Raw genomic sequence first — 215828 nt, 5'->3', positions numbered from 1 at the left:
AGAGGCTCAGCTACACGAGCTTTATGTGGAAGAACAGAATTGTAGAAATTCAGGAGGCCTAGGAAGGCCTGAAGTTCGGCCTTAGACTTTGGCCTGGGTGCTTCTAAAATAGCAGTTAGTTTGGATTCAGCAGGATGAATCCCAGCAGCATCAATTTTGAATCCCAGAAATTCATTAGAAGGCACCCCAATCTTGCATTTGTCTTTTCTGAGCTTAAGGCCTGATTTCCTGAATCTTAACAGGACAGCCCTAAGCCTTTCAGCTAGAATGTGTGTGGAGTCTCCTGCAATCAAGACATCGTCAAAGTAGGGGCAGACCCCTGGTATACCTCGTAGTGTGTTTTCCATAACGCTTTGGAAAATACCAGGAGCGACATTCACTCCAAACTGTAGCCTTTTTACTTTAAAGGCACCCCTGTGGGTCACAATGGTCTGAGCTATGGCAGCATCATCATCAACAGGCAGCTGTTGATATGCTTGAGCTAGGTCAAGCTTTGCAAAATCACGCCCCCCCTTGAGAGAGGCCAGGATGTGACTGACCACAGGAACAGGATAGGCATGTTGAGCCAATGCCTGATTGAGTGTTGCATTTGTAATCACAGCCCAAATGCGAGAATGTCCCCATTTGCCTTTAGAGGCGTGACAAATCGGGGTCTCCCATGGCGATGGAATCAACAGGTGTCTAGGATCCCTGTGGATTAGTTTGTTATAGTTTCAGTGTCAATCTTACTTTTAAAAGCAAAAAGGGACCCTTCTTGCTTAATCATAATGGGAGTGACAGGGGGTATAGCTTTAAGGGACAACAGGTGTGCCATTGAATGTGCCAGCTGGGGGCTGAAAACGTCTGATAATTCTCGTGCAGACTTCCTGTAGGTCGAGTGTTTGTAAGCTATTGAGTCCTGTGACGTGTATCCCCAGGGCCTCAAACCAATCGAGTCCTATGAGACTCGTTCGTTCACCCCCTACTACTAATAAGTCTAGTGGACCTTCAAAAATCTTGTATTGCACGTTAAGGGTGGCCTCCCCCTTAACACACACTCTTGAGTTCTGAAAATCTGTTAATACAATATCAGAAGGCCTTAACTTGGCCTTAGACCCACTTCTAGAACAAATCTTCCTAAATGTATGCAATGAAATGATGGACAGGGCAGACCCTGTGTCTAGTTCCATAGATAATGGAACCCCGTGTAGCTTCACGTGAGGGACAGCTTTTTCATTCATGGGCTTGTGTGTGCATGTTTACAGATTGCTTTCTTCGCCGGAAAGCGCAACAAAAAAACCTACCCTATTCTGGCTGGGGAATGGTACCCTCCCCCATTCAAGGCGTTCTTCTTGGGGTTGTGCCTTTCGTAGGCCCAGGCACACAGCTGCAATATGCCCTTGTTGACCGCATGCCCGGCAGGTAGCGGAGCGGAACTTGCAGTCGGTTCTCCTGTGGCGACCTCCACAGCCGATGCACTTGAGCGGAGCCGAAGAGCTTCCCTTCTGGTTCTCTTCCCTCGCGGGGTGTAGACGGTCGACTTCCTCGTCCGGATCCTCCTCGGAGTTTCGTCGGACGTCTTCCTGGTGCACGGACGCACCCTCTGCACTGTTTCTGATCGGCCGCATGTTTTTGACGGCACCGCCTGCTGCTTCTTCTGCGGTGACTTCCCTTAAGGTGTCTTGGAAGGATAATTCTTCCTTTGCGAAAAGTCTCTGTTGTAGCTCGCGATGCCTTAACCCGCACACGAATCGGTCCCTCAGTCGTTCCTCGAGGTCCTTGAACTCGCAGGGCTTGGCGGACTTCCGTAACGCGGCGATGTATTCCTTGGCTGACTCACCGGACCGTTGATCCCTGTGTTCGAAGGTGTGGCGCCATGAGATAACGGACACCTTGGGGTGGAAGTGCTCTTTCAGCAGCTTCTTCAGGTCTGCGTAGCTTACAGACTCTACTGGAACAGGTGCTACAAGATTTTCTGCGATTTCGAAGGCGTCTTGGCCGCAAACGCAAAGCAGGGTGGCGGCCTTCAAGCTATCTTCCCTCACTTGGTTTGCCTTGAAGTAGTTCTCAATTCTGGATACGTAGGACTCCCACCGCTCTGGATGTGAGACGTCGAATTCCGAAAGCCTTCCGATTTTCGCCATCTTCGGATCTTCAGGAGACGGGTCTATCAGCCAGCCTACCCCCGAATGCACACCGGATTGGCGGGCAGCTGCCGAGTCGACGCCGTTCCTCTTTCGCCGCTCAGGACTCATTGGGTAAGCTTACACTTCTTCCTTTCCAGGTAGTGCAAGGCATCCCACCTTCGTCGCCAGTGTTGAGTCCGTGGCGGGAAAACAGACACGAGAAGCAGCTGGAGTTCTCCGTTTCTTTTATTCAGCGTTCAGCTTACAGGAAGATGGCTTCAGCCTCGCCCAAACGCCTCGCAGCCTCTTATATAGGCAACTCCCGGGTAAAAGGGTTACTTTTCCCGTGCCAGCACCCGCGCATGCGCACGGCGCTGGCGACAGCCTGTCTGGTCCCGGGCCGCTTTGCACCTGCCCGGGACTGATGCAAACGCCCGAGCCGTTTGCAAAGGCTCGGGACATACACAGAAAGCACTGATCTGCTTCATCCTTTTTCTTTAAACACTGATTTTTTAGGGGGAAGGTTGTGTTAATGGATGTTCAGCTTGTTGTTGTTAGTTGCGAAGTCTTGTCTGACCCCTTGCAACCCCATGGATAATGGTCCTCCAGGCCTTCCTGTCCTCTACCATCTTCTGGAGTACATTTAAGTTCACGCCTACTGCTTCAGTGACTCCATCCAGCCACCTCATTCTCTGTCGTCCCCTTCTATTGTTCTCAATCTTTCCCAGCCTTAGGCTCTTCTCCATGTTCAGCTAAAGAAGGAGAAATCTTCAATTTGTCCTCATGTGCTACGTCAGTTAGGCAGACCCTTAATCTCAAGTACAGGTAGCTAGTCCTCGACTTAAAACCACAACTGAACCCAAACTACTTTGCTAAGCAAAGTAGTTGAGTTTTGCCCCATTAAAATTACTATTGTAATTTCAGTCACTAAATGGATGGTTGTAAGTCAGGGACTGCATGTGAGTTCTTTACATACAAATTCTGATCATGTGACCAAGGAGAGGCTGCAACGGTGTGAAAAATGGTCAAAAGTCACTTTTTTTAGTGCCGTTGCAACTGTGAGTAGTCACTAAGTGAACTTTGTAAGTTCTAACCTGTATTAGAAATGTGCATACAAGCTCCCATAATCAGGAACAAGCAAAATACAACAAAAGCCATTGGTTATTAATACAAAAAAAAGGAACTCAGCGTTTGCACAGCATTCTAAACAAAATAACCAAGTATACCAAACATTTTAGTTTGGTGCGTGCCATGGATCTGGGCTGCCTGATTAATTCTGCAGCATTTTGAAATCCCAGAAAATTATTGATAATAATAATAATGCACCATTGTAGCGGCGTGATAAAATAGCAACAATGGTGCATTGGAAGATCTGCAAGAAATATTTGCCTGTAAGCAAGAACTGGTGGGATCATAAAATAGAGAAAGTAATAGAAAATGATAAAATTAAACTGCTCTGGGACTTCAGAATTCAGACAGACAAGCACCTGCAACATAACACCCCGGACTTAACAATTGTCGATGGGAAAGACAAAAAAGTCTAGATAGTGGACGTGACAGTGCCTGGAGACAGCAGAATAGATGAGAAAGAACTGGAGAAGATAACAAAATACAAAGACCTACAGACAGAAATAGAAAGACTGTGGCAAAGGCAAGCAAAGTAGTACCAATAGTAATAGGCGGCTTGGGTGCAATCCCAAAACAACTGGAACACCACTTGAACACCATTGGCATTGACAAGTTCACCATTAGTCAATTGCAAAAGGCGGCCTTACTAGGAACTGCTTCCATCCTGCAATGATATCTGTAATACCATCAAACATCCACATCTGCCTATCCTGGGTCCTTGGTAAGGACTCGATAGACAAAAATGCCAAATCCAGTCTGAACATCTGGCTATGCGATGATCAATAGTAATAGTAGTAGTAGTAGTAGTTAGTAGTAGTAGTAGTAATAATAATAATAATAATAATAATAATAATGATAATAATAATGTTGGAAGGGACCTTAGAGGTCATCAAGTCCACCCCCCTGCTCAGGCAGGAAACCCTATACCATTTCAGACAAATGGCTGTCCAGTCTCTTCTTAAAAACTTCCAGTGTTGGAGCATTCACTGCTTTTGGAGGCAAGTTATTCCACTGGTTAATTCTTCTAACTGTCAGGAAGTTTCTCCTTAGTTCTAGATTGTTATTATTCTCGGGATAATCATAGTAAATATGTCATGCAAGACAGCTAGCAAGTGGCTGTGTGGGACCTACTTTCCACTGAGCTAATTAGAAAAAAATTAAGTTACTGCCCGAAAAAAGGATTTTCAAAAGCATAATTTACGTAGCAGTGGTTTAGGGTTCTTGCCTGAGCAGGGGGTTGGACTCGATGACCTCCAAGGTCCCTTCCAACATTAGTATTATTATGGATCATCGCACAGTCAGCCAGATGTTCAGACTGGATTTGGCATTTTGTCTACCTATCGAGTCCTTACCCAGGACCTGGGATAGGCAGGTGTGGATGTTTGATGGTATTACAGATATCGTCGCAGGATGGAAGCAGTTCCTAGTAAGGCCGCCTTTTGCAATTGACTAATAGCGAATTTGTCAATGCCAATGGTGTTCAAGTGGTGCGCCAGTTGTTTTGGAATTGCACCCAAGGAGGCTATGACTATTGGTACTACCCTTGCTTGCTTTTGCCACAGTCTTTCTATTTCTATTTGTAGGTCTTTGTATTTTGTTATCTTCTCCAGTTCTTTCTCGTCTATTCTGCTGTCTCCAGGCACTGCCACGTCCACTATCCAGACTTTTTTGTCTTTCTTATCGACAATTGTTAAGTCTGGGGGGTTATGTTGCAGGTGCTTGTCTGTTTGAATTCTGAAGTCCCAGAGCAGTTTAATTTTATCATTTTCAATGACTTTCTCTATTTTATGATCCCACCAGTTTTTGCTTACAGGCAAATGATATTTCTTGCAGATTTTCCAATGCACCATTGTTGCTACTTTATCATGCCGCTGCTGCTGCTGCTTCTTCTTCTTCTTCTTCTTCTTCTTCTTCTTCTTCTTCTTCTTCTTCTTCTTCTTCTTCTTCTTCTTCTTCTTCTTCTTCTTCTTCTTCTTCTTCTTCTTCTTTTCTTCTTCTTCTTCTTCTTCTTTTTCTTCTTCTTCTTCTTCTTCTTCTTCTTCTTCTTCTTCTTTTCTTCTTCTTCTTCTTCTTCTTCTTCTTCTTCTTCTTCTTCTTCTTCTTCTTTTTCTTCTTCTTCTTCTTCTTCTTATTATTATTATTATTATTTTTATGGATCATCTCATAGTCAGCCAGATGTTCAGACTGGATTTGCCATTTTGTCTACCTATCGAGTCCTTACCCAGGACCTGGGATAGGCAGATGTGGATGTTTGACAGTATTACAGATATCGTCGCAGGATGGAAGCAGTTCCTAATAAGGCCGCCTTTTGCAATTGACTAATAGCGAATTTGTCAATGCCAATGGTGTTCAAGTGGTACTCCAGTTGTTGTTGTTGTTGTTGTTATTATTATTATTATTATTATTATTATTATTATATTCTTTTTGAAACGATTAGGTTGAAATTGGAAGAGATGTTTTGGTCTACATGGAAATATAAATCCATCACCTGCTTGTGACTCATTTATTTGTTTGCTGAATTTAGAGAGTGTCGCAACTTGAAACTCAGGGTGCTTCCTAACACTTGAAATGCATAGCAATAAAATGGCTGTGGCAAATTAAATTCAAAGGAAGTTGAATTAAAATTTAAAGCACACAACACTGACACAATTAGTCCATCAAGAATAAATTGGTTTTAAGGAATTCCTGGAAGGTTAATTGATGGAGTAGATTGAAGAGGTATGTGGTCTTCGGTGCTCTCTGAGCTTGGTTGTTTCCTTGCAGACATTTCATAACCCAAGTAGGTAACATCTTCAGTGCTAGAAGGGAGTGGGATTTGTGGAATGGAAGAACAGGGAAAGGAGAGGGAGCAGGAGGAGGACTGTGGGGTCTTGATGCTCTCTGTAGATGTTTCATGACCCAACTAGGTAATATAAAAAGAGCCGAGGTGGTGCAGCAGTTAGAGTGCAGTACTGCAGGCCACTTTAGCTGACTGTGTTCAGCAGGTCAGCGGTTCAAATCTCACCGGCTCAAGGTTGACTCAGCCGTCCATCCTTCCGGGGTAGGTAAAATGAGGACCCAGATTGTTGGGGGCAATGTAAAATATATATATATACATTGCTTACTGGTGTACACCGCTTAGAGAGTGCTTGCACTTAAAGCGGTATATAAGTCTCATAAATAAATAAATAAATATCATCAGTGCTAGAATGGAATAGGGATTGTGGAGTGGAAGAAGGAGGGGGGAGGAGGAGGAGGAGGGGGGGGACTGAGGGGTCCTTGATGTTCTCAGATGTTTCGTCATTCAACTAGGTAACATCATCAGTGCAAGAAGGGGGGGAGGTTGCTCTCTGTATACAATCAGAATAGAGCTGGAAGGGACCTTGGAGGTCTCCTAGTCCAACCCCTTGCTCATGCAGGAGACTCTATATCATTTCAGACAGGTGGCTGTCCAGTCTTTTCTTAAAAACCTCCAGTGATGAAGCACTCACAACTTGTGAAGTCAAGCGGTTCCACCGGTTAATTGTCCTCACTGTCAGGACGTTTCTCCTTGAGTCCAGGTTGCATCTCTCCTTTATTAGTTTCTATCCATTGTTTCTTGTCTTGCCTTCTGGTGCTTTGGAAAATAAGCTGATCCCCTCTTCTTTGTGACAGCCTGTCAAATACTGGAATACTGCTATTGGGTCTCCCCTAGTCCTTCTTTTCTCTAGACTAGCCAAACCCAAATTCTTGGGTTCTTCATATGTTTTAGTCTCCAGGCCCTTTAATCATCTTAGTTACTCTTCTTTGCACTTTTTCCAAAGTCTCAACATCTTTTTTTGTAACGTGGTGACCAAAACTGGATGCCATATTCCAGGTGTGGCCTTACTAAGGCGGTACTAACACTTCACGTGATTTTGATTCTATGCCTGTTTATACAACCAAGGATTGTATTAGCTCCTTTTGGCTGCGGCCATGCATTGCTAACTCATGTTTAAGTGATTGTCTCCAAGGTCCCTCTCAGTTACTGTTTTTGAGCCAGGTTTTGCCTAATCTGTACTTGTATCTTTGGCTTTTCCTGCCTAGGTGTAAAACCTTGGTTTTTTTTCCACATTAAATTTCATTTTGTTACATAGGGCCCATTGTTCAAGACTGTCAAGATATTTCTGGATCCTGAGGTTATCTTCTGGGGTGATGGCTATTCCTGCCAACTTAGTGTCATCTGCAGATTTGATGAGTTTCCCTTCTATTCCCTCATCTAAGTCATTGATGAAGATATTGAAGAGTACTGGGCCTAAGATGGAACCTTGTGGTACCCTACTGCTTACTTCCCTCCATGTAGATGTAGTACTATTAAGGACGACTCGTTGAATACGGTTTGTCAGCCAGTTACAAATCTATTTGGTGGTGATGCTGTCTATCCCACATTTTTCTAGCTTACCAAGAATTAGGTTGTGGTCTATTTTGTTAAATGCCTTGCTGAAGTTTAAGTATACCATGTCCACAGCATTTGCTGGTGTATTAATTTTGTCAAAGAATGAAATAAGATTGGTTCAGCACAATCTGTTTTTAACAAACCTGTGCTAGCTACTAGTTATAACTTTGTTTCTAGATATTTGCAGGTCTGTTTTTTTTCCCCAGTGTCTTCCTAGGTATTGATGTCAGGTTGATTGGTCTGTAGTTTCCTGGGTCTGATTTTTTCCCCTTTTTTGAAGATGAGAACCACATCAGCTCCTGCCAGCTCCTCTGGTAGTTTCCCAGTGTTCCAGGATTTTTGAAAGATACAGTACAGTGGTTCTGAGATAACATTTGCCACCCCCATGAGAACTCTGGGATGTTATCCATCAGGTCCTGGTGATTTATATTGAAGATCAGACAGGTGTTCTCTTACCATTTTCTTGGTTATCTTAATTTTTATTTCTAATTTGTCTTTTACAGTTATGTTTTTGGTAAGTTGAGCTATACTTTTTTTTTGCATGAAGACTGATGGAAAGAATGAGTTAAGCAGCTCTACTTTCTCTTTACTTAGCCTGTTACTTCCTTGCCATCTTTAGTGGACCAATGGTTTTCTTAATTTTTTTCTTGTTATTTATATGTTGAAAGAAACTTTTTAAATTATCTTTGACATTTGTTGTCAATCTTTGTTCATTCTGAGACTTTGCTTTCCTGACTTTGCAGATTCGGGCTATCTGCTGATATTTTGCCTTAGTTATGTATCCCTCTTTCCTTTTTTTGTACTTATCCTGTTTGTCTTTCAGTTCTATCACAGAGATCTTTGTGCAACTATGCTGTTTTTTTCTTGGATTTCTTGTATGTCTACAAACGCCTTGTCAGTATTGATGGAAGTGTTCTTTGTGTTTCCTTGAATATGGTGCCGTTTAATGCTTGATTGTTTGTCTGAGTTAATCATTCCTTGATCGGGGTGTCATTTACTGCCTGATTGTTGATTGTTGGCACTAATCCTGATGTTAATCCCCGATTATCTGACAGTTGATTGTTGGCAAGGAGCTGTTTTGGTTTTTTTGTTTCCATTTTAAATTTAAGGGGATTAGAAACCTCCACGACTCATCTTGTCCAACGTTTTGTTTGCTTGTTGGGTGTCTTCGTGTCAGTTTTGATTCCTAGCAATTATCTGAACAAATCCCTTCAGTTTTCTTGGCAAGTTTTCAGAAGTGCTTTGCCCTAGCTTTCTTCTTCCATGACTGAAAGTAATGGACTGACACAAGATCACACAGTTAGCTTTGGGCCTCAGGTGGGGTGCCAACCCCAATCTCCCTAGTCCCTAGAGTCCACTACTACAGGTAGTCCTTAATTTACAACCGTTTATTTAGTGACTGTTCAAAGTTACAACACTGAAAAAAGTGACTTATGACCATTGCAGCATCCCCAGGGTCAAGTGATCAAAATTTGGATGCTGGGGATGCTGCAACGTTTGTAAGTGTGAAAAATGGTCATAAACCACTTTTTCAGTGTGTTGTAAATTTGAATGGTCACTAAACAAATGGTTGTAAATTAAGGACTACCTGTATATTAATATAATCTTTATATTAACCAACATAATAAATGTATTATAATATATACAATTATTAATATTATTTTAAATCCCCAAACCCAACCAGTTTTTCCCCCAATCAGGGGAAAAAAGAAACCCCAAAGGAGCTTGCCCCAGCACCTTGTAGAAAGATTGGACCACATTTCCCACAATGCCCTGCGAGCGATGGGCGTTCCCCGCCGGCAACGCCACTCCGGCTGAAGAACGCGCCCCCTTCCTCCCCGGCTCTCCCAGCAATTATTGGTCCCCTCCTTTCGCGTCCCGTGACCGAGGTGGTGACGCAGCGCGGCGCCGTTGGAAGGCGGAGGCGGAAGAGGCGGGGCGCGGTTGGAATGGAGAGATAAGATGGCGTCGCCCCATTACCGAGGAGCGTCTGGAGGAGGGAGCCGGTGGGCCGTCGGCGTCGTCGGTCGCGAGTTATAACTCGGTGACGCCGCGCGGGGCGAGGAGGAGGAGGAGAAAGAGCCGCCGCAGAGTCCGAGGCGGAGCCGCCGAAGTGAGTAGGCCTCAGCCGCGGCCTTCCTTCACTTCTCGGGCGGCGCTGAGGTGAAAGGCCGTTTTCTCCTCAGGGAAGGGGGAGCGCGGAGTCTGCGCAGGCGCAGTGCACCCGGGGGTGTGACGCCGCCTTGCTCGTCGCCCGGGGTCGTGAGAATCCTGCTCCTCCGGCTTTTCCTTCGGCCCAGCCTTGCCGGAGCGCCCGGCGAGGCCCCCCGGTCGGTCCCCGGCCCCCTGGATCCGCCCTCCGCGTTGAGATTGGACTCCTCCGGCCCTTGAATGGGCCTCCTGCCTCCCTCTCGGCCCGTCGCAGCCGGATCCGCCCCGCTGAGAAGGTGGCTCCCCTTTGCCCGCTGCCTTTCTCGAGCCGTATTTGGGGGTGGGTGGGGCTGCCCGGCCTTCTGCTTCGGGGGGAAAAAGAGGTTTGGGCGACCGTGGGGAGTTTCTAAAGCCTGACCTTGGCGTGGTGGGGGGGGGGGGCTAGGCAGAGAAGCGGGCAGGTTACTTCCTGGTTTGTGGTTGCTGCTTACTGAAAGGTTTGAGTGGCCTGATTGGTGGCAGGATCCGCCTTGTCTCCCCCCTACCCCACAATAGCTGGTCTTAAGGAGGTCCCTGGCTTGGATCTGGCTTGGTGCTCGTGGGGGACAATAGCGATCTACAAAGGATTATGTGGCTTGCAGGGCCTGGAAATCGGGAAATGGATAGTAGGCTTAGGATCAGCCATGAATGTTATTAATAAAAAGGGAATGCAGTATACTCATAGCTCAGGCTTGGAATGTGCAGTCCTTGGTGGTTTTCTTGCAGACATTTCATAACCCAACTAGGTAACCTCATCAGTGCTGGGAGGAGGCCTGTGTAGTCCTTGTTGCTCTTTGAAATTGGTTGTTTTCTTTCAATCATTTCATGACCCAACTAGGTAACATCTTCAGTGCGAGAAGGAAGTAGGGTTTGTTCTCTGTTTATAAATAAGGGGTTTGCCTGGTCAGCAAATTTATATACAAGTATTTAGTCCTTCCACACCTGGAGGATATCAAGTTGGAAAACCATTTTGACCAATACAAGAGAATCTTTGTAGATCAGTGTTGAACTATAGCAGCGGTTCTCAACCTATGGGTCGCAACCCCATTTGGGGTCGAACGACCATTTTACGGGGGCCGCCAAACAACACGATCTGCCATTTTTCCCCCTCAGGGGGCGCCGCCACATATGGGGGCAGCGCTGCGCATGTGCGGCGCGTCCGTGTGACCGGGGGTCGCCGTATAAAAAGGTTGAGAATCACTGAACTATAGGGTCCTTGGTGCTCTCTGAGCTTAGTGATTTTCTTACAGATGTTTCATGATCCAACTAAGGAATGTCATCAGTACTAGAAGGGATTTGATCCTTGTTTATGCAGATCAAGATACAGCTATCCTTGACTTAAGACCTCAATTGAGCCCAAACTTTCTGTTGCTAAGCAAGACATTTGTTAAGGAGTTTTGCCCCATTTTACGACCTTTCTTGCCACAATTGTTAAGTTAATCACTACAGTTAAGTTAGTAACACGGTTGTTGATTGAATCTGGCTTCCCTATTGATTTTGCTTTTCAGAAGGTTGCAAAAGAGGATCACCTCATCATAAATATGAGTCAGTTGCCAAGCATCTGAATTTTGATCACCTGATCATGGTGATCTGGAACAGCCATAAGTGTGAAAAATGGCCTTAAGTCGCTTTTTTCACTGCCGTTGTAACTTCAAATGGCCACTAAATGAACACTTGTAAGTCAAACACTACCTGTACCGTATATAAACAGAGAATAACCAAGCTCAGAAGCATCAAGTAGTGTCATAGTCTGAAATTTTACTTATTAAGCCACATAGTTTGGACAAGATGAATCCGGGTTTTATATTGATTACATTCTGTGATTGGTATGCCTGTCTGTGGGTTATAAGTAAGGTGTTATCTGCTTGACATTTGAGTGCCCTTTTCCCCCACTCTAAAAAATTCAGTACTTTAGTATAACTTCTACAAGAATAAACATGTTTTTGTTGTGGTAGCTACTAGGCCTGTGTGTCTGCGGAAATGACATTTATATTTTTGCTGAGGTCTTGAATAATACAATAACAATCTTTTTGTGTATATGGCTATACATTCATATTTACTTGGTCAGTTGTGATAACCCCCCCTCCCCCAATATACTTTATATATAGGAAGGGCCCTATAAAATATTTATACATGTTTTTCTATGAATTGAAGGATAGAAAACTATTTTCATAGTAAAGTTACTACTTTGTTCTTGAATGAAATCTCTTCATCATGCCAGGGTCCTGTGGCTTAATTGTAGTCCTATCTATACAATAATGGAAAACAGTGGGTTTTAACTAGGGGCTAGCCCTTTCTGAATTGGGAAGATTACTCTTCACCATTCTTAAATAAATACAAGCTTCCTTTATCTTGGATGTATTTTGCTAGACAAAACCAGTCTTTTTTCCTTGAAGTAATCACAACTGATATAAGGGTATGCATCTGTCTCACAGACTGAGATTCTGATCTATAACCAGTAGAGATGGAAAACTCTTGTATAATTTGTATAGTGTGGGTTATAAGGGTAATTAGTTGCATATTCATATATTGTACTCTTCTTTTTTCTTACTGTTTTGGGATGGGTACTAGTAAGGAACTGGACTCTGTCAGTCACTGCTGATCATTGACTCACCTAATTTTTTTTTTATGAATCATCATTGATTAATTTGGTGTTCTACTCTTCCCAGACTTGTGGGTTACGTTTTCACACAGAATTACCTGTTAAAAATATTTTATGCCTATTTTTGTTTAAATGTTGTATTGACTAAGGAAATTTAAAATGTTATGGGGTTTTTTTGGGGAAAAAATGACAGGTACTACACAGCCTACAACAGTGGTTCTCAACCTTTCTAATGCCGCGACCCCATAATACAGTTCCCCATGTTGTGGTGATCCCCAACCACTTATACATCACCGGGTGCCAGGGGCGTGGCCAAAGAAAAGGGGGAAAAAATGGCGGACAGCCTTGTTTGGCGACCCCCGTGAAATGGTCGTTCGACCCCAAATGGGGTCCCAACCCACAGGTTGAGAACCACTGGCCTACAACTATGGCAGCATATAAGCCTAATGATCCTTGTGATGTAAAATGGGTATGAAGATGGAGAACTTTCAGTTTGGGTTTACAGAAGACAACTGGGCAAACAAAGAGGACCAAAGCATTCATTTTCAAAAGATTCTTGCAAAATAAACAATACAGGACAGTTAATATATTGTATCTCCTGAAATATTGGAAGAGTATAGGAAATGTTGACCTTCAGAACTGGCATAATAAATACCTTGAATGCATAAAGATGAATTCTGTTGTTTAAATTCAGAGGTGAAAAATTTTGCTGTCTTGTGACAGATTTCAGGAACTGTCATGAAAGCTTTTAAATGTTAATAATTTATCTGTGGAATGATCCTTTATTCATATTATAATATAATATGATATTGGGGAATATGAATGTGAGTAGTACATTCCTTTTGACATATGTCTGACTGATTTTATTCAGTCCTTCAGTTATTGAGTAGCTGCAGTTAAGATATTTAAATTTTCCTAAACAACTTGAGCATGAACACTTTTTATAGTACCATACATTATTTCCAATGTAGAAGTGTTTGCATTAACATGCATCAGTTCCATTTGACTTTTCTGGTTTACATTGCTGCTTACATGTTTATATATTTTCTGAATAAATAAATATGCTGCCTACCCCCTTAATTATTTTGGACACCCTATAGATAAAAAGATCTATATAAATAAGTGTGCTTTTAGATTTCTGCTAAAGTTTTATTTGCTTGAAACTGCCCTTTAAGCCATAGTCCACAAATTTATATGTAATACAATATGTTTAAATACAGGTAGTTTTGGACTTATAACGACATTTGGGATTCACAATTACATTTGGGACCAGACTGTCAGTTGTTAAGTGAGATATCACATGACTGACTGACCAGTTATCACAAGTCTGGCATTCCTCATTACAGTTTTTAAGTAATCTTGCATGTTATTAAGCAGACAGATACTCAGGTAAGGAATAGGAATTGCCTCAGGGAGGTGGGGGAGACCTGCCACAGACAATTTTGGAATGTCTCTCCAAGCTGAAAATCTTCCCTGTTGAAAACTCTTCAGCCAGAGCTGAAAGAGGCCTTTGACAAAATCCAAACCAGCCCCCAGAGGCAAGAGGGAGTCCTCTCTGCAGGCAGCAGCTCCTTGCAATTTTTCCTGCTTGCTTCCCCTATGACTTTCTGGGGAAACCTGGAAGAGAAAATTGCAAAATGTGATCACATGATTGCAGGGCACTTGGCTACCTATGGCAGGTGGGAATAAGTTGTCAAGCACTCGGATCACAATCATGAGGTGTTTGTGTGTAATGTTTTGTAATAGCTGGAAGTTCCTTACGGGCCATAAAGCACCTTTTCTGAGGCTGTCTTTCATTTGAACTGTGGTTAATAAAGTCGGAAGGCAAGGCCTGCCTTTATTGCACAAGACCTTGTTGTCGCAGCTGGAATTAATTTTTATGGTTCTTTTTATTTTTCTATTGGTTAGAATGGGAAAACTAGACTTCCAAGATGCTTACTAGAAGAGATTTAAGAGACTTAAAAAGATAAAATGTGTAACAGTTAAACACGCAACAGGTTTTGGAAGTTTGTGATAACTTCTCACTGTGTTACATAAGCTGAACAGCAAATATCACAGGGTTTACCAAACGGAAGTTTGTTCTCAGTACAAATTTGCTAGGGTAAGCATTAATCAGTACTACTTTGTCACCTAGTAGTCATTCTCAATCATGAAGATTTCTGAAGACAAATATGATGCCAGATCTGACTGTAACTTTCCAGAAAAGTTAAGATTGCTAATTAGCAGTGTCAAAGTATTTTCAATTTGAATTTGAAACACTTAACTTTAAACACAAAAAATAATGTTTTGATCCTTTTAGAAACGTCTTATACTGAAAATAGTTTTTTGAGCTTCAACTTCTTCCAAAATGATCTACTGGTAAGTATGCTGTCTTGAGATGAAAAAAAATTAGTTTTACATTCAAAATGGGCCTGTTTCCCATGCTCTGTGCCGTTTTAGAAAATAATAATAACAACAACAATAATTAGGCAGCCTTGCTAGGAACTGCTTCTACGACGATATCTGTAGTACCATCAAACATCCACATCTGCCTATCCCAGGTCCTGGGTAAGGACTCGATAGGTAGACAAAAATGCCAAATCCAGTCTGAACATCTGGCTGACTGTGCGATGATCAACAATGTAATAATGTATTTGCCACCTATTTCTCTGTGGCACTACTCTAGGCAGCTCGCAAACATAAAAAAAATGAAGAATTAAAAGTTTAAACAAGCAGAAGTAGAATAATAAAATAAACAATGCTATGATTATGGACTGAGTCATTGCTGCCAAGGTTTTCCCCTGGTATTGTTCCAGTTATAAAATGGATAATTTTGTAAAGTATTTTCTCAAAAGGGCAGAGGGTTCCTTTCTGTATTTTTTAAAAAAATTCTTGGCTTTTAGCTTTGCATGAAAGAAATGTAACAGTTTGTCGTGTTTGTGGGGATTAAGGATTGTTCAGCATTATGTTCTTACTGGTTAGCCCAACTTTGAGATTTATCTTCACTTTTTAATGGGGATAAAGATCACAGTCTTTTACGGTCCCACATTTATCATAATATATGTTACACTAATTCAGTTGCTTAAGGTTAATATCAGATTGGCTAACTCACCCTTCTCATTTGCAGTTTGACTGCAACAGATTTTTTTTACCTTTGCTTTGATCTGAAGCATCCCAGTTCAGATTTTTTTTCTCTCTTTCATATAATTGGCACAGTTCCCAACTTGTCCTCTATGTAGATAGAATTGCTTGTATGCTCTTTTTAATAGTGTTTCAGGAGCAGCTGTTTAATGCTGTGTAAATAAGAGATTCTTACACTCACCGAGAAATAAAAGTGGCTAAACATGGATACTGGTTTCACTTATTTGCTCTTTTAATATGAAAATACATAGCAAAATAGTACAAAGTTGAAACACCAAATTATTCAATTATTTCTCATTGGCAATTGTTTAGCTAGCCAAGTAGAATCCAGTTATCCCTTTGGTCCTTGGTTGAAGTCTGTGAATGTAAATACATGTGAACTGTATCAGAGAAGTTAAATTCCTTGAGCATGATTTTCTTGTATCTTTTTTTTGAACATACATACACACACCCCTGTATGCTCATAAAGTATTATTTTCTTATAGTACAGTGTCATTTCTGTTAGTGCTGTAATCACAGCATGGTAATGGTAGTAATATAGTTACCAGACACTGAGAGGCTAAGGTGTACGATGGGATAAAGCTACATTTTAATGAGCTGGAAAATAGTTGCATAGATTAGAAAATTGATTTTATTACAGATTGTCTAGCCCAGCGGTGGAGAACCTTTTAGAGACCGAGTGCCCAAACTGCAACCCAAAACCCACTTTTGTATCGCCAGGTGCCAGGTGGGCGTGGCCCACTGGGTAGGCGGGGCTGTGGTGGTCATGGCAAACTGGGTAGGTGTGGCCAAGGTGGGCGTGGTCACCTTGGTGTTGCTCATGGGGAGGGACGCCTGTTGGGGCCGGACAGGGTTGGGGGAGATCCAGGGGGTCTCTGGCAGGTGAGATGGTGGGCAGGAGGCTCGTCCTGCGGGGTGAGGCGAGGCAAGGCAGGGGTGCCATTGTCGCAGGGCAAGGCGGGCAGGGGCCAGGGCGGCTGCTGCCTGACACCATCGACCCCCACACACCGAGGCCAGCGAGCGCATGGGGGCCGACAGTGTCCGTCAGCAGCCCCTCAACTGGTGCATTCTGGGGCTCCGCAGCCCGCCACCAGCAGTTCAGAGAAGCCACCTCTGAGCTGGACGGTCGGCCGACAGCTGAGGAGGCAATGCAGTGGGTCATGCCCTGGAAAAGGAGAGCATGAGAGACCAGGAGGGATGAAATGGGGGGGGGGAGGGAAACCAGCCATGCTGGGATGCATCTGGCCAAATGATCACGTGACTGCAAAGGTCATGTGAAAAACTATCATAAATCCTTTTTCCAGTGTTGTAATTTTGAACAGTCACTAAACAAATGTTTGTAAGTCAAGGACTACCTGTATCTCGGGGAGAGTTTCAAGATGCTGTTACCCAAGTTTTATCTCTGTCTCATCTTACACTAAACAGTAATGGCAGGATTGCTTTGAGTTTCTTTCTCACACTTCATTCAGCCTCTGAATTGTGTAATCTTTTCTGCAAGTTCCTCCTTAACAGTTATTTCATATATTTCCCCAAGGTGCTTTCCATATTCCTTTACAGAGGAGAAAGGAGGTGGGTCAGGGACCTTTGCTCTTCCTGCTTTTCCTTTGAATTTGATCTGCTGGATGCTTTTGCCCGTCAGCTTTCAAGTCTCATAAAATATGGCAGCTTGCATTTGAAGAGTTGGACATGCTGACTTAGTGCCGTAGGCCTTTTCAAATCCGTGCCTCTGTTATCCATCTCATGCCTGTTCTTCAAATTCTTCATCGTTCAAGGTGGTGAAAGGTTTTCCAAACATCTCTTGAGGTAAATGCCTTGGTAATTCCTTACAGTTAGTACAGTTAAATCAGTGGAACAGCTTGCCTTCAGCGGTTGTGGGTGCTGCATCACTGGAGATTTTTTGAAGAGACTGGACAGCCATTTGTCCAGAATGGCATAGGTCTCCTGCCTGAGCAGGGGGCTGGACTAGAAGACCTCCAAGGTCCCTTTCAACTCTTATTATTCTGTAAATGAGAATTTCCTAGGCAGTCCATGGAAATATTTTATTCAGTTTAGTATTCAGCATTTACCTAACCCTAACAGTGCTTTTTGCTTAAACCTGAAGATATGAAGAAAAAAAAAAAGGTAAACCATGGCAACTGGACCAAAGTTTACTAAAACCGAGACGTTTCATTACTCATCCAGCTAGCTTCTTCAGTCAAAATGAAAATTGTGGGTAGGCAGAGTGTTGTCTCGTTTTGAATAAACTTTGGTCCAGCTGCCATGATTTAACCCTTTTAAAAGATACTTTTGGCCTGGATGATTTACACGTCAAACCTGTAGAGGTAGTAGATTTTAATAAGTTCAGTTGTAATGAAAAACAGGATCTCATGGTAGGGGAACACCCTCCTCCTTCTCAAAGAAGGTAGTATTAAAAGCAAGCTTCCAAAGGGTGGGGGGGAAAACACTCAGAGAAGCTAAGCTAAGTGCTGATTTGAGGAGGGTGGAGGGAAGGACACATACAGGAAATAGAAAGAAGAACAGCTTATAAGGGAAGGCTATAAAGGAGGAGAACGAATAAATAACCTGGACTGTTGAACTGGTATCAAAGTGCCACCTTGAAGACTGTGTCCAATTTTCAGCCTTGCACTTTAAGAAGGGTTCAGAGAAATTAGAACAGATTGAAGATTCATAAAGGAGATGGATGAACTAGAACAGGAGTAGGCAACCTTGGCTCGTTTATGACTCGTGGACTTCAACTCCCAGAATTCCTGAGCGAGCCATGCGGAGGGGAAAGGGAGGTTTCCAAGCTGAGCTGTGCTGGCTCAGAAATTCTGGGAGTTGAAATCTGCGAGTCATAAAAGAGCCAAGGTTGCCTACCCTGGCCTAGAACTTTAAAACCTAAATTCTATGAAGAGGGATTTAAGGAGCTGGGTACAGGGAGTCCTCGACCTAATGACCACAATTGAGCTCCAGATTCCCATTGCTAAGCGAGACAGTTGTTAAGTGAATTTGGCCCCATTTTACGACCTTTCTTGCTATAGCAAGTGAATCCCTGCAGCTGTTAAGTCAGCCACACGGTTGTTAAGTGAATCCAGTCTCCCTGTTGACTTTGCTTGTCAGAAGACCGCAAAAGGGGAACACATGACCCCAGGACACTGCATAAATACGTGCTATTTGCCAAGCGCTCACGTTTTGTGCACCATTGGGATGCTACAACAGTCGTAAGTGTGAAAAATGGTCATAAGTCAGCTTTTCCAGCGCCACAGAAACTTGGAACAGTCACTAAACCATTGTAAGTTGGGGATTTTTAAAATTCTCCTTAAGAGACAGTTCAATAGCTCAAAGCTAATTGAGGTGACTTCAAGGTTATTGTTGGAAAGCCTGGAAGAAGGTTAGGGGACAGATCATCATGGACAAAAATGTGTTCACGAACCCTGGCTTAAGATGGTTGTTGTCCAGCAGATCAGGACTGCCCTACATTTCCTGGTTCATCTGGAATTAGACCAGGAAACATCATTCACATGGTTTGTCTCAAACAACCTCTGGCTTGTGTGAATACAGCCATTGGCCTATGTATTTTGTGGTAGCTCATTGATTGTCTTCACACATTGCACAGACCAGGTCCTCACTTAATATGATTTGTTTTAGTGTAATGTTATTGCATGAATACCACAAATTTTGCCAACCCGAATTTAAAGTTTACAGAGCTAAGCTTCAGTCTAAGCACTACAGTTGCTCTTTTATTTATTTTTTAAATGTCTGGACTACCAAGGAGTGTCAGGAAATAGCTTGAATAGCGGCATCTTCTCATAATTCTTGGGTTTGGGGGTGTATGCCAAGAACAAAGAACCCTCCTTACAAGGAGAGTCACCACATCTCCCAAATCTGCAGTGGGCTGGGGTTGGGAACAAAAAGGCCTTTGAGCTGAGAACTGAATAGAACCTTTTAAGTTCAGTCCTATTTCTCCCATGTTTGGGCTACTGGGACGCTATCAAATAGCAAAGCTCCCAGGATCCCATGTTTACTTCATTTCACTTGACAAATAGATGGAGGGATTCCTGTGAAAATACAACAGTTAAAGGGCTGTCGAAGGAAACCGTAGCTTTTGGCCTTCTAGTAGTGTTTTGCTTCTCCTGAATCTTTACAGCAGGGGTTCTCAACCTTGGCAACTTTAAGACTTGTGGACTTCAACTCCCAGAATTCCTCAGCCAGCAAAGCTGGCTGAGGAATTCTGGGAGTTGAAGTCCACAAGTCTTAAAGTTGCCAAGGTTGAGAACCCCTGCCTTAGAGGTTTGTAGAATGGTGCCTTGTACATAGCTCCAGTGAGGCTGAAAGGAAGAGATAGTCTTTACAGGTGGTACTCAAGTTACAGCGATTTGTTTAGTGACCATTCAAGCAGAGCTGAAACTTACGTAGCTTATTTCCATTTTTCACACTGTCGACCATTGCAGCCTCCCCATGATCACGTGATCCAAATCTGGAGGCTTGGAAATTGACATGTACTTACGACAGTTGCAGTGTCCTGGGACCATGGGATCCCCTTTTGGGAGCTTCTGACGAGCAGAGTCAATGGGGCAGCGAGATTCACTTTAACAACCCGGGTTACAAACCGGCAGCTGCAGTGTTTCACTTAACGAGTGCGACCGGAAAGGTCGTAAAATAGAACAAAACCCACATTCGCTTAGCCACGGGAACTTTGGGCTCCGTTACAGTCGTAAACCAAAAACTCTCCGTAGTACAAAATTGGGTTGCAACAGGAAGACAGTCGAAAGTTCATGCTTCCTGCACAAGATCAATTTCACCTGGAATAAGTGAAAGTACATAAGTTCCCTACGTCCGGTTAGATCCCACAGGCTGGGCCTCCTTCGGGCCCCGTCGGCCAGGCAGTGCCATTTGGCGGGGCCGCAGAGGAGGGCCTTCTCTGTGATGGCACCCACGCTTTGGAATCAGCTCCCCCCGGAGATTAGGACCGCTCCCACCCTGTTGGTCTTCCATAAGCTACTTAAGACCTGGCTTTTCCGGCAGGCCTGGGGTTTATAAAACCTGACCCCTGGATGATTGTTTTTGTATTGTTTGTTATGTTTTACGTGTTTTTTATTGTTAGCCGCCCAGAGTCCTTCGGGAGTGGGGTGGCTTATAAATTTTAAAAATAAAATAAAATAAATAAGTAGCATAAGTAGAAAAAAATATTGAAAATTAAATGATTTAATGACTAAAAATCTAAAAAGGAAGCATATGGGCAGGAAGTCGAGGATGGAAGCGGGATGGAATGGTTCCTTAAACAGGAAGAGCAACTCAAGGTGCAGTTCAGGGGGTGGGGGGGGATCCTTTCCCAGTGTTTCTGTCCTTCATTGCATCAGTGAGAGACTTCCCTTTGGCTCTTTCTCGTCTCTGTTTCTTGCTCTCTCTGGTCTAGCTTCATTTTCTTTGGTTTGACTGGGCCGCGTGCTTTGAAAGTAGTGAGCAGAAAGGAGGCTGATCCACCTCTTCTCCCTGGCGGGCCTTCCCTGTGGAGCCTGGTTTATACTGAGGGATGCCCTGGGCCAGGCTGGGCTAGCCAAGATAAACTTAAAGCTGGAGGTATATTCTGAGCTGTTTCAGCCTAGAATAGTGGTGGCAAACCTATGGCACGGGTGCCAGAGGCGGGTGGTGAACCTATGGCACGGGTGCGAGAGGCGGGACTCAGAACCCTCTCTGTGGGCACACACACTGTCGCCCCAGTCCTAGGCCTTCAGCTGGGTTTTATAAAACCTTTTCGCTTTAGGTCTCCGCCGCTGTGTACCAAAAAAAAAGGTTCAATCAATCAGTCAATTTCAATTTCTCGCGGGGGAAAAAAAAGATCTTGCAAAGTTGGAATTGATTGAACTTTTTAGTCCCACCCAGTCTGCTGTTACCACTGCAGCCACGCCCACCCAATGGGCCACACCCACCCAGCACCCGACGATGCATAAGTGGGTTTTGGGTTGCAGTTTGGGCACTCGGTCTCTAAAAGGTTCGCCATCGCTGGCCTAGAAGGAGGCATAACTGGACAGAGGCTTTAAAAATACTGCATTGGGTAGAGCAGTGGTTCTCAACCTGTGGGTCGGGACCCCATTTGGGGTCGAACGACCATTTCACGGGGGTCGCCAAACAAGGCTGTCCGCCATTTTTCCCCCCTTTTCTTTGGCCACGCCCCTGGCACCCGGTGATGTATAAGTGGTGGGGGGTCACCACAACATGGGGAACTGTATTATAGGGTCGCGGCATTAGAAAGGTTGAGAACCACTGGGGTAGAGAGAGCAAAATTCTATCATAATATGTTATTTAATTTATATCCCACCTTTATTACTTTATAGATAACTCAAGGTGTGGACACATATAATACCTCCTCCTCCTCCTTTCTCCACAGCAACAGCCCTATGAGGTTGGTTGGGCTGACAAAGGGGGACTGGTGCCTCAGATGGCTTTCATGGCTAAGGCAGGAATAGAACTCAGCGTCTCCTGGTGATTGGCCCAAAGTCACTCAACCAGCTTTCCTGTCCACGGTGGGACCAAAACTCCCCGTCTCCTGGTGATTGGCCTAAAGTCACCCAGGTGGCTTTTGTGATTAGGGCAGGAGTAGAATTCACTGTTTCCTGGTGATTGCCGAAAAACTACCCAGTTAGGTTACATTCCTAAGGCAGGACTAGAACTCACTGTCCCTGGTGATTGGCCCAAAGTCCACCAGCTGGCTTTTGTGCCTAGGGCAAGACTAGAATTCACCATCTCCTGATGATTGGCCAAAAATCACCCAGCAGCCTTTTGCGATTAGGGTGGGGCTAAAACTCATTGTCTCCTGGTGATTGGTCCAAAGTCAGTTTTGGGGCCTAGGTCAGGACTAGAAAGGACAATCTGTGGGAATAGCAACCCTAATGAAACAGGATGCATTTTGTTCTTTGGATAGTGGGAAAAATTCAGTTTGCAACTATGACATGACACGGTTCAAAGAACAAATAATTCATATTTCTCCAGACTCAGTGGAGTTTGAGAACAAGAACAGCTTCTACTGCACAAATTCCATTGTGATCCATCATTCTGTCCTGTGCAGCTTTCAGCTATCCATAGAGCCTATTTATAGAGAGAACATAGTCTTGCGCGTGGAGGGAAGATGCCAGCAAGTGTCCAGCAAATACAGCTTGTCTCTATATTTTATGTGTCAACTTAAAATTGTAATAACAAGCTGTCCCAGTTGCTGTAGACCTTTGCAAAATGTCATCGGTTTTGAAACCAAGCTGACCATGGTTTTAACTGAGCATCTCCTTGTTTCCCCTGATCTGGTTTGCCTCAGTTGTGGTTTCTGACTGTATCACAACAAGTGGGAAAAGAATGCTTTAACGCAAGCCTGTTTTAAATCTGATTTTAAGATCAGGTGTATAAGATTGGCTATTTCCTATTAGCTATTTAGCTTGCAAATTTTGTAGTACAGGTAGTCCTCGACTTACAACAGTTCGCTTAGTGACCGTTCAAATTTACAACAGTGACTTATAACCATTTTTCACACTTACGGCCATTCCAGCAGCCCCATGGTCGCGTGATCAAAATTCAGGCTTGGCAGCTGACTCATATTTATGACAGCTGCAGTGTCCCCGGGGTCAAGCGATCCCCTTTTGCGACCTTTTCACAAGCAAAGTCAGTGGGGAAGCCGGATCCATTTAACAACCATGCTACTCACTTTACAGCTGCAATGATTCACTTAACAATGTGTCGAGAAAGATTGTAAAATGGGGCAAAAGTCACTTAGCTGTCTTGCTTAGTAACATAAATTTGGGGCTCAATTGTGGACATAAATCGAGGACTTGGAAAAATACAACTTGTAGTTTTCCTGATCAGATGTGCTAAATTGTGCTGTACAAGATCACACACTTAGATTACTCATCTGTTGTTGTTCTCAAGTAAGAGAATGTTGGCCTTTGCAAATAGAGCACAGTTTAAGTAAGTTATGATTGTGTCCATGTTTCAATAAGAATAGAGCTGGAAGGGACCTTGGAGGTCTTCTAGTCTAGTCTAACTAAGGAGACCCTATACCATTGGCTAAATTGGCTAAATTGCTAAATAAATTAAATATTTTTAATTGGAAATAGTTTAAATCAAAAACAGTGCAACACAGCCATCTAGTTCTGAGGAAGAATCCCTGTAGTCTAAATATGTCAGTGGTTCTCAACGTTCCTAATGCCGCGACCCCGCAACCGGTCGTAAGTCGAGGACTACCTGTATTTCCCTGGCTGAGAGCACCGTGCATGCGTGGTGCCGCCCTCTGCGCCGGCCGAGGAGTAGCTGGCAAGTGGCAGAGACGGCGCAGGCCGACCACCGGCTAGGCCACCAGCTGGCCCAGCCCAAGGCAGGTAAGGCACCCACCGGGCCCCACACATGCCAGCAACCCTCCCTGCGCCCGCCGCTGCCCCGCTAGCCTTACCTTGGCCACTGCCCATTTGGGGTGGCGGCAGGCTGGCCCAGGCGCTCCTGGGCGGCCACGGCAAGTGACAGCGATGGCGCAGGTCAACCATCAGCTGGGCCACCAGCTGGCCCAGCCCAAGGCAGGTAAGGCACCCACCGGGCCCCACGCGCGCCAGCAACCCTTCCTGCACTCACTGGCCTCCCACTTCCCACCCCTGGCCCTCTTTTACTTACTTTTAGTAGTTGCTCAGCAGGGAGGGAAGCTTTCCAGAAAGTTTGTCTTGCAGCACCGTTTGCAGACTGGGGCTTTTGGCGGGCTTAGCAGGGCAGAGACAGCCTGGACAATTCCTATTGGCTTTTGAAAGCCAATAGAATTAGACTCTATTCAAGAGAGTCTATTCTATTGGCTTTCGAAAGCCAATAGATTCTATTGGCTTTCGAACGCCAATAGAATAGAGTCTTTTGAATAGAGTCTATTCTATTGGCTTTCAAAAGTCAATAGAATAAGAGGGAGTAGCACAGCTAAAGAAAAGGGGGAAAAATGGCGGACAGCCTTGTTTGGCGACCCCTGTGAAATGGTCGTTCGACCCCAAATGGGGTCGTGACTCACAGGTTGAGAACCACTGAAATATGTTGAAACTCCCCAGATTGGTGGATGTTTTCATGCCAAGATTGAAAGTAGATAAAGAATTTCAAAGTTGGTTAATTTAAATCTAGCTTTACCATTGTAATCAGAGTTGAAAATGTGTGCTAAGTGCTTATTAAAAAACATGACCGAGGTCAAAGAGATAATTATAACAGTAATTGTTTGTTTTATTTGCTTGCACTTGCTAATATGGAGGTGAAATGTAAACTGTCAGCCCCAATAACCAACTTTGCTCTAACAATGCAAGAACCAAAGTCAAGGCAAACAAGGTCATTAATGCAATTTAAAAGCTGGTGATCATTCCCTCCCCTCTTAGGCTGTCAGGGTAAAAATAGCTTTCACAACAGTTCTTGAAAGGAGCTGATTCAGCTCCTAAAGGCTCCAGGATATCTCTAGCTTGATGCTAACTCATATTCCAAGTTTTAATGAAAACGAAGATGAAAAAAAAATCCCGATTAAATAATTGTATGGAATACAGTTCAATAACTTCTGAAAATGAACTCTCTGCACAAACACTAAATAATTCATGTCATATCAGACAAGAGAAATGTATTTTTACTAGAAACAATTATGGTACTCTGCTGACTAACGAATAAACCATCATTTAAAGCAGTGGTTCTCAACCTGTGGGTCGGGACCCCATTTGGGGTCAAATGACCATTTCACGGGGGTCACCAAACCATGCTGTCCGCCATTTTTTTCCCCTTTTCCCTAGCTGTCCTACTCCCTCTTATTGGTGGCCACACCCACTTGGGGGTCACCACAACATGGGGAACTGTATTATGGGGTCACGGCATTAGAAAGTTTGAGAATCACTGATTTAAAGCATTCAGTTGACGCCTCCTGAACAGCGATTTAAATAAAATCCACCCTGATTTGCCATATATATTGCAATTCAGCAGAATTAAAACCAGTCTATTGTTGAAGAGGTAATTTGATGTACAAATTGCCTGTTCTGTGTTCAGCTAGACATGTACGTTAATATACAATAGTGGCCAAAATTGTGGAAACCTTTTGGGAAAAGTGTACAGTAGAAATGCCACCTTTGGTTAAGTTTCCACCAATTTTTCTTCTAATTTCTTTACAACTGTAGCTTTGTTCGCTTAATAATAGTATTTTACATCGCTTTCTGGGCAACCAGTTAAGTCTTTGCACAATTACTTTAATTTTATTACGTTTTACAAGCTCACTAAATGAAAGAACACAAAAAACCCCAACCAACTTGCTAACGATCACATAACACACTGACAAATGTCCTCCTCTCAGCTTCAATACATGACACCAGTAACTGGATCTGATTGGCTCATTGCCAAAACAAGATGACACCCGATTGGCTCTCTAAACACTCATGCTCATTGGCTACAATCGGATGAAGGAAAGCTACCTGATATCAACCTAAGCAAGTTGTGCTTCCTTTTTCTGGTTATTTGGCTCTACCGTTTCATAGAATACAGTACAGATAATTGAACAAACTTTGTTGCATTACATTCTTAATTAAATTATCTTTCCATTGATATCTAATTTTATGGTACTACTCCCCCCAAAAGTGGGTGTTATTAGCCATCAGACCTCAAAAATACACTTTCCCCAAAAGGTTTCCACAATTTGGGCACTACTGTAGTTGTTAAAGCAGTGTTTCTCAACCTTGACAATTTTAAGGCATGTGGACTTCAACTCCCAGAATTCCACAGCCAGCAATGCTGGCTGTGGAATTCTGGGAGTTGAAGTCCACATGCCTTAAAATTGTCAAGGTTGAGAAACACTGTGTTAAAAGGAATCTGTCTTCCCCATTGAGTTTGCTTGTCAGAATGTCGCCGAAAGGGATCACTTGACCCCTGTGCACTGCAACCATCATAAATGCAAGTCAGTTGCCAAAACACTTGAAGCTTGATCATGGGGATGCCGCAATGGTCGTAAGTGTGAAAAACGGTCATACGTCCCTTTTTTCAGCGCCGCTGTAACTCTAAATGGCCACTAATTGATTTTAAGTTGAGGATTCCCTGTACTAGATTCTGGACTAGGGCAGAGGGTTCTGTGCTGGCTGCCTCTAGGTCACGGGTGTCAAACTCGCCACATCACATGATGGGTCACGACATATCGCGCCTTTTTGTATTGCCAGAGCTGGGGTGGGCGTGGCCTCCTCAAGGTGCAACCGGCCCACGGGCCGGCAGTTTGACACCTCTGCTTCTAGGTCTTGATTTTGGTGTTTGAATGGTTCACCTTTGAAACACGATTAATTAGTTCAGTGGTTCTCAACCTTTTTAATCCCGTGACCCCCCCCAACCGGTTGTAAGTCGAGGACTACTCAGTCGGTCGTAAGTCGAGGACTACTCAACTGGTGCAGCACCGTTTGCAGAATGGGACTTTTGGCGGGCTCAGCAGGGCAGAGACAGCCTGGACAATTCCTATTGGCTTTTGAAAGCCAATAGAATTAGACTCTATTCAATAGAGTCTATTCTATTGGCTTTCAAAAGCCAATAGAATAAAAGGGAGTAGCACAGCTAAGGAAAAGGGGGGGAAAATGGCGGACTGCGTTGTTTGGCGACTCCCGTGAAATGGTCGTTTGACCCCAAATGGGGTCCCGACCCACAGGTTGAGAACCACTGAATTAGTTCATATTTTAAGAAGGACAAAGTTACTGTTCGGGCACAGCCCCCCTAATAAATACAATTCCTGATTTGGACCGAAGTATATGGATAGGAAGATTTGAAGGAGGCCTTCAAAAGAATGCAGTGATAATCGGCCATTCGAGATTAAGGCTAAAACATATAAAGAACGATTACAGGAACGGGGCATGGCTAGTGTAGTGAAGAGAAGGACCAGGGGAGACATGATAGCAGTTTTCCAATATTTGAGGCGCTGTCACAGAAGGAGGGGGGGGGCAACCTGTTTTCCAAAACACCTGAAGGCCAGACAAGGAATAACGGATGGAAACTGATCAAGGAGAGATGGAACAGATTGCCTTCAGATGTTGTGGGAACTTCAACACTGGAAGCTTTCAAGAAGAGACTGGACCGCCATCTGTCAGAAGTGGTGTGGGGCAGAGGTCCCCAACCTTTTGGGCACCAGGAACCAGTTCTATGGAGAGAGGTTTTTCTGCTGACTGGAGGGTGTGTGGTTTTGTGTGCTGTCTGCATCTCGTGGATGGGGATTTACTTGTTTGTGCGGCCTGCTTGTTGGCATGCCATGGACCAGTAGTGGTCCGCGGACTGGGGGTTGGGGACCCCTGGTGTAAGGTCTTCTACTTGGGCAGGGAGATGGACTAGATGACCTACAAAGTCCCTTCCAACTCAGTTATTCTACTTCTAATAGCTTATAACCCACTAGATATCTGGATGGACTTTAAGTTAGACTAGGATACTGATGATGAACCTTTTGGCTCAGTGTGTCAACAATTTGGAAAATGCCTAACTTGACTCTGCTTCTCCCTCCCTCCCTCTCTCTCTGTCTCTGCAAATGGTTGTAAGTTGAGGATTATCTAGTGTTAGTTATCAGCTTTGCAGAGCAATACCATATTCTTTCTCTCTCTCTCTCTCTCTCTCTCTCTCTCTCACACACACACACACACACACACACACACACACACACACTTCTATAAGGTCTAGGACAGCGCGCTACACTCAACTTCTCCACGGGACAATTTGCCATGGCCAACTCGCCAGAGGACAAGAATTACACTAATATTGAAGAAATGGTGACATAGAGTCATTAAAAAAAGGATGCAAAAGGAAGGACAAAATGAAACGTGAATGACAAAAATGAAAATATTTTAAAAATTATTTTAAATAATTAAATTGTTGAATTGTTCCGTGGCAAACTGATCACGGCAAGTTGGCCATGATGAATTGGCAGCGGGAAGTTGGCCGTGGCAAATTGCCCGTTTCTGAATCTAAGCATCCTGAACAACTTCACTTGGTAGCAGCCCCGAGGCTGGGCCAGAAGTGGAGGGCCAGACCTCCTCCTCTTCCTCCCTACTGCCACCGTTCCCTCTCAAAAAGGCCGCCTTGCACTGTTCACACACATGCAGGCCCCATTCTCAACCAGCCTCCCAAAATCACCTGAGAACAGGGTGTGCTTTGGAGAATTGTTGTTGCCTGTTGGTGGACTGTCAAGGTAATGATTTAGAAGCTACCCAGCTGATGTAAGATGTATGATGTAATGATGGGAATGACTCAGCAGGGTCTGTGTCCCTTTAAGAGCTTTGTATAAAAGGGAAGGCTCCACAGATGTGTGCCCTCTCTTCTGCTTTTCCTGCTGTAACTGCTGTGTGTTGGAGACTGCTGTATTAACACGTGTATGTATATTATTCCTGGTGTATGATATTATAGATAGTGTAAGATAAACCACCATTTAATATAGACCACTGTTTACTGTGTTTATTCCTGGGTTATCTCAGCTCAATAAGACCGTGTATGCTCTGACATGGACTCTGGCGCATCATCCCAAAACATTGGGCTGCGTCATCTTTGTCGCACATTATCATAGCTTTGCCATCACTGGACTAGGGTGTGGAAAGCATAGTTGAAAACCACATGGGCATGTCCACGTAGTCACCAGCAGCAAAGCTCCACTGTTAATTTTGAATAATTTCATTTGCAGGATATCTGGGTCAGTCCAGTCAGCCGTCTGGGCAGAGCACTGTTCTCTTAATCTGACTTAAGAGTTAAAACAGATACCCGAGAGTCAAAAGTTAAACCCCAAACCGTACAGTCTTATATAAAGCAGGGCTTTGAGGAATACCTGCTGCAAGCATTAAGCTGAACCGATACCTACAATGGAGTTTGTCATATGCTGTGTTATAACTGTGAAGGTTGCTAACTCTGTTTTTTTTTTTAAAATGTCTTTCAGATTCTCAATGGCTTCTAAGAAGTCGGGGTCTGATTTTCACGGTAAGTGAATGGCAAGGTCTGGACGCGTTATCTCTCTGGATGTAGTTTCTCCGTGGTGGTCAAATGAAGGATTCTGACCATGGGATTTAATTATTCATGGAAACTTAATAGGCTTTATTGGTTGTCCTCGACAATTGAGCCCAACATATCCATGGTTAAGCAAGACAGTTGTTCTAAGTGAGTTTTGCCCGAGTAGAACTAGCAATAGCACTTAGACTTACCGTGTTTCCCCAAAAGTTAGGCCTACACCAACAATAAGCCATAGCTTGTATTTGGGGGGGTGGGCCTAATATAAGCCCTGTCTCAAAAATAAACCCTAATTTGGGGGGAGAAGTGCACCTAAAAATCAAGCTGGGGTGGGGGTGTGGAGCTGCTCCACCCACCCTGCATCCACTTACCTTGCACCAGGCCTCTCCTTGCCAGCCCACTTCTTCTGAGGCTCTTCTGCAGCCAGGCCTGCATTTCTCAGTCACAGGGTTTTCCGGAAGGTCTGTGCAGCCAAGAACATCCATAGCTCGGTTCTGTAAGACCTCAGCAGCCGAGCACCAAACTATGGATTCAATCCATAGCTCAGTACTCGGCTGCTTAGGCCATCTGGAAAGGCCAGACTGCAAAATGCAGGCCCGAAAGCAGCTGCAGAACTTCGGCCCCAGAAGAAGTGGACCGGCTGGGTGAGGCTGTCGGTTCTGGAGGTGAGGTAAGGCCTACCCCGAAAATTAGACCTGGTGCCTCTTTTGGAGGGGGAAAAAAAACCAAAACCCAGTCTTATTTTCGGGGAAATGGTATATACCGTTTCAGAATGCTTTACAGCCTTCTCTAAGGAGTTTAGAGAGTCAACATATGGTCCCCAACAATCTGGGTCCTCATTTTACTGACCTTGGAAGGACAGAAGGCTGAGTCAACTTTGAGCTGGTGAGACACGAACTCCAGACTGGGGGCAGTGAGTTAACCTGCAGTGCTGCGTTCCAGCCATTGTGCAACCAGGGCTTAGTAGTTAAATAACTCACTTCAGTGGTTAAGCTAGTCATGTGGTTGGACTTTGCTTGTCACAAAAGGGGGAATCACATGACCCCAGCACACTGCGGCTGTCATAAGTACGAGCCAATTGCCAAGCATCCGAATTTTGATCACGGGACCGCAGGGATGCTGCAACGGTTGTAAGCGTGACAAATGGTCCTAAGTCTCTTCTTTCAGGGCCGTTGTAACTCTGATCAGTCACTAAAATGAATGGTTGTATGTCAAGGACTGGCTGTACACTGAAGCGGATGACCGTTTTGCAGATGTGCAAGTTGCCAGAGCAATTTACAGCAGGTTGGAAATGAGCAGTTTGGGATTTGACCGATCAAATGACAATAGGGAACAGCTCAAGCCAGATAAATCTGTCAGTTGAATCCAAACAATCTGGAGAATTGCAGATTCTTTTGCAAGTCAGTTCCTGAGATGGGACCAAATGACAGAACTGGTGATCTGCCTTGGGTCACCTCCTCTTCAGACACCTGTAACTTGACATGGCAAGAGGCATGACGGGTAGCCCATAATATCCATTTTGTGTTACAGTCTGGCATATTTGTGCAGTCTGGCTGGGCTTAACCTTCGAAACAGCCTAGTTGCTTATCATAATAAGCATTCTTCGTCTGGAAAATAGGAAAGGCCGAGCGCCAAAGAATTGAGGCCTTTGAACTCTGGTGCTGGAGAAGACTCCTGTGAGTCCCCTGGACTGCAAGGCGATCCAACCAGTCAGTCCTGGAGGAGATCAACCCCGACTGCTCTTTAGAAGGCCAGATCCTGAAGTTGAAACTCAAGTCCTTTGGCCACCTAATGAGAAGGAAGGACTCACTGGAGAAGAGTCTGATGCTGGGAAAGATTGAGGGCAAGACAAGAAGGGGATGACAGAGATGGAGGAGGCTGGATGGAGTCACTGAAGCAGGAGGCGTGAGCTTAAATGGACTCCAGAAGATGGTAGAGGACAGGAAGGCCTGGAGGAACGTTGTCCATGGGGTTGCAATGGGTCGGACATGACTTCACAACTAATAACAACAAAGTCTGGAAAAAGCAGGAGAAAATACTGCGATTTCTTAAAGTTTTCTCTCAAAGCATCATGAGCTCTCGAAGCCTGGAATGATGTTCCACAAGGAGGGAGTCGCCACAGAGAAGGCTCTTCTTGATCCCACCAGATGGACCTCCTTAAGAGAGGGGAATCCATAACATTCCCTGCCTCTCTGCTCTGGTGGGCTGGGTAGAGAAGACGGGGAAAAAATGATCCTTCAGAAGAATGTAACACATATACATTCATTGTTACTCTGTTCTTTTTTTTTCTAATGTAAAGGTCATTGGAAGCTGGTCATACAAACTTTACAACTAGACTAGAGGACTTTTGTTGTTGTTGTTAATTGCGAAGTCGTGTCCGACCCATCGCGACCCCATGGACAACGTTCCTCCAGGTCTTCCTGTCCTCTACTCCATCTTCTGGAGTCCATTTAAGTTCACACCTACTGCTTCAGTGACTCCATCCAGCCATCTCATTCTCTGTCATCCCCTTCTTCTATTGCCCTCAATCTTTCCCAGCATTAGGCCCTTCTCCAGTGAGTCCTTCCTTCTCATTAGGTGGCCAAAGTATTTGAGTTTCAACCTCAGGATCTGGCCTTCTAAAGAGCAGTCAGGGTTGATCTCTTCTAGGACTGATCGGTTTGAACGCCTTGCAGTCCAGGGGACTCGCAGGAGTTTTCTCCAGCACCATAGTTCAAAGGCCTCCATTCTTTTGCGCTCAGCCTTTCTTATGGTCCAACTTTCACAGCCATACATTGCAACTGGGAAAACCATGGTCTGGACTATACGCACTTTTGTTGGCAGGGTGAGGCCTCTGCTTTTTAGTATGCTGTCTAGATTTGCCATACTAGAGGACTTTAGCTCTGATTTATAAGAGAGCTACAGTCCATACAAGCCCTGTCCAGATTTTTAAAGTTGTGTTTCTTTTAACAAGGATTATGTTAATTGGGTAGGGGCTTTAACGTTTAGTAAGCTTTGAGAGTTTCCTAGGATATTTACTTTTCAGACAGAAAGTGTATAATTGGAATGCTGTTGGGAGTAAACCCTACCCCCCCCCCCAACTTTCTTCATAGATCCTTTGTAGGAAGATACGCCTGCCAACAGGGAAGTGTAAATCCTTGGGTCTTCTTTTAGTGCTGTGATTTGTTCAAAGCTTAAAATTAATCCTCCAGATTATCAGATCCACTTTTTTTAAGGTCAGGGCTCGACGGTAGAGGTTTCAGCAAGGCCCGTCTAGGCTACCAATCGCTCTGCACAGCCTTAGGCCGTGCAAGTGGGAAGAATCGCATCTAAGGACAGACTTGGAATAAAACTAGAGTAATGCTTGTACTGGAGAAATCACGGTGCGCTTAAGTAATAGCATCTTTCCCCGTTTACACCCAGAGGCTATTTTGAGGGGGGATTTGGTCCATCTGCATCTCGTAGGGAAGTGGATGCATCTGTCAGAAAGCAAAGTCAGGAGGAGCTGGTTAGTCTTGGAGACCTTGGAATAATATCTCAATAGAACTGCAGCAGGGTGTGCCTTTTACCTGTTCGATAGCCACAGCTATCAGACTCACTGGAGAAGAGCCTAATGCTGGGAAAGATGGAGGGCAAGAGAAGGAGGGGAGGACGGAGAATGAGATGGCTGGAGGGAGTCACTGAAGCAGTAGGCGTGAGCTCAAATGGACTCCAGAAGATGGTAGAGGACAGGAAGGCCTGGAGCAGCGGTTCTCAACCTGTGGGTCGTGACCCCATTTGGGGTCGAATGACCATTTCACGGGGGTCGCCAAACAACATGATCCGCCATTTTTTCTGGGGCGGCGCATGGGGGTGCCGCCGTGCATGCGCGCCGCGCAGGGGGCAGTGCCGCACATGCGCGCCACCTGCTTAATACCGGGGTCGCCGTATAAAAAGGTTGAGAACCACTGGCCTGGAGGAACATTGTCCATGGGGTTGCAATGGGTCGGACACGACTTCGCAACTAACAACAAAGTACTCGACAACCACAATTGAGCCCAAATTTCTATTAATTAATAATTAATTAATTAATAATTTTACATAACATTATATAATCAGTTCAACAATACTTGAAAAGATGGAACTTTTGAGGGTATGACACACAGTAGATCTGGGTTTTCTCCAGCAGGATGGCTGTAGAGTCCAAATGGATGGGTTCTATGACGGCCTTCCTGCCTGGCAGACTGGGTAAAAACTTCGGCCACACCCCTTCCTTTGGGCGTGACCCCAGTTTTGACTCAGTCTCGAAGCCTGGTAGAAGTGCGAGAAGCAGCTCTTAGGAAAGAAGAGTTTTCACAAAGAAAAGAATATCCTCTTCCAGTTTTTTTTTTTTTTCCTCCCCTTTTTGCAGCAGGCAGGGATCCCGGGCAGAGGAATAGAACACCGACGCCTCCCAGCCAGGATCGTCGGAGTGGTGAGAGGATCGCCAGGGCGGTTAGCCAGGGGGGCTCGGGCCGGTCAGTGGATCTTCCGCGGATCCCGCCAAACAGCTGTTTGGCGCGGGGACATTTCCCGGACCACCCGCCGGGCAGCTGAGTGGCACGGAGGCCACTCGGTCCGGCGGAGGAGCTGAGGCGCCGTTCAGCGCCAAACAGCTGAGCGGCGCGGGAAAACAGAGCGCTGATCAGCTGAGCGGCGCGAGAAGCGCAGCGCGCCCAAACCGACCGGCAGAGCCTCAGCGCCGTTTTTTCTCCCCCAGCGGAGAGGCACAGCCCCCTTAAGGACAAAAGAGCCATTCAAGCCGGTTAATTACCCTATTGCTGGCTATTAAAGACCCGCCATTGTTGGAGCCTCGTGGCTCATCCGGCTACTATTGGGAGGCGGGGCTTCCTCCCATTCGCCATTTTAAACAAGCAGTTTAGCCGCCGCTTTTTTCCTTTACATTAAGACACTTGGGCAAGAGGAAGGAAGAGGAATAAAAGATTAGAACCTCTATCAGTTCTGAGCGTGGTCTGCTACCACAGCCACAGACCGGGGGAGAGAGAGATATAAACTGTACTTTTGTCTGGACTAGGTGAGGAGGTGAGGAGGAATATTTTTTCTTTTCCTAACTGTTCCTATAGTGACCTTTAGTCACTGCCTTGCAGGATCTTCTGTCCAAAGATTCCTGTCTGTCCGGCCATTGTTTGTATAGGCAGAAGAGGGCACAGCCCCAAGCATCTGCATCTGATCTGCGTATCTCATTCCCCCTTTCCAGGCATTGCCTACTCGGGGTGTCTGGCACAATGGCAGACAATGTCTCGTATTCAGTCACACAGGTCCCTCAATTGTCCCCCCCACAGCAACAACAAAAACGCAGATCTTCTGAATCAGAGGTGGGGGGGAAGAAGAAAGCTAAAACAAAGCACCTTTCTCAGAAGGGACAGTCCAAAACGGCTGAGCGAGAGGCTTTGAGGAGACATTTGGCTTTAGAAAGGCAAATTAGCAGAGCACAGAGAACCAATGTCAATGGGACAAATTTGGTTTCCCCTGTCCCAGGGGTGGCACCCAGCACAGAACCTACTGCCGAGGAAGTGCTCAAGACTTGGTCTCCTCCTGGGGAAACTGAACAGTTAGATTCCTCCAATCCCTCCTCACCAGCTTCTTCACCCGACCACACTCCAGCGCCTCACCACAACGACAAGGCGCAGGAGAACATATGGTCGGCACAATTTCATGCATTCATGCAGGATGCATTCTCCCAGTTCATGGCTTCTAAGGGGCAAGTGGCCTTTCACACACCCCGTAAGGGACGGGCTAGGCCGCCCCCTACCAGCATCTCTGAAACTTCCTCTCAATTGGGAGAGGGTGACTCAGTAGACCTGGACATGTCAGACATGCCCCTCTCGGAGGACGAGGAGACCGCACCTGAGCAGGCGACAAGCTCTGGCCTCTTTAACCCTAACAGCGCGGAAAGAAAGCTTTTCAACCTATCTCCCTCCTTCTCTAACATGTTAGAGGTTCCCACTGTAGATAACCCCTTGATCTCATTATTTTCTACCTCCGCGATTCCAGGAGACATGGCGGAGGTCTTGAGACCTGAGGAGAAGAAATTTGAACACTCCCTCCGGCGTTCCCATATGGCCGCAGCCTGGGCGGCCAGAGCAGCCACTTCATCATCATTCTTCGCGAGGGCCAGTATCATGTGGCTGAGGGAACTGCAAGGCACGGTGCCTCCAGACCAGGTCAGAGTACACCAAACATTGGCCAAGCTCCTCGCGGCCTCTCAATTCGTGTCTGACGCTTCACTGTACGCAACAAAGTATGCGGCAAGGTCCATTGCGGCCACAGTGGCCTCGCGAAGGCTACTGTGGCTCAAAAATTGGAAGACAGACCTGAGGTCCAAATGGCGTCTTTCGACGTCCAAATACAGTGGAGAAGCCCTGTTTGGTTCCATTCTGGACCCACACGTCAGCGAAGGCAGAGACAAGAAAAAAATCCTAGTGCATCCATCAAAGAAGTTAGACAGGAGAGGCAGTCAGGACTTCCGGAGACAGGGCTCCCGCCCAGGAAGCCCCTGGGAATGGAGACAGCCCTTTCGATCAGGGCAATCCTGGGACTGGCCCAGAGGCTCACGATCCTTCTATCCGAGACAGGATCGAACCCAGGATCGCCAAAGCCCGGGAGCCAGAGGCCAGTTCCAGTCCAGACGCCCATATAGGGGAGCGGGAGGCAGATCCTTTAAGCGTACCAAGTGACGCCAAACAGGACACTCCCATCGGGGGTCGGTTAGGAAACTTCATCGAGGTCTGGGAGCAGACCACCACCGACGCCTGGGTCTTGGAAACGATCAGGCATGGCCTGACCTTAGACTTTTGTTCTCCCCCACCAAGCCGGTTCATCAGATGCCCCATCTCCAGAAAGGTACACAAGACGAGGCTGATAACTTCGGCCATAGCTCACCTCCTGTCAATTCAAGCCATAGAGAGGGTACCAAAGGAAGAGGAGGGAAGAGGATTTTATTCCATCCTCTTCGTTATTCCAAAGACATCAGGAGGGTGGAGAGCAATATTGGACCTGAAGGGCCTGAATCATTTCATAAAGTACAGGAAGTTCAAGATGCACTCATTGAAGTCCATCCTAGCCAGCGTCAGGAAGACGATCTATTATCCTCAATAGATCTCACAGAGGCGTACCTACACATTCCCATCCATCCCAGCTACCGGAAATTCCTCAGATTTACCTACGCGGGCCGGCATTACCAATACAGGGCCTTACCCTTCGGACTATCTTCAGCACCAAGGGTATTTACCAAAATCCTAGCTGTAATAGCAGCCCATCTCAGGCTGATGCCGGTTCGCGTACAGTTTTATCTGGACGACATCTTGATTCAGTCCAGATCTCAGGAACAAGCAAGGGCAGATCTCAAGACCACGATCCGAACCCTACAGGGGCACGGATTCTCGGTCAATCTAAACAAGAGCCACCTCATTCCCTCAAGGAGACTGCAACACCTGGGCGCGGTGATAGACACGTCACAGTGCAGGGTATTCCTTTCCCAGGAGCGACTGATCAGCATATCCAAGCTAATCCACCAAATTCAAAAGATCAGGAGAGTGCCCTTGCTACAACTCTCGAAGCTCCTGGGGAAGATGATATCTTGCATGGGCATCATCCCATGGGCAAGGCTCCACTCGAGGGAGTTGCAGTGGTTCCTCCTACCCTACCAGAGGAGGAACCTCAGCACCTCCAGCAGGAGAGTGCCGGTACCAGCACAGGTGATGAAATCACTAAAATGGTGGCTATCCCCCATGACACTCAAGGGGAGCATATTCAGGGAACCGAACAGGGTCACGCTCACGACAGATGCGAGCCTGTTCGGATGGGGAGCCCATCTGGGGACCCAGATAGCACAGGGCCAGTGGGGTCAGAAGGACCTGTCACACAGCATCAACTGGCTAGAGCTCCGGGCCATACACCTGGCCCTCCGTCATTTCTCACACCTAGTAACGAGGAGGCACGTCCTCGTGCTTACAGACAATGTAGCAGCCAAGGCGCATGTAAACAAGGAGGGAGGAACGAAATCAGTGGAACTAATGAAGGAAGCATTGGCTCTGGCTCGGTGGGCAGAAGCCAATGTGAGTTCCATCAGAGCGGAACACATCTCAGGGGAGACAAACACCCAGGCAGACTCCCTGAGCAGAGCCAAGGTGGACCAGTCGGAATGGCGTCTGGACCCGGCTCTCTTCGAGGAGATCTCCCGGAGGTTCGGACAACCGCACCTAGATCTATTTGCCAACCACAAGAACACACAGCTCCCCAGGTTCTTCTCCAGATTCCCGTCCCCGGGATCGGAGGGAACGGATGCTCTCAGGTGCCGGTGGCCGGCGCAACTCCTGTACGCCTTCCCACCACTGCCATTAATACCGGCAACCATACGCAAGATGATCCTGGAGGGCGCAGAAATGGTCTGCATTGCCCCTCACTGGCCACGGCGCCCGTGGTTTGCCGACCTCGTGGACCTTTCGATATCACCTCCGTGGAGGATCCCCCCGGACAAGGTAAAACTCAGTCAGGGCAAGCTTGTACACCCAGATCCCCAGTGGCTACAACTAGCCGCTTGGCATTTGAGCGGCAAAGCTTAACTAAACAATCTTATTCTGCAGGGGTGATATCGATCATACAGGCATCACGAAGAGCGTCCACTAATAGGATTTATGACGCTACGTGGAAGGGATTTTGTAGGTGGTGCGCTTCGCTTCACCTAGACCCGACCGCAGTATCTATTCCCAATATCCTAGATTACCTACTGGAGGGTCTTAATAAGGGCCTGTCAGTCAATACTATCCGCAGACAGATATCGGCCCTCTCAACTGTACTCTCCTGCGACAACTTAACTTCCCTAGCACAGCATCCAGCTATTAACGCCTTTTTAAAAGGGGCATCTAACACAAAGCCCCCAGTCATACACAGGTACCCGTCCTGGAACCTGCCTAAGGTCCTTCTAGCCTTGACATCAGCACCCTTCGAACCTCTTGAAACATGCTCACTCCATCACCTATCACTGAAGGTAGCTTTCCTTGTGGCAATTACTTCAGCAAGAAGAATCTCAGAACTAGCAGCACTGTCAGTAAGGAAGGATCTGTGTACCTTTTTCAAAGACAGGGTCGTTCTTAGACCAGACCCGACCTTCATTCCGAAGGTAAATAGCATCTTTCACAGATCTCAGGAACTTTCGCTTCCTGATTTCTGTCCAAGACCCAAACATAGACTAGAACACAGATGGCACAAGCTGGACGTGCGGAGAGCGCTGTGTTTCTACGTGAAACGCACCTCGGCTTTCCGAAAGACTGAAGCATTATTTGTGTCCTTTCAACCAGCAACTATGGGAAAGAAGGTATCTCCTTCCACCATAGGCAGGTGGATCAGAGCCTGCATAGCGCAGGCCTACGTCTCACAGGATTTGCCAGCACCCACTCAGGTGACTGCTCACTCAACTCGGAGCGCAGCTACATCTGCGGCGTGGCTAACGCAAGCTCCGGTGGAAGAGATTTGCAGGGCCGCAACCTGGTCCTCACCTTCGGTTTTCATTCGACATTACCGTTTAGACTCCCTAGCAGCAGCAGACGCGGCTTTTGGCAGAAGAGTTCTTCAACAGGTCGTATCTGCTCAGAGTTCGGTAGCCTAGACATTCCCTCCCAGGGGTACATGAGGGCTTTGGTATGTCCCATCCATTTGGACTCTACAGTCATCCTGCTGGAGAAGGGGCGTTGTCTTACCTGAACGCCTTTTCTCAGCAGGATGATGTAGAGTCCAAGCCCACCCAGAGGATAGGTCTAGGCAGGGTTATAATAAAGATATAATAAAGAGCTGCAAGGTTAATTCCAACAAAGTTTCTCGCCTAAGTCAAAACTGGGGTCACGCCCAAAGGAAGGGGTGTGGCCGAAGTTTTTACCCAGTCTGCCAGGCAGGAAGGCCGTCATAGAACCCATCCATTTGGACTCTACATCATCCTGCTGAGAAAAGGCGTTCAGGTAAGACAACGCCCCTTCCCAGTTGCAATGTATGGCTGTGAAAGTTGGACCCTAAGAAAGGCTGAGCGCCAAAGAATGGAGGCCTTTGAACTCTGGTGCTGGAGAAGACTCCTGCGAGTCCCCTGGACTGCAAGGCGATCAAACTGGTCAGTCCTAGAGAAGATCAATCCCAACTGCTCTTTAGAAGGCCAGATCCTGAAGTTGAAACTCAAGTACTTTGGCCACCTAATGAGAAGGAAGGACTCACTGGAGAAGAGCCTAATGCTGGGAAAGATGGAGGGCAAGAGAAGAATGGGATGACAGAGAATGAGGTGGCTGGATGGAGTCCGTGAAGCAGGAGGCGTGAACTTCAATGGACTCCAGAAGATGGTAGAGGACAGGAAGGCCTGGAGGAATGTTGTCCATGGGGTCGCGATGGGTCGGGCACGGCTTTGCAACTAACAACAGCCACAGCTGATTTTTTTTTTAAACTGAGTTGCTGAATATATTATTTGTGCCAAGCTACACAGATTGGAAACGTGTTTTTGAGACAGAAATGCAAAACATCTTTCCGTATTGACTCAGCGTATGCCTGGAAGCAGGCAGTTTAATAATTTTTACCATTGTACACTTACTATACAGCAGGGGTCTTCAAACGTGGCCCTTTTCTGACTTGTGGACTTCAACTCCCAGAATTCCTCAGCCAGGCACGTGTGGCTGGCTGAGGAATTCTGGGACTTGAAATCCACAAGTCAGAAAAGGACCACGTTTGAAGACCCCCTGCTATACAGCGTCTCTTGAGAGCGGGCATCAGAATTTCATTTTTGAATGTGTGCCTGTTGTGTGTTCAGAGAAAAAAGTGACAATGTTTTCTTATTTTGCACCTGATCTTGGTTGTACATTTTTGGGGTGCTAATAAACAACAGGAGGTCCTCTCACATCTAAAGTCTTGCTTAAAATGTACTGAAGTGATGCAAAGTGTGTCCTTAGCTTGTGACTGGTCGTTTACTGACCATTTTAAGTTATGATAGACCCCCCCACCAAAAAAACACAACCCAATTTAAAAATTATGATGGCCATACACCCTGTGCTGACCCAATTAATGACTGCAGTCATAATTCCAGACTCGGTTATGTTTGTAAGTCGAGGACTGCCTGTATTTGACCAAGGCACTCAGTTTAAGAAGACCGTGTTGGATCATTGTGGTGGAACAGTTTCAGAGAATTGCTCTCTTGTGGAAGGCCAATCTCCAGAATAGAAAATTGCACAACCGCTGTGCCCCGCGTGGACCTCTTGGTTGTGTAAAACTCTCTATTTCTTATCTTTAGTAATAGACATTGGTTGGGAACTTGTGTTCTCAAAAGGAATAGAAGTGTTGGACAACGCCAGCTTTTCCTAACATAGCTAAGAACTCTAGAAGTTGCAATCCCAGCACACTTGGAAGACTGAGTTAGATAACAGGTTGGACCGACTCGGAGCAGTGGTTTTTGTTGCAGTTGTTGTTTGGTGCCTAGTTTTAACAGAGGTAGACTCAAGAGCACATGAAGTGTTAGCACCACTCTATAATTCCTTAGTAAATCCACACTTGGATTACTGCCTCCAGTTTTGGTCACCACAATATGTTGAGACCCTCGAAAGAACGCACAGAAAAACAACAGATGATTAGGGGACTGGAGGCTAAAACGTATGAGGAAGGGTTTGCTGAAAAGAAGGATTAGGCTTGACAGGATAGCAGCCTTCGAATATTTGAGGGGCTGCCTCAAAGAAGAGGGAGTCAAGCTGTTCTCCAAAGCACCTGAAGGCAGAACAAGAAGCAACGGATGGAAATTAACCAAGGAGAGAAGCAACCTGGAATTATGGAGAAATTTCCTGACAGTAAGAGAACAATCAATCGGCGGGACTGTTTGCCTTCAGAGGTTGTGGATGCTCCATCACTGGAGGTTTTCAAGATGAGACAGCCACTTGTCTGAAATGGTATACAGCAGGAGTAGGCAACCTTGGCTCTTTTATGACTCGTGGACTTCAACTCCCAGAATTCCTGAGCCAGCCATGCTGAGGGAAACGGGAGAGGTTTCCAAGCTGAGCCATGCTGGCTCAGGAATTCTGGGAGTTGAAGTTTGAAGTCCACGAGTCATAAAAGAGCCAAGATTGCCTACCCCTGGTACAGGGTCTCCTGCTTGAGCAAGGGGTTGGACTAGAAGACCTCCAAAGTCCCTTCCAACTCTGTCATTCTTTTCTGTTCAGTCAGGGTTGGCTCCTAGCAATTGCCTGGACACGTCCCTGCAGCTTTTTTTGCCAGGGTTTCCGCAGTGTTTTGTCCTTGCTTCCTCCTTAAGGCTGAGAGAGGGATGGGCTCCAGGTCGTCTAGCTAGGTTTGTGCTTCAGGTGAGCCTGGAACTCACAGTCTCCCCGTTTGTAGCCTGATACCTTCACCAGACACTAAACTGGCTCTTAAGCTTTCAGCTCTAGTTTTAACCATTACACTACACTGAGCAAACTGGATAAGTAGAAGATCTATGTTGATCAATATCTGCTAAATCAAGATTTTTCAACCAGTGGTACGGGTACCACCTGTGGTACATTGGCACCTGGCAGGTGGTATGCGACCATCCTAGAAAAGTGGTAGCGGGGGAGTGGAATGAGCTGAACCGGTGGCAGCACTGCACAAACCTGAATGAGAGATGGCTGGTGCTGCAGGGCTGTCAGGGCTCAGTGGAAGCGCCAGGATCAGCGTCAGGCTCCAGCTGGAGCTCAGCGCTGATCCTGGTGCTTCTGCTGAGCCCTGAAGAAGCGCCAATCAGCTGGAATGTTGCGGCATCTCCAGGGTCTTGTGATTTACATTCAGATGCTTGGCAACTGATTCATATTTATGACGGTCACAGTGTCCCAGGGTCATGTGAAGTGACCAAAACCTGCTGCAACCACCCAGCAGACGGGGGGGGGGAATAAAAACCAAACACCACCCCACCCACCCCCGCTGCCAATCCTCAACAGAAATGCTCACAACAATGAAAATCTCGGACAGGAGGAAGAGTGCAGGCAGGTATCTTGCTCGGCTGTGGCTTGGGGGGCATTTTTTTCAGTGCCATTGTAATTTCGGACAGTCACTAAGTGAACTGTTGTAAGTCGAGGACTACCTGTACTTCATCACTTTTTTGCTTTTTTTTTTTTGTCATCAAGTTCGTGACACCTTGCTAGGCGACTGGTGGTACTCGGATGTTGTCATATCCTAAAAGTGTTACAATGGGTGAAAAGGTTGAAAAGCCCTGTGCTAAATCACTGTCTGTCTTCTTCCTTTCAGGGCTGGTCAGCTACCTTGATGATGTTCCATTTAAGATAGGAGAAAAGTTCAGAAGACCCGCCAAAGTTGGCTTGCCCATTGGTTTCTATTTGCCAGAATCTCTACAATTGATAAGCGAAGCCCAGGTGAGTCCTACATTCTGAACATTTTTTTAAGATGGTGCTTCCACCTGTTTAATCTGCCGAATCACAATTAGGAAAAAAATAGTCCAATTAAAGATCGCTAGTTTCTAACTTACGTCTCTAATTAAACTCATTTCAGTCTAAAGCCCTTCTCTTGTTGACCTCATTGGGTCGATTCCTTCTGTTTCCTTAAAATATATCTGTTTGTTTTGTTTGCATCTCTGCCGTGTTGTTTGTAGAAGCCAAAGAACAAACAGCGGATCTGCAGCCCAAGTTGTCTGTATATATTTGTTAGTCATCAGGGAGAAGGTCTGTAGAAGTTGCAGTAAAAGGCAGAGGTCCTCTTTCTTTCGAAGATGTTAGATTGGCAGGCAAATGATCTGAGGTGTCCTCACAGCCAGGGTGTTTTGAGTTCATACTTGGTCTTTGCAAAAGTTATCTTAATAAGGGCTCCTTATCTAGTTCTCAATAAACTACCCAAAAGGATCTGATGGTGCCTTTTTCAATAGGTGCTTTTCCTTTGGAGGAAATATCTTCGCTCTCGGAGTTTTCCAATGCAAGGTCCTCGGTGCTCTCTGAGCTTGGTGGTTTTCTTGCAGACGTTTCATCATCCAAACTAGGTAACATCGTTGATGCTAGAAGGGAGTGGAGTTGGCTCTTATTTTATATACTAGTATATAAAAATGAGAGCAAACCCCACTCCTTTCTAATGCTGATGATGTTATCCAGTTTGACAATGAAATGTCTGCAAGAAAACAACCATGCTCAGAGAGCACCAAGGGTCCCACAGTCCTCCTCCTCTTTTTCCTCCCCTCCCCTCTCCTCCCCCCTCTCCCTCTCCCTCCTCTTCCACCTCTTCCTGCTCCCCTCTCCTCTACCACCACCACTCCTTCATTCTGCAATATCCCCCCTTCCTTCTAGCACTGATGATGTTACCTAGCTGGGTCATGAAACATCTGCAAGAAAACCACCAAGAGAGCACCAAGGACCCCACAGTCCTCCTCCTCCCTCTCTCCTTTATTTTCTCCCCCTCCTCTCCTTTTCCTCCTCCTCCCTCTCTCTTTTCTCCACCCTCCCTCTCCTTTTCCTCCTCCTCCCTCTTTCCTCCTCCCTTCCTCCCTCCTTTTCCTCCTCCTCCCTCTTCCTCCTCCCTCCCTCTCCTTTTCCTACTCCTCCCTCTCTCTTTCCTCCTCCTCCCTCCCTCTTTCCTCCCCCCTCCCTCCCTCTCCTTTTCCTCCTCCTCCCTCTCTCTTTCCTCTTCCCTCCCTCCCCTTTCCTCCTCCTCCCTCTCTTTCCTCCTCCCTCTCTTTCCTCCTCCCTCCCTCTCCTTTTCCTCCTCCCTATCTCCCTCCCTCTCCTTTTCCTCCTCCTCCTCCTCCCTCCCTCCCTCTCCTTTTCCTCCTCCTCCTCCCTCTCCTTTTCCTCCTCCTCCCTCTCTCTTTCCTCCTCCCTCCCTTTCCTTTTCCTACTCCTCTCTCTTTACCTCCTCCTCCTCTACTTCCTCCTCCTTCCTCCAGCACCACCATTCCTTCATTTCTTAATCCCCACTCCCTTCTAGCACTGATGATGTTACCCAGCTGGGTCATGAAACATCTGCAAGAAAACTACCAAGCTCAGAGAGCGTCAAGGACCCCGCGGTCTTCTTCCTCCTCCCTCTCTCTATTTCCCCCCTCCTCCCTCTCTCTCTTTTTCCTCCTCCCTTTCTCTTTATTCCTGCTCCCTCTCTCTCCTTTTTCTCCTCCTCCTTCTCCCTTTACTTCCTCCTCCTTCCTCCTGCACCACCACTCCTTCATTTCTCAATCCCCTCTCCCTTCTAGCACTGATGATGTTACCTAGCTGGGTCATGAAACTTCTGCCAAGAAACCAAATTCAGAAAGCACCGAACGACCCCACACTTCAACCCTGAGCTACGAATCTTCTCTTCCGTTGGTTCTCCAGCCGGTTACCCTGATTCCTTTCTCTCTTTTCAGTATGACTTCTCACTGGAAAAGAAAACCATCGAGTGGGCTGAGAACATTAAAAGAATACAAGCCGTCCAGGAAGAATCCGAGCGGAAAGCAAAGGAGGCCCTAGCCAACGTGAAGGGGGCCTCGGAGGAGCAGCTCTCCGAGGGTCGTGGTCCAGGGGCTGCCCTGCCCCTCCCCATCAACCCCATCCTGGCCGGCATGCATCACAACTCCATCCTTACTCCCACCCCAGCCAACAGCAGCGCTCTGAAGCAGAAAGTCTTGAGCCCCCCTCACACCAAGGCCGACTTCAACCCGGCAGACTTTGAGTGTGAAGAAGACCCTTTTGACAAGCTGGAGTTGAAGACCTTAGATGATAGGGAAGAGCTGAAGAACATCCTTCAGATCCACGTCGACGCCACGGGGCCCCTCGTCGCCCAGCTGCTCGACCACAGCTTGCCCAAAGGGGCATCTCAGTCGGTTTTGCAAGACCAGGAGGTCTTGGCCTCTCTGGAAAGGGTGACTTTGGACCTCAAGCCCCTGCACAAACCCAACGGCCTCGTGGCCTTGCCTCAGCTGGGCGGGCACGAGAAGATGTCTCTGTCGTCCAAAGGGTCCCTCTCGCCCGTGACGTCGGTGAGCAACATCAAATCCCTCTCCTTTCCAAAGCTGGATCTGGATGAGAGTGACCTGCAGACGGGAAGGCTGGCAAACGCCTACCGTACACACAACGGCACTCTCCTCGGCTCTTTACCGGACAAAGCCAATGAACTGAATGGACATCACGTGATCGGGGTTTCTACCTTCGGTGCGGACCCTGGCCTGGACCCTCGAACATTATCCTCCGGTTCCAGAGGTCCTTCCCAGCCCACCTCCGTAGCATGTACAGAAGACATTCCGGTCCTCACTACAAGCACAGCGGTGAGCACTGCACTTTGGGGGGTAGAGCGCAAGCTTTGATGAGAAGAGGGGGGCTGTATTCCCCCCCCCTTTCACAAGTTTTAGTATTTTTCTGTTGAAAGAGAAGTCTTCATCCCGGTTCATCCAAGCCGGGGATAAATAAACAAGATGGCGACTGCTTTGGGAAGAAGGTGGCAGTTTATTGAAGAGCCAGACCAAAAGATGGTTCTGGCAGGAAACAGGAGAGAAAAGAAGGGACTGAGCACATGTGGGAAGTAGGTTTTTATACCCACTGAAGCCTTTTGTTTGGAATAGTTTCCTGTTCCTGTTTTAGGCTTTGTATTTCCTGGGTCACGTATTCTGACCTGAGTTTCGGTGGGCCTTTCTGGTATTCTTGGTGGTGGTGGGTTAATCGACCTAGAGTTTGGATGGAGTATGCAGATTTTTAGGTCTTTGTCTTCTTGATCTCCTAGCTGGGGCCTTTCTGATGGTTTACATCTGCATTTGTACAGAGCTGGCTTCTGCTTGGCACAGAGACTTGGGGGCAGGGTTGGTTTCTGCTTTTAAAATCCTTTTGAGGAAATATATTTTTTCTGCCTTTTTAATATTTCCTTCTCTGGGGAGCTGACTTCCCACATTTCAATCCTGGCAACCTGAAGTTGTGTGGACTGGCTGGGGAATTCTGGGAATTGAAGTCCAGAGTTTCAAGTGGTCAAGACTGAGAAACATTGGTGTAAATTTATGCCCAGATATGGTCAGGGGAAGTAGTAATTGTTGAGTTGTCCCAATCCCTGCAGTGAAGGGAGAGTGGATTTTCCTATAGAGATCCTCTTTGCTCTGCCGACGTGGATTAAGTCTTAATCCTACGGCTCCTGTGGGTGTTGTTGACGCTGCTTCTTTAAAAGTCGGATTTTGTCCCCCGGATTTGGTCTAGCGATTTTACCTTGTGGAGGCTTGTTTTTGTTGGCTTTTTCACTGGCGGTTCTCCAGGCTTTTTGGAAAAATCTCGGTCAGCTTCCTGCTTTCTCCTTTTCTCTTCCTTGTTCATGAAAGGGATTTATAGCGTGAAGTCAACCCAGCCTGTCCCGGGGACCTTCCTGCCAGCAGTTCTGGCTTCAGGAAAACCCTTGTATTCCAGACACAAGGCGCTTTGTGTTTGCTTCATGTGTTTATTAGATTTTTATCCCGCTTTGATAGCTTTATAGCAGTGTTTCTCAACCTTGACAATTTTAAGGCATGTGGACTTCAACTCCCAGAATTCCACAGCCAGCATTGCTGGCTGTGGAATTCTGGGAGTTGAAGTCCACATGCCGTAAAATTGTGAAGGTTGAGAAACACTGCTTTATAGGTACCTCAAGGCAGTGAACACATCCAACACAGCTTCGTCGTCTTATTACCCCCCCCCCCAAACAATATCCCTGTGAGGTGAATTGGGCCAAGAGAGAGGGTTGACCCAATGTTGCCCAGACAGCTTTCATGCCTAAGGCGGGACTAGAACTCACCATCTCCAGGCGAATGACCCTGCTGGTTTTCATGCCTAAGATGGAACTAGAACTTAGTCTTCTTGTTTGTAAGCCAAACTTTAACCACTACACCAAACTGGCTTTCTGGTGTCATAGGTCTCTGGCCTTATTAGCCTAGTGCGCTTTGATATGAAGACTTGGGCAAGCTCGGGACTGTGAGGAGCCCGGGGTGGTGTACAGGTTAGAATGTGGTACTGCAGGCTAATTCTGCCGAATGCCAGCAGTTCGATCCTGACTGGCTCAAGGTTGACTCAGCCTTCCATCCATCCGAAGTCGGTAAAATGACCCAGATTGTTGGGGGCAAGAGGATGATATTAATAATAGAATTGGAAGGGATCTTGGAGGTCTTCTAGTCGAGAGTTCTCCAACCTTTCTGGGCTCACGGCCCAGAGGGAAGAGCAGCTTCCAAATTACTGTGTGTGTGTGTGTGCGTGCATTCTACATTTGTAGAAGTTTTATTTTTTTCAAAGCCCAACTCTCAAGCGCTTTCAAATGGTTTTCTGCGAAGCTCAGCCTCAGGCCTGTAAACAGTTTTCTGGTTGTTACTTTTTCAAGTTTGAGCTCATGGCCATTTTCTCCCCCCCCCCCACGTGGGCAAGCTGGCTGGACCTCAAGCCAAGTTCTTCTATCTTCTTTTGGACTACATTCCATGTGAGAGAAATGAGCAGTTCCAAAATGTAATAGATCAATAAATAGATAAGTAGATGGATCATCCGGCGCAAGAGACCGGGGGGGGGGCAGTGTATAGTTCAGAAGCACTATTTCAAACTTCGTCTGCAAGAATCTGATCTAGTAATGGTCAATGCGAATTGGTGTCAGATAAGAGTCAGCAGAATTCAAGGTGGGCTGGACTTAGATCTCTTGTGGGCACGAAGGGACGCGAGACTGATGGCGTGTTTGACCTCTTCCTCAGGTTTGGCCTGATCTCCTCCTACATAGATGGGTGGATGAATAGATAGATGCAACTAGAAGAGCTGAAGAGACAGAAGAGATAGCTATAGTTAGAAGAGAGAGGTAGATAGATAAGAGATGACAAAAAAGATAAAATATAAGTAGATAGTTAGATGATAGATTGACAAATATGATGGATGGATGGATGGATATTGAAGAGATAGTTTGGATAGATAGATGGAGATAGAACAGATAAAAATAGAAGAGATAGGTAGGTAGAGAGTAGACAGGTAAATGAGATAAATTGAGATGTAGGTATTTAGAGATAGTCAGTAGAATTCAAGGTGGGCTGGACTTAGATCTCTTGTGGGCGCGAAGGGACACGAGACTGATGACGTGTTTGACCTCTTCCTCAGTCATGGCCTGATCTCCTCCTACATAGATGGGTGGATGAATAGATAGATGCAACTAGAAGAGCTGAAGAGACAGAAGAGGTAGCTATAGTTAGAAGAAAGAGGTAGATAGATAAGAGATGACAAAAAAGATAAAATATAAGTAGATAGTTAGATGATAGATAGACAGACAGGATGAATGGATGGATATTGAAGAGATAGTTTGGATAGATGGATGGAGATAGAACAGATGAAAATAAAAGAGATAGGTAGGTAGACAGGTAAATGTGATAAATTCAGATGTAGGTAGGTAGAGATAGTAGAATTCAAGGTGGGCTGGACTTAGATCTCTTGTGGGCGCGAAGGGACGCGAGACTGATGACGTGTTTGACCTCTTCCTCGGGCTTGGCCTGATCTTCTCCTACATAGATGGGTGGATGAATAGATAGATGCAACTAGAAGAGCTGAAGAGGTAGCTATAGTTAGAAGAGAGAGGTAGATAGATAAGAGATGACAAAAAAGATAAAATATAAGTAGATAGTTAGATGATAGATAGACAGATAGGATGGATGGATATTGAAGAGATAGTTTGGATAGATAGATGGAGGCAGAAGAGATAAATAGAAGATATAGGTAGGTAGTAGACACGTAGATGAGATAAATAGGTATGTAGATAAGATGATAAGATAAGATAGATAAAAGTGCCTGGATGAAGGCTTCCACTTTGAGTTAGGAGCGGTGCCAGTGTTCTGCCTTTCTCCTCAAGAAATTCCCATTCTTTCCCTTTTGTTAGGTAACTCACCAAACTTTCCCGGCCTCCCAAGTGCCCAAGACCACCAGCAGCTGTGCAAAAGGGCCCGGCAACTTTGCCTATGGGGAGGTGCTGCAGGCCCTGTCCTCCAGCGAACGAGAGTATCTTGAAATCGTCGTGGGCATGGGCTACTCTTACGAAGATGTCTTAAGAGCGATGAAGAGGAAGGGGCAGAGCATAGACCAGGTAAGACAGAGGAAGATCTCGTCCATACATCTGGGAAAGGGAGCAAGGGACATCCAAGTCAATATTGGCTGTGGTTTGAGTGCTCAGAGGTGACACCCCAGTTTGTTCCTTGCCATTTTGGCATCAAACCCCCCCCCCTGGTATTTGCAGGATTGTGTCTCGTGTTACAGCATAGAAAAGGCTGACAGTGGGTCGAGAATTTACGGTGCTTTGATGGAGAGAGTGGACACCTGGGAGAATCTCACTTACTTACCTACTGGTCTAATTTAAATCCCACCCTTACTATTTTTATAAAATAATTCAAGGCGGTGAACATAGCTAATATCTCCTATTTTCCCTTACCATAACCACCTTGAGAGATGATCTGAGCCGAGAGAGGTGTCATCCAGCTGGCTTTCGTGTCTATGGCAAGACTAGAACTCCTTGTCTCCTGGTGACTGGCCCAAAGTCACCCAGCCAGCTTTCATGCCTAAGGTGGGACTAGAACTCACCATCTCTCGTTGTTTGGCCCAAAGTCACACAACCAGTTTTCGTGGTTAAGGCAGGACTAGAACACGCTGTCCCTTGGTGACTGACCCAAAATTCTCCAGCCAGCTTTCATGGCTAAGGCAGGACGAATTCACTGTCTCTGGGTTTCTAGTTCATTATCTTGACCATTAAAACCAAACTGGCTTGGCCCCATTTTGTTACCCACGAAACAAAAAAAAAAGGACAAGAAGCAAAGGATGGAAACTAACCAAGGAGAGAAGCAACCTGGAATTAAGGAGGAACTTCCTGACAGTGAGAACAATTAACCAGTGGAACAACCTGCCTCCAGAAATTGTGGGTGCTCCCAACAGTGGAGGTTTTCAAGAAGAGATTGGACAACCATTTGTCTGAAACGGTATAGGGTTGTCTGCTTGAGCAGGGGGTTGGACTAGAAGACCTCTAAGGTCCCTTCCAACTTTGTCATTCTCTTATTCTGCTAAATATTTTTGGAACTGGCCACGCCTGATGATTGTTTCGATCGAAAGATGGATACTGCCCCATGTTCATATTCTACAGGTAGTCCTCAACTTATGACCAGAATTGAGCCCAACATTTGTGTTGTTAAGCAAGTCATTTGTTAAGTGAGTTTAACTCCATTTTACAACCTTTCTTGCCAAAGTTGTTAACTGAACCACTGCAGCTAAGTTAGCAACCCAGTTGTTAAGTGACTCTGGCTTCCCTCATTGAGTTTCCTTGTGAAAAGGTCGCAAAAGGGGGTCACATGACCCCGGGATACAACAACGGTCATCAAAGATATGAACCAGTTGCCAAGCATCTGAATTCTAATCACGTGACCCCAGGGATGCTGCAAAGGTCATCACTGAAAAACGGTTATAACTCACATTTTAGTGACTTTGAACAGTCACTAAACGCACTGTTGCAAGTCAAGGACTACCTGTAGATAAGTGGGAATCAGAATAGCATTGAAAATGAAATGTGTGAATGGTACAAGCAAAATCGTAGCCTTTTTCCGAAATAGTTCACAGCTATTGGTAGAATCAGGTGAGAAGATCGTGGTCAGTTCAGGCAGTTGAACTCTAGAAAAGATGACATTAGACTCGCAGAACAAATGTCCCGGCTCATTTCTCTCTGGATTCTCCCTGTAGATTCTGGAATACCTGGTTGTCCGGGGGCAACTCTGCGAGAAGGGCTTTGATCCGCTCCTGGTAGAAGCTGCTCTGGAAATGTATCAGTGCTCAGAAGAGAAGGTGAGCATTTGCTTTGATCAGATTCTCAAATCTCTCCTCCTGGATCAGTTTAGGATCACCTGCTCGACACCAAAGGTGCAGCTTTCACTGTGGCCACTGCTGGATTTGTGGCTTGTTCTTTTGTGTGTGTTTTCCTTTCTTACTAAGTTTATCAGCAATAGTAATAGCACTTAGACTTATGTACCGTTTGTCAATGCTGCAAATATTGTCTATTCTTGCTTTTGACAATATGCAGAATTGTCTGGTAATTATGGGGTTAATACAGAGCAGAAGGGGGGTTGGGGGTAAAGCCCGGGAAAGAAAGAGGAAGAAAACCTTTGACCTTCACACTAATTGGATAGTGTGAGATAAGACGGCTAATTTAGGGAGGGAACATGCTGATAATTTAACTGCTCAGAGGAAGAGAACTTAGATCCTAGCATCCCTCCGTTGTGCCTGTGCCAACATTTTGTTACAATAAAAGACTTTTAGGAAAATAAATGCCTGGAAGTTCTTTGGAATGTTTCATTAGCCGGAATCACAACACCGTTTCACAGTGCTTCACAGCCCTCTCTAAGCGACTTACAGAGTCAGCCTCTGGCCCCCAACAATCTGGGTCCTCATTTTACCGACCTCAGAAGGATGGAGGGCTGAATCTGCCTGAATCGGGATGTAAAATACAAATTTTTATTTTTTCGTTGTTTCATATAATCCAATGATATCCCAATGCGTATTGTTGAATTCAATTAGTAGTTCTTCTAGTCGAGCATCCGTTTTCATTGTTCAAATGTTGACCAGTCCTATGCCCAAAGTCAGCTTGATTTAATCCGGTGAATCTTAGCACTCTCTGCCTTTGGGGGGGGGGCAAGTCTTTCCGCTGCCGTGGATAGTTGCCCTAGGGCCCCCCGGGGGAAGAGGGCTGTTTTGGAGGAGGAGGAGGAGGAGGAGGAGGAGGAGGAGGAGGAGGAGAAGGAGGAAAACATGAAAACAGTGGAAGAATAGGGGAAGAAAAAAGGGAAGGGGGAAAGATGGGAAAGAAAGCAAAGCATTGATTTCTGGCTCTTTTTGGCGCAATAAAACAATAACATTGCAACCTCAACTTTTTTACTTTTATATGCTAACATTTAAGACTTGTGGACTTCAACTCCCAGAATACCCTAGCCAGCAAGTCTCCAAACTTGGGAACTTTAAGACTTGGTGGCGCAGTGGTCAGAATGCAGTACTGCAGGCTACTTCTGCTGCCTCCTGGCTGCCAGCAGTTTGGCAGTTCAATCCTGACCAGCTCAAGGTTGACTCAGCCTTCCATCCTTCCGAGGTCGGTAAAATGAGGACCCAGATTGTTGGGGTCAATATGCTGACTCTGTAAACTGCTTAGAGAGGGGCTGTAAAGCACGGTGAAGTGGTATATAAGTCTAAGAGCTATTGCTATTGTTTTTCCTCTTCCTTCCCTCCTCCTCCCTCCCTCCCTCCCTCCCTTCCTTCCCTCCCAGTGGTTAGAATGCAGCATTGCATGCTGATTCTGCCCACTGCCAGGACTTCGATCCTGACCAGCTCAAGGTCGACTCAGCCTTCTATCCTTCCGAGGTCGGTAAAATGAGGACCAGATTGTTGGGGGCAAGAGGCTGACTCTGTAAACCGCTTACAGAGGGTTGTAAAGCGCTGTGAAGCAGTATTTATGTCTAACTGCTATTGCTAGTCCTATTGTGGACTTCAACTCCCAGAATGGCTGGCTGGGGAATTCTGGGCGCTGAAGTCCGTAAGTCTTAAAGTTCCCAAGCTTGGACACTCCTGATGTGAAGTCCCTCCAGGTCATCTTTTTCACCACCTTGGGCCTCCCAAAGCCAAAAGTTCAGTGACCCAAGATTCCCGTAAACTATCCTGTTTCCCTTTTTTTCCTTTCTCAGGCCACCGAGATTCTCCAGCTCATGAGCAAATTTCAAGAAATGGGATTCAAACTGAAAGACATTAAAGAAGCTTTGCTATTACACAACAACGACCAAGACAACGCCCTGGAAGATTTAATGACCCGAGCGGGAGCGAGCTGAAAACGCGAGCAGGGCAGCCCCCTCGCTGCTTCTGGCCACCGGACCCTGCCATCGCCAGCTGGGTCTGTCTGGTGCTGCGGGAAGGATTATGCCACGAGGATCCTGGGTTCGAGATACTGTCGCAGCCGAAAGAGCTGGTCCCTTGCCATGCCCTCACTCTGGTCAGCTGTGCCCGCCCACCCAAAAGAGAGTCCAAACTGCTTTCTTCGATTAAAGTTTTAAGTGCCCTTCCCCACGTTTCTTTCTTTGGATAGGCCAGAGACTCTGGACTGAGTTGTACAGATGGTGTCAGGCTAGTTTTTATCCTCCCGATACCCACCCACCCCCATTCTGTCCCTGACACACACACACACACACACACACACACACACACACACACACACACACTCTTCCCAGTCCCTTTGTACCGGACTCAGAGAAGCATCAACCCGACTCTTGACAACGAACTGCGCTTGAGTTCCTTACAACTGCTGTCATTTGTGTGCCTGCTCGTACCGCAACATTTGACTCTTTTTAATCTGTTCGATAGAAGTGCAATGGAAGAGTCAGTTTTTACTCAAGGTGGGGAGGGCCAAAAGGAGGAACTTAGTAACTTAGTGCAACACTGGTTCACTAACGGCTGCTTACACGCCCCAGAGAGAAACGGTACGGATTTCTCAGGCGCGGCGGCCCTGGCTGCTCATGAGTGTCTGCCAGTTCTGCCCCCCCCCCAAAAAAACTCAGATAATAAGCTGTGAAATCTTTTGCCCCTCAGCTTTTCTGTCTATCTGACCCAGGAGTTTTTGGATCTGTCCTGCCTGAGCTGGTTGAGATCCTGTTTAAGCCACGTCCTTCTGGAGAAATGAAGTGACTGTCAGTTTTTATCATAACCGTGTGAAATTGAGGGGGGTCTGTCTCTCAAGCACTTTCTTTATATAATATTTACTGCGTTGGTTCAGTTTTTTTTCTCTCTCGCAGTTATAATTATTAATCTAGTCTAGGAACGAGACTTTGGGTTTTGATAGCAAAAAAGTATTGCATTGTACATGTTTAAAGATTTAAATTCATAAATATATATATATATATATAAAAGCAGTCTTGAACCTCGGAAGTAATTTGCTAAGTATTTTGGCTCTGCAGAAAGATAACTAATAAAAATCTTAAAATGTGGCTCGTAGTGTCCTCAGGCTTTAGGAGAGATTACTCTCACTTTTCCTTTGTGAAAATCCAGGTTTAATGATTTCCCCATTAGCATGCTGTGAATATTTAGCATTGTTTGCTAAATAAAGTGCCCAAATCACCGAGTCATTTTCCTTCATCCTAAAACAGTGTTTCTCAACCTTGATCATTTTAAGGCATGTGGACTTCAACTCCCAGAATTCCACAGCCAACAATGGGAGTTGAAGTCCACATGCCTTAAAATGGTCAAGGTTGAGAAACACTGTCCTAAAATAAGGGATTGCCAATATTGTTCAACAGTCCATCTCATGACAGCTGTCTGTCTCTTTGAAAGAACTGCTAGACTTTGCCCTCTGGAGTTTCGTTATCTGAGATTTAAAGAGAGTTGCCCTCCATATCTACAGGTGTCCCTCGACTTAATGACTGTAAGGGGAACCTTGAAAGTTGGGATGTGAAGCAGGGTCACCCTTGACAGGTCTGCTTTTTACAAGCTTTCTTGCAGTGGTTCTTAAGTGAGCCACTGCCGTTGTTAAGCAAATCCACTGTCCACAAGGGGCATTTTTTAATCGGATACTGAAAGTAAACTTTGGTTTCAGCCAGAAACTCCTAAATTGCGGTTGCATGATTGTGGGAGGCTGCCCATGCCTGTAAATGCCGTGCGGTTGCCAATAGCCATAGCACTTAAGATTTAATCTACCTCTCCACAGTGCTTCACAACACTCTGTGAACGGATTACAATGTTAGCATCTGGCCCTCCCAATAATCTGGGTCCTCGTTTTACTGACCTGGGAAGGAAGGAAGGCTGAGTCAACCTTGAGCCAGTCAGGATCGAACTGCTGGCGATTGGCAGAATTAGCCTGCAATATGGCATTCTGGCCTCTGTGCCACCAGGGCAGTCTGTCTTTCTGGTCTAATCTGTCTGATCTGTCTGCCTGATCTGTCTGTCTGTCTGTCTGTCTATCTATCTATCTATCTATCTATCTATCTATCTATCTATCTATCTATCTATCTATCTATCTATCTATCTCATCAGCACTGGGACTTACATACTGCTTCACAGTGCTTTACAGCCCTCTCTGAGCAGTTTAGAGTCAGCCTGTTGTCCCCAACAATCTGGGTCCTCATTTTACTGACCTGGGAAGGAGGGAAGGCTGAGTCAACCTTGAGCCAGGCAGGATCAAACTGCTGGCGATTGGCAGAATTAGCCTGCAATATGGCATTCTGGCCTCTGTGCCACCAGGGCAGTCTGTCTTTCTGGTCTGATCTGTCTGGTCTGTCTGTCTGTCTGTCTATCTATCTATCTATCTCATCAGCACTGGGACTTATATACTGCTTCACAGTGCTTTACAGCCCTCTCTGAGCAGTTCAGAGTCAGCTAAACTGACAACCCTGTTGTCCCCAACCATCAGGGTCCTCATTTTACTGACCTGGAAAGGATGGAAGGCTGAGTCAACCTTGAGCCAGGTAGGATCAAACTGCTGGCAGAATTATAGCCTGCAATATTGCATTCTAACTATTGTGCCACCAGGGCTCTACATCCATCCATCCATCCATCCATCCATCCATCCATCCATCCATCTATATCGCAATAGGGCCTTTTACAGCCCTCTATAGAGTCAGCCTGTTGTCCTCAACAATGTGGGTCATTTTATCGACCTCGGAGGGATGAAAGGCTAAGTCAACTTGCCAAGCATCCAATGTGTGATCATGTAGTGTCTGAACTTCAAAACCAGATCGTAAGTCGAGGACTGACGGTTAATTATAAGATAATAAAATTCTGTAAATCCCAAGATGTTTCTTTAGAGTTAAGCCTGTCAAGCTCGTGGTTTTTTAGGTCCTTAACCCAGCACTAATGGAACTTGAACCTGGGAAGAAGAAGAACATTTTTCTCACCGAGTCATTTCCTGTACTCTACCCATCATTTCCTGCATCACAAGGGCATTTTTTTTACTGAGTAATCATGAATCAGTTTTCTGGGATAAACACCCCATGAAACCTGGTTAGGGTTTACTTGCTGGGTTTTTTTTTTTTTTTTAGCCCTTTGGAGGGGGATCTGCAAGCTGCTATAGAGCCTATGAGAATTTGCTGGCCTAGTTACTTTGTTAAAAAAATATAAATTTGTAATTGTAAATAACTAATAGAAAGCCATCCATTTTAGACGGCCTGGGCACAAAGTAGACCACTTTTTTTTTTTTAATTGTTTTGAAAGTACAGGTTTGAAGTTAAAACGGCATTGAAAAAAGGGACATAACCATTTTTCGCACTTACGAGCATTGCAATAGCCCCATAATCATGAGATTTACATTTGGATGCTTGACAACTAGTTCATACTTATGAGGGTCGCAGTGTCCCAGAGTCATGTGATTCCCTTTGTCAACCTTCTGTCCAGCAAAGTCAGTTGGCGAAACCAGATTCACTTAATAACAGTGTTTCTAATTTATCATCTGCAGCAATACACCTAATAAATGAGTAAAGTAAAGTAAAGTAAAGTAAAATGGTGCAAAACTCACTTCATTAAGGTGACTTTCAGTTAGGTTGTTTACGATTACAGCACTGGGCCAGCAAATTTCTCACTTGGCAACATAAATTTGGGGCTCAGTTGTGGTTGTAAGGTGAGTATCTGTACTGACCAAAAACAAACATTAAAAAACTCCACAAAGATAAAAAAAATACAGTGACAAACAAAACATGTAGAAAGTGCTTTTGGGGGGGGGAAGGAAGGGGAAAAAAAGATAATGCAGAATCTACACCAGTCTACTTGGGGCTGGGACCGTGTCAGAATTTGGAGCAGGGAACGTTCACACCCATCATAAAGCTTCAGAGAGTGAAATACTGTCTATAAACCAGTAGATTCTTGAAACAGCTTATAAAGATGAGAAAAATGTGATTGCATAAAAGGCCCCCGTTCATCCTCTTAGAACTGTGTGTAAAAAAAATCATCAAAAGAAAAACTACCAAATCTATGGCAAGTAATCACGAATAATTTTTATTTAATGGGTAAGTCATGTTTAATTATCGAGAGCCCCACCTATTGTGACCAGTCCCCAAAATGTCAACATTCCTCTTCTAAAGGATCAGCTGTGCTTTCACTCAAAGTTCCCTGATGTGAAAGTCAGAAGCTGGAGGGAATTTCTGGCGCCACCCCACATTGGCATAGTTGCTTACGCCCCCGAGCCCTTCTTCCCACTTGTGAATTATTCTTGCAATCAAATCATTGAACTACATTCGATCTGGGTACTTCATTTAAAGGACATCGTCCACAACTATGGCAAATTTTGAAGCTAAATGTCACTACAAAATGACATGCATCTTCAAACTCATTCTAACTTAATTCACATAGCATTGCCGCAATCGACATGGTTAACTATTTGAATCACCTTCACTTTAATTAAAGGTACTTAAAGACACTCTTTTTTTGGTACGGTAAGGCAAAGTGCTTATGCAATATAACCAAGCTCTCTTTACAGGTTTTTTTTTCTCCTTAAAATGTAGGTGTGTTGCTCTCAGTCCATCTGCTGGGTTTATATCTATTGTATGCATTTCTAGCAGTCTTGCTAAAATAGCACTGTTTCCTCTTTTTAGCAACCGCTTTCTATTGTCCTGGTTCTTTACCATTGGAAGAGTGTGCGTGAGCATTGCCTTCCAGGCCCTAAAACATACGTGTAAGGCTTGAGGTGAACTAGACGTGTTTCAGATCCTGCTTGGTGGGAATAGTCTGCAAACTCCATGACCAAATGACACCCAATTATTGGAATTAGTCGGAATAGTAGCCAGGATGGGCTACATGTTGAGGCAAACTGAAGTCAAATTATTACCTATCCAGATAGTATTCTCGGTGGTCTCGGTGACTGGCTCCCAACTCTGGCTGAATCGCTGTCTCGTCGTGACCACCAGCCCTGTTCTACTTCTGTCACCTAAACCTTAACACTTAGGAGCCCGAGAAGGAAAGAATCAGACAATCTCTGGTGTATCTCCTGACAATTTGAGGCTCAAGGCCCACCAGGTTGGAAGATAACCGGATCCATATCCTCGGCCCCAAGGTGACCATTTCTTTAAATATTCTTTATTGCTGATCTTTGAAACTGCAGAAGCCCCTCGGCCCGTTGCTGTTTGTAACAACTGCGGAACTCTTGTCGGTAAGAATCGGAGATTTGTCCAGCGAACATCCGCACCAGCGCAAATACCTAACAGAACCAACGTGAAGATTTCAAGTGGAAAGGCTGCCTTTATCTCGCCTGCAGGCTTTCAATCTTCGCCATCTTTGGCCCTTCCAATTCCAAATGAATGTGAAGCTTTTAGTTTTGATGGTGGGCATCTCAGGGTAGTAGGGGAGCTGAAGCATTCATGTAGAATTTTTGTTAAGCAGGGAAATGGAGAGAGACCAATTCATGCAGCTGCCTTTGGGTTTCCCTGTTGTCGAACACTGGCGTTTTTGATCGCAGCTCAGACACTCCCCCGACCACACAGTGAGGCCAGTTAGGAAAGCTGGATGATTTGGGGAGCAGGTAATATCCCCTCCCTTTCTTTCAACAAGACCCTGGAAGATCCAGTCTTGAAGCAGCTTGGAGGGAGAGGAAACTTCTTGGGCATCAGCCAAGTGTAACTGACAGGTAACTTCAGCTTCTTCCTAAAACATGCTGAGCCGCATGACAATCGGATCTCTTTGGTATTTTGAGGTGCCATCCGTCCGTAGGCAGTCTGGCTCACGAGCTCCACTACTACTACGTGGAGGAAACCGGTAGAAGCGAGGCGCCCCTTGAAGCAGCAGCAAAACAGAGCTGCAGCCGGCTTCGTGCCCGGTGGATGCATTCGGCTTTCAGCCTCAGTATTTCGTCGAGTTTCATCAGACAGTCCTCAATTTCCTGGCAGAAAAAAAGAATCGCGAGAAATAAAGACAGCGGGGTTAAAAACCGTGTGGCCTGAAATGTTTGAACGAAAAACAGAAGTTGTTCAGCTATGTACAGAGAGTCCTCGACTTACAATAGTTCATTTGGTGGACCGTTCAAAATTACAACAGCACCGAAAAGAATGACTTACAATGCTGGCTCAGAAATTCTGGGAGTCCATGAGTTATAAAAGAGCCAAGGTTGCCTACCCTGGTCTATGACGGGTGGCGAACCTATGGCACGCGTGCCAGAGGTGGCACTCAGAACCCTCTCTGTGGGCACGCGTGCCACCACTGCCGGCAGCTTGCATAGGTCCATTAGGGTGGCAGCCCCACCAGGCACAAAGGAGGCAAAGCGGCCAGCTAGCAAGCTTGAGTAGAGGTGGTAGAGCATGCCCACACCCAGCAAGCCAAAGGCCACCCTGAGCAGGGAAAGCTGGATCCCCATCAGCGCCATGCCCCCCCCAGTCCCAGCTAGGATTGTGTGCCTCCCCCCATCTATGCTGGGCCTCCTGCCCACCGCCCCACCTGCCAGAGATCCCCTGGATCTCCCCCAACCTTGCCCAGCACCACAGGCTTTCCCCCCCCATGAGCAACATCGAAGTTGCCCACATGACCACCCACAGCCACGCCCACCCAGTTTGCTGTGACAACCGCAGCCATGCCCACCCAATGGGCCCTGCCCCCATGCCCCCCCCAAAGGGAACCACAATCCTGATGTGGTCCTGGCACTTTGTGATAAATAAGTGAGTTTTGGGTTGCAGTTTGGGCACTTGGTCTCTAAAAGGTTCGCCATCACTGATCTATGAGATGAGATGGGTGGCAAGTAATAATGTAATGTAATGTAATGTAATGTTAATGTAATGTTAATATAATATAATATAATATAATATAATAAATATAATATAATATAATATATAATGAAATAAAATAATAAAATGAAATAAGTCAAGTAAAATAATAAAGAAAACTAAAATAAAATAATAAACTTAAGTAAAATGATAAAATAAAATATGAAATATAAAATAAATATAAAGGCACCCTGGTAGGCATCAACTTCCCCCCGAGGTTCGAACTACTCCCACCCTGCCGGCCTTTAAGAAAGCCGTTAAAACTCTCCTGTTCCGGCAGGCCTGGGGCTGATGTCCCCGGGGGGTGGGATATGATCGGACTCGCGGTATGACTGTATTATTTTATTGTTTTATGATTGTTTTAATCTCTGTACGCCGCCCTGAGTCCTTTGGGATTGGGCGGCATATAAATAAAATTAAATACAAATACAAATACACCCGGGGCTTGCACTGGGAGAGGGATATGAGATTGCTGTTCTCTGGAGCCTCCTCCTGACTGTTGGAAAAGGGAAGCAGGAAAGTTTTGATGGCCTTCCTCTTCCAGGGAAGGAAATTCCCCTTTATCAACCCACTAGTTTGGCTGTCTAATTCACAGGTCGGCAACCTGCGGCTCCGGAGCCGCATGCGGCTCTTTGAGCCTTCCCCTGTGGCTCCCAGCCTCCTCTGCCTTTACAGAGAGAGACAGAGACAGAGAGAGGCAATTGCGCTTCCCTGCTTGTCTCTCTCTCTCTCTCTGTGTGTTGTGTAAAAGAGAGTGCACTCACAGTGTTCTCCGAGGAGCTGAAAAGCTTACTGGGCGGAGCTCCTCCCTTTGCTGCGTCTCTGCAGGAAGCAGGAGCAGGAAGGCAGGGGAGAGCTAGCTAGCCCAGCTAGGCTGACTCAGGAATTCTGGGAGTTGAAGTCCATGAGTCATAAAGAGACGAGGTTCTTACCCCTGGAGCTTGTTGGACAACAGCTTGAAGCTTGCCGGTGAGCAGCAGATGGGGGGGGGGAGAAAGAGAGAGAGAGCGAGAGGAAAAGAGAGAGAGAGAAAGAAAGAGAGTGGGGGAAGAGAGTGGCAGACCAAGGGCAGATAGGAGATGAGGGAGGGAGAGAGACAGAGAGAGAGAGAGACCCTTTTGACATCTAAAATGAAGATAACACTGCATATATCCTTTTTTTACCTTTGTGTGTCTGTAATTTTATTCTCTTAAAGCATTCTCTTGGTGATCATTGTTTTAATAGTATGGATATTCCCAAGAGTCATATTTTTACTTTTATTTTTAGTGTGTGTGTGTGTGTGTGTGTGTGTGTGTATTACACACACACCTATAATAAAGGTAAAAAAGGATATATGCAGTGTTATCTTCATTTTAGATATCAAAAGGGTTTTGCGGCTCCCGGTGTTTTGTTTTTGGTGGGAAACAGGTCCAAATGACTCTTTGAGTGTTTTGGGTTGCCTAATTAACCCCAGGGTGGGATGGGACCCCCCGGGAGCAAAGCTCAGCCTGGAGGGGTCTGGATGCCCAGCCAAGCAGAAGACTTACCAAGTCTGACATCTTGCCGATCAAGCTTTTCTCCCGAGAAGACAGGGCGGCCATTTCGTCCAGCTGTTCCCGGTGGGTTCGAAGGACCAGCTGCCTGCAGGAGGCGAGGACAGGGAGCGCGCTTACCAAAAGGCTTTACCGGCAAACCCTCGACTTACAACCGTTTCATTTAGCGACCGTTCGAAGTTACGACGGCGGGGGAAAAAAGGGACTTATGACTGGGTCCCTGCGCTTATGACTCACGACAGAGTTCCCACGAATCACATGACCGGAATTCGGACGCTTGTCAAAACCAGCACGGTTTTATGACCGTTGCAGAGTCCCCGGGTCAAGGAGCTCGGCAACCGGCAACCGTGCTTAGGATGCGTGCCGTGTCCCGGGATCCTGGGAATGCCCTTCGCTGACTTCCCAGCTGGCTTCTGACAAGCAAATTCAAGGGTGCAAGCTGGGCTCACTGAACGGCCTCACGATTCGCTTAACGGCGGCAGAGATTCACTTAACAGCCGCGGCAGCAAAAAGGGTGTAAAAATTGGGAGTGACTCACTTAACCGCCTGGCTTAGCAATGGAAATCCTGGTCCTGAGTGCGATCACAAACCGAGGACTACCCGTACAGCAGTTCATTTAGCGACCGTTTGAGGTTACAACAACGGCACTGAAAAAGCGACATACGTCTGTTTTTCCACACTTAACGACCGTGGCAGCGTCCACATGTCACAGGATTAAAATTCAGACGCTCGGCAACTGACTCACAATTACGACGATCGCAGTGTCCCGGGATCACGTGACCCCCCCTTTGCGACCTCCTGACAAGCCAAGTCAATGCGGACGCCAGGTTCCCTCAACCACCGGGTCGCTAACTGAACAACTGCAATGATCCGCTTAACAACGGTGGCAAAAAAATGGCATCAAACGGAGCAAAACCCACTTAACAAAGGTCTCACTTTAGCAATAAAAATGGGCCCAATTGTGGTCGTAGGTTGAGGACCACTTTGAGTATTACAGTCACTGTCAGCTCTCAGATTTGGGCAGCACAAGCTACCTAGGAACTTTCTAGGGCAGGGGTCCTCAACCGTGGCCACTTTAAGAGTTGTGGACTTCAACTCCCAGAATTCCCCAGCCAGCCCTGCTGGCTGGGGAATTCTGGGAGTTGAAGTCCACAAGTCTTAAAGTGGCCACGGTTGGGACCCCTGTTTTAGGGCCATTGGGGGTTTCTACTCTTTGACCAGTCCAAGCCTGTCACTCACCTGATTAGTAACCAGGACAAAACTCCGAAATCCCTTGGGATCTATTGATGGCTGCAACTCAGGCCGGCCTCAGTTGCCGGACGGCGTTTGGCAGACGCCAAGTTGAACGAATCCCAGATCCTTTGCTACGGAAACACAATGGGACGGGCTGCCTGCCTCCTCAACCCTATCCTACAGTGGATCCGGAACACTCACCTTCCCAGCACGTCCTTCTCCTTGGGGGAACCTTCAGCAAATCCAGTTGTTCACCAGCCTTTGGCGAGTTCTTTGCCGTCTCGGCAATGGTCCCCTTAGAGTCCAAGCCCCAATCCTCGCACTGGGGCTTCCTGATCGTGGGTGCTCTGGGGAGACCCCGTTCCCTCCTTCCTGGAGGCTTCCTCCGAATGGCGCCGCTCTGCCGGCCCGTGGGACAAATCCGATGGCGATGGGGCACTTTGTTTACTTCCTGCTTCGTCAGAGCTGGATAAGGCATTGGGACTCGAGACGTTCCTCCCTTCTCAGCCGGCTGGGGGGCACGGGGCCACCGGGACCTCCTTTCCCCCCGACCCCAGATGATCCGAATAGCTCCACGAAACAGCCATCTTTGCCACGTCATGGATAGTGAATATTCGCTTATCTGAAGGTTTCCACCAAGCCGGGCGCTTCCCTCCGTGGGCCGAGGAAGGAGTTCAGCCAGGGGATCTTCGCTAGCGTAGCCACAAACGCAGTCACCCAAAGCTGAGGTGGCTTCCAAGAGGGAAGCGTCACCTGGAGAGGGACAAGGCTGCGGAAGCCACGTGAATTTGGCCCACGGAGAAAGAACCTGCTGACTTTTCCTCCTCCAGGGATTTATTTCGTAGATGTGGGAGGCAGGGGGCCACCTGCCTTCGCCAGCGCGCCCGGCGTCCTCATCCCAACCCTTGCCGGGGCCAGTGGCTTCTCCTTCAGCCGTCTCCTTCCCTTGACGACCTGCTGATCCCGAGTTGAGGAAGGATACGGTCAAAGGCGCCACCGAGTCGTCCGTGAGGTCCATGGGAAAGTCTACAGCTCCACAAAAGCCTGCTCTTTTGGGGCGACCCGTTTTTTCGGGACACGGGGGTTCCAGTAAGACGGCAGGGAGAGGTGGACTTTGCGTGGTTTTCCTTGGTGGGGAGATGTGTCCATTGGGGCAACCGCGAGGTGGATCCGAGTAGCTCGGCGACTTCTGCTCAACAGGCAAATCTTTATCCTTTCTCTTATTAGCTGGAAGGCCGTCTTCCTCTGAGCAATACGGTTTCTCCGGGATGCCCCTGTGCAGGGAAAAACCCACCGCTGATATTTCTCCTGCGCTCCAGTCACCCAGACTCCTGGGGCCTTCTTCGTAGCTGCCCGACTCTTCCTCGCTTGGAAAGGCTCTTCCTTCCATCTCCAACTCGTACCATTCACAAAAGAGCTTCTCCTCCTCTCGTCCGTCCTGTCCTCGGACCCCCGGGTGGAGGAAAAAGGAATTCTGGTGGCTTGGCCTCCTCGCTTCCGTCTCCGTCTTCTTCTGACTGGGCCCAGGGGAGAAAGAGTCCTCGCTGAAGTCGCTGTCGTCCAGCTCTTCGAGCTGCATGGTGTCATCCCGGCCCTGAGGGGACACCTGGGCAGGGCCAGGGGCCTCTGGCCTCACCTGGATCTCTTGAGACGTGTACTGACCTAAAAACTTCCCCAAGGGCTGGTAGTTTAACTTCTGCCGCAGGAGAGGAGGCTGTTGGAACTGCTGGTGGTAAAGCCGCAGGTGCTGCTCGCGGTCCTTCTGATGCGAGGAAGCCCCCGTCCAGGCTGCAAGGCACTGATCTGCAAAGAGTCTCCCGGGGTCTTCCTCGTGGTCCAACAGGTGATCTGAGCTGTGGTGGGAAAAATCAGCCCTGGAAACCAGTTGCTTTTGCACCGGTTCGACTTTCAGACACTTCACCCGCTGCCCACCTTCTCTCCTGCCCACCAAGTCCTTCCTGAGATGGCTTTTCTCCAAAGTTATCGTCGGATCCTCGGCTAGCTTCTTGGATGCAATCCCTTTTTCTGGGCTGGGGCACCCGGGCCACGGAGTTCCCGACGGTTCTTTGCACCCCTGCCCCTTCGGAGTGGAAGAGAAAGGAAGATGAGCTGGTTGAAACAGCAAAGAGGTCTTCGTCTTGGACCCGGGGGTCGGTACGGGAGGGTGCTGCAGCCCCAGCTTGGCTTTTTTGGGAGAGCTCTTTCCCCCCACTTGGACGTAAGGAGAATTCTGGATGCGCTTCGGGGAGGTGGGTCCTGTTGGCCGGTGCCTGTTGACCGTAGGGGTGCAAGACTTCATCCCTCTCTTCAGTTCTTTTACTCTGACAACGAAAAAGCCAAGAATTACGTTATTCATTTACGTATCGAACTTCTTAACTGTCCCATTTCCCTCACAGAGGGGCTCATGTTGTTGGAAAGATGTCCAGAGCTGAGCTGTCTCCAGGTGAGACAGCAGCATAAAATGCAAGGCCCATCCAGTGCAATCACGGCCCGTCCAGCCCTTCAACCAGAAGAAGCAGCTGACGGTGGAAAGCCCACAAATATATCGGTTGGTAAAGGGTTTGTGTGGCTCTAGGTTTTCCAAGGTTTTTCAGAGATGTTCCAGCCCTTGGAAGTTGAACCAGGTTAGGAAACAGACTCCATAAACATCCTGGCATCTCGGCTACTTTTCTCTTTGTGGTCACCCGCGAAAGCTGGAGATTCTGCTTTATATGTAAGATCTCCTGCTGAGATCTTGATCATTTTAGACCAGTGATGGTGAATATTTTGGTCATGGGGTGTCAAAAATTCAGAAAATGCCTTTGATTCCGCTGATGTATTACACACCCGGATAAAACAGGCTCCTTCCTTCCTTCCTTCCTTCCTTCCTTCCCTCTTTCTTTCTTTTCTCCCTTCCTCCTCTCCACTCTTTCTCTTTCTCTCCATCTTTTCCTCCCTCACTCCTTTTATTCCTCTCTATTGTTTCCTTCTTCCCTTCCTCCTCCTCTCCTGTCCTCCCTCCCTTCCTTCCTTCCCTCCTTCTTTCTTTTCTCCCTTCCTCCTCTCCACTCTTTCCCTTTCTCTTTCTCTCCATCTTTTCCTCCCTTACTCCTTTTACTCCTCTGTTTCCTTCTTCCCTTCCTCCTCCTCTCCTGTCCTCCCTCCCTCCCTTCCTTCTTCCTTCCTTCCTCCCTTCCCTTCCCCTCTCCTCCCTCCCTCCTACCCTTCTTTCCCTCTCCAGAGCCTGTGGAAGTCACATAAAAGGGCCCTGAGCAGGGTCTCTCTGGAGCCTTCAAAACACTGCATGATTTTCAGATCTCTCAGAGGTTACATCAGAACAAGGCCAACTTCCAGAGGGTCTGGAGGCCTGATATATCCCCCAAGATGCACAGGGTGTCCCCCGAGACACTCGTGACATAGTTCCACCATCTTCTCTGGTTTTAAGCCAGTTCTGACCCTTACCTGTCGGCATAGCGCAAGGTATTTAAGGTGTGCTCTGTGGCAATGTGGCTGGGTGACACATTGGCGATCATGCACGTCTTGGAGTTGCCCACAAAAGAGTCCTTCAGGACCTTGAGCGGGGAGAGAAGAGATGTAGAATTACTGCCAGCTCTTTGGTACATTAATTACAGATAGTCCTCGACTTACAACCACAACTGAGCCCAAAATTTCTGTTGCTAAGCGAAACACTGGTTAAGTCAGTTTTGCCCCATTTTACCGCCTTCCTTGTCACCACTGTCAAGTGAATCACTGCAGTTGTTAATTTAGGAACACGGTTGTTAAGTAAATCTGCCTTCTCCGTTGATTTTGCTTGTCAGAAGGTCACAAAAGGGGATCACGTGACACACACACACACACACACACACACACACACTGCAACTATGAGTCAGTTGCCAAGCGTCTGAATTTCGATCATGTGACCATGGAGATGCTACAATGGTCATAAGTGTGAAAGATGGTCCTAAGTCATTTTTTTTCCAGTGCCATTGTAACTCTGAACAGTCAATAAGTTAACGCTGTAAGTCGAGGACTCGCTGTATTTCTTGGTTATTCTGTTTTAAATTTTTGAAAAGTAAGAGAGAGAGAGAATGAGAGAAAGAGAATGAGAAAGAGAGAGAAAAAGAAAAATGAAAGAGAAAGAAAAAAGAATGAGAATGAGAGAGAAAATGAGAGAATGAGAAAGAAAAAGAGAATGAGAGAAAGAATGAATGAGAATGGGACAAAGAATGACTGAGAGAAAATGAGAGAAAGAAGAGAATGAGAGAGAGAGAGAGAGAGAAAGAAAAATGAAAGAGAGAAAGAAAAAAGAATGAATGAGAGAATGAGAAAGAAAAAGAGAATGAGAGAGAACGAGAGACAAAGAATGACTGAGAGAAAATGAGAGAAAGAAGAGAGAGAGAGAGAATGAAAGAGAATGAGAAAGAGAAAGAGAGAAAAAGAAAAATGAAAGAGAAAGAAAAAAGAATGAGAATGAGAGAGAAAATGAGAGAATGAGAAAGAAAAAGAGAATGAGAGAAAGAATGAATGAGAATGGGACAAAGAATGACTGAGAGAAAATGAGAGAAAGAAGAGAAAGAGAGAGAGAGAGAGAGATGTTTGTAGAATTTGGGGAAAAACTGAGAGCTGAGTCAGTCTCCAGTAGTACCTGGGTCAGTTTGCTTTGTCTGAAGGGAGTGTGAGCATGCTCCTGATCGAGCGCACGGATGCATTCTTTCAGCTAGAGAGACAGAAGAGAAGAAACAGGGAGTTATCACACAAGACTCTACATATCAACATTGACACGGGGCCGTTTCCTCACAAAACCCTGCTGAACCCAACAGCTGAAGTTCCCAAAGACATGAGAGGCCATTGCAATTTGTGTCTCTTCCTCCAACTTTCTGCAAGAGCTCTGTCCAGGTCTTCATAGGGCAAGGGGTTAGAAGATGGAGGAGAAACCCTGTAGCTCAGGGTTGAACTGTGGGGGCCCTTGGTGCTCTCTGAGCTTGGCGGTTTTCTGGCAAACGTTTCAGGACCCAACTAGGGGACATCATCGGTGCTAGAAGGGAGTGGGGTTTGCAGACTGGAGGAGGAGGGGGGGTAGGAGAAGGTAGAGGAGGAGGATTGTGGGGTCCTTGGTGCTCTCTGCGCTTGGTGGTTTTCTCGCAGACATTTCATGATCCAACTAGGTGACATCATCAGTGCTAGAAGGAAGTGAGGTGTTGAAATGGAGGAGGAGGAGGAGGAGGAGGAGGAGGAGGACTCTGAGGTTCTTGGTGACTCTGAACTTGGTCATGGCTCGCCCTGTCACTGTTGATGGGAGTGTTCCTGCTGGTTCCTTGATTACATGCCACTTGTATAAACACAGAGAGCAAACTCTACTCCCTTCTAGCACTGACGGCAGTACCTAGTTGGGTAATGAAATGTCTGCAGGAAAAGACATTGTGTGGGCACCAGCAACCTCACACAAAGAATTAGAGCAGTGGTTCTCAACCTTTTTAATGCCGCGACCCCCAACCGGTCGTAAGTCGAGGACTACTCAACTGGTGCAGTACCGTTTGCAGAATGGGACTTTTGGCGGGCTCAGCAGGGCAGAGACAGCCTGGACAATTCCTATTGGCTTTTGAAAGCCAATAGAATTAGACTCTATTCAAGAGAGTCTATTCTATTGGCGTTCAAAAGCCAATAGAATAAAAGGGAGTAGCACAGCTAAGGAAAAGGGGGGGAAAAATGGCGGACTGCGTTGTTTGGCGACCCCCATGAAATGGTCGTTCGACCCCAAATGGGGTCCCGACCCACAGGTTGAAAACCACTGCTCTAAAGGAATGCAAATGACCAGCTGTCTGCAAGGAGTATAAATCCTTCCATTCCCCACCATCCACTCAGAGCGGAAGAAGCTTCTGGGATGAAAAGAAATGAAACGTCTTCAAAGAAAGAACAAGAAAGTTGCCTCGTGAAAAAAAAGCATCTTTGGGACAACCATGACCTGGATGACTGAGAATCTCCACAGACGCTTGACCCATAAAGTACCGGCTTCAGATGAACTCAGCCTGTGTTTACTTACTGCTAGAAGACTCTGATTGATTTCTGCTCCTTCCATTTTTGTTTGTCGGTCAGAGTCTTTGGCATCAGCTGCCCTCTCGCTGCCAGCCAGATCAATAAATGAGATTCTGGAAGATAACATTCAGGATGTTAACCTGCCCAGTGAAGTTGCAGCTCCCACAGCCAGGTAGAATTTATTAAGAAACTGTGTTTGGCTCAAGGATATTGAAGTGTGGGAAGTCAGCCCCTCCCAGAGAAGGAAATATTAAAAGGGCAGAAAAATATATTTTCTCCAAGGATCTTAAAGAGGCAGGAAAGCATGCCCAGTTTTTCTTAATAGCTCCAAGTCTCCCTCCCCCAAGCAGAAACCAGCTCTATAGAGATGCAGATGTAAATCCAGGGAGCTAGGAGATTAAAAAGACAAAGACCTAAAATCTACATACCCCATCCAAACTCTAGGAGTCATTAGCCCCAGCACCAAGGAAGCAGGATTTGACCTTTGGGTCATAATAGGATTAACCTATCACCATCAGAATACCAGAAAAGCACACTCAGACTCAGTCAAAGTTCATGCCACAGGAACAGGAAGCAACTCCAAACAAAAGGCTCCAGAGGGTATAAAAACCCACTCCCCACATGTGCTCAGCCCTTTTCTCTCTCCTCTTTCCTGCCAGAACCATCTTTTCTGTCTGGCTCTTCAATAAACTGCAATATTCTTTCTAAGGCAGTCGCCATGTTGTTTATCTCTGGCTTGGACTGGACCACGATGAAGACTTTTCTTTCAACAGAGGTTTATCTCAAATCAGCTTAAAAAAAGTATACTACTCTTTGATTCAATATTTCAAGGAAGATACAATAACCAATGAAAGCAGTAAAGGATCGTGTTAATGCTTCCGGCTCAGGAAAGAAGAATCAGAAATTAAATGGGAAAATGGCCTGCTGCCAAAATGTCTGGACATCTTCTCCCAATCCTGGAGATGGTTTACCATTATGTAGAAACCAACTATGTGATCTCCTTGAATTCATTTAGAAAACTCACACCTAGTAAATGACTAGCTAAGTTGAGCTGATGTTCAGGTGTCCCAATTACCTACGTGTGCTGAAGGAATTGCTAAGGACACCCAGCCAGCTTACACCTTTGAGGACCGCGGAAAGCTCAAGCAAAGCCTGTTCTTCCCACTTCTTCTATGCTCACCTCCCAAACACTCTGTTTGCAGGATCTTTCATTTGAATCTGGATAATGGCGTGGGATCGGGAAGAATCGGAGTTGACTCCAGTCGCCCCTGTGCTGCGTTCCTTGCCTCCTTTCAGAATGACCTGGGGGTGGAGGAGGTTGAAAGCAGAGAAATGAGGGGGGGGGGGCAACTGCACAGTAATAAAACTGTGGGGTCCTTCACGTTCTCCGAGCTCGGCTGTTTTCTTGCAGATGATTCATGAGCCAATTGGGTAAAAATGCAAAAAAGGAATGGGATTTGCTCTCTGTTTATATAGAAGTGGCTTGCCCTGTCAATGTGGGCAAGCCAAACAGAGAGCAACCCCCCATTCCCTTTTAGCAGTGATGATGTTACCTAGTTTGGTAGTGAAACGTCTGTAAGAAAACAACCAAGCTCAGACAGCACCCAGGACCCCTCATTTCAACCCTAAACTACAAATATTCTCTTCCATTGGTCTGTCTGTCTGTCTGTCTCTCCCCCTTTCTTTCTCTCTCCCCCTCTTTCTTTCTCTCTCTCTTCCTCTCCGTCTTTCTCTCTCTCTCCCCCTTTCTTTCTCTCTCTCTCTCCCTCTTTCTTTCTCTCTCTCTTCCTCTCCGTCTCTCTCTCCCCTCTCTTCCTCTTCCTCTCCGTCTTTATCTCTGTCTCTGTGTGTCTCTCTCTCTCTTTCTCTCTCCCCCTTTCTTTCTCTCTCTCTCTTCCTCTCCATCTTTCTCTCTCTCTCTCTCTCTCTCTCTCTCTCTCTCTCTCTCTCTCTCTCTCTCTCTCTCTCTCTCTCTCTCTCTCTCTCTCTCTCTCTCTCTGTCTCTCTCTCTCATCTTAATACTAGATCAATAATCAAGCAATAAAAAAGCAGCCTAATCAAGCAACCACCAAGAACCCTACCACCAGCACTGACAGGGCAAGCCACTGGTGTATAAACAGAGAGCAATTTCCTCTCTCTTTCAGCACTGTTGATGATATCTAGTTTGGTAGTGAAATGTCTGCAAGAAAACAATCAAATTCAGAGACTACCAAGGACTCCACGCTTATCTCTATTATGGGATAATGTCATTGCCAAGCATGAGGAAGATCTGAGATATGGGGGGGTCTTCCCAGCCATAGCTTCCACTTAAACTTTCAGACTGCCTCCCCTCCCAAAGTGCTTCCAGAGCAGTTGAACTGGGGCTTCCAAAATTCTCCAAACTTTCCCTTCTAGTCCTTATTTACTTATTTCCCAAAATTCATCCGATAAGGTAAGAACAGCAAGAGGCAGAAGGCAAAGCTTCCCATTGCCATAAATACAAGAAGATAAATAGAATTCTACAGGGTCAACATTACTCTGAAAATTAGTTGAAAATAAGGATTTTATCTGTTTAATACTTAAAAATTAGACCTAAAAGGGAAAAGAAAATTAATTATTATGAATATGTTTGATTTATTGATTAACCCAGGCAATATGCATAACGGTTTTGATTTATTAAAGGGGACATTGTATTATTAAGTAGATGATTTAATATGGTGGGAAATAGATAACTCTTAGGAAACAGAACAAGATTACATTCAAATAGATAAAATGTGTATTTTGGATATTATATTTTGTTATGAATTGAGACAGGGGAAATCTTGATAACCTAAAGCCTGAAAATTATAAAAATCAAAGGTTAAATTGGAATATTGATGAGAAACTAAAAACTAGGTAAAAATTAATAACAGGATATGGATTGTTTTATGAAGATTGAAGCACTATGGATGGAAATTCGCAACATTGTACAAGAGGTAGCAACTAAAACCATCCCAAAGAAAAAGAAATGCAAGAAAGCAAAATGGCTGTCTGAGGAAGCTTTGCAAATAGCTGAGAAAAGAAAGGAAGCGAAAGGCAAAGGAGAAAGAGAAAGATACACCCAATTGAATGCAGAATTCCAGAGAGTAGCTAGAAGAGATAAGAATGCCTTCTTAAATGAACAGTGCAAAGAAATAGAAGAAAATAACAGAATAGGGAGGACCAGAGATCTCTTCAAGAAAATTGGAGATATGAAGGGAACGTTGCATGCAAAGATGGGCATGATAAAGGACCAAAATGGCAGGGACCTAACAGAGGCAGAAGAGATTAAGAAGAGATGGCAAAACTACACAGAAGAACTATACAAGAATGAGCTTAACATCCCAGATAACCACAATGAGATGGTCATTGACCTCGAACCAGACATCCTAGAATGTGAAGTGAAATGGGCCTTAGAAAATCTGAGCAACAACAAAGCTAGTGGAGGTGACAGTATTCCAGCTGAGCTATTCAAAATCTTAAAAGACGATGCAGTAAAAGTGCTACACTCAATTTGCCAGCAAATTTGGAAAACTCAACAGTGGCCACAGGATTGGAAAAGGTCAGTTTACATTCCAATTCCAAAGAAAGGCAATGCCAAAGAATGTTCAAACTATCGCACCATTGCACTCATTTCACATGCTAGTAAAGTTATGCTTAAAATCCTACAAGCTAGACTCCAGCAGTATGTGGATCGAGAACTACCAGAAGTACAGGCAGGATTTCGAAGAGGCAGAGGAACTAGAGATCAAATTGCCAAACATACGCTGGATCATGGAGAAAGCTAGGGAGTTCCAGAAAAACATCTACTTCTGCTTCATTGACTATGCAAAAGCCTTTTATTGTGTGGATCACAACAAATTGTGGCAAGTTCTTAAGAGATGGGAGTACCAGACCATCTCATTTGGTCTCGTGAGAAACCTATATGCGGGTCAAGAAGCAACAGTGAGAACCGAACACGGAACCACTGATTGGTTCAAAATTGGAAAAGGAGTCCGGCAAGGCTGTATACTGTCGCCCTGCCTATTTAACTTATATGCAGAGCACATCATGAGAAAGGCAGGGCTAGATGAATCAAAAGTTGGAATTAAAATTGCCGGGAGAAATATCAACAACCTAAGATATGCAGATGATACCACTCTAATGGCAGAAAGTGAAGAGGAAACTAAAGAGCCTCTTGATGCGGGTGAAGAAGGAGAGTGCAAAAGTTGGCTTGAAACTCAACATTAAGAAAACCAAAATCATGGCATCCGGCCCTCTCAATTCCTGGCAAATAGATGGGGAAGAAATGGAGGTAGTGACAGATTTTATTTTTCTGGGCTCCAAGATCACCTCAGATGGGGACTGCAGCCAAGAAATTAAAAGACGCTTGCTCCTGGGGAGGAAAGCTATGGCAAATCTAGACAGCATACTAAAAAGCAGAGACATCACCCTGCCAACAAAAGTGCGTATCGTCCAGGCCATGGTTTTCCCAGTTGCAATGTATGGCTGTGAAAGTTGGACCATAAGAAAGGCTGAGCGCCAAAGAATTGAGGCCTTTGAACTATGGTGCTGGAGAAGACTCCTGCGTGTCCCTTGGACTGCAAGGCGTTCAAACCGGTCAGTCCTAGAAGAGATCAACCCCGACTGCTCTTTAGAAGGCCAGATCCTGAAGTTGAAACTCAAATACTTTGGCCACCTAATGAGAAGGAAGGACTCACTGGAGAAGAGCCTAATGCTGGGAAAGATTGAGGGCAATAGAAGAAGGGGACGACAGAGAATGAGATGGCTGGATGGAGTCACTGAAGCAGTAGGTGTGAATTTAAATGGACTCCAAAAGATGGTAGAGGACAGGAAGACCTGGAGGAACGTTGTCCATGGGGTCGCGATGGGTCGGACACGACTTCGCAATTAACAACAACAACAACACATGAAGATTGAATGTAATTAAGATATGTATAAGCTAAAAATGTATGGATAAATGTAATAAGGATGTTTTTATTGAGTTGATATAATTAGAAATGTACTAACCTGAATACGAGACAGTGAGTGTGAAGGGAAAAAGAGAAGAAATATCTGATGTTGTAACCTGAGATTTGCACTAAAGATTTTGTTATCGAACTATTGATTAAACCAGTCACCACGTTGCTTTTTAAATACTTCAATATAAAATTAATAAAATATTATTTAAAAAAATTACCTCCAGAAGCAAGCTGACCGTATTCACGTGGACTTCACGCAGCCCGACTATCTGTACGACGTGCTTGCTATCTTCCCTTGCAAAAAGCCTGCAGAGAAACCCTCAAGAGATTAGTAGAGAAACTTGGAAAGAAATGCAACAAATGCTGTAAAAACAAACTTTTGAAAAAGTGTTAGGTACAATGATTTCCATAAAATACGGTCTAGGCCAGGGGGAGGCAACGTTGGCCCCTTCGTGAGTCGTGGACTTCAATTCCCAGAATTCCTGAGCCGGCATGGCTCAGCTTGGAAACCTCTCCCTTTCCCCTTAGTATGGCTGGCTCAGGAATTCTGGGAGTTGAAGTTCATGAGTCATAAAAGAGCCAAGGTTGCCTAACCCTGTCCTAAGTCCTCCTGTTCTAAGTGGTGAGCCTCTTAGGCCAGGGGTAGGCCACCTTGGCTCTTTTATGACTCGTGGACTTCAACTCCCAGAATTCCTTAGCCGGCATGGCTCAGCTTGGAAATCTCTCCCTTTCCCCTCAGCATGACTGGCCCAGGAATTCTGGGAGTTGAAGTCCACGAGTCATAAAAGAGCCAAGGCTGCCTACCCGTGGACTAGGCCTACCAGTTTCTGATAATCTACTCCTGTCAGGCTTAATAGACTAGACCAGAGGTAGGCCACCTTGGCTCTTTTATGATTCGTGGACAACTCCCAGAATTCCTGAGCCGGCATGGCTCAGCTTGGAAACCTCTCCCTTTCCCCTCAGCGTGGCTGGCTCAGGAATTCTGGGAGTTGAAGTCCATGAGTTATAAAAGAGCCAAGGTGGCCTACCCCTGGTTTAGGCGGATTAAAATATTTCACCGCTTTGGAAATGATTCTAATGTGCCATAAAGGAATAACCAGCCAGCAGCAGTACTAACAAAAAGAAATACAGCTAGTCCTTCACTTAAAACAATTCGTTAGGTGACCACTAAAGTTTCTGAAAAAGTGACTTACGACCGTTTTTCGCTCTTATGGCTGTTGCAGCGTGTCCAGAGTCACGTGATCAAAATTTGGGTGCTCGGCAACTGGCAAGTACTTAGGACAGTTGCACTGTCCTGGGGTTATGTGATCACCGTTTGCAACCTTCCCGGCCGGCTTCCGACAACAAGCTCAATGGAGGAAGCTGGATTCTCTTAGCAACTACATGATTCCTTTAAACAATTAGTGATTTGCTTCACAACTGTGGCCAAAAAAGGTCATAAAACAGGGCAAAATTCATTTAACTTCCTTGCTTATAACAATGGAAATTTGGGTCTCAAGTCGAGGACCACCTGCGCTGATTGTGATGGGGGATGAACCAAAAGACGGAGGAGGAAAGTTGCATTTCGCCCGACTTCTGATATTAAAAATAAAAGTTGGAAGGGACCTTGGAGGTCATTGACTCCAACCCCCTGCTCAGGGAGGAAACACTATACCATTTCAGACAAATGGCTGTCCAGTCTCTTCTTAAGAACTTCCAGTGTTGGAGCATTCACCGCTTCTGGAGGCAGGTTGTTCCACTGGTTAATTGTTCTAACGGTCAGGATGTTTCTCCTTAGTTCCAGGTTGCTTCTCTCCTTGGTTAGTTTCCATTAGTTTCTAAGTGATAACAAGGTGATTGAGCAGCTGCTACTGGTGGGATGCTCTGAAGGAAGATCAATGGGTCTCTGAAAGATCTGGAGTACAGGTAGTCCTTGACTTACGACCTCAATGGAGCCCAAAATTGATGTTGCTAAGGTCGCAAAAGGGGATCACGCAACCCCGGGAGCGCTGCAACCATCATAAGTATGAGTCAGTTGCCAAGCGTCTCAATTTTTGATCATGTGACCACGGGGATGCTGCAACGGTGGAAAGTGTGAGAAACGGTCATGCCACTTTTTTCAGTGCTGTCGTAACTTTTGAACAGTCATTAAATGAACTGTTTTAAGTCGAGGGCTATCTTTATTCAATACATGCAGTCCTCGACTCACGATGCTTCATTTAGTGACCGTTCGAAGTCACAACAGCAGTGAAAATATGACTTAGGACCGTTTTTCACACTTACAACCGTTGCAGCCTCCCTGTGGTCATGTGATCAAAATTCAGACGCTCGGCGACTGACTCGTACTTATGATGGTTGCAGTGTCCTAGGGTCACGTGATCCTCTTTTGTGACCTTGTGACAAGCAAAAAGTCAACGGGGGAATCCAGGTTCACTCAACAAGCGTGGTACTAATTTAACAACTGCAGTGAACTGTAGTAAAGTATTAATACCACTCTGCAATGCCTTGGTAAGGCCACACTTGAAATACTGATCCAATTTTGCTCACCACGATGTAAGAAAGATGTTGAGACTCTGGAAAGAGTACAGAGAAGAGCAACATGGATGATCAGGGGACTGGAGGCTAAAATATATAAGGAACAGTTGCTGGAATTGGGTATGTTTAGTTTAATGAAGAGAAGGATGAGGGGGGACATGATAGCCGTGCTCCAATATCTCAGGGGCTGCCCCAAAGAAGAGGGAGTCAAGCTATTCTCCAAAGCGCCTGAAGGCAGGACAAGAAGCAACGGATGGAAACTAATCAAGGAGAGAAGCAACCTGGAATTAAGGAGAAATTTCCTGACAGAGAGAACAATTGACCAGTGGAATGGTTTACCTTCAGAAGTTGTGGGTTCTCCATCACTGGAGGTTTTTAAGAAGAGACTGGACGGCCATTTGTCCGAAATGGTATAGGATTTCCTGCCTGAGCAGGGGGTTGGACTAGATGACCTCCAAGGTCCCTTTAAACTTTATTATTATTATGGATCATCGCACAGTCAGCCAGATGTTCAGACTGGATTTGGCATTTTGTTGTTGTTGTTATTATTATTTAACAGCTGTCTCGAGAAAGGTTGTAAAATGAGTCAAAAGTCACTGAACAAATGTCTCACTTAGCAACATAAATTTTGGGCTCCATTGTGGTTGTAAGTTGAGGACTATCTGTACATCAAGCAACGTGCACAATTCTGCAAACATTATTTAAAAAGCACGTTAGTCTCCCTAGCTTTGGGAGGTCTTTCACGGAGCTGTAATTCCACCGAAGTTCATCTGATTTATGTCATTCCCCCCCCCAAAAAAATAAACTTTGTGTTCTCAGAGTTAAATACCTCTTTCTTCCGTTTAGCAAGTCATAGAGCTGCCCGCAGTAGATCTCGTAAAAGCTGATCCAGACGTGGAGGTCTTTCCTAGCCTGTGTGGTTTCCAGTTGCCTGAAGATCTCTTTAGCGGCCAAGGCGTAGAGGCCGGGGTTTTTTGGAGTGCCAAACATCGTGTAGGTCTTCCCTGCCCCTGTTTGTCCGTATGCAAAGCAGGTGGCATTGCCTCTGCAACCAAGGAAAGATTAAAATTAATAATGAAAAGCTTTTTGTTAATGACTTCAGGATGTTCTATTCTAGGTATGCTCTTTATTTATTTGAATAGACAGAAGGGGGAAATAAAGACATCACAAGAGATTAAAATGTCCAAGGGTATTCCTCTTGGTTGGAACACACAGTAACCCAAAGTGATACTTTTATTACACATTTTTATACAATACTTGATGAGCCGAGGTGGCGCAGCAGTTAGGGTGCAGTACTGCAGGCCACTTTAGCTGATTGTGTTCAGCAGGTCAGCGGTTCAAATCTCACTGGCTCAAGGTTGACTCAGCCTTCCATCCTTCCGGGGTAGGTAAAATGAGGACCCAGATTGTTGGGGGCAATGTAAATATATATATATATATACACATTGCTTACTGGTGTACACCGCTTAGAGAGTGCTTGCACTTAAAGTGGTATATAAGTCTCATAAATAAATAAATAAATAAATACTTCATTACACATATTTACATGTTTTTAATATGTGAATAAAGGATAGGGGGCAAAATATGTCTGGAAATTGAGGTAAACCACAACGATCGGAGCTGGCAGAGATTTTTTTTCCTCAGGGTTTAGGACACCAAATTATTTCTTGGTCGTTTCTGCTGCAAAATAGAGGGGTTAAAGCCATCAATTTCCAAAGATACTAAGCAGAACAGACTGCAGAATTTGAAATCTATTCAGATCCCTGTACAGCTGTATTGAGGAACTGATAGGTCCAGGCTCAGAGATGACAGGCGAAATCCAGTCAGGCCCACACCTTCCTTACACCTTATGGACAAAATCTGAGCTTGATTGTGGTTTCGCAGACATTTCATTACCGAAATTAGGTAACATCAGCCTAGCACTGATGATGTTACCTAATGGGGTTATTGTGTGTGGCAGCAAACAGTAGACAACTTTCATCCTGAAGAAGGCCCATTAAGTCTTGAAGCTCCATCCACATCACTTCCTTTGGCTTTTTAAAGTGATAGATCAGTCTTCCCAAAGCTGATCCTCTTGAGTAAATTAGACTTCAATTCTTAAAATCTCTCCAAAACTGAAGATTGCTGAACTGGAGGTTTGGAAGGCGTAAAGCTGAAGGCCGAGATAGTTGAACAATGAAAATGTTAATCTGAAGAAATATTCAACAGGGATACTCTACCCACTAAATACATGTTGAATAAGAGGATGGGCGGTCTTCATGTACACATCTTGATTGGAACATGTCTCCCCAAAGACTTCGTCGAAATAAAACACATGCTGAAAATGACAAAAGGGATATTTAGTGCAAGAAAAAAAAAGATTTTAATTCCTTTAACTAGGCATAATGGTAGCGGGCATAACCAGGAACATGGTCCCTTTAGCCATAGCAATGGCACTTAATATTTATATAGTGCTTTCACAGTGCTTTCCAGCCCTTTCTAAGCAGTTTAGAGTTAGCCTTTTGCCCCCAACAATCTGGGTCCTCGTTTTACCGACCTCAGAAGGATGGAAAGCTGAGTCAACCTTGAGCTGGTCAGAATTGAACTCCTGGCTGTGGGCAGAGTTTGCCTGCAATATTGCATTCTAACCACTGCGCCACCACGGCTCTTTTAAAGTTATGAGAAGCTATATTGGTCTGATAATACAAAGCCACATTAGACCCACTGAGAAGCAACACCATCAGCAACAGCAAATAGATATACAGTATAGGAAAAAAATTATCTGTCTCGTTTTATTTCTAAGCTCCATCAAGTCGTTATCTCTGGGGAAGAAAGCAGTCGGTATAGCTATAGAAAGATGGCTGTGGAAATTCTCAGTCATTCAGGGGATGCTTGTCCCAAAGGCAGCTGGAAGTCCAGTTGCCTTTGGGAAAAGCACCTTTGGGATATAGATACAGGGATATAGAAAGATGGGGAAAAATAGATATTCCTAAAAGTCAATAGCTGTAGTAGTAGTTCATTGAATTGAATAGTAGCTGTAGTAGTAGTTCATTGAACTGAACATTCTAAAGTTAAGTTATGCTAAGAACTGATCTCTCTCTCTCTCTCTCTCTCTCTCTCTCTCACACACACACACACACACACACACACCTGTAAAATGTACTGAGTGAGGTCAACTGCCTCTTTCTTCTCATGGAGCAGAAGAGTTTCTTTGTCTTCCACTGTGAGGATGTTCACTTCTCCACGCCTCTCTTCTCGTAAACCGAGGGGGCGTTTTCGTACACACACACGGATCTTGTCCGTTTCGATCCACGGCGTCTCTTTCTCGGATGCACCCGTTCTACGAAAGATAGGATTTCAAATGTGCTGCTATCCCATCACACAGAGGAAAACACGCAAAAGGGTGTACAATACTGTACAATAAGTGGCGAAGGGAACTAGGTATTTATTTTAATTAGGTATAAAATTGATCAGCTGCCCATCTCGCCACAGGGTAATTCTGAGCAATTTACAATCATTATATATATATATATATATATATATATATATATATATATATATATATATATATATATATATATATATGTTTTCTGAGGTTTTCGCGGGTATTTTGTATGTAGGTCTTTGGTTGTTCGGGTTTTCTCCCACGTAAAATTGGAAGTGTCTTGGCGACGTTTCGACGAAGTCCCATTCGTCATCTTCAGGCTGGTGCTTTCAGCTTCGTGCCTCGAGCAGCAATGTGTGGTCTTAGCTGTTTCTTCCTTTTAACTGCCAGTGGGGGTATGAACTGATTGGGTGGGAGCTTGGCTGTGTTCTGATTGGGTGGAGGTGTGTTCTGATTGGTTAGGGGCGTTGCTGTGCTCTGATTGGCTGGGGGGTTGGCTGTGCTCTGATTGGCTGGGGGGTTGGCTGTGCTCTGATTGGTTGTGCTCAGGTTAGTCTGAGTTGCAGAGGGATTCAAGATTTTGGGCTGCCCTGCCATTCCTTGGCTTCGCGTTCGTGGTCGTGCTTCCTCTTCATGGAGGGTGTCAGTTTGCTTCATGTATGGATTTGGGGGGTTTAAAGTGGCTAATGATGCAGCTGTGGTCTGGCTTCTGGTTTGTGGTCGTGCCTCATAGTCAGTGTGGCTTTGGGTTTGTTTTTTTGCGTGGATGTTTGGTGGTGACCTCCTGTGTGGTTTTTGTGAGTGTGGGTCTGGTATCATTTTTTGTGTTAGGGAGTCGTTTGTCACTGAGGGCGGGTTTCCAAATGGCTGGTAGGCGGGAGGTATCATCTCGCTTGTTCATGCTGTGTGGGCGTTTTTCTATCTCGATGGCTTCTCTGATTATTCTTTTATTAAAATGTTCACTTTTGGCAATGGTTCTGGTATTTTTAAAGTCAATTTCATGTCCTGTGGCTTTAAGGTGTTGGACCAGGGAAGATGTTGGTTCCTCTTTTTTGACTGAGTTCTTATGTTCTTCAATGCGTGCACTTATTCTTCTGTTGGTTTGTCCGATGTATGTGGTGGGACAAGTTGTGCATGGGATTTCGTATACTCCTTGATTTTCTAATTCAATTTTATCTTTGGGGTTTCTAAGGATGGTGGATATTTTTCTGTTTGTGCAGAATGCGGTTTTGATGTTGTGTTTATGGAGGATCTTACTGATTCTGTCTGTGATGCCTTTTATGTATGGGAGGATGGCTTTGCCGTTTTCTTGTTCTTTGTCTTGGATTTTAGGGGGGGTTTCTTTTTGGATTAGGTTTGTAATCTTATTTCTATGGAATCCATTGGATGTTAGTACATTGGTGAGAGTGTGTAGTTCGGGCTTTAGGTGTTGTTCGTCAGCTAAGCGTTTTGTTCTGGAGATGATTGTCTTGGCTACAGAGTTGATCTGTGCTGGGTGGTGGTGTGAGAGAGCGTGCAGATAGCGGTTTGTGTGTGTTTTCTTCTGGTAGATGGTGTGTCCTAGGGAGCCATTGGATTTCTTGTAGACTAAGACATCCAGGAAGGGAAGTTGGTTGTTAGCTTCTGTTTCCATGGTGAACTGTATTTTGGGGTGTAGGCTGTTGAGGTGTGTGAGGAAGTTGTCCAGTTTTTCTTTCCCATGTGGCCAGATTATGAAGGTGTCGTCTACGTATCTGAGCCAGAGTTTGGGTTTGTGATCAGATTTTTCTAGAGCTTGGGTTTCAAAGTGTTCCATGTAGAGGTTGGCAATGACAGGTGAGAGGGGTGATCCCATGGGTGCTCCTTCTGTTTGTTTGTATTTTTGTCCATTATAGATGAAGTATGTGTTGGATAGGCAGTGGTTGGTCAGATCTAAGATGTGTTTGGGGGGGGGTTATATTTGTTTTGGATAGCTGTCAAGGCTTCTTTGATAGGCACTTGTGTGAAGAGGGATATGACATCGAAGCTCACTAGTAGGTCGCTGGGCTGTAACCCAACTTACAGAGCACAGCCACGCCCCTAACCAATCAGAACACACCTCCACCCAATCAGAACACAGCCAAGCTCCCATCCAATCAGTTCATACCCCCACTGGCAGTTAAAAGGAAGAAACAGCTAAGACCACACATTGCTGCTCGAGGCACGAAGCTGAAAGCACCAGCCTGAAGATGACGAATGGGACTTCGTCGAAATGTCGCCAAGACACTTCCAATTTTACGCGGGAGAAAACCCGAACAACCAAAGACCTACATATATATATATATATATATATATATATATATATATATATATATATGTGGAATAAAAAGATCAATAATACCAGGAAACATAACGATCCAATTATGGATGGGGAGGGCAGGAACAGGGTGGGGTGGGGAGGAAGGAAAAAAAAGTGATAAAGTACAGGTAGTCCTCGACTTACGACAGTTCGCTTAGTGCAGTGGTTCTCAACCTTTCTAATGCCGCGACCCCATAATACAGTTCCCCATGTTGTGGTGACCCCCAACCACTTATACATCACCGGGTGCCAGGGGCGTGGCCAAAGAAAAAGGGGAAAAAATGGCGGACAGCCTTGTTTGGCGACCCCCGTGAAATGGTCGTTCGACCCCAAATGGGGTCCCGACCCACAGGTTGAGAACCACTGGCTTAGTGACTATTCGAAGTTACAATGGCACTGAAAAAAGTGCCCCCCAAGCCACAGCCGAGCAAGACACCTGCCTGCCCGCCCAGCGGCGCTCTTCCTCCTGTCCAAGGTTTTCATTGTTGTGAGCATTTCTGTTGAGGATTGGCAGTGGGAGTGGGGTATTTGGTTTTTATTCCCCCCGTCTGCTGGGTGATTGCAGCAGGTTTTGGTCACTTCACATGACCCTGGGACACTGTGACCGTCATAAATATGAATCAGTTGCCAAGCATCTGAATGTAAATTACAAGACCCTGGAGATGCTGCAACATTCCAACTGATTGGTGCTTCTTCAGGGCTCAGCAGAAGCGCCAGGATCAGCGCCGAGTTCCAGTTGGAGCTGGCACTGATCCTGGCGCTTCCACTGAGCCCTGACAGCCCTGCAGCTCCAGCCATCTCTCGCTCAGGCTTGTGCGGTGCTGCCACCGGTTCAGCTCATTCCCCTCCCCCGCTATCACTTTTCTAGGATGGTCGCGTACCACCTGCCAGGTGCCAATGTACCACAGGTGGTACCCGTACCACTGGTTGAAAAGCCCTGGACTAGAAGACCTTCAAGGTCCCTTCCAGCCCTATTGTTCTGCGTTCTCCATTAGCCTCTTCTCCATGAACAGAAATGCAAATAACAAAAAATTATCACCTGGTGTAAGAATGAGGCACTCCATAATTGTAGCCTGAGATATGAGCTACCCTCTGCACAAAGGATATGTCGGCATCTCCTAAAACATCATTAGAGGAACTTCTAGCTGGAGCAACAAGCTGATCCTCCGTCCAAGCTATGGGTCTTTTGGAGAGCAAATCATGGCTGAACTCTGGAGCGGCCTCTTCTTTACTCTCATTGGAAGAACTGTGAGATAAAGTGCTTGACTCGGGTACACAGTCCTTCCGTTCAGCTTTTTCCTCGGAATCAAAATGAAGTTGTCTCCGTGGGCCAGACCGAGTGAGCTGAGGTCGCAGATGGCGGGCGCTTCTTTGAAAATCTTCCTCTTTTTTCCTGACCACTTCCTCTTCAGCCTGCAACATCTTGATAATCCGAATGAGCTGGAAGAGACGCTTGCGGTCCTTCATGTTATGAACCCCAAGCTTGCTGTAATCCTTCATGGAGACCTTGGCCAGTTCGTCGATCTTCTGAAAGCCGAGGGCGGTAAAATGAGGATAATATTTCTGGAGTTCTGCCTCACAGAGGCATTCGTACAGACACGAGGCCATCTTCTATTCGCGGCTGCCTGAGCAGTTAAGAAAACAGTTAAGAAAAAAATTAAATCCTTCTATTTCATAGAAGTGGTTTTTCAAAATACGGGGAGAAAAATCAACGAGCATTGTTGGGACAGAATTCTAATTTCAGGCTAACGAATTGACTGGAAATGCAATAACCTGCAAGGCTACGGGTAATCCTTGACTTTAACAATGGTTTTTTAGGAAGTCAGCACTCCCCCCCCAGAGAAGGAAATATTTGTTGGGGGGGGGGGGTATTTGAAAAGGCAGAATATTATATTTCACGAAGGAATAATGGGAGAAAATCTTAAAAGGCAGAAACTTCTCTGTCTCCCTTAAGCAGAAACTCAGCAGGCCAGCTCTGTAGAAATGAAGATTTGATCATCCTTTCAGAAAGACTGGAGCCAGGAAGCTTGAAGCTGCTGGGATCAGGAAGACAAAGATCCCTAAAAACCTACAATCCCACCCAAAATCTAAAGACATGACCTTAAGTACATAATAGGATTAATCCACCACTCCCACCTCCATTTTGTCAGCCACCCCAGAAATATGCTGCTGTCACTGAAGTTTCTGGCAACTAAATAAACTGCAACCTTCTTTCTAAAGCAGTCTCCATTTTGTTTATTCCCAGCTTGGACTGGACCCTGATGAAGATTTTTCTTTCAACAGTTTAAAATTAAGATGTTCTTAGTAAAAGTGACTTAGGATCCATCCTCAAACCGGTGCACAACTCCCATGGTCATGTGATTGCAATTTGGACGCTTGGCAAGAGGCTCAGATTTACAGTGGGTGCAGGATCTTGCAGTCACACGGTTATGACTACAACCTTTCCTGCCAGATTCTGCTCACAGCCTGGAGTTCGATCCTGATGGGGCTCGTGATTGACTCAGCCTCCCATCCTTCTGAGGTCGGTAAAATGAGGACCCAGATTGTTGGGGAAATAGGCTGCAATCTTTGTAAACCACCCAGACAGTGCTGGAAAGCACCATGGGGCAGTCTAAATGCCATTGCTATTGCTATTCTGACAAGCAAAGGCAATTGGGGAAACCAGATTTGCTTAACAATTACATGTTTCCCTTAATGACCATACAACTTGCTTAATGGCTGAATAAAAATGGTTCTAAAATCAGGTCTGGTCACGTGACAGCTTGCTTAACGATCAAAATTCCCATAAGTCAAGGACTATGGTATATCAGGATAGTGGGAACGTTCACTGGCAACAAATCTATGGTTGAGTAATCCCCCACTGTTAGTTTCCATCATTCAGTTCTGTAAATGGTCAATATTTGTCAAAACAAAAAGCAATTTAATACCATCTGAAAGCAATACAATAGTACCCTTAGAATTTCAGCAAACTTAAACAGCAGAAATACATCAACAAGGCAATCGTATTTTATTATGAACCCTGGCAGAATAAAGATGAAATAATATTTATGAATGTGGTTTTTTTTTTAAATTACTGTTGCTTTTACACTACTCTGCAGCAGATAAATAATTAGAGAATTAAAGGATAAAAGCTTGCCAAAATTCCACCCTAAACAAACAGGTAAAGAGTTGTGGAAATATAACTTAATATCATGTAGAAAGTTTCTAGGGTATATTTATACCGCTCCTAATATTTTTTTCGTCCTTTATAAATGCACCCAATTGGGGTAATGTTTTATATGGCTAGAATGTTTTATATAAATAGAATGTTAATTTTCACAGTAAATATATTAGCCATTAAAACATCGTATAACAATTTATTTCTTGTTGGTGCAGAACAGCGGAGTCCTTCTAGAAAATGTACCAAACTACTTATGTTTGAAAATTTAATACAACAAAAAGTGTTGTTTATTTTGACTGAAGTTCTCATTTAGATCTATTTTTTAAATAAAAAGTTACAGGGTACCAGTAGCTTCATAGATCATTCCCACCTCATAATGTATATACAATTGCAACTTTTTGACCCTGCTTTAAAAAAAACGACGATATCGGAGAAAAACAACTGTCAAATTGCCTTAATACATAAAATCTATTCAGCAGAACTCTCTTCATCGTCCTGCTTAGATTTAACAAAGAGAAGCCTTCAAAATTACAGCCATAGAATATCAGTTAAGGGAGAAGAGAGATTCCACCAGCTTCAAGCCTCCCACTTTAATTTATATACTTAAAAAAAGCAGTAGAAATTACATTCCAACTTTTTAAATTAAAAGATGACTTTCATTTCTCCAACCAACCACATCACGTCTATAAAAACCATCACCATTGTTTGAGAATCTCAAAAGCAGCACGCAGAGATATTGCAGAGTATATAGAAAAATGAAATAATCAGTCAATCCAACTGAGATAACAACACTCCACAAGAAACAAGAGAACTTACTTGTTTTCCCTTGCTTTCCCTCAGAGCTAAGTTTAACAATACAAGCAGCAGAAAACAGAATGCCTAAATTTAGATGCCTCTTTTCTAGCCAGCTGTTTGCCCCATGTGCTATCGTGGATAATGACCAAAGACTATGAAATGGATATGGACAGATGCATTCAAGAAGAGACTGGACCACTTGTCAGAAATGATGTAGGGTCTCCTGCTTTTGTGGGGGAGGGATTGGATTAGATGACTTACAAGGTCCCTTCCAACTCTGTTATTCTATCCGATTTGATTCGATTCTAAATAAAAAAAATGTTTTTTTCTTATACTGTATTAAGAGATAAGGAACTGCTCCTGTCTTAAGTATAGAACCACTAGTCCTGAAATTAAGGAAGTTTAGTTTAGACCAGTGGTGGCGAACCTATGGCACAGGTGCCAGAGGTGACACTCAGAGCCTGTGGCACGCGTACTGTCGCCCCACTCCTAGTCCTTCAGCTGGGTTTTATAAAACCATTTCACTTTAGGCCTCCGCCGCCATGTGCAAAAAAAAAAAAAAAGGTTCAATCAATCAGTCAATTTCAACTTCTCGCGGGAAAAAAAAGATCTTGCAAAGTTGGAATTGATTGAACTTTGTAGTCCCACCCAGTCTGCCATTACCACCGCAGCCATGCCCAGCCAATGGGCCACGCCCAGCCAATGGGCCACACCCACCCGGCCCCCAACGATGCATAAGTGGGTTTTGGGTTGCAGTTTGGGCACTCGGTCTCTAAAAGGTTCGCCATCACTGGTTTAGACCAAGCACATCTAAATGGGTTCAGTGCAAAACGTGCAAGAAAAGCAACCTAGAAGGCAGAACAATTCTCAACTAGTGGGAGACTTCTCCTTGTGGTAAGGCACACATGCCATTTTTAATTTAAATTTAACTCAAAAAGAAGGGAATGTACAATCATGGACAATTTGCAGAGTGGACATCTCTGCTACTGATGTTAAGTTTTACCCTCATCATCTTTCAAGGAGCTTGAGCAGTATAGCAATATCTTTACAGTAATAATAAAATGATAAATGGGGCTGCCCTTGAAACTAAGTAGAAAGTTGCAGCTAGTCCAGGATGTAGCTGCACAGGCAATTTATTATTTTTTTATGCCGCCCATCTTCTCTAAAAGGCAACTCTGGGTGGCCAGAATATGAAAGACAAACAGAAAAATAATTAAAAATAACCTAAAGCTATGCAGATTAAAAATGATACTAGATCCATTTGTTCTGCAGGCTGTTTCTAATGCAGGTAGTTTAGTGGCCAGTCAAAGTTAACGGCACTGAAAAAAAAGTGAGTTATGACCTGAGTTGGTTGGGGAATTCTGGGAGTTGAAGTCCCCAGGTCTTAAAAGTCGCCAAGGCTGGACACCCCTAGGCTAAATGGATGAAATTTCTTCCACAGAATGAGGATCTGCATCCATGGACTAGCTGTCCTACAAAGTTCCTTCCAACTCTTATTCTATTCTATTCTATTCTGTTCTGTTCTATTCTATTCTATTCCATATTTTCCATTCCATTCTATTCCATTCCATATTTTCTATTGTATTCTATTCCATTCTATTCCATATTTTCTATTCTGTTCTATTCCATTCCATTCTATTCTTCCAATTCAAGGCCCCAAAGCTTTGCCCTCCTGTGCTTTAGCTGTTGCTGTTAACAGCCTCCCTATCATCTCTACAAATGTTACAGTTGCACAAGCAAATTATTCAGAAATACGGCTAATCCTCAACGTACAACCAAAATTGAACCCCAATTTTTTGTTGCTAAGTGAGACATTTGTTAAGTGAATTTTGTTCCTTTTTACGACCTTTCTTGCCACAGTTGTTAAGGGAATGCTTGCGGTTGTTACATTAGTTGCACAGTTCTTAAGAGAACCTGGCTTCCCATGGTCTCTGTTTGTCAGAAGGTCCCAAAAAGGGATCACGTGACCCAGGGACACGGCAACCGTCATAAGTGTGAATCAACTGGCAAGCGTCTGAATTTTGATCACATGACCACAAGGATGCTGCAACAGTCATAAGGGCGAAAAACGGTCCTAAGTCACTTTTTCCGTGCCATTGTAACTTAGAATGTCACTAAATGAACTGTTGTAAGTCAAGGACTACCTACAAACGGTCTGTTTGCAATTTTTTATTTTATTTTTCAAAAAACCTTCCTGTTTTGGGTGTCTTATGCTGGTGCATAAATAGGGCGTGTGGATTTTTCTTTAAGTGTTTATTAAATCCATATTATCCGATATGGCAAAGATACCCACAACCCCACGAAGATTTTTAAAAAATGGCCCCAAGCCGACTCCTTAAAAAAAAATATAACATTACAGCCACATCGCTGAGGTTTCCTAAAAATGATCTGAGTGCTGAGACACGCTAAATTCCTCTTAGGAATAAACGGCAACTAGGATGGGAATCTGTGCTAGGGAGTGGGATGAGAAGGAATTCTGCATCCAGATTTAAATCTCCCTTTCATCAAGAGCAGCTGTTGCCCTTTTGGTCTATTTTTTTCCACGAAAAACGATACCAGCTCTCCTAGCAATAACCTTGCCTTGTTCAAAGGAATCCGTTCCATCCCATTCTTCACGACAGGTAGTCCTCAACGTACGGCCACAACTGAGCCCAACATTTCTGTCGCTAAGTGAGACATTCGTCAATTGAATGTTGCCTCATTTTACCTTTCTTGTCACGGTTGTTAAGTCAATCGCTTTGGCTGTTAATTTAGTAACAGGGTTGTTAAGTCAATCTGGCCTCCCCCATTGACTTTGCTTATAGAAGGTCACCAAAGGGGAGCATTTAACCCCCCCCCCAGGGTGCTGCAACCATCATAAATACAAGTCAGTTGCCAAGCCTCTGAATTTTGATCGTGTGACCCTGGGAATGTCGCAACGGTCGTTAAGTGTGAAAAATGGTTGTGAGTCACTTTTTTTCAGTGTCGTAACTTTGAACAGTCACTAAAAGAACGGTTGTACTTGCGCATTCCCCTTTTCAACCTGGTGCCTGATATTTGGGACAACAAAATACCCCCAAAATAACCTCTTTTTAACAGGTTTCCAATAATGGGGAGGGAGAAAAGAATAAACCACTCTCCAGTGAAACCAGTATAGTCTCTATTCTACAGACAGTCCTCAATGTATGAACAGAACACATTTAGGCAAGAAAAACCAAATGTACAGGTATAGTATAGGAGGTTCCTTGCTCAATAGTAGCAACTGTGAGAGGGATCTCGGAGTCCTAGTGGACAATCATTTAAATATGAGCCAGCCATGTGGTGCAGCTGCCAACAAGGCCAACACAGTGCTGGGCTGCATTAACAGAGGGATAGAATCAAGATCGCATGAAGTGTTAATACCACTTTATAAGGCCTTGGTAAGGCCACATGTGGAATCCTGCATCCAGTTTTGGTCACCACGATGTAAAAAAGATGTTGAGACTCTAGAAAGAGTACAGAAAAGAGCAACAAAGATGATTAGGGGACTGAAAACATATAAGGAACGGTTGCTGGAATTGGGTATGTATGAAGAGAAGGACGATGGGGGGACATGATAGCTGTGTTCCAATATCTCAGGGGCTGCCCCAAAGAAGAGGGAGTCAAGCTGTTCTCCAAAGCAGCTGAAAGCCGGACAAGAAGCAAAGGATGGAAACTAATCAAGCAGAGAAGCAACCTAGAACTAAGGAGAAACTTCCTGACAGTTAGAACAATTAACCCAGTGGAACAACCTGCCTCCAGAGGTGGTGAATGCTCCAACACTGGAAGTTTTAAAGAAGAGACTGGACAGCCATTTGTCCGAAATGGTATAGGGTTTCCTGCCTGAGCAGGAGGTTGGACTAGATGACTTCCAAGGTCCCTTCCAACTTTATTATTATTATTGTTATTATTATTAGATCTGGGACCAGAATTTACATTACTAAGTAAGACAGTTGTAAAGAGATTTCCCCCCATTGACTTTGCTTGTTGGACGCCAGCTAGGAAGGTGGCAAAGGGTGATCACGTGACCCCGAGAGGCGGCAGCCCTCCTAAACACAGGCCACTTGCCAAGTTCATATTCATGACAGTTGCCGTGTCCCGGGGTCATGTGATCCCCTTTTGCGACCTTCTGACAAGCAAAGTCAATGGGGAAGCCGGATTCACTTAACAACCAGGTTATTAAATTAACAACCGCAGTGACTCACTTAACAGCTGGGGCAAGAAGAGAGGTCGTAAAATGGGGCAAATGGCACTAATTTTCTGATCACGTGACCCGTAAGTAGTCCTAAGTGTGAGGACCGATTGTAAGTCACTTTTTTCAGTGCTGTTGTAACTTCAAACGGTCGCTAAATGAACAGTTGCAAGTTGAGGACTACCTGCCTTTCCATGGAGGAATGTCGCCTTACTGTTCTCTCCAGAAGAAAACAACACACAGCCATGAACTATTGGTAACTTCTTAGCCTTCCCATTTTATATCCAAACTCTTATTACTCTCCATTCTGCCCATTTTTTCCTCATTTTTTTTTTAAAGCAACAAAGTTTACAAAGAAGAAAGGAGGAATAAAAAAAAAAAAACCTCACAGTTCTATAGATGTCAAAGCAACTGGAAATACTGCTCCAATAAAATGTCTATGGAGATTTTCTTTTCTTTTTCTAAAGACATTTTATTGGTTTTTTTTTAAATTCTTAAGCAAAAAGTACTCAAGACCCACCGTGATGTTGGGTGGTCAAACATTCAAAAGTGAAAATATATATAAACAACACAACTCAATAAATTTCACTGTCCCCTCTCTATTCCCCTCAGTTAACATAATACATTTAAATATTCCATTTCTATTTTAAATTTCTATCACTATTAAACCTGTATTATAACTTTATCAGTTTACAATTACAATAGTTTAAATTTAAAACAAAAAATTATCAGTTCTAATTCTTAATCTCTCCCATCCCTCATTTTATACCAAACTCATTTATTTCTTCTTCCACTATAGAATAGATATCTTAATAGCAATAAAATATTGATCAGCCCTATATATATGTAATCCCAAAGTCAATCCCTCTCTTTAAAATAACAAAATAATATTAAACCTTAATTCATTCATATTCATTAAACAAAGTTCAAATTTTCTGTCTATGGAGATTTTCAATCATCCACCTCACGGTTGTCGCAAAAATACTTTTTTTTTTTTTTTCAAAAGGCAACTGGGCTTTCTTGTTTTTTTTTTTCCCTTTAAAAACATTTCACTTTTCATTCAAGAAGCTTCTTCGCTTCTGAAGAAGCTTCTTGGATGAGAAGCAAAACATTTTTACAGAGAAAAAGAAAGCCCAGTTGCCTTTTGAAAAAAGTACCTTTGGGTGGTCCAATACAGGTACTCCTCGACTTATAGGAGTTTGGAATGTGGACATATTTAGGAGGTTTAAAATAGAATACACCTAAGTAGACAAGGCCCATATTTTGAATAGGAGATATTGCTATGATGTGAAGATAAAGAAAAATGTTGGCTAATTAAAACCTAGATGCATAAATATCAATAAATTGAAATATTGAGTTGTTTATAAAGGTAAAATAACAGCTGCAAGATACTGGTGGGGCAATATTGGAAGAAAAATTCTTTGCCTACTATGGAAGAATGGATACTTAAGGTGTCTAATTTAGTAGAAATGGCAAAAATCTCCTCTTATTTGAAGGACTACTCACAAGAAAAATATATTTCGGTTTGGAGAAGATGGATTGATTATAATTCAAAAGAAATATCAGACTGAAAAGTATTATCTTGCTTATGAGTAATTTCTAGATTATTATTAATAGTTTAATATGGTTGAATTTATATTATTCTTAGTATTATGGTTTAATTATATTATTATTTTTGTTTTCCATTTGTTAATATTTATTTTGAAGAGGAGTTAAAGTGTTATGAATTTGATTGATAGTATAGTTGGGTAATGTTATTTAGATTATGTTTGTTTATTTGTAACCCTGTAATCAGCTCTGGGAAGTGAGGGAGGGGTGGGAGGGATTGGGGATATATATTGTGTGAAATTTTTAAAACTTTTAATTAAAAAAAAGGTAAAATAAAGGTGATTAAGACATATATATGGTAAAGAGTGATGTAATGTAATCAACATGTTCTGATGTAGTGATAAGAATAAAAATTATAAGCTTAAATATGAGAAAGTGGACATAAGGAAGAATGCTGAAATGGGGAGAAATTTTGGTTATTGAATCTATAATATTTGGAAATTATAATGAAAATAAGAATATTATATTGTATTACTGATCTGTTTGATATAGAAGTGAGACAGATAAGATACGTATCTGGAACACTAGATGTTGGGGGGAATTGTGACAAAGGGAATTGGGGTCATTTAAAAATTTGGAAATGATAAATATTAAACATTTAATTTAAATATCAACGCAAAATTAAAGCTGGGAAAATTCATAAGGTTATTGATGATCCAAAAGATGGAATGGTTAAAATAAATAAGACATATAAAATTATTGACAAATGTAAGAAAGCTATTAAGTAGCTGATGGATAGAATAAGAAGTACACTAATTTAAACAAGGGAAAAAGAGAGGAAATATTGGCTGTAATAGTTGGAGATTTGTATTAATAATATTTGTATGTAATGGAATTATTGTAACTCAGACACCACGTTGCTTTTCAAAGATTGGAAAAATAATAAAAAGTTAAAAAAAAAAGTTTGGTGACCGTTCAAAGTTACAACAGCACTGAAAAATGTGACTTATGAACATTTTTTCACACTTATGATCTTTACAGCATCGCCATGATCAAAATTCAGATGCTTGGCTACTGGTTCATATTTATGACGGTTGCAGTGTCCCAAGGTCACGTGATCCCCTTTTGTGATTTTCTGACAAGCAAATTCGATGGGGAAGCTAGATTCACTTAACAACTGTGTTACTAATTTAACAACTGCAGTGATTCCCTCAACAGCTGTGGCAAGGAAGGCCGTAAAATGGGGCAAAACTTACTTAAGAAATGTCTCACTTAGCAGTGTAAATTTTGGCCTCAACAGTGGTTGTAAATCAAGGAGCATCTGTAAAAGCAACTGAACTTCATCAATTTCCTGGTTATTCTTCCATACTATGTTTAGGCCAATGATCTCACTGGAAAAGCTCCTGCACCACAACTGATACAGAGCATCTGCTTTAAAGCAGCAGCTGATGGGAGGTCTGGAAGCTTCTCATTTTCCTGGTGCATGAGTAAAACAAGTCTGGGTTATCCCAGGAAGCTGAAAATAGTAAATTCTTTCCTTCAGCAAAGCTCCCAGAAGTCCAAGGATGCTTTCTTCATTTATTGTTCTACATAAAAGAAAGTAGGTCATTGCATACAGGATATTTTTAATTGCTTCATTCTTGAACTGGGGTAAAGTGTCTTTGGACAATCTGTTTTTTTCTTTCGAGCTACAGAACAAGATGAGGAATCTCCTCCTAAAAGTACAAAACATACTTATAACAGAGTAACAGAGTTGGAAGGCACCTTGGAGGTCTTCTAGTCCAACCCCTGCTCAAGCAGGGAACCCTATAAAATTTCAGACAAATGGCTGTCCACTCTCTTCTTTAAAACCTCCAATGTTGGAGCACCCACAATTTCTGGAGGCAAGCTGTTCCACTGATTAATTGTTGTCATTGTCAGGAAATTTCTCCTTAGTTCTACGTTGCTTCTCTCCTTGATTAGTTTCCATCCATTGTTTCTTCTACTTTACCAAGAGCTCGTTCCAGCTCAGAGAAAGAGATCCTCCAAAACTCAAGGGAGCTTTCAGTAATCTGCTGGCAATCATGGGATTGGAAGTCCCAAAGGTGCTTTTTCCAGGAGGCAACTGGACTTTCTTGTTTTTCTTTGAAGATGTTTCGCTTCTCATCCAAGAAGCTTCCTCAGCTCTGACTGAATGGTGGGGAATGGAATATTCCTTGCGGGCAGCTGGTCATTTGCCACCTTTTAGAGAGTCGTTGAGGTCACCTGGAGATTTATCTGGGTCCTCAGGGTCACCTGAGTGGTGCAAATGGGTGTGGAGCCTTCTTGGAACTGCTGAAAAGACTTGTGTTGTAGACTGGAGACGGTTGATGTCATATCCCTCCCCCTCTGTTTAGCTGAAGCTTCTTGGATGAGAAGCGAAACGTCTTCAAAGGAAAACAAGAAAGTCCAGTTGCCTCCTGAAAAAAGCACCTTTGGGACAACCATGACCTGGGTGACTGAGAATCTCCATAGACATTGGATTGGTAATTTATCAAATTAGCAAGAATAAAAAGCTCATAGGTAGTTCTCCTTTAGCAACCACAATCGAGACCAGCAAGTTGATCATTAAGCAAAGCACTTGCTAAGTGAAACCACGGCTGTGCTTATCATCTTACTTCACCTGGCCTTTGCCTGGAAAGAATGGTCCGTCTTCTGGATCACCTTCCTCCTCCAATCTCTTCCATTACCAACAGTGGTACAGAAATGCTGCCTCCCAATCGTTGCTGCCTATTTAGGGCCAAAGAACCAAATGCTGCAAATTAATACGTGCATTTATCAGAGGCAATCACCAACGGCGAGCTGGCAAACTGCATTGCTCAACCCTTCTCCCACACTATTACAGCTAGTCCTCAACTTACGATCACAACCGAGCCCAGAGTTTATGTTGCTAAGTGAGGTATTTGTTAGGTGAGTTTTGCCCCATTTTACACCTTTTCTTGCCACAGTTGTTAAGTGAATCACTGCAGTTAAGTTAGTCACTTGTTAAGTGAATCTGGCTTCCCCCTTGAATTTGCTTGTCGCAAAAGGGAAATGACATGACCTTGGGTCACTGCAACTGTCATGAGTTAGTTGCCAGGTGTCTGAATTTTGATCACGTGATCATGGGGATGCTACAGTGGTTATCATAAGTATGAAAACTGGGTGTATGCCACTTTTTTCAGTGCTCTTACAACTTCAAATGGTCACTAAATGAACAGTTATAAGTCGAGCACTACCTGTATTCTGCTTTGCTGGCATTGGACTAAAGACTCCCAGGAATGTTTCCATCACAGAACATCAGCAGAGTTGGAAGGGACTTTGGAGGTCATCTAGTCCAACCTCCCCTGCTCTAGCCCTATAATCTTCCAACTATGATTTGAAACTACAGGTAGTCCTTGAGTTACCACCACAATGGAGCCCCAAATTTATGTTGCTAAGTGAAACATTTGTTGATTGAATTTTCCCCCGTTTTACGACTTTTCTCGCCGCAGTTGTTAAGCGAATCACTGCAGTTGATTAAGTTAGTAACCTGGTTGTTAAGTGAATCTGGCTTCCCCGTTGATTTTGCTGGGCAGAAGGTCGCGAAAGGGGAAATCACATGACCCCGGGACAGTGCAACCGTCATAAGTATGAGTCAGGGGCCAAGTGTCTGAATTTTGACCATGTGACCACAGGAATTGCTGCAAGAGTCGTTAAGTGTGAGCAACGGTCATAAGTCACTTTTTTCAGTGGTGTTGTAAATTTGAACGGTCACTAAATGAACGGTTGTAAATCGAGCACTACCTGTACACTGAGTGCTCTGTATCAGAGACAAATTCCTTCAATTCAATTCAATTCAATTCAATTCAGTTCAACAGCTCCCAAAGGCAGCTGCCTGTAATTCCCAGACAAGGAAAGCAAACATTTTTGCCCCTTTCCCTCAATTCTTCCTGGAGATTCTGGGACTTTTCTTCCATCCAAGATTTTCTGCATTTAAAAAACAACAACAATCCAAAAAAAACCACTTTAAACAACCTTAATAGATTAAAACAGTCTGGCCACCCATTGTTCACAGGAGAGAGGGGGAAATCCAGCGGGAAGCGAAGCATCACTTTTAAACGGTCCCAGTTTCTATCTTAATATATTGTTTATTATTAAAATTATTAATGTTTACGCCTCAGGCTCGACGGGCCGCACCCGTTGCCATGTCAACAGGGCCGGCGAGGAATAGAGTTCCTTTCCGCGCCGCCGTTGTTACCGGAGGGCTCCTTCCCCTACCCTTTTCCCGGCGAACTTTCTCTCTCTCGGTCTGACTGTCTCTCGCGGCGAAGCTTCCGCGAAACCCCCGGAACTTTTCTCCCTCCGAGCGCGGTGAGAAGAGAACCGGCGAGGCCGCGTTTCCATGACGACGCGACCAAGCCTGTCTTCAAACCCTCGCGCCGCTTGGCGCGCCGTTTACGTCAGTGCAGCGGACCAATAAAACGCTGGAGGAGGAAGTAGGTGTGGCCTATATTATCCAATCAAAAAGGAGGGGGGAAAGGAGCGCGAAAAAGACACTCAGAAAGCGGCAGCGGCCGTAGAGACCGTCTTTAAAAGTCTATCTTTCTAGTGGTCTTCTTCCCATCTGTCAAACTGCTAAAGCCAATCATAATTCTATCCTCCCAATCGGCCACGCCTTCTATTATTGTCTCTCGCTGATTGGATGGAGTCGGCTCAGAAGGTATCACCGTAAGCAGGAAACGTCGGTTGTACTAGCAGCTGATAGCATGATTGTGATTGGGCGAGAAGATGACCTCATTAAGATCGACAGGTATAAAACCCAATAGAAAAAAAATATCTCAATACTGTCAGGTTGTGTGTTGCCCAATCCGAAGCCTCCGAATTGCTGAACTTCAACCCTCACAGGTTGACATGCCGCATAATCCCAGGTCCACAGGACTGTGGGATTATGGGAGTTGAAGTCCAGATTTCCGGAATCTGTTCATGCTTTTTTTTTAGGAGAGTTGCTTGGACAGGTATGCCGGGTTGCTGCCGCTGGTGGTTCTCAATGGGGTCCGCCGGGCTTGCAGGCGTGTCTGGTTGTGGGTTGTGTCAACCTGATGGGCTTTGTTCGGTTGTGCATCTTTTAGTGCAGCTGATTGCAATCACGTGCCGTTACTACTACTATTAATAATATTAAATATTAACATTAATATTAAAATATTAGTTGCTAATAGGGTTGCAACAGGGAGGTGGCTCACGGCTTAACCTATAAAGGCGCCTAGAAACCAAGATCACAAAACTGAATTGCGAGGGAAGGTCTTGCATCAACTCCAACGCAGCCCTTGTGGTGTAGTAGTTTTAAGTATGGCATAAGTAGATCCAGGTTCAAGACCACCTTCAATTATGGCCCTCAGTGAGTGACTGTGGGCCATCATACACTTGTGAAAAGGACCAATAGAAGCAACCATTCGTAGCTCAAGAGTTGAAGTGTGGAGGTCTTGATGCTCTCTGAGATGGGTTGTTTGTTTATTTATGAGACTTATATACCACTTTAAGTGCAAGCACTCTCTAACTAAGCAGTGTACACCAGTAAGCAATGTATAAATATATTTACATTGCCCCCAACAATCTGAGTCCTCATTTTACCTACCCCGGAAGGATGGAAGGCTGAGTCAATCTTGAGCCGGTGAGATTTGAACCGCTGACCTGCTGAACACAGTCAGCTAAAGTGGCCTGCAGTACTGCACTCTAACTGCTGCAGAGGTTTCATGACCCAACGAGGTAACATCAGTGCTAGAAGGGAATAGGTTTGTAAACGAGGAGGAGGAGGACTGTGGGGTCCTTAGTACGTTCTGCGCTTGGTTGTTTCCTTGCAGACATTTCATGACCCAACTAGGGAACATCATCAGTGCTAGAAGGGAGTGGGGCTTGCGCAAAGGAGGAAGAGGAGGAGGACCATGCTTTCTGAGCCAGGTGGAATTCTTGCGGATGTTTCATAACCCAACTAGGTAATATCATCAGGACTAGAAAGGAGAAGGGTTTGCTCTCTGTTTATGTGCTAGTAGCTTGTAATCGGTGGAGTGTTCTTGGTAGTTCCTTGAATAGGATGTTGTTTACTGATTGATTGTTGGTCTAGTAGTAGGTAGGTAGGTAGGTAGGTAGGTAGGTAGGTAGGTAGATAGATAGATAGATAGATAGATAGATAGATAGATAGATAGATAGATAGATAGATAGATAGATAGATAGATAGCAAGAAGCTAAAAACACCAGCCTGAAGATGACGAATGTGACTTCGTCGAAACGTTGCCAAGACACTTCCAATTTTACGCGGGAGAAAACCCGAACAACCAAAGACCTATAGATAGATAGATAGATAGATAGATAGATAGATAGATAGATGACATAGGTAGATAGATGGCATAGGTAGATGATGTAGATAGGTAGACAGATGATATAGATAAGATAGATAGATAGATAGATAGATAGATAGATAGATAGATAGATAGATAGATAGACAGATAGATAGATAGATATAGATAGATAGATGATATAAATGAGATAGACAGACAGACAGACAGACAGATAACCAATAGAAGCAAATATATATAGCTCAGGATTGAACTGTGTAAAGAGAATAGATTAGAACTAGAACGGAACGGAACGGAACAGAATAGAATCTGGAAGGGACCTTGGAGGTTTTCTAGTCCAGCCCTCTGCTCAAGCAGGAGAACCTATACCATTTCAGATAAGTGACTGTCTAGTCTCTTCTTAAAAACTCCAGTGATGGAGCATCCACGATTTCTGAAGGCAATTTCTCTTCCACTGGTTAATTGTCCTCACTGTTAGGAAGTTTCTCCTTAATTCCAGGTTGTTTCTCTTTTTGATTAGTTTCCAACAGTTGTTTCTTGTTCTGCCCTCTGCTGCTTTGGAGAATAATTTGACCCCCTCTTCTTTGTGGCAGCCCCTCAAATACTAGAATACTGCTATCATGTCTCCCCTATTTCTTCTTTTCTTTAGACTAGCTATCCAAACCCAAGTCCTGCAGCTGTTCTTCGTAGGTTTTAGTCTCCAGGCCTATAATCATCTTAGTTGCTCTTCTCTGTACTTTTTCCAAAGTCTCAACATCTTTTTTGTAGTATGGTGTCCAAAATTGGTTGCAGTATTCCAGGTGTGGTCTTATTAGGATTTTATAAAGTGGTACTAATACTCCGCGTGATCTTGATTCTGTGCCTCTGTTTATACAACACAGGATTGCATTAACTTTTTTTGGCTGCTGCTGCACGCTGCTGGTCTTTTGGGCAAGACCATCATGAGCTTAAGAGCCTGTGGCTTGATTATCTTCAGGAGGATGCCAAAGGCGTGTGCTACTGCCGCAACTGACAGCCACGTTGAGTACCTCCTTCTGCAAACTTCATACGGGACCCATCACTGGACACCCCCAAAAGGTGCGTTACTCACCCTGTTGTCTGAAATAGCCCTGCAGTTTCTACTGGAGATGGAGCCAGTGACAGGTTCTTGGCTGGAGATCAGCCAATCAAGAAAGCCTGCTGGCTGGCGATTACGGATATTCATCTATGTGTTGGAAATGTAAAAAAGAAAAGGGCACCTTTTTTCATGTATGGTGGACATGTAGAGAAGCACAGTGCATTGGCGTATGGTCTGGGATTGGGCAATAGAAATGACTAGGCAAAACATTCAATACAAACCGGAGACATTATTATTAGGAATGCTAGAGAAAAATGTAAATAAAGAGGACACATATTTAATTATCCATGTGGTCACAGCAGCAAGGATACTATTTGCTCAAAAGTGGAAAGCAATGGAAGTACCAAGTGGGGAAGCACTAATAAAGAAAATTATGTATTGCGCAGAACTAGATAGGATAACTAAAAGATTAAAAAATCAGGAAGAAACAGAATTTTATCGAATATGGAATAAATTTTATAGATGGAGGGAAAAAAATGGAGGTCACAGTAAAGAGATAAACTGAGATAGAGACTAGAAATGTATATAGGTATATTATATGTAATTAATGTACAATATGGACTGAGATGTCAGTCATAGACGATTTACCATGTTCAATGTTTTTAATCCTTTTTTTTTTCTTTCTACTTAATAAAAAAAAAATTTTTTTTAAAAAAGAAAGCCTGCTGGCTGGAGAGTTCTGGGAATTGAAGTCCACCTATCTTAAAGTCGCCCAGGGTTGAAAAACACTGAGCTACGTTTCTGGCATCAGCTCTGGATCCACTCAACTCTCTTGAACTTTAATCATTTATTAGATTTTATTTCCCCTTTACTATATATTTTATAGGTAGCTCAAGGGGACAAACATACCTAATACTCCTTCCTCTCCTGTTTACCCTACAGCAGGGGTCTTCAAACCTGGCCCTTTTATGATGCTGGCTGAGGAATTCTGGGAATTGAAGTCCACAAGTCATAAAAGCGCCACGTTTGAAGACCCCTGCCCTACAGCCACAACCTTGGGAGGTGAGTTGGACTGAGGAATTGGCCCAAAGTCCCTCAGCTGCCTAACATAGCTAAGGCAGGACTAGAACTCTCCATCTCCTAGTCAGTAATTGGCCCCCAAATCACCCAGGTGTCTTTCCTGCCAAAGGAAACTCACCGGCTCCTAGTGATTGGCCCAATGCCACCTAGCATATCAAGAAAGCATGCTGACTGGAGAATTCTGGGAGTTGAAGTCCACCCATCTTGCCATATTTGGACAACACTGCTCTAGAATCTCACAGGGGCAGAGAGGGGCTGCCCTGTTTCAAAACCCCTGCTTTGTCTTCTCTCCTTAGGCCATGTGGACCCAGGGGAAGATGACCTGCAGACAGCCCTGCGAGAGACGCAGGAAGAGGCCGGCCTGGCCTCCACCCAGTTCAGCATCCTGGAAGGTTTTAAGAAGGAACTGAATTACGTGGTCAGAGGCAAACCCAAAACGGTGGTCTACTGGCTGGCTGAGTTGAAGGACCGGGACACGGAGATCAAGCTTTCTTCAGAGCATCAAGGCTTTCGCTGGCTGAGCCTTAGCGAGGCCTGCAGACTTGCAGAATATGAGGACATGCAAGGCACCCTCAGAGAGGCTGATCACTTTCTCTCTTCCATAGAATAAAAGCTAGCCTGGGATGCAGGAATGTTTTAGCAGATGTTGCACTGCTGGTTTTATTTTTACTCTTGCAGCCGTGTTTCTCAACTTTGGTCACTTTGAGGTGGGTGGACTTCAACTCCCAGAATTCTGAGCTTGCTTGTCTTCTTGCAGACGTTTCATTACCCAACTAGGTAACCTCATCAGTGCTAGCGGGGTTGGAGTTTTCTCCCAGTTTATGCAGGGCAAGCCACTGCTCACAAAACAGGAGCAAAATCCCACAGTCACTATCACTGATGATGTTACCAGATTGGGTAATGAAATGTCTGCAAGAAAACAACCAAGCTCAGAGTGTACCAAGAACTCTCAGTCTCCTCCTCCTCCTCCTCCTCCTCCCTGCAAGCCACCCTCTCTTCTAGCACTAATGATGTTACCTAGCTGGGCAATGAAATGTCTGCAAGAAAGCAACCAGGCTCAGAGAGCACCAAGGACTCCACAGTCCTCCTCCTCCTCCTCCTCTTCCTCCTCTTCCTCCTCCTCCCCGCAAGCCACACTCTTCTAGCACTAATGATGTTACCTAGCTGGGCAATGAAATGTCTGCAAGAAAGCAGCCAGGCTCAAAGAGCACCAAGGACCCCACAGTCGTCTCCTCCCCCTCCTCTTCCTCCTCCTCCCTGCAAGCCACACTCTCTTCTAGCACTAATGATGTTACCTAGCTGGGCAATGAAATGTCTGCAAGAAAGCAGTCAGGCTCAGAGAGCACCAAGGACCGACCCTACAGTCCTCCTCTCCACAAACCCCACTCCTTTCTAGGACTGATGATGTTACATCGTTGGGTCATGAAACCTCTGCAAGGAAAAAAAAAAACAAGCTCGGAGTGCACCAAGAACCCCCACTCCACATTCTGGGACTTAGTGCATACTTCCGGAGGGTGCCATGTTGAGGAAGGCTAACGCAGAAACAGTCTGTCTGGATTCATCCAAAAAGCCCATACAGATCAAGTTGGATCTTTGTTGTCTCCCCTTGCTAGGTCTTAGTTAGTTGGGTCCTAAGCAGAAGATCACTCGAAGGACTTGATCCTAATGAGAGAAGCTCCAGTCTTAGATGGAGTTAATCACAGGAGATTCCACCCCATCTCTCTTTCTGAGACTCCTCCGGGCAACTTAGCCTGGGAAGGCTTTTGGAATGAATCCAGCAAGACTACTCTACTGTGCTCTAGAGCTGTGTTTCTCAACCTTGACAATTTTAAGGCGTGTGGACTTCAACTCCCAGAATTCCACAGCCAGCAATGCTGGCTGTGGAATTCTGGGAGTTGAAGTCCACATGCCTTAAAATTGTCAAGGTTGAGAAACACTGCTCTAGAGGGTTCAATTTATTGAAAGAGTCAAATCTGCAGGATTACAATAGCATGATCTGTGATAGGGTGCCTCCTTCTGAGAAATTGGACTTGACTTTAAACACGCTTTTTATTTTATTCTGACACGGATTTAAAACAAAGCATCCTCTTGATCAACACTTTACAATGGAAAACCAAAAAGAAAAAGGGAACGCTTTTGTTTTATACAGACAGTCCTCGACTTATGACCACAATTGAGCCCCAAGTTTCTGTTATTAAGTGAGACATTTGTTAAGTGGATGTTGTCCCGTTTTACGACCTTTCTTGCCATAGTTGCTAAGTGAATCCCTGCCCGATGTTAACTTAAGTCACCTGGTTGTTCAGTGGGTCTGGCTTCCCCCATTGTCTTTGCTGGTCAGGAGGTCGCAAAAGGCGATCACATGACCTTACGACACAGCCGTGGACATAAGTATGAACCAGTTGCCAAGCATCTGAATTTTGATCACCTGATCATGGGAATACTACAAAAATCGTTAACTCTGAAAAATAGTCTTTTTTCAACGCTGTTGTAATTTTGGTCGCTAAATGAACTGTTGTAAGTCGAGGACTACCTGTACGCAGTTCTGGAACTTGGTCTAAACCAGGGGTAGGCAACCTTGGCTCTTTTATGACTCGTGGACTTCAACTCCCAGAATTCCTGAGCCAGCATGGCTCAGCTTGGACACCTCTCCCTTTCCCCTCAGCGTGGCTGGCTCAGGAATTCTGGGAGTTGAAGTCCACGAGTCATAAAAGAGCCAAGGCTGCCTACCCGTGGACTAGACCTACCAGTTTCTGATAATCTACTCCTGTCAGGCTTAATAGACTAGGCCAGGGGTAGGCAACCTGGGCTCTTTTATGACTCGTGGACTTCAACTCCCAGAATTCCTGAGCCAGCCATGCTGAGGGGAAAGGGAGAGGTTTCCAAGCTGAGCCATGCTGGCTCAGGAATTCTGGGAGTTGAAGCCCATCAGTCATAAAAGAGCCAAGGTTGTCTACCCCTGGTATAAGGTCTCCTGTTCTAAGCGGTGAGCCTCCTAGGCCAGGGGTAGGCAACCTTGGCTCTTTTATGACTCGTGGACTTCAACTCCCAGAATTCCTGAACCAGCAGGGCTTAGCTTGGAAACCTTTCTCTTTCCTCTCAGTGTGTCTGGCTTAGGAATTCTGGGAGTTGAAGTCCACAAGTCCTAAAAGAGCCAAGGTTGCCTACCCCTGGTCTAAACACTATACCAGTGTTTCTCAACCTTGGCTACTTTAAGTCAGGACTTCAACTCCTAGAATTCCCCAGCGTGGCTGGCTGGGGAATTCTGGGAGTTGAAGTCAACACCTCTTAAATTTGGCAAGGATGAAAAACACTGCTGACTTATACTTTAAACTTGGGCTTTAAAAAGCCCATCATTGTTAGTCAGCTCAGTAGCTATGCTTTTAGAAATAAACTGCATTTTGTCCTAGGAAAAGTTTCTGAAGCGCCTTCAAGCATAAAGTCTCCAAGCTCTGAACAATTATTGTGGGTTCAGGTGTGCCAAGTGTAGACCAGGCAAATTACTAACTTTTCTCTGCATTCACACAAGGGCAATCACACACGGCTAGCATGACCTTATTGCTTAATGAATGTGGTTGTCAGTATGTTAACAAGAAGTGGATATCCATCCAACAAGCAAGCAAGTTAAATATCTCTCTGCCAATAAAAGCTAACCTCTTCAAGGTATGCCTGGGGATTCTGTAGTAGCTTGTCCAAAGAGTTTCCTTGTCAATAATGCGGAAGATGCTGGACCTCATTCTCTGAAATGCTTTTGCAACCTAGTCCTGAGCATAACAGAATAACAGAGCTGGAAGGGACCTTAGAGGTCTTCTAGTCCAACCCCCTGCTCAAGCAGGAGACCCTATATCATCTCAGACAAATGGCTGTCCGGTCTCTTCTTAAAAACCTCCAGTGTTGGAGCACCCACAACTTCTGTTGTTCCATTAATTAATTGTTCTCATTGTCAACAAGTTTCTCCTTAGTTCTAGGTTGCTTCTCTCCTTGATTCGTTCCCATCTGTTGCTTCTTGTCCTGCCCTCAGGTGCTTTGGGGAATAGCTTGACCCCCCCCTCTTCTTTGAAGGGATGGCTGTACTTAGAATCACAGAGCTGGAAGGGACCTTGGAGGTCTTCTAGTCCAATCTCCTGCTCAGGCAAGAAACACTATACCAGTGATGGCGAACCTTTTAGAGACTGAGTGCCCAAACTGCAACCCAAAACCCACTTATGCATCGTCGGGTGCCAGGTGGGTGTGGCCCATTGAGTGGGTGTGGCTAATTGGGTGGGCATGGCTGCAGTGGTAACGGCAGACTGGGTGGGACTAAAAAGGTCAATCAATTCCAATTTTGCAGGAACTTTTTTTTTCCCCGCGAGAAGTTGAAATTGACTGATTGAACCTTTTTTTTTTTTTTTTGCACATGGCGGCGGAGGCCTAAAGCGAAAACCCAGCTGAAGGCCTTATAAAACCCAGCTGAAGGCCTAGGACTGGAGCGACGGTGCGCGTGCCCACAGAGGGGGCTCTGAGTGCCGCCTCTGGCACCCGTGCCATAGGTTCGCCACCACTGCACTATACCGTTTCAGACAAATGGCTGTCCAATCTCTTCTTAAAAACCTGCAGGGACGAAGCACCCACAAATTCTGAAAGGAAGCTGTTGTACTGCTTAATTGTTCTCACTGTCAGGAAATTTCTCCTTAATTCCAGGTTGCATCACTCCTTGATTAGTTTCCATCAGTTATTCCTTGTCTGGCCTTCAGGTGCTTTGGAGAATAGCTTGACTCCCTCTTCTTTGTGACAACCTCTCAAATACTGGAAGGCTGCTATCATATGTCACCCCCACGTCCTCCTTTTCATTAAACTAGACACATCCAATTCCAGCAACCGTTCTTTATATGTTTTAGAAGTCCGAATGGTGTCTCACTCAAAAATTAGACCCAAGTCTGCCCTCGTTTGGTCATCAACGTACAATAGCTACAAGGCATGTGTGAAGGCCATTTCAGCTTCCTTGCTTTCTTTTTAGTGAGAGTATTAGTCTACATCAGGGGTCTTCAAACTTGGCCCTTTTATGACTTGTGGACTTCAACTCCCAGAATTCCTCAGCCAGGCATGCTGGCTGAGGAATTCTGGGAGTTGAAGTCCACAAGTCATAAAAGGGCCAAGTTTGAAGACCCCTTGGTCTACATCATAATCCGCAGGAGAACAGCTATAGAAGTGTGAGCAAAAGAGCTCTGCTAAGAAAAACAGGATTTCAAGAGATTCAGTCAGGAGAAGATGGAGTAGGTCAGCTAGTAGGAATGGTCAAAGAGCGAGGTGGTGGTCCCGTCTTTCCATTCGATCAAGATCTCACCATGCTTGAGCGAAGGAGAAGGTGAGGCAGGGATGATGCGCATCTTGGAGGTGGGGCTGACCGTTCCTGGTGAAGGCTGGTGTTCCTCACAGCTCATCTGCCGGCTCTTCAAAGCTAACAGCTTCTTCTTCCTACAGCCACCGAAGCAGACCCTCTTGAGTCACCCAGAGTGGGGTTATGGTGGCCATATAAACATCCCATAAATAAAGAATGAGAATTCCTCCCAACCCCACACGGCCCTAGCCTAGCACTTACTTTTTGGATTGGATATTGAACGTCAGGATGATTATCCCCAGGATGAAGGCCAGAGGACACAGAACGAGCAGGGTTGTTCTCCAGCTGAGACCTACAGAAGGGAACATCACAAGCACCTTCGCACCAAGAGTAACAGTTGGAAGTCTTCTAGTCCATCCCCCTACTCAAGCAGGAGACCTTATACCATTTCAGAGAAATGGCTGTCCAATCTCCCCTTAAAACCCTCCAGTGATGGAGCACTCACAACATCTGGAAGCAAGATGTTCCACTGATTAATTGCTCTAATTGTTGGGAAAATTCTCCCCTGCTCAAGCAGATAATGGAATCTGTGGGTAACCTTGGGGGACAGAGTAGTTATCTAAGCAACACTCAGAGAATAACAGGACAACAGAACAACAGAGTTGGAAGGTCTTCTAGTCCAACCCCCTGCTCAAGCAGGAAGCCATACTACTGATTGTTTTCATCACCAAAAATATTTCTCCTTAGTTCTAGGTTGGTTCTCTCCTTGATTAGTTTCCACTCATTGCTTCTTGTTCTGCATGAAGGTCCTTTGGAGAATAGCTTGACTCCCTCTTCTTTGTGGCAGCCCCTCAAATATTGGAACACTGCTATCATGTCTGGCTCAGGAATTCTGGGAGTTGAAGTCCATGAGTCATAAAAGAACCAAGGTTGCCTATCCCTGGACTACTCATACCCAGTTCCAGCAACCGTTCTTCATATGTTTTAGCCTCCAACCCCTAATCACTTTTGATACTCTTCTCTGCACTCTTTCTAGAGTCTCAGCATCCTTTCTTTGCTAGCCATTGTTCTTCATCGTTAGGACATTTTTAGTTTCCCCAACAATGTTCACTCTCTTTTTGGTTCATCGGATGCTACCAAGGACCAGCAGGGTTTGGTACCTATTTGCTCATCTCATAATGACCACTCCTGTCCACCAGCTGGATGATGGAAAACAGAAATAACATGTGCCAACCTACAGCCCCACATTTTCCCCTCTGAAGACCCACAAAAGCTTCTGCTGGTCTGAGATCTCCTATGCAAAGTAGCATGATTTGTGAATTGTGGCTTAGCATGTGATAAGAACCCAGGCGCTTTTGTGTTGTTGTTGTTTTTTTATAAGCCAGAGTTAAAACAAAGGGTGGCATAATGTGATGTGGGAACGCAACCAGTTTCTGATTCAGTGAAAGATTTTTCCATATTTCTGTATCTCCAAAGAAATTGGTGTCAGATTGGCAGAGGATTCCAGACAGACTAAAAAAAAAAATCCTCTTCTTTGTCATGTCATAAAAGGATGACTTGTGGAACCTATTGCCACAGGATTTTAGGACTGTAAGCTTAGATGGCCTTCCAGAGGCTAAGATAAGAGCAGGAAGGATAAGATCTCTGTGGTTGGCTAGTTGTCCATATACTCAAGCAACATATCCAAGTCAGAAAACTCTTCCAACCCACCAAAGTGACCTAGAAAAGAGGGAAGTGTGCATGTGAAGCTTCCAGATAGACTTCTCTTGTACAGGGAAGTTCTCAAGAAGATCCCTATGAAAGTATTGGTTTTTCTTTAAAAAACCTTTTATGTCTGTAACCATCACAACGTCTCTCTTACTTTTAATATCCACTTCCTTACCTAGATTTGGGGGACCAGTAGCCTTCTCCTGGTGCTTTTGATGTGGAGGATATGTTTCTGGAGTGAAAAAGGAGAAGAAGACAGAATGGAACAAAGATCTCCTGAATGGAGAGCCAGAAAGAATCTCTGTTTACTGAGGCCAAACTGACACAACGCACCCCGATGAATCTACCATGTTGTTTGCTGGATTTCAATCTCCCTCACTGCGCATACCCTGCTAATGGGTCTTTACTGATCCTTAGCCCGGCTGTAGAAGATGCCAGCAAAATAAGATGGGTGTTCCTTTTGTCGAACAATGGAAGTACCTTAAGCATCTTTCTTGTATGCCATGTTCATTTTTTTTAGGGCAGGGGGTCTTTAAAACTCTAAGACTTGCCAGCCACGCCAAGTTTGGAGACCCATGTTTTAGAGGGATGAACATTTCAATGACTAATTCAGTGATGGTCCTGCTGTTGGTGGCTTTAAAAGAGGGCCACGCAGGCTTCAAGAAGACGTGGCAGCCACTTTTTCAGTATCCGTGGCTGAGATAGAGTTGTTGACATGACACCGGTGCAGATCAAGAAGGGGTGAGTTTGAGAACTTGCACTTCTGACTAAATTTTTGAACTCTTTCCCGGGACACCCCTTAACATCAAGGCTCAGCTAGTTTCTCATGGTCCTGGTGGCACCTCCATACTCACTGTCATCTGCTTCAAGGTGTCTGTTGTTGGACACTGGAAGTCTGCTGGTGACATAGGACTGGCTTTCCAAATGGATCATTAAGAATGTCGTGGCCTTCACAGGAGGGGTGTAGATCTCAAGGGAACCAACTGTTTTATCTGCAAAAAAAAAAAAAAAAGTGTTCTCAGAAGGTTCAGAAATTCTATCTTTTCTTCAGTGCATCCAAGACACAGAGAGAACAGAAGAGAATTCTCTGTTGGCCAAGTGTGGTTGGACATAAGGAGTTTGTTTCCAGAGCATAATAAGAGTTGCGGGGTCCTTGATGCTCTCTGAGCTTGGTTCTTTTCTGGCAGACATTTCATGACCCAACTAGGTAACATCATCAGTGCTAGAAGGGAGTGGGGATGGGGGGAGAGGAGGAGGAGGAGGACAACCGTGGGGTTCTTGGTGCTCTCCGAGCTTGGTTGTTTTCTGGCAGACATTTCATAACCCAACTAGGTAACATCATCAGTGCTAGAAGGAAGTGGGGATGGGGGGAGAGGAGGAGGAAGAGGACAACCGTGGGGTTCTTGGTGCTCTCCGAGCTTGGTTGTTTTCTGGCAGACATTTCATGACCCAACTAGGTAACATCATCAGTGCTAGAAGGGAGTGGGGATGGGGGGAGAGGAGGAGGAGGAGGAGGAGGAGGAGGAGGAGGAGGAGGAAGAGGAGGAGGAGGAGGAGGAGAAGGAGGAGACCTGTAGAGAAGCATCTCATATAAGGGACCCTAAAGTTAAGGGAGAGGGATGTGCAAGATTCTATTACTATAACCTTGCAAGAAAGGTAGTATTAGTACTCTTGGATTTGTTTTTTCTATCTGATCTACCTCAAAGAGCTGACACACCGCAAGTAGTACGGTACAGGTGGTCCCCAACTTATGACCACAATTGGAACTAGAATTTCTATTGCTAACTGAGCTTCTTGTTGAATGAATCACACCCAATTTTATAGCCTTCTTTGGGTCTCTATTATTAAGCGAATCATTGCATTTGTTAAGCTGATCCCGCGGTCATTAAAGGAATCAAGCTGCCCCCACTGACTTTACCTGTCGGAAAATTGCAAATAGTGACCTGGGGATTCTGCAACTGTCGTAACCGAGGAGCCCTGGTGGCGCAGTGGTTAGAATGCCGTATTGCAGGCTATAATTCTGCCGACTGCCAGCAGTTCGATCCTGACTAGCTCAAGGTTGACTCATTCTTTCATCTTTTTGAGGTTGGTAAAATGAGGACCCAGACTGTTGGGGACAACTGGCTGACTCTGTAAACCGCCTAGGCCAAGGGTCGGCAACCTTGGCTCTTTTATGACTCGTGGACTTCAACTCCCAGAATTCCTGAGCCAGCCATGCTGAGGGGAAAGGGAGAGGTTTCCAAGCTGAGCCATGCTGGCTCAGGAATTCTGGGTCAAAAAAGAGCCAAGGTTGCCTACCCCTGGCCTAGAGAGGTTTGTAAAGCACTGTCAAGTGGGATATAAGTCTAAGTGCTACTGCTATCTAGGATCCTAATATCTAATAGCCAACCAAGAGCTGTGGCAGCACAGTGGTTAGAATGCACTGCTGCAGGTTAATTCAGCTCACTGTTAGGAGTTCGATCCTGACCAGCTCAAGGTTGACTCAGCCTTCCCTTCTTCTGAGGTTGGTAAAATGAGGACCCAGATTGTTGGGGGCAAAATGCTGACTCTGTAAACTGCTTAGAGAGGGGCTGTAAAAGTGCTATGAGGCAGTATATAAGTCTAAATGCTATTGCTAGTGCTACATCTATACATCCACCCACCCACCTATCCATCCATCTTTCTATTATCTATCTGTCTGTCTGTCTGTCTGTCTACCTACCCACCTACCTACCTACCTACCTACCTACCTATCTACCTACCTACCTATAATCTCTCTCTCTGTATCTCTCTCTCTAATATCTCTCTCTCTCTACCTACCTACCTACCTACCTACCTGTAATCTCTCTCTCTCTCTCTCTCTCTCTCTCTCTCTCTCTCTCTCTCTGTGTGTGTCTGTCTGTCTGTCTGTCTGTCTGTCTGTCTATCATATGCAAAGCACTATGAAGCAGTATATAAAAGTGCTATTGCCAGATAGGGAAATTTGGAGAGAGGAGTTGCTCGGACATTACCCCTGAATTGTATCTGAAGAGGGATGAGAGGGAAGAAAGGAGAGGAGAGAGAAAAGAGTAAAGGAGGGGAGAAGGAAGTAGGAAGGTTGGAGGAGAAGAGGAGAAGTGGGGAGAAAGGGGAGGAGAGTGGTGAAGGAGAGGAGAGGAAGAAGAGGGAAGTAGGGAAGAGACGAAAGGGAGAAAGAAGGTAGAGAAGAAGGAGTGTGGATACAGTGAAAGGGGAAATGGGCGAGCAACACCAAAAGTCATGTGTATGTATTTATTTCATTTTATTAAAAGTATCTTATACATGAATGTAAAAAGAATGTATGTTAACATCTGATAAATATCACGGTATATGTATGGGGGAGAGTTTGGAAAAATAAAAAATATTTTTTTTAAAAAAGTGCTATTGCTATAAATCCATGCTAATTGCCAAATGTCCTAATTTTGACCACATGATAGTGGGGAACCTACAATAATCACAAGTGAAAGGACTCCATTTTAAGTCACTTGCTTCAGTGACATTGTAACCTCAAACGGTTGCTAAATGAATGTCATAAGTGGAGGACCATCTTTATTCTATGAAAACATCCATCTTTAGCTTACTTTCGGGTTCCCCCTCCAAGGTGTCCGAGGACGGCCCCCTTGGCTCGCCGATTCCCGCTGCTCTCGCCAGATCCGTGGCACAGACGATTGACCCGGTATCTGTCCTCCACTTGCTGAACCGGTCTTTCTCCCGGGAGAGGAAGGTGTGATGTCCTCCCAGCTTCGTGCTGAGATGAAGACCGTGTCCTTGTAAGGTCAGGTGGCCTTTCTTGCTGCAGGACCACCTCTGAAGTGACCCCTCCCCACACGGGTCCAGCTGGGCTACTGCCAGTTCTTCTGCGTTGGAGACAGCCAGGCATTCCCTCGTGTGTTGGTTGACCAGGGCCAAGGCAGCCCCATCCCAGCTCCACTGGTGCTGTGGGGAGTGTGCCTTGCAGTCGGACAGACCGACCCGCTCAGCTTTGTGAGGCGAGGCATGGATGCATTTCTGCAGACGGACATTTTGGATGAGGAAGCTGCGCCCTCCTCCGAGATCTGGGGTGAATAAAGAAAGCGTTATATTTTTCAGGGGATGGGAGCAGGAGAGGGGAGTCTCTTTGAGTAATGTTTTTAGTCACTAGGACAGTGGTTCTCAACCTTTTTAATGCCGCGACCCCCGACCGGTCGTAAATCGAGGACTATTCAACAGATCGTAAGTCGAGGACTACTCAACTGGTGCAGCACCGTTTGCAGAATGGGACTTTTGGCGGGCTCAGCAGGGCAGAGACAGCCTGGACAATTCCTATTGGCTTTTGAAAGCCAATAGAATTAGACTCTATTCAAGAGAGTCTATTCTATTGGCTTTCAAAAGCCAGTAGAATAAAAGGGAGTAGCACAGCTAAGGAAAAGCGGGAAAAAAATGGTGGACTATGTTGTTTGGCGACCCCTGTGAAATGGTCGTTCGACCCCAAATGGGGTCCCGACCCACAGGTTGAGAACCACTGCACTAGGAGTTTCTTTGATTAATGTAGCCAGTTTGGTCTAGTGCAGGGGTAGGCAACCTTGGCCCTTTTATGACTTGTGGACTTCAACTCCCAGAATTCCTGAGCCAGCCATGCTGAGGGAAATGGGAGAGGTTTCCAAGCTGAGCCATGCTGGCTCAGGAATTCTGGGAGTTGAAGTCCACGAGTCATAAAACAGCCAAGGTTGCCTACCCCTGGTCTAGTGGTTAAGGCAGCAGACCAGAAACTGGGAGATGGTGAATTTGAGTCCTGCCTTAGGCACAAAAGCCGGCTGGGTGACTTTGGGCGAATCACCAGAAGACAGTGAGTTCTAGTCCTGCCTTAGCTGTGAAAGCCAATTGGGTGACCTTGGGCCAATCGTAAGGAGACTGATTTCAGTTATTAACGTAACAATTTCAGTGATTCACTTAACAACTATGGCAAGGAAGGTCATAAAATGGGGCAAAACTCATTTAACAACTGTCTCCTTTTGCAAAAGAAATTTTGGGCTCAGTTGTGGTCGTAAATCGAGGTCTACCTTATAAATTTAAATTAAAAGCAAGCAATGTCTTCATTTCCCTCCACATTTTATCTCCAGTGACCTCACTTGTTTTACAGTGCTTGGAGAAATGGATCACACCAGTTCATTTATCACTGGCACAGAGAGGGCAGTGCCACCAATGATTAATGATCAACTCCAGTTCATTATCACCATTAATCTGTTTGCAGTTCTTAAATCATAAACGCTTTAGGTACCTCATGCCAGATGTGGAGAATACAGAATATGGAATGACAGAGTTGGAAGGGATATGGAATGACAGAGTTGGAAGGGACCTTGGAGGTCTTCTAGTCCAACCCCCTGCTTAAGCAGGAGACCTTATACCATTTCAGACAAATGGCTGTCCAATCTCTTCTTTAAAACCTCCAGTGATGGAACATCCACAACCACAGGAGGCAAACCATTCCACTGGTTAATTGTTCTAGGGAAATTCCTCCTTATTTCCAGGTTGCTTCTCTCCTTGAATAGTTTCCATTCATTGTTTCTTTTCCTGCCTTCAGGTGCTTTGGAGAATAGGTTGACCCCCCCTCTTCTTCTTTATGGCAGCCCCTCAAATATTGGAACACTGCTATCATATGTCACCCCTAGTCCTTCACTTCTTCTTTGTTCATTGTATGGTTTACCCTCCAGTCCCCTAATTTAGCTAAACTATTCCAGATTGTTGGAGGCAATAATTGGAAGTGTCTTGGCAACGTTTCGACGAAGTCTCATTCGTCATCTTCAGGCTGGTGTTTTCAGTTTCGTGCTTTACGCGGGAGAAAACCCGAACAACCAAAGACCTACATACAAATACCCGCGAAAACCTCAGAAAACCTTTATTCATGGAATGAATAAAGCGCGTTCACCAGGAGAGTTTAAAGTTAAAATACTTTAATTAAAGTATTTTACTATATTAAAAGGTTGCCAAGCTTTCGTTGGGAAAATATAATTCATTCCATTTATAATTATGCCCGGGAGTCGCATTTTCACCATCATTATGTGTACACACATTGCTTACTGGTGTACACCGCTTAGAGAGTGCTTGCACTTAAAGCGGTATATAAGTCTCATAAATAAATAAATAAATAAATAAATTTTTAACAATTCTGACTGGGTCTAATGGCCAGTCTAACCTTTCTCTTAGAGAGCTGGGGCTCTATCACAAAGATTTGATTCTCATAATTTTCTTGACAGGTAAGCCAGTTGGAGAATTTGATGTCTGTCAAGATTTCATGATTGTTTTGGATTTCAAATCAAGAGTCCCCCCCCCCTTCAGCTCTGCGGACTTCAAATTGCTCGTTTAGGATGTGCTTTTTCACAAGACTTTTCCCTGCCTTGGTTTCCTTGAATTCAAACAGCCTTTTCCTGCACACAGGAACTCACAAAGTCCTTTTGTTGCCAGGGGCAGCCAACCCACAACAAAAGACACAGAAGTTTCCCCCCCTCCCCGCACAAATAAAAACCAAAAGAGGGTCCCTCGAAAAGGAAGAAAAATAATTTCATTTGTGCTTAATCGGATTGATCAGCAGAATTAATAGAAAATCAATTAAAGAAGCAACAGTGGAATAACACACTTACCCTTCAGCCAAGAAAGGAGAATTATCCATGTTAAGCTTCCCGTAAAAAGGGCCATTGTTGCTTGCCAAAGAAAGTGTGTGTATTTGTGTGTGCGTGCATTGGTGTCTGTGTACTTGAGGGATGGGGGGGGGGGAAGCAGCCTTTGAAAAGGACAAATTGTACTACAGGGAGAAACTCTGTTGAGTTTCTTTTCATTCCCCAAACTGGCTGCACTTTAAGAAAAGATGCTAAAGAGCAAAATGCATCATTTAAGAAAAGAAAACATTTTTTTTTCTTGAATAAGAAGAAAAGCAAGGAGGGGGAGTTCCATCAGAGGAAGGGACCAGTGCAATGGGAGGCAGGGAGGGGTGGAATTGGGAAAGAAATGCCAAGTTTTTTTGGGGGGGAGGGGGGTGTCCTTGCTACTCTCTGAGCTTGGCTTTCTTGCAGACGTTTCATGACCCAATTAGGTAACATCATCAGTGCTAGAAGGGAGTGAGGTTTGCAGGGGGGAGTGGGGGAGGAGAAGGAGGAGGACTGTGGAGTGCTTGGTGCTCTCTGAGCTTGATGGTTTTCTGGCAGACGTTTCATTACCCAACTAGGTAACATCATCAGTTCTAGAAGGGAGAGAGATTTGCAAGGAGGAGGAGGAGGACGACGACGACTATGGGATCCTTGGTGCTCTCTGAGCTTGATGGTTTTCTGGCAGACGTTTCATTACCCAACTAGGTACCATCATCAGTTCTAGAAGGGAGAGAGATTTGCAAGGGGGAGGAGGAAGAGGAGGAGGACGAATGTTGGGTCCTTGGTGCTCTCTGATCTTGGTGTTTTTCTTGCAGATGTTTCCTTATCAAACCAGGTAACATGATCACCATATTCTAGAGCAGGGCTTTTCAACCAGTGGTACGGGTACCACCTGTAGTACATTGGCACCTGGCAGGTGGTACGTGACCATCTTAGAAAAGTGATAGCGGGGGAGGGGAATGAGCTGAACCGGTGGCAGTACCCCACAAGCCTGAGCGAGAGATGGCTGGAGCTGCAGGGCTGTCAGGGCTCAGCGGAAGCGCCAGGATCACTGCCACTTTCCAGATGATTGGTGCTTCTTCGGGGCTGTCAGGGCTCAGTGGAAGCGCCAGGATCAGCGCCAGGCTCCAGTTGGAGCTCTGCGCTGATCCTGGTGCTTCTGCAGAGCCCTGAAGAAGCACCAATCAGCTGGAAAGCAGCACTGATCCTGGCGCTTCTGCTGAGCCCAGAAGAAGCGCCGATCAGCTGGAATGTTGCAGCATCTCCAGGGTTTTGTGATTTACATTCAGATGTTTGGCAACTGATTCATATTTATGACGGTCACAGTATCCCAGGGTCATGTGAAGTGACCAAAACTTGCTGCAACCACCCAGCAGATGGGGGGGGAATAAAAACCAAACACCCCCCACCCCACCTTTGTTGCCAATCCTCAACAGAAATGCTACAACAATGAAAACTTCAGACAGGAGGAAGAGCGCCACTGGGTGGGCAGGCAGGTGCTCTATGCCTCGGTTGTGGCTTGGGGGGCAGTTTTTTCAGTGCCATTGTAACTTCGGACAGTCACTAAGCGAACTGTTGTAAGTCGAGGACTACCTGTACTTTATCACTTTTTTCCTTTTTTTTATTTTTAGTCATCAAGTTTGTGACACCTTGCTAGGCGACGGTGGATACTGCCATATCCTAAAAGTGGCCCAATGGGTGAAAAGGTTGAAAAGCCCTGGTCTAGAGCAGTGTTTCTCAACTGTAGTGACTTTAAGAAATATGGCCGGCTGAGGAATTCTGGGAGTTGAAATCCACACCTCCTGGAGTTGCTAAACGTGACAAACACTGCCAGATTTCACCAGCAGAGACCTCCGCAATCTCACCGTGGGATTCTGCGCCCCGGTGGCTTTGCATGCAATTTATATTGAGAGCTACTTCTGCATTCAACAACCCCCCCCCCCGCCTCTGCCAGGACTCTCTCTCTTTAAAATGTCTTCCCCCTTTCTCTCTCTCCCCTCCCCACCAGTTATTTCAAAGGCCCAGCTATCCTGGCACATCTTCAGCTGGGAAACACAATTGCATAACCCTCCTTGATCAGCTGAGCTGGACAGAGCAGCGGGCAAGAGGACACTGACTTTGGCCAGAGAAGAGGGGGAGGGGAGAACGGCAAAGAACCCCCCCCCGTCCAAGAATCAGGATCCATAAATTAGGTAACAACATCTGCATTCTGGTGTGTTTGTGTTCTCGCTGTAGAAGGCAAAGCTAAGCATTTTGGTATAAGGGTATTCAAAAGCTTCTCCCTCAGGGCTACCATTGAGCCAACGGTACTTTTTTTTTTTTTAAAGAATAATTTTATTAACGTCGCTGATGTATAAAATACAAATAAAAATAACGGGGAAAGGGCAGAAGGGAAAAGGGAGAGAAAGAGATAATAATAATAATAATAATAATAATAATAATAATAATAATAATAACAACAACAACAACAACTATATAATATATAGTCATATATACTATGACTATTGGTACTACTTATAGTAGTACCAATAGTCATAGGCTCCTTGGGTGCAATCCCAAAACAACTGGAGCACCACTTGAACACCACTGGCATTGACAATTTCGCTATTAGTCAATTGCAAAAGGCGGCCTTACTAGGAACTGCTTCCATCCTGCGACGATATCTGTAATACCATCAAGCATCCATATCTGCCTATCCCAGGTCTTGGGTAAGGACTCGATAGGTAGGCAAAATGCCAAATCCAGTCTGAACATCTGGCTGACTGTGCGATGATCCATAACAACAACAACAACATGGGAAGACAAAGCACTACATGGCCAATACATTAAAAAAATAGCTGGGAAAGCAGATAATAACAAGACCTGGCAATGGCTAAGAGCTGGAAATGGCTAAGAGAGGAAAATTCTTATGGCCCAAGACCAATTCGGACAAATGCACAAGACCAAGCCTTAAGGACAAATGCATATAAAGTCAAAATTGAGAAGACAGCAACAGACAGTAAGTGCCGCCTATGCAAAGAAGCTGAAGAAACAGTGGACCACTTGGTAAGCTGTTGCAAGAAGATTGCACAGACTGACTACAAGCAGCGGCATGACAAAGTAGCAACAATGGTGCATTGGAAGATCTGCAAAAAATATCATTTGCCTGTAAGCAAAAACTGGTGGGATCATAAAATAGAGAAAGTCATAGAAAATGATAAAATTAAACTGCTCTGGGACTTCAGAATTCAAACAGACAAGCACCTGCAACATAACACCCCAGACTTAACAATTGTCGATAAGAAAGACAAAAAAGTCTGGATAGTGGATGTGGCAGTGCCTGGAGACAGCAGAATAGAGAGAAAGAACTGGAGAAGATAACAAAATACAAAGACCTACAAATAGAAATAGAAAGACTGTGGCAAAAGCAAGCAAGGGTAGTACCAATAGTCATAGGCTCCTTGGGTGCAATCCCAAAACAACTGGAGCACCACTTGAACACCATTGGCATTGACAAATTCGCTATTAGTCAATTGCAAAAGGCGGCCTTACTAGGAACTGCTTCCATCCTGCGACGATACCTGTAATACCATCAAACATCCACATCTGCCTATCCCAGGTCCTGGGTAAGGACTGATAGGTAGACAAAATGCCAAATCCAATCTGAACATCTGGCTGACTGTGCGATGATCCATAATAATAATAAAGTTGGAAGGGACCTTGGAGGTCATCTAGTCCACCCTATACCATTTCAGACAAATGGCTGTCCAGTCTCTTCTTAAAAACTTCCAGTGTTGGAGCATTCACCGCTTCTGGAGGCAGGTTGTTCCACTGGTTAATTGTTCTAACGGTCAGGAAGTTTCTCCTTAGTTCCAGGTTGCTTCTCTCCTTGGTTAGTTTCCATTCGTTGCTTCTTCTCCTGCCTTCAGGGGCTTTGGAGAATAGCTTGACTCCCTCTTCTTTGTGGCAGCCCCTGAGATATTGGAACACTGTTATCCTGTCCCCCCTCGTCCTTCTCTTCATTAAACTAGACATACCCAATTCCAGCAGCCGTTCCTTATATGCTTTAGCCTCCAGTCCCCTAATCATCTTTGTTGCTCTTCTCTTTCTAGAGTCTCAACATCTTTTTTACTTACTGAGGTTGCAATGACCCAGGGTCACGTGATGCCCTTTTGTGACCTGACAAGCCAAGTCAATGGGGAAGCGAGATTCACTTAACAATCGGGTGACTAACTTAACAACTCTACTGATTCACTTAACTGTGGCAAGAAAGATCGTATAATGAGGCAAAACTCATTTCACATATATCTCTCTTAAAAAAAGAAATTTGGGGCTCAATTGTAGTCGTAAGTCGAGGACTATCTGTAGAATAAAACAAAAATATTGCAGCCTCCACTTTTTACCTGTACGGGCTGAATGTGGATTAGCCACTCCTATAACAATAAATTTACCTAATCCGCAAAACCCAAAGTTTTGTTTTTCATTTCATTTCAAGGGCAAAATCCAGATTGAGCCATTGGTTCTAGGGAAATGAAAACCCAGCCCTTCCGTCGTCAAGGGAAAGGAGAACAGATGGAGAAGGAGCAAGAACTCAGCCAGATGCCTCCAGCCGCCTCACCGTTTTGTTTTGTGGTGTGCGCCTTACTCCTAATGGGATTATTTCTAATAGTGGTAGCACTTTGGTGCCCCTATGCCATTGTTTTCCAGAAGACAATGAAGGTTGAAAAGCTGGAGTTAGAAAAGGATGGGTTCACCATCAAGAACCAGGTTGGAGACATGATCTTCAGGTTGACCTTTCAATCTGGGGCCCTTGACCTGGAATCCTGCTTCCAGGAGAAGGACATGTTAACTTGCACCAGGACAGAGAAAAGAAAGATTAATTTCACTATCAGGGCAATTAAACCAAAGAGGACTGTGATCTGCTACTCCATCACCTGGGAAGAGTTTTTAACAGACATGGTGGTGGACCACAAAATGTTCTGGGGAGATGCCCACTGGCACGGAGGCTATGAGATGAGTGTCCAGCATTGGCCAATCAAGTTGCCAGGATACCAGGAACCCATGCCTTATGTGAACAGCGATGTGTATTCTTTTCGGAACAGCTTCGGAGGTGTCCTGGAGAGATACTGGTTGTCCTCCAAAGCAGTAGCTGTCAAGATCAATGACTCGGTTCCCTTCCACCTTGGATTCAATGCCACGGAACTATCTCTTGTTTTCCAAGCCAGGTTCACAGATTCTCCATTTGGTTCTTTGCGGGAGAATCAAGCTTTTCCAAGGTTATGTTACTGTGTCTGCACAGCTCCAGACATGACTTCCACCCATAGATACATGTCACAGAATTATTTCAAGAAACCTTTGAAAGTCCCTTCCGAACAAATGTTCAGGTTTCCAATCTGGTCCACCTGGGCCCTTTACAAAAAGAGATCGATCAAAAGAAAGTTCAGGAATTCGCCGAAATGATCCTGAAGCACGGCTTCAAAGCCAGCCATATTGAAATTGACGACATGTACACACAGAATTACGGTGACTTTGACTTCAACGTCTTGAAGTTTCCTCGCGCGGCAGAAATGTTTGAAAAGCTTAAAAAGGACGGATTTAATGTTACCGTCTGGATCCACCCGTTTGTCCACGAGAAGTCATCAAACTTTAAGGTAGGAATCGAGAAACAATTTTTTGTCACGCAACGAAATGAGAGATCCCCTGCCATGGTGAAGTGGTGGAATGGGATTGGCGCCATATTGGATTTCACCAACCCTTCGGTCAGAGATTGGTTTCATGCCCACTTAAAGGAACTTTGCTTAAAATACGGCATATCCTCGTTCAAGTTCGATGCCGGGGAGACGTGCTATCTTCCCAAAGAGTTCCAACCCTTTCCAGATCCCACCACCTGGTCCAGGTATTATGCAGAAATGGCCAGCCCTTTTCACAAGTTGGCAGAAGTTCGCGTGGGTTACCAGACCCAACACATCCCATGTTTCGTTCGTATAATTGACCGGGATTCAATTTGGGGATATGAGCTTGGGTTAAAATCCATAATTCCCACAGTTCTAAGTATTGGCCTTCTGGGATACCCTTTCATCCTACCAGATATGATTGGTGGAAATTTTGTTTCAAATAAAACCGACGGGGCTGAGCAAATTCCGGACCGGGAACTGTACCTCCGTTGGCTGGAGTTGTCCGCTTTCATGCCGTCCATGCAGTTCTCCATCCCGCCTTGGCTCTATGATAAGGAGGTCATCGAAATTGCCCTGAAGTTCACCAAGCTTCACGAATCCTTGGTGGCCCCTCTGCTGCTGGAACTGGCGGGGGAGATCACGACCACGGGGGATCCCATCATACGGCCCATATGGTGGATCTCTCCTGGGGACGAGTCTGCTCACAAGATCGATTCTCAGTTTCTCATTGGAGACATCTTGATGGTGGCTCCTGTCTTAGAGATGGGGAAACAGGAACGAGACATCTATATCCTGGCGGGCAAATGGCGGAGTTACAAAGGAGAGCTGTTTGAGAAGACTCCCACCTTGATCACGGACTACCCCGTGGATCTGGATGAGGTGGCTTATTTCTTTTGGGTTCCTTAATAGTCCCAGGCCAAAATAGATTGAAATTCTCTTGAAATTCTCTTAGAATCATAGAAGGGGAAGACGGCATATCATTCAGTCTTCAGATGATGTGGACTTAACTCAGAATGTTTATTTTTAGAATTATTTTTCGCTCACAATCATTTTTCTTAACACATGGCAAATGCACTTTTTGTGTGTCTCTTCATTCTGCTGAACCTTCATAGCTGACATTACAACCTTACAATCTCAGCTGTTCACGATGGGGAAGAATTGTTATCTTAGCACAGCAGATGGGGCAATCAAGACCAGGGTGACTAATCAATGAATAGGCAACAAGGAAAGAAGGACAAATGAATGTCATGAGACCTTGATCTCAACTTCTTCTCAGGAATATTTTGGATTTTTTTTCCCAGGGAGGCATTAGGTCACTAGGTAACATCATCAGTGCTAGAAGAGAGTGCCAATTGCTCTCTGTTTATGTAAATGGCTTGCTTCTTGTCTTACAGACATTTCATGACCCAACTTGGTAACATCATCAGTCCTTGAAGGGAGAGGGCTGTGGGGGGGAGGGAAGGAGGAGGAGGAGAAGGAGAAGGAAAAGGAGGTCTGTGAGGTTTTTGATGCTCGCTGACCCTAGTTGTATTCTTGAAGACATTTCATTAGCCAACTAGGTCAAAGGTCCTCAACCTTTTGGGCACTGGGAACCGGTTCCATGGAGAGAGTTTTTTTCCGCGGACCAGAGGGTGGGTGGTTTTGTGTGCTGCCTGCATCTCGCAGATGGGGCTTTGCTTGTTTGTGCGAACCGGTTGCTGGCATGCCCCGGTCCATGGACCGGGGGTTGGGTAAGATGCTGCTGCTACCTGAACTAGGTAACATCATCAACAGCAGAAGGAGGACTGTGGGGTCATTGGTGGTTTCTGAGCTTCATTGTTTTCTTGAGATATTTCATCACATAATATCAATTGAGGTGCCATCATATAGACCAGGGGTAGGCAACCTTGGCTCTTTTATGACTCGTGGACTTCAACTCCCAGAATTCCTGAGCCAGCCATGCTGAGGGGAAAAGGAGAGGTTTCCAAGCTGAGCCAGGCTGGCTCAGGAATTCTGGGAGTTGAAGTCCATAAAAGAGTCCAGGTTGCCTAGCCCTGAAAGATGAAAAAGAAGACTTTTTGATGGTGACGATGCCCAAAGTTTGAACCATTATTTTACAATATTTCAGGCACCAGCTCAAAACAATTATATTACTTTAATTGATAATTATTGCACCACTAGTTTCTATTGTTTATGATGGTTAACTTTATTAGGATTTTCATTTTTACATATGCACCTTCGCCATATCCATTTGAATGGAAGCCAAATCTCAATTTAGAAAAATGGCATACATATAATACATTTGAAACATCCCCAAAAAGAGATGTTTTGGGACATATATTTCTAGAGGCAGGTGTGTGTGTGTTTATTCCAGACCTCTGAATTTTTTTTACTTTCCATAAGAACATAGAAGTGAATGTGGAATTACATTTGTGGTTCAAAGAACAGATTGAACACAAAAGAAAAATGTGAAGAGAGCCAGCATTTGTGTTTTCCCATCTGGAAATCTGGTTTCCGACTGTACATTGTATTAAAAATATTAACTAATATTTAATTGAGGGATTATTCTCTTAGGAACCATCAACTAGGGCACATTGCCTTCCAGTCTTCTAAAATGGGTCTGTTTGGCTGTTCAACCATTGGTAAAATTTTGGGGGAAAATGGAATATAATGCTTAGGCTGTGTTCACCCAACATTCAAGGTATGCCTTTATGTGTTTGAGGTCAACATGAGGTCTGAAGCAGCCCATCGGTGAGACTTTATTTATTGGTTTGTCACAACAAATGGTGCGAACACTGCCACTGTGTTTTATTATTTGGTCCAAATAAAGATTGTCAACTTACAACTGATCACTTAGCAAAATAATAGAGCAGGAAACCGTATGCCATTTCAGACAAATGGTTGTCCAGTCTCTTCTTAAAAACCTCCATTGATGTAGCACCCACAACTTCTACAGGCAAGCTGTTCCACTGGTTAATTAACAGAATAAGAGTTGGAAGGGACCTTGGAGGTCTTCTAGTCCAACCCTGAGAGGAGACCTTATATCATTCTGGACAAATGGTTGTCCAATCTCTTCTTAAAAGCCTCCAGTGATGAAGCACCTACAACTTCTAGAGGCAAATTGTTCTCACTGTCAGGAAATTCCTCCTCAGTTCTAGATTGAATCTCTCCTTGATTAGTTTCCATCCATTGCTCCTTGTCTGGCCTTCAAGTGCTATTGAAATAGGTTGACCCCTTCTTCTTTGTGGTAACCCCTCAAATATTGGAAGACTGTTATCGTGCTTCTCCTAGACTTTCTTTTCATTAAACTAAAATATATCCAATTCCTGTGTTCTTTGTATATTTTATCCTCCAGTCCTCTCATCATCTTTGTTGCTCTTCTCTGCACTCTTTTTAGCATCTCAACATCTTTTTTACATTGTGGTGACCAAAACTGGATGCAGTATTCCAAGTGTGGCCTTACCAAGGCCTTGTAAAGTGGTATTAACACTTCACGTGATCTTGATTCTATCCCTCTGTTAATGCAGCCTAGCACTGTGTTGGTTTTTTTGGCAGCTGCAGCACACTGCTGGCTCATATTTAAGTGATTGTCCACTAGAACTCTGAGATCCCTCTCACAGTTATTACTATTGAGCAAGGTACCATTTATACCAGGCATGTCAAATTGCCAGCCCGCGGGCCGGATGCGTCATCCTAAAAGCGCGCCCACCCCATTGCTGACAATGGAGAAAAAGCTCCGACACGTCGCACGACGTCACGTGACACCGCGAGTTTGACATGCCTGATCTATACTGTACCTGTACATTTGATTTTTCTTCCCTAAGTGTTAAACTTTACTTTTCTCTATATTGAATTTCATTTTGTTAGATAGTGCCCAGTGTTCAAGTTTGTCAAGATCCTTCTGTATCTTAAGCCTGTCATCTGGAGTGTTGTCTATTTCTGCCAGCTTAGTGTCATCTGCAAATTTGATGAGTTCCCGATCTATTCCCTCATCCAAATCATTGATGAAGATGTTGAAGAGTACTGGGCCTAAAACAGAGCCTTGGGATACCCCACTGCAGACTTCCCTACATGAAGATGAAGTTCCATTGAGGATTATCTGTCGAGCGCGATTGGTTAGCCAGTTACAAATCCATCTGCTGGTGATGCTGTCCATCCCACATTTTTCTACCTTATCAAGAAGTAGGCTATGGTCTACTTTGTCGAATTCATTTTGTGAGGTTAGTCCAAATTTCTGGAAAGGGACAAGTTGGGGAAAATGCATTTCATAGCTTACAAACTGATCCCCTTCAGTCCAAATTAGACAACACTTGACAACCTATGATAGTTTCACCACTCACGTTGATTAACAAGGATATGGGGAAGTTGGAGATGTTTAATACTAAAGAAAGGAGATTTATATGGCACACTTTGCCATATATCAAAAACATTTTGGAAGCAGCAGAACGCAGCTGCTGAGATCTGCAAGTAGGAACTGCACACTGCCCAGAGGCTAGCATACAAGGACAAATTATGCACTTTAAAAATCACTTGGAGGTGTGGGAAATACTTCCAATGTAATCTAGTGGATCCCCTGCATGGATTGCCCCTTTGACTATGTAGGACAAATGGGGAGGAAGCTAACCACCAGACAGCAAGAACATGACTGAGTAGTTAGATGAGGAGACCCAAACTCATTGGTAGCCTCACATTGTAATGAACAAAGACACACATTTAATTTCGCAGCTACTAAGATTGTTGGATGAGCAGGTACAAAAACAGCCAGGGATATGATGCAAGCCTGGGAAACGGGCCCCTTGTCAGTCAACAGGAATGCTGAATTACCACCAGCCTATCAAATACTTAGGAGCCGAAGGCTTGGCAGCCCAAGGAAATGACAGCCAATTGCCAGCCATCAATGCACCAATCAGCCAATAGGAAGGCACCTCATAAACACGACTCACGGAACAGCCCAAAGCACGAATTTCAGGAGAGAGAAATTCCCCAAGGATGGGATCCGGCATGAATCCAAAAGCTATTTGCCTTCATTCGAGTGGAGATTTACTTCTTTCCTAAAGTCATCATTTCAAGTTTTTTTTTTCCCAGTTCCAAAATGAGTCAGGCTAGGTGGCATTAAAACCTTATTATTTATTAAACTTCAGATCCACCTGATAACACAAATGTTCTCTGGACAGTTCATAAAACTTCCCCATTCACCATTGACACGAATGAATGACTCAAAGGGTTTTTTTTTAATTTTATGACCAAGAAGGAAAACATAATCCCTTTCCACTTTTTCCCCTCCATGATCCGTAACTGTACGAACCCCCCCCCTCTCTCCTACCCCAGTTAAATTGAATCAAATACTTTATTGGGCCAACTGGGATTAGACCCACAAGAAATTTCACGGAAACTAAAATGTCATTTTTCCCATCTCTCAATTCAGTATCTCCAGATTCTGCTTGGCTCTCGTCCTTCACCTCAGATTGCCAAAATGTTCTACTTTTGTTTTGAAAGTCCTAAATCTGCACAATTGTTAAGAAGGGCAGATCCCTGGATGTGGGCAAGATGACTGCAGGACATCGTAGGTAGTCCTCGGCTTACAACAGTTCATTTAGTGACCACTCAAAGTTACGACAGTGCTGAAAAAAATGACTTATGACGGCTTTCCACACTTATGACCATTGCAGCATCCCCATGATCAGGTGATCAAAATTTGGATGCATGGCAACTGATTCATTTTACGACTGTTGTAGTGTTGCGGGGTTATGTGATAACCTTTTGTGACTTTCTGACAAGCAAAATCAAGGAGGAAGGCAGATTTACTTAACAACCGTGTTCCTAAATTAACAACTGCAGTGATTCAGTTACAGTAGTGGCCAAAATTGTGGAAACCTTTTGGGAAAAGTGTACAGTAGAAATGCCACCTTTGGTTAAGTTTCCACCCATTTTCTAATTTCTTTATAGCTGTAGCCTTGTTCACTTAATAACACTATTTTACATTGCTTTCTGGGCAAGCAGTCAACTCTTTGCACCATGACTTTAATTTTATTACGTTTTACAAGCTCACTAAATGAAAGAACACAAAAAACTGCGAACCAACTTGATAGCCATCACATAACACACTGACTAATGTCTCTCAGCTTCAATTCATGACATCAAGAACTGAATCCTACTGTGATCTGATTGGCTCATGGCCAAAACAAAATGACACCTGATTGACTCTCAAAACACTCATGCTCATTGGCTACAATCGGATGAAGGAAAGCTACCTGATACCAACCTAAGAAAGTTGTGCTTCCTTTTTCTGGTTATTCGGCTCTAACTTTTCATAGAATACAGTACAGATAATTGAACAAACTTTGTTGCATCACATTCTTGATTAAATTATCTTTCCATTGATATATAATTTTATGTTACTACTCCCCCCCCAAAAAAGTGGTATTATTAGCCATCAAACCACAAAAACACACTTTTCCCAAAAGGTTTCCACAATTTTGGCCACTACTGTAACAATGGTAGTCAGGAAGGCTGTAAAATGGGGCAAAACTCACTTAACACATGTCTTGCTTAGCAACATAAATTTTGGGCTCAATTTTGGTCGTAAGTCAAGGACTGTCTGTAATCTTCTCAGACTCCTTGCTGCCATTAAGGTATATTTTGGCCTTCGGGAATTTAATTACAGTACCTTCTGGAGCAATATTTCTCAACCTTGACAATTTTAAGGCATGTGGACTTCAACTCTCAGAATTCCACAGCCAGCAATGCTGGCTGTGGAATTCTGGGAGTTGAAGTCCACATGCCTTAAAATTGTCAAGGTTGAGGAACACTGTTCTGGAGGAATGAAATGTGAGGGGAAGATTGTCAAGACATCTGAGCTCAAGGAGATATGAAAAGAGTAACTTGCCTTCGTTTTTCCTAGGGTGGCATGGTTACTGCAGAACTACAAGTAGGTCAATGGGAAGTTAAATCCCTTCCTGAATTCAGAAAGACATAATCAGAGGAGGCATCTTGCCAAGTTTAATCAAAACTTTAATAGTATCTGGAGTATACTAAATTACATTTGTCTTCCAGAAAAAGAACTCATCATTCTCCATTTTTGGTACAAGAATTGATTTGTTCTACTGATAGCAGAGAATATTTGCAGCTCAGGGTTAGACCGTGGAGTCCTGGGTGCTCTCTGAGCTTGGTGGTTTTCTTGCAGACGTTTCATGACCCAACTAGGTAGCATTATCAGTGCATGGAAGGAGTGGGGTTTTCAGAGAGGGGGAGGAGGAGGAGGAGGAGGAGGAGGAGGAGGAGGAGGAGGACGACGACGACGACGACGACGACGACTATGGGGTCCTTGGTGCTTTCTGAGCTTAAATTGTTTTCTTGCAGATGTTTCATGACCCAACTGGGTAACATCATCAGTGCTAGAAGGGACGGGGAGGAGGAGGAGGAGGTGGAGAGGAGGAGGAGGAGGAGGAGGAGGAGGAGGAGGAGGAGGAGGAGGAGGAGGAGGAGGAGAAGTATGGGGTCCTTGGTGCTCTCGGAGGTTGGTGGTTTTCTTGCAGACGTTTCACGACCCAACTAGGTATCTTTATCAGTGCCGGAAGGGAGTGGAATTCATTCTCTGTTTACATACTTGCCTTGTCAGTGTTGATGGGAGTTTGTTGTTGGTTCCTTGATTAGGCTGTTGGTTACTGTTTGATTGTTTGTCTGAGTTGATACTTGATAGTTGATAGTTCTTTGATTGGGATATTACTTCTTGATTGTTGGCCTAGTATTATTCTCGGTGTTATTCTCTCTTTGTGTAGGAGTTGGGGAGTTGTGTGTTTGGTCTTTATGTTTTTTCTTTAGCTTTTTCATTATCTCTTTTGAATGATGTGTAGATGTGGCTTATCTCTGTGTGCCTGTGGATCCACAGACAAACAACGTAACAGTGAACGACAGCCTAAGGAAGGAACCACCAAGAACAAAACAACACTCCCACCAACACTGACAGGGCAAGCCACCTGTATATAAACAGAAATCAACCCCCTCCCTCCTAGCACTGATGAGGTTACCTAGTTGGGTGATGAAACATCTGCAAGAAAACAACCAAGCTCAGAGAGCACTGTCCTCCTCCATCACCCACTCCTTCTGGCACTGTTGATGCTACCTAGCTGGGTAACGAGACGTCTGCAAGAAAACAGCCAAGTTCAACCCAAAAGAGCTACAAATATTCTCTTCTAAATTTGAACTTACCAAATTCTGTGGGTGAAATTCTAACCGTATTGTGCAAGGATGAATTTCTATGGGTTAATCACCTGGATAAGAAATTAGCTAGCAGAGGGAGGGACAAACCAAACAAATCTCTCCCCAACAGGTAGCCTTCCAGATGTTTTGCGGCTACAAGTCCCGGAATTCCACACCGCCAACTGAAGCAATCTCTAAACCAGGGTTCGGCAACCTTGGCTCTTTTATGACTCGTGGACTTCAACTCCCAGAATTCCTGAGCCAGCCACGCTGAGGGAAACGGGAGAGGTTTCCAAGCTGAGCCATGCTGGCTCAGGAATTCTGAGAGTTGAAGTCCATGAGTCATAAAAGAGCCAAGATTGCCTACCCCTGCTCTAAATCTTTGAGGTGCAAAACTGAAAAATATTAGGCTAATCCACAGCCTTTCCATTTTTCCCAAAGCCCAGAGCCAAGGAACCAGCCCAGGCCAGCAACCAAATCTACGTTGCTAGTTCATTCTTTGGATACCAGCCTCATCTGAAAATAAGATATATCTCTGTATTTCTATAAATACATCCCTGTATAAATTCAATTTATTCCCTTTAGGAGAACAAAGCTCATTTCAAATAATAGCTTATGGCATTATAACATTTAAGGCTAGGTTGTGCAACAGCCAAGGAGTCCACAGGGAGGGATTTGAAAAGTCAAGTTGCTAGTCCTGATTGTTTGAAGCCCAGTTCCTTTTTTACACGTACAGGTCGTCCTTGACTTACTTTGTTTAGAGACCGCTCGAAGTTACAACAGCACTGAAAAAAGTGGCTTATGGCCATTTTCACACTTACGATGTTACAGCATCCCCAGGCTCCTGGGGTTGTGATCCCCTTTTGGGATCTTCTGACGAGTAAAGCCAATGGGGAAGCCGGATTCACTGAACAACAGTGTTACTCCCATTAATAACTTGTTATTCACTTAACAACTGTGGCAGGTAAGGTCATAAAATGGGACAAGACTCATTTAACTGTCTCGCCTAACAACGGAAAATTTGGGTCCAATTGCAGTCATAAGTCAAGGACTACCTGCTTGTACGTGTGACACGTATAAAAATGAGGGGGGAGGATTGATTGTGTATTTGTGACCACCCTCCTGATTTTTTTTTTTTTAACCTCTCCCTCCTGCAGACAGACTCGGTTGGAGCAACATTAGATGCCTTGCCAATTTAAAAACAACACAGTTCATCCTGGTTGAGCCGACATTTGAACACAGCTTGCGAAGCTTCCTTTCACTGCTCTTTGAAACAGATTGAGAGCAAATTCTCATCAGCTTAAAGTAAAATCCCTCCCCTTTTTGCCAGCTCAAGAAGTTAAACCATCCAGAAACACTAGAAGGTGAAAGGATTGATAAATCACTGGAGGATTTTGGCATTACAAGTCCCACCTCTGAAAAAAAAAACACCGGAAGACAACCATTTTAGTGCAAACACACACAGTTCAGAGACAAATAGGGCCTTTTGCTTCCAGGTGCAAAGCTTGTGACAATACAGGCAGTCCTCAACATACAACAATTCATTTAGCGACTGATCGAAGTTGTAACAGCACTGAAAAAAGTGATTGGTGACCGTTTTTCACGTTTAGGACCGTTGTAGCAGCCCCACGGTCATTTGATCAAAATTTAGATGCTTCACAACAAACGGCTATCGTGTCCCAGGGTCACGTGATCATCTTTTGAGACCTTCTGCAAATCAAACTTAATGGTGAAGCTGAATTCATTTAACAACGGTTACTAATTTAACCATGGCAGTGATTCACTTAACAACCATGGCAGGAAAGGTTGTAAACTGGGGCAAAACTCACTTAACAACTGTCTCACTTAATAACAGAAGTTCGGGGCTTGGTTGTAGTCGTGAGTGGAGGACTGCCTATATTCATCTTTTTTTTGATCACACGTGCATCTGTCTCAATTCGAAGAATCAACACACAACCGTGTCTGATTTTCCCTCTTGACCCTCTGATTAGAATTATTTTGTGTTAGGATTATCAGAATAAGGCAAGGTGATGTTTGTGAACTTCAAAAGCTAGATGTATCCACAGAGGCAGCTTAGGAGACCCAGACAAAGTAAGCCACCTCATCCAGATCCACGGGGTAGTCCGTGATCAAGGTGGGAGTCTTCTCAAATAGCTCTCCTTTGTAACTCCGCCATTTGCCCGCCGGGATATAGATGTCTCGTTCCTGTTTCCCCATCTCCAAGACGGGAGCCACCATCAAGGTGTCTCCAATGAGAAACTGAGAATCGATCTTGTGAGCAGACTCGTCCCCAGGAGAGATCCACCATATGGGCCGTATGATGGGATCCCCCGTGGTCGTGATCTCCCCGGCTAGTTCCAGCAGCAGAGGGGCCACCAAGGACTCGTGAAGCTTGGTGAACTTCAGGGCAATTTCGATGACCTCCTTATCGTAGAGCCAAGGCGGGATGGAGAACTGCATGGACGGCATGAAAGCGGACAACTCCAGCCAACGGAGGTACAGTTCCCGGTCCGGAATTTGCACAGCCCCCTCCGTTTTGTTGGGGAAAAAATTCCCTCCAATCATGTCAGCAGATATAAATGGGTACCCCAACATGCTGATGGTCAGGACGGTGGGGATCAAGGATTTCAGGCCAAGTTCATAGCCCCACACGGAATCCCGGTCAATGATCCTGAAAAAGCAGGAGATATTCTGCGATTGATACCCCACTCTGACCTCAGCCAGTTCATAAAATGGAATGGCCATTTCCGTGTAGCGCCTGGACCAGACACTGGGATCTGACAACGGTCGGAAGGTGCTAAACTGTTTGGGAAGATAGCTGGTCTCCCCGGCATCAAATTTGAAGGACGAGATGCCGTATTTGTTGCGGAGTTGTCTCAGCTGGCTCTGGAACCAATCTCGGGCTGCAGGGTTGGTGAAATCCAAGATGGCGCCAATGCCGTTCCACCATTCCACCATGGCTGGCAGCCGTCCTGTGGGTTCCTTGATGAACAGCTGTTTCTCTATCCCCACCCCAAAATTTGAGGAGTTATAATTTATGAACGGGTGGGTCCAGAGGGTGATCTGAAAGCCTTCCTCTTTGAGCTTCTTAAAGGTTTCAGTCACGTTGGGGAACTTGGCCGCGTCAAAGTCGAAGTCGCCGTACGCTTGGGTGTAGGTGTCATCGATCTCAATGTGGCTGCAGTTGAACTTGTACTTCTTGATGTTTTCCGCAAAACGCAAGAGTTTCTCCTGGTCGATGTCATTTTTGTACAAGGCCCAGGTGGACCAGATGGGGTACCTGAAGGCGTTTCTTGAAGGTATCTTGGAGGGCTTGTAGAAGTACTTCCGCACCATGTATTTGTGGATGGAGGTGACGTCGGAACCTATGCAGACCCGGTAACTCAGCTCAGGAAAAGGCTGCTGACCCAATGGAGGTTTGTAAGGAGAGTCTTTATACCTGGCTTGGAAGACAAGAGAGGGTTCCGTGGCATTGAAGCCAAGGTGGAAGGGCACCGAATCGTTGATCTTGATGGCTGCAGCTTTGGAGGACAACCAATACCTTTCTAAAATGCCTCCAAAACTGTTCCTAAAAGAATAGACATCACTGGTCACAAAAGGCATGGGTTCTTGGTATCCGGGCAGCTTGATCGGCCAATGCTGGACACTCATCTCACAGCCCCCATACCAGAGGGCATCTCCCCAGAACATTTTATGATCCACCACTGTGTCTGCCACAAACTCTTCCCAACGCACCCGGTAGCAGATCACAGTGTCCTTCGGGGTGACAATCTTGATGAAGAAGTTGACTTTCCCTTTGTCGGACCGTGTGCAGGTTAAATTGGCCCCCTCCCTGGAGCAGGACTCAAGGTCCAGAAGCCCCGATTGGAAGGCCACCTTGAAGACCAGCTCGCCGTTCTGGTTCTTGATGGTGAATCCGTCCTGCCGCAAATCCATCTCCGCTGTCTTGAGCCTCTCTGCCTTCCGGAGGGAAGCCACGTAGTAGCACCATGCCACCACGGCGGCAATGAACAAAATAAGGCCCACCACGATGGCGGTAATCATGGGCTTCAGCTCCTTGGCCGGCTTCTGCTTCACCGGGGTGAAGTTCTCAGGCAGGAAGGTATACATTGTCCCCTCTTATGTCGGATTGCTTCCCAAGGCAGTGCCTGTCTCTGATTTTGGGTGCAAAGTTGGAAACATAGGTGCTGGGTGATGATTCACCTTCACCTGGTTCTTTAAGAGCGGCTGGCCAGCTCATGCACTTCCTTCAACCAAGGACACTGAACAGATCTCCATCATCTGCCAAAAAAGAGGGAAAGAAAAAAAGCTGAAAAAAGTTGAACAAAGGTCAGCTAGATATTCTCTTAATAGCCCACGTCATCTTCTAAGACATCAAGAAACGATGATGTATAATGGCTGAAGCAATGTTTGATAAAACTAGGAGGACCTAAAAGTGACCTGGAGACAAACTACGTTCTTTCTCACAACAAAACCAACCCCCCTTGGGGTCAATTGTAAAGGTGAAAAATTGAAGGCAAGGAGCACTATGTGTGTCTCCTTGAACATTTGGAGGAAAACTGGATATAAACCAGTTAGAACAGTGGTTCTCAACCTGTGGGTCGGGACCCGATTTGGGGTCGAACGACCATTTCACGGGGGTCGCCAAACAACGCAGTCCGCCATTCCCCCCCCTTTTCCTTAGCTGTGCTACTCCCTTTTATTCTATTGGCTTTTGAAAGCCAATAGAATAGACTCTCTTGAATAGAGAATTCTATCCAGGCTCCAGGCTGTCTCTGCCCTGCTGAGCCCGCCAAAAGTCCCATTCTGCAAACGGTGCTGCAAGTTGTCTGCAGCGAAGGCGAGCTGTCTGGAAGTTTCCACCCCTCCCTGCTGAGCCACCATAGCAGTCATGCCCTCCACCCGAACCCCACAGCATCATCTGCGCACGACGGAGTGCAAGAGTGGAGTCTTCTCCCTGCTGTCTGGCTGCCATGTCCTTGGCTGTGCTACTCCGCGTGGGCCGTGCCCAGGGGTGACTCTCCTCCGGGGAGGCTGCTGGTGAGGAGGGGGCTGCAGGGGGAGGCGGGGCTGGGACAACGGCGCGTGTGCTCACAGAGAGGGCTCTGAGTGCCCCCTCTGGCACGCATGCCATAGGTTCGCCACCACTGTTATAGGGTCTCCTGCTTGAGCAGGGAATTGGACTAGAACAGGGGTTCCCAAGCTTGGGCCACAGCCCACTAGTGGGCCGCGAGAGGTTTGCAACCAGGCCACAGAAATGGCTAGCTATCATGCACACACGTGCATGCATCCTCACTTGTGCGAGCAGGAGACGAGCGTGTGTGTGCTCCATTTAAGTGAAAAGCAGGCATGCATGCACACCACTCGCGCAAATGGAGTGTGCACACATGCGCGTACTTGCCGGCCACTGGCATGGAACTATCCCCTCCCCACCTCGCTGGTCCGCAAAGCCAGAAACATTGGGGATCTCTGGACTAGAAGACCTCCAGAGACCCTTCCAATTCTGTTATTCTGTTAAATCTACCTAGCGAAAGAAGTTAACCAGGTTAAGTTAAAAACCAGCATTGGCCCAATCTGGGAAGGTTGGTTAGCTTCTCTGAAATGATTTGTTTGCTTGGTGACTTTTTCATTGAAATGGTTCAGGTGGCTTGATTCCTGAAGTCGTTCCAATAGATGTTCTCAAGAATGTCTTTCTCGTTATTAAGCAAAAATGTCGCATGGTGGGTTGGTCCAGCTACAACTCTATCAACACTTGATCCTGTATTTCTTAACTTTGGCCAGTTGAACATGGGTGGATTTTAGCTCCCAGAATTCCCTAGCCAGCCATGTTGGGAGTCCAACTCTTCAATTCTGGGAGTTGAACTTCAGATATCTTCCAGTGTCCAAAGTTGAGAAACACTGCTCTAGATCAGGGGTCCCCAACCTGTGGGCCACATGAGTGGCTGGCTGGTGTGCGTGTGTGCATACACACACACAGTCCCACTCACACGAATGTCACCATGAATGTTGTGGGTGTTTGCAGCCCCACTTGTGCAAGTATCACCGTGAGCATCGTACGTGTTTGCAACACCATGCGCGAGTGCTCACAGCCCCACTCAAGCAACAGGTGTTTGGGCACACATATGCACGTGCATATACATTCACACCCCCCATACAAAATCATCCCTTCTTTTTCCCCTCCCCCTGCTCAAGGCTGCCAACCCGAAAAGTTTGGGGAATTCTGCTCTAAATGGAAGGATTCAGTTGGCAGTCACCTGAATGAGAGAACCCATTCCTATTTCATTTCTATTTATCCCCTCTGATCTAAAAACAAACCTCACCTTTCCCTGGGTTCTGCCATACTCCCAAGGGGGAGGGGGGATGTGCCTGCGGGTTCACTACAGTTCACTTCCTCTATTCACTACAGTGTAACAAGTTGCTTCCTGCACTGTATCTCTCTCTGAACTTTCTTCTCCCTAACCTGTCAGCTAGGAAAAATGGAGGGGGGGGAGAAAGAAATACAACCTCCGGAGTCTGGCTTATCTCTCCGTTCTCAAAAAAAGGTGCGAAGAGCCGCTTGAACATCTTGCTGCAACCAGAGCCGGACCAATGTTATCTCCCCTTTCCCACGATGGACTTAACGCCTGGGTATTGGCCGGTTCTGAACCGTCCAGATGAACTGTGGGGTGGGGGTTGCTTAGGGACACTTTAAAATATCGATCTGTAAGGGAATCCCTCAAATCCTGTCTATTATGCCTGCTATCAACTACTCTTAATAAAAGTTCCTGTTGGAAGAAATTGTTTCCAAGAGTTCTGCTTTCTTAAGATGTGGGGTTGAAGTGGGTCCTTACAGAGAGTACAGATAGTCCTCAACCTACGACCATATCTGAGCCCAAAATTGCTATGCAAGATAATTGTGAGTTTTGCTCCATTTTGTGACCTTTCTTGCCACCGTTATTAAGTGAATCACTTCAGTTGTTAAGTTAGTTTCACGGTTGTTAAGTGGATCTGGCTTCCCCATTGATTTTGCTTGTCAGACGGTCACAATATGTGATTGTGTGACCCTGGGACACCTAACAACGGTCTGTAACAGATATTTTGTGCTTAATTGTGGTCGTAAGTCGAGGACCTACTTAACAATTGTGTAAAATAGTTATGATTGTCAAAATATAGGAAGGCTGGGTTTTTTGAATAACACCAAAGAGAACAGTTTGCACAAACTTCAACGGCCCAGGATCTTATAGCAAAAGCTATAATTGTTGATCTCAGCGTCTTCAAGTCACTAGGGATCAGAAATTTGCCAATCACAGATTCCTTCTATAATTGGAAGAATGTCTGACCCCAGCAAGCTTCAAGTTTCTGCCAGAATCGGGGGACCCTCCCTGTATGACGTCACAGCCAAATGTCACCAGCCAGACAGCTCAGTTGTCTGTGCTACACAACACAGAGGCTTCTCCTGGCACGATGTTGCTTCTCACATTCTTGCAGCTGTTGCTTCGAACAGCAGCGGCAGCAGCTGCCAAGTTTGGGGTGCTAATTCCATTCCACTAAGGCTGAATATTTAACTTTTCCACTTGGCTGATGTCTCTCCTTTGGCCAGACACCAAGCTGAATACAGAAATGGATTCTTGAATCATCAAGTCCTTGAAACAAGTGCTAACTCTTCGGATGCCTTCACCTAACACCCTTCACCAGCTCTGGAGAAAACTTAAAAGAGTTTATATTTATTCAACTTGGTTGCAGTCACTGTGGGAAGAATTTAAGCACTTATATCACTGTGTCAGAAATACTGTATAGGACAACATAGGTTAACTCACCCAGGTCTCCAACTAAGTTACTGATTAGCAGCCTCTGACATCCTTTAAAATTACAGCACACTTAAAAGCCCAACTCAAGACTGAATTAAACACCTATTTCAAATTGTAAACACATACAAGCAAACACACCACATTCAATTAACACAATGTAAACACAATTATAATGCTTAGGGTTCAAACAAAGAGACTCAATCCACATCACACGATTTAATCAACTTTGTGTCCGGGTCAACACACACACACATACTCAAGCCCACACACCAAGGACCAGTTCCTCTATAAAACAGCCCTTTTATATCCCATTTTCTAAAACTTCTTTGCTTTGGGGAATAAATAAATCTCCTTTCCTCACAGAGGTTCCAGATTTCATTTTGATTTATTGTTGCGCAATCCCAACTTGAGTTGAAACCCCAAATTATTCTTCTGACCTCACCTTGGCTAGAATGTGTATAGTGCTGTCTTCCAAAGAACAGTTTACACGCAGGGGTTCTCAACCTTGGCAACTTTAAGACTTGTGGACTTCAACTCCCAGAATTCCTCAGCCAGCTTTTGCTGGCTGAGGAATTCTGGGAGTTGAAGTCCACAAGTCTTAAAGTTGCCAAGGTTGAGAACCCCTGGTTTACAGGTAATCCTTGACTTACAACCACTTGTTTAGCGATCACCATCACAATATTATGGAAAAAAGTGTCTTACAACATGTCCTCATCCTTACAACCGTCAGGGTGACATGCTCAGAATTTGGAATTTTAGAATGTGGTAGGTACTTATGACTGTTGCCCTGTCCCTGGATCATGTGATCACCTTTGTACCTTCTCAGCCAGCTTCCAACCAAGCAGAGTCAATGGGGGAAGCTGGACTCACTTAACAACCGTGTGATTCACTTAACAACCCAGGTCGTGAAATTGGGTGCAACTCATTTAATAACTGCCTGGTTTAGCAACAGAAATCCTGAACATTTTACTATGTTTTATCTTCTTATAAATCACCAAATTAGGTGCCAAACAAATTTGATTAAGCCAATAACGATGGTAATCATCATAATTTCAGCCCAAGACCATAATATAGCTCACAGTTTTCAACCTCAGCAATTTAAAAGGGGGTGATTTTGCTTGCTGGGAAATTGTGGGAATTGAAACACACCCATCTTAAAACAAGCTGGCTTGGGAATTCTGGGAATTGAAGCCCATCCATCTTAAAAGTTGCTGAAACTGAGAAACACTGCTTTACATTAAACCCAACCGGTGAAGACAAACAGGTCTTTACATTCTTCACAAGTCCTGCCAATATGGACTAAATAAAGCCGTTCGTCTCTTTAATTTTGCAGCTTTTGGGCTGCTTCCAAAGAATTAGGATGGCATTAGAAGAGATCAGACACCATGAAAGGACAGATGTTGCCAACTAAATGCTTGGAAGCCAAGCACTATTAACATAGCCTGTATTGATGGTGAAGAAAAGCACTGGGTGATTGTTCTAAAGGTGTCACCTTTGAAAAACTGCAATTAACTGTGATCTCATCAATTAATAGAATAACAGAGTAACAGAGTTGGAAGGCACCTTGGAGGTCTTCTAGTCCAACCCCTGTTCAAGCAGGGAACCCTGTAAAATTTCAGACAAATGGCTGTCCAGTCTCTTCTTAAAAACCTCCAGTGATGGATCACCCACAGCTTCTAGAGGCAAGCTGCTCCACTGGTTAATCGTCCTCACTGTCAGGAAGTTTCTCCTTAGTTCTAGGTTGTTTCTCTCCTTGGTTAGCTTGCATCTGTTACCTCCTTGTCTTGCCTTCTTCAGGTGCTTTGGAGAATAGGTCGACCCCCTCTTCTTTGGGGCAGGTAGTCTAGAATGCACGAATGTGCAGGCAAGAGAAGCGAATAGGACAGAGGAATTCAATGGGGCGGCTCCAAAGGCAAAGGAGAAGGCATTAGGAAGCCACGCCTTGGCTGCATAATAAAAGGGAAGGTGTGGGATTGCCGGTTGCCAAAGGCAACCATTAGTGTTGAGGATTGAGTTTCTGTGAACTGTGTTTGTTTGCCTTGGACATTGACTCAGGTCTGTGAGAATAAAAGGGGATTGTTTTTTTCCTGCAGCTCCAGCCTGCTTGTTGGAAGAGGGGTGACTCGCGTAGGCTGGGACAGAACAGATGCTATTGCTGAAGAGCTGTGCAGGAGCTCAGACGAAACTCGAAAAGTGGTAACTGACACAATGTCAGAAGTCATTGACAACAAATTGTGTTCCTTGGAAAAATCCAGCTGCTTCTGCTTATTAGTCTCGTAATTTCTGGCCATGAGTTCCTCTGACTCCCCAAGTCAAATATTGAGAAATGCATGCTGGAGTTATTAATCCAGGTAGTCCTTGAGTTACAACCGCAACTGAGCCAAAAATTTATATTGCTAAGTGAGACATTGGTTAAGTGAGGCTTGCCTCCATTTTACAACTTTTTCTTGCTACGTTTGTTAAGTGAGTTGCTGTAGTTATTAAGTGAGTAACACGGTTGTTAAGTGACTCTGGTTTCTCCATTGACTTTGCTGGTCAGAAGGTCGCAAAAGGAGGATCACAAGTTCCCAGAATACTGAGACCGTCATAAAGACGAATCAGTTGCTAAGTGTCCAAATTTTGATCACGTGACCACGGGGGAGGCTGCAACAGTTGTGTGAAAAATGGTTGCAAATAACATAAGATAACCTTTATTGTCATTTTTTTTTTACTCTGGGCACAACGGCACACATCAAAAATGAAATTTAGTTGCCCGCTCTCAAAGTGAAACACATACATGACACACACCTAAACATACTATGTACAACATATGTATAGACCCACATCCCTACATATACATAACAAATAAATATTAAATACTGTCCATCTTGGATATATAACGGAAGGAGGAAGCTGGAGAGTTCACAAGGTTAACGCTGTATGGAATGAAACTATGGCTGAATCTGGATGTTCTGCTATGGATACCACGAAGCCCCCTCCTCCCAGGCAAGGAAAACAGGTTGTGAAGAGGATGTTTAGTGTCCCAGATAATCTTGCGGACCCTGCTCAAGCAACGCTTCTGTGCCATGTCCTGGATGGGAGGGAGGGAGCTGCCAATGATCTTTTCTGCCGTCCTCACCACTCTCTGCACCGCCTTCCTGTCTGAAGTAGGGATGCTTCCAAACCAGACTGTGATGCTGTATGACAGGATGTTCTCGATCGTCCCCCTGTGGAAAGTGGTCAGGACAGGGGAAGGAAGATGTGCTTTTCTCAGGCGAAGCAGAAAATGCAGGTGCTGCTGTGCCGCTTCACCAGTGTCTCACTGTTGAGCGACCAAGCCAGCCTGCTCATTAGCTGCACACCCAGGAATTTGATGCTGGTAACCATCTCCTTTTTTTCAGTGACGTAACTTTGGGTGGCCACTGAATGAACCGTTGTAAGTCAAGGACTGCCTGTATATTAAGTCTCCTGATTTGACATTCAGGCTCTTTCCAAATTCTTAATCACAAGTTTGGCAACAACCACTGACTGACTGACAGACCAAAGCACAAGGTCACCCCTCAGCTTGTGGCGCTCACGAAAAGAAGAATTCAAATGGCCCCACTCCGATTGTCATTGTGACTTTTTAAAAAAATCTATATTTATTATATTTGATCAAAGGAAATAAAATACAAAGTAGAAAAAAACCCCAGAAAAAACATACATCCAACAGTAACGACAAAAAAGGGAAAAAAAATTGATGTACAAAAAAGGAAAAAAAAATAGGACCTAAATATCAAATAAGCCCAACATTAAATATAGAAAAAAAAGTCCACTCTGGCTGGATGCTAAAAGCAGAATAAAGAGGGGGGGGGACCTGATAAATTCTCCTCCCTTTACATAATGGCTTTGCAAATAGTTGTAAATTTTCTCATTTATCAAGAAAAATGCACTATATAAACAAATATTTCAGATGTGCAGGTCTCTAACTAATAATCGAATTAACCCAATATCTAATATACATAAAAAGTGAAAGAATTTTTTTTAAAAAATACAAACAACGAGTTAGCCCAAATAGTCCTTGACTTACGATCTTAGCTGAGTCCAAAATTTCTGTAGCAGTTTTGGAAAATCTGGGCTCAGTTGTGGTCATAAATCAAGGACTACCCATATCCGGTGCATTTTCACAGAGGCTGCGCAACTGACTGGAAACACAGAAAAAATTTCCCTTTTCCAGCATAACTGGGTTGCCTCCGACGTGCCCGGGCGCCAGGAAGCAGAGCCAAGCTACAAGGAAGGGCAGGTGAAGGTCTAGCTTTGCTCCTGTTTCAGAGAAAAGGGTGCCAGGCCAGGAAAATCTCTGGAGACAGGGAAGAAACAAAGTCAGAGTCACAAAATAGCATGGGAACTCTAAATTCTTGCAAGCAAATTAATTTGGGCTTCCGGGAAAAGGTGCATTTCCCATTCAGGTTACGCTTGCAGGCTCTGCTGCAATCCTAACGTCCTGAAAAAATCTCCTTTTTCCCCCTTTTAAAAGTTGTATTTGATGGAGGGTTGGAGTAGGAAAGGACCGGAAGAAAAGAGGAACATCTTGTAAGTGAATACAGCCTGTGACAACGGGTCTTCCAGCAGCCCTTGGCTCCCATTTGCAGGGAGGATGCCAAAGTCCTGACCAGAGTCCCAAAAAGAGAGAGAGATGGAAGACAGGAGTGTGTGTGTGTGTGTGTGTGTGTGTGTGAGAGAGAGAGAGAGAGAGAGAGAGAGAGAAGGTTGGTAGGTAGGTAAGTAGGTAGGTAGGTAAGTAGGTAGGTAAATAGATGGTAGATTATAGGGGGATAATAGATAAATACAAGAAAGGTAAAGATAGATAGATAGATAGATAGATAGATAGATAGATAGATAGATAGATAGATAGATAGATAGATGGATGGATGGATGGATGGATGGATGGATGGATGGATGGATGGATGGATATAGAGCCCTGGTGGTGTAGTGGTTAGAATGCAATATTGCAGGCTATAATTCTGCTGACTGCCAGCAGTTCCATCCTGACGGGCTCAAGGTTGACTCAGCCTTCCCAGGTCAGTAAAATGAGGACCTGGATAGATAGATAGATAGATAGATAGATAGATAGATAGATAGATAGATAGATAGATAGATAGATAGATGTAGGCAGGCATGTAGTTAGGTAGGTAGATAATAATAACAATAATGATGATGATGATGATGATGATGATGATGAAGATGATAAAGTTGGAAGGGACCTTGGAGGTCATCGAGTCCAACCCCCTGCTCAGGCAGGAAACCCTATACCATTTCGGACAAATGGCTGTCCAGTTTCTTCTTGAAAACTTCCAGTGTTGGCGCATTCACCGCTTCTGGAGGCAGGTTGTTCCACTGGTTAATTGTTCCAACTGTCAGGAAGTTTCTCCTTAGTTCTAGGTTGCTTCTCTCTTTGGTTAGTTTCCACCCATTGCTTCTTGTCCTGCCTCCAGGCGCTTTGGAAAATAGCTTGACTCCCTCTTCTTTATGGCAGATAAGTACATGGTAGATAAAAAATAGACAGACAATAAAAAGATAGAAGATAAAGAGGTAAAGAGGTAAGTAGGTAGAATGTAGATAAGAGAATAACAGAATCGCAGAGTTGGAAGGGACCTTGGAGGTCTTGTAGTCCAACGCACTGCTCAGGCGGGAAACCCTATAACTTTTCAGACAAATGGCTGTCCAGTCTCTTCTTAAAAACTTCCAGTGTTGGAACATTCACAGCTTCTGGAGGCAAATTCTTCCACTGATTCACTGTTCTGACTGTCAAGAAATTTCTCCTTATTTTTAGGTTCATTAGTTTCCATCCATTGCTTCTTGTTCTGCTTTCAGGTCCTTTGGAGAATACGTTGACCCCCCCACTTCTTTGTGGCAGCCTTTCAAATATTGGAATACTGCTGTCATGTCACCCCTAGTCCTTCTTTTCACTAAACTAGAAATACCCAACAGTTCTTTATATGTTTTAGCCTCCAGTCCCCCTAATCATCTTCGTTGCTCTTCTCTGCACTCTTTTCAGACTCTCCACATCTTTTTTATAATATGGTGATCAAAACTGGATGCAATATTCCAAGTGTGGGTCTTACCAAGGCATAGCAGCATGTCTGAATTGTAGCTATGGTATGGAACTAAAAAGCAGTCTGTTACACTGACCTGGAAAACCGAGCCGGGATAGAATTGAGCAATAACTAGACTTTGGACCCAGATGTTGCCCCAACTATCGCCCCTCTTCCTCTCCCACGAAAGCCGCTGGTCCCCACCTCTCTCCTTCAATCCGTAGAACAGAAGTACCCAACCTTTTGGGCACCAGGGACCGGTTACGTGGAGAGAGGTTTTTCCACGAACCGGAGGGTGCGTGGTTTTGAGTGCTGCCTGCATCCCGCGGATGGGGCTTTGCTTGTTTGTGCGGACCGGTTGCTGGCATGCTGTGGCCGGTACTGCTCCACAAACCAGGGGTTGGGGACCTCTGCCGTAGAAAGTAACCACCTGCTGAAGTCTGCTGTTAACACTTCACCGCTTACCCCCCTTGTGAAGCAAAGGTTCAAGGGGAGGCCAATATGTTTGTTTTATCTTTCCTCCCACAAAAACGTGGGTGAAATGCCTCTTGCGCTCCTAACAGAGCTGATTTGAGCGCAATGTGACGGGTGGCCATGTGTTCAGAATGAGTCAACTGGAAAATATCTTGCAAAAAAAAAAAAAAGAATAAAAACTAGAAAAAAATAGGAAAAAAAATATCTCAGGGGCTGCTACAAAGAAGAGGGAATCAAGCTGTTTTCCAAAGCACCTGAAGGCAGGACAAGAAGCAATGGATGGAAACTAATCGATGAGAGAAGCAACCTGGAACTAAGAAGAAACTTTCTGACAGTTAGAACAATTAACCAGTGGAACAACCTGCCTCCAGAAGCTGCGAAAGCTCCAACACTGGAAGTTTTTAAGAAGAGACTGGACAGCCATTTGTCTGAAATGTTATAGGGCCATGGTAGCAAACCTATGGCACAGGTGCCAGAGGCGGCACTCAGAGCCCTCTCTGTGGGCACACGCGCCGTTGCCCCAGTCCTAGGCCTTCAGCTGGGTTTTATAAAATCTTTTCGCTTTAGGCCTCCGCGGCCATGTGCAAAAAAACCAAAAAGGTTCAATCAATCAATCAATTTCAACTTCTCGCAGGGAAAAAAAAAAAGATCTCGCAAAGTTGGACTTGATTGATTGAACTTTTTAGTCCCACCCAGTCTGCCATTACCACCGCAGCCACACCCACCCAATGGGCCACATCCATCCAATGGGCTACGCCCACCCGGCACCTGACAATACGTAAGTGGGTTTTGGGTTGCAGTTTGGGCATTCGGTCTCTAAAAAGTTTACCATCACTGGTATATCACTGGTAAAAGAGGTACAGAGTTTCCTACCTGAGCAGGGGGTTGGACTAGATGACCTCCAAGGTCCCTTCCAACTTTATTATTATTATTATTATTATTATTATTATTATTATAACTCAGTGTCCAAGCCAAGAACCATATACAGGGAGTCCTTGACTTACAACCATTTGTCTAGTAACTTTTTGATGTTACAACAGCACTGAAAAAAAAGGGACAAATGAGAGGTTTTTTTACACTTACGGCCGTTGCAGCATGTTACGTGATCAAAATTCAGATGCTTGGCAACTGACTCACGTTTATGACCGTTGCGGTGTCCCGGGATCGAATGATCCCCTTTTGTGCACTGTCTGAACAGCAAAGTCAATGGGGAAGCCAGATTCACCTAACAACCGGGTTACTAACTTAACAACTGTGGTGATTCACTTAACAAGGTCGTAAGATGGGGCAAAATTCACTTCCCAGCCATCTAAACTCAGCAATTTTAGACTCAGTGGCGGTCGTTAAGTCGAGGACTACCCGTAGGCACAAGATATCCTCTTGCGAATATTTGCTGCCCTCCAGCCTCTTTAATTAAATTTAAAAATTTCAGTTTAATTAATTTAATTAAGGTCGTCTTTCAGGAGGGCCCAACCTCCCTTTAATTGAAGGCTGCAATTCTGACTTTGGGCAATGACAGGAAATTTAAAATGCCCAGCGCTCACCTTGCTATCCTGTCCCCCAAAACAGGAGGAAAATCAAAAATGGACGGCAACGGGGACTGTGAGGGTGCAAAAATCAAGATGGTGGTGGGCATGGCTGTGTGATCAAAATTCAGACTAAGAATTGGAAGGGATCCTGAAGGTCTTCTAGTCCAGCCCCCCCTGCTCAAACAGGAGATCCAACACCCTATATTTGAAAACCTCCAGTGTTGGGGCACCCACAACTTCTGGAGGCAAGATGTTCCACTGGTTAGCTGTTCTCCCTGTCAGGAAATTTCTGCCTAGTTCTAGGTTGGTTCTCTCCTTGGTTAGTTTCCATTCGTTGCTTCTTGTCTTGTTTTCTGCTTGCCTACGCGAACATTGTTATTTTTTTTGTTTTACGTGCACTACGTAGGCTTTGATTGTGTAGCCATGACTGCTATCTTGATTTTTTTTTTTTTTGATCTCTTGGAAAGATGTCCCTGATGGATGGTGATGGCACACAAAGCCAACACTAAACTGAGATGGGTTTGGTTGCCCTTGATCATCCTTATGATATTTGTGACCTACTGTGTCAATGTGGGAAGACTGTGATTCAGTGTTTCTCAACCTTGTCTACTTGAAGATGGGTGGACTTCAACTCCCAGAATTCCCATCTTCAAGTGGCTAAGCTTGAAAAACATTACAGAAAGAACTGCCTCTGTGTTTCCAGGAAGAACAAAGGTCCCTTGCAAATATTTATTGTGAGACTGGAATGTGTGGAGGACAAACAGACGGATGATCATTGTGCAACTCAAGATCTTTGCTGTTTCCACAGGCAGGAAAGCAAACCCAGGCACCCACCTTTGCTCGACTGGGCAAAAATACCAAATACGGTATGTTTTTCTTAATTGGCTCTTTTCCTCCCGGTTATTTCCCTGTTTCCTTTTAGAACATTTCTTCTTTTTCTTTTCTTTTTTCTTTTCTTTTTTTTCTTTTCTTTCTTTTCTTTTTTCTTTTCTTCTTTTCTTTCTTCCTTCCTTCCTTTCTTCCTTTACTTACTTACTTATTTATATTCAGTTCGTTTGCTGCCCATCTGGCCACCAGACAGTCTCTGACCGGATGTTCCAGTAATTCTCAAAAAAAAAGGGGGGGGGGAGGCAGCATCTGGAAATGGATTAAACGATGATGTTACCCAGTTTGGGGAATGAAACATTTGCAAAAAAAACCCAAAAAACCATCCAAGCTCACAGAACATCAAGGACCTCAGAGTCTTTGTCGTCCTCCTCCTCCACCACTCTGTAAATCCTCCTCCCTCATAGCAGTGATGATGTTACCTAGATCAGGGCTTTTCAACCAGTGGTACGGGTACCACCTGTGGTACATTGGCCCCCTGCAGGTGGTATGCAACCATCTTAGAAAAGTGGTAGCGGGGGAGGGGAATGAGCTGAACCAGCGCAGCACCGCACAAGCCTGAGCGAGAGATGGCTGGAGCTGCAGGGCTGTCAGGGCTCAGCGGAAGCGCCAGGATCAGTGCCGCTTTCCAGCTGATCGGCGCTTCTTCGGGGCTGTGAGGTCTCGGTGGAAGTGCCAGGATCAGTGCCAGGCTCCAGCTGGAGCTCGGCGCCGATCCTGGTGCTTCTGCTGAGCCCTGAAGAAGCACCAATCAGCTGGAAAGTAGCACTGATCCTGGCGCTTCTGCTGAGCCCTGAAGAAGCACCAATCAGCTGGAATGTTGCAGCACCTCCAGGGTCTTGTGATTTACATTCAGATGCTTGGCAACTGATTCATATTTATGACGGTCACAGTGTCCGAGGGTCATGTGAAGTGACCAAACCCTGCTGCAACCACCCAGCAGACGGGGGGGAATAAAAACCAAACACCCCCCCTACTCCACCCCCACTGCCAATCCTCAACAGAAATGCTCACAACAATGAAAACCGGACAGGAGGAAGAGCGCGGCTGGGCGGGCAGGTAGGTGTCTTGCTCGGCTGTGGCTTGGGGGGCACTTTTTTCAGTGCCATTGTCATTTCGAACAGTCACTAAGCGAACTGTTTTAAGTCGAGGACTACCTGTACTTCATCACTTTTTTCCTTTTTTTTTTTTTGGGTCATCAAGGTTTTGACACCTTGCTAGGCGACTGGTGGTACTCGGATGTTGCCATATCCTAAAAGTGGTACAATGGGTGAAAAGGTTGAAAACCACCAAGCTCAGAAAGTACCAAGGACCCCTTAGTTCTCTTCCTCCTCCTCCTCCTCCCCCTCCAAACCACCTCCCTCTTCCTCGTGGTGCTCAAAATGATACCTTTCTGATCCTTCCTGATTATGCAGTAGGTTGATTGCCTATTAATAGACGGTTTGCTACCTGTCTTCTTCCAAGATTTTTATGACTTCTTACTCCAGTCTACAGCTTTGGAAATATCCTGGTGGTATCCTATCCAAATACCGATTTTTAAAATCATTTTTATTGATGGCCAAAAGACCCAAATATTTGTGGGGGGGGGGGGGGTTCTTTATTCAAATTTTCAAGCTGCCTGACTCCAGGACAAATCTCGGGAGGGGGGAGACTTGCAAATACAATGGTTCTTTTTAAAAAAATGCAAATACAAAGAAGCACACAGCTAACCAGAAGAGCAAACGCTCAGTCTCAAAGGAAACAAAGCTACCTAGAATGGGATCATAAAATTTGGCCCTGCTCAGTTTTTTTACAGCTCAGCCAAGGTCAACTAGGTGCCGTGAATTAGCCTGGCAAATTCTCAGCTATTTTGCAGCACTGGTGCTGCCAATGTTTAACCCAGTTCTAAGAATCCATTCTTGCTTGTTTTTTTCCCCAAGCGCTTTGGATGTTAATGAGCTGCTAAATGGAGTTTCAGCTAAAGCCGTGTTTATTTTATTTGTTTTTTACACTAGAGGGCCTATAGGTAATCCTTGACTTCCTACCACAATTGAGCCCAATATTTCGGATGCTAAGTGAGACAGTTCTTAAATTTTGCCCCATTTTATGACCTTTCTTGCCACAGTTGTTAAGTGAAACATTGCAGTGTGCTGCAGTTGCCAAAAAAGCCAACATAGTGCTCGGCTGCATTAACAGAGGGATAGAATCAAGATCATGTGAAGCATGAATACCACTTTACAAAGCCTTGGTAAGGTCACACTTGGAATCCTGCATCCAGTTTTGGTCACCACGATGTAAAAAAGATGTTGAGACTCTAGAAAGAGTACAGAGAAGAGCAACAAAAATGATTAGGGGACTGGAGGCTAAAGCATATAAGGAACGGCTGCTGGAATTGGGTTGGTCTAGTTTAAAGAAGGGAAGGACTAGGGGGGACATGATAGCCATGTTCCAATATCTCAGGGGCTGCCACAAAGAAGAGGGAGTCAAGCTATTCTCCAAAGCGCCTAAAGTAACCAAAGAGAGAAGCAACTTAGAACTAAGGAGAAATTTCCTGACAGTTAGAACAATTGATCAGTGGGACAACCTGCCTCCAGAAGTTGTGAATGTTCCAACACTGGCTGTTATTAAGAAGAAATTGGACAGCCATTTGTCTGAAATTGTATATGGTTTCCTGCCGAGCAGGGGGTTGGACTAGATAACCTCCAAAGTCCCTTCCAACTTTATTATATTATTATTATTATGGATCATCGCACAGTCAGCCAGATGTTCATACTGGATTTGGCATTTTGCCTACCTATCGAGTCCTTACCCAGGACCTGGGATAGGCAGATGTGGATGTTTGATGGTATTACAGATATCGTCGCAGGATGGAAGCAGTTCCTAATAAGGCTGCCTTTTGCAATTGACTATAGCGAATTTGTCAATGCCAATGGTGTTCAAGTGGTGCTCCAGTTGTTTTGGGATTGCACCCAAGGAGCCTATGACTATTGGTACTACCCTTGCTTGCTTTTGCCACAGTCTTTCTATTTCTATTTGTAGGTCTTTGTATTTTGTTATCTTCTCCAGTTCTTTCTCTTCTACTCTGCTATCTCCAGGCATTGCCACGTCCACTATCCAGACTTTTTTGTCTTTCTTATCGACAATTGTTAAGTCTGGGGTGTTATATTGCAGGTACTTGTCTGTTTGAATTCTGAAGTCCCAGAGCAGTTTAATTTTATCATTTTCTATGAATTTCTCTATTTTATGATCCCACCAGTTTTTGCTTACAGGCAAATGATATTTTTTGCAAATCTTCCAATGCACCATTGTTGCTACTTTGTCATGCCGCTGCTTGTAATCAGTTTGTGCAATCTTCTTGCAACAGCTTACCAAGTGGTCCACTGTTTCTTCAGCTTCTTTGCATAGGCGGCACTTACTGTCTGTTGCTTTCTTCTCAATTTTGACTTTGTATGCATTTGTCCTTAAGGCTTGGTCTTGTGCAGCCAGAATTAGTCCCTCGGTCGCTTTCTTCAATTTTCCTGCTCTTAGCCATTGCCAGGTTTTATTATTATCTGCTTTCCCAGCTATTTTTTTCATGTATTGGCCATGTAGTGCTTTGTCTTCCATGCCTCTATTCTGTTCTTCATTTGGTCTTTCTTGTAGGCCAGTTTGGTCTCTCCAGTAGTTAGTAAGCCTTCCTGATATACTAATTTCAGTGCATCTTCATCATTGTTCTTCAGATATTCTTCCAAAGTCATTTTTTCTTCTTCAACCATCTGCTGTACTTGTAGCATTCCACGCCCACCTATTTGCCTTGGTAGATAAAGTCTATCAATGTCACTGCGTGGATGAAGGGCATGATTCATTGTCATTATTTTTTTGGTCTGCCTATCCATTGCTTTTAGTTCTGCTTGAGTCCAGTCCACTATTCCAGCTGTGTACCTAATGACTGGGATTGCCCAGGTTTTGATTGCCTTTATGGTATTTCCTCCATTGAGTTTGGACTTTAAGATCTTCTTCACTCTCTTGATGTATTCACCTCTAATCTTTTTCTTGACTTCAGTGTGCTTGATGTGGTCAGCTTGAAGGATATCCAAGTATTTGTAGTAATCTTCCTCATCCAGACTCTTAATGTTATTTCCGTGGGGCATCTTGATTCCTTCAGTTTTCACTATTTTTCCTTGTTTGATAGTAAGTGTGGCACATTTGTCAAAGCCAAACTCCATAACAATATCTTGGCTATATATACGGACAGTGTTGAGCAGCGATTCTATTTCAGATGATGTTTTTCCATACAGCTTCAGATCATCCATGTAAAGGAGGTGGGATAGTCTGGCAGATGTTTTTGATGTTTGATAGCCATGTCCTGAATTATTCAGTATTGTTGACAGAGGAAACAGTGCAATAACAAATAGTAATGGTGATAATGAATCTCCTTGAAATATTCCTCTCTTGATATTAACCTCTCCCAGCCTCTCACCATTGATCTGCAACTGTGTCTTCCATTGTGCCATCGATCTTTGCACAAATTTTCTGATGTTTCTACTGACTCCTGTTATTTCTAGGCACTTTATTATCCAATCATGTGGCAGAGAGTCAAATGCCTTTTTATTATTATTATTATTATTATTTTAGTTAACTGGTTGTTAAGGGAATCTGGCCTCCCCATAGACTTTGCTGGTCAGAAGGTCCCAGAAGGTGATCACACAACCCTGGGACACTGCCACGGTCATAAATACAAGTCAGTGGCCAAGCATCTGACTTTTGATCACATGACCCCAGGATATTGCAACTGTCATAAATATGAGACAGTTGCTAAGTGTCCAAATTTTTATCACATAACCGTGGAAATGCTGCAACGGTCCCAAGTATGTAAAAAACGGCCATAAGCCATTTTTTTCAGTGCTATTGTAACTTTGAACTATCACTCAACCAATGGTTGCAAATCAGGAACTAGTCCTCGACTTACAACAGTTTACTGGCCGTTCAAAGTTACAACGGTACTGGAAAAAGTGAGTTACGACCGTTTTTCAGACTTATGACCGTTGCAGCCTCCCTACGGTCAGGTGAGCAAAATTCAGATTGCTCAGCAACTGGCTCGTATTTATGACAGTCGCGGTGTCCCGGGGTCACGTGATCCCCTTTTTGCGACCTTCTGACAGGCAAAGTCAATGGGGAAGCCCGATTCACTTAACAACCGGGTCACTAACTTAACAGCTGCGGCGATTCACTTAACAACCGTGGCAAGAAAGGTCATAAAATAAGTCAAAATTCACTTAACAAATGTTTTGCTTTGTAGGAGAAATTTTGGGGGTCAATTGTGGCCGAACGTCGAAGGACTCCCTGTATGCAGAACGCGCCTGTCTCAGCGAATCTGTGTGGCTGACTTTTTTTTCCCTTTCGAATCAAGTTCTGTTTCTGCTCAGCTTCTGAAAAGCCACTTCGCCTTATCTTCCAGGACAAGAGAAGTCCCATCTGCCGTGTATTTAAAATATTGGGTTTAAAAATAAGGCTGGTGAAGGCTTCACTTGGCAGAGACAGATGGCGTCTCCTTTCCCTGGCGAGCGTGGGGGTGTTGAAGCTTGGCAGAGGCCCCAGAAGCAGAAAAAAACTTGGCCAAGAGGCTTGAGGCCTTCATTAAACTTTTGCTGAATTAACGTGGATGGGAAGGATCAAGATCTACAGGGCAACCTCCCTTTAGAGCAGGGGTGTCAAACTCAAATTTCACTGAGTTGTGGGTGTGGCCAGGGTGGGCATGGATGGAGTGGGTGTGGCCTACTGGGTGGGCATGGCCAGCTCTACATCATTCACGTCAAGGGTGCCTGTGGGGGCCTGGGCAGGAGTGGGACAGATCTGAGGGTCTCTGTCAGAAGGGGATGGGACTGGGGCAAGCGCCAAGGCATGGTCCATTTCTTCATTCCTCACAAAGGGTGACCCCTCCCCAGCATGCACCCAGGGGGCGGGGCCGACACAGCAGGGGCTGGTTCCTCGCTGTTTCCAGATGGCCTTGTGGAGCTAAGACTGAATGGTTTCAGCATAGATGGCCACCACAAAATTGTACATTGGCTCCCGGCAGGCCTGGGCCAGGGCCAAGGCAGCGGGGGCCGTTCCCTCACTGTTTCCAGGATGGCTTCGCGGGCCACATGAAACCACTTTGCGGGCCGCATCTGGCCCCCGGGCCTTGTGTTTGACATGTCTGCTTTAGAGCAACGTTTCTCAACTTTGGCAGCTTTAAAATGTGTGCACTGTGTGGGATGGACTGAAAGAAAGGGAGTAGCCCAAAATTATTCAGTCAGCTTTTTTGCCTAAGGCAAGACTAAAATTTACCATTTCCCAGTGATTGGCCCAAAATAGGTGGTACTTTGCTCAATAGTAGCAACTGTGAAAGGGATCTCGGAGTCCTGGTGGACAATCACTTAAATAGGAGCCAGCCGTGGGCTGCAGCTGCCAAAAAAGCCAACACAGTGCTAGGCTGCATTAACAGAGGGATAGAATCAAAATCATGTGAAGTGTTAATACCGCTTTACAATGCCTTGATTGGAATACTGGAATACTGCATCCAGTTTTGGTCACCACGATGTGAAAAAGATGTTGAGTCTCTAGAAAGAGGGCAGAGGAGAGCAACAAAGATGATTAGAGGACTGGAGGCTAAAACATACAAGGAACGGTTGCTAGAATTGGGCATGTCTAGTTTAACAAAGAGAAGGATGAGGATGATAGCAGTCTTCCAATATCTCAGGGGCTGCCACAAAGAAGAGGGAGTCAAGCTATACTTCAAATCACCTGAAGGCAGGACATGAAGCCACGGATGGAAACTGAGAGAAACAACCTAGAACTAAGGAGGAATTTCCTGACAGTGAGAACAATTAATCAGTGTAACGACTTGTCTCTAGAAGTTGTAGGTGCTTCATCACTGGAGGCTTTTAAGAAGAGATTGGACAACCATTTGTCCAGAATGATATAAGGTCTCCTCTCAAGCACAGGGTTGGACTAGAAGACCTCCAAGGGCCCTTCCAACTCTTATTCTGTTAATTAACCAGTGGAACAACTTGCCTCCAGAGGTTGTGGGTGCTACATCACTGGAAGTTTTTAAGAAGAGACTGGACAGCCATTTGTCTGAAATGACATAGGGTTTCCTGCCTGAGCAGGGGGTTGGACTAGATCAGTGGTTCTTAACCTTTTTAAACGAATCGCCCCCTTGAGCCAATGAGGAAGTTGTCATCGCCCCCCTCCCCCAACATAACCTCTCAATCACAACATAGGAAATAATTCTTCAATTTATGCAAACACTTGTTTTGTTTTGTTTTTTAAATTGTCATCAGGACCTATCGATGCAAATAATTTATTTCCAGTCTTTTCCCCATATCTCCCATATTCTGGCCAATGGCGTGCCATATGGGTAGAGGCTGCTGTGCAACGCGCATGAAGATGTGTATTCACATATGTACGGCGTTCTGTACTGAAGCTAGCTGGAGGAACATTTGAAAACAGAATTCAATCCACTAATAGTGGATACTCTGCCTTCTTTAGAAGAATGGGTATTTAAGGTTTCTAATTTAGCAGAAATGGCTAAAATTTCTGCTTATTTAAAGGACCATTCACAAGAGAGATATTTTAATGTATGGAGAAGATGGATGGAATATGTTCAGAAGAAGTATGGAACTACAAAGTTTCATTTATTTTATGAGTAATGAATTTGTTTATAAATTTATGATGTTAAAGTTTGAAGAGAATTAAGGGTTAATACGATTTTGTTTATTGTATAATTAGTAAACTTAAATAGATTATGTTTAATATGTTTGTATAATCCTGTACTTTGCTCTGGGAAGTTGGGGGTGGGGGGAGTATGGGTTGAAGTTTAAGTAGTTCAGATAAAGTAGAAATAGTTTTACCGTATATAATATTAATGTTTCAATTTGGAGAGAGGAATTGCTCGGGCATTTCCCCTGGACCGCATCCGGTGTGAGAAGAAGAAGGCGAGAAATAAGTAGGAAGGTGGAGGAGAAGGAGGAGAGGGGGAGTAAGAGGGGGAGTAAGTAGGAAGGTGGAGGAGAAGGAGGAGAGGGGGAGTAAGAGGGGGAGTAAGTAGGAAGGTGGAGGAGAAGGAGGAGAGGGGGTGAGTGAAGAAGAGGGAAGAAGTAAGTTGGTTAGAGGGTGGATGCGGTTTGGGGGGAAATAGGTGGGCAATACCTAAAGTAGTGTGTGTCAATTTGTTTTATTTTTTATCTGAAGTATTTTCAAGATTGTAATGTATTGTAAAATTGAAAATAAAAACTTTATTAAAAAAAATCCACTAATAGCGAGCGAACTGATGTTTTTGTACGACAGATATACAGCGATTCACTGTACGAAAAAGTCTCAAAAGTGTCCCCAAATGGTCTCACTCCATCATCCCCATATCGCCCCCTTTTCGTTCCTTCGCCCCCGTGTCGCCCCTTTTCATTCCATCGCCCCCCTGAAAAATGAAATCGCCCCCTGGGGGTCAATATCGCCCAGGTTAAGAACCACTGGACTAGATGACCTCCAAGGTGCCTTCCAACTTTATTATTATTGTTGTTGTTGTTGTTGTTATATCACCAAACTGGCTTTCATGGCTAAGGCGGGACTAGAACTCACCGTCTCCTGTTGATTTACCCAAAGACACCCAGTCGGCTTTTGCGCCTAATGTGGAATTAGAACTCATTGGCCCAGAGTCACTGAGTCAGTTTCATGTCTAAGGCAGGAGTAGAAGTCACCGTCTCCTGATTTTTAGCTGAAAGTCTGGTGATTAGCCACTTGGCTGTCACGCCTAAGGAAAAACTAGAACTCACTGTTTCTTGATGATTGGCTCAAAGCCATTGTTGGCTTTCATTGCTAAGGCACAACTAGAACTCACAGTCTCCTGATTTTTAGCCTGGTGCCTTTAACCAGTAGACCAGTGGTTCTCAACCTGTGGGTCGGGACCCCATTTGGGGTCGAACGACCATTTCACGGGGGTCGCCAAACAACGCAGTCCGCCATTTTTTCCCCCCTTTCCTTAGCTGTGCTACTCCCTTTTATTCTATTGGCTTTTGAAAGCCAATAGAATAGACTCTCTTGAATAGAGTCTAATTCTATTGGCTTTCAAAAGCCAACAGGAATTGTCCAGGCTGTCTCTGCCCTGCTGAGCCCGCCAAAAGTCCCATTCTGCAAACGGTGCTGCACCAGTTGAGTAGTCCTCGACTTACGACCGGTTGAGTAGTCCTAGACTTACGACCAGTTGGGGGTCGCGGCATTAAAAAGGTTGAGAACCACTGCACTAGACTAAGTTTATATTTTAACTTCCTTTTAAGAATGATTAGAAATAGACGTGGGACAGTTAAAAAGCTATTTCCTCTCTTGTTTCTTGCCTCCTCCCAGCCTACTCCGTGTACAACAGGTAGAAAGAAAAATAATAATAAAAAAAATCCTAAAAAAAAAAAAATTATAATTAGCACTTGTAGATCCTCATCGTGAACTGAGGGCAGGAAGCAATTACTGCATACTAAATTGTGAAATTTAAGAATCATAACCAACCATCATTGGCAAAACCGTCCTGGCTACTGTGATTTGCAGCCATCTGACCGCGAGGTCCGAATTCTGGGAAAGAGCGAACGAACAATAAACCACGTGCTTCAGAAGGAGAAAGAGGAGAAACCGTATTCCAGCCTGGAAGAAGGCTGGAAAAATCGCGTCGGTGGCCAGAAAAAAGACAAGCAGCCGGTGTGTCTTTGCAGAGTGAGATTTGATCAAATTAGCCAGCAGGCTTTGTTCACACCATGTGAATTCTGCAGCTTGCAGGCTGGCTCTGCCGAGACACAATTGCAACCCATGCTGTGAAGCATCTTTGCAGGAGCAGATGACAGGCAGGGAAGCAAGTTGTGGCTTCAAGGTGTCTCTCCACCCACACAACCACCCATTTTGCTGCCTCTTAAGGGTTTCCGGGTTCAGCTTTGAAGTGACAGAGACTGTAAGGCAGTGTTTCTCAACCTTGACCATTTTAAGGTATGTGGACTTCAACTCCCAGAATTCCACAGCCAGCATTGCTGGCTGTGGAATTCTGGGAGTTGAAGTCCACATGCCTTAAAATGGTCAAGGTTGAGAAACACTGCTATAAGGGAATGTGGAAATGGCCTTGGGGGGAAGAAGGGAAGAGAGACAGCTTGGGAAACAATTGGAGAAGAGAGGCAGGAGCCCCCAGTGGTCAGAGGAAGAAACTTGGGAAGGACCCGCCTAATGGATAAAATAGAATAGAGCTGGAACAAACCTTGGTGGTCTTCTAGTCCAACCCCCTACTCAAGCAGGAGAACCTATACCATTTCAGACAAGTGGCTGTCAGAGGTTTGCAAAAACCTCCCATGATGGAGCATCCACAACTTCTGGAGGCAACTTCTGTTCCACTGGTTGATTGTCCTCATTTGTTAGGAAGTTTCTCCTTAATTCCAAGTTGCTTCTCTCCTTGATTAGTTTCCATCCATTAAATGTGGTGGAAGGGAAGTTTGATATGGAGGCTACACTCATATGATGAACAACTCAGGGAGCTAGGTATGTCTAGCCTGTCAAAGAGAAGGACTAGGGGTGACATGATAGCACCTAATATTTGAGGCATTGTCACAGGGAAAAGGGGGATCGACTTATTCTCCAAAGCACCTGTGGGCAGGGCAAGAACGAATGGGTGGAAGCTTATGAAAGAGAGATCCATTCTGGGAGAAATTTCCTGACAGTCAGAACAATTATTAAATGGAATTGCTTGCCTCCTAGAGTTGGGCGTGGTGCACCGACGGAGGTTTTCAAAAGCAGACTGGACAACTATTTGACCTGGATGGTATAAGGCAGCGGTCCCCAATATTTTTGGCTCTGGGAACTGGCGGCAATGGGGGAGGCAGCAGGGGGGGAAGGGGATGGTTTCATGTGTGTGCATACCGCTTGCACAAATACAGCTTTGTGAGATAGATAGATAATGATGAATAAATAAATAGACATAGATAGATAGATAGATAGATAGATAGATAGATAGATAGATAGATAGATAGATAGATAGATAGATAGATATATATGATGGATAGATAGATAGATATGATGGATAAATAAATAGAGATAGAGAGATATAGATAGATAGATAGATAGATAGATAGATAGATAGATAGATAGATAGATAGATAGAAAGGTAGATAGATATGATGGATAGATAGATATGATGGATAAATAGACAGAGAGATAGACAGACAGACAGACATACACTTTTTCACTTTAAATGTACACTAATCAGCATACATTAAGATGAAATTTCATTGCATTCAGCTCTCAAAGAATAGCCACCTCCAATATACATTACATGAACATGAAAAAAACCATGCTTATACCCAGTGCTTTTTTTCTTAAAAAAAAAAAAAAAGTGCCAGAACTCACACATGTCATACAACCTGCCTTGCCTACCCTACAAGGTTCCATCCAAAAAAGGTGCCGGAACTCCGTTCTGGGCGTTCTATGAGGAAAAAAAGCCCTGCTTGTACCCATATACACACAATATGTGACACAGAAAAACGACACAGTCTACTTCAGATGTATGTACGTATACATGGCGAGAAAAAAGAATCCTGCAAATTTACAAGACAGACGTTGGAACAAAGGAACAAAGTTGTTACAAAATCTAGTAAATCCTGCTAGAAATACTTCGAAATCTCCAGTTCCCAACAGGCCATGGCATCAGGCCATGGACCAGGGTTGGGGACCCCTGGTATAAGGTCTCCTGCTTGATCAGGGGGATGGATTAGAATACCTTTCATCCCTATAATTCTATGTTCCATGGTCTTTCAGATTTGCAAGATTCTGTTAATGTAACCTTACCATAAAGCTGTAGGAGGAGGGATGGCAGAACCTGGGGGACGGAGTCAAAAGAGGAATCAGCCTAGAATTCCTACGTAGCCACAAGCAAACTAAGTGTAAGCTCCCTGGAGTGCCGCTGACCCTTATCTAATTCCAAGCAGGCGCTGACTTTTAGTTGAGAAGATTCCTGTACAGAGGCTTTTAACAATAAATCAGTTTAATTGGACCTTCACGTGTGGATCTGATCTTTCCCACCTGACAAATGCAGAATTAAACCATCTAGTTACATTTCCTATCTGGTTTACCTGGAAAGGATGACAGGGACCTATCTATCCTGTCACTCAACCAGCAGCCAGAAATTCTCTCTCTCTCTCTCTCTCTCTCCTTTTTTTTTTTTTTTGCAAAATAGAATCCTGCAGAGAGGGGAGGACACAGCTCCTTAGGTTTCACAAGGAACTACATATAGTCCTTGACTTATGGCCATCACTGAGCCTCAAATTACAGTCATAAGTCATGGATGGTCGTTAAACAGCTCACCATGCCATCCACGACTGATTGTGCCAGTCATTAAGTGAACGCCACGGTCATTAAATGAGCAAGGTGGTTGTTAAATGAATCCATTATACCCAATGAGTATTTGTTGCTAGAAACTAGACATTAGCACTTGAAACGAGCAAAAATGCAGAAATTCATCACAAAAGTTGCATAACCACGAGCAGGTTGCCAAGCTCCCAAAATGCAATCATGTGACCACACAGGGGAGGGGGCAGAAATCAGAACTTCAAAACAGTTCGTAAATAGCTCTGGGGAGATCCGTCGTACCTTTGAGCGGTCGTTAGGTGAGGACGAGTCATTAAGAAAGGACAAGTGTAGTTTCAAGCTGTTGCGTCCAGTTTCCAGCAAAAAACACTCATTGGGCCTAATGGATTTAACAACCTCCCTACTCATTTAATGACCGTAGCATTCACTTAATAACTGCCACAAACCAGCAGTAGACTTGGGGCTGTTTGGAGACCAAATCTTGTTGTTGTTGTTGTTGTTCTTAGTTGCGAAGTCGTGTCCGAACCATCACGACCCCATGGACAATGTTCCTCCAGGCCTTCCTGTCCTCTACCATCTTCTGGAGTCCATTTAAGCTCACGCCTACTGTTTCAGTGACTCCATCCAGCCCCCTCATTCTCTGTTGTCCCCTTCTATTGCCCTCAAACTTTCCCAGCATTAGGCTCTTCTCCAGTGAGTCCTTCCTTCTGATTAGGTGGCCAAAGGACTTGAGTTTCAACTTCAGGATCTGGCCTTCTAAAGAGCAGTCAGGGTTGATCTCCTCCAGGACTGACCAGTTTGATCGCCTTGCAGTCCAGGGGACTCGCAGGAGTCTTCTCCAGCACCATAGTTCAAAGGCCTCAATTCTTTGGCACTCGGCCTTTCTTATGGTCCAACTTTCACAGCCATACATTGCAAGTGGGAAAACCACGGCCTTGACTATACGCACTTTTGTTGGCAGGGTGATGTCTCTGCTTTTTAGTATGCTGTCTAGATTTGCCATAGCTTTCCTCCCCAGGAGCAAGCGTCTTTTAATTTCTTGGCTGCAGTCCCCATCTGTGGTGATCTTGGCGCCCAGGAAGATAAAATCTGTCGCTACCTCCAAACCTACCTTTGCTAATTGGGGTTTTGAGCATCCACTGACTGGAGCAAGCTTGTCCCACAAACCCAGAAGGGTGGAGCTGCCTTAAAAGCTTAAACTGAACATTGCACAGACCCTTCAAGTGCCAAAATGCCTCCCCCGCCCCATTTTTTTTAACGGTCTCACTGAATCTCCATCAGACCTCACTCTCTCACAAAAGCAGGTCAGGAAGAGGGCCTCCCCCCCAGCTTGGAAGAGGGCCTCCCCCCCAGCCCCCTGAATCAAAGAAAATAATTGCAGCCTGAAGGAGCATCTGCTCATTTTGTTCCTGAAGCCCTTCGACAATTATGGAGCTCGGGGGGGGGGGGGGAACGGCAGGCAGGCAAGATTAAAAGACGTCTCAGCCACCCAGCCCGGCTATTAAAACACATTACAGTCCTTGAGCACTTGGGACAGCTAATTAGACCGAGACAAGAGTCTGCTGGGAAGGGCAGGCAATCCACTCCCGCTGGGCATGCTTTGAAAGAGGCTGGCCAGGGTTACTTGTGAGGAGGGCATCAATGGGGAATAAGGGTGGAAGTTCCAGAGGCATGTTTGTTATCAGGAAGGTTGGCTGGGGCCCTCCATCATGCGAGCCACATTTAGAGAGATGCATGGTGGGATAATGGTTGGACCGTTAGGCTCACTGACCTGAACTCAGAGCTGTTTTAACCTCTTGCCTGTTCTGGTGGCCAAAACAAGCCAGGAATCACAACCCCACAGCTTTTCGGGTTGCTGTCCCTGAAATGAGTCGTCAGGAGCTGGGGATGCGATGGAGGCCTCTGTGGTCCAAACCTTCCTGCTAGCTAGACAGATGCTCTTTTACCACTAGAAAATAAGACTTGGTGCTCAAGGTTGAATTGGGAAGTCTCTTGAGCTTGCTTGTTTCCTGGCAGACGAATCATGACCCAAACTAGGTAACATCATCAGTGCTAGATGAGGTGGGTTTTCCTCTCTGCTTGTATATTAGCGGCTTGCCCTAGTAGTGTTGATACTGCCTGATTATTGGCTCAGTATTAAGATAGATAGATAGGTAGGTAGGTAGGTAGGTAGGTAGGTAGGTAGGTAGGTAGGTAGGTAGGTAGATGGATAGGAGAGGATAGATAGATAGATAAGATAGGTAGGTAGGTAGGTAGGTAGATAGATAGATAGATAGATAGATAGATAGATAGATAGATAGATAGATATAGATAGATAGATAGATAGGAGAGGATAGATAGATAAATAGATGGATGGATGGATGGATAGGAGAGGATAGATAGATAGATAGATAGATAGATAGATAGATAGATAGATAGATAGATAGATAGATAGATAGGAGAGGATAGATAGATGGATGGATAGGAGAGGATAGATAGATAGATAGATAGATAGATAGATAGATAGATAGATAGATAGATAGATAGATAGATAGATAGATATGGGGGGGCAGGTAGGCAGACAGGCAGGCACCAATAAAAGAGAATCTTTGTAGCTCAGGGTTGAACTGTGAGGTTCTTAGTGCTCTCTCAGCTTGGGTGTTTTGTTGTGGACATTTTATTAGCCAACTAGGTAACAGATAAGAGCAAATCCCACTCCCTTCTAACACTTGATGATGTTACCTAGTTGGGTCATGAAATGTCCGCAAGAAAACTACCAAGCTCAGAGAACATCAAGGACCCCTCAGTCTCCCCCCCCTCCTCCTCCTCCTCCCCTTCACTCTGCAAATCCCAGTCCCTTCTAGTACTGATGATATTACGCAGTTGGGTCATGAAATGTCTGCAAGAAAACAGCCCAGCCCAGAGAGCACCAAGAATCCCCCAGCTCTCCTCTTCCTCCTCCTCTCCACACACCCCACTCCTTTCTAACACAGATGATGTTATCTTGTTGGGTCATGAAATGTCCGCAAGAAAACAGCCCAGCTCAGAGAGCACCAGGGATGCCACAGTTCAACCCTGAGCTATAAATCTTCTCTTCTATTGGTTCCAGGCAAACAATCAAGCAGAAAACAATACTCCAATCGCTGAACTACCAAGAAGACCACACCCCCACCCAAATTGCAGGGCAAGCTACTGCATATAAACAGGCAGCAAATCCCACCCTTCCTAGTACTGATGATGTTACGCAGTTGGATCATGAAATGTCTGCAAGAAAGCCACCAAGCTCAGAGAACACCAAGAATCCTCCTCCTCTTCCTCCTCCTCCTCCAACCTCACTCCCTTCTAGTACTGATGATGTTATGCAGTTGGGTCATGAAATGTCTGCAAGAAAACAGCCCAGCTCAGAGAGCACCAAGAACTCCACTGATGCTTTTTGGGGAGAATCTGTAGGAGCAAGGACTGACTCCATAACCTTACTGTAGCCCTCGTGACTCTTCACTGGCCTTTCACCCATCTGAGCAGAGTTCAGAATACTTTCATTTCCACCTTCAACGATCAGAAGTTGTTGTTTTTTTCTTTTTTTTTGATGGGACAATCAAAGTCCCCTGCTCTCTTCCTGTCCTGCCAAAACTGTGGGGTGCATCCAGTGTTCTACGCATGAAACAGACCCCCCCCCCCCCGGCAAATTCAACTTCCCTGTCTTTGCAATCTTTCAAATTCATGGTGCAGGACAGGAATCAAATGCTGGGTGCAGAGTTGCATGACTGGAGGAAGTAGCCTCGTCTCGCATGAAGAAAAATCACATTGTGCAAGACAAGCTTTAATTCTTTTATTTTTGGTACGAAAATACTGCAACCGCAAGGCATGATTAGCTTGGCAAGCACAACGAGAGCCGCACACCATCTTGTAAATCCAACAGGGCTTGTGCAATGCCCACTTTGGCCACCTACTGATTTGCCATTTTATGTAAAACTATGCAGGTGAAGAAGGAGAGTGCAAAACTTGGTTCGAAACTCAACATTAAGAAAACCAAGATCATAGCATCCAGCCCTCTCAATTCCTGGCAAATAGATGGAAAAGAAATGGAGATAATGACAGATTTTATCTTCCTGGGCTACAAGATCACCGCAGATGGGGACTGCAGCCAAGAAATTAAAAGATGCTTGCTCCTGGAGAGGAAAGCTATGGCAAATCTAGACAGCATACTAAAAAGCAGAGACATCACCCTGCCAACAAAAGTGCGTATAGTCCAGGCCATGGTTTTCCCAGTGGCAATGTATGGCTGTGAAAGTTGGACCATAAGAAAGGCTGAGCGCCAAAGAATTGAGGCCTTTGAACTATGGTGCTGGAGAAGACTCCTGCGAGTCCCTTGGACTGCAAGGCGATCAAACCGGTCAGTCCTGGAGATCAACCCTGACTGCTCTTTAGACGGCCAGATCCTAAAGTTGAAACTCAAGTACTTTGGCCACCTAATGAGAAGGAAGGACTCACTAGAGAAGAGCCTAAGGCTGGGAAAGATGGAGGGCAATAGAAGAAGGGGACAACAGGGAATGAGGTGGCTGGATGGAGTCACTGAAGCAGTAGGTGTGAGCTTAAATGGACTCCAGAAGAGGGTAGAGGACAGGAAGGCCTAGAGGAACGTTGTCCATGGGGTCACAATGGGTCGGACACGACTTTGCAACTAACAACAACAATAATCACACACACATACAATATAATTGTAATAATAATATAATAAACTGGGCAATATAATTCAGGGAATCCTCGACTTACAACAGTTCTCTTAGTGTCTGTTCGAAACTACGACACTGGATTTTAAAATACCACTATGGGCTATACCTTGGCATGCGATAGAGGGCCTAAAGAGAGGTGTTAAAATGGACACGGTGTCTTATACACAATTACTCAGATGGGATGGACATAACTGGCAGTTAAAATTATTGGAAGAGTTGGTATATGAAAATATTACATTATTGGTTTCAATATAGACAATTAGCAGATAGATGGAAGCTGGATCGCAAGGTGGGCTTTCTTAGAGAAGATGAAAATCTTTTCAAGCAAGTAAAGGATCAAAGACAAACTCACATTAAGAGAATTTATGGGGTTCTAGTGGAACTGGATTCAGAATCAGAATTAATTAAAGATTGTATGATTAAATGGGCGCAGAATTTTGGTGAACCAGTTCCACTGGATATCTGGGAAATTATTTGGGTGAGGAATGTTAAATTTACACAAGCCCAGAATTTAAGGGAGAATTTTTATAAAATGTTTTATAGATGGCACCTTGATCCACGAAAAATGTCTCTTATGTATCCTGACCTACAGCCTAAATGTTGGAGATGTGGTTGTTTGGATGCCACCTATTATCATATTTGGTGGTCGTGTAAAAACATAAAAACTTTTTGGATTAAGATATGGTGGAATATTCAGAGAATTTTTAGAAAGAGGGTAAAATTTACTCCACAACTATTTTTGTTAGGTATCGTTACTGATTGTGATGCAAAGGAGGTTATATTGATGTTGAACTTGATCACAGCCGCAAGGTTGTTAGTAGGACAATACTGGAAGAAGGAATCTTTGCCTACTTTGCGGGAGTGGTTTTTTAAAGTATCCTACTTGGCGGAAATGGCAAAGATTTCGGCTTTCTTAAAAGAACAATTGTAGGAGAAATTTTTTGCTGTTTGGGATAAATGGATAAAGTTTATACAATTTAAATTGGATATAAAAAATATCATTTAGCTTTTTTATAACTTTTATTTTATATATATATATATATATATATATATATATATATTATTGTAATTTTTTTTATATAATCTTTTTAACTTTTTTAATTAAGCCTATATTCTGCTCTGGGAAGCTCTGGGGGGGGGAGGGCGTGGGTGGTTTGGGGAGGGTTGGGGGAGGGTTGTATTGTTTTGTTTTGTTTTGTTTTTTCTTGTTGTTGTATTGTTGTTTTCTGTTTTTTGTAAAAAATTTTCAAAAAACTTTCAATAAAAAAAAAAAGAAACTACGACACTGGAAAAAAATGACTTGGGATGGTTTTTCTCATGTACAGCCTCCCGCCTGGCCATGTGATTTACATTCCGATGCTTGACAACCAACTCCCATTAATGACGGTTGCTGTGTCCCAGGGTCACGTGATCCCCTTTTGTGACAACTGCAGTGGTTCACTTAACAACTGTGGCCAGAAAGAGTATAAAAGATGTTGGGAGAACATGTAGATTTTAAACCTGAACTTTTTTTTAATTCGATATAATGCTCTGAAAAGACTAAACAAAACAAAGCCTATATTTGATTTTGCACGTCACAACAGCGGCAAGAATAACATTCATGCATTGGAAAAATGAAGGAATACCATCGGATGAAGAAATGATTAAAAAAATACTAGAATGCGCAGAGATAGACAGACTGACTAGGAGATTGAAAGAAAAAGAAGAAACGAAATATGATCGAACTTGGGACTTATTTTAGCGATGGTTAGAGGAAACAAAAAAAAGGATTAGGAATTAAATATGTATTAGCAAATGTAAACTCAGACAGCACGTCGGTTGAAAAATTATTATTTTTAGTAGCATGGAAAAAATTAATAAAAACTTAGATATATAAAAAGAAAGGGTGTATGTAAAATTGGGCAAAACTCACTTAACGTCTCGTTTAGCAACGTAAATTTTGGGCTCACCTGTGGTCGTTAAGTCGAGGGCTGCCTGTAAGGTCTTCAGCAATTTTAGGGAAGCTGAACAGGAATGGAACTAACCTCACCTTGGAGGGGGGGGAGAATAGGGTTCCGTGGGGGGGGGCATCGGGACAGAGACGACCTGTCACCCAGGACGCGTGAAACATCATTGACAAAGTACAGATAGTCCTCAGCTGGTTAGAAGGTCGCAAAAAGGGGTCACGTGACCCTGGGACACTGCGACCGTCATAAATACGAGTTAGGTGCCAAACGTCTGAATTTTGATCATGTGATCCTGGGGATGGTGGAACAGTCGTAAGTTTGAAAAAGGGCCTTGAGTCACTTTTTTCAGGGCGGCCGTAACTTTGAACGGTCACCGAAAAAAATGGTTCTGGATGGGAGGACCGCCTACAATGAAGAAGTCAAAAATCTAAGAAATAATTAAATATATATACCTGCTCTGCTGAATCTGATGGGACGGTCAGGTGAAATCCAGGAGGAGGGATCCAAAAGCTCAGCTCCCACTCCATGAAAAGCTTTGGCGGTTTTTAAAAAAACACACCTTGAATAGGATCTGGAAGTAAACTGGCAGCCAATGAGATTCGCAGAACAGAGATGTCACACTTGAAAACACACGCAACTGCCTGCAATCACTGCATTCTGGAGCAGCTGGAGCTTCTGGATACTCTTCAAGAGCAGCCCCACGAAGAGCACATTACAGTAGCCCAATCTGGAAGTGACTGTAAAGCAGGGGTCTTCAAACTTGGCCCTTTTATGACTTGTGGACTTCAACACCCAGAATTCCTCAGCCAGGCACGCGTGCCTGGCTGAGGAATTCTGGGAGTTGAAGTTCACAAGATATAAAAGGGCCATGTTTGAAGATCCCCTGATGTAAAGGGTCACCTTGCGATGAGATGGGTGGCAAACAAATTCAATAAATAAATGAATAACACCATTCTATAAAGCCTTAGTAAGACCACACCTAGAATACTGCATCCAGTTTTGGTCACCACACTATAAAAAAGACATTGAAACTATAGAAAAAGTGCAGAGAAGAGCAACAAAGATGATTAGGGGACTGGAGGCTAAAACATGAAGAACGGTTGCAGGAACTGGGCATGGCTAGTCTAGTGAAGAGAAGGACCAGGGGAGACATGATAGCAGTCTTCCAATATTTGAGGGGCTGTCACAGAGAGGAGGGGCTCAACCTATTTTCCAAAGCACCTGAAGGCCAGACAAGGAATAACGGATGGAAACTAATCAAGGAGAGATTCAACCTGGAAATAAGGAGAAATTTCTTGACAGCGAGAACAATCAACCAATGGAACAGAAGTTGCCTTCAGAAGTTGTGGGTGCTCCATCGCTGGAAGCTTTTAAGAAGAGACTGTCAGAAATGGTGTAGGGTCTCCTGCTTAAGCAGGGGGTTGGACTAGATGACCTATAAGGTCCCTTCCAACTCTGTTATTCTATTCTAATAAAATAATAAGCAGGGCTTCCCGATCCAGAAACAGACACAACTGATACACAAACACAAAGTCCTCCTGGCCGTGACAGCTACCTATTCCTCAAGCAGGAGATGTAAATCTAGAGGAACCCCAGATTAGACAGTAGATTTGCCTGGGGCAGTGCAGCCCCATCCAGCCCCCAAGATTGCAAAGTCCGAGAATCAGAAGGCCTCAAGCCCAAAGCCACTCAAATCTTGACCTTGTTCATCTGAAGCCTGTCGTTGCCCATCTAGACCCTCACAGCCTCCAAACACTGGGATAATCAGATGGCATTCCTTAATTTCTGCCCCAAAGAAGAGGGAGTCAAGCTATTCTCCAAACTGCCTGAAGGCAGGTCAAGAAGCAACAGATGGGAACTGACCAAGGAGAGAAGCAACCTAGAACTAAGGAGAAACTTCCTGACTGTGAGAACAATTAACCAGTGGAACAACCTGCCTCCAGAGGTGGTGAATGCTCCAACACTGGAAGTTTTTAAGAAGAGACTGGACAACCATTTGTTTGAAAGGGTATAGGGTTTCCTGCCTGAGCAGGGGGTTGGACTAGATGACCTCCAAGGTCCCTTCCAACTTTATTATTATTATTAATTTGCCAGGAGCAGAGAGACATAACTGGGGTGTCATCAGAATACAGGCAGTCCTCGACTTACAACAGTTTGTTTAGTGACCGTTGGAAGTTACAATGGCACTGAAAAAAGTGACATGTGACCGGTGGTGGGATTCAGCCGGTTTGCACCAGTTCGGCAGAACCGGTAGCTAATTTTTTGTTGCCCAGGCCCAGAAGGGACTTCCAGAAGTGGCATCCATGCACAGAACCGGTTGTTCACATATTTGAATCCCACCACTGGATATTTAGATAGATACATATATACATACATACAGTGGTGGGATTCAGCCAGTTTGCACCAGTTCGGCAGAACCGGTAACTAATTTTTTGTTGCCCAGGCCCAGAATGGACTTCCGGAAGTGGCATCCACGCAGAGAACCGGTTGTTCACATATTTGAATCCCACCACTGCTTGTGACCATAGTTTCACACTTATGACCATTGCAGCATCCTCTGGGCCCCGTGATCAAAATTCGGACGCTTGGCAATTAACTCCTATTTATGACGGTCGTAGTGACCCCCTGGGAGTCACGTGATCCCCTTTTGCGACCTTCAGTGGAAGAGCCGGATTCACTTAGCAACCGTTGTTACAAACTTAACAACGGCAGGGATTTATTTAACCACCGGCAAGAGAGATCACAAAATGGGGCAAAGCTCACTTAACAAATGTTTCGCTTAGCAACGAAAGTTTTTGAGCTCAGCGGTGGCCATAAGTCGAGGACTGCCTTTATTATTAATATTAAAAGAAAAAAACAGTTTATTAAAAGTTAAAAAGCAGAGGACTTTTAAGGCTCTAATCAGCCCCCCCCCTTGCTCTGGGTACCCCAAAAAGGCCGTCTTGCACCCAGAAAGGATTGCGTGCACTGCATTTAAGTCAAGCCACAACGACACCCCTCGCCCAGCCCCTCCAGGGAAGCCAGCCAACTCCTTCCCCAGCCAGGCAAACAAGAACCGGGAGGGGGGTCCCACAGAGTTCCTGCTTGGAAGAGGGCTCATTCCTCTCTCAAACAGGGAGGGGGGGCAGCCGAATGCCAGCAGAGCCCTTGTTTTTATTTAAGCAAAGGGGAAGGGAGAGACCCCAGACCCAGAAATCAGCTGACCGCGGGGGGGGGGGAACAGCCCCTTTTCAGTCTCAGCAGGCATATTTTTCAAAGGCGGGGAAGGAGACCCCCCACTCCCCAGGCTGCTTCTCTCCGAATCACGTGCGTGGGGCTGAAAAGAGGCTACCGGACCCCCCTCCGGTTGAACCCAGCTTCCCCCCCCTCCACTTTCAGAGCGGGGCTCGCTCCTTAAAGCAAACTCCAGAGCGAAAGCGAAGAACGGAGGGGTTGGCTTTCCCCGGCCGAGCGAGCGAAGAAGGCCGGATTCAGCCCCGGCCCTCCGGAGAAGGGCGAGGCCAAGGGGGTCCGGGCCAAGCGGGGCGGACCGACTTCCCCAAGCCCGCAGGACCGGCGCCGGAGTCCCGCTGGCCAGCAGGAAAGGCGGCGGGGAGGGAGCCGGGGGACCCAGCGAGGGGCTTCTTCCAAGGAGAGCGTCCCGGTCCGGGGACAACAAGCAGGCGGGCAGACGGGTCCGGCCGCGCGGCGAAGGGAGGCAAGGCGAGCGCAGCCAGGAGGGGCGCGCAGCAGCCGCGATCCAGCGCAAAGGATCTCGCCGCGCCTGTCACGCAGCAGCGAAGGCGGGGTGTGCATGTGCGCGTTCTCTCTCTCTCTCTCTCTCTCTGTGTGTGTGTGTGTGTGTGTGTGTGTGTGTGTGTCTTTGTGTCTGTGTCTCTCTGGATTGATTTGGGAGTCTCTCTGTGTGTCTCTGTCTTGCTCTCTTCGCCTGTGTCTGCTTGTTTGTGCGTCTTTCTGTGTGTGGTTCTGTCTCAGTGTGTGCGTTTGCGCCTCTCTGGGTGTGTTTGTGTGTGTGTCTGTGTGTGTCTCTGCTTTTGTGTGTCTCTGAGTCTGTGTATCTCTGTGTGTGTGTGTGTATGTTTTTGTGTATTTCTATGTGTGAGTCTGTATCTCTCTCCGTGTGTGTGTGTGTGTGTGTGTATTTCTATATGTGTATCTCTCTCTCCCCGTGTGTGTGTGTGTCTGTGTGTTTTTGTGTATCTCTGTCTCTATGTGTATCTGTATGCGTGCGTGTGTGTGTGCTTGCGTGCAGGAGAAAAGAAGCAACTTTCCAAGCGGTATCTGCCCCCCCCCCCGTCCCACAGCCAGGACCCCAGACTCCTCGCTACAGCCCAGCCCAGTCAGCCAGCCCGTCCCGGCCCCTCCGCCTCCCCTTCGGCCCCGGCTGGGAACTTCCCTCTCCAGACCCTCCCGGAGACGCTTGGCCGCCCACCTGCCCTGCCCGCCCACACCTGCAGCTCGGCGGTGGCGGCCATTCACCTGGTCCGGGTGCTGCTGCTGGCGACTGCAGGTGCGCGGGGTGCCGGCTTGTTTACGCCCGGCCGGAGCAGGAGCGGGCCCAGGCGAGGAGGAGGAGGAGGCGGCGGCTGCAGGCGGGGCGGCGCCGGGACCCTCCCCGGCTCGGCCCCCGGGGCGCTTGCGGGTGCGGGAGGCAGGGACGGCGGCATCGGGGGCTCCGCGGCGCTGCAGGCGGGGCTGCACTTCAGGTGCGAGAGGCGCGAGGGAGGGGGACAAGGGGAGGGAGGCAAGGAAAAGGACTCTGGGAATTGTAGTTTGCAGCGGCGGGGGGGGGAGCTGCCCGAAGCTCCGCAGGCTCGGATTGCTGGCAACTGTTGGCCGAGACCGGTCCTGTCTCTGGATGTGGAGCCTCCAGTGGCAGGAGCAGTCTACCTGGCGTCGGGTGGGCAGGACAGGGTTAAGCTGCATGGTTTACCTGCCCAGCCGGGGAACTTCTTCGGAGCTGCTTTTAGCACCATCTGCCCGGCGGGGGAGGAGAGGGGGGAGGTTCCCCCAAAAGGCGCCTCTGAAAGCCGTGCTGAAAAATAGGCACAAGTGTCCGAAAGTGGGGTGCCTCTCCCCAGCTTTTAATAGAAGCAAAAGACCCTCCAGCGGGTCCAGCTTGAACGAATCCAGGTTTAAACCCAGTTTGTCTACTTCTGACTCCCCGCCAGGTATGAATTTACTTGCATCCGATTTCTCCCCCCCCCCACAAAAAAACACCACCCGGGGTAATTAATTCAATCCAAACTCGTGATCAGAACTCTCAGGGATTGGCAATTCACTCAAGGCATCGCTGCAAGATTACTCACCTTTAATATTTCTGCCCGCCCGTGTTCACACGTGCTGAATCTCGGGTCACCTAGGGTCGTCTGAATGCTGCTCGAACTTTTCCTGGGTGAGTTGGACGAGCGCGGTTTGTCGGTTGTAAAAAGGAGGTAAAATTTCCCTCTCCGCGAAAGCAAAGGAAATGGCTGTGTGGCTTGTGGGGAGATTGTGCAGATTGGGCGGTTGGAGTTGTGCAACGTGGAAACAAACAACAAAAAAAGAGGTAAAATGTCATCAAGCCTAAAAATAGATTATTTAAGGCAGGGGTGTCAAACCAAGGCCACTTGGAGACTTGTGGACTTCAGCTCCCAGAATTCCCTAGCCAGCCAAGGTTGGATACCCCTAATCTAAAAGCATTCCAAGAAGACCCTGGCTGATTATTTTTTTTTAAAGGAATAAAACCAACAAGGAAAGGGAAGAATCAATGAATAAAAGGGCAGTGATTGCCCAGAATAAATCAGATTTAAAGCCATGCAGGAATAATAGAGCTTTAAATGGGCCAGGTATGCATTGGGTGGGGGGAGAGCCTTTTCTGAAATACTTGGGGGGGGGGGAAGCACAGAGAAGGCCGTTGCCTTCCTCCCCTCCTATTTGAACCTTTTCTCCAGGGTCAGCCCAGCAGAGTTGCCTGTAAAGCTGCAACCTTGATACAGGTAAAGGAGAACAGAGGAGACCTGTGTTTTGGAAGCAGCAAACAGAGAAAGCAGCAAATAAATCTGTGTTTTTCCTTCACAGAGACTCAGTGATCTAAAACAGGGATTCCCAACCTGTGCAAGTTGAAGATATGTGGATTTCAACCCCTAGAAGCCATCTTAAAGCATGCTGGCTGGGGAATTCTGGGAATTGAAGTCTATCCACCTTAAAGCATGCTGGCTGGGGAATTCTGGGAATTGAAGTCTATCCATCTTAAAGCATGCTGGCTGGGGAATTCTGGAAAATAAAGTCTATCCATCTTAAAGCATGCTGGCTGGGGAATTCTGGGAATTGAAGTCTATCCATCTTAAAGCATGCTGGCTGGGGAATTCTGAGAACTGGAGTACCTATACGTTAAAGTTTGCTGGCTGGGGAATTCTGGGAGTTGAAGTTCACACATCTTAGACTTAAGGCATGCCAGCAGAGGAATTCTGGGAACTGAAATCCATGTGTCTTTAACGTTGCCAAGGGTGGAAAACTAGAGGGAAACGAAGACAGAAGGAAAAAGTACATTGAGGGGAAGACACAAGGCTACGTGTGACAACCACTTTGATGACAGTGAATGAGTGTTTCTAAAAATGGCAGCTTCCCAGCTGTAACTTAGGAAAAAATTCACCACACTAAAGTCTGTGCCAGGAACTGGAGAAGTGGAAGAGAGACATAGAATGTCAGTTTGGTCTTGGAATTAAGGTACCAGGCTAGAAAGTGGGAGACAGTGCGTTCTAGTCCTGCCTTAGCCATGATGGCAGCTGGGTGACTTTGGACTAATCACCAGGAGATGGTGAGTTCTAGTCCTGCCTTAGGCATGAAAGCCAGCTGGGTGACTTTGGACTAATCTTCAGGAGATGGTGAGTTCTAGTCCTGCCTTAGGCATGAGAGCTAGCTGGGTGACTTCTCTCTCTCTCTCTCTCTCTCTCTCTGCAAAGAGGAAGAAAGGAAGAAAAAGAGAAAGAAAGGAAAGACAGAGAGAGAGCAGGCAGAATCTTAAAGATTCCTCAACTATTTTTCATAAACCAGAAAACATTGCATTTAAACGCACACATGCACACGCACACGCACACGCACACAAAACAGAGTGTCTGGCAAACATCATCCATACGATTGAAGATTTGTATTTTTTTAAAAAAGACTCCTTCATGTATGCCTGGCGTTTGGTGTTTTCCACACACTGGTTCTGGTGTGTGTGTGTGTGTGCTGAGAACTTTATTAATATATTTGCAAACCCTTGAATTTTTTTCAACTAGGATTCAGGGTTGCGAAGGAGGTCTGTTCTAGGGTGTGGGTGCTGCTTTTATAGTCATTTTATAGAATTAGGTAGGAGGAGACAGCTGTGTTCATTTACAGTAGCCAAAAATCAGGAGGCCAAGTTTGTGCCTTTTAATAAAACGTGTTAGAGACGGTTTTCATCAGACACCTTCTGATTTACAGCAAGGGTGTTGATTCATATCCTCTGCATTGCAAATGTTATTTGTGTAGTGATTTTTATCCCCTGTTTAAATTCAGGCTTTCAACGAAGCCTAAAAGCCTAAATTGCAAGAGGAAATCAAGTAAATAATAATTCCACTTAAATAAGTAAATAAGTATACAAATAAGTCTGTGTCTTTCAGCCCTTGGAAGGAGAGCTAAATAGCAAAACCATTTCCAGAAAAAACCTTGCCAAGAAAACTACAGAGACCAGGCCAGGCGATTGCCAGGAGTCAACACTGACTCAAAGGCACTAAAAAACCCCCAAAAATGTGTTTGTGTTGTGTGTGTGTGTGCGTGCACGCACATGAGCATGTTCTTTTTATAATCCTGTTAGATCTTTAATGACCCTGAAGGTGATTTGATGGTGACATTGCCTTGCATGGCCACACACATTACCCGCAAACAAGCTTTTCCCTACACACTCACACACATGCACACACCGACACACATACACACACACACACACACACACACACACACACACACACACACACCCTGCTGAGTCCTCTGAACCACCCTTCCGTGCTGTGTTTTTAACAACCTTTAGATCGGCCTGTTTCCCTGCTTCTGATTTTATGGCTTTTATCAGTGTGCGTTAAGTGGATTTTTTTTTTAAAATCAGTTCTGAAATTGCAATCCCTTTATGACCTCCTATCATGTTTCAAGTTGCATTTCTTTATTGCTTGTTTTAAAGATAAAGAGGGTTTTTAAGGAAAAAAAAACAAACAGCAAAAACAAGCAGAGGTGGGCAATTCATGATTTCCCAACATCTCTAGGCCTTAAATACAAGGATTAAGTGGTGTTCTGGGCTTGGACACTGCAAAATTCCACTTAGGTTTGATCGTGTTTTGCAAGAGGTGAAGGCCATGTTTGGTGCTGGGGGAGGAGATGTCCCCCCCCTTGTTAGAAATAGATGTTTCAATAGAACAGAATCTTTGTGGCTCAAGGTTGAACTGGGGTCCTTGGTGTTCTCTGAGCTTGGTGGTTTTCATGCAGATGTTTCATGACCCAACTAGATAACGCCATCAGTGTTAGACGGGAGGAGGAGAAGGAGGAGGAAAAAGTGGAGGAATAAGACTATGGGGTTCTTAATGCTCTCTAATCATGGTGTTTTTTTCTTGCAGACGTTTCATGACCCAACTAGGTAATGTAATCACTGCTGGAAGGGAGGAGGTTTGGGAGGAGGAAGAGGAGGAGGAGGAAGAGGAGGAGGAGGAAGAAGAGGACTATGGGGTCCTTGGTGCTCTCTGAGCTTGGTGGTTTTCATGCAGACGTTTCATGACCCAACTAGGTAATGCCATCAGTGTTAGAAGGGAGGAGGGTTGGCAGAGAGGAGGAGGAGGAGGAGGAGGAGGAGGAGGGGGACGACGACTATGGGGTCCTTAATGCTCTCTTAATCCTCCTCCTTCTCCTCCTCTCCATAAACCTCACTTCCTTCTACTTCTGATGGTGTCACCTAGTTGGGTCATGAAATGTCTGCAACAAAACAAGCAAGCTCAGAAAGAACCAGGGACCCCAGAAAGACATGTTTTTTTGGCCGGAGCCTGGTGTTGTAGGGAAAAAAGAATTCAACCGAGCCCACGGCATAATTCGTCACCAGTGGCACTTTTTAATGGCAGTCTCTCTCGACTCTCTTAATACCAACATGGCGGAGAGGGATAAGCTTCTGAAACAAACTCAGGATGAATAATATAGCTGTCCCTCTCCGGCCCTCCAGACCTCTTAAAATGACTCGTGTCCCATCTGCAAGGAGAGAAAAAGAGAATTAGCAAAACTCACCAAGGCTGCACATCCAACTATCCACCATACCAAAGTCTTCCAACCTTCTTACTCCATCTAAGTGACCAACCCTCGCGGTTTCCCTACTAATGAGTGGGTGTGCTAGAATTTGGGGTCCAAACAGATGGGGGTGGCTAGCAAAACTAGATAGCATACTAAAAAGCAGAGGCATCACCCTGCCAAAAAAGTGCGTATAGTCCAGGCCATGGTTTTCCCAGTGGCAATGTATGGCTGTGAAAGTTGGCGCATAAGAAAGGCTGAGCGCCAAAGAATGGAGGCCTTTGAACTCTGGTGCTGGAGAAGACTCCTGCGAGTCCCCTGGACTGCAAGGCGATCCAACCGGTCAGTCCTAGAGGAGATCAACCCCAACTGCTCTTTAGAAGGCCAGATCCTGAAGCTGAAACTCAAGTACTTTGGCCACCTAATGAGAAGGAAGACTTCTCATTAGGTGGCCAAAGAGAAGAGAAGAGCCTAATGCTGGGAAAGATTGAAGGCAACAGAAGAAGGGGACGACAGAGAAGGAGATGGCTGGATGGAGTCACTGAAGCAGTAGGCGTGAGCTTAAAGGGACTCCAGAAGATGGTAGAGGACAGGAAGGCCTGGAGGAATGAATGTCCATGGGGTCGCGATGGGTCAGACACGACTTCGCAATTAACAACAACAACAGTTAGAGAAGGCTACCTCTAGTCTTACAAAATCCCCTTATTTCCTGTCTAGAAAGAAAGAAGGAGCAAGTCTGCAAAGGTTAATCATCAGGCCAATGAGGAAAAAGGTACCGTATATTCCGGCGTATAAGGCGACTGGGCGTATAAGACGACCCCCAACGTTTGAGAAGATTTTCAGGCTTTAGAAAGTCATCTTATATGCCAGAAAATACAGTACAATATTGGATTTCTGTTTATAGATGAGCACAATAGGAGCTCCTTTGCTGCTAGAAAGCTTTGTCCTGTCAGTGCTTATTTCTGTAAAAAAAAAAATAGGGCTGGCCACTAGGGGGCAGATTGGTTTTAAATTCAGAGAACAGCTACCCGTATATTCCTGTGTATAAGACGACCCCTGACTTTTGAGAAGATTTTCAGGCTCTAGAAAGTCGTCTTATACACCGGAAAATACGGGTACGTGATTTTTTCCAGCAGGAATATTTGGTTGGGGGAAAAGGAGAGTTTAATCTCTGAAGGTCCTGCCATTGGAGGTTTCACTCATCTATTCCTTCGCCTTTCTGTTTTCATTTTAAAGACAAGTTTCTAGTCCTCATGGCTTGCTGTGAAAGTGGGTGAGTGATCAAAAGCAGAAGTAGGCATCCACGAGTTTGAAAGTTGCCAAGGTTGGACACCCCTGCTCTAGATTACAGGTAGTCCCTGACTTACAACAGCTTGTTTAGTGACCATTCATGGTTACAACGGCACTGAAAAAGTGGCGTAGGGCCGTTTTTCACACGACCGTTGCAGCATTCACTTGATCAAAATTTGGACTCTTGGCAACTGGCATGTACTTATGACGGTTGCACTGTCCCGGGGTCGCGTGATCCCCTTTTGCGACCTTCCGACAAGCAAAATCAGTGGGGAAGCCAAATTCACTTAACAACCGTGTGACTAACTTAACAACTGCAGGGATTCACTTAACAGAGGCGGCGAGAAAGGTCATAAAATGGAGCAAAGCTCACTTAACAATTGTCTCGCTTAGCAACAGACATTTTGAGCTCCATTGCGGTCGTAAGCTGAGGACTACCTGTAAAAAGACATGATTTCTCCAGCAGAGAGATTTGGCTGCAGAAAAAGGGAGATTTAGTCTCTGAAGGTCGTGGCATTAGAGCAGTGGTTCTCAACCTTTTTAATGCCGCGACCCCCAACCGGTTGTAAGTCGAGGACTAAACCGGTCGTACGTCAAGGACTTTCCCTGCCCGGGAGTGCCGCGCATGCATCGTGCTGCCCCCTGCACCGGCCGAGGCGTAGCTGGCAAGCGGCAGAGACGGAGCAGGCCGACCACTGGCTGGGCCACCAGTTGGCCCAGCCCAAGGGAGGTAAGGCACCCGCCGGAAAAGGGGAAAAAAATGGCGGACAGCCTTGCTTGGCGACCCCCGTGAAATGGTCGATCGACCCCAAATGGGGTCGCGACCCATAGGTTGAGAACCGCTGCATTGGAGGTTTCCCCCATCCATTCCTTCACCTTTTTCTATTTTAATTTTAAGGACAAGTTTCTAGTACTCATGGTTTTACAGTGAGCGGTCAAGAGGCAATGGCAGGGCTGAGAAGAATTGGTGATTTTTTCCAGCAAAAATATTTGGTTGGGGAAAAGGAGAGTTTAATCTCTGAAGGTCCTAGCATTGGAAGTTTCACCCATCTATTCCTTCACTTTTCTATTTTAATTTTAAAGATAAGTTTCTCGTTGCTGTGAAAGTGGGTGAGTGGTCAAGAGCAAATAACAGAAAATGAGAAGAGTTGGCGTCCGCAAGTCTGAAAGTTGCACAGGTCGGACATCCCTGTTCTAGATTAATTGGCTGAATCAATTAGTTTAAATTGGGAGGCATATTGTCAACTTCCTGGTCCTGATTCCCACCCTTTAGGCAATTGCACAAAACCTGGCATGGCTTCCCAAAATAGCCATAAAACTATGCAGCAGCAGGAGAAGCAATCAAAATATCTTGGGGGGCTGGAAACTTAGAGCAGGCGTGTGATGTCGCAACTTTGCTGAAGCCAGTCAAATCTGGAAGATCCAGAAGTTATAAGGGAGTTTGAGGTGGGGGGCGGGGAAAACCCCAATATTTTGATTTTGGGTTTTACTGATTAGATTGATGTTGTTGTTATAGAAATGGCTAGTTTATGCTATTGTAGGAAGATAAACAATTGAGGTTCGATGCTGCAACAGAGAGAGTCGGAAATCAATGCCTTTTTTTTGTCTCCCCCCGTTTTCACACTTCGCTTTCCCCCTTCCCTTTGTTCCCTACTACTTGCTTTGTATTTTTGTATTTTATACTATAAGCTAATAAAAATAAATATGTAAAAAAAAGGAGCATATTTTGACAGGGCCTCCACCTTGCCCTGAAGCCTGTCTTGAGTTCCCACAGTTAGTCCTTGACTTGTGACCCAAATTGCCATTGCTAAGTAAGGCAATTATTAAGTGAGTCACACGCCCAATTTTACGACTTTCCTCCCCCTCGTGGTGGTTAAGCAGATCCCTGCCGTTGTTAAGTGAATCACAGAGTCATTAAGTAAATCTGGCTTCACCCCGTTGATTTAGTTCTCAGAAGCTGGCTGGGAAGTCGTGAATCGCAAGAGACGGGGCAGACATCATAAATACACGCCACTTGGCGAGGGTCCGAATTTTGATCACCTGATTATTGGGAAGATTGGTTTTAGCTTACTTTTATGCGTGCTATTGCAACTTCAAACCATCATTAAATGAATGGTGGTTAAGTTGAGGACCACCATCTTGTTCAACCCCTTGCTCACTTGGAGGAATCTATTCCATCATTCCCAATAGGTAGTCATGCAGTCTCACTGGGAAACCTCCAATAAGTGGAGACTGTTGAGTCCGTGGCGGGAAAACAGACACGAGAAGCAGCTGGAGTTCTCAGTTTCTTTTATTCAGCGTTCAGCTTACAGGAAGATGGCTTCAGCCTCGCCCAACGCCTCGCAGCCTCTTATATAGGCAACTCCCGGGTAAATGGGTTACTTTTCCCGCGCCAGCACCCGCGCATGCGCACGGCGCTGGCGACAGCCTGTCTGGTCCCGGGCAGCTTTGCACCTGCCCGGGACTGCCTGCAAACGCCCGAGCCGTTTGCAAAGGCTCGGGACATAACACCCCTTTCCCCCGGGCTAAAACTACTACCAACATACAACATTTATTTTATACGACAATTTGCTCCCCAGTGCTCCCACTGTTTACTGGCTTTTGCCTTGCCAGCAATGTTATGTAATCTTCTAGGTACTTAGGAGATTTCTTTGCTCTCTGTGACCTTCTTAGCTCTGGGTTACTGGCATAAGTCCCCTGACTGGAGGGAGGCGTGAGCCTGTTCTCTCTATTGTGCCCTGGTGTCTTCCAAGGACTGTGCCCCGATGCCTGGCCTGCTTGCTTGCCCACCGGGCTCGTCAGGCCAGGGCTTCTGTTACTTTGTGACCTGGTTGTCCTACCTAGCCGCAGACCCTCAGGCCCCTTAAAGTGATAGCCGCTGCTGGGCGTCTCTGTAGAACCTCCTAGGTCAGTCCAAGACCTGTCAGGAGGCTGTCCATTCCCTGAACCCCATTCTGTGCTCGGGCTCGTGTGGGGTTCTGTACTTTCCCAAAACTCAGGTGTTCCCTGATTTGTGCTAGGGGTGTTGTAGTCGGGACTCGGTTCCTCGACTAGCTCTGTGTATGTTTGACCCCCTGTAGGATTTGGGTTAAGGTCAGGCCAACCTTGGGAATTGTGTGCCAGCTCTCTTGCGGGGAATGATTTGTTGGGATGCCCCCGGGTATCCTCCGTTGCTGGAGTGCTGTGTGATGTGTGTGGAAAGTGAGTATGCCCCCGGGGTGACTCCCTGGCTGGAGTAGGCGTGAGTGCCTGTTGTGTGGGTAAGCTCCCTGACTTCCTTTTCGGAGCAATTGCAGAACCCTGGGATGGGCCGTTTGTGGCTCCCTCAGTGGAGATGGGCAGTAGCTCTTGCCCTTCCCTTTGCTCCAAAGGGTCCCCCTCCCCCCCTGGAAAAGACCCAGGAGTCTCAGCAGAAAAGTCTCGCCTAGAGCGAAGTTGGTCGATGTGCCGACGCAGGACACGACCGTTGTCCAGGGCAACCTCGTAGGAGAGAGGAGCTGTGATCCTGGACACAGAAGCGGGGACCCATGTATGACCAGGCCCGTAATTGCGAGCCCAAACCGGGGCACCCACAAGTAGTTGTCTAGGTGCCCTAGGATGTGAGGTAGATGAAGGCAGTCTGTCCGGATGCAACCGGTCAAGTCTCGTAGTAAGTTGGCGCCCCCAACGAAGTTCAGCTGGACTTCTCCCTGTAGAAGTGGACGGTGTGGTGCGATAAGAAAGGAGAAAGTCAGCCAACCTGTGATGCCAGTCCCCGTAGGTGAGTCTCTTCAAGGCGTCCTTTGCGATGCGCACCATGCGTTCAGCCATACCGTTGGTGGACGGGTGAAAAGGCGCAGATGTGGCATGACGAATCAGGTTTGCCTGTAAGAAAGCTTGGAATTCGGAGGAGGTGAATTGAGGGCCGTTGTCGGACACAATGACATCTGGCAGCCCGTGTGCAGCAAAAATCCCCCTCAGTACCTGAATAGTCTTTGCAGTGGTGGTGGATGAGACAGGCACAACCTCAAGCCATTTTGAATGGCTGTCAACAAGGACCAAGAAGAACTGGCCCTGAAAGGGCCCAGCGTAGTCAATGTGCACCCTAGACCATGGGGACTGTGTTTCCTCCCATCTATGCACAGGAGCTTGGGGCATCTCTGGGCGAGATCGTTGGCACAGGTGGCATGCATGCACCTTAGCCTCAATATCTTTATCTAAACCAGGCCACCACAAGTGGCTGCGTGCAAGAGCCTTCATACGAACAATGCCAGGATGACCCTCGTGGAGGGATTCTAAGACCCTAGTCCTCATTGAGGTGGGAATGACAACTCTGTTTCCCCAAAGCAGACAACCCTGAGAAAGGGACAGTTCGTTCCTTTTGGACCAGAAACTCTGAAACTCAGGACTAGGGCAGTGCTCAGGCCACCCGGACAGGACCCAGGAGCGGACACGTGAAAGTGTGTGATCTGTACCTGTTTCAGCGGTAACATCCCTGGCACTAAGAGGGAGCTCGGGCAAGGCTTGGATTGATAGAATGTTGACAGCTGGCGCGGGGTCAGCTTCTACTACTGGCAGAGGCAACCTACTGAGGCCATCAGCATGGCCCATTTCTTTCCCAGGCTTGTGGAGTAATGAAAAATCATATGCAGACAAAAAAATAGACCACCTAAGCATTCTAGGGGAAATGATGTGGGGAGTCTGCTTACGTGTGGTAAACAGTCCCAGCAGGGGCTTATGGTCAGTGAAGACCGTGAAATGCCTGCCATATAGAAAATCGTGGAATTTTTTAATTCCAGCAACAACAGCCAGAGCCTCCCTGTCTATCTGAGCGTAGTTGCGCTCGGCAGAAGACAGTGTTCTGGAGTAGTATGCAATAGGAACCTGAGTTCCATCAGACCTGAGGTGACTCAGGCAGCTCCAACCCCGTAGGGGGACGCATCACAAGCGATGCACACAGGGAGAGACTCGTTGAAATGTGCAAGAACACTGTTAGAAGTGAGCAAGGCCTTGACTTCTTTAAAGCAAGCCTCATGTGCTTGTGACCACAGCCACACAGCTTGTTTGTCTAGTAGCCTGTGAAGAGCTCAGCTACACTAGCTTTATGTGGAAGAAAAGAATTGTAGAAATTCAGGAGGCCTAGGAAGGCCTGAAGTTCGGCCTTAGACTTTGGCCTGGGTGCTTCTAAAATAGCAGTTAGTTTGGATTCAGCAGGATGAATCCCAGCAGCATCAATTTTTGAATCCCAGAAATTCAGTAGAAGGCACCCCAATCTTGCATTTGTCTTTTCTGAGCTTGAGGCCTGATTTCCTGAATCTTAACAGGACAGCCCTAAGCTTTCAGCTAGAATGTGTGTGGAGTCTCCTGCAATCAAGACATCGTCAAAGTAGGGGCAGACCCCTGGTATACCTCGTAGTGTGTTTTCCATTACGCTTTGGAAAATCCCAGGAGCGACATTCACTCCAAACTGTAGCCTTTTTACCTTAAAGGCTCCCTGTGGGTCACAATAGTCTGAGCTATGGCAGCATCATCATCAACAGGCAGCTGTTTATATGCTTGAGCTAGGTCAAGCTTTGCAAAAACACGCCCCCCCTTTAGAGAGGCCAGGATGTGACTGACCACAGGAACAGGATAGGCATGTTGCTGCAATGCCTTATTGAGTGTGCATTTGTAATCAGCACAAATGCGAATGTCCCCATTTGCCTTTAGAGGCGTGACAATGGGGGTCTCCCACGGGCTGGAATCAACAGGTTCTAGGATTCCCTGTTGGATTAGTTTGTCTAATTCAGTGTCAATCTTACTTTTTAAAGCAAAAGGGACCCTTCTTGCTTTAATCCTAATGGGAGTGACAGTGGGGTCTAGCTTTAAGGACACAGGTGGTCCTTTGAATGTGCCCAGCTGGGGGCTGAAAACATCTGCAAATTCTTTGCAGACTTCCTGTAGGTCGCGTGTTTGTAAGCTGTTGAGTCCTGTGACGTGTCTCCCCAGGGCCTCAAACCAATCGAGTCCTATGAGACTCGTTCATTCACCCCCTACTACTAATAAGTCTAGTGGACCTTCAAAACCTCGTTGTATTGCACGTTAAGGGTGGCCTCCCCCTTAACACACACTCTTGAGTTCTGAAAATCTGTTAATACAATATCAGAAGGCCTTAACTTGGCCTTAGTCCCACTACTTGAACAAATCTTCCTAAATGTATGCAATGAAATAATGGAAAGGGCAGACCCTGTGTCTAGTTCCATAGATAATGGAACCCCTTGTAGCTTCACGTTGAGTGACAGCTTTTTTCTTCATGGGCTTGTGTGTGCCTGTTCTACAGATGCTTCTTCGCGAAGCGCAAAAACCTACCCTATTCTGGCTGGGGAATCTGGTACCCTTTTTTTCAGCTTCTCTTGGGGTTGTGCCTTTCGTCGTCCCGACACACAGCTGCAATGTGCGCCTTGTTTGCCGCATGCCCTGCGATATAGCGGAGCGGAACTTGCAGTCGGGTTTCTTCTGTGGCGACCTCCACAGCCGATGCCTTGAGCGGATGCCGCAGAGCGTCCCTTCTGGTTTTCTTTTTTTTTTTTTATTCTTCCTTCGCGGGTGTAGACGGTCGACTTCTTCGTCCGGATCCTCCTCGGAGTTTCGTCGGACGTCTTCCTGGTGCACGGACGCACCCTCTGCACTGCTTCTGATCGGACGCATGTTCTTGACGGCGCCGCCTGCTGCTTCTTCTGCGGTGACTTCCCTTAAGGCGTCTTGGAAGGATAATTCTTCCTTAGCGAAAAGTCTCTGTTGTAGCGCTCGATGCCTTAACCCGCACACGAATCGGTCCCTCAGTCGTTCCTCGAGGTCCTTGAACTCGCAGGGCTTGGCGGCCTTCCGTAACGCGGCGATGTACTCCTTGGCTGACTCCACGGACCGTTGATCCCTCTGCTCGAAGGTGTGGCGCCATGAGATAACGGACACCTTGGGGTGGAAGTGGTCCTTCAGCAGCTTCTTCAGGTCTGCGTAGCTTACAGACTCTACTGGAACAGGTGCTGCAAGGTTTTCTGCGATTTCGAAGGCGTCTAGGCCGCAAGCGCAAAGCAGGGTGGCAGCCTTCAAGCTATCTTCCCTCACTGGTTGGCCTTGAAATTAGTTCTCCATTCTGGATACTAGGATCCCACCGCTCTGGATGGAGACGTCGAATTCCGCAAGCCTCCGATTTTCGCCATCTTCGGATCTTTCAGAGAAGGGTCTATCAAGCAGCCTACCCCGAAAAATGCGCACTGGATTGGCGGGCAGGCTGCGATGTAAACACCGTTCCTCTTCCGCCGCTCAGGACTCCTTGGGTAAGCTTACACTTTTTTCCTTTCCAGGTAGTGCAAGGCATCACCCTTCGTCGCCAGTGTTGAGCCTTGGCGGCGAAAACAGACACGAGAAGCAGCGGAATTTCTCAGTCTTTTATTCAGCTGTTCAGCTACAGGAAGATGTCTCAGCTCAGCCAAACGCCTCACAGCCTCTTATATAGGCAACTCCCGGGTAAATGGGTTACTTTTCCCGCGCCAGCACCCGCGCATGCGCACGGCGCTGGCGACAGCCTGTCTGGTCCCGGGCAGCTCTGCACCTGCCCGGGACTGCCTGCAAACGCCCGAGCCGTTTGCAAAGGCTCGGGACATAACACCCACCAAACATGATAATAAGTGCCTGACTTATGTTTGCATTTCCAACATCTGTCTGACATGTTTTTAAACATTTTTGCTAGTCTTGCTGGTGGCAAATGCCATCTATAAAACATTTTATATAAATTTTCTTGTAGGAAGTTGACATTGTCAGTTTATAATTTCTTTCCCATAAATTTTGTCATTTTTATAATTCTATATTATATCCAAAAACTTTTGCCCATCTTATCATTGTTTTTTTAACTTGTTCGCTTTCCATTTTCAAAGTTAATAAAAATTATAAATTTTCTTAATTAGTTTCTCATCAGAAGTTAACAATATCTTACCAAACAGAGTTTAACATCTTTATCATATCTAGTTTGCATTTGTAAATGTGCCTACCATGATAAATTGATATCCTGATTTTCCATTTCTTTTTTAGATTTTAAATTCCCTTCAGAGTTTAGAATATCTCTATATGTCCAGATTTTTTCAGTCAACTAAATTTGGGTGTAAAAATGCTTTCATTGTTGGCAACCACCCTGGAATTTTCAGATATATTTTACATTTTATTTTTTCCCATGTTGTTAATAATACATTTCTTATATAGTGATTTTGGAAGTATTTATAAAATTTATTTTTCCTGTACCATAAGAAAGCATGCCACCCCAATTGTAATCATGTCCCTCCAGATATAATAACCTTTTGTTTCTAAGAATTATCCATTCTTTTACCCATGTTAACAGAGATGCTTGGTAATATGAAACCCACTCTGGTAAACCAAAACCTCCATTTTCCTTGGCATCTTGTAATATTTTCATCTTAATTCTAGCTTTCTTTCCTTGCCAAATAAATTTCAAAATTAATGAATTTAAATATTCAAAGATTTTTTTCTTAAGTTTTATAGGTATTGTTTGGAATAAAAATAAGATTTTCGGTAATATATTCATTTTCACTGTAGCAATTCTTCCTAATATTGACAATTGCAAGTTTTTCCATTTTTTTCAAATCCACTCTTATTTGATTCAATAGTTTTATATAGTTATCTTCTTTTATCGTTGAACATCTTGCTGTTGAGTATATTCCCAGATATTTGACCTTTTTAAGTATTTGTAATTCTATTTTTTCTGACATTTGTTTTTTTCTTTTTATCTGAAAGATTTTTGACTATTACTTTAGTTTTTTCTCTGTTTATTTTCAGTCCTGCTATTTCCCCATACTGTTCTATCTTTCCCAGTAGTTTAGGAATCATCTCCAAAGGTTCTTCTAAAATAAAGCATCAGCAAATGTTATAATTTGTATGTTTCATCTTTTATTTCTAGTCCTTTAATTTCTGTATCTTGTCTAATATTTCTATTTAAAACTTCCAAGGTCTGAATAAATAACAATGGAGATAATGGGCATTCTTGCCTTGTACCTTTTCTTACCTCAAAGTTATCTGTATAATCTCCATTTACAATCACTTTCGCTGTTTGTTTATTGTATACTGTTTTAATCATATTTATAAAGTTTTGTCCAAAGTCCATTACTTTTAGTTGCTGAATCATAAATTGCCAGGAAACATTATCAAATGCCTTTTGGGCATCTAAAAATATTAATGCCAATTGTTTCCCTGGATGTAATTCATAATATTCCAATACATCCATTATCACTCTTAAATTATTTTTAATTTGTCTCTTTGGTAAAAAAAACCATTTTGATCTGAATGTATAAATTCAGTTAAGAATCTTTTCAGTCTCTCTGCTATTACTGAAGTAAAAATTTTATAATCCACATTTAATAACGATATTAGCCTGTAATTTTTTATCTGTGTCAAGTCTGAATCTTCTTTTGGTATTAAGGTAATATTTGCTTCTGTCCATGTATTTGGGAGCTTAGCCTCCAGCAAAAGTTCACTGCAGACATCTTTCAACAGTTCACTTAATATATCTTGTAAAGATTTATATAGCTCCGCCGGTAGTCCATTTGGCCCCGGTGTTTTCTCGTTGGTTTTTTTTTTTTTTTTTTTTGTCTTCTTATGGCCTCTGTTATTTCCATCATTGTTATTTTTTCCTCTAACAAGTTTCTGAAATTTTTGAAAGATTGTTTTCTTCCAGATATTGAATCATTCTCTCTCTTGGAATTTCTTCTATATCATACAGTTTCTTACAGTATTCTTTAATTATCTTTTTTATTTCTTTGTTTTTAAATTGTAGGCAACCTTTTTCACCTACTAAATCATTTATCAGTTTCTTCTCTTTCTTAACTTCTTTTTTAAGTTTGTAAGCTAGACATCTTCCTGGTTTGTTTGCATTTTCAAAAAAGTTTTGTTTTGCTCTTTTTATTTGCTGTGCCAATTTTTCTGAATCCAACAAATTTAATTTATGTTTTGTTGTTTCCATTTTTCTTTTCAGAATCTTCTTTGTGGATTCATTTGCAGTTCTGAATCTAGTTTTTCAAATTTTTCTCTTAATAATATATATTGTTGTCTTTTCTGTTTATTTGTTTTTTTGCCATGTATGTTATAGCTATACCTCTAAAATATATTTTGGCTGTATCCCATACATTTTGTAATGTATCTTCTTTTTTGTTTTCTTTGAAGAAAAACTCCATTTCTTTTTTTGCTAGTTCTATAAATTATCTTTCTTTTAATATAGATTGATTCAAAGTCCATCTTAATTTTTTTGGTATTCTTCTCCATATCACTTTTAAGGGGTTAGGATCTGCCCATGTATCTGATTCTATCTCAATCTCCTGCATACTTGTCCTTAATTCAGATGTCATCCAAATCATGTCAGTTCTGGAACAGGATTTATGACTGTTTGAATAAAATGTATATTGTAATTTTCCTGAATTCATTTCCCTCCAAACATCTTGTACCCCAATTTCTTCTATCATGTTAAAAAAAGTCTTAGGTAATCTTTTTCTTCCATTTTTTCCTGTTTTGCTAATTTTGTAGTCTAATGTCCCATCCACTATTGCATTGAAGTCTCCTACTAAGCAAATATTTTGATACTCCATTTCTATTATTTTTCTATGGAGATTTTGATAAAATTCTTCCTGCTTATTATTTGGTGCATATATTACTACCAACAATGTTTTTGATGTAAAAATATTTCTACCATCACAATTCTTCCTTCTTCATCTGAATAAATCATAAAGATTAAAGATTGTCTCTTTAATATATGCAGTTACACCTCTTTTTTTCTGCTTTGCTGATGCATAGTAAAATTTCCCAATTTTGGGGTATTCCAAAAGCTTATAACATTGTCTTTTTATATGTGTCTCTTGCAAACAAATTATATCTATATTTAATTTCTGTAGTTTTCTAAAACAATTATTTCTTTTTGATGGGAAATTCAGTCCATTTATATTCACTGAGAAAATTCCGTTTACTTTCTCTATTTCAATTATTTATATTTATGTCTTGTCGATCTCATAGTCCTCTGTTCTCTGGCAATTCCTTCATTCTCTTGATCAAGTTTCTCTTTCTGTTCTACTGTTTGTATAGTTGCTTCCTCAGTTGCTTCTTCTGTTTGTTTCTGATCTTTTCTCTCCTCTTATTGATATTGTACTCCTTTATTTAAGAATGCTTGATTTCTTTTATCAAAGTCTTGTGTCTTCCAAACTGAGTCCAATCAGTATCTTGTATTATTCCAGTTGACTAAGATCCCTTCTGGCATTAACCATCTGAAATTTATACCTTTTGCAATTAGCTTTGTAATTAAGAAGTGATATTGTCTTCGGGTGTCTCTCATTCTCTTAGGGATCTGCTTGAACACCATGATTTCTTTTTTCTTACATTGTAATGGTTCATCTCTAACTTTTCTCAATATTTCATCTCTTGTTGTTTTCTTTATGAATCTTACAGGAGTGAAAATTAGGCTCACCCAGTTTCAGCATGCTGTTGACAATCAGCTGTTTGTTGGAGCGCCATGGCTCCTCACTTTTTTTTCCAGCTGACAATGACTTGGGCTGTCCATGCTTGTCAGGCAGCCTTTTTCCCCTCCTTTTGGAGGGTTTCTTCAGTGAGTATGGCCCAGACTCCTGAAGCTACCCTCCTTCTTCATTGCCTCTCCAGGGCAACTTTCCGACCCCTTGGGGTCACTGGACTGAACGAAATTGGGCTAAGAAGCCGGAGCCCCGTCTTCTTCCACCCATCGCGTCAAAGTGTCAGACTGGGAGTCTCCAGAAAATCTATAATCTTATTTTACTCTCTTTTCTATTTAGAATCATTGTGCTTCTTGAAATACAATTATTTTATTATAAAGATTATTATTATAAAGAACCTTAGGAAGAAGTTCTGATGGTGATGTGTCTGCCAGTTACACACAAGACATGCTACACATTCAACATATTCATTGTAGCTGCAAATCTTCACCTCAAGTGATGTAAAAGCAAATTATAAATTATAATTTTTGCTTTAAGCATACCAAGATGCAAGATCTTACTTTTACAACAACCAACAAAAGCCAGAGAGATAGACAAAGAATAAATTCAGGGAGGATTCAAATCCAGACAGTTTCCAGTCTCCTGTTTAAACAGGTGATTCAAACTGGGAATGAAGACAATTTCAGGAAAGGGGATAGAATTTCCACAAAGAGTTAGTCAGGCAGATATCTGCCCCTTTAAAAAAAAAAAAAGCTCTGACTTTTAGCTTGACAAATTTTCTGGCTTCATTCTTTCAACCAGACTGCTTGGCTATCATTGTTCTACGTTTCATAATAGATGATGCATTGCAGGGCTCAAAAAGTTGCCCAACTACAATTCTGGGTCAGCTTTTCTAGACTATATTGTATATCCCAAGTAAATTCTTATACAATGCACTCTATTCCGTTAATTCCTGTAATACAGGCTGGGACTGTATCTGATCTGGCTCTTTGCTTTCTGAATCTGAAGAATCAGACTGATTCTAAACAGTGCTAAAAAGTGATAGTGGGAAAATCTGCCTAAAGTAAGTGATGTTCTCCTCACTGGAGTTTTTCAAATAGAAGTTGCCTGTATCCCTGTTAAGGATGGTTTAGAACAGTGGTTCTCAACCTTTTTAATGCTGCGACCCCCAACCAGTCGTAAGTCGAGGACTACTCAACCGGTCGTAAGTCGAGGACTACTCAACTGGTGCAGCACCGTTTGCAGAATGGGACATTTGGTGGGCTCAGCAGGGCAGAGACAGCCTGGACAATTCCTATTGGCTTTTGAAAGCCAATAGAATTAGACTCTATTCAAGAGAGTCTATTCTATTGGCTTTCAAAAGCCAATAGAATAAAAGGGAGTAGCACAGCTAAGGCAAAGGGGGAAAAAATGGCGGACTGCGTTGTTTGGCGACCCCCGTGAAATGGTCGTTCGACCCCAAATGGGGTCCCGACCCACAGGTTGAGAACCACTGGTTTAGAAGATTCGGATATACAGGAAAGATCAATGTTAGAACAGTGTTTCTCAACATTGGCAACCCTAAAATTATATGTACTTCAACTATGCTGACTGGAGAATTCTAGGAGTTGAAGTCCACACATCTTAAAGTTGCCAAGATTGAGAAACACTGAGCTAAATAATCTATATTTTGATAAAGAAAAGAAAAAAGAAAAAAAACAGATAGAGCAAGGAATGGTTGAATCTGAAAAGTTCAATTCAACGTAGTTTTTCATTTATTTTAGTCAGTTTCTGAATTAATTTGTGAAGTCACTCTCTGCCAATAAATCAATGTAAATGTTTGCACGTTTGTTTGAGCACTAAGTATTAATATGCTTAGTTTTTTCTTTTATGTAATATTAAATTTAAAAAATGGTTATTTATGTCTCTTGATATATTCACAATATATAATATATAATGTATATAATTTGCAATGATCATATATACACTTAGAAAGTGAGATTTGTTTAGTGTGCATGAAAATTGTTCGCTAGAAACTGCTCACTTGCTGCTAGAAATGGAGTTGCTGCTTATTTACAGCATAGTTTCTATTTCTTTATTAGTAAATAAATAAAATATTGCAAAATCATATATCTTCAGTGATCTTTATCTCCTATTTGAGTAGCACTGCTTTGAGAATTTTCCACTGTTTTGGGAAGCAGGAGAAAGTAAAATTTCTTTGGAAAAAGAAAAGGGTAAACCTTAAAAATATCTCACAATTACAATACTGTAATGTTAGTCAGAAGCTCAGTTCTATACATAATGCAAATAGTTTTTATTAATATTTTTCCTTGTGAATCCACAGAGAGAATGTAGACAATCATCAGGGTAAGAGGTAAATATGGTGTCCCTTAGATAGTCTGGATTTTAGTTTCCAAAAGACCCAGTCAGCCTGACCTATAAGTAGTGATTATAGAAGTGGCAACCCAATACATCAACATTCAGAAATAAGACATTCAATAATCTCTTATTTATATTATATAATGTTGATGAAAGCATGGCTTTCCATCAACAATGCATTACTGGTTGAGAAAAACCATGTCCATGACTACCTCAGTTGTTATCACACATACAGTAATCATCCTAACAATAATGGATAACTAATGAATATATTAATTGTTAAATTAATTTTTAACTAACCAGGTCTCTGCTTTCTTGTCAGAACAACCTAGGTAAATGGGTGCTTCTAGATTAAAGCTGTAGCTACAACACAGCTCACACTTGTTATTTTGCTAGACCAAACTCTCAGAACATATGGAAGGTAATTCACTGGATTGTGAAAACAGATAATTCTGAAGGGAGCTATTATCATTTTGATTCATTGCAGCCATCGGAAAGTTGGTCTTACTGAGGCATAGAAGAGTTGATGGCTCCTGCTTCACAGATTTATGAAGCAAAATGATCTGTCTCCTCCAATATGTCCCCCTACCCCAAAAATCAGAACAAAACAAATCTTTATATATTGTGCTGCTTTTGACTTTCTGAAACTTTTTCATGCCCTTTCTCTTTTACAGAGCAACCACTGTTAAAAACAAATCTTCATAGATTTATGAAGGAACAAGCATATTCTACTATTTTTGTCTGTATTTATATTGTTGAAATCAAATGTAATTTAATCCTAAATGCTTCATGACCAGGACCTAGTAGGTTTAATGTTGAATGTCTTGTGATTTTGTAACATCACCCAGCATTTCTGTCTTCCCAGAAGCAGTATAGGAAGCAGTAGTAAATGAGTGTTTTGTTGTTTGTATATGGGTGTAGAAGTCAATTTGGGAGTGTTTGGAAACAACCTGGGAGAGAGAAGGAATTTTGAAGTGAAATGAAAGCAATGGGCAGCCATTTATCTGAAATGGTATAGGGTTTCCTACCTGAGCAGGGGGTTGGACTAGATGACCTCCAAGGTACCTTCCAACTTTATTATTATTATTATTATTATTATTATTACTATTATAAAGGAAATTTATGAAATTCATTTCTTTCTTGTAAATATTATATACATTTATATTATTGATGCCCAAGGATTTTTTAAGCTCTTGCAAATAAGACACATCTGTATGTTGACTATAAAACAAAAACAGATCAAGCAGTATGGATATGTCATGATTATAGTTCTGATTATATTTTCTGTGAACCTTTTTCCATTTTCTAAAGTAAATTGTTCACAGTGTTCCAATTTATTCACAAAGAACATCACCAGAATAAGAAAGGGAAAGCTTGACACAACTTCTCCAGGTACATTAAATGAATCTGTCATGGTTCCGAAGCTAAGACCAACAAAAACAGAACTCTGAGGCTAGAGGTTTCCTCAAAGAACATGTTTATTGGTTACAAAGTATCAGCATGATCAAAAGTGAAACCAAGTCTGAAATTCCCTCCAAAGAGTTACTATTTACAAAGTCAAACTTCCCTCCCCCAGAGTTATGAAAACAGTTACGTTCCCCAATAGAATAATTTGGCGACCTTTCTAACAAAATGCCCAGTCTTTCAAACTAACTGATAAAATGACCTTGGTTCTCATAGGAGCCAGAATTGTTTAGACTAGCAAAAATACTACGCATCCCCTCCTTTTCTTGTGGCAATCTAGAAGGTGCAAGATAGCTTCAGCCAGGTTTGTTGTAGAGTTGACAGTATTTCAACATTAGCGATATCTTTTCCATTGATAGATCTTTGTACTCAAGGCTATTGGAATTCCAGGCTGATTCTCTGGAGGCTGTTTCATAGTAACTGACATCCTAATGTTTAAACTGTCCATACATTTTTTACTCTATCTTGTTAGAGGAAAAGCAGCAACTTTGTTCAATAAATAGAATCTGACAGGGAAAGTGACCCATGTTTCAAACAGACAGGCTGGAGAAATATACATAAATGGTTCAATAACACTAAGCAGAAAGCAAAAGGAAATAAAATAAATAAAAGGAAAGGAAATAAAATGAACATCGGTCTTCCCCACATATTTTTCCAAACCACTGAATGTGCTATAAATGCAAACTTAGAAATTATAAAATCAGTACACATATGAGCACTCTAGAAAGCAGCTTTGTGTTCTTTCTGGAATTCCCACTTGTGTCACTATTGATGAATTTCCATTGCCTGCATTGATTGACAATTGTTGACATCACCTGATAGTCAATAAATGTATGATAGTTTGACTCCCCTTATTTTCCCCACAACAACAAATCTGTGAGGTGGGTTTAGCTGAGAGAGAATGACTGGTCCAAAGTCACCCAGCCAGTTTTCATAACTAAGGTACAACTTGAACTCAGAGTCCTTCATCTAATTATCAATTAATAAACATGAACACAAGGAATTGAGATTAAAAACAAATATTTTGGTTAAAATATAGGTGCATATGCTATTTTATTTTACAGAACCCGATACAGAGCTCCTCAGAGGCTCTTCAGATATCCTTGCATCCATGCAGACACTGGAACAAAACAGCTGAAAGGCACAGAGTTGAACGGTATAATTGCCTCTTAATGTATGACTAGCTGACCATTTAATTTTGTGTACCTCTCAGCATCTTTTTGAATAGGACATACTTCTGCTATTATTTCTGCACACAACTCTCTGTCTGTCTCTCTCTCTCCCCCCCCCCTCAGAATTTAACAGTGTTTAGGCAACAACTTCCTTTAGAGAGAAACTGAGAAAAGGTGAAACTATTAAGTTGCTCTTTTTCACACTTGTTCAGGCTGTTCTTTTTTCAAGGGTATATATTACTAAAAACTAATATAGTACTTTCAACTTCCCTGACCTACTCCCCTCTGTGTGATCTTGTAGTGCATTTCAGTTCCCCATTCATTTACTGTTCATTTATTTTTCCCCACTCCCTTTCCCCAAAATAATAATAAAAAAATCCTCTGTTTATTGCATCTTTCCTGTCTGTCATGAAACATGAAGGGTCTGAGGCTGTGTGTTTGAGATCAAAACACTGCATGTAGGAGTGCATTATATACATGGTAACAATAAGTTATGTCTCAGACCTTTTTGTTTTAGGGGTTTTGTTTTGTTTATCTTGCTGGATACTGCAGTGAATGAAGCGCAAACACACTATATTGAATGGGGAGGCAAGGTCCTCCACATGCATTCCTTAACTTCTGAGTTTCCATCTGCATAAATTCACTTCAGCCATTGGAATCTACTCTGTATAAGGGACAGTTATCTGCCCTGTTGAATCAGATTGTCCAATCTTCTTCGCTTCCTGCTAGAGAGGTAAAGATTTTGTCTTTGAAATCTGTAGGCAGTTTTATCTTTTCCCAAACTCTGGGAAAAAAAGAGCTTGAAGTGCTGTGCTGAGGAGAAAAGGAGAATTGAGATTTGCCTCCAAACTCTGATTAAAGCAGGAAAAGTAGTCTATTTTGACTTAAGTTGTTAAGTCTAATCTCTTGTCCCTAGTGATTACATACTATCTCCATAAGAATTCTAGCCTGATGTGTTTTATACAAACTGACATCCCTTTACATTGGAACAGATCATGTCATCTTGAGGTGAGCTCAAAATCTTATCTTTCTTTAAATATTATTTTATTGGGGGTTCTCCTAAGATACTGTTTATGCTTTGAGCAGTGTTTTATTTTTATTACTTCTACCACTGATTGTTTACCAAGTAACTGCTGAAAGTTAAACAAGAAAGTTTACATTCTCCCTTTTTCTTTTTTCTTTTTTAAAAATATGTCTGATTCTATTTCTCTCTCATGAAACTGTTCTATCTGGCCATGAAGGAGAAGGAGGGATTCTTTTCCTAGTCCTGTGTACCTCAATGGCACAGGAGCAGGAAGAAACATCCAGTATGGTAATAAAACCTTTTTTGTATGGAAATGGACAGGCAGAATCCCTGAAAAAACAAAGAACCTTCCACTCCAAGTTCAATTCTTCCCATTTTGGAGTATGAGGCAGGCAAAGCAGAGTATCTTTCAGTATAGGGGATCTAAAGGGCAAAATATCCTAAGGGAAAAGAGGTGAGATGCTGACATTAGGCAAGTAATTTGTCTAATATCCGTCTCAAATAGTTACTGTTCTTAAAAATGGGTTAGTGATGGCAAGATCATGAATATCACCTTTTCTCTGCTTCGTTCAATCATTCAACTTTTTTTTTATTAAAAGTTTTAAAGATTTTATACAATGTATATCACAAATCCCTCCCACCCCTCCACCCCTCCCCCACTTCCCAGAGCTGATTACAGGGTTACAAATAAACAATCATAATCTAACTAACATTACCTAACTATACAAACAGTCAAATCCATAACATGCTTTAATTCCTTTTCAAAGTAAATATTAACAAATTAAATATGAAAATAATAATTAAACCATAAAACTAAGAGTAATATAAATTCTACCATATTAAACTATTAGTAATAATCTGAAATTTACTCATAAGCTAGATAATACTTTTTAATCTCATATTTATTCTGAATATAATCTATCCATCTTCTCCAAACCGAAATATATCTTTCTTGTGAGTAGTCCTTCAAATAAGCGGAAATTTTTGCCATTTCTGCTAAATTAGACACCTTGAGTATCCATTCTTCCACAGTAGGCAAAGAATCTTTCTTCCAATATTGCCCCACCAATAATCATTCAACTTTTGATATTTTATCTTACTATGCCAGCTTGCCTCTGCTAAACTGTCTGCCAGCATTACCTCACCAGGACAGTCTCTCAACTCTGATTGATAGGCACTTTCCCTCTCTGTGCCAGTTGCTTAACTCTGCAAGCCACATTGCATGCATGCCCATCAAGGCCCACCTGTTCTATCTGATCTATTATCTCAATTTGGAATGGATGAACCTTTCCTTCTGTTTTTTTCCCCAGAAAGTTCACCTTCTTCAAAGCTTACCAGTGGCCTTTCCAAAGTGTGAGTTGTATTAACAAGTATCCTCAACAAGTATCCTCAACAAGATGCCTGTCTGTCCACAAAAGTATCTTCAACAAGATGCCTATCTGTCCACAAAAGCTAATAATACTGCTTTGTTGGCCTTAGGCAAATTTATATCTCTACACAGAATGAATGGGGATATAGTCCAAACATATGGATTCCCAAATGTGTATTTCAGTGCTATGATTAGGCCTTTGAATGGGGATTATCTCCAAATGAGAATCATTTTTTTTAAAAAAGCAATTACTAGGCACCAAGAGGTATTCTCTTATCTCTTGAAATGGATATTATTTAAAAAAAAGATGGTGTGCACACATAGAGAGGGGCGGGGGGGGGGGAAATGGAGGTAGCTTTGACAAGGTTAATATCATATTGTGGTCTTTTCATTTTTTCAGTTTTCATCTTCTTTAAAAGGGTTATAAGACTAAACATTGTTTTCCTTCTGCCAATGAAATGTCACACTTTCTGTGCTATTTCTACCATTATAATTGGCAGATAGTTCTGCTTCCAATGACCAGCAGGCACTTTTGGATCAAATTTTAGGGCCAGATCTGTCTGATAAGTTCAAACTTCTCCTGCTGTAGCCTGCTTCAGATTTTCTGTTCCACAAACAAAATTGCTTCTGCCAGCCTGCCTCTCTTTCCCTGCCCATCTCCCTGCCAGACTACGCTTAGCTCCATCAGCCTACTTCTCTTTCTGCCTGTGCTCATTCTATAGGGACATACTTCCTAGTCTGTTGATCACAACTATCCAATGAATATGATAAGGTTCTGTGCCAGCCTTCTTACTTTGCCTGCTTCTCCTGAAACAGCTTCTGGATTCGGACTGATGCTTTATCTCACTGTGCCAGCCTACATCCTCCAGCCAGCTGCACCTGTTTGCTTGTGATAGCCCATATGACCATTTGTGAGACCTTCTTTAGATAGGTAGATACAGCCTACCAGCCAGTCTGGCACCAGTCTACAATGAAGTCCTCTCAGAAGAACCAATTGCTAACCAATAGATCGCAGCAAATCTCATCTCAGTAAGTTTAGGTCAAATTGAGCATCCAGAAAACAATGATCAGGAGATCTTTCTCGGGAGCAGCTGAACTTGCGAAGTATGGTAACAATGCCAACCCATCTGGCAACCTCATCCCTCCAAATCCCTGTAATCAAAGGATATTAATCACCACAAAAAGATAAATCAATTGTCTATTGCCAATATCATAACAGAAATGCAGATGGAAAAATAATTTACTGGGAATTGGAATGGGATTTTAAAAGAAAGTCTAGGAAACTTTCGGCATTGATTCAGCACAGTTTCTCTATATAATTTTGCTAGACAAAAGGGCTGTTCTTTCCCTGTTTTCTTAAGAATGTTACAGGTATCATACATACATACATACATACATACATACATACATACATACTACATGAATGGGTTTTTTAAAAAAAACTTTGCATAGCTAGGCCTCTAAAGGCCTGCCATCCTTACTATTTATATCTCATTTTGTAATCATCAATAAAGGAAAAAAAATCGCCTGTATACCGGAGGTCAGCCGGGCGGCGCCGAGCATAGCGCCTGACCTGTAGGCCAAAACATGCAGTCCGCCTGCGCCCCGTGACCCGATAGCCCCTGGGCACCTGAAGCTCATAATAGAATCTCAAAGCATCTTCTTTTGTTTTCAGATTGAATGGTGGGATCAAACTGAATTATGGCTTCTTCAGCATCTGAAACTCTAGTTCAAGTAGCACCAGGATACTATCATTGTGTGTTATCCAAGTGTATTGTAATAAAATTGGGAAATGAATAAAGCTGTGATAAGGCAGGACAAGAAGCAACGGGTGGAAACTAACCAAGAAGAGAAGCAACCTAGAACTAAGGAGAAACTTCCTGACAGTTAGAACAATTAACCAATGGAACAACCTGCCTCCAGAAGCGGTGAATGCTCCAACACTGGAGGTTTTTAAGAAGAGACTGGACAGCCATTTGTCCGAAATGGTATAGAGTTTCCTGCCTGAGCAGGGGTTTGGACTAGATGACCTCCAAGGTCCATTCCAACTTTACTATTATTATTATTATTATGGATCATCGCACAGACAGCCAGATGTTCAGACTGGATTTGGCATTTTGTCTACCTATCGAGTCCTTACCCAGGGGACCTGGGATAGGCAGATGTGGATGTTTAATGGTATTACAGATATCGTCGCAGGATGGAAGCAGTTCCTAATAAGGCTGCCTTTTGCAATTGACTAATAGCGTATTTGTCAATGCCAATGGTGTTCAAGTGGTGCTCCAGTTGTTTTGGGATTGCACCTAAGGAGCCTATTACTATTGGTATTACCCTTGCTTGCTTTTGCCACAGTCTTTCTATTTCTATTTGTAGGTCTTTGTATTTTGTTATCTTCTCCAGTTCTTTCTCTTCTATTCTGCTATCTCCAGGCACTGCCACGTCCACTATCCAGACTTTTTGTCTTTCTTATCGACAATTGTTAAGTCTGGGGTGTTATGTTGCAGGTGCTGGTCTGTTTGAATTCTGAAGTCCCAGAGCAGTTTAATTTTATCATTTTCTATGACTTTCTCTATTTTATGATCCCACCAGTTTTTGCTTACAGGCAATGATATTTTTTGCAGATCTTCCAATGCACCATTGTTGCTACTTTGTCATGCCGCTGCTTGTAATCAGTCTGTGCAATCTTCTTGCAACAGCTTACCAAGTGGTCCACTGTTTCTTCAGCTTCTTTTCATAGGCGGCACTTACTGTCTGTTGCTGTCTTCTCAATTTTGACTTTGTATGCATTTGTCCTTAAAGCTTGGTCTTGTGCAGCCAGAATTAGTCCCTCGGTCTCTTTCTTCAATTTTCCTGCTCTTAGCCATTGCCAGGTTTAATTATTATCTGCTTTCCCAGCTATTTTTTTCATGTATTGGCCATGTAGTGCTTTGTCTTCCCATGCCTCTATTCTGTTCTTCATTTGGTCTTTCTTGTAGGCCAGTTTTGTCTCTCCAGTAGTTAGTAAGCCTTCCTGATATACTAATTTCAGTGCATCTTCATCATTGTTCTTCAGATATTCTTCCAAAGTCATTTTTTCTTCTTCAACCATCTGATGTACTTGTAGCATTCCACGCCCCCCTATTTGCCTTGGTAGATAAAGTCTATCAATGTCACTGCGTGGATGAAGGGCATGATTCATTGTCATTATTTTTCTGGTCTGCCTATCCATTGCTTTTAGTTCTGCTTGAGTCCAGTCCACTATTCCAGCTGGGTACCTAATGACTGGGATTGCCCAGGTGTTGATTGCCTTTATGGTATTTCCTCCATTGAGTTTGGATTTTAAGATCTTCTTCACTCTCTTGATGTATTCACCTCTAATCTTTTTCTTGACTTCAGTATGCTTGATATTGTCAGCTTGAAGGATACCCAAGTATTTGTAGTACTCTTCCTCATCCAGACTCTTAATGTTATTTTCGTTGGGCATCTTGATTCCTTCAGTTTTCACTATTTTTCCTTGTTTGATAGTAAGTGTGGCACATTTGTCCAAGCCAAACTCCATTACAATATCTTGGCTATATATACAGACAGTGTTGAGCAGCGATTCTATTTCAGATGATTTTTTTCCATACAGCTTCAGATCATCCATATAAAGGAGGTGGGATAGTCTGGCAGATGTTTTTGATGTTTGATAGCCATGTCCTGAGTTATTCAGTATTGTTGACAGAGGAAACAGTGCAATAACAAATAGTAATGGTGATAATTAATCTCCTTGAAATATTCCTCTCTTGATATTAACCTCTCCCAGCTTCTCACTATTGATTTGCAACTGTGTCTTCCATTGTGCCATCGATCTTTGCACAAATTTTCTGATGTTTCTACTGACTCCTGTTATTTCTAGGCACTTTATTATCCAATCATGTGGCAGAGAGTCAAATGCCTTTTTGTAGTCAATCCATGCCACATTCAGGTTGGTCTTCCTTCTCTTGCAGTTTTCCAAGATCATTTTGTCTATTAGGATTTGATCTTTTGTTCCTCTACTATTGGGGCGGTTTCCTTTCTGCTCAGGTGGAAAGAGATTGTTTTCAACTAGATGCTGTTGCACTGCATCAGCTACTACACCAGTTAGTAATTTGAAAGTTGTTGGTAAGCAGGTAATTGGCCTGTAGTTACCTGGTGTTGCCCCTTTTTCTGTATTTTTCATTATTAGGTAGGTTTTCCCAGTTGTTAGCCACTTTTCAATTTCTCCTCCTGGTAGTATATTGTTGAACTGTTTGGCAATGAGTGGGTGTATAACAGTTAGATGTTTCAACCAAAACCCATGCAGTTCATCTTCACCTGGTGCTGACCAATTTTTGATTTTCCTTGCTTTTTTTTCTCCCAATTTTTGTTGTTATTACTAATTCTTTCATTTCAACTTCTGTTTTATTTGCATCCACCTCTTTTAACCAAGCCGCATCCGTGTTGTATTTCTTTGGGTTATCCCATATCTGCTTCCAGAACTGCACTGTTTCTTCCTTGTCAGGTACTGACTGATTCTTTGCAGTTTCTCCATTGATGGATTGGTAGAAACGTTTCTGATTGGATTGAAATTGGAGGTTCTGCATATAGTTTGCAATTCGAGCTTCATATCTACTGATTTTCCTGGCTATAGCTGTTATTTGTTGCTTTATTACTTCCTTGATCTTCCTTGTTTCTAAGTGGTATTTCTTGATTAGGTATTCTTTGATCTTCTTGTTCTTCAGCTTCTTTTCTTTCATCTGATCTAGCTTGCTTGCATGTGATCTTAACTTGCTGATCTTATTTTCTAGTCTAACCTTCCATTTTTCTGGTGCACTGTTTGTTTGTTTTTCTTCTTTGTTGATTTTGCATCCCAGGTATTCTGTTATAACTGCAGCTGTGCTGTACATTAGTTGGTTTGTTTCTTGCAGTGAATTGGTGCTTATACTTGCTATTGCAGTATTTGCATCTTTTAATGCTTGTGCTAGCTGTTTCTTTGGAACAAGCTTCAATGCAGGTAGCCTTATTCTGTTGTTTTTGTGCTGTTCTAGATGCTCAGTTATTCTTTGTTTCAATTCTTTTATTTCTTTAGTTAGAGGGTTTTGTTCTTCCTGAGGTAGAGGTGCCTGTTTTCCAAATGAGAACAGTTGTATATCTCTGCTAGATTCCTTCACTGCCAACTCCCCCTGGTTTGCCTCTACATTCTGAATTACTTCTGGTAACGCTTTGATTTCTTTGCCCTGGGTAAACCTTTGCAGTTCGTCCAATTCTGTTTCTGTGAATACTTTATTTCGTGTTATAAATCGGCGTTGATCTGCTAGTCTCTGTTCTGTTATTTCTGATTCTGGATGTTGTTCTTTCCAGAACTGGTGCATTCGTTTTAGATATCCTCTTCTTGTTGGACTTGATCTGTAGTAACAGATCATTATTTTTTTGTTTTCAATCACTGTGTATCTGCGACGGGTAAACACCTTTTCTTCCAGTAGTTCTGCAGCTGCTGGCCCTGGTTGCTCAGCCAACAGTCCTGAGTCCTGTAACCCATTTTTCACCAGATATCCAGGAACTCCAATATCTAGCGCGGACCTTGTTAACCCGGGCGACGTCCGAGCCGGTATGGCATTCTGCAATTTACATCTCACCATATTTTTTATGGGAGAGACACTCTTTGTCTGACTCCTCTGATGAGACCTGTCCAGTATGGTTGAACCTCTGGCATAGCTCTCATCTTCCTCAGAGTACACAAGCCCCACAACCACATCAAGGTAGTGTCTCACTGGGGGATTATTATTATTATTATTATTATTATTATTATTATTATTATTATTATTATTATTATTATTATAAGCTGATACTGTTTGCCATGAGAAAGAAGGAATTAAACTGAATGCTAGAAATCTGGGTATCTGAGATTTATAATTAGCAGGATGTAAAGATAAATAGGGAGAGAATAAGTAATTAGATCAACAGATGAGATGATAGGTTTCTTATTAAATAAAATGGAGTCTTCAAGGAAATTGGAATTACCCTTTTAAGGAAACTGTCAATCTGGGTGAGGGAGATGTTGCACTTACATTCCAATCCATTAAGCTCAACAGTTATATTTATGCAGTGTTATGTAAATCTGGGTATCGATCAGATTATACTTTTAAAACAAATAGTAAAATAGATCTGTCATTGGTTCTCAGTGTAATAAAGTAAAGATGTGCTGTTCATTTTTAACTAGAAGATCAATCAATAGATTTGGCTGAATTTATTGGGGCTGGGCAGACTAAGACCAACTTGCTGGTTTGGGCTGGCAGCAGGCTTGGTTGAAATATTTTGGATAGGAAAGATGGGAAGAAAACTGCTGGGATCGTACAGTTGAGTATGCTTTTCCTTGGGAACAGTACATTGAACTAAGGATAAAATACTAAGGGAAAAAAAAGGAGACTACCTAAAAAGGCCAAATAATGTTGATGTTAATATAAGTGTGGATATATGGTAGATTTAGGCATATCATATTGGGGCTGCTTAAATCAGGTATGTCAAACTCACGATGTCACATGACATTGTGCAACATATCGGGCCGGTTTTGCCATTGCTGGCAATGGGGTGGCGTGGCTTCCACGTGATGCGTCCGGCCCACGGCCTGGCAGTTTTAAACCCCTGGCTTAAATCAAGATGACTGTTAGATGCGGATCTTTGCAATCCAGATATTAATCAGGGGTAGATTATGACCATCTGATAAATTTTAAGGTGACTGTAGTAATTAGTAAACATATCATTTCTTCTGGATAGTAAGAACTGTAATTAGCTTTTTTCACCTCCTGAATTAAGTTTCTGAGGAAAAAAATACTTGGGAAGTAATGAAGAGGTGATCTTTGTGTTAAAGCCTTAGTGACCTTGGCTCTATTGAGGTAACCTACTTATGGGATGACTATATTCTAAAAGCAACCTGTTCCTTAACTCTTAGTATATATAGACCTCCCCCTCCCATTTCATCTGGCTAATTGTGGTCCTCCTGGATCAATCAAAATGTTGGTGTCAACTCTACAATGAGCATGGCTATGTGACATGACATCACTTTTATGATTTGCATATATTCAGTAAATAGGCTTGGGGATAATTTTCCACTGTAATACAGTATTAGTGCCACCCACCTGCCCCTTTCTCTCTTTTTTATGTATTGTCTTATTATATGCAAACTGAGTTTTTCTGAATATTGAGCTTAGATTTTGAGTATGAAGAACATGAACAACTGACTGTTACTATAGCTACTAAAGTGATTGATGAGGTGACTGCAAATGCCTGATAATAATACTTTTTGAAGGTGTCATTTTAGCTATCAGTGAACACGCAGTTTTGTAATATTTCAAAAAGCTTTTCATCAAAGTGGGCTTGCCCTTCTGCAGCAAAGATTCTGAGTGCAGTTCCTCATTTTGCTATTCTAATTGCTTTTTGTCTCATAGATCTCAGCCATCTCTTTAAGTACCAGACCTGAATCTTATATTACAGTTTTCCTAACCTTGTGACTGCATTTTTTTCTAGGTGTATGGAAATTTGGGAGAAAACGTGTGAGCTTAACTAAATCTGCATTTAAATAAAATGTAACGTTTTATGTAAAGTGGAAGAATCAATATGGAAATCTTTAGTGCTAAGAAAAAAAAAGCCCAACAGTTTTGCTACAAACACACTTAGTGAAATTTCCTCTGAACAAATATTTTTTTTTTATCTTTAGCTACATCGTGACATGTACATTAGTGGAAAATGCTTCTAATTAGTACAGCATGGTTGCGAATTAGGGGAAATTATAACTTTAATTTCAGTTCTAGGCTTCTCCTGAGATTTAAACCACCTATTACTGCTGTGCCTTTAAAGAGCAGCTTTGCCTGAATTATCAAATGAGGTATATTGGTGTGTGAATCAGCTCCAGTAAAATTCAAATCATCCCATTCTGGGACCTCAGATTTGATTTCATGATTGAGTCAGAGTAGTTGATCCAATTCAGAGAAGAGATGTGATTCAAAAATTTGATCCAATCAGTCACAAATCAAATTTTTGAACTGAATCTGTTGAAAGTTACACTAACAAATTGATGGATATGCTGGATTCTCTTTGTACTTTCAAATGACATTTTAAGCAACTCTTAAGCAGCCAAGAGTATGACAACCAATGTCACCTCAGAATATAATTGGACAAGAAGTGGAGAGATTCTGGCTATATTCCATCCCAATTACAATGAAGCTCAGGTGTGGCTTTTTCTCAGTCCACCCTACTTTACAGAGTTATTTTGGAAACAGATAGTGGCAGGAATGCTACAAAGACCACTTTGTGATCTTGAACAAAAGATGGGATAAAAATCCAGTCAGTCAGTCAGTCAATCAGTCAGTCAGTCAGTCAATATACCAGTGATAAATGCTGGAAGAAGCCATAACCAGAAGTAATAGGAACATTTCTTTTTTTCTTACACTTTCTTTCTGCTAGCCTGTTTCTTATATTCCCTAGGCTTTGCTTTCTTTCTTTCAACCTGACTGATCTGTCTAACAAATTGCCAAAATAGGAGAGCACATTCTTGCCACATCCAGAGCAGATTGCTTATAGATGGTTTTAAAATTAGTTGAGGGGGGCATGATATCACTCTTGATATCACATAGCCACAACAAAAGGGGCAGGGAAGACGGATCCAAATTAAAAAAAAAACACTAATAAACAACAGAGTATTTATATAATGGGTAAGCGCACCAAGCACTCATCACCAGAAAAAATGTGACAGCCATTTTATTAATGTCTCCATTAGGCCTCTGGAAGAAGCTAATGTTAATGAAATTTGCAGCAGTTATTAAATTGGGAGACATTATGAATACCAGGAAGGAAGAAAAAGAGTAATAAAAATACAGAAGGCCTGAAGCTACAATCCTGTATCCATTTTTCTAGTCAAGAACTATATTGGTTTCAGTAGGATTTTTTAATCAAACATGCTGATGCTTCCATTGTTAAGTGTAAAACAGCCTTAATTTCCATGGATTTGAAAGGTTTATACTTTGTATAATTTAAACTGGATTATTAAAGCTTTTCATTTACATTATTTGGGGCAAAAAAGGAAGATCTTTTCTAGACTCTCAGTGGGGTGGAAATTGTAGATGACCAAAGGATATACATGAATGATGTGTTCATTGACTATGAGATTTCCATGGGTATTACCTATGGGTATTTCAGCTGGTATGTAATGGCTTATTAAAATACTGATGTAAGTATTTAAGTATTATGTACATATCCTGTCTTTCCTCTATGAACTCAGAACTCATAGGCATATATGCTTCCTCACTCAATTTGTCCCCATCTTCCTATGTGCCTAGCAATGTTGACTAGAGTGAGAGAGGGATTATCCAAAATCACCAAGTGACTTTCAGGGGTTGAAAGGAGACCCAAGCCTAAATATCTGCCAATCCAACATATTAACTGCATCACATCTGCTAATATGCCAATGTTCATAAGAACATTTTTATTTCTTCTGTATTTTTATACTCAGTTTTTTCCTTCACCTTTCTAAAATGAGCATTTTGAAGTTAAAATACTGTAGTCTGTCTTTATAGTTGTGATTTTTAAAAAAGACTATACAAATGAACATCTGAAGCATCAAGAGCAATAACAAAACCAAGAATTTATAAGATATGCCAGAGAGTTTATTGACAGTTTCACCATATGTAGCTGTTAGTGTAATTCTCCTATAGTATTCTGTTTTCAGTTTCTTCAGACTAAAATAATTGATTCTGATATTCTTAATATCTCCAGATGACTGAGCTCTCATCCCATCAGTTTTCTGATAGTCTGTTCTGGAATTAGACCTACACATTCACATTTTAATTCCTTAATAAAAGAAAATAATTAAATGAGATCATAGAAAAATGTGGGGAAATTAGTCTCTTTTTTTAAAAAAAATGTGTATCACTTTTCATTTCAACCAGCAAAAACAGATAATGCTTTAGAAATAAAAGAGATGGAAAGAAAGTCTGATTGCAAAGGAAAATGAAAAATGGAAAGAGATTTTGAAATAAGAATGGCAAAGAGACAGGGTGATACAACAATTGAAGAGACAGCCAAGGAATGAACAATTGCTTGCAGGAAAAGAATAGAAGAGCCAATATGTGAAACTGAAAAAAAGCCAGAGCTTTACAATTCCACTAAACCATTGACATGATTGTCTCTGCATAACTGTATGAAGACATAAAAGCTATGAATAGAGGATGATGTCATCCTCCTCTGACTCCCAGCCTATTGCAAATGCACTCCCAGACCATATTTTTCAGCTAGATTCAAATCTGCTATTTTCTGGCATAAGCTTTTTAACCCCTTCAGAATAGATTTTCAGTGCTTTGTTCCATTCTAATAGCAGCTCCAGCTCTGATTGGCTGCAATGCCTGCCATACCCTTCACCTCACAGCCCAGGTCAGCCATTTTACCCAGGCTGTGGACAGCAATATTTTCTGCTGACTGGCAATTGCAGGGTTTTATAACAATAGCAATAACAATACATGCAGTTGATCCAATGATTGCCTTTGAAGCCTCAACCCTTTCATCTTTCAGTGGGTACCCTTTCTGGTTTCTTTTCTCTTTGATTTTCCACCCCCTGCCCACAGTACCACAAAGTTTCCCCTCCCTTTCCTTTATTTTTTGAAAACATATCTAAGTTGCAATGTCAGAAAGTTTCCATGGACTAAGTATAGAGAAATATAGGAATGAGCAACACTATTCCCTAGTATTTTGATTAAATCTTCTTATACGTTATGTATTCTGTGATAAAAGCAACTGTTAGTCATCCAATATGCCAAATGCTGAATTTACAAATCCTATGCAGACTACAAACACAGTGTGTGATTTTCAATTCTTTTAATTTATCTTTTGTCACTTGAGAAATTTATTGGAAAAAAATCTGGCTATGCCTCCTTAAAATCTAAAACAGAAATTGTCCTATCACAAGCTGCTGGATATTCCAAAGTGTAGAAGAATTCAGGAAGACTGAGAAAGCAAAGGGACTATTTTTGAAATATCACTAATAAATAGCAAATTGATGTTTATCAAAGAAAAGCATATTAGCCCTTCTGTTTTGCATTAAAAAAAAAAAAAGATTTGAACAACTTCCAGAAATCCCATCTTAATCAAGTCACTCACAAAGGAGGATTCGGGATAACTTATTTTCCAAGATTCTGTATCCTGGCCCCTTATTTCTTGATATTAAGCTCTAAGACAAAAGGATAGGTTTATCCATCATTCAGAATATCAGCCAGGGTTGAGAGCAGTAGTTCAGCTAGAGGATTTTAGACTCTAGATCCAATCCCTCCTTTAGATGGCAACAGCACCTGAATCACTGGTTGCAAATCCCACATGAAGTTCTTGTCAGTCCATATTTTGCTTTTTACTGAATAGGGAAAGGCTGCATAGAAGCAGCGGAAGACAGCGAAGAAAATCATATCACGAATTGGCTCCTACAAGAAGATTCTAGTAACATAATTTTGCAAGTCTGCCTGTGTTTCCCTTCCTTCCTTCTTATACCCCAGGGGAGTCTCAGAGGAGTCAGTCTGAGTCTTTTCCTTTTACTCTCCTGCCTCCTGAGTTTCACTTGTACTTCTTCTGTACCTGCTGTTTTTCTAATGGTTTCAGGCTGCTTTCTCCAAGGTCATCTCCATGGCTCCCTATGGAAGGGAAACCATGAACCACATTACTCAAAGAAATAAGAGAGTATATTACTTTTCAAAACACCTTCAAAGAAGATGCTTTGTTTGAAACACTGTTGAAGAGCAGCACTCTTATGCGCAAAGCTTTGCATAATCTAATCCTTGAATTATACCAATGCAAAGGGAAAGTTTTGTTTTGGGTTATTTGTTGAGAATCTCACAAAAATAGCAACATTCTTCTGAATATTAGGGGTGGGTGGGAGAGAACAAGTAGGAAAAGGTATCAATTTATTGGTTTCAATCACATTAATTTTGTCCAGATTTTTCTTCATAATTGAGCATTCAGGGGCTAAAGTTGTTCCATCAAAAATAGAAAATTCTAAATTGTTGCTTCTTGGAATCTGCTCCTGGATTTTGGGCTTGAGATGGAAAAAAATGTATGTGTCTCCCTCCCCCCATATATATGCAGTGAAGCCTAGATTTACAGAATCTTAATGTAGCATGTTTCACATACAATTGACCAATAAATTAACATGCAATAATGTAGATTTGGCATAAACTTACATCATATAAGTAGCTACATAACTTGCATAACAATATCACGAAAATAATGTAAATTGTTGTAATGATGTACTCTTCAATTTAATGGGCAATTAGAAATAATGGACATCACGTTACAATAATTTGTTAAATTATTAAATTGGGCTTTCATTGTAATCTGAATAATACAATACATGGTGCTTTTGTAATTATGCTAGAATTTTCAATTTAGCTCCAAGAGAGAATTGCCTTCTCTCTTATTCCCATCACTGGAAACACGACTGGTATTAAATAAAAGCCCAATAGAACAAACTTGTTCTAAATTTGCTTGAAAGGGAAGATTCAGGTCAAGTAAGTTAGCTGACTCATAGGGATGCTTTTGAAATGTATAGATCAGTTGTCTAACAAGACTCACTTTAACTTTCTCCTGTTAGCACTTTGTTCTTACCTCCTACTGAGAAATGGGAGACTTAGCTGAGAATGGCTCCTATTTTATCCTTCTCCTGCTGAGTATTTACTCTTTAAATCATCTGATTCAGCCATTTTGAATTTAATTAGAATAATACTCTGCCTTGATAAAATTTCTTTCATCTGATGATCAGAGGAATTGCTGCAGACGTGTATTAAATCACTGGCATTTCTATAAGGATAAGAATATCACTTAGAAGACAAAAGGAAATTGCATTATTTATCTGAAAGAGAGAAAGGGAAGTGAGAGACAAGTGCTGAAGGTGAGTTCTTCATTTAGAATAATGCAGACGTTCAAGCTTTGGATCCAGATGATAGCCTTGGTTCATAAGATTCATTTATTTCTCTGGCCAATTTCAGGCCAATGTGAGTTGGTCTCAAGTTGGTGAAATTCATCCCAAAATATAAAAACACAACTTTGTACAACTTTGTTTCTGCAAACCGTTTTGTATCCTACATATTGTAGCTAATACTGGTTGATCCAAATGGAGGTAACTTTTGATAGCACTGTTAATTTATGACCACTCCCCCTAAAAGCATATATTTCCTTTTTAAATATGTGGACATTTGTTTTAGTGCTCATTGCAGTATTTATGCATTTTACTTACTCTCTAAGCTGTTCTGCAACACTGTCCAATTTATTTATTACATAATGTTATGCCTGGAGTTGGCAGGAGACGTATATACCCTGCAGACTATACTTTTCTAGATTTTTTTTTTATTTCAAAGCATGGAAGCAGTGGTTTGTACTTCATAAACTTTCCATGACTTTTTCGTTCAAGTGGAAGGGAAGTGTTTTAAGATAGGTTTGCTTTGCTTCAAGTAAAGAGAAACAATGACAGACCACCCCAAAAATAACTAAATAAATCCCACCTTCCTAGAGCGCCCCAATGCTAGTTTTGGTGAGCAAAGTTGATTTATATTATTCTGCCCAAGGAGAGGTTCTGTTCTGAAGTTCTGATTAATTACTCTATGGGGATGCCTCAGTTCCAGGCAATGAAGAGGTGATACTCTACAACAGTCTCTTGGAGATCTGTTGGCAAGTCTTGAAAGGAACCAACACCACCAATCTCTGGTGATGACCTTGCTAGGGTATAAAAAATAGGCTGTGTTCAATATAATTAATATCTATCTTTGAATCATTCCTTTTCACAGCTTTTTGTGAGACATGAAAGGCACTATTCTTACATTGTATTGAGCTAGAATTATAGCTAAATCACCAGTGGAGGCATATTCAGGTATTTTCGACAGTGAGGCTTTTATTTTTCCCACCAATATGTCTTTCTCAGGCTTTTATGGCAGTGAACAGAAGAGCAAATAGGGTCCATTTTACCCAGCAATGACAGTCCAGCCCAGAATGGTCTCAGCTTCTACTATACACAGCACGTCTGCTTACATAATCAGCCAGCATGAAAGTACATGAATTTATCAAACAAAACATATCAACAATAATCCAAACATATTGGTCAAAACTACAAGGACACCTGCAGCAAAATGAGATTTTTCTGAAAATGACAAAGAGTGTGACAATATCACAGTGCAAACTCTGACCCTGACATACTTGTGTGCAACATTGTAAGACAAATACAAAAGAAGCAGTTTTTGCATCATAATGTTGCAATGTATACTTCATTCTCTCTCCATCCCCCTGGATGCCCAATGAAAGTGAACAAATATTATACAAAGATAAATACAGGATAGGAGGTGAAGTCCTGTAGACTCATATACCATATATCTTATAAAAGTCAGTGCAGGAAAAAGGAAGCTCTTGGATTTGAGGATAAATTCTATACTTCAGTCTGAGGAGTTATAACTATGGGAAGCTGTCCTAAGCAAGTGGAATTGGGCTTTTTCTTTCCTTAAATTCTTCGTTTATAGCATATGTATATCATTTTAAATGATTTATGATAGGAATTTCCATTGTAGCTTTACTTGTGGAATAGAGAAATAGATCCCAGTAAAAATGAGAGTCCTGATGCATACCGTATCAATTCTGGTGCAGCAAGGAATTGGGCTAACAGTTACCTCTATCTCCCTTTCTACACTATGTCCTCTCAAAGGAAAATTGTTTCTACATAACCATGAAAAGGGATCAGAGGGTGATGCACAGATCAATTTTCTATATTTCCATATGTTAATTTATAATTGTGCTGCCTACTAAGAAAAAAATATAAATAAAAACACAATAATCTCATAATGGTGTAGAAAACAACACCTAGGAGACCTGTGTAGCTGCTATTCCAACAATAAATGGTCAGGGCCTACTCTCTTCCCTTATAGTTCTTCATCTTTAAACTACATATGAACAGGCAGTCCTACAAACAGCAGAATGCACTCTGAAAAAGAAGAATGTCTTCTGATATTCTTTTAAATAGAGGACTATGCTGCGTAAAGGGAGATTTGTAATGTTGAATTACCCCACAAAAGAGCTGGGCCTGTAATGTAAATTTTAAGTAGAAATGGCTCTTTAAGGTCTTCAAGCATTTCAAATGCTGAAAAGAAATTTGCAGCGGGTTCATATATTCATCCTAATATGGAAAGCATAAGCATAAGGGAGAATAAATATGACTGACCTTTAGTATGAGGAATACTGTTGGATTGTGGTGCAAACCTGATATAATGCTATGGATATTGACTCAAAAATAATATCCACTAAGTACAATAAAAAGTAAAATAAAAGGAAAGTCACCTTTAAGTTAAGTTCAACTCTTGAAAACTCTGGGCCATTTTCTTAGCACGATATGGAAGTGGGTTGCCATTGCTTTCTTTGGCAATGTTCTCAATTTCCCAATCTAGCTTCTAGTCTTAAATTTCTCAGAATTCTCCCAAAGCTGACCCTACTTAGATCCTACTTACCTAATAGATAGCTAATGTTGGCTAGGTGCTGCCATCTGCTGAATTTAATTGGATATTCTCCAGCATGATTGGATGGAGAACCCACGGATGGGTTGTCTTAATCTATCTGCTCCAATTAGACTAAGTCTGAAATTTAGTACCGCCCCCTCTATGCCAACTGCACCCCAGTTTTAGACTTAGTCTCTTTGCTCTAAGACGCGTTTTTTCTTTGCTCCTGGAGCAGAAGACTGTGTATTCCTATATTATTTTATTCCCTTTAGCTTAGTGCTAACCATTTTTATTAATAGATTTGATAATTAAAAAAAATTTTTTTTCCAGTGATCATCCCAACCTGTAGCCTAGCAGGCTGACAGGCTGACAAACCTCCCTTGGGGGGGGGGGAACTTTCCCTTTCTCCCTTTGAGAGCCTTTCAGCTTCACAATCAGCTTGAAAATTGGATTCCCAGAAGCAAGAGAAATCTCCTACCAGGGGCCATTCCTCTGCATCAGAGGCTCCATTCTTCTAACCAGAGCCTGGAGGCCTTAGAGGCAGGGGTAAGCTTGCCAATTGACTGGGGGGTTCCGCAAGCGATGACGAGGCTCGTCAGGCCTGGAGGGAGCCTTTTCTAGGTCCCTCGGCCTCAGCAGACCGCCCCAGCAGCAGGAGAAAGTTTTTGGCACCGATCCAATTTTCGGAGCCTGGAGGCCTTACTAGGCCTCGGCCTGCCTCAGCCTCTCTCAGCTCACCTAATTGTAATCCATTCGCTGCGTTAGGAGCCCAAGCGATTCCTCGGAATGAGGGTTCATCGCAGCTTAGGCCTCAGGCCTCAAGGCCTTCTTCTTCTAACGGCCTTTTTTTTTTGGGAATCCATTCGCTGCGTTAGGAGCCCAAGCGATTCCTTGGAACGAGGGCTCATCGCAGCTTAGGCCTCAGGCCTCAAGGCCTTCTTCTAATGGCCGTTTTTTGGCGCGAACTCTGCGACCGCCATTTTGAATTGAATCCGGTGGCCATTTTGTGTGTGGCTGAGGACCAGACTGCCTGGAGCTCACTCCTGAAGGCAGTGTACGATCACCGGTGGCAGAGGCCTCGAGATTACCAGCATCATCTCCACAGCGGTTTGGAATGGGGAGGGCCAGCTCGCTCCCAAGGGACGCAGTGCCCACCATTCCCCTGCCCACCCCCCTCACGGGCCGAATCATCTCTGTAGGCTCCCTTGGTGAGTTACAGCGCCAAGGGGGGGTGTTTTGTCAAGGTTGAGCCCAGAGCAGACTCAGCATGGCAGAGAAAACGAGCGAGCCGGCCAAGAGGAAACGTCAAACAGAGGCAAGTGGAAAGAACACCACCAAGCGAGCCTGGCCAAGCAGGGAGCCACAGAGGGAGGAGGAGTCCCAAAGACTGAGAGCGGGCTCCCCAGATCTGATAGGCACGATGGGAAGGTCTATTTTTGAACCCCTTTCCTCACATTGTGCCTCAGCCCCAGGGGCCTGGTCTCCCTCCAGGGGAATTTTCCAACTAGAATCAGCCACAAGGGCGGGCCCAGGGACAGGCTTGACTAGCCAGGACACCCTTAATGTGGGTCCCCAAACCACATTCACCCCCACTGCAGCAGGGCTTCACCCCCCTGAGAACCAGACTCTAATCCCGGACTACCTTCAGTCCATGATAGCTCAGGCTGTGGCTCAATTCATGGCTTCCCACGCCCAACAGCCACCCCTACAATCCATGTATCATTCCAATCTCCAGATATCATGGATGAACCTTCATCAGATCTAGAATCAACAGGGGCTGAACCATTGGGCCTGATTATGTCAGACGATGAAAGTATCACTTCATCTGACCCCACCCCTCCTGTTGGTCTCTTTGACCATTCACTTTTATTTCCCTGCTAATCAAGGCCTGCACAACTGCAAACCTCCCTCAAGAGCAGGAGGCCCACCTACAACATCCAAGGGTCCTCATGTTATATATACGAGCCCTCAGTCTCTCAGAACCATATCCCCTGCCCTCTCAAGCCCTGGTGCCATAGAGAAGACATTATTCAATGTTGCCCCTTCTCTGGCCTCCCTATTGGAGGTCCCTGAGATTGATGAGCCATCGAACTCATTGTTTCCCAATGCTAACATTCCTGGGGATATAAATGAGGCACTTAGAACGGAGGATAAAAAGATTGACTCCGCATTGCGTAGTTCCCATCTGGCATCAGCCTGGGCAACAAAGGCGGCAACATCCATGGCCTTCTTCACCAGGGCTTCAGCCCTTGGGTTACGTGAGCTCCAGGACAGAATCCCTCCGGAGCAGCTCAGAGCTCACCAAAATCTGGGTAAGTTAGTGGCCACGTCTCAATACCTAGCCAACGCTTCCCTGCACACGGCCAGATACACGGCCCGGACCATCGTGGCAGACATCTCCGCATGAAGGCTCCTTTGGCTCAGAAATTGGCGAGCAGACACCAAGACCAAGTGGCGTCTGGCCTCTAAACCTTACACAGGTGGACATCTCTTTGGTAAGGCACTAGAACCATACTTAACTGAAGGTAAGGACAAACGTAAAACTCTGGTTAACTCATGTCACAGAGCAGTTACAGAAGGCTGCCTTTCGACCAGCTCCATCCTGGGACTGGGCCCAGGCGGATCGTTCAGCATGCAGAAGCAGACCACAGATCCAGGCCAAGCGGCCCCTTCGAGGCCTGGGGGGCCGTTCCTCTAAACAAGGCAAGTGATCTCACAGTCTCACTTCCCATAGGAAGCCGTCTGGCCCCTTATTCCAGCACTTGGGCAGTTGCCACTACAGATGCCGGCTGGCCCCTTATTCCAGCACTTGGACAGCCATCACTACAGATGCATGGGTGTTAGACACCATCACGCAAGGTCTGAGACTAGAATTTTGTTTTCAACCACCTGACAAATTCCGCTCTTGCCCTATCCCAACGAGCAGGTCCAGGGCTGACTTTATGTCAGAGGCCATAGCTCATTTATTACAAATATGAGCAATTGAACCAGTACACAAGACCAAGAAGGGCGAGGGTTTTACTCAAACCTCTTCGTCATCCCTAAGACTTGGGGGGCTGGAGGGCAATCTTAGACTTGAAAGGTCTAAACCTTACTTGAGGTATAAGAAGTTTAAGATGCAACCACTTCAATCAATCCTGGCCAGCATCAGGCAAGGTGACTTTCTTACCTCAATAGACCTAACTGAGACATTTTCCTAACCACCGCAAATTCCTCAGATTCAGCTATGCCCAACGCCACTACCAGTACAGAGCCCTACCATTTGGCCTCTCATCGACACTGAGGGTATTTACAAGGTACTGGCAGTGCTCGCAGCCCACCTTAGACAAATTCCAATCAGAATTCAATGCTATTTAGATGACATACTAATTCAGTCATCATCATTCCGAAACGCTCAGTCAGACCTCGCCCTAGCCATCAAGGTTTTTCAGGAGCACGGGTTTTCTGTTAATTTCCAGAAAAGTCATACAACAACCCGGCTCCTCCATTTGGGCGCTGTTATAGACACGGACAATTGTACGGTCTACCTATCTCAGGACTGAAGGAACTCTATTCAGACTCTCGTACATCAGATCCGAAGGGACAGAGTAGTCACATTGACCTCCCTATCACAGCTACTGGGGAAGACGGTGTCCTGCGTGCAAATTGTGCCATGGGCACGCCTCCATGTCAGAGAATTACATGGGTTCTCCTTCCATTTCAGAGACTTCACACCAGCACATCCCACCAGAAGGTGCGAGTTCCACGTCGGTGTTGAACTCCCTTCAATGGTGGGACTCCCCGGGAGCAGTATTAGAACCAGACAGGATTACCATTACCACAGATGCAAGCCTGTTTGGGTGGGGGCCACACCTCCACACACACTGGGCTCAAGGTCGGTGGTCCAAACAGGACCTAAAGAACAATATAAACTGGCTGGAACTCAGAGCCATACATATGGCCCTAAAGAGATTCACCGATATAGTACAGGGCCAACATGTCCTGATTTTAACCGACAACATTACAGCCAAGGCCCACGTCAACAGACAAGGGGGGACAAGGTCCAGGCCTCTCATGCAGGAGGCCAAATTGCTGGGGTCCTGGGCGGAACTGAATCTTGCCTCCATCAGGGCGGAGCACATATCCAGAGTGACCAACCAGCAGGCGGACTCACTGAGCAGAGCAACCGTGGACCATTCCGAATGGCAGCTGGATCCGAAGGTGTTCAGAGAGATCGTGGACAGGTTTGGTTCCCCAACCTTAGACCTTTTTGCCTCCCCAATCAACTCACAACTTCCCAGGTTCCTTTCCAGGTTCCCATCTCCATCAGCGGAGGGAACAGATGCACTCCGCAGTCCCTGGCCCAGGGAACTGCTCTATGCCTTCCCTCCCCTGCCACGATCAGGAAGATCCTTTGCGAATGAGCAGACGTCCTCCTGGTTGTGCCGCATTGGCCGAGACGCTCTTGGTCGCTGACCTGATGGAACTCTCCCCATCCCCCCCCCCATGGAGGATCCCAGCAAATTGCATCTCCCACATTCAGGGGGAACTACGCCATCCAGACCCTCAATGGCTCCAGTTAACTGTCTGGCACTTGAGAGGCAGGCCTTAGGCCGAGACTCATATTCATTGAAGGTCATAGCTATGATTCAGCAATCCAGGCAACCCTCGACAAATAGAATATACGATGCCACATGGAGAGGCTCCTGTAATTGGTGTTTAGTTCGAAAAATTGACCTTTTGGCGGTTTCAATGCCAGTTATCTTGGAGTTCCTGAGGGATGGTCTAGACAAAGGGCTTTCCACAAGCACCATCCGCAGGCAGGTAGCATCACTTGCCACAGTTATTTCCTGCGGCAATGAATCCTTAACACATCACCCTATGATACGCTCCTTCTTAAAAGGAGCTAACAATGTCAGACCATCAACTGTACATAGATACCCCTCGTGGGATCTTCATCATGTTTATAGGCTCTTGTTTCGCACCCTTTGAACTGTTGACATTGGTTTGTTCAAACAGTTATCGATGAAGGTGGCATTTCTTGTTGCTGTAACTTCAGCCAGAAGGATCTCTGAACTGGCTGCTCTTCAGTGAGGAAGGACCTATGTACTTTCCATAAGGACAGGGTAACCCTTAGGCTAGGCCCCTCCTTCGTGCCTAAGGTCAAGTCCTTGTATCATAGATCTCAGGAAATAGTTTTGCCGGACTTCTGTCCTAACCCATCTAATGACATAGAGGTTCAGTGGAACAAATTGGATGTGCGCAGGGCTTATATTGTTATATACAGAGAACCTCATCTTTCCACAGAACAGAGGCTCTGTTTGTGTCCTATCACCCTTCATCACTAGGTCAGAAGGTTTCTTCAACCACAATACGCAGGTGGATTAGAGTTTGTATTTCTCTGGCATACCAGTCTCAGTCACTGCAAGCTCCTAGGCATTTCACGGCCCATTCCACCCGGGCGCAGCTGCTACAGCTGCCTGGTCTAATCAGGCCTCCATAGAGGGAATTTGTAGAACAACAACATGGGCATCGCCCTCTTCCCTTGTCCGTCACTACAAGATGGATATATATATGCCTCTTCTACGGCTTCATTTGACCACAAGGTTCTAGAACACACATTAACGTTGGATGGGACCCAGGCCCACCCTAGGGACACAGGGCTTTGGTATGTCCCATCCATGGGTTCTCCATCCAATCATGCTGGAGAAAGGGGCGTTGTCTTACCTGAACGCCTTTTCTCAGGATGATGATGGAGAATCCACTCCCTCCCATTAGGTCAGTTGGCCTGGTTCCCATATTGATCAGACGCGTCGGACTAAAGTCTGAGTATCGCCTTAGCCTAAAACTGGGGTGCAGTTGGCACAGAGGGGGTGGTACTAAATTTCAGACTTAGTCTAATTGGAGCAGATAGATTAAGACAACCCATCCGTGGATTCTCCATCATCATGCTGAGAAAAGGCGTTCAGGTAAGACAATGCCCCTTTTACACCTCAAATTATAAGAGAGAAGATATGAATTAAATATACCAAAAAGGAACCCCTCTGGTGTACTGGGAATTACAATTCTACTTGATCCAGATGCTGGTTGGGAAGTCCCCATATCTTAAAATTGGTGAGGTAGAGAAATACTGTACTACAGAATGCCCTACAGATTGTGAAAGGATAATAAAATAGTTACCTGGTTGATATTGGATTAAGACAAGATCCTTTGGACTAGCATAAAAACTCGACAGGAAAGTCATTTTGCTATTATTAATGTAATTTGATAATAGTAATGATCAAGACTTTCAACTAACATTACCAGAAGACTCCAGAATTGCAGTATCTTGACCTAGCCATGTATAGGAAGCTTTGATTTACGTTGGCTTTATAGATGGTAGTTAATCTGTAACCTTTATAACACTAGTAATTGACTTATTCATGACTATAGAAGTAATAAAATGAAATGTTTTTTTTTAAAAAAAGAAAAGTTACCTTGTTATTTTCAGCAGAATATAAATGTGGTGTGTCAGACTATTGCAATCAAAATGGAAAGTCATCAAGGAAAGGAAATGAGGGGGGAAAGGACATAATGATTTGGATTTTCTCTTAATAAGACTACAGAACTGCCTTCCTTTGCCAACAATTGTCTGTATTAAAATATCCATCAAAATTCTTAATCCTTCTTTTCAGGTTGAAAAGTGGTCTGTTCAGCTGAAAATATATTATCAATGGCTTTAAAGGACTGTATTTTGGAAGAGCAGAAATTACTGTAATTCTCAGAGATGACTTGAGCAGTCTAGCATGCATGCAGATATATTCATGCAAGTAATATTGAGCTTTTCCTCTTCTACATTAAACATAGTCATGGGCCAAAATTTTGTAAAGTTATTTTCTTTAGTATCCCAAATGTGCCCTACATATATGTGTGAAAGCACTCAGTTCCCAAATATATTGTAGAAAAACAAACCATTACTTTCTTTCAAATCTTGATGAGGAATAGAATTATACAACAAAATTCATTTTTGGATTCTGTTATATCCCCCCCAAAAAAATGTTAATAAGTAGACTGTTAAACTCCTAGGCAAAGAAATGTTAGCTATGTCTTTGAAGGCTTATGCAAAATATTTATTTTTGTACATGGTGCTCTGCTGCCACCATTTTAGAGCTATAATCTTCATGTAAGCAGTTTATTCAGAGAAGTGGTATGCTGTGAAGAGGCATGATTGTATACTACATCCTAAATTCTAATGTGCTAAAACCACAATCTTTCCCTCCCTCTTTTTTTCTCTCTCTTCATTACAGTTTTGGGAAATGAAATGTAATCAAATGCTTTATTTGCTCAGAGACAAGTCCCATTAATTTCAATGGCATTTTACTTTTTTGCGGGGGGGGGGAGGCGAGGGGGGCAAATCTTACTCAGATGTATTCCCAGACAGGTGCATAACACTACAGCATAAACCTGTGCATGTCTGCAATCATAAAGTTCATAAGGCTTTTTCTTTGGAAATACGATGAAGCCCTATAGTCTCAGCAATGACA

The 215828-nt window shown here is 44.2% G+C and overlaps 5 protein-coding genes and 1 pseudogene across 12 annotated transcripts; 3 read left to right on the top strand and 3 right to left on the bottom strand.

The window, feature by feature from the left end:
* Window positions 1–9542: 9542 nt before the first annotated feature.
* On the top strand, window positions 9543–54422 carry UBAP1 (ubiquitin associated protein 1). Of its 4 annotated transcripts, none has more exons than XM_039369745.1 (7): window positions 9543–9739; window positions 29424–29464; window positions 42743–42867; window positions 44835–45731; window positions 49310–49513; window positions 51148–51249; window positions 53133–54422. In XM_039369745.1, exons 2-7 carry the CDS (start codon window positions 29431–29433, stop codon window positions 53271–53273), a joined length of 1503 nt encoding a protein of 500 aa, XP_039225679.1. In that variant the 5' UTR covers window positions 9543–9739; window positions 29424–29430; the 3' UTR covers window positions 53274–54422. The 4 variants fall into 4 exon arrangements, with proteins under 4 accessions (XP_039225679.1, XP_039225680.1, XP_039225678.1 ...); XM_039369746.1 differs by having other exon boundaries at window positions 9543–9789; XM_039369744.1 differs by lacking the exon at window positions 9543–9739 and adding an exon at window positions 9829–10073.
* Window positions 54423–57147: 2725 nt separating this feature from the next.
* On the bottom strand, window positions 57148–96269 carry KIF24 (kinesin family member 24). Its single transcript, XM_039369737.1, has 15 exons — window positions 96047–96269; window positions 94431–94537; window positions 83137–83722; window positions 79546–79735; window positions 78636–78733; window positions 77246–77461; window positions 74121–74208; window positions 70125–70246; window positions 68952–69057; window positions 67557–67628; window positions 66374–66483; window positions 63485–65253; window positions 63134–63185; window positions 61694–61787; window positions 57148–59293 (listed from the first exon to the last, which is right to left on the bottom strand). The coding sequence occupies exons 3-15, from the start codon at window positions 83703–83705 to the stop codon at window positions 59153–59155; spliced, it is 3627 nt and encodes a 1208-aa protein (XP_039225671.1). The 5' UTR covers window positions 83706–83722; window positions 94431–94537; window positions 96047–96269; the 3' UTR covers window positions 57148–59152.
* A 388-nt stretch (window positions 96270–96657) lies between these two features.
* Window positions 96658–100897, top strand: NUDT2 (nudix hydrolase 2). 2 transcript variants are annotated; one of them, XM_039369748.1, is made up of 3 exons: window positions 96658–96783; window positions 99000–99195; window positions 100552–100897. In XM_039369748.1, the coding sequence occupies exons 2-3, from the start codon at window positions 99060–99062 to the stop codon at window positions 100863–100865; spliced, it is 450 nt and encodes a 149-aa protein (XP_039225682.1). In that variant the 5' UTR covers window positions 96658–96783; window positions 99000–99059; the 3' UTR covers window positions 100866–100897. The 2 variants fall into 2 exon arrangements, with proteins under 2 accessions (XP_039225682.1, XP_039225683.1); XM_039369749.1 differs by lacking the exon at window positions 96658–96783 and adding an exon at window positions 97647–97758.
* Window positions 100898–105351: 4454 nt separating this feature from the next.
* On the bottom strand, window positions 105352–114006 carry LOC120320209. Its single transcript, XM_039369743.1, has 6 exons — window positions 113891–114006; window positions 110855–111328; window positions 108131–108268; window positions 107452–107508; window positions 105831–105921; window positions 105352–105706 (listed from the first exon to the last, which is right to left on the bottom strand). Exons 1-6 carry the CDS (start codon window positions 113943–113945, stop codon window positions 105514–105516), a joined length of 1008 nt encoding a protein of 335 aa, XP_039225677.1. The 5' UTR covers window positions 113946–114006; the 3' UTR covers window positions 105352–105513.
* A 4140-nt stretch (window positions 114007–118146) lies between these two features.
* Window positions 118147–120930, top strand: LOC120320207 (annotated as a pseudogene).
* Window positions 120931–127348: 6418 nt separating this feature from the next.
* MYORG (myogenesis regulating glycosidase (putative)) lies at window positions 127349–169248 on the bottom strand. Of its 4 annotated transcripts, none has more exons than XM_039369740.1 (2): window positions 168742–169248; window positions 127349–132006 (listed from the first exon to the last, which is right to left on the bottom strand). In XM_039369740.1, the coding sequence occupies exon 2, from the start codon at window positions 131833–131835 to the stop codon at window positions 129799–129801; it is 2037 nt and encodes a 678-aa protein (XP_039225674.1). In that variant the 5' UTR covers window positions 131836–132006; window positions 168742–169248; the 3' UTR covers window positions 127349–129798. The 4 variants fall into 4 exon arrangements, with proteins under 4 accessions (XP_039225674.1, XP_039225673.1, XP_039225672.1 ...); XM_039369739.1 differs by lacking the exon at window positions 168742–169248 and adding an exon at window positions 167884–168145; XM_039369738.1 differs by lacking the exon at window positions 168742–169248 and adding an exon at window positions 167912–168145.
* Window positions 169249–215828: the final 46580 nt, after the last annotated feature.

This window comes from Crotalus tigris, unplaced genomic scaffold (genome assembly GCF_016545835.1).
Source record: "Crotalus tigris isolate CLP2741 ecotype Arizona unplaced genomic scaffold, ASM1654583v1 scf7180000021214.215828, whole genome shotgun sequence".
Lineage (NCBI taxonomy): Eukaryota > Metazoa > Chordata > Lepidosauria > Squamata > Viperidae > Crotalus > Crotalus tigris.
Note: the sequence above shows the minus strand (reverse complement) of the source record. Positions and strands in the feature narration are given on the sequence as shown.

Excerpts from the sequence above, each read along its gene's own strand:
- UBAP1 (XM_039369744.1), top strand. The coding sequence starts at position 10,018 with ATGGGCCTCCTGCCTCCCTCTCGGCCCGTCGCAGCCGGATCCGCCCCG. Across the intron at positions 10,074-29,423 it reads GGATCCGCCCCGCTGAGAAG|ATTCTCAATGGCTTCTAAGA; the intron begins GTGGCTCCCCTT and ends AATGTCTTTCAG. Across the intron at positions 29,465-42,742 it reads GTCGGGGTCTGATTTTCACG|GGCTGGTCAGCTACCTTGAT; the intron begins GTAAGTGAATGG and ends TCTTCCTTTCAG.
- KIF24 (XM_039369737.1), bottom strand. The coding sequence starts at position 83,705 with ATGGCCTCGTGTCTGTACGAATGCCTCTGTGAGGCAGAACTCCAGAAA. Across the intron at positions 66,484-67,556 it reads GACAAAGCAAACTGACCCAG|GTCCTGAAGGACTCTTTTGT; the intron begins GTACTACTGGAG and ends TCCCCGCTCAAG. Across the intron at positions 61,788-63,133 it reads GAGAAGGACGTGCTGGGAAG|GCAGCTGGTCCTTCGAACCC; the intron begins GTGAGTGTTCCG and ends CGCCTCCTGCAG.
- NUDT2 (XM_039369748.1), top strand. The coding sequence starts at position 99,060 with ATGAGCTTAAGAGCCTGTGGCTTGATTATCTTCAGGAGGATGCCAAAG. Across the intron at positions 99,196-100,551 it reads TCACTGGACACCCCCAAAAG|GCCATGTGGACCCAGGGGAA; the intron begins GTGCGTTACTCA and ends TTCTCTCCTTAG.
- LOC120320209 (XM_039369743.1), bottom strand. The coding sequence starts at position 113,945 with ATGGCCCTTTTTACGGGAAGCTTAACATGGATAATTCTCCTTTCTTGG. Across the intron at positions 111,329-113,890 it reads TCTCCTTTCTTGGCTGAAGG|ATCTCGGAGGAGGGCGCAGC; the intron begins GTAAGTGTGTTA and ends TATTCACCCCAG. Across the intron at positions 105,707-105,830 it reads TTCAATATCCAATCCAAAAA|GAAGAAGAAGCTGTTAGCTT; the intron begins GTAAGTGCTAGG and ends CGGTGGCTGTAG.
- MYORG (XM_039369740.1), bottom strand. The coding sequence starts at position 131,835 with ATGTATACCTTCCTGCCTGAGAACTTCACCCCGGTGAAGCAGAAGCCG.